The sequence below is a fragment of the Rattus rattus genome, chromosome 11 (assembly GCF_011064425.1).
Source record: "Rattus rattus isolate New Zealand chromosome 11, Rrattus_CSIRO_v1, whole genome shotgun sequence".
Taxonomy (NCBI): Eukaryota; Metazoa; Chordata; class Mammalia; order Rodentia; family Muridae; genus Rattus; species Rattus rattus.
In genome coordinates this window covers 97,674,373-97,938,863 of record NC_046164.1, presented here as the reverse complement: position 1 = coordinate 97,938,863, position 264,491 = coordinate 97,674,373, and the positions used below count along the sequence as shown (strand labels likewise).

At 42.8% G+C, this 264,491-nt stretch overlaps 1 protein-coding gene and 1 pseudogene across 3 annotated transcripts; both read left to right on the top strand.

The window, feature by feature from the left end:
* The first annotated feature begins 29,809 nt into the window (after window positions 1-29,809).
* LOC116913052 lies at window positions 29,810-29,903 on the top strand (annotated as a pseudogene).
* A 61,818-nt stretch (window positions 29,904-91,721) lies between these two features.
* On the top strand, window positions 91,722-264,004 carry Sptbn1 (spectrin beta, non-erythrocytic 1). Of its 3 annotated transcripts, none has more exons than XM_032917109.1 (36): window positions 91,722-91,783; window positions 135,434-135,625; window positions 199,034-199,185; window positions 206,304-206,477; window positions 208,978-209,069; window positions 211,297-211,377; window positions 211,594-211,709; window positions 214,395-214,507; window positions 215,156-215,343; window positions 216,987-217,104; window positions 218,110-218,268; window positions 218,897-219,199; window positions 220,664-220,817; window positions 221,452-222,322; window positions 222,407-222,544; window positions 223,270-224,026; window positions 224,714-224,916; window positions 231,597-231,687; window positions 238,721-238,867; window positions 239,669-239,932; window positions 241,903-242,127; window positions 242,478-242,567; window positions 242,732-243,013; window positions 243,707-243,837; window positions 245,090-245,294; window positions 245,585-245,959; window positions 248,781-249,025; window positions 249,813-249,951; window positions 250,847-250,931; window positions 252,758-252,954; window positions 253,655-253,764; window positions 254,297-254,360; window positions 258,719-258,957; window positions 259,929-260,102; window positions 261,781-261,823; window positions 262,688-264,004. In XM_032917109.1, exons 2-36 carry the CDS (start codon window positions 135,478-135,480, stop codon window positions 262,904-262,906), a joined length of 7,092 nt encoding a protein of 2,363 aa, XP_032773000.1. In that variant the 5' UTR covers window positions 91,722-91,783; window positions 135,434-135,477; the 3' UTR covers window positions 262,907-264,004. The 3 variants fall into 3 exon arrangements, with proteins under 3 accessions (XP_032773000.1, XP_032773001.1, XP_032773002.1); XM_032917110.1 differs by lacking the exon at window positions 91,722-91,783 and adding an exon at window positions 92,173-92,247; XM_032917111.1 differs by lacking the exons at window positions 91,722-91,783; window positions 135,434-135,625 and adding an exon at window positions 163,839-164,385.
* The last annotated feature ends 487 nt before the right edge of the window (window positions 264,005-264,491 follow it).

Here is a 264,491-nt window from a genome sequence, read left to right as displayed (position 1 = left end):
TATAGAGGTCTGTTAAAGGGATTACAACCTATGGGTTGGAAACTGCTGAACTACAAGATAGTATTGTCCAGAAATTTTACCTGATTCACCATCACTGAAACTAAAACTCCTGGCCATAGGGTCAGTAGCTTACAGCCATGTCTTTGGACTGAGAGAAAGCTGAGTAAGAAGTTTCCTAGTAAATCAGATGAGTTTGCCCCTTGCCTACCTCTGCTTCTGCCCTCTGTGGTACCATCCTCAGTATGTGAAATACACTCACATGACCATCTTCCTAATTGTCTGTTTCTCTTATAGAGGGTCTGTTTTCCTCTTCCTCTATTCTAACACCACATACCTGCATCAAGTTTCCATGTGGTCATATTTTTGTGCATATTAAAATGGTGAGTTCCATTGCCAGTGCCTTTCATACAGTCCTCTTCTCACTTTCACATCTCTGTGCTTTAATTTATGATGTTGTCCACCAAGTGTAACCGAAGCAGTCTGCATTAGCATGGACATGTAGCTGTCAACACAGAAAGACAACCAGTACTACACCACTGAAAACGATGATCCTTTCCTAGCAGCCATCAACAGCAGCCAACAATAAAGTTCCTTAGGGAGAGTGTGAGCCTCTATTCTGCCAATGACTGAATGCTGACAGGCTTGGCCTACCACTGGCCTACTGTAAACAACCATAGCTGCTATAGACTCATGATTGTGACAGCTTGTCATATCCAGAAAATAGTCCTCCTGTCCAGCATAGTCCTCCTCCCTATAACAGCCTTTCTTCCCATCAGCCAGCTCTTATATTGTTCCTAACCCCTTCTTCCATGATGTTTCCTCAGCCTTAGTGAAGAATATATAAATGTCCCATGTAGAACTTAGCACTCAGAAGTGACTAGTTCTCAGCACCTTGACCAACCATGAGTCTCTGCATTCACCATCATTTACTGCAATAAGTAAATAAATGAATAAATGTTTAAGTAAATAAATAACTACTTCTCGAATCAAAGTTGATAGTAGCACTTGTTTATAAATAGTTAGAAACAAGTTTGACACCATGTCCATTTAGCAATCTAGCAATACTATCTACCCACCCACCCCAACCTTTCTAGCTGTGAACTTTTGACTATGTTCACACTATCCATGGATTACCTCCTTTGGATTGGGGCGCAAATCCAATTAGAGGGCAATTGGTTTCCTCCATAATTGTCATGCCACTATTACAGTAGTGGGTACATGTTGTCTGACAAGTCAGCACCACAGCATAAGAGGGCTCCTGCTTGGAAGACTGCTGATGACTTCACCCAGAGCTTCTCTCATAGCACAATCAGGGACTACAAAAGCTATTCCAAAGGGAGGAAACATCTAGTTCAATTCTGGCTTGATTTCTTTATGTCCTGCAACCAAAGTGTATTGCTGAGGTCAGTTTCACTATCCTAGTGAAATGATGAGCATTTAAGAGCAACAGCAATAGTCTGTATTGTGTATGTGTCTGTGTCTTACTCTGTGTGTATATGTGTCTGTGTGTGTCATGTGTATGCATGTATAATATATGCATGTGTCTGCGTATAGGGCAACCTATGCGGGGATGGGGAGGCCATAGAGCATTGGGTGTCTTTACATTCTCTGCCTCATTTCTTTGAAATAATATGGAAGAAATCAGGAGGAAATAAAATCATAAAGATTTCATTATTTTAAGCCACAATACAATATTTCTTAGAAAAAAACTAAGTAAGCACTGCTTATTGAGGAGTGGCAAAGTTCTTTAACAATAACAGGATAGTTTGTCCCCATTAAAATAAATTAATCAGCTGAGTGTGTAGCTCAGTTGAGGTGTACTTTCCTACTATGTGCACATGCTGGGTTCAATACATATATATACATATATATGTATATATATGTGTGTGTGTATGTATACATGTATATGTATATATATACTATTTAATTTATGTTGAAGAAAATGAATATATACATATTCACATTATATGTGCACCAGAAAATTGTGACATTAGCCTGAGTTTGAATGCTGAATTTGAGTGCTGAATTTTACACATAAATTCCATGATAAAACATACTTGTCGGGGTTGGGGATTTAGCTCAGTGGTAGAGCGCTTGCCTAGGAAGCGCAAGGCCCTGGGTTGATCCCCAGCTCGAAAAAAAAAAAAAAAAAAAACATACTTGTCTCCAGGGACTAAGCCAGTACCCAAAGACTATACATGGACTGACCCTGGGCTCCAACCTCATAGGTAGCAATGAATAGCCTAGTAAGAGCACCAGTGGAAGGGAAGCCCTTTGTCCTGCCAAGACTGAACCCCCAGTGAACGTGATTGTTGTGGGGAGGGCGGTAATGGGGGGAGGATGAAGAAGGGAACACCCATAGAGAAGGGGAGGGGGAAGGGTTAGGGGATGTTGGCCCGGAAACCAGGAAAGGGAATAACAATCGAAATGTAAATAAGAAATATCCAAGTTAATAAAGATGGAGAAAAATAAATAAATAAAGGAAATTATAAAAAAACAAAACATACTTTGTCACCCTTCCTGCGTCTTGCTATCTTCCTCATTCTCTACCTTTCAAGTTGCAGTGTTCACAGTGCACTGCAGCTTCTGCACTGCTATCTCTCTTATCAACAAAAAAATAATCTAGTTTTTGCTCTAGTTAATAAAATATTAGATCTTATCCCCCCCCCTTTTCTCTGGCAAGATCTCATTCTAGCCCAAGCTGGGATTACAGGCATGAGCTTTAAATTAGAACCACATAGTATCCAGTGAGGTAGAAACCTGGTTGGAGCCAGAGTCTTCAAGGGAACATTGATATAGGTTTCATGACCAACACACTGGGAATGGCCAAGTGGTATGGAGGCCTGCACTCAAAACCACACACTTGAAGGCCCACACAGGATGATGAGCCTCTGAGACCTAACTCACAAAGGACTACCCAGAAATGAAGACAGCCTCTGTGACTCATCCTCACAAAGCACTTATGGGATTGTCAGGTGGCTGGGAGCCAAGACACTGCATTTGGATCCTAGACCCCATCCATCTCTCAGTCCTTTGCATTTCATTGTGTTTTACTTAATATATATCAACCTTATCTATATCTCGATCTTATCAGAGCTGTGACTGCTTGAGCCCCTGACTGCATTTCTCTTACACTATATTTTCATTCTCCCTTGCCCCAAATTGCATCACATAAAGACAAAGGTCTTTACCATTCTTCTGTAAATTTATTTTCGCTTTTAATTTTCTAAATATTTATTTTATGTGTATAGATGTTTTGCCTGCACGTGTGTTTGTGTGTTGCATGTGTACCTAGTACACATGGAGGCCAAAATAAGACACTGGATTTCCCTCCCCCAAACTGTAGTCACAGATGATTGGAGTCACCACACGGGGACTTAGAAATGAGCCTTGGACTCCTGGAAGAGCAGCAAGTGCTCCTAACTACTGAGTCATTTCCCCTATACTGTAAGGTAATTAAAAACGTCTTCTATACCTTTAGCATGACAGTATTCTTCTACATTCATGCTTTGTACATTTCTTTTTTTATTCCTCACTGTCTCACAGCTCTTAAGTGTTCTCTTTGTCTTTGTCATTGTCCAATTCCTCTATCATGCATTCAGGCCCTGAAATTCTATCTTCCCTTTGATCTACTCTATTGGTAAGGCTTTCTACAGAGCTCTTTATTTGATATATTGAATATTATATTCCAGTATTTCAAGTTTTTTTCAACAGTTCTCTTTATTGAACCCTACTTTCATATTCTTTTTTTATTGTATATATTTTATTTACATTTCGAATGTTATTCCCTTTCCCAGTTTTCCATCAATAAACCCCCAATCAGATACTCCCTCCCCCTGCTTCTATGAGGGTGTTCCCTCTCCCAACCACACACCCCTTCATGCCTCCTCACCCTGACATTCCCATATACTGGGGGGTCCACCCTTGTCAGGACCAAGGGCTTCTTCTCCCATTGGTGCCCACCAAGGCCATTCTCTGCTATATATGCTGCTAGAGACATGGGTCTGTCCATGTGGACTCTATGGGTAGGGGTTTACTCCCTGGGAGCTCTCGTTGGTTGGTGTTGTTGTTCTTATGTGGTTGCAAGCTCCTTCAGCTCCTTCAATCCTTTCTCTAACTCCTCCAATGGAGACCCCATTCTAGGTGCAATGGTTGGCTGCTAGCATTTGTCTCTGTATTTGTCATGCTCTGGCAGATCCTCCCAGGAGACAGCTATATCAGGCTCCCCTAAGCATGCACTTCTTGGTATCAGCAACAGTGTCTGGGTTTGGTGGCTGTATGTATATGGGCTGGATGCCCAGGTGGGTGAGGCTCTGAATGGCCATTCTTTCCATTTCAGCTCCAAACTGTGTCTCCACATTTCCTCCTATAAATATTTTTGTACCCCTTTTAAGAAGAACTGAAGCTTCCCCACTTTGGTCATCCTTCTTCTTGAGCTTCATGTGGTCTATGGATTGTATCTTGGATTATTCAAGCTTTTGGGCTAATATGCACTTGTCAGTGAGTGCATACCATATGTGGTTTTTTGTGATTGGGTTACCTCACTCAGGATGATATTTTCTAGTTCCATCCATTTGCCTATGAATTTCATGAAGTCATTATTTTTCATAGCTGAGTAGTATTCCATTATGCAAATGTACCACATTTTCTGTGTCCATTCCTCTGTTGAAGGGCATCTGGGTTCTTTCCAGCTTCTGGCTGTTATACATAAGGCTGCTATGAATATAGTGGAGCATGTGTCTTTGTTATATGTTAGAACATCTTTTGGGTACATGCCCTGGAGAGGTAAAGCTGGGTCCTCAGGTAGTACTATGTCCAATTTTCTGAGAAACCTCCAGATTGATTTCCACAATGGTTGTACCAGCTTGCAATCCCACCAACAATGGAGGAGTGTTCCTCTTTCTCCACATCCTTGCCAGCATGTGCTGTCACGTGAGTTTTTGATCTTAGCCATTACAATTGGTATGAGGTGGAATCTCAGGGTTGTTTTGATTTGCATTTCCCTGATGACTAAGGATGTTAAACATTTCTTTAAGTGCTTCTCAGCCATTCAATATTCCTCAGCTGAGAATTCTTGATTTAGCTCTGTACTCCATTTTTAATAGGGTAATTTGACTCTGTGGAGTCTAATTTCTTGAGTTCTTTGTATATATTGAATATTAGCCTTCTATTAGATGTAGTATTGGTAAAGATCTTTTCCAAATCTGTTGGTTGTCATTTTGTCCTAATGACAGTGTCCTTTGCCTTACAGAAGCTTTGCAATTTTATGAGGCCCCATTTGGCGATTCTTGATCTTACAGAATAATCCACTGGTGCCCTGGTCAGGAAATTTTCCCCAGTGCCCATGTGCTCAAGGCTCTTTCCCACTTTTTCTTCTATTAGTATGAGTGTATCTGGTTTTATGTGGAGGTCCTTGATCCACATGGACTTGAGCTTTGTACAGTGTGATAAGAATGGATTGATTTGCATTCTTCTACATGCTGACCTCCAGTTGAACCAGCACCATTTGTTGAAAATGCTACCTTTTTTTCCACTGGATGGTTTTAGATCCTTTGTCAAACAAAGATCATTTCTGGGTCTTAATTCTATTCCATTGATCTACCTGCCTGTCTCTGTACCAATACCATACAATTTTTTAATAACTATTGATCCTTAATACAGGTTGAGGTCAGGGATGGTGATTCCCCCAGAAGCTCTTTTATTGTTGAGGATAGTTTTCACTATCCTGGGTGTTTTGTTATCGCAGAGTTCGAATTTTGCATTGAATCTGTAGATTGCTTTTCCAAGATGGCCAGTTTTGCTATATTAATCCTGCCAATCCATGAGCATGGGAGATCTTCCCATCTTCTGAGATCTTCAATTTCTTTCTTCAAAGCAATGACTTCATAAAATTCTTAGGCAAATGAATGGAACTAGAAATATCATCCTGAGTGAGGTAACCCAGTCTCAAAAGAACACTGATATGTGGATATTAGCCAAAAACAAGCTTGGAATGCCAATGATACAACTCATAGACCATATGAAACCCAAGAAGAAAGAAGACCACACCAAAGTGTGGATGCTACCATCCTACTCAGAAAGGGGGAAGAAAATAGTCTTGGGAAGTAGAGGGAGAGAGGGATCTGGGAGGGAGAGTGAAGGTGGAGGGAAACGGGGTGCTGGTTCAGATCCAGAAGGAGAAGGGGAAGAAGTACAAAGGGTCAGTAATTTGAAAGGAGATGTGTAGCACTGTATGAGAAGCAACTGGATGTAGCCACTAGAAAGTCCCAGATGCCAGGGACCCAAGATGCTCCCAGGACCAAACAAAAAGGACATTAGCCAAAATACCCAACAAAGATGATCTAGAACTTATAGAAACTGTATCCAGTGAATAGGCATGGCCCCTGCTTGAGGAATGGAGCCACTCACCCACCTCAAAAATATTAATCCAGAATTCCTCTTGTCAAAAGGAAATGCAGAGACAGAGGGGAGTAGAGACTGAAGGAAAGGCCATCCAGAGACTATCCAACCTAGGGATCCATCCCATCTGCAGACACCAAACCCAGACACTGTTGCTGATGCCAAGAAGTGCTTACTGATAGGAGTCTGGTATAGTTGTCTTCTGACAGGCTCTGCCAGAGCTTGACCAATACAAATGTGGACACTTGCAGCAAACATCAGACTAAGCGTGGGGATCCCAAAGGAGAAGTTAGGGCAAAGACAGGAGGAGTTGAAGGGGTTTGCAACCCCATAGGAAGAACAGGGTCAAGGAACCAGACCCCCAATGCGCCCAGGAATAAAATTGCCAATCAAAGAGTACACAGGTGGTACCCATGGCTCCCGCTGGATATGTAGCAGAGGATTGTCTTATGTGACATCACTGGGAGGTGAGCTCCTTGGTCCTGTGGAGACTGGATAACTAAGGGTAGGGGAATGCTAGGGTGCTGAGGCAGGAGTGGGTGGGCGGGTTGGGGAGCACTCTCCTAGAGGCAAAGAAGGGGGAAGGGAATAGGGGGGTTGTGGAGAGGAAACTGGGAAGGGGGATAACATTTGAAAATTTAAAAAGTAAAATAACCATTTTTTTTAATAAAAAGCTCTACATGGCCAACCTAGACTATGTGATAGTAAATATCAAAAAATTCAAAGTATTTCCATTAAGACCAGGAACAAAACAAGGATTATTCTTATTCAATGTAATACTTGAAGTCTTAGCTAGAACCATAAAACGAGAGAAAGAAATCAAAAGACATAAATAGAAAATGAAGAGCTTAAAGTATACAATTTTTTGCAAATAATATGATTTTTTTAAGAGACCCAAAAACCTCCACCAGAAAACTCTTAGCAGAAAACTCTTTCAGAAAAAAAGCAGGATACAAAACTTACATACAAAAGTAAGTAGCCTTCGGGTACAGTAATCACAAACATGCTGAGAAAGAAATCAGGGAAACAATTAGACTCATGGTTGCAATAAACACTTTTTTTTTTACAAGGGTTAGGATGATGGATCATTTGGTAAAATGACTGCTACATAAACATGAGTCCAGCCATGTAAGAGTGAGCCATGCTGGCTGTATCTACAGCTGCAGCACCTTGTGGGCAAGAGATGTGGCAGAGACCAATTAGTCCCTGGAGCTCACTGACCACTCAGCCTAGCCAGCCAGAGCTCCAGATCAGTGAGACACCCTCATTGATTTTGATTTTGAGATTTTTTTTTAATTAAGATCTCAAGAGTATATGGAGATAATCATAGCAAGCAAAAAACACTTTCAGAATAACAAATAATTTATTTTTCTGTCATTTCTGTCACGTGTAGTGGCACAGGTCTATAATGCCAACTCCCAGGCATTAAAATAGAAAGATCACAAATTAAGGCCAGCCTGGGTTACATTAGTTCCAACTCATTAGTTCCAACCCAGCCAACTCTATATAGGATGAATGTTCTGGTAAGGAGGGGGGGCATAATTTTTTATAATCTAGAAGCAAATTTTTAGAAGGGCAAAATTATAAAAATTATCAGATTTGTAAATTCACTCTACTATATGCTATTTATAAAAATGACTAGAAGCAATCAATGAGATCTACAAGTAATCAAGGACATTCACTTGCACTGTCACATTAATTGCAACTAATTGAAGAAAACTTTAATGTTCTATAGCAGGGAACTTGAGCTACATTATGATACAATCTGAATACTGTATTCAAAACAAGGCTAAGCTCTTTGCTTCAAAATTGTTTAATGCTTTTTACAGTGACATGATTTTGATTGATTTAATACTTTTAAAATGTAAGAATAACAGGAAGTCTGCTATTTGACTGCCCTTCTTGTTTAAGAATTGACTTCATAAACAAGACCTGAACAATGACAATATCAAGAGACTTGATAACATGGAAGAAGGAAAGTTACAAGCAACTAATGACTGGTAAGGGAGAGCAAATTAAATTCTCCCAGGGATGAACTCCAGGATTGGTTATCCAATACAAAGCAGTTAGCCTCCAAATCATATACAAAGATGGACTCAGCATATTTACATATGTAACTGTGTGTGAAGGTGTGTGGGTCTGCATGCATGCGTGCATGAGAGTATGTATGCACTCCTGTGTATATGCATGTATGCATGCATGTGTGTGCTTATGTGTGTGCATGTGAGTACAGTTATGCATGTTTGCATACTTGAGTGTGTGTTTGTATGTGTGTATGTGTATAATTATAATAATCAAGGCAAAAGAGGCTATCAATTTGACATGGAGGAGCTTGAAAGGGACATGGAAAGAACTAGAGAAAAGAAAGAGAAGGGGAAAGTGATGTAACTACATATATGTATATATAATTAATATATATAAATAAATAAAACAATTGACTAAGAAAATGATAATCAAAGAAAATCCAGCTATGTTTCCAATATCAACCCATAGATTTATATTTAGCAGGCCTGTTACACTGTGGCTTTCCTGTAATCCCAAGTACAGGGGATGCAGATGCAGGCCACTCATAAGTTTGGGGCTAATCTAGCAACACAGTGAGATCCAGCTTAAAGGAGATAAAAAATTGAAATTACTTATTTAACTTAAAATCACAATTTTACCTTATGAACTCTTCTCTTGTCAGTGTTTTCATTTCTGATTCTTCTCATTTTTCAGTTCCAGATATCTGGTCTCATGGGCAAATTTGGCCTGTGGTGATGATTGCCCAAAATAAAGCAACCTATGCTCATCAGGGAGAAGGTTGGCAGTGCCCAGAATAGCACAATAAAAGAAAGTCAGGTGACTTGCCCTCTGCTCTCTACTGTAACTGTGTGTTTGCATACCTCCCAGCCAGGCCTGCTGCTTCTTGACCATTTGCAGTGAGTCCGAGGAAACTGGAATATTCTAGAAAAAGCATTACTCACAGAGGAAGGCTGGTATCAGATTGGTTTTCTTTGAGGGCAAGGACCCTGTGTTCAGGATCTCTTCAAAGATCACAGGAGGGCTACCACATAGAGATTTGGTGAGTGGTTTTACTACCCAACTTCCATTCAACACGCTCCAGTTCTTCAACATCTGCTCTCCTAGCCAAGCCTCCAGTGAGAGGATACACTCCTTGGGCTTATAGGAAATAATTCATTAGACCCTTTGGTAAGTTTATTTCCTTATAAATGAGATTTATAACAACACCCACCTTCAGACTGTCTGTGCTACATTAGTAAAGGCTTCAGGGTTTTTGTTTCTTTCTTTCGTCTTAGTTTGAGTTTTGTTTTGCAGGGTTTTTCATTTGTTTTTGTTCTTGGTTTTGTTTTTTGGTTTTTTGTTTTCGAGTTTTGAGGGGTTTTTGTTTTTGTTTTTGGGGGCTTTTTGTTATTGATTGATTGGTTGGTTTGTTTTATTTTGCTTTGATTAGTTGGCTAGTTTTTGTTTGTTTGATTTGTTTGTCTGTTGAGAGAAAGTTTCTCTAGGCCTGGCTGCCCCGGAACTTACTCTGTAGATCAGACTGGATTCAAACTCAGACATCCACCTGACTTTGCCTCCCAATTATTTGGATTAAAGGCATGCACCACCACCTCCTTGCAAACGTTTTAAAAGCCAACTCCCATAAGGAATATCACCCTGATGTGTAATACTTGAAATTTGCAATAAAGTTACAATCTCATCGCTGACCTCAATCTACCAAAATATATCACTGAGTATCAATCTGGAAGGGATGCACATGTGTATAATACCATTATAAAGTATCTCTGTTGTGTTTCATAGTAATGCTAACATTCCTCCATTTTGGTTTATTTTTAAAAAGGAATAACTAGAAAGACACAATGGTGAAGCAGGAATAAAGTCATTGTGACCTTTAGCTACTTACGATGACTTTGGAGTGATATGTCTCTGGGAAACCTAAGAAGATGGGGATGGGGAATTGGTCTGGTCTTAGGAGAGTTGGATATGCTCTTGCTGTCCAGGATCTGTGGAACCATCTGTGGATAGGAAGGAGCAGGTCCAATAGAAGTGTCTGTGTCTGTGAGAATAGATTGGAGCATCTGTGGGTTGCTTCTCTGGAGCTGTCCTAAATGTAGATTTTTGAGTAAACACCTGGACTTGGCAAGATGCTGAAACACACATATATACATTAGAGGTAGAAAATAAAGTTAATTATATCTGGAAGAAAAAAATGTCTTAGGTGTATGTTTGAAACCCTTAGTGGTTGGGGACGAGGGGAGTCCCAATCCCAAGGCACAGAAGGGGAATCGCACCCTCTGGGATAGGGACCAAGTGGGAATTTAGGCTATTGATTGGCAGGTGTACATAACTGGGTGGAGTTTATTTGGTCCATGAGAGGTATGTCTGAGTGGGTTTCCTATCATTTATAAGTTTACAAAAGAGATAAATTTGTTAACAATATGATATTTTTTAAGATGAGTTTAGGAAGACAAAAAAATCTTCCTTCTGTCTAGGAGACTGAACATATTGCATTTTAAAAGACAATTAATGGAAACTCAAAAATTTGATGACCTTTGTGAATATGATAGTTGATCATAGATTTAACATGAGAAACACCTTAAGTTCATAGTTAAAAGATAATCAAAGGAAACTTGTATTTGTAACTATGATATCTGTAGTATTAGCATAAGAAACGCTTTACATGTATAGTTAGAAGATAACCAAAGAAAACAGACCTTGTGATTATAAAAGTAGATGGTATAGTGGAATATTTTGTCAGGGTTAGGATAATTTATAAGAACTCTACTGGTTAATGTTAGGACAATGGAATAGCAAGGAGAGGAAATATGAAGCATTTAGTCACTGGAAACTGAGTTTTGATAAGGAAGTAACAGAAGGTTGCATCTGTGAACGCTTACATCTGAGCTTATCTATCCTTTATCATGAAGTCTGTGAGCAAGGCAAACCTGTCTTTGATAAGTGATCTAGTAGTCTAATCTAGTTAATGAATTGAATAGTGAGCTAATTCGGTGGTGAATTACCTTGCAGTAGGGAGCTAGAGGTCTGTTTTCTAGCTATCAACTACAATTACCTTAGTTGTCAATGTAGTCAGAAATCTGGGAAGAATAAATTATAATCTAGGAGTCATGTATTAAATTGACAGAGGTTGGTCTATAATCCACTACCTAAACAGTTCCCAGGTCCCTGTGGTCTCCATGGCAACTTAGGCAGAGTCAGTCTGGCTGTCAGGCCCAGAAGATGAGAAGCTTTTTCCTGTGAAGTAGGTACTTGTGAAAGAAATGGCCCACCTTGTCTTAGGCAATATGAGACATCTAACTCTTCAGGGGTCCTCTATTTGTCCACAGTGTAGGCCAAGCTCTGGCAGTGGTGAAGGCAATGGAGCAGTGTTTCTCAGTGGTTATCATACCACAATCCAGGTAGAATCATACCCATATCCTTTTCAGAGACCTTGGGGCTGGGGGTAAACTGTTAGTATTTGGGAGTCCCTGTCTATCACAAGCCCAAACATTACATTTTCTGAGCCAGTCTATTAAACATATCTGACTTAGACAACCTGTGTTTGTTTAATTACTTGCTGTAGATGTATTTAGCAAAGAGAGCACATTGTAGTGTAATGGCAAAAAACAAGACTTAAACATATATTTAAGGCAGTGATCTTTTACATTCTACTATTTAGTAATTATTATTTACAAAGACAGAATAAAAAGAAAACTTTACCTTAATTGCTAAATGACTTTGACAGGCTGTATTCTTAAAGGCAGCAAACTGGGGACTGCCCATAACAATGATGGCACTGAAGCTACAGTCAGCCACAAGACTGCCCTTATCTAAGATGGCACTAAAGCAATAGCATAGCAAACCCTTATCCGCCCATAACAAAGATGGCAGAGAGTCACAGGACTGCCCCTAGTTAAGATGGGGCCAAGAGTCATTATCATCCTTTAGAATGGAGCTGTAAAATGGGACAACAGAAGCATGCCAAAGACATTCAGACAAATCTTTAGTGCAGTGTGCAGGGCATGTGGAGTGGCTTGGTGGCAGGCAGTGAACTTGGGAGTGCGCCTGCGGCTCAGCAAGGGCAGGGGCAGGGCCTGGGCGGTGGAGGTTGCAGGAACTTGGAAGCACTGGCAGCAACTCGGCAGAGCAGAGTAAGAGTACGGGGCAGGGAGCACGAGAGCAAGGGAAATGTAAAGAGCTGGGAAGAGTCAGGCAGCAGTTGCTCGGAGCCAGAGAGCAAGCGACAGGGCAAAAGTGCGCGGTGGAGAAAGCAGCAAGAGAATGAGGAGGGAGGTTCTACAGATCCCTAGATAGCTGATAAGTTGTAAAGGTGCCTCTAAGTGGCCTTGGTTTGTGACTAATGGAGCCAAATTTAGCCTGTGAACTAGACTGGAAGGTGTGGCGGGTGAAGACACCCTTCTGGGTGAGAGTAGGAGGTGGAGCTAGAGATTCCATTCCTGAATCTAGAGGACAAATACAGTTAGGTAGCAAAGGCGACAACTAGACCAGATCACCAGGTCGCCACACTGTGAACTGGGAGCTGAGCTCTGGGCCAGCTGTGGGGCTCAGAGCTGAGGAAGAACAGTTTACCTAAGCTTAGAATTTTTTTTTCAGCAGGAAGAGAGAACCGCTTCCTGGAGAGCGAGAGGGAAGGGATCATCCAGCGGTAGAGGTCCTAGAAGGAAGGTTCAGTGAGAAAGCCAGACAATGACTATGAATTCCTCTGTCTTCAAGGACAGCATAGGGTGGCTGGGAGCTCAACTGCCCCCTGTCACGGGACCAGGGGACGTTTATGCTGACCAATGGTGTCAGAAAGCTTACCAATTCGCCAGTGTTTGGGTAGATAGGTCTAGAGACCCAGTGGCTGCAAAGTACACGTGGTAGCAGCAGTTGTGAACCTGAGAGTTTCTAAATCTGAGTCGTGACAACAATGTTGTGTTTTATAAAAAAGAAAGCCAGGATATGTTTGGTAGAAACTCAATATGGTAAGGTGGAAGAGAGTACACTTGTGGGCCCCCTGAGGTACCAGCCATTCAACGAATATAGTATAGAATAAAGTTTATTTAGGGCATGGCTAGAGGAGTTGAGGAGGGAGTAGAGACAGAGAAAGGCAGAGAGAGGGGGGAGGGGAGGGGAGGGAACGGGAGGGGAGGTCAGCCAGGAACACTTGGAGAGAAAGAGGGGAGGAGAAAGGGGGAGAGAAGGGACAGAGAGGGTAAGATAGTAAGAGAGTAGGAGGGTAAAAGAGTGAGGAGGGGGCAAATAGCCCCTTTTATACTGAGTCAGGCACACCTGGCTGTTGCCGGGTAACTGTGGGGTGGAGCTAAGAGGGAATGCTAACAATCTCTCTCAAAAGCAAAAATAATAAAGTGTATTGAAAAGCAGTAATGGATTATTAAAATGTATGTATTTGCTTTTAGCATAATTTAATCATAAATATATAATTTAATTTCTAATAATAGCTGCCAGATTTATGACACACTCAGAAAAAAATTAAAAATTTTATCAATTGGCTTTCGCACACTGTATGGCCTGACTCCAGAACACTCCGAAGATTACCGCATTGCAAGATGTTATGCATGCATTTTTTTTTCCAAGTGTCCTCTTTGGTTTTGTTGTCATCTTGACACATCTGGAAAGAAGGTCCCTTGATTGATGAATTGCCTGGATGGGGTTTGGCCTATGGGTATGTCTGTGAGGCACTGTTTTGATTGTTGTTGTTGTTGTTGTTGTTGTTGTTGTTGTTGTTGTTGCTTGCAGATTAGAAGGGCTCAGCCCATTGAGGGTCAATGTCATCTGTGGGCAGGTACAGGCTGCACGAGACAGGTAAACTGAGCATGACCCTGGAAGTGAGCCAGTGAGCAGTGGCCCTCCAGTCTTCCAATAAATGTTTTCAGTGATGAGCTTCAGACACTAATATCTGACACAAGTTGCCAAAATCCCCACAATGAATTACGATTGAGTCTGAATTTTACAGCACCTGACCCCACGCTCAGTTTTCCTCCCTGCATCTCACTCCTATCTAGTTTCTGCCTATTGAATGCATCCATGCCTCCACATTTCAGCTGATAATTTCTTCTTTTGACTACCCAAGTGACCTCTAAGATATTATACCTCAAATCATTTGACACAAGAGGTCAGAAAGCTCCTGAGAATTGTGTTCTTGTAGCCCAGAATAGTGCTTACACCCTCTGTTCCAGGGCATGAATTGGAACTATGTGTTACACACACACACACACACACACACACACACACACACACACACTGTTACACCTGTGCCTTATGTTGCTACCATGGAAACCTGCACACAGAATACGTAACTGGCTCTACTCTTTTCTTGGTAGATATTTTCAAATCTTCTTCACAACGTTGTTTTTAGCCTCCTGTTTCCTTGACTACAGATTGAGAATGATGAGAAGTTCCTGGGTGCTGTTGAGTAGATCTGTCTCACTGGGCTTGGTGGCTAGATGACTATATTTTTAATCACGGAGTCAGTCCATGGTATTCATTCTATCATTCACCTTTTGCTTTAGAGCCTCAAAATATGTTTGCATTAAACCACCACCTGACCCAAGAGTTGAGCCTCAAGATCCATGTTTACTGAATGACTGATTTCTAGAATGTCTCCCCAGCCCTCTCTGCTTGAACCCTCCCTCAGCAACCTCTGCTCAGGTCTGTTATATCTCCGACCCCTACACTTCTGTTCGTGCTGGTTCCAGTGAGGTTCTAATACTTCATTAGCTCTCAAAATGACTTATCCACTTATCATGCAGGAGCTCTTAATACCAGCACTATCATTTGCTGTGGTTTAAGTTGACAAAGTGCCCCAAATATTTTACCTATTTTCTCGAAGCTACCTAACACCTTAGAAAAGGGAAATAATTCTGATGAGAAAGTGGAGATTGAGAAATACTAAATAAACTGCCAAAAGGTGTCTACATGGCCAGTGAGGCATAGGGTTAAACACCAGGCTGTCAACTACCAGCTGTGCGCTGCTTCAGACCTGATGTCTTTCTGTTTCTCACCTTACAGAGCTCTGCCTGATTTAATGATTTGCTATCTACCTGTGGATTGTGTACCCATGATTCCTCAGTGAATATTGCTATTTTCTGGTAACACCTTGTAGAAAGATGCTAAGGTGACTATTTCCTACCTCATTCTGAGTAGAGAAGAAGCTGCCGCTTATTTGGCCGTTGCTGTTTACTCCACCTCGGTGGTTTTCGTGCCATCTTACTTAGAACTCTTTCACAGTAAATATTGGCTGCTGCTTTTATTAATAAGAGGCTGATGCACAGAGAGGGTAAATGATTAAGTCCCTCCATATCAAGTAGTTGAATAAAACTTCACCAACTTAATGTTATTTCAAAGCACAAATGAAAGACAATGTATTTACCCTTTCCTTTTAACCATTCCTCTAAATATCAGTACCATTTGGATAGTCAATTTAAAACTATATTCTAGATCATCATGTTGTCATCAATGCTTAATTGCACTAGATATTGAGAACAGCCAAACTGAGCCGGTACAGTACAGTGTTTACTAATTAAAATTGTTGATAATGTAATCATTGTAAAATATACCTTAGAGAACAATCTTAATGAAGAAATAATTACAAAACAACTGACCAAACAGCTACTTTTATATATAATTTCTGGTAGGAGCAGGATGCCTTTAAATGCTGTATTTCATCACTGTGATTATTAAGCTCAATTGTCAACTTGATCATATCTATAATTGCATCAGAAAGAGGCCTCTGGGAATGCCTAAGGAGGATTATCTTGATTAGACTTGAGATGGGAAGACCTTCCTACTGTAGGAGACACCATTCCCTGGAGTAAGAACCTAGCGAAGCCTCTCAGAGAATAGTTATGCTAGGCTCCTGTCTGCAAGCACAACAGCATCATTAATTGTGTCAGGGATTGGTTCTTGTCCATAGAATGGGACAATGTCATTGGTTGATCATTCCCTCTGCTCCATCTTTGTCCCTGTACTTCTTGTAGGCAGGACAAAATTTTGAGTCAAGGGTTGCCTGATTATCTCTCCTTATCTCTCCTTTGGGGGTCCTACCTGGCTACAGGAGGTGGCCACTTCAGGTTGCATATCCCCCCACTGCTAGGAGTTCCTGTCAGAGTCCCCTACACAGATTCTTGGGAGCTTCCCCCATCCCAGGTCTCTGGCCTATCCTAGAAATGTCCTAAACTACCAGCCTCTGATTTCCATTCACTCTTCCAGCACTCTCCCTCTCTGCCACAACGGATCCTGATCCCCCTTAACCTCCCCATCTCCTCTCCCAACCAGTTCCCTCCCTCCCTCTGCCTCCAATAATGGTTTTTTATTGGATAGTTTATGTATTTACATTTCAAATATTATCCCTTTTCCCAGTTCCCCCCTCTCCCATCCCCCTTCCACCTGATTCTATGAGGATGCTCCCCCTCCCAACCACCCTGGCATTCCCCTACACTGGGGAAACGAGCCTTCACAGAACCAAGGGCTTCTCCTCCTATTGATGCCAGATGATACCATCCTCTGCTACATATGCAGCTGGAGCCATGGGACCCTCCATGTATACTCTTTGGTTGGTGGTTTAGTCTCTGGGAGCTCTGGGGTGTCATGTTGGTTGACATTCTTGTTATTCCTATAGGGTCGCAAACCCCTTCGGCTCCTTCAGTCCTTTCTCTAACTCCTCCATTGGGGTCCCCGTGCTCAGTTTGATGGTTAGCTGCAAGCATTTTAATCTGTTTCAGTAAGGCTTTGACAGAGCCTCTCAGGAGACATCCATATCAGGCTCTTGTCAGAAAGCACTTCTTGGCATCAGCAATAGTGCCTGGGTTTGGTGGCTGCATATGGGATGGATTCCCAGAAGGGGTAGTCTCTGGATGACCTTTTCTTCAGTCTCTGCTCCACTCTTTGTCCCTGTATTTCCTCCCATGAGTATTTTGTTCCCCTTTCTAAGAAGGACTGATGCATCCACATTTTGATCTTCCTTCTTTTTGAGCTTCATATGTCCTGTGAGTTGTATCTTGGGTATTTTGAGCTTTTAGACTAATATCCACTTATCAGTAATTGCATACCACGTGTCTTCTTTTGTGACTGGGTTACCTCACTCAGGATGATTTTTTCTAGTTCCATCCATTTGCCTAAAAATTTCATGAAGTCATTGTTTTTAGTAGCTGACAAGTACTCCATTGTGTAAATGTACCACATTTTCTGTATCCATTCATCTGTTGAAGGACATTTGGGTTGTTTCCAGATTCTGGCTATTATAAATAAGGCTGCTATGAACATAGTGGAGCATATGTCCTTGTAATATGTTGGAACATCTTTTGGTATATGCTCAGCAGTGGTATAGCTGGATCCTCAGGTGGTATTATTTCCAGTTTTCTGAGGAACCTCCAGACTGATTTCCACAGTGGTTGTACCAGCTTGCAATCCTACCAACAGTGGAGGAGTGTTCCTCTTTCTCCACATCCTTGCCAGCCTCTGCTGTCACCTGAGTTTTTTTTATCTTAGTCATTCTGACTAATATAAGGTGGAAACTTAGGGTTGTTTTGATTTGCATTTCTCTGATGATTAAGTGTGTTGAACATTTCTTTAGGTGCTTCTCAGCCATTTGATATTCCTCAACTGAGAATTCTTTGTTTAGCTCTGTACCCCATTTTTTAATAGGGTCATTTGATTCTCTGCAGTCTAACTTCTTGAGTTCTTTGTATATGTTAGATATTAGCTCTCTATTGGTTGTAGGATTGGTAAAGATCTTTTCCCAATCTGTTGGTTGCCATTTTATCCCATTGATAGTGTCCTTTGCCTTACAGAAGCTTTGCAATTTTATGAAGTCCCATTTGTCTATTGTTTATCTTAGAGTATAAATTTCTGGTGTTCTGTTGAGGAAAATTTCCCCTGTGACTATGTGTTTGAGGCTCTTCCCCACTTTCTCTTCTATTAGTTTCAGTGTATCTGGCTTCATGTGGAGATCTTGATCCACTTGGACTTGAGCTTTGTACAAGGAGATAAGAATGGATCAACCTGCATTCTTCTACATGCTGACTGCCAGTTGAACCACCACCATTGTTGAAAATACTATCTTTTTTCCATTGGATGGTTTTAGCTACTTTGTCAAAGATCAAGTGACCGTAGGTGTGTGGGTTCATTTTTGGGTCTTCAATTCTATTCCATTGATCTACCTGCCTGCTTCTGTATCACTACCATGCAGTTTTTATCACAGTTGTTCTGTAATACAGCTTGAGGTCAGAGTTGTTGCTCCCCCCCCCAGAAGTTCATTTTATTGTTGAAAAATTTTGGCTATCCTGAGTTTTTTGTTATTCCAAATGAATTTGTAAATTTCTCTTCCTAACTCTATGGAGAATTGAGTTGGAATCTTGATGGGGATTACATTTAATCTGTATATTGCCTTTGGCAAGATGGCCATTTTTATTATTTTAATCCTGCCAATAACTGTTTTCTCTGTATTTTCAGAGACTCCACCCAATAGCTGACTGAAACAGATGCAGAGACTCAGCCAAACATTTGACAGAGCTCTGGGAGTCTTGTGGAAGAATTAAGGGACCACAAGAGGCTAGGAACTCTACAGGAAGACCAACAGTCAAATGGCCTGGATCTTTGGGTTCTCCCAGAGACTGAGCCATCAACCAAAAAGCATTCATGGGCTGGACCTAGGCCACCTACACATATGTAGCATATGTGGGTTCTTCTTGTGGGTTCCCCCAACAACTGGATTAAGGGCTTATCCTAAAGTTGTTGCCTGTCTTTGAGTATTCCATTCTCTAACTGGGCTGCCTTGTCTGACCTCAGTGGAAGATGCAGCTTGTCCTGCAGTGACTTGATGTGCTGCAGTGTAGTGATACCCAAGGGGGCCTCCCTCTTCTCAGATCAGGAGAAGAAGGATGTAGGAGGGGCTGTAGGGAGAGGGGATCAGGAAGGAGGGGAACTGTGATTGGGAAGTAAAGTGAATAAATAAACAAATTAATGGAAAAAAAAAGAACCTAGTGAACTGAGGATGTCTTCATCACATTCTACTTCTTGACTGTGGATGTAATACTTAGAACTGTAAGCCAAAAGAACCCCTTTCTACCTTAAGTTGCTTTTGTCAGAAGATTTTTATCAAATCAAAGAGAAAAGAAAGTTTAATTTCAGGCATCTTGTGTTTCCCACTTTCTTGTTTATCTGTTTTCTCACTTAAAACGCTACTTCCTTGCCTAAACTGATTCAAACTTCACTATCTCCAACATGCTTTCCCTTCCCTTCTTTCTCCCTGTTCCTAGCTAGCTAACTCCATACACATTAATAAACACACAATTTCTATGCAGAATTTATTTTTTCTCTTCCCTATGCTAACAAACAAACCACATGTAACAAGCTTCATTTAATTAGACCATGTGCTAATTTATGCCATTAGAATACAAACAGGGAGTTGGGAATTTAGCTCAGTGGTAGAGCGCTTGCCTAGCAAGCGCAAGGCCCTGGGTTCGGTCCCCAGCTCCGAAAAAAAAAAAAGAAAAGAAAAGAAAAAAAATGACACAGCCTGCTAGAATACAAACAGAAGTGATTTTTCCCATTCCTTGGCTGGAGTGACTTGAAAGATGCCTGCACATTCTATGATACTGTGCCCTGAAAAGAACAGAAGAACTGTATTTACCTCCTCATGTGTGAGAGCTAGATTTTCTTCTGATCATCGCATATGGCAGGAGTGACCGTATATGATTTCTGAGACTGGGTCATAAAGGCTAGAAAATCAATGTTCCCTAACCCAAAACTGATTAACTAGTATGTTGTAATAACACTAGATCAGCTTCAATGAAGAGGACTAGGTGGCAAGGTACTGAACTGACAATGCACAGTCATGTGTAGGATTCAATCCAGCAACCTCATTCAGTCCTACAAAGTGACTGTAATCAGGCAAACCTTGATTTTACTCTCATGGGAAAGCCAAAGTCAGAGCTACCTAGCTGTTCTGCTTAGTTCCTGACTCACAAAAAAAAATTACTTCAATATTTACTGTTTTTATACATATTGGATTATCTATAGATTCTTAGATAACTAATACACAGACTAAGATAAAAAATAATACATGTAATATTTCATACAAATTCGTGTTTCCTATTTTTTTTTTTTTTTTTCGGTTCTTTTTTTCAGAGCTGGGGACCGAACCCAGGGCCTTGCGCTTCCTAGGCAAGCGCTCTACCACTGAGCTAAATCCCCAACCCCCAATGTTTCCTATTTTTAATCCCTGAAATAGATGGTGATACAACTCAAAGGGAGGACCTAATATCCCTCAGTTGTTTGGCCCTGAGACCCTAGAAAGCCACTCCCTGTAGACCTGGACTTGCTTGTTGTAGCAGATCATGCTTCCTCTCTAGAATATGGCCTCCTTTTACCTCCCAATACATTTGGTGCTCTTTACTGTACATAATAATTTGAAAAGTAGGTCTTTTTAAAAGTCTAGTCTTCGAGTTACATTCTTGTCTTATATAGAATTCAGATTAGTGAGTACAATACCCTGGCATATATAACACATGCCTCAGTCAGTCAGACATCTACTCTTGCTATTTTGAGTTTTTGGATATAGGCACTGACTTAGAAGGAAGCTAAGTTGCTTCAGGCTCAGAAAAGGCCAAGTAGCTGCATGTTTTGATACACAGACTCTCAGTCACTCTGCTATGCTCCCTCAGACATTCCCACACAATGCCCCAAAACTGTTCATTGTTGGTTAATTAATGTCTGTTTCTTCATGAGCAAGTGAATGAACAAACAGGTGGGGAAATGTCATAAAAGTTCACAGTTAATAATAAAAGAAAACCCTGTGCTACTAAATAGCTTTGTCCTCATACAAGTGGCTCTGTTTAGCTGTGTGCTTCTGAACTTTAGGGTGTCAGTGACTAGAGCACATAAAGGGACTCTTTCACTGGATAAAAGTCATGCTAAGAGAATGCTAAAACTTCACTACATCTACACTTTTAGATCAGGAGCCTCAAGTGCTTTGGAACATCAAATAAATTCAGGACTCCTGTGAGTAGGCAGCTCATTAAAGAAAAAATGGAGCCCACCAGCACCTTTCAAGCAGTACAGATGGGTGCTGGGGTCACTAGAAACCTGTATCCATTCCCAGAGGCCTGCCTAGAGGACCTCAGCATGGTGACAAAGGCTGAATTGTTCCCCCAGAACAACACGCCATGCAAGCTGAGAGTGGCTGCCTGTGTGCCCGGGGAAAAGGCCTGAAATGAGTCCCTGGCACAGACACAACAGGTCAGCCTTGACAAAGATGGGGACAGAGCTCACTGCCAAAGAACTGGTCTCAGCTGTCTTGTTCTTGAGCTCAAACTATCATACTCAAACTAAAACCAGCTAAATTTCCAAGTTATACAGCCTATAACTATATACATATATGTATAACTATAATATACAGTTATACTCTGGAAAAAAGCAGAGGTCTTAGTGAAAGCAAAGGGCTTCCTTTTTGATGTGCTTGAAACTGGCTTTGGGAAAACTGGTGATTACAACCAGAGCAAGACCTGTTGGCCATTCTTGCCTACCTATATCAATTGTGTATCTACCATGTGCATTTAGTAATTTAGTTTGCTGGTTTCTTCTCTCTTTCTTTGTGTATGTGTGTGTTTTCATGTGTGCGTGCATGAAAAAAAGAGATCAAATGACAACTTTACAGAATCTGGTTTCTCCTTCCACCTGCATGTGGGTTTTAGAGATTGAACTCAGGTCATCAGGCTTGTGCAGCAAGTGCTTTAATCTGATGATCCTTCTTGTCAACCCCATTTTGTTAATTTTATCTTTTATTCCTTTTGCGGGGAAGGGTCTTGTGCTTGACTATGCCATGGTGCACATGAAGAGGACAACTTCAAGAGTCTGGTCTCCTTCCACCATGTAGGGTCAAGAGATCAAACTAAAGTCATCAGCTTTGGTAGTGAATGCCCTCACCCATGAGCCACCTCAACATTCATTAATTGTAAACATTAGAGTTCATTAAGATGAGAACTGTGGCCATTAAGTCTTTTGTTTTTCTATTATTCTGTTTCAAAAGAAATCAAATATTATGTTTGGAAACTTTAATAAACTAGAAATCTCTGCTCCAAAATAGTAACTGTTATTCTCATAAACAAAAGCCTTACTTCTCAGGGGAAAGGCTGGTGTATGTTTCTTGTACTAGAATGTCAATAGAAAACACACACACACACACACACACACACACACACACACATATCACAACATGTGTTGTTATTTTTTTCAATTTTAATATTGTTTAAATAAAACCATGTTTTATTTATGGTTTTTTTATTTTCCACAGCCGGGGGTTGAACCTGGGGCCTTCCTCACGGTAGGCAAAATTTTATTACTGATTTAAATCCCAATCCTCTCACTGTTTTATGTAAAAAAAAAAAAGTCGTTTATAACTAACTAATATTCCCATTCTACTCTAGAGAATGTATCTAAAAACATCTTTTCTTTATCAAAGTTGGATGTGGGGAACAGTCTTATTGATATGTGACTGATAAGGGCCAGAATGCTACTAAATGTCCTTCAGAGGATAGGAGAGCCCACCAAGCAAGTAATTCTCTGGCCTAAAACATCTGTAATGCTTTTGATATGCATAGCTACTGCAATACGGACATACTGCATAACAGTACTATGTTACAGTAACAAAAATTCACCTCGAAGTCCTGCTCACAGCTAGGGAAGAGATTAAGGCTTACTTGTTTGGCCAACACATCATGCATAGGGCTGAGATTAGCCATAGCTGTCTCATGCCCATTCTTCCTGCATGTGCAATGTATTTAGTAAATGCTATGAGGTGGAACAGAATAAAAATATGATTCTTTCTTTTTAATTTATTTCATAAATAGTTGCTGAATATCTGCAGTACTATCAGGGAGCCACGCCGTTAAGATAAATGAGTCATGTATGGTGGTGTACAACTTTAACCCAGCACTCAGGGGACAGAAGCCTGTGGATTTCTTTGAGTTTGAAACACGTGTACATGGTGAGTTCCACAGAGCTACACAGGGAGACTCTGTCTCAGAAAAACAAAAACAAAAAACCACAGAGGTAAATGGTTCTTCAAACTTGAATGCCTGTCTTGGCCAGAAAGAAAAGTACCTGGGCTATTTCTGAATGTCACAATCAATATTTTGGCCAGGAAATGTCTTTGGAGCACTAAAAGGAGACAAGAATAAAACTGAAATGTCTGTGCACCTTACAAAGTAAATATGCATATAATTAATTCTCTGTGAAAAAGCTAACACCAATTCAAAGGTCTAGAAAAGGCTTAAGGATCGAGAGAGGTAACACAGGTCAAGGGAGCTTCTGATACTTTATCTTTAAGCTTTCAAACTGGTTCTTACCCTAATGATCTGCCTCAGAACAGGAGGTTCCCTTGGACTTCCCGCCGCAGCAAGAATAGCTGGAAGGAAAAACATGAGTGTATGATCCCTGGGGACTGAATTTGGCTCTTCAACTTGGAATAGATTCACTGGGAATGGTCTTGACCTGTCCCTCCCTACTCGGTCATGAATCCACCCATGTTTAATTCCTTCATGAAAGCAAGTCCAGGATGATATTTTCACTAGAAGAAATTTTATCAGGCCTGCTGGGTCAGTCTTGAAAATCCAGCTAGTTTGAAAAGTTAATACAGGAAGGTCACAAGTTCAAGAGCCATCCTGTGCAACTAGTTAGATCCTGCCTCAAAACAGAAAGTGAAAAGAAGACCGTGATACAGCACGGTGGTGATTCACGTGCTTAGGCACCAGACAGGATGGGGTGTGGGACAGACCTCAGCAAGACCAGAGTGGTAAGGAGTTCTGATGCTCAGAGCATGATTAAGCCATGAACATGTAGTGGTGAATTAAAATCTTTGAATAAGTGACTACAATACAATAGAAGTCCTTGTGCTTCTTTTGCAAATCTCTGGGTAGTTGCCCATTCCAGTGAGATCAGGTTCTTTAACTGAGCAGAAGCACTGAAGTAAGCACTTAATAATGGCTTCTTCTGTTTATGATTCAAAACTTATCTTTTCTAATAAAAAGATGTCACTTTTAGGACTAGTGCCACCACACCCAACACAAGATGGATGATTTTTTTTTTAATAAAAATAGGGTTTTTTTTTTTACATACAATACATTCAGATTACAGTTTCTCCTCCCCTGACTCCTCCCAGTTCCCCACCTCCCATACAGAGCCACACCATCTTCATCTCTTTTTAGAAAACAATCAGGCATCTAAGGAAGAATAATAAATAATAAAATAAAATAAAACAAAAACAAATCCAGAAAAAGACAAACCAGAAAAACAGACAAAGAAAAAGCACAAGAAACGCATATAGACATAGAAATGAACACATTCACACACACACAGGAATCACGTAAAAACATAAAACCGGAATCCTGTGTGTGTGTGTGCATGTGTATGTGTGTGTGTGTGTGTGTGTGTGTGTGTGTGTGTGTGTGTGGTGTTGTGTGCAAAGCACTCGTGTTGGGGGTGGGGGAGGCAGAGGCGGCCACCCCTAACAACATTATGAGACAAAGAACCTCCAGAGATTGGAGTTCTTTGAGTTTGTTTTGTGTTAGCCATCTACTTCTGAGCATGGGGCCTGCCCTTAATAGTCATTTGTCTAATCTTTCATTTGCAGATGGATATCAATTGGAGAAGCTTCTGGGTTAGGGATGGGGTGTGTCTCTACTTCCCATCTCAGTGCTGGCACTCCATCTGATGCAGACCTGTGCAGGCCCTGTGCATGGTGCCACGGTCTCTGTGAGTTAATATGTGCACCAACCCTCTCGTGTCCAGAAAGCCTTGATTTCTTGGTGTCCTCCATTCACTCTAGCTCCTACATCTTTCTGCCTTCTCTCCTGTGGGGTTCACTGAGTCCTGTGGGGAGACATTTGATGAAGATATACCTTTAGGGTTGAATGTTACAAGGTTTCTCTCTTTCTATAGAGACCTATAGGTCTCTATATTTGCTCCCATCTGCTACAAGAGGAAGCCTCTCTGATAAAGATACTGATCTATGAGTATAAAAGAATGTCATTAGAAATCATTTTATTGTTATAGTCCTGAGCACAGTGGTTCTCAACCTGTGGGTCATGACCCTTTGACAAACTTCTATCTCCAAAAATACTCACATTATGATTCATAGCAGTTACACTTACGAAGTATCGATGAAAATACTTTTTTGGTTGGGGGTCACTACAACATGAAGAACTGAATTAAAGAGTCATAGCATTGGGAAAGTTGAGAGCCACTGCTTTAGCAGAACAGCAGCAGTTGGTTTTCTCCTAGGTGTCTGCCCTATCTAGTCTCAGGTTCTTGGCCACTTAAGCCCCATTGGTTATGGGTTGCATCTCATGGAATAAGACAACTCAAATCAGGTGTTGGTTGGTTACTTACATAAGCTTTGTAGCACTATTGCACCAGTGCATCTTGCAGCCAGTCACTCTTGCAATGGGGTTGGTTTTACCTTTCTCCTTTGGTAGCATGAAGAGCATCTTTAAGTACCATGAACACTAGTCCATATGGTTGAAGGCTCCAGGTAGGTACAGTTCTACATCTCTATGTTCAATGAGTTATATAGGTATTGTTTTCAGCAATAGGGACTTACCATGGATTTGTGGAGAGCTACCAATGGCCTCAGCAACAGCTTGGGTTGTTTGGGGCTCTCATGAGAACCCTTTGGCCAAGAACTCAATTAGATATAAACCTGATTATTGAATTCTGGTACTTGGTACTGGAACCTTCATTTGTAATGAGAAATGTCCAGTTGGAACTGTTTCCCTCACTATTTGTCAATTTCATTTAGATTGCCTTCACATATGTATATACTTTAGGAAGCTTCTACTGTATTAGGTTTCCTATAACCATTTAAAATGGCCCTTAATTTTAACTGTTCCTCTCCATGGTCCCTTTCTTGCCCCCTTCCCTCTCCCTCCCTGTTTGATCTTCCTGTTCCACCAACCCCCATCATAACTATCTATTCCAGGGAGATCTATCCTAAGCCCCATAGACCCTTATTGTATACCTAACCTCTATGGTCATATAGACTGTAGCTTGCTTATCATTGACTTAACATCCACATGTAAGTGCACACATGCCATTTTCATCTTTCTGGGTCTGACTTTACCTCAATTGGGGTGATTTTTTCTAGTTCTACCTATTTACCTATCACATTCATGGTTACATTTTTTAAACAGCTGAGTAATACTCCACTGTGTAAATAAATATACCACATTTTCTTTATCTATTGACAAGCATCTAGGTTGTTTCCAGTTTCTGGCTATTATGAACATAATAGGAGTGTTTTAGCTATCCTGGAATTGTGTGTGTGTGTGTGTGTGTGTGTGTGTGTGTGTGTTCCCACATGAAGCTGAAAATTGTCCTTTCAAGTTATGTGAAGAATTGTATTGGAATTTTAATGGTAATTGCATTGAATCTGGATTTCTTTGGTAGACTGATAATTTTTACTATATTAGTCCTATTGGTCCATGTCTTAGTTAGGATTTCCATTGCTGTGAAGAGACACCATGACCAAGGCAACATTTAATTGGGGCTGGCTTACAGTTCAAGGATTCAGTCTATTATCATCATGGCAGAAAACATGGCAGCATCCAGGCAGATACGGTGCTGGAAGAGCCAAGAGTTCTGCATCTTGATCCAACTATGTCCAGGAGAGAATGACTCTTCAACACTGGGCAAAGCTTGAGCACTAGGAGCCATCAAAGCCCATCTATACAAAAACACACTTCCTCCAACAAGGCCACACCTCCTAATAGTACTTCCCATGGGCAAAGCATATTTAAACCACCACCATCCATAAGCAAAGGAGAACTTAAGATGAATGATTCTTTAATCCTCTGTTTATAATTGCCTTGCTATTAGTAAAGAAAATCTATGGTATATATGTCCAAAGTAAAGGATGTTATAAATCACTAAGAGAGAATAGTACATTTATAAATATATATTGCTATATAACCCTCTCCAACTTTATTATTGTCTTCAAAGAAAACTTTAGTTTGGAAAACCTTATTGACATCAGTGCACCTGTTCAGGGCTCAATGAACCCCTGGAACTGAGGTGAGACCAGACCTCCCCTGGCCTCCCTACTGGATAAGAGTCTGAGTGGGATTCTGACTGCCATCGGGAACCATCCTGGATCTTTGGGATTCCTCCTTTGCCCTGTCTCCTCCCATTCTCTGTAATCTTAGATTAGTGCCTACCTCCAATTTCATAGGTGACCCAAGTCTCAGACACAGTTCAAAGCCTATTCATTTTGAGATTTGAAGTCTGAGGAAATACCCAGATGTGTTGGGATCATAGGAACAGATATTGGGTTCAGAAGCAACTAAAGAGTTCAGGATCCAAGAGCTACTCATGCCCAAGGCATTCACTGCAATCATAAAAATCACAGGAATGCAACATACCATCTGCCTATCAATATTCAGCCCTGAGTCAGTCACAAGAAGTGTTCAGAACCCCTAGTCCTATGCAATCAATCAAAGACAGACAACTTCTACTAAGAGCCGAAACTCCGGACAAGCCTGCTGGCTTTAAATTACGTCTGAGTCAGTTAGCACTATGGAATGAATTAAACTCAGCATGTGCCTTGACTCTAGCTACAGTTTCTTGCATGAGAATAAACACCAGACAGGAGGCACAGAAATTTTTCTTTTGCACATCTTTATACACAATTTTCTAATGCTCATATTTTCTTTTTCAATTTATTTATTTTTATTTTTATTGCATTGGTGTTTGAGGGTGTCAGATACTCTGGAAATGGAATTGCAGACAGTTTTCAGCTGCCATGTGGTTGTTAGAAATTGAACTCAGGACCTCTGGAAGAGCAACCAGTACTCTTAACCACTGAGCCACCTCTCCTGCCCCTATGCTCATATTATCTTTTTTGGGTTTTTTTGTTTGGTTTTTTTTTGCTCATATTTTCTTAAAGCACACATGCTAGACTTTTTATTTACTAAATGATGGATTTACAATGTTCTAGGAAGTATCTTATGTTTTTTACAAACATTTTGTGTATTTATGTGCATATTTATAAGAAATTACATAGAGTTTGAATAAATCTTTACATTTTTAGTTTCTTGTGACCATATTTATTATTTAATATTTTAAATCATATAAAGTTAGTTAATATGTTCTTATTTTAAGAAAGTAAAGACAACAGAGTTTTATAAAGAAAATATGAGTGATTGTACTCCTTCCAGTCCCAACTTCTAAGCTAACACTGATGTTTATCACTGTGGGTGGCTTTCAGAGGGGTTCTAGAAACACGATAAACAGAAGCCTGTCTAAAAACAAACTGAGCAGAAGAAAATAAGACTAACATCTTTTGAGAAAACCAAGAATTAAGAAATGAAGGAAACAAACATGAAAAGAACTTTGTCCTTTGATACAAGGGTAAATAACATGGTTGTTTTGGAAATTTTAAATTAGCCGTGCCACGGTAGAAATGGTGAACAACCAGGCATAAGTCTTAGGGACACTGTAAAGGGAAAAATGTGAAAATCCTGGCCTTTCATAATGGATCAGTGAACTTTTTAGTGTTCTAGCAAAATAGTAAACAACTATGAGTTCATTTCAATACATATTTCAAGAGTTTGGTCCCAAGTCCCTGGAAAAGTCCCCAGTTACTTTCTGTTCTTTAGCTGCAGGAGTCGTCCTGAGCACCTACCCATCCAGGGACTGCAAGAAGGCCCTCCCTGGAGAGAGGGGTCCAGCTTTCCCCTTACCTGGAGAAAGGTGTTCAGTGGCTTGTCTAGACTCCTCATGTTCAAAGAACCCATGCTCAGTCACAGTGCTTACTTGAGATTGTTGGCCCCAACTTCTAAAAAGTCTTCTAAGCTGGACAGTCTGGCAGGAGCTCTGAGAATGAGAGCAAGGAGCACAAGCACTCTGGAGTATAGGAGCAAAGCTGGCCACTGCCAAATGAACACTTAGTCACCAAGGCTCAGTGGCATCAACATGTAGCACACACAGTAAGGAAGAGTGTCAACTGAAGGATTCAGTGAGAACTATGAGAAGAGAGAAATCAGACAGAACACTATTAAGTCCTGCAGGGCCATCACTGAAACCCCAAATAAAACAAAGCCCCACTGATCACCCTTACAGCAGCAAAAATTCTACAGGTTGACAATCTTTCTTTTTCAAGGATACAAAACAAATCAAATTATCCAGGGGTGGGAGTGTGAAATGGTCCCCTAGCTTACTGATAGTACTTAGAATAGCATGTGATTTCTTTATCATCATCGTCGTCATTGTCATCATCATCATTATCATCAAAGACGTTTATTAACAGGTGCTTGCAGTTTGTTCACTTTTTTAAAAATCAAGTTGTAAACTTTATTACAAATTAAAAAGTAAGTTCTTAAAAATCTCAACTTGAGTGCTCACTTCGGCAGCACATATACTAAAATTGGAACGATACAGAGAAGATTAGCATGGCCCCTGCGCAAATTCGTGAAACGTTCTATATTTTTGACAAAATGGCAACCAACAGATTGGGAAAAGATCTTTACCAATCCTACATTCGATAGAAGGCTAATATCTGAAACATACAAAGAACTCACGAAGTTAGACTCCAGATAGCCAAATAACCCTATTAAAAAATGAGGTACACATTCAGAGCCTGCCCCACATGTGGCCCATACATATACAGCCACCAAATTAGATAAGATGGATGAAGCAAAGAAGTGCAGGTTGACAGGAACCGGATGTAGATCTCTCCTGAGAGACACAGCCAGAATATGGCAAATACATAGGTGAATGCCAGCAGCAAACCACTGAACTGAGAATGGGACCCCCGTTGAAGGAATCAGAGAAAGGACTGAAAGAGCTTAAGACCCCATATGAATATAAATTCCAACAATGACAACCAAGCAGAACTTCTAGGGACTAAGCCACTACCCAAAGACTATACATGGACTGACCCTGGGCTCCAACCTCATAGGTAGCAATGAATAGCCTAGTAAGGGCACCAGTTGGAAGGGGAAGCCCTTGATCCTGCCAAGACTGAACCACCAGTGAACATGATTGTTGGGGGGAGGGTGGTAATGGGGGGATGATAGGAAGGGGAACACTCATAGAGAAGGGGCGGGGGAGGGGTTACGGGGATGTTGGCCTGGAAACCAGGAAAGGTAATAACATTTGAAATGTAAATAAAAAAATACCCAATTTAGTAAAAATGGAAGGAAAAAAACCTCTACTTGACCAGATATGAAACAATTTAAAAACTGTTAAATGTATATTGAGAAAAAAACAGCCCTTTTTTTTTCTTAAAAACACGTTTGTCATTTCCAAAAAGAGACATCTTTAGATAAAAATAATAAAAATCCCATGTTGCATAGATAATGCAGACAGTTCTAGTGTATCTGGTCAACAGGCAAAGAGGTCTTAAGGTCTTCAGCTCCAATCTTTGTTCATTTCTTGTTGCTGGAATTTTATATTCATTTCTTCTTGACGGATGACCAAACCGGATAAACAAGAGTATAAGAAATTGACTTTAGCCACTAGGATCCAATACAGTGAAACACCTAAGGCACAAAAGCCAAAACAAACTGGCCCAAAATGATCCTTTCGCAGCTTAGTAAATACAAATAACCCAGGTAAGGAAACACTTGCCAATCAATACTAATTTATAAGTCACATGGGCTAATAAATCACAGCAAATCAGAAGAAATAAGTGACATAGGTCCAACTGTTAGAGCAGTGGATAAGACAACAATCTCAGTGAGGGTAGGAGAGTTACTTAAAGTGAGTGACAGGCTTATTTTAAAAGAATTGACTGAGAAGAAAGGACAAGACGAAGAAGGAGAAAGAGGGATTAAAATAGGAACGGGTGTTGGCAAGATGGCTTGACTGGGAGAGGTATTTCCCACCAAGCTGGACAACCTGAGTTTGGTCCCCAGGATCCAAATGGTAGAAGCAGAGGCATTCTTTTCAGACAGTCATATGTGCACTAGTATGGTGGCATTTGTATGGGAACACACACAAATGGGACTGAAAAAGTCCATGCAATCACTACTGAGTTAATTCTGTATTGGAGAAGTGCCCCTGAGCATTCGGCTTGCCCTAACATACTATTAATATGCCCCAGGGACCTCCATTAGAGAAAACTGTTCTTTCCTTTGCCAGCAGTTGTCAGTTGCCAGTAGCTTCTTGTCTAGGGGTGGAAGCCCATGTCCACTTCCACGTCTCAGTGCTGGGACTCTGTTAGACTTGTATCTACGCAGGTTCTGCACCTGCACTGTCAGTTCATATGTTTATCAGTTCTGTTGTGTCTGGAAGACACTGCTTCCCTGGAGTCATCCATCACCCCTGGATCTTACAGTCTTTTCTCTTCTTCTGCATCAGTCTGAGTCCTGAGGGTGTTGTGGTTTGCCCTGGAGTTATCTGTATTTTGATGCTAATTCCTCTGTCCCAAGGACAGTTGTCTAGTCTCATACTCAGGAATCAGGTGACTTCACCAGAACCTTCTCCCCATTGAATTTGTAAAATACAGGTAAGGGGCAGGTACAGGATAGAAGGAGGCCTGTCATTGGAGGAAGAGGAAGGATGGGTGGGAGAGAAGTTTGAAGGAAGAGAAGGAGATTGAAATGGAAAGGAGAAGAGACAGGAGGGAAAGGGCGAAAAGCCATGGCAGGTGACATTAAGATTCCCCTCTGTGGCCTGCCCCACATGTGGCCCATACTTATACAGCCATCCAATTAAACAAGATGGATGAAGCAAAAAAGTGCAGGCCGACAGGAGCCGGATGTAGATCTCTCCTGAGAGACACAGCTAGAATACAGCAAATACAGAAGCAAATGCCAGCAGCAAACCACTGAACTGAGAACAGGACCCCCACTGAAGGAATCAGAGAAAGAACTGGAAGAGCTTGAAGGGGCTCAAGACCCCATATGAACAACAATGCCAAGCAACCAGAGCTTCCAGGGACTAAGCCAATATCTAAAGACTATACATGGACTGACCCTGGACTCTGACCTCATAGGTAGCAATGAATATCCTAGTAAGAGCACCAGTGGAAGGGGAAGCCCTTGGTCCTGCTAAGACTGAACCCGCAGTGAATGTGATTGTTGGGGGGAGGGCAGCAATGGGGGGGGAGGATGGGAGGGGAAGCCTATATAGAAGGGGAGGGGAGGGGTTAGGGGGATGTTGGCTCGGAAACCGGGAAAGGGAATAACACTCGAAATGTAAATAAAAAAATACTCTCAAGTTAATAAAAAAAAAAAGATTCCCTCCGTTGTATTTACAGGTTGTTATTAATGTTCTTAAGGGATGGATGGTACTGGGCTTTGTATGTTTAGGTGGGCAATTATATCTTACCAATTGGGTCAAAGATTATTGTGTTGTGTGTTCTTTCATGTGTAGATTTAAGTGTAACGGAGTGTTCGGTGGCTAGTCTGGGCCGACAAGGAGTTAGGATGTGTGTTTCTGGCAAGATATCCAGCAGATATCTTGGGGCACCATGGTGCCGGACCTAGCGGGGTAAAAGACAACCGTACCTTTTTTTTATTTTTTATATTTTTACAACAACATGAGGAGAAGGTTTTGATGGAAACATCTCATTTAGGACTGAGTGCTCCAAGTCTCTCACTGTGCATTGTCCAGTTATGGGTCTCTGTGTTTGTTTCCATCTACTGCAAGAAAAAGCCTCACCTTGGAGTTGGCCATGGGATTTTGATTTACAGCCTCTGAACCATGCTGTCAATTGTATCACAAGCACACCCTTGGTGTACAACCTTAGGTTTGGTACAGCCTTTCACAGTCTCAGAGCAGAGATCCCCTATATGACCCTCAATGAAGGTCAGCTCCAGTTGACTACATTCCTCACAATCCTGGAATACCAGTTGCAACTCTAGGAGCTTGGAGTAGCAGGCACTCAGTTCTGTGCAGTTCAGATCTCTCAAGCACTGTTTAATGTTTTTGTGTAGTCCTTCACAGTCTAGGGGTAGTCCCCTTCCTGGAAGCATTCATTGCTTTTATTATGGTCAGAGTTGGTGTAGGTCAGCTACTTTTGTTCATTCTGGATTTTCTCTGCCTGTTGGCCTTTTATTGGCTTATCTGGGTTTCAGTTCTAGTCAGAGACTTGTGGAAATTATAGTATTTTTTATTTTCTTTCTTTGAAATAGGAAGTGCCAATTTGGACACCTTTTGAAATAGGCTGGTAGTCTTCTTTTTTTTTTTGGTTCTTTTTTTTCGGAGCTGGGGACCGAACCCAGGGCCTTGCGCTTCCTAGGCAAGCGCTCTACCACTGAGCTAAATCCCCAACCCCGGCTGGTAGTCTTCTTGATCCTCTCTGCTCACTGCAATGTTCTCACAAACTCCAGGCATTTGTTGTGGTCACCCTTTGTAAACTATACACTGTCTGACTGGTTACATAAGTCATGTTGGTGTAGCCTAGTTTCTTGGCCCTGTCATGATGCTTCAAGGTTGTATAGGCATCATTCTGAAACTCTTTCTTATTCACTTGAAGATCTTCTATTGGTTCTGCTTGACATCCTTTCTGGGAGGAGGTGGAAGAAAGCCAGCTCATTCTCTTTATCCATATTGCCCAAGGAGGACATTGAGTTTGGCCATGATCAGAGATCTTATGGCATTGTACCCAGATTGCATAGCATGTCTTATCACTGTTGGCAGTCCCTGGTAGATGGGGTCACTAATAGTGTCTTTGTCCTTGGATCAGTCCCCAACTTTTAATGTAGATTAGGCATGTTGAAAGGATTTATGAATTTTTCTCTGTAACCTGGCCTCCACGTTCTGCATGCTATCTTTGAGCTGGTGACCATTGGCTTTAAGTTTTAATCCCTTCTCATGGTTTCTTTTGGTTTCTCCAAGCCAATAGAGGAAGTCAAGTCTGTTTCTTTTCTTGAATAACCCTTGCTACCATTGGGCTCCCAGTTAATTAGTGTTATAGCCAACTTGCTAAGCCTACCGATAGTCTCTTCTTGGTTAACTTTCAAAAATAGTTTAGGGCAAGGAAGAGGAGCAACCAGAGCTGTCTGCCATTGCAGGTTCTTTTGTGGACTTCTCTGCCTTTACTACTGGGATGTTAAAATAGCTACAGTGAAGAAGCCAGATGACAGTGACCAAGATCCATTCACTGATGGAGAGACAGCCTTCTGAGATCCCAGGTGACACATCCAAGGGGTCCAAATACATCACCAGCATCCATTTAGTAATTACCCTTTGGAATATGAAAGAGATGGACAGCCAGAACAATGCACAAACCCAGAGCCAAATGTTCTGTTCATATAGTTGGGGTTTTATATGGGTTTTTATGGATGTTTTTAACCTATATTTGACATGTACCAAGTGCTCTGGCTTCTATGAAGGGTCAGGTTCTGAGTCAATATGAGCAAGCAATGGGAAAATCTAGAGTAGCTTAGGATTCAGAACCAAAGTGGGCATCTGCTGGATGAGGAAACTAAGGAGAGGGAGGGAATGGGACTTTCTATAGCTTTGTCATGCTGAGCCATATCCTGGGTTCTCTGATTCCTACCCAATGCTCTGAGACCCTAGGCCACCAAGAGCTCCTTGTTACAGACAGAGAGAGCATCCTTGGGGACAGTACTCAAAAAGACGACACAATTTACCCCCTTTTGTGCCATGGTTGTATTTCACCTCTGAATTTAAAATCTCCATAAACTAAACTATTAAACATTTTAGGTAATTGGTTTGATTGAATGGTCTCAGTTTGTTGAGGTAATATAAGAAAATGGCTTTATGCACATATTAAGTCACTTCTTTTTCGACAGTGTCCTGTCAAATCACCTTTTCCTAATGTTTAGTATAATTCAAACAGATTTGATATCTCTTGCATCGCATGTAGTTATTAAAGTTAGTATAAAATAATCTCAAAAGAGATTCAATGTTCTTTTCCCCAGAGAGGGCTTGGAGGGTAGTTGGCACATGTGCTGGATCTACTTCTCAGGCACAAGCCTTTTTATAGGGAACTACAAAAGTTACAAGAGTCTGAGGGGACTTGAATGTATGGCTCATAGCCTTTCATTTCATTTGGTTGGCTATTACCAGTAACACACTGGCTTGTGATTCCTTCTGAAACTAGAGGTCTCTTTCAGTTCCAGGCCTCCAAGTATAGTACCTGGGCCAAATAGAAATTGGCAGCCTCAAGGAAACCTTCTGAAGGCCTATAAATATTTTATGCCACATCTTCCTTAAGCCCATGGCATCCACAGGGATACTTCAGGTTCTTCTGGTCTTCTTGGGGTATCACAGAGAGCAGACTCTTAGAGGAAACCCTATACATCTATGGCTTTAACAGGGGAAATGACACTGTAATAGGCTGTTGCAGCCTTTGCTTTTACCCTGAGATGAATCTGTTCTCCTATATTGAAGTCAGATCAATGAATCCCAATGAATAATTAATTATATCTGTATCAAGACTCTTTAGTGGTGAGGTAAGAGAAGAAGGAAAAAGAGAAATGGGCCTCATCCAGGTGGTAATGTCTAAAGACAGAAGTAGTCAAACACTCAAACAGTAATGGTCCTAAATTATAGGGAGGAAAGGAAGGCATGTCTATGCTTAATAAGAAACCCCATTTCTTTTCCCTATGAAAGGGAATCACAAATTAGTTATCAGTGGAGGCAGGGGGTCACTATGTGACCATGGCCAGACCTCCCAGCCTTACTGGCCTTCTGTCTAGCCTTACTTCAATGACAGCCTTAGGTAATGAGTCTGTGCTAGTCTGACCTGTATTGTTGGGCTCCATTTTACCAAGGTCTCGGTGAGCATTCTGCCCTGGAAAGGAAGCTATCCTGAAAGAGAATGTCAGTCATGAAAGTATCAGACTTGTTTGACTCTTTGGGCATGTTCGAAGGCCTTTCATTGCAGATAACTCTTGCCACAGTTCCCTTCCATTCTATTTAGGAACCCTAAGTAGCTAAGGCTGCATTCTTTGTGAACTTTTATATAAGTAGGGTTCTCATTGTCAATATCTCTAGTAAAAATTGATTTAAGATCTTGAGTTAATCTGTGGGATACTTCAAGCACTGCAGACTATGCATTAAAGCAATTTCAACTCTTTTGTTGCTGACATGTTCATTTATTGATGTATTCTGCATTCTGAAGATGCTTCTAACTCAGGTCAGACAGGTCATAGCACTGAAGTACAGTCCATCTAAGTGGCACATATTCCTTGCACATATAGAGACCAAGCTTCTGCCAGACAGAAAATAACAATTTGAGGGCAATGTAGGTATCTGGGGAGATATTTTCTTTTTTACAGGCTAGTCTTTTCATCAAATAAATAATGCATTTCTTTTTTCCCCATTAGTTCTTTTTATAACATTAATTCCTCTTTCAACTGTAACCATTCTTTGCGTCTACATCATTCAGACTAATTAAGCTTTTTCTTCCTTTAAAATATTATGAAAACTACAATAGAATGCCTCCTGCATTTCTACTTGTTCAGAGTCTAAGGGGCACTCTTGGTTTTACTCAGATTAAATCTCTCTGCAATCCACGGATAAAAGGATGAATCATCTTCTCCCACAGGAAGCACTGAAATATTTATGACACAGGCAGATCAAAGATAAATGCACTTGGGAGCAATCATATACATGCAATTAGCAAAAGCCATTGCCTAATGAGGTACAGGAAAGTCAGTTATTAATGATATAAGCTTAACTAAATAGATATCTTCCCAATGTGAAAATTTTCAGAATGTCTGTCATTAGCATTATCTCCATGGTAGCTTTAAAAAACTGTCACTGGTTCATTCTGCCCATTTGAATATGATTCAAGGTACTGGCTTCCCTTTAGAGAAAATTATAGGAGTCAAAAGATGTGAGAGTCCTAAGAATTTCAGGAACCCCGTAGTCACGGTGGGTTGTCATCCCAGCTCATCTGGGGAAGCTGAGGTAGGAATATCTCAGGTTTAAGACCAGCATGGGTTACATGGTAAAGCCATGTCTACAAACAAAAACAAAATCTAGGAACTCTCTGAGAATTCCATCTCTGCCCCCCACCCCCCTAGACTGCTAAGAATGGAATGACAGAGCGGGGTCACAGACCTCATCTGGCCCAAGACCTGTGCTCCATAAAGAGCTGGAGACCATTCTGTCTCCCTAGTTTTCTCCTGAGTATTTTCCCATGTCTCATTCAGACAGCGCTGGTGAACACCTATAGCTCCAGGGGTCACTGACTTCACTGCTAGAGGCCCCTTCAGAAGCCTCTTTCTGAGGAACGTTCATGTGTGCTTGATATTTCTAACTTTGCTCAAAGTGTCTATTAATTTTCTCTGTATCTTCTTTAATTTAAATAACTTATGCTGGACTTTTAGCTTTTACAAAAGTTTTTTTCGTAATTTTTTAACTTTTTAATTATGTGTGTTGTATATGTCTGTCTGAGGTGAGAAAAGAATGTCCACTCCTGGAACTGGAGTTATAGGCAGGTGTAAGACACCCAATGTGGGTGCTAGGAACTGAACTTGGGTTCTTTGCAGCCGCAGTATACACTCAACTGCTAGCCATTTCTCTAGGTCTAAGATTTATTTTTGTTTAGTGTGTGTGTGTGTGTGTGTGTGTGTGTGTGTGTGTGTGTATCTGTGTCTGTGTCTATGTGTCTGTGTCTATTTGCCTGTCTGTGTTTATGTGTGTGTCTATGTGCATATACGTCTGTGTCTATGTACATGTGTCTGTGTGTGTCTATTTATGTGCATGTGTCTGTGTCTATGTGTGTGTCTGTATCTATGTGTATATGTATGTATATGCATCTGTATCTCTGTGTGTGTTTATGTGTGTCTGTGTCTATGTGTCTGTCTGTTTGTCTGTCTGTGTTTATGTGTGTGTCTATGTGTATATACGTCTGTGTCTATGTACATGTGTCTGTGTGTATATCTATGTGCATGTGTCTGTGTCTATGTGTGTGTCTGTATCTATGTGTGTATGTATGTATATGCATCTGTATCTGTGTGTGTGTGTGTGTGTGTGTGTGTGTTTATGTGTGTCTGTGTGTGGGATTGTACCTGATTAAAGGTGCTCTAAGATCCCAGGAGAAGTGAACCCTAGAGCTGAAGTTATAGGTGATTGTGAGCCACCCAACACGGGTGCTGAGAACTGAACTGAACTCTAGTCTTCTGTGAGAACAGTAAACATTCTTAACTCCTAGGCCCATCTCTCTAGGCACAGACTTTTGGTTTTTACACATCCCATCTTAAGCTTTCTATCAAATAAATTAAAATGTCTGATTACCTGTCACCAGTGAATAAATCTGGCTACTCAGTCAATCTTGTTCTATTCTATGTGGGTACATACTATCCATGTCAGTTTAGCTAAGCTGAGACTACACTTCCCAGAATTCCTTTTCTTGCCCAATTGACTTACTGAGAAAAGAAATAATGCAGCCATACTACTTTATCCTTCCAAGATTTGTACAGACATATTTTTCTTTCTGTCTATTGCCATTCATACACACCATTGCTGGTCTAGGCTCCACTGGAAAAGATGAGACAGCACCTCTAATTGCCACTAGTCCTTTTTCATTAGATCTTGTGATTCTGGAGCAAAGTATACTCCTCTGTGTGGGAGATAAACTGCCAGCACCTTCTGAAAGACAGCTGCATCACAGAAGTTAGATGTGTAGGATGCTGAGAATCTAGGATTGGTCCCACCCACCCTCATGCTCCCCCCTCATCCTTATATGCTGCAATATAGCTGTGCTTCCCCAACCTTACATCCAGTTTTGCTCCATGACTACTTGACCCACTGACTTCAAGCTCTGTCACCAGAAGCAGAAGTAACAGTAGTTGTCAGTCTATCACTGGATGTAGTGCAGAGAAGATCATCTTCTCTGGTAAAACCACGATGTATACACAGATCTCACTTAGACGACTATATTTTGTAAAATTTAGTGAAGGGGATTTAAGCCACAACCAATTAGGTCAGGATTTCTTAACGTCACCTGGATGGAAGAATCCACAAATACATTTAACATATAGAGTTGAGTCAAAAGTCGAGGATGGGGACCAACAGTCCTAATGCTCAGAGAGATTTCCACTTCATTTTAGATTTTCTGAATGATTAATGGAGCACTGGGTAGAGTAGCCAGAATATCACCCCTCTGCCAGCCCTCCAGAGCTTGGCAGTGCCAAGTACACTAAAGTACTGAGATCTGCCAGGTCAGCCTTTCACCACATGATAAGGCATATTGGCCTCCTTGTGAGAGGAAACAGTGATTCCATGAGGCAGTCAATTGAAGAGGACTAATTGGGTTCTTCTACATGTGTGGGCCTGTTGATCTTTTAGATGGTATGTTTTCAATTATGAGAATTACCTAGAAGCCACAAAAATACACTTTGGTTGTATGCATGCTTATAAAGAGAGCCAATGAGGTCTGGAACACACTTAAGAATGTTCTTTGTGTTGTTCCCAGGACTAAACTTTCTTACTTGTTTTGTTTTGAGAGTTTCTTCTGAATAAAAGCTAGGTATACAAGTCATGACTCGTAGGGATCTTAAATAACTGCAAACATGGACAAATAAGATCGCCTCCCAGGCATAGCTGCTGACAGAAGAGACTGCCAAGCTCGTCCAGTGAAAAGGAAAGAATATTTTCAGAAAACTGTTTTCTTTCCTCTGAAGTTCATTTTGCACTTGATCCAAGAATTAAGAATTATTGTTTTCCTAACTCTAAATATCAATCCTTGAAGGAATTTTGAATCACTATCATTGCCTTAATAGTGCTTACAGACCTGGCTAAATTCTGCCAAGATCAGAGAAAATGCTCAGTTGAGCCAGGCCTTAATGATCAGTTGCATTAAGAAATGTCCATGAAGTCAAAGACTATCATTGCTCAACTAAAGGGCATTAAGTCTTCCGATGTAATTTTCACATTAATTTTACTAGTGTGCATCATTGAGGCTTTGAACATCCCAAAGCCATGCTGGTTGAGGCACAGAGCCTCATGTATGCATGGACATTAGGGTGTTCACACTTACTCACAGACTTACTAACTGAGCCCAACAAAAACTAGAACATTTGTATATCACACTTTAAGGTGTATTTTCCATGTGTTGAAGATATTGTGATTTGAACTACTATTCTAACTAACCCTGTTTTCCAAAAAAAGTTTCATGAAGGTCATGAAAGCCACCTACCACACTGCCCCTCAGTTCCTAGCCAGTCAGAGCCTGCAAACAAACAAAAGTAGTGATAGAGTTGACACATGGTGGCTACATCTCCCTACCCTGCCCTGCCATCATACACATCAGAACCTCTTCGTTTCCTCCACTCAGTGTCATGCTTACTACCCAGACAAAACCCAGGGTCACTACCTCAGTGACAGCCCAACTCTCCTGGTTTTCATTTGTAACCTGAGGGTCAGCTAACATACCATGACATCAACCATTTGGAACAAATAGGATAAGTGGGATTTAGTAGAGTCCATTTATAGCAAGCTATTTTGTTGCCTACTTCTCCAGGCTTTGAGGCAATCCATTCCACTCTTAGAAAATTCAATAACTTGTTATCATCTTCAAAACCAGATTTGTATTGACAGAGATAGAAGCTGACCCGAAGAACAGTAGGTCGATAAAGAGATCACATTCTTACCCACTAGGTAGTGTCTCCTCGAATCCCAGACTGCTTGATCTGACATAATTGAGTAATAAATGGAAGGAAGTTAGAGGAGCAAGAAGGAAACACTGGCAGCAAAATGAATTATACAGCTCTCCAAGGCATACACACTTGAAAAGGATTACAAGTCAGAGAAGGTAGATTTTTGTTTTACTTTAATTAGAAATACTAAGTAATATTCTTCTACCAAGACATATCAGCTAATTCAGGGAAACTTACAGGAATTAAGTACTTAATGAGTTAGTAGTTTTCCCTCTTTAAAAGTATAACATTGTATATTAAATTATCTATATGTGTTGTGATGTTCACTTTGTGGTTCCTCTATACGTGCATAGCATTGCATTCTAACAAGTCTTGTTTTGTCTGGACGTATCAGTTATTGAGATGTAGTATTAGAAAATATAATAAATGTTCAAACCATAAGTACCTTTGATTGTGTGGTCATCAACGAGCCTTGGAGCTGTATGGCCTTGGGCTCCTTCGATGTGTGGGTAATGCCATCAAAGTTCTATCCCAGCTTTTCTTTCTCAAAGAATTAATTATGCTGCCAAGTGGTTGGCACAACATCAAGACATAGTCCTCAAAGTTAGAAAGCAGAGTACAAGGGATACACACAGAACCAATTCTCCTCTGTGACATTCAGTTGGTAAAATGCTTGACAGATGTGGCTAACTTCTATTTTCCTCATTTTTCTACTTATAAAATGGACATATATTACTTTGGTAGGTAATTATCCAAATTTTACTTTCAATACGCTCAACTTGAATAGCAGTAAGCAGGTGACCAGAGCATGAAGAGCCTAAGAGCAAGGGTTGTGAAGATGGCTATAAGGCTCCAGGAGACCAGAGCATGGGGCAGCACACCAGTACATGGGTTCAGGGATTTTGTGTTCTCCTGAAGGAAGATAGCAAACAGGCCAAACCAGTAAAATAAACGCTCCAAAGAGTGGGAAAGAATAGGGTTTTTTTTTCTTTGATTGTGGCAAGTGTTTTTATTATTAATCTCGAGTAAGTTACTCTAGAATATGCCACTGAAATATAATATTGATTGTGTTTATCACAAGTATTGTTGTCAACTTGGAGTGCAGAATGAGACAAAAATAGTCTGTGCCCATTAGCAGAAAGATAAACTGTTAGAGATAAATAGAATTCTGAGGACGTAGTGAGAGAAGCAGAGGGCTCTCAAGTGACAGGTAGGAGAAGATTGTTGTGTGAAATAGTAAAAAAGTCAACATGTTATGGCTGGTCTCGGGCTGGTCAGTGAGCATGGCCTGTTCTAATCTCGACAGACTCTTTGACCTGAGCTCTGAAATCTCTCCACCTGACTCACTAAGTTTCCATGATGGGTCACCGCCATGCCAGTCCCATGCATCCAAATTCACAGGGATAGCTGGTTTGCACTTCTCCCAAACCCACGCTTTGCCACCATACTTTTTTCTCTGGAATCCAACTGAGTCGCCTTGTGAAGGAAAACACACACAAACAGTTTAGAAGCAATACGTAACACAATCGTTGGGCACAGCAACTAGCATCCTAATTTTGTATGTTATATTAAATATAACTCTTCTGGTGGCGAATCCTGGCGGATCCACCATCTAAACAAGGGCCTTTTGTTAGGTACATTTTGTCCTCTAAGCTCTCCTTGTCCAAAAGCAAGTCATGCCTCATCTTTTCCCCTCTCTGATCCGGAAGTCCCGCCTACTCCTCACCCAGTGATTGCTCCCCTGAAATCTTTATTCATTAGGGGAGGGTTCTGCCACAGAAGATGTCTCGGATATCTTTTCCATGGAGTTGGGAAGATGAGAAAGTGCCAAAGAAAGCTATAACCTCATAGCTAGAGAGATAAAAACCTGGTAATTTTGTTTTGGGGGCCCTATGCAAAAATGGTTCCAATTAACCATATCTAACGCTGTTCAAAAGTCTAGCACGCTAGAGACAAAGAGTTTATCTGTATTGTGTTTAGTCTCACTTTGGTTTTAGCTCTCATTCCATGCTGTTGCTTAATTGTGTTCCAACAATAGGCATTGTCTTTTAGAAGTGATTGAAAGTAATCACAAGCTGAAAAACTGGAAAATATTCCATTCTCTTCAGCTGGCATCTAACTTTGCACCTCTGTGACTTCTCAAGGTCTCTCACTGGTTAAGTCATAAACTCAGGTAGGACCAGGGTCATCCCACTTCTAAGTCCTTTTCAACTAATTACAGTAAAGTTATGACTAGGCACCTGTCCCATGTCAGGGGATCTTTTTCAAATAACTTAAGCTTCTTCCTTCTAATCACAAAACTTCCCACAGCTATTGAGCCAAAAATGTCTGGACAATGGAGTCATTCTAGTCTAGAGGGTTTAAATACTTGAAGTCAGATTTTCTTGCTTTACTTTTTGTTGTTGTTGCAATTCTTTTAAGCTTTAAGGAGTCCCTTGGACTTATAAAGCATATAATAACGTCATGATAACATGACAAAAAATGTTAAATTCATCTTTACGTTTTCTGGGAGAACAAAAAGCCATGGAGTTAAAAACAAGTATGCAATTTTGCATCTAAAGAGCATCTGTACTTGTAAATACACAATCGATTCTGTTATATGAATGTGCAGATTTGTGACAGTATTTGTTGATATGGGGATGTACAGTACAGATACGTGGATCATGACTTAATATAAATAAACCAGTGGCATTTTTACTTCATATGTTCATTATCTGCATGGAGCTTGTATATATCTAATTATTGGAATTAATTTATATCTCTACTGCATTTTCCTGTAGAGAAATTCTGACCATTGCTTTATTAAATTCACAAATACTCACTTTTTTCTATTTTAGAACTAAGAAAACCAGCACCTTAGAATAGGAAATATGTCCTGATAGCCTATATGAAAAAAAAAAAAAAGGAGAACCTTCTCCAACCCACCAGTCAATCTTTAGATCTCATTCAAGATTCTGAAGTTAGTTCTGTGTATTTTCATGTGTTCCAGGAACAAACATTGCCAGAAGATAAAGCCCTCTGATTCCTGGCTCTCACACACCTACCATCAACTTTTCCCATCACTACGAACCACAGACTCAACCTTTGCCTGTCTCTAAGGTCATGTGGTGTCTGTTGCTACAACAGTGGATCTATCACATTTCACTCTAAGATAGCTCTTAATAAATTACCAGTCACTTACGCTCCATCAAATCTTGTTTGAGCAGCTGAGCTGTGCCTCTCTAGAGGATAAAGTTGTAAGAAAGAGACGATAAAGGACTCTGTCATTCCTTAGCCAAATTTTGGTACCTATTTGTGAAGAGAAATGCTATATGAAATTTCCTGGAGGAATAACTGACATCTGGGTAATTACAAGGTGGGTGGAGGGATTGAGGGAGCACATGTAAAGTGCTCATCAAGGGCCCTTGATGAAAGAAAAAGTTGTTACTGTCAATGTCTATAATTAGTTGGAAGAGTGTGGGGAGAGACAATGATCATAGCTGTGGTTGCTATTTATTCCGGTTTATTAAAGCTCATGGCTTAGTTTATGACTGTCACTTCTCCCATGCCACGGATAAAACATTCGCAAACTTGGGTTGGGACAAATATTTTTTTTCAATTTTATCAAACCCATCCATTTGACAAGTATTTATGTACTTATGTACTAATGTTGGGGTCCAGGAATCACCTCACAAACCACATGAACACTGATCTCAGTCATACTGGGATAATTTATTGAGCCTACACCCAAGGACTGATGGATCAGGGTCCTGATTCAGGTTTGGGAGCTGAACTGAGACACTGAGTTAAGATCCTACAGGTGTTTTCAAGCCTAAAACCTGCAAACATTTGTGCCGAGTTATTTTACCAATTAGGATTTAGGGATAGAGGATTTCCTTAGGAAATCTTTATCCTGCTCCCATTGATTCGGGGTATTCAACTGTGGCAGGGGACTTAGCCTTGTCTAATATTCATGTCCTAACTTGTCTCCCAGGATGGGACTTGTCTAACATTCATATCTTAACTTGCCCACATACATGACTCTGCCAAGTAGGATGTCAATTCCTAGGGAGGAGTTGGGAACTTTACTCAACCCCCTAATCAAAATGGAAGTCTTGGTTTCTTGTGTTTATGCAGGTGTCTCTTATGTTGGAGTCCCTCTCAGGGGCAGTTTATAAAAGCAAATACCATAAAAACTTATATATGGGTGCAGGAAGTGCTGCTGAGTGGTCAGTTCAGGTCCAAGCTTACTGTGGGTCACTATAAAAAAACAGTTCTACTGACTATAGACTCACAGTTAAGACTGAGGCAGACCTCTGTGTCAGCATTTCCTCCACTCTACCCCCCAAAAGAAACAACCTAGACAGGAGGCCCTTGAAAAGAACTTCTAAAAATTATGATAGGAACGCTAAAGTGTAGCTCTTCACTCTCGATGGTTTCTGGATGGGGTGGGGAAGGATTTTGTTTTCTTTAAAGAGCTGGCCACTGGAACTTTGGCCATGCTCCAGTGAGTTTTTAGGGAGCACAAATTGAACTTGGTTGGTTGTTTTATTCATTTATTTATTTATTTATTTATTTATTTATTTATTTATTTATTGGTATTTTGTTTTGGGTTTTTTTCTTCTTCTCTTTTGGGGAAGGTTACAAGGGTGGAAAATGGACCTGGGCATACTGGGAAGTGAGTTTGATCAAAGTCCATCATGTGAAACTTCCAAATAAGCAATAAAAACATTATGTTGAGGGAAATATGAAGCACAAATAAAAGACCTTAAAACAGCCTTTATTAGTTAAGTACAGGTCCTTAAGGAGGAAACTAATAAATCTCTTAAAGAAATATATGAAAACACAAGCAGTGGAAGGAAATGAGCAATTATTCAAGACTGGAAATCGGAAATAGAACTTTAAAAAATGGAGGGAAATCTGGAAATGAAAAATTTAGGAACTTTAACAGGAACCTTAGAGGCAAGTTTCACCAACAGAATACAAGAGATAGAAGGGAAGATCCTAGTCATTGAAGACATGATAAAAGAATTATCTACATCAGTCAGAGAAAATGTTAAATTGAAAAAACTCCTGGAATAAAACATCCAAAAATCTGGGACAGTACAAAAAGACCAAATCTAAGAATAATAGGAATATAGGAAGGAGAAGAAACTCAGGTCAAAGGCACAGAAAATATTCTCAACAAAAATCATAGAAGATAATTCCTCTAACTTAAAGAAGAAGATGTGGGTCAGGGTACAAGAACACCAAAAAGTCTGGACCAGAAAAGAAAGTCCCTCTGGCACCTAAAAATCAAAACACTAAACAGAAAGAACAAAGAAAGAATATTAAAAGCGGCAAGGAAAAATGATTAAGTAACAGAAAGGCAGACCTATTAGAATTACAGAGGCTCTAAAAAGCCAGCCAGAAGAGTCTGTACAGTTTGAGGCTAGCCTGATCTACAAAGTGAGTTCCATGACAGCCAAAGTTACATAGACAGACCCTGTCTCAGAACAAACAGGTAGATGGATAGATAGTGTACTGGCTGGTTTTATGTATCAACCTGACACAAACTGAGTTATCACAGAGAAAGGAGCCTCTCTTGAGGAAATGCCTCTATGAGATCCAACTGTACAGCATTTTCTCGATTAGTGATCAAGGGTGGGAAAGCCCATTGTGGGTGGTGCCATCCCTAGACAGGTAGTCTTAGGTTCTATAAGAAAGCAAGCTGAGCAAGCCAGTAAGCAGCATTTCTCCACGGCTTCTGAATTCACACAGTTCCTACCCTGTACTGACTTCCTTCGGTGATAAACAACAATGTGGAAGTATATGCTGAATAAACCCTTCCTCCCCAACTTGTTTTGTGCATGAATAGAAACCCTTACTAGATAGATACAGCAATCAACAAACACAGCTCTTAATATCTTCCAACATCAATGGTCTCAATTCCTTAATTGCAAGACACAGAATTTATGTGAAAACAGGATCCATCCTCTACTGCATCCATGAAACATACCTTAACATCACCCCTGGGTAAAAGGATAAAAGAAGATATTCCAAGCAAATGGATCTAAGAAACAAGATGGTATAGCTATTTTAATATCTGACTTTAAATCAAAACTAATCAGAAGAAATAGGTAAAAATACTACATCTTCAAAGAAAAAACTCATCAAGGGGACATGTTAATTCTTAACATCTTTGCCCTTAATACAAAGGCACTCACCTTTGTAAAGAAACATTACTACAGCTTAAATCACATACTGATTTTCACTCACTGATACTGGGAGACTTTAATACCTGACTTTCAGTAATGGACTGGTCATCCAGACAAAAACTAAACAGAGAAATTCTAGAGCTAACTGACCTAAATCAAATGGACCTAACATATATTTACAAAACATTTCACCCAAACACAAAAGAATATACCTTCTTCCCAGCACCTCATGGAACGTTCACCAAAATTGATTACATACTCATATGCAAAGGAAGTCTCAAAAGATACAAGAAAACTGAAATAACATCCTACATCCTATCAGACCACCATAGATAAAAGCTGGATATCAACAACAACAGAGAGCTTATAAACCCATGGATGCTGAACAATTCTCTAATGAATGGGTTAAGATAGAAATTAAGAAAAAAAAAAACAAATCAAAGACTTTCTAGACTTGAATGAAAATAAATATACAACATACCCAAACTTATGAAACATAAAAGAAGCAATTCTAGGAGTCAAGTTCATAGCACTAAGTAGCTACATAAAAATATTAGTGAGATCTCACACTAGTAACAACAGCATATCTGAAAATGCTAGAAGAAAAAGAGGTAATCATACCCAGGAGTAGACAAGCAAGAAATAATCAAACCCGGGGCTGAAATCAATAGAATAAAAACAATAACAAAAATAATACAAAGAATCAATGAAACTCAGAGTTGGTTCTTTGAGAAAATCTGTAAGATTGACAAAATTCTTATCCAAATTAATGAAAAGGCAGAGAGAGAAGATTCAAATTAACAAAATTAAAAGTAAAAAGAGAGACATGACCTAATACACTGAAGAAGTCCAGAGACTCACAAGGACATACTTTAAAAACCTGCATTTCACTAAATTGGAAAATCTGAAAGAAATGGATCATTTTCTGAATACATACCACTTAGCAATGTTAAATCAAGATCAGATAAGCAATATAAACCAGACCTATAACCCCTAGTGAAATAGAAGCAGTCATCAAAAGTCTCACCTCATCCCCCGCCAAAAAGGCCCAGGGTCAGATGGTTTTACTTCAGAATTCTACCACATTTTCAAAGAAGAGTTAGTGCTAATACTTCTCAAATTGTTCCACAAAAAACAAACCAGAAAAAATGGTGCCACATTCATTTTCTGAGGCAAGAATTACCCTGATTCCAAAACGAAAAAAGAATTACAGACCCATTTTCCTTATGAACAGAGATGAAAATTACTCGATAAAATACTTGCAAACCAAGTCCAAGAACACATTAAAAAGATCATCCACCATGATCAAATAGGCTTCATCCCAGAGATGCAGGGATGATTCAACATATGTAAATTGATAAATGTAATCTATCATATAAACAAAATGAAAGACATAAAACACATGATCATCCCAGTAGATGCAGGAGAAGCCTTTACCACAATCCAACACCACTTCATGATAAAAAGCCCTGGAAATAATAAGTATACAAAGCACATACCTCAACATAATAACATACGGGCAGTTTACAGCAAACCCATAGCCAACATCAACTTAAGTGGAGAAAAACTCAAAACAATTCCACTAAAATCAGGAACAAGGCAAGATTGTTCACTCTCTTCCTATGATTCAATATAGTATATGAAGTCTTAACTAGAGCAGTAAGATAATTCAGGATCAAATGGATACAAATTGGAAAGCATGAAATCAAAATACCATTACTTGTAGATGATATAATAATATATGTAAATAATCTGAAAAGAATCCATAACTTAACACTATAGCTGATTTTTTAAAAAAGTATTCAGCAAAGTAACCAAATACAAAAGAAACTCACAAAACTCAGTAGCAAAATTAATCCTGAATAATCAAAGAATTGCTAGAGGTATCATCCCCAATTTCAAGTTATTCAACAAAGCTATAGTACTAAAGCCAGCATGGTACTGGCACAAAAACAGACATGTTGATCTATTGAATAGAATTGAAGAACCAGAAATAAGTTTTCACATTTATCAACACCTGAGTTTTGATAAGGAAGCCAGAAATAAACAGTGGAAATAAGACAGTATCTTCAACAAATGATGTTGGTCAAACAGGATATCTGCATGTAGAACACACATAGATCCATACTTATCACCCTACACAAAACTCAATTCCAAGTGTATTAAAGACATCAACATAAGGCCAGATACACTGAAACTGATAGAGGAGAAAGTGGGAATAACCTTGAACTCATTAGCACAGGGGGAAAAAAATAACCCTTTCTGAACAGAACACCATTAGCAGCACAGGAACTAAGATCAACAATTAATAAATGGGACCTCATGAAACTGATAAGCACCTGCAAGACAAAGGACTCCATGATTGGGACTAATGGGAAAACATCTTTACCAAGTGCAAATCCAAATGAGGGCTAATTCCAAAAGATATCAAAGAGACTAGAGACCAAGAAAACAAATAACCCAATTAAAAAATGGGCTACAGATCTAAACAAAATTCTTAACAGTGGAAACTCAAACAGCCCAGAAACACTGAAAGAAATGTTCAACGTCCTTAGCCATCAGGGAAATGCAAATCAAAACTCCTTTGAGATTTCATCTTATACCTGTCAGAATGGCTAAGATCAACAGAACAAATGACAGGTTGTTGAGGCTGTGGAATAAGAGGAACACTGATCCATGGCTGGTGGGAGTGCAAACTTGTATAGGCACTGTGGAAATCAGAGTGCTGTTTCCTTAGATGTGTGGAAATGGATCTATCTCAAGATCCAGCTATACCACTCAAAGGTATGTACTAAAAGGTCGCTTCATCCTACTACAGAGACACTTGCTCAACCATGTTCATTGCTGCTATATCCATAATAGTCAGAAATTGGAAACAAACTAAATGTCTGTCAACAGATGAATGCATAAATAAAATGTATGTTTATACAGTGGTATAGTTATACATATTACTCAGCTGTCAAAAATGACATTGTGAAATTTACAGGCAAATGGAATAAATTAGCTGTACTGCTCTTATTCTCTCCTCTATGAAGGCTATAAGCTTGTCCAATATGCAGGGTTCAAGGTCAACAATAGCAGAACAATTAAGTGTCCTAACAAGGTGGATATGAGAGTGGTTAACCAAGGGGGAGGCATCAAAAAGAGAGTGATATCAGCCTTTATAATTTTCTTGTTCTCTTTGGAGTTGCTCTAAACTTTCTTGAACTTTGGCTAGGGACTCTCTAATCACCCCTGAGTGATTTACAAAGAAACAGCATTCCTCATGTAATGCTGTACATAGTTCTCCCTGTTGAAAAACAAAAACAAAAACAAAAACAAAAAACAAAAAAAAACAGAAAAACAACAACAACAAAAAATCCAAATCCAGCCTTCTTCTATTCTGTAATACAACCTCTGCCAGGGAGTCAACATGACCTTCTAAATGGAAGATAGATTTCTCTAGACGTTGAATATCTTCATCAATATCTGCTTTAAGGCTATTATTCTTATCTTGTAGGGTTAATGCCACAATCCCAGTACCTGCCCAGGTTAGGCCTGTTTCCAAAATTAGGACCAATGTCAAAGAGACAGGTTTTCTTTTCTGTACCATTAGACCTCCAGTTTAGTTCCCTAATAGAGCCTGGAGGATAGTTTCTTCAGAATAATAGGTTATTGGGGGAACCAACTGGACTAGTGCATAAAACCCTTTAGGGTGGGTGGAATTGAGAATTTTACCATGCACACAAGAGGTCAACCCTGTGGACAAGTCCACCAGGCTTGGTCAGGGGATGGGGTTGGGCTGTCCAGTTTGAAGGTACAGAAGAATTAGTTTGGTTACATGAGCGGATTGTCCATCTTCTGTGCCGTCCAGCAAAGGGCCCTGGGAATGGGGCATCTGCAGGTTTCACATGAGAAGTATGCACCCAGGCTGTAATACTGCTTACCTCGAGAGCTATGGGAGTGGTTAACAGCACCAGGAAGGGTCCCTTCCACCAGGGTTCCAGCGACTGTGCCCCATGTCTTTGGACATGGTCCCAGTCACCAGTCTGGAAGTGGTGGTGTGCTCTTTAGCGTCCCTGGAGCATATAAGGCAGACCGTTTGGGCCAAATCTCATGTATTGACTCAAGGGTTTGCAGCCTCAAGAAGAGGTTCCTATCAGTAAGTTGGGATACCTCCAGGAAGGGCTCAGTAGTTACCAAGTGAGTTGGAGTAGCAAACAGGATTTCAAAAGCGGTCAAGTTAAAATAGTAGGGGGTGTTCCTGGCTCAGAACAGAGCCAGGGGAAAAAGCACAACCCAGTCAGTGCCAGTCTCCAAGGACAATTTAGTTAAGGTCTCTTTTAAGGTTCTGTTCATTCTCTCTACCTGTCCTAAGCTCTGGATACAGTACACACAATGGAGCTTCCAATTAGTCCCCAATATCTTTGCCAATCTCTGACTTACCCTAGAAACAAAAGTGGGACCATTGTCCCTTTGACACTCCAAAACTTAGAAAGATTTCTTCTAATATCTTCTTTGCTATCAGGGTAGCTGTTTCCTGCTTGGTGAGGAAAGCCTCAACCCATCCAGAGAAAGTATCTACAAACACTAGGAAGCATTTGTAACCATATTTTCCTGACTTGACTTCTCCTCCTCTCTCTCCATGTTATGGTAGACTTTCTCAGCAACCTGCATTAAATCCCTCAATTACTTATCCTATAGTCCCTCTAGCCTCTGAAGCTTTTTCCTGCTATCTCTAGTAGCCTGGTCTATAAAAGCCATAGTCATAGTAGCCTTGTGCTCCTCGATGCTGGGGTCATAATGTGTATATTGGCGGAATGCCTCCATGAGCCACTCTAGAAAGGCAGCAGGTGACTCATCTGATCCCTGTCTAACCTCATTTACCTTGGTCAAATCTGTGGGCCACCAGGCAGCTGCCTTGAGACCTGCCAATACAGCCTGGTGGTAGACCTTAAGGTGATCCTTACCTTTGGCTGAATTAAAGTCACAATCAGGATGGGTTAAAGGGAATCCTGCATCAATGACTGCTGAGTTTTCCAAGAAAGTGCCCACGTCTGAGGGCACATTTTTTTCAGGCCTCATTGAGGATCCGGTAAAGATCACTCTCATGAGTTGTTAAACATCATCCTAGGTAGGCTGATAAGTAAATAAAAGTCTCAAAGAGATTAATCAGTCCCTTGGGGTTATCTGAAGCAGGGGTTGGATGGGGGGGTGGACCTTCCAGCTGTACAAATCGGCCGAAGAGAAAGGCCAATATCACATGCCCTTATTACCATCCTCATCCATGGGCCCATAGGCTCAGAAGGGAAGGGCCACTGTTGTACCCAGTGAAATGTTCCTTTTGCTCTGGGTCCCCATGGCCAGTCCTTGTTCCAAGGGTGCTTCCTCACCCTCCCCGCTTGCTGGGACCAGAGGAAGGGGAGGGTAAAGAGACACTGGATGAGAGCTCAGGAGAGATCCTTGAAGAGGGGCAGTGGGAACTGGGGCCATTGGGGGGGGCGTGTGGAGGATCCATCAGCAGCAGATTCACTCTGGAAGGGTCCTGGAGGATGTTCTTTACAGACTCATTGGTCTCTACAGGGTCCTCCTTCTTCATGGCCAGGACCTGCAAGAGTCTTGGAGCTAAAACGTTTTTTATCCAAGACAGGGACCCTCACTAGATCCTTCCAGGTAACTATATAGGGCACTTGGTCTGGATGCCCGAAGGATCCTGGTCTAAAGACTCTTTCCTCTACTGCTTTGATCACCTACAAGTGGAAAGTTCCTATGGATGGCCACCCTACTCTGAAGGTGGGCCATTTGGAGGAAAGGAGAGTAACTAACCTGCCCTACTTTACTACTAGTGACAAGTTTTCTCTTTTTTCCCTAACGTCCCTCCAGTGGTTAACTAGGATGTTTAACGGGGTAGATTCAGTCTGTTCCATGTCCAAAAATAGTGTCAGTCCGAGTCCTAAAACACAGGATGATATAACCAACACTTACAACACAGAGAAAAACAATCAACACCCAAACAGTTCGCCCCTGCCACAGGGCACAGAAACCAAGTAATCAGGCGACTCGGCCAGCTCCTGCTGGTATCAAGTCTAGTAGGTTCCAAAAGCAGCAGAATCCTCCGGACTCCCTCCGGGGGCGGGGGTGTAAAGCATCCTCCAGGCTCCCCCACGGTCACAGCGTTAAGGCACATCTGCCCACCTCAACTGACCGCACCAGACCAGAGACTTTCTAGCCAACACCATGCCCGCTAGCCAAAAGTGAAAGCAAAAGACAGAGACAAACACTTTCAAGTAGGCGCACCTGTTCTTTTCAAGCTCAGTATTTTTCCCTCTGATTAGTCTAGTGGGTGGTGGCTGGGGGGGGGAGCATAGAGTGGGTAGGGGTAGGGAGGTCTCCTCGATCCCGGACAAGCCCCCAAATATGACACTCCTCCCACCCCTCTGTCAGTGATACTTTCTTCGAGAAGCCCCCATGTGAGACACTGAGATGCAGATAGATGCAAAGCAAGAGGTTTATTTTCCAGCTTCAGGGTCAACCTTCATCCTTAAGGTGAGGGACTAGAAGGCCAACCCAAATGGCTATTTCAAGCAGTATTTATACTTTTTAGGGGCACGGGTTACATCAGCAAGGTTATAGTTCAAACTTATTGGCTAAGCATATTGACCTTTAAATCTATTGGCTAGCAGACATCAGTCAGTACATTCTGAGAATTTGCTACTCAAGAATGTTCCTGTGGATGGAGAATGGAACTTGGCCTAGCCTTGACCCCAGGCAGGTGGGTGTAAGACTAGGCAGGTGGGTGTAAGACTGGTGAACGTCCCTAGGGTCCTTCAGCACTAACCACTACCCCCTTACTATTTGGGGATCCCTAGGGGGTGATGCAACAACCTTGTCATCAAATTCACAGTGGCTGGCAAGAAGGCCGATTGGACTGCGGGTTTTAACTTCTTTCTCCCCAGACTTAACACAGAACTGTTGGTTACCAGACAGAGACTCTGTGTTGAAAATAAGGTAACCCCAGCCTATTCCTACCTCTGTAACCCTTACTACTGCAGGATACATGCTGCCTCCAGAGGATATTTGGTGGGCTTGTTACCTCAGAGCTTATTCCATTCATTTATGGCTTGGCTGTAAATATGACTGAGGATTTTTATGTTCTAGTACAGCTTGTACCCAGAGTGACTTATTACTCTGGGGGGGGGGTGTCTTCAACAGGCTAGCACCTCTAATCGAGTTAAAAGAGTAGCCATTTCTGCTGTTACTAGGTTCTCTCCTTGACATAGGAGTAGCTACAACTGCCAGTGTAGGGGTCTCAGAAACATCTCAAGGATTCGAGATGGCCCATTACTAAAAGTGGAGGACGAGAAGGCTAGTTGATTCCATGACAGACATCAAATTGGCAGTTAAGGAGACTAGGTCTAAGAACTGGGCAAGTTCAAGCAGGCCCAGGCAAGCCAAGGCAAGTCAATTACTAGTAGAAAAACCCCAGGTTCCAGGCTTTACCTCCCAACAATGGTTCAGGAATAGGTAGAGATAGAGTAAGAAAAAGCTCATCTATCCCAGAACTCCAAAGTGCTTTAAATGGAGGTTATGAGCTCACTTGATTGACTCTTTATCTTGGTAATGGAAGACCCCAGCATGCTGGACTTCTGCAGAATAAAGCACTCTTTGAGTTTACATTCTATTCAAGTCTCAGGTGTCATCTTCTGCAAATCATGAACCCTTACATTTCTATCATTTTAAATTTATATTGTATCTGTGGTTTAGGATTAGATTGGAGCATGCTTTTGAGACAGAGTCTCCTGCCTCAAGCTGGCCTGGAGATTGCTCCTTAGGCTGGACTTGGAAGTCACAGAGATTCATCTACCTCTGCCTCCAGAGTGCTGGGATTAAAGGTGTGCACCACCATGCCCTGTTAGAATGAGATTTTAAAACAGTATTTTGATCCACAGGGCAGAAACTAATGGCTAACCTAGTTGCCTATTTAACATATGGAAATAGTTTCTGACTGCCAGTCAGTTTCCCTCTTCACTACTCACAAGTAACAAGTAACCCATAAGTAACTGTAACTCACAGCAGCTGGCATATTCCACTCCCTACTCTCAACCTCTCCAGGTCCTGAGTTTCCCTTTCCTTCCCCCAGCTTCTCTGCTGCCTATGTATAACCCAGACAATTGGGTGTCTTCTTTGTTGGTATCAGGAATTGCCTTCAGCAGTGACACCATTTGGTCACTGTTGCCATGGCAACAGCCATACAGTCCCAGTAAACCTTTTGGCTCAATTTCCAATTCCACCTGGGAGCAGTTACGTCATATTCCAAAAAAAAAGGGCAGACATCTTCTGCCCTCTCCCTCTTTCTCTCTCTTTCTCTCGTCCCTTCCCTTAGTCGCATTCTCCCATTAAATCTCTCCACGTGGAAACATGTTGGCTTGGTGTGTTTTGTACGGGTGCGGGCCGATATTTAAACAACGCTCTTGGTTTCCAGGTCCTCTCTTTGCTCCCTCTTTTTTCTGTTGCTCTCTCAGCCTCTCATCATCTCCCAGCCCCGAAACACCCCTACACAAACCACCCTCACCCAAGCACACACACACACAACATTCCCCCCAAAACCATCCACCTCGTGGCCCAATTCAGTCTGGACCCTTCCAGGTGCCACTGGCTGTGTGCTCCTTCATATCTATAATACCCTTTCTCCTCAACCATACCTTGGAGGGGTCATGTCCTCAGTTTTTCATTCATCTGCTGCAGAAACCACAGGATTGTCTTATGAGCTCCCTTTCAAGAACTTGGCCCCTCCAAACCAGGCTGCTGATCTGATTCTCCTGAGATACACATGAATCATTTGTTTCTGCCGGCTTTTGCCACCAACCAAATTTGACTCTAAATGCTAGAATCTGACTCTTAGCTGCTTCTTCTCTCCATGTGCCTTAACCATTTGCCTCTCCTTCCTTGTCTACTCCATTAGCACTTCTCTGGCTCCTGGAGCTCACTACACCCTCCAGGACCCCATGTGACCACACAAGACATTAATCTCTATTAAAGGCACGGCCACTCCTCTTCCCACCAAGTCTGTCCTAGTCCATCTCTTCAGCCGATTTCTCCTGTTCTGCTCTACCCCTACCCACTTCCCTGAGGAGCTACAGGGCCATAGCTTCCTTTGGGCTCTGACTCTGTCCCTTCTGTCTCTCAGCTCTCTCCTAAACAGAAATCAGACAGCTTCCTTGCACCCTCCTGAGCCTGTACTTCAATCCTTTTCTTCATCTCCCCCCTTCCCAGGCCCCTTCTTCCTCAAAAGGCATTCCTGTGCTTTCCAGTCCTGTTCCCTCTCAGCTCCCTCCTGAGAGTACTTCCCGGGCTTCTTTATCTCTCAGTTCCTCCCACTTGGAGCTTATAGGAACTGATCCAGCTGAGTGTTTTGCAACCCTTTCTCCTTTCCTCCTCAGACTCAGAGACCACATTAAAGCCTCACGGTCTTGCTGTAAATGGCTTGGCCTCACTACAGCGCAATCAATGGCCAAAGATGGAACATTTGATTTCAAATCCTCTCATATGATTACAGCTTCTACCAATAACAAACAAATTGTTGGGTTTCTGACCTGGGGCGAGAGGCTTAGATGCATATTATACACACCTGACAGAGAAATAACTTAACACAAATAATCACAAAGCTTCTTATATCACAACTTTTTCTGTTCTAAACTTCCAAGTCTCTTACCTCTATGTCACCACTACTTTCCACTCTAATAATAATAATAATAATAATAATAATAATAATAATAATAATAATAATAAACCTTTTATTTCTGATTTCCCTGCTCTCAAAAAAAATCATTTAAAACTATGCTGTAAGTAGCTCATGATTTGTAAGTTCACTTGGGTATGGCTAAAACTATAACGAAATTTAGCCCAATACTTATTTAAATTAGCTTAAAACTTACTTTAAATATACATATATATATATGTATTTACATACATGGGTAGTCTTAATTTTCTACAACACACTATATAAGTGATTCAACTCTTGTTTGGAATATATTGTACATGTAACTTGGATTCAATTCTTATTTTAAAAAAATAGGTTCACTAAGAAAAAGATATTTTTAAATAACAATCAATTGGCTTGCCTCTATCTTGGCTGCTGACCTCATTAGGACAGAAGCAAACATATGACTGGCAGTCATCTTTACTAAGATTAATAAAGAAATACATACAACAGAAGTTTGGTGTTGAACAGTTAGTAAAGTTATAAGTAGTTAGACAAACATCTCTAAGTCAGTTTCTGTTAATTTGAGCATACCTTTATAATCTTAGGAATTTATACACCTTATTTATTGTGATGGTTTGCATATGCTCAGCCTATGGAGTGGCACTATTGGAAGGTGTGGCCTTGTTGGAGGAAGTGTGTCTTTGTGGGGTGGGCTTGGAGACCCTCTTCCTAGCTGCCTGAGGATGCTCAGTCTGTTCCTGGCTTCCTTTGGATGAAGATGTGGAACTAAGCTCCTCCTACACCATGCCTGCCTGGATGCTGCCATGCTGCCATGCTCCCACCTTGATGATAATGGACTGAATCTCTGAATCTGTAAGCCAGCCCCAACTAAATGTTGTCCTTTATAAAACTTACATTGGTCATGGTGTCTGTTCACAGCAATAAGACCCTAAGACATTTATCAAATGTGCCTTATTAAGTATATTTTGTTTGTTATCTGAATATTTCTAGAATCCTGGTGTTGAGAGTTACAAGTAGTTAGACAAACATCTCTAATTCAATTTTGTTGTTGTCGCAGTTGTTCACATACATTTACAACCTTTGAAATTTCCTAATCCAAAGTATTTTGGAGACTGGCTGTTGTTTCCTTAGTATAAAGGGTGACATAATGATAAGCCAAGTTGCTTTAGTTGGTTTATACTACATGGTCATCTTAATTAAAGATGGTGGTAAAGTTAGCACAACATGCTCTGATGACTGCCCCAAGGTATTGTTGAGGAGACTGAAATCAACCAAGTAGAAGCAAAAAGAACTATATAAAGAATCAACAAAACCAGGAGCTGGTTCTTTGAGAAAATCTTCAAGATAGATAAACCCTTAGCCAGAATTAGCAGAGGGCACAGAGTGAGTATCCAAAAAACAAAATCAGAAATGAAAAGGGAGACATAAGAACAGAATCTAAGTAAATTCAAAAAGTTATCAGATCCTACTATGAAAGCCTATATTCAAGAAACCTGGACAAACTGTATGAAATGGACAATTTTCTAAACAGATACCGGGTACCAAAGTTAAATCAGGATCAGATAAACCACAACTCCTAAAGAAATAGAAGCAGTTATTAAAAATCTCCAACCGAAAAAGCCCAGGACTAGATGGGTTTAGTGCAGAATTCTATCAGACCTTCATAGAAGACCTAATACCCATACTGTCCAAACTATTCCACACAATTGAAGCAGAAGGAGCACTACCCAATTCCTTCTATGAAGCCACAATTATGCATATACCTAAACCACATAAAGACCCAACAAGGAAAGAGAACTTCAGACCAATTTCCCTTATGAATATCGACAAAAAACATACTCAATAAAATTCTTGCAAACTGGATCCAAGAACACATCAAAACAATCATCCATCATGATCAAGTAGGCTTCATCCCAGGGATACAGGGGTGGTTCAATATATAGAAATCCATCAATGTAATCCACTATATAAAAAAAAAAACTAAAAGAAAAAAAAACCACGTGATCATCTCATTAGATGCTGAGAAAGCATTTGACAAAATTCAATACCCCTTCATGGTAAAAATCTTGGAAAGATTAGGAATTCAAGGCCCATACCTAAACATAATAAAAGTAATATACAGCAAACCAGTAGTCAACATCAAACTAAATGGAGAGAAAGTTGAAGCAATCCCACTAAAATCAGGGACTAGGCAAGGCTGTCTACTCTCTCCCTACTTATTCAATATAGTACTTGAAGTCCTAGCCAGAGCAATCAGATAGGGAAAGAAGTCCAAAGGGATAGAAATTGGAAGGGAAGAAATCAAAATATCACTATTTGCAGATGATATGATAGTGTACTTAAGTGACCCAAAAATTCCACCAGAGACCTACTAAACCTGATAAACAACTTCAGGAAAGTGGATGGATATAAAATTAACTCAAACAAATCAGTAGCCTTCCTCTATTCAAAGGATAAACAGGCTGAAAAAGAAACTAGGGAAATGATACCCTTCACAATAGTACCAAATAATATAAAATACCTCAGTGTGACTCTAATCAAGCAAGTGAAAGATCTGTATGACAAGAACTTTAAGTCTGTGAAGAAAGAAATTGAAGAAGATCTCAGAAGATGGAAAGACCTCCCATGCTCATGGATTGGCAGGATTAATATAGTAAAAATGACCATCTTGCTGAAATCAATCTACAGATTCAATGCAATCCCCATCAAAATTCCAACTTAAATTTTTATAGAATTAGAAAGAGTAGTTTGCAAATTCATTTGGAATAACAAAACAAAACAAAACAAACAAACAAAAACCCAAACAAACAAAAAGCAGGATAGCGAAAACTATCCTCAATAGTAAAAGAACCAGAAATCACCATCCCTGACCTTAAGCTGTATTACAGAGCAATAGTGGTTAAAAAAAAAAGAGAGAGAGAGACAGGCAGATAGATTACCGAAATAGATCACTTGATCTTTGACAAAAAAGCTAAAACCATCCAGTGGAAAAAAGATAGCATTTTCAACAAATGATGCTGGTTCAACTAGCTGTCAGCATGGAGATGAATGCAAATCGATCCATTCTTATCTCCTTGTACAAAGCTCAAGTACAAGTGGACCAAGGACCGCCACATAAAACCAGACACAAACTAATAGAAGAAAAAATGGGGAAGAGCCTCGAACACATGGGCAGTAGGGAAATTTTCCTGAACAGGAATCGACAAATGGGATCTCATAAAGCTGCAAAGCTTCTGTAAGGCAAAGGACACTGTCATTAAGACAAAATGCCAATCAACAGATTGGGAAAAGCTCTTTACCAATCCTACATCCATTAGAGGGCTAATATCTAGTCTATACAAAGAATTCACGAAGTTAGACTCCAGAGAGTCACATAACCCTCTTAAAAAATGGGGTGCAGATCTATTCAAAAATTCTCATCTGAGGAATATCGAATGGCTGAGAAGTACCTAAAGAAATGTTCAACATCCTTAGTCATCAGGGAAATGCAAATCAAAACAGCCCTGAGATTCCACCTCACACCGATCAGAATGGCTAAGATCATAAACTGAGATAACAACAGATTGGGTTGAGAAAATGAAAAACATTCCTCCATTGTTGGTGGGACTGAAAGCTGGTTCAACTACTCTGGAAATCAGTCTGTACGTTCCTCAGAAAACTGGACATAGTACTACCTGAGGACTCAGCCACACCACTTCTGGGCATATACCCAAAAGATGTTTCAACATATAACAAGGACATGTGCTCCACTATGTTTATAGCAGCCTTATTTATAATAGCCAGAAGCTGGAAAGAACCCAGATGCCCTTCAACAGAGGAATGGATACAAAAAATGTGGTACACCTACAAAATGGAGTACTACTCTTCTATTAAAAACAATGACTTCATGAAATTTATAGACAAATGGATGGAACTAGGAAATATCATTCTGAGTGAGGTAATCCAATCACAAAAGAACACACATTGTATGCACTCACTGATAAGTGGATATTAGCCCAAAAGCTCGAATTACCCGAGATACAATCCACAGACCACATGAAGCTCAAAAAGATGACCAAAGTGTGGATGCCTCAGTCCTTCTTAAAAGAGGGAACAAAAATATTCATAGGAAGTGATATTGAGACAAAGTTTGGAGCAGAGACTGAAGGGATGGCCATTCAGAGCCTGCCCCATCTAGGATCCAGCCCATATACATACAGCCACCATATCCAGACAGTATTGCTGATGCCAAGATGTGCATGCTGAGAGGAGCCTGATATAACAAATAATTAACAAAGTGTTTGGTGGTAACAAGGAAGGCTGACTTGTAGTATGTGCTGATTTCTGTGGTGTACATATTTTCATGGCAGCCAATAGCAGGCTACCAAGCATTGACCATGGAGCGCACCACTTATCTATCACTTCCAATGGCCATCTAAGTGCTGATGTCCATCTCTTTATATTCCCATGCCAGCAGCAGTAGCAAGGTGAGAAGACAGAGGCCAAACACAATGAATTTGTAGCTCAGCTGAGAGATGGCTTAAGATGCTCTTGAAAACTGATTGATGGGACACTGACAAGTAAGTAGTTATTACCCTTTACTAATTTAGGTACTCTAGAGAAGATTAACCTTATGTTATGGCTCATAGGTCCTGGATATATTCCTGGATTGCAATTCAATGTCTTTTATAGTCTGCCTGTTAACTCTTTTCTAGGCAGACTCCATGCTCCCCATCTACGCCCAATAAATCTAGATTTGAAAGAATGACATGGATATTTCTGCCTTCTCCACCCTAAGGTTGCTTTAAACTTTTGTGTCTTTCTTCCATTCCGGCACTCACTTCTGGTTTTCTTCTTTGATTTGTGGATATTTTTGAAAGACAGAAGAGTTGGCACTAATCAAATCAAGGGTTTCAAGTGTTCTATCACTGTGATAGACCCATTTCCTCTTCTATATCTGATTGTTTCTTCTTACGGTCTTCTTCTTACATGTTTTTCTCCCGTTTATTTCTCAGAACTCACTTTTTAATTTTACAAATTAAATATATGTTTATTTGTAAACGTGAGTATGGAGGAGCGTGGATTCCAGAGTCATCTGGAACTCAGCCACCTAATGTGAGTAACTCGGCTCCTCTGGAAGAACAATACATGTTCTTAACCACCTCTCCAGCCAGACTCCCTGTTTTAAGATCTCATATTTCTAATTTTTCCTACTACCTAGCACTGAATTATTTTAGCTTCCAGATCAGACTAAGTTTTGCAACACCTGCACAAATACCTCTTCTCTGTCTTAAGCTCTGAGGTTGGTCAGCTTCTCATCTCTGCCTACATCGTGTATCTCAGTTTGTGTTTCTGCTTGTCTTATAGCAGTTACCTAAGTCTACCTCAGGTGGTAGCTTAACACAACAGTCAGACATTTTTGCTCTCAAATATGCATGGGGTTGAGAATCTCTATGGACCTGATGTAGATTCAGAAGATCTTGGCTGGGCTCATCCACGTGGACATAAAGTAGGACAAATGGGATACTGGGGGAACTGGCTAGTTTTATGCCAACTTGATACAAACTAGAGCAATGTGAAAAGAGGAAGCCTCAATTGAGAAAATGCCTCAATAAGATCTTGCTATAGATAAGCCTGTAGGCATTTTCTGAATTAATGATTAGTAAGAGGGCACTAATCAAACCAAGGGCCTCAAGTGCCTCTCTGAGTGGGACCAACCCTGGGCTGGTGGTTCTGGATTCTGTAAGAAAGGAGGCTGAGAAAGCCATGAGGATCAAGCCAATAAGCAGCACTCCTTATGGACTCTGCATTAGCTCCTGCCTCCAGGTTCCTGTCCTGCTTGAGTTCCTACCCTCACTGCTTTTGATGATAAACTCTTATGGAACTGTGAGTAAAATAAACCCTTTCCTCCCTCAAGCTGCTTTTGGACGTGGTGTTTCATCCCTGCAGTAATAACCCTAAGACAATGGGTAGAAATGATCTCTTCCTCTCTGATAAACTAGTCCTGGTGTATCACATGGCAGGTGAAAAAGCAGGAATCATTCAAAGCCCCTTAAATCAGATTAAAGATTAGAAATAATCCACCATACCACTTTTTCTACATTCTCTTGGCCAGAAGTTGTGAAGCCACTTCTGGGGACAGAGGTCTATACCAGTGACAAAGTGTTGTAAGAGGTATGGGAAGGCTAGAGGAGTGTAGACACTGCCACAATCTACCACATTAGCCAAGCTAGAGACCTCCACAATAACAGTAGATGGTAACATTAGTGATAACAGTGGGAGGTTCTGTTTGACAAGTATTTAGCAAATAATCACCCAAGCTAATGTCAGAGAAAAGACAGATCTTGCTCTGTATTCAGAGCTTTGTTGTGATCACATTATTTATTTTGTTTACATCAGTTTCCATTGAAGGCTCTCTTCCTATTTATAGACTGCTCTCTCAGCTTCTGAGCTGCACAAAGAAGATGTTCCTTTCATAAGAACATCAGCCCTACTATATTATGACTCTGTTCTAATGACCTCATCTAGCCTTACTGATTTACTTAAAGGTCCTGTTTTCAAATACAGTCAACTGGAAGTTGGAGCCCCACATATGATAATGAATAAGAGTTGCTATTATAGTGGCTTAAACGAGAAGCCTCCTGCCCTATAGATTCATATATTTGAATGCTTTGTCTCTAATTGGTGGAACTGTTTGGAAAGGATCAAGAAGGGTGGCCTTGTTGAGGAGGTATGTCACCAAGGGTAGGTTTAAAGTGTCAAAAGCCCAGACTATTCCTAGTAAACTTGCTACATCACTCTCTCTGCTCTTAGCAACTGTTCCAGCACCATGCCCTCCTGCCTGCCAGGTACCATGATCTCTGTCAGGATAGACATGGACTAGTCTTCAGATCTGTAAACAAGCACCTAATCGAGTGCTTTCTTTTATAAGTTTCCTTGGTCATGGTGTCTCTTCACACCAATAGAAAAATAACTAGTGGACAGAATTTAATTTCTAACAACTGCACAGACAGACACACAGACATGCAGACAGACAGACTGGCAAGCAGATAAACACACACACACCTCAGAATACCTTAAAAAAAAAGCCAATATTAACCATTCAAGACAAGAATTCAGTTACTGATACTGAGGCTTTAAATGAGTACAATCATTTTGTAAAGCCATCATATAGTAGAGCCTCATAAAGCTGAATACATGCTTAGCCTATGACCAGCAGATTCAGCTTCTAGGCATTTTTATCTAACAGAAATTTGTATACATCTTCCCTAAAAGACGTATGTAAGCATGTTCATAACACATTATATATAATTGGAAAGAACTCAAATGTTGGTTCAAAATAAAAATAAAGTGTGATGTGCTCATGCATGAGGGTGTTATACAACCATGAAGTTGTAGGCAGTCCACCTCCCTCCATGCGACAGCAGGAGTAAAGTTCATAAGCAGAACACTGACTGATAGAAGCCAGACACAATTCTAGTTAAAGTTCAAAGACAGCAAAACAAATCTATAGTGTTAAAAGTTCCACAGTGACCACAAGAGAGGAGAATAGGTGCTGCAAGGAAACAGGAAAAGAGTCGTAAGGACACTGGTTATGCCTACTATGATCTGTGGGCTGGCCACACGCTGTGCTTAGTTCATGAAAATTCATCTAGCTGAATACTTATGTGCCTCTTTCAGTACATATTTTATACTTCAATAAAAAGTTTTCTTTAAAAATATTCTATAGGTTCCACATTGTTCTAGAGCATTCCAATCCTTCAGCCTGGCCTAAGGACCTTTATGACCTGGTCCCAGTCCTCCCTTTCCAGAACCATTCTTCGCTACCTCTGCCTTAAATCGCAACCCAAGCAAGCCATCATTAATACCCACAATTCATCATGTTCTCTCATGGCCCTCTGATTCCACCTTCCACAGTCTACTCTCCTCCACTTTATCGAGTTGATGAACTCTGATTTAAATGGGAAAAAGCAGGCTGAGCTTCATTTCTACCGGGAAATTTCCCTTCGTGGCATACAACTCTGGGCAGTTCCGTTTCTTCTAACAGCTTGTAGGTACTTGCCGTTAGTTCATAGCAGTATCATTGTTCGTCTACAGAGTTCTCTTGCTGCCAGCCTCTCATGAGAGCAAAGACTGTGTCCTTTATCTTTGCATATGACTATATCCTGTACATGGCAAATTCCCAATTAATGGCCAGAATATGAAAAACAACAAGGTCAGCAACATTTAGCTTACAAATAGACATGACCAGCCTTTTGACATTGCACTGTGGTGTTGCTATATGCAAAGCACACTCACAACTAAACTGCACAACCGAACTGCAAAAAGCCAAGTCATAATGTTTTAAGAAATATATAATTTTGTGTGTGGGGGGGGTTGCATTTGCAGTATCCTTGCCTACACAAGCTTAGGGCGACAGGTTCAAATACTGCAAGGGCATTTTAGCTTTGTTACAGAATTTGTTTGTAATCAGTTTTGTAAGAAGTGTGTGTGTGTGTGTGTGTGTGTGTGTGTGTGTGTGTGTGTGCACGTGCGCATGCACATGCACGTTTATTAATGGAAATTAGTTGGGTGCAGTGTCCCACACTTGTAATCTCAGCACTTGGAGGTAAAGGCAGGTAGGAGGACCAGAAGTGTTCAAGGTCATTCTGGGCTACATAGTGAACTGGAGTTTAAAACCAGCCCAGGATACATGAGACCTCCCCAGTCCACCCCACCTCCAAAGAAGAAAAGAAATGGAAAAGAAAGAAAGAGTGACAGAGCAAGTAAATCTGGCAGTACAGACCACAAATTTGGTTTACAATGAGCATTTTGTTCCCTATAAACTCAGGGAAATCAAATACACATTTCCACATTTCTTAAAGCATGTAATGTTGATATTGACCATTCCCTAAAGACTCATTGCAGAATGACTGTATTCCTCTGGAATATGGGTGAAATGTTAATGTTCTTTCTTGGCTACAAACTCATGACATTCCTCTAACATCTAAATTGGCCGTGTTTCTTGGAACTGCCAGAAATTCCTCAGATAACCCAGGATTTATGAACTGAGAGGTTTATGATATTTCAGAGGGTAGAACTAGCTATTGTTTTGCATAATGGACAAATGGAGTAAATGCAGTTTTAGTTGTGACCCAGCTTAGGTGGGGAAAAGTGAGCCAGGTTGACAATAGTAATATTCTGTGTTTGTGCCAAACAGCCTCAACCAGGCACAGGGCAAAGCTGTGATCACAGCTTCTACACAATATTTCTTTGTAGGGAGTTGGAAGAGACTTTGATGATGGCAAGTAAGATGATATGGATTTGACCGGATTCTCTGTCAGTGAGGCTTCACTTGAACAGCAGAAGCACAGGTGAGAAGCCTCACCCAGGCTGCTTATTATCCAGAGCTGGGGCAGTAGGGAAGCAGTTGTGATAAAACATTATAGTGAGTGCATGCTACGTGATGGGACGGACGCCCTTCTCTACAGCAGGCCTACTCCTACTTTGCTCTCACCACAGGACAAGAACAGTGCTTGTCACCATTCCTTGAGTCACAGCTGATTAAACTGAACATGGACATCTGACTCAAGCCAAGCTGCCTGGGAAGCCACTGGGGATTTAAAGGAGTAGGGTAGGTAGTTTTGAGACAGTGAGGGAGGGCGAAGGAAGGGAAGGAGGGGAAGAGGGAATGGATGGGAGGAAGAGAAAGGAAAGTATAGAGAAAAGGGGGGGGCAGATGTGGATAGAGGGATGGAAGGAAGAAAAGATCAATTCTTTACCCTTTTCCTTTTTCTGGTTCCCATCGCTTGGCTCTTCTCACTTTGTGCCCCAGTCTAGTCCAGCCTTCCTGACAGAGCACTGTATTTTCTTTTCTGCTGATTTAGATGATTTCTAGGGTTCAGAGCCAAGACTCCAAAGCTCTTGTATTCAGGTAGATAGAATATCTCTTTTTACTTCTCCTGGGCCACAGCATTAACATCTGAGGAGGACAGAATGAGTTGGGTGTTAGTGGGACTGGACACAGAGGCCTCGGCATAGCCACAATCTGGATCTACAGCCGGTGCCTCCGGTTCCACAGCAGTGAATTCGGGGGGGAGGGGGTGTTGGGGGGTGCTTTGAAGGGTGTTGGTTAGTGGGTGTGTAGATTTACTTCTTTAAATCCAGAGCTTGTCCCTCATTTGAACAACAACAAATACAAAATTAAGCCCGTGGAACATTTTAATTATGATAGACAACACGGGAAATTGTACTTATGTATGGAACCTAAATTTAGAAGCCTGGCCAAACTGCCAGGATTAAGTCCATGTAAATAGTCCACGCCAGGTGCTTCAGAGACAAGCGGCTTCAGAGACAAGGGGCTGGTCATGCAGGCAGGCGCCTTGTTACCCTAAGATTTTGTGGAAGAAAGAGCTTTGCTCTGAGCCGGTTCGTTTTTAAGAAATCTTCATTTCCAGGTTAAGAATGAACTGTTTTTGAGAGAATCATTTCAGGGCGGCTCCCATTCCCTGCCTTTGTGTCTGTAAACAAGGAAAGGGTGTGGCCTGACTTGGATCCGTTCTGACAGTGTTTGTGCAGCCCTGACCAGAGGCTGGAGCCAATGGGAAAGAGGAAGTGTGTGGGTGGGAGAAGGGAAATCTCTCAAGCTCGCTTGTTCCCCTCACAACCCTGCCCCACCCGTACTTTTACATTTCTCCACTTTCCCTAGTTGCCTCTACTCACTTTGGATCCTCTGAAAACTGTGGGAAATGGCTCAGACAGGAACGATTGTACAGGAGTTGTCCAGAGCAAAGATATTGAACTTGGGACATGAGAAAAGCCTTTACTCTCACTCCATACCCTCTGAAGAGGCTTTTTATTATGAAACCCTGGGGCACCACTCTGACCCTTTTGGAAGCTTGAAGTAAAGTCACATCAAGGAACATCCTCCTGGAACCTATGTCTCAAGACATGGTCCACGTCAGAGACCAGAATTCCCTGTTAATGACAACCAGCCCTTTTTCTTCTTAAGTTAGTATTCCCAACGATGTATAGATCCGCTGTATTTGGGGATAACCTAGGGTCAGCTATTCGCAGAGACCAGGTCCAAAGTGGATGCTACTGCTGCAATTCCCAAAAGCAAGATTCAGGAGAAAAGTCAACTAGACCAGGGGGCTGGGGCCCAACTCCCCAGGTCCATTGCCTCTTTATGGTTTACATCTGAAAATTCTTTTGGAGTGGACTTCCGGGCTGTTACACAAGTTTATCTGTCAATGTAAGACGTCAGAAGGCATTTAAATATTAGTTTCATATGTATCTTTTGCATATTTATGTTTGTGTACTATGATCTTGGCTGAAGTCCCCAAGTGTTAAAGCTAGGCAATCCCACTTCTTCACTTGGTGTAAACTTGGGTAAGTACTTGGACAACTAAAACTCCATTTTCCTGTCTGCAAACTGAGAACAATCACAGGCATTTAAACTATAATTACTGCCTCGTGCCCTTGGGCAAGGATCTTTTTTTGTGTGTGTACCTTAGCTTTCTCATCTGTCTCATCTGTCAAATGGAAGCATTCAAATTGTATCTATCTCCAGGTGTTGTTATCAATACTGTAATAGCCTTGTGGCAACATCTGACAGACAAAGAACCATAAATGTTAGTTGTTACAGCCACGAAGATCGTGGAACTCACGACTCACTTCTGGCTGGCTCAAGCAAACCACAGCACACACGCAGTGCTTAAGTCCCAGGAAGGCCACCTCTGCCATGTCTGTCAGAGCCTGAGATCTGCCTCAGACTCCAGACTCATCCTGTGATTACAAGGAAGCTTGGGGCCTGTTCCTGCTTCCCACTGCAACTGTTCTTTCAGCCAAGTGTAATCTGATGAATATAAAGTAGGAGTTCTGTCCTCGGATAACCTCCATCGGGGCTTTGAGATCCACTCAGAAAGGTGAAAGAAAAACAAACAAACAAAAACAACCTTACATCTCTGGGCAGGGTCTCAGTGGTAGTAGAGAGTGAGGGATCAGGCAGGGCTCCTGGCTCCCCTCCTAAGTTCCAGGAATTGCTGTTCTTCACCGAGGAGGAGTTTCTGCAGCTCCGAACATTGGCAGCCTCTTAGAACTGGGCTGGGTTTGGGAATCAATTTGCAATGTTCTGAGCCTCCCTAATAGGTTGCTTGCTTATACAGAAAGACACACTAGCCACGGGGTGCAGCCTCTACATAGCAAGCACAGTTCTTTCACAATGTTGTCTCTGAGAATTAACAGCTCTGTCCTCAGCTCAACACCCACTGCCCCTGGAGCCACGGCCTGCAGCTTAGACTCCAGAGCTCTACTTTAGGGTGAAGCAGAAGGAGAACTCTGAGAGTGCCACTGGCTAACTGGCAGGCATCTGGCCCCAGATCCTCACCTACAGTAATAGCACTAACTCAAGAACACATGGCAGGCAGACCCTTCCTCTATCTCTCTCCTGCAGACACATTTCATCTCCAAAACCTTCTGTCCCTTAGTCACATTGACACATGAGTGTGCCATGCTACATCAGATGCTTGCATTTTGTTAAGGAAGCCCTAAGCTATGGAAAAAGAGTCTCCCTGTGTGGTTTCCAACAGCAGAGAGGCCTTTTGTGATTCTAAGGAACAACGGTCTTCTTCCAATTCCTCTCATCTTAGAACCCATCTACTCAAATGCTGTCCAGCCTCTGTTTCCACATACGATATTAGCTATTTCCTCCACAAATTCACTGAACCACTGTTTTGGGCTGTTTGCATAGCCACTTCCCAGAGCTCATGAGCAGCAACAATCAAATCCCAGCGGCAACTGTTTCTATTGAAGCCTTTACATTCCAGTCCCCTTTTCTCATGACCAACAGTCCTACCTTCTGGAGTCAGTCATGAAATGATGCCTAGTCTCTTTTAAATTTTCAGCTTCTGAACGTATACATAGGTTTATACAGTACAAGAATGGCACCATTCCAACCCTCGTGCTGCTTTTACTGTTGTGAACTGTACCTGTCTTTCCTAAGGTCCTATTTTGTATAGGACATAAGTATGTAGGTTGGTTTTCACACAAGCCCAGCAATAAACAATAAACATCTTTATATTTCTTAAAGGAAGTAGTTGCTATGTATGACTGGTAACTTTTTTCAAGAGTTAGACACCTCAGTTATTAAATTCCTCTGCAAAGTATGAAAGGCAAATTAAGTTAAGTAATCATATCAAAAGCAGTCAACTCAAAAACTGTGAACTGCGGTGGTATTTGTAGGGTGTGGTGTAGTGAGAGGGAGATCAAGTTTGATCGTCAGACTTCAGCCAAACTCTCCAGAAAATACACAGATTTATAAGATTCTGCGATGCCCTCATATAGCTTTTGGGTTGAGTCTGCTTGTGGTTCATGGAATGGCATGAGGCTTGCTGGGTAGCACAGGGCCAGTATGTGAGTCGAGGGTGTGGAACAAATATGGTAAGCGTGTATCTGGGCGTGCCTATGAAACAGCTGAACTATTTTCTAAACTTTCTGTTTACGAAGAAAGATTGCTTGGACAGCAATAATATGGCATAATCATCAATGTTGTTCATCCCTGAGATACAATTTCACCAATGTACCAGTGGCACAATAAAACACGTTACTCACTGATGTGTCTTCTCGGAAGAAATCAGAAGTATTGGTAGCTGTTAGCTTATGTTCCACGAAGGGAAGTTTTGATTCCACCCTGAATGTATCTTCACTTGTTTGCGTAACTGCTCCCTCTTGTCCCTTATTGAAATATTTCAGCTGTATCTTAACAAATTGAGTGGAGATGAAAGTCTCTGTCCCAACCAAGTTGGCTTGCTCTTTCACAGCTTGAAGCATATCTACTAACACTTAAAAATTAGAGGGTGTTAGGCCTAGAGGTGCCCTATAATTACAGCAAGCAGCAGGCTGATGTGGGGACTCTTCACTCTGAGTTCAGCCTGGGAGTAACAGTGGTGTTTTTATTCGATTGAGTATTATCTATCAGGAGGACACGTGGATGGAAAGAAGATCAATGGTGGAACAAAATTAATGTTGCTGTGTCATGTCGCAGCTGTAAGAGTTGTAAGCTGACATTTCTGTTTCCTTTTATAAATACTGCGTATGATCAGTACATGGTGTTCCACACTTATAATTCTAGCACTTGGAAGGTGGAGGCCAAAGGATCAGGAGGTCAAAGGTTTCGTAGTGAATTTGGGGCCCTGTCTAAAAACAAAACATAAAAAACAAACATCACATTTTCCCCCTTTGAATATACATTCATGCTTGGATAGTAAAACTTTAAAGACCTGAGATAGCTCACTGGCTTAAAAAGACTTAACCTATCTCTGACTAGTGCCATTGTGATGTAGGTTTTATACTTTATACTATATTCAGAGTGTCTCAATATAATTCTTCTTGGTAGCGTTTCTCCACTTTGTATCTCTTGGCTATGTTTGCTATAAGTACATGGCTATCTTATGCGTGTTTTCTTGGAATACAGAAATAAGTGAAATCAAATCTGAGGAAATGTAATTTTCTCAAAGCAACATATGAAAATACTGTTGCAAACGAAGTATTGTAGTTTTCTTAGAAATACCACTCTAGGGCACCAAAATTTTCAAAGGCCTTTTCTCTTGTTTATGTCTGTAAAGTAGTCAATATATTTAACAAGAAAGAACTACATTGCATTTGGACCGGAGGAGGGAGGGCAGCACCTGGAGAAGGTTTAAAAGCTAAATCATGTGACACCCAGAGGAGGCAAGACAGCATAATCATGTGACAGCTATTAAGCTAGCGATGGTGTACCATGTGCATCCAGCTAACTAATCTTTAATTTTTGTACTAGGCACAGGGCCAGCACATCCAGTCACCCAGGATAAATGATTAAGGAGCATCTTGAAAAAACTACTGAACGTTATTCAGTATAACCAAATACACAACTCTCTAGAGCCAACTATGCTTTTAAAAAAAGATTTATTTCATTTTCTTTTATGTTTATGAGTGTTTTACCTACATGTATGTCTGTGTACCATATGCTTGTTTGGTATCCCGCAGAGGCCAGAAGAGGCTATAGGATCCCCTGCAACCGAAGCCACAGAGGGCTATGAGACACCATGTAGGAGCTAAGACTGAACCTGAGTAGTGCTGTTAACCGCTGAGTCATATCCAGTTCTGAAGTCAACAACCTTGGTCAGATGGGCTGTAATGACAAGATGCAAACGGTGAAAAAGAACACAATGCAAATTAAAAACGAAAGAATCTTTGAGAATACTTTTTACAGAATGAAGTTGGGCTCACTGTGACTCTTACAGCACAACTTTCTGAACATGGTTTTCCCCAAGTTCAGGATACTCTTTGAAGCATATTTCACAAGATGTTTGTGTTAATTGGATGCTTCAATTAATTGGATAAAATAATAACTACCCATACAGAAAATAAATGATAATTTCTGTAATATAAAAGTAAGTCTTAGAATCCAATAAGGGAAAGAGCACACTCCAGAAAAATAGACAAAAGATACAGGCAGTTAGGGAAAGGGCACCAAAAAACAGGAAATAGATGTATGAAAAACACTCCACCTCATTCAGAGTTCAAAAAGTCAAGTCCAAATGATGACACGATAGCAACTTTCACTTCCAATTGCCACAGAGTCCAAAGAGTAGTAAAAAAGCACTTGCTATTATACCTGACTGCCAGATTTCAATTCCTGGAACACACATGGTGGAAGGAGAGGACCTCCACGTAATCTCCATGGACCATGCACTCATCCATATAACTACACACACACAAAATAAACAAAAGTAAAAATAAATCTTAAAAAAATGGTAGAGGAGAAAGAAGTCAGACATGGTGGCCTTGCTTGGGATCCCAGCACTTGAGACACATGAGAGGTACAGGCAGAAGGGTCAGGGGTTCAAAATCATCCTCAGCTACATAGTGGGTGTGTTAAAGAAAACAAAAAGTTAAAACAAGAAAGCAAGGGGAAGAGACCCCAAAGTAGACATTAGGAAACTACTATTCTCATGTAGTAATGAGGATGCTAACAGATATGTTTTGTAATCAATATTTATTAAAATTGATTGCTATGTCATAATTACTCTGATGCAAGCCAGGGGCAAGTGAACAAAAATAAGTGTATATAGATCACGGCTGCCTTGTGGATTCTAACAGTAAACTGGAAACAAACCATTAAAAGGCTGTGATAGAATCTGCTTGCTTACAGAAAGTGTTCCAACATACAGCAACAACTAAAAGAAGCAAATAGCCAAGATAATACATAAACAATTTAATTTCTGTTATATACATGGGGAAAATCTAAGGGTGTATACACTGAAGTGTGAGTACTAGCTATTTTGGTGCACCTTTCATTTATATCCTCTCTGTTGCTTTAATATTGAATCATATATTAAAATTAAAATAAAGACGATGTTAAAAATAACAGCATAAACATTTTAAGAAAATTGCCATGTGGTTTTCTTGTCAAAGACGATATTCCTTAACACTAAGGTAAACAACACAGACTTCTAAAATTTATCACTAGGACTTGAGAAATGGCTCAACAGCTAAGAGCACTTGACGCTCTTCAAGAAGCCTCGAGTTCAGTTTCCAGCACCCACATCAGGTAGCATACAGCTGTCTATAACTCCAGTTCTAAGGGATCCAATGCTTCTGGCTTCCATGGGTACCTGTGCTCATGTGCACATACACACATGCAGATATGCACATATCAAATAATAATAAATCTTTTTAAAAATCACTTAAATTTGTCTACCATGGTAGTACATGCCTTTAATCTCAGCAATTGAGAGGCAGACAGATTTCTGTGAGTTGGAGGCCAGCTTGATCTATATAGAGTACTGGGGACAGCCAGGGCTATGTAGAGACGCTCTCTCAAACAAACAACCTTCTGTAGCCAGGCAGAACCCCCAGTGAAGCCATAAGGACACCAACCATCCACAAAACTTTCAACCCAAAATCTGTCCTGTCTTAAAGAAATGCAGAGACAAAGATTAGAGCATAGACTAAAGGAATGGCCATCCAATGACAGGCCCAACTTGAGACCCATCCCGTGGACAAGCACAAATCCCTGATACTATTAATGATACTGTGGTATGCTTGCAGACAGGAGCCTAGCATAACTGTCCTCTGAGATGCTCTACCCAGCAGCTGACTGAAACAGATGTAGATACCCACAGCCAAACATTGTCCGGACTGGGGTGAAGAGGGAAGGCATTTGGGATGGGAAGAAAGAACAAACAAATAAGTAAAATTTACCATTAAATATTTTAAAAAATGAAAACAATACTCTAGATTAAAAACAACTGAAGGCATTAGGTAAACTTCACCTAAATTCTAAATGCCAAATCACAAAGAAATGTTTCATAAAGGACTTTATCGGGCCACAGCTGCATTGTGAATGCAGTAGGATAGAATCCTGGAATATAAACTTTGAGAATAACTGATAAAGGAAATTCTCTTTTAACTGAACTGTTTGCACCTCTGCTAGCATATATTTATACTATGTAACCTGGATTATCTACAGGAAAGACTGTTACCTAGTATTGTAGTTATAGAATTATAGTCTAGTATTCTAACTATAACTGTGACTGTTGAATGATACCAATGCATTCATTTCTAGAATAACTTGTCTGGTTTATAGGTTTCAAACTAGTCTAAAAGCCATCCATAATTTATTTAAAAAGTTGGAAAGGTTATGAACCTGAGGGAATGTTAAAATCCTATAGGATCAATCCCCATCCTTTTACAGATGTGCAGAGGGACATGGATATGCTAGGTGAGATATCTATAATTAAACAGAAGAATTGGTCTGAGGATTCTTGCCACCATATCCAGAAGTCTGAACATTAAGTTATTAAGATTTATTTAACCCTAGCCGAACACCAAAAATGGACCAGAATTCACACCAACTTTCCTAGAGAAAGTCACTTTCTGCACATTTCTGCATTGAGGAAGAATTACACGATAATCTTCAAGGAACAAAGAGCCTCCAACTCCCAGCACTTGTAATCATGCAGGCAGCCTGCCCAGTGCACACAGAACCAAGCCATGTCCTTTGCTTGACTGTTTTGTTACATAAGAAAAGTTAAAGCCAACTTTTTTTTTAAAAAAGAACACAACTAACAAAAAAAAAGTAAGGTTCTTTATTCATTTAGTAAACATTTCTATCCTTTCTGGTAGAATGATGGAAAATAGATTAAATCAATCAATTCATTCATTCCAAAACGTGTGTATCTTGCCTGGGTTAAAGGCTCCAGATTCGTCCAACCCTATTCTAAATTGTCCTCTGTTTAATAACCTAGTGGAACCACTCTTCATTCTGTTCCTGATGCTGAGTGGACCTGCATCCTGTGCCTTTCAAAGAACCACCAGAATCCTCTTTACTCTGTCCTGGTTAGGTCGCTTGCTTGTTTGTTTTGTCAATTTGAACAAGCTAGAATCATTTGAAAAGAGAGAACTTCAGTTGAGAAATGCTCCAACCAGATTGATTTGTGGGCAAGCTGGGGACATTTTTCTTGACTCATGGTTGGTAAAGGAGTGACCATGTACTGTGGGCAGTGCTATCCCTGTGCAGGTGGTCTTGGATGCTATAAGAAAACAGGCTGGACAAGCAGCACTCCCCCATGGCCTCTGCTTGAGTGCCTGCCTTGACTTCCCTCAGTGATAGACTGTTGCCTGGGAATATAAGATAAAACAAGCCTTTTCCTGTCCACATTGCTTTTGGTCATGTTTATCACAGCAATAGAAAGTCTCACCAAGGCTCTCTGTTCCCTTGCAATTAACTGAAAGCAGAAAGAGTTTTGCTTGTCAGGAAGAATTTGTCTCTGCTAATTGGAAATGATATCAGAAACCTTTAGGACTTCCATCTTATGCATCCTTCTACGCTACTGCAGTAAAGGAAGAGAGATTCGATCAGAACAGTGGTTCCGAAATGAAACAAATGAAATTCTAATTGGTTGAGGATCCCTAGGTAAGGTCAGGCTGCTTGGATTTGGGGCAGGGTTCAAAATGTTAGCTCAGCTCAGATACATTAATGTTCAAGTCTCAAGGGGATGAAGTGCAGAAACTCAGAGCTAGTTGGACTCCAGAATGTCCTCCAAAGACCATTTGAAAAAGGCTTGGTCACCAACCTGGGGAGCTATCAACCTCTAGGGGATGGGTCCTAATGCAAAAACATTAGGCCATGTGACCTTGAAGGAGATACTGGGATCCCAGACCCTCCTCTGTGTTCCAGGTACTGTGAGGTGAGCAGCTTTGTTCCCCTACACCATGTGTCCCTACACCATGATCTCTTATTCAGACTAAGGAAGATGGCTGACCATGGGTTGAAACCCCTGGAACTGTTAGCTGAAATAAAAATGTCCACCTTTTTTTTTTTTTTCTCTTTTTCAGAGCTGGGGACCGAACCCAGGGCCTTGCGCTTGCTAGGCAAGCGCTCTACCACTGAGCTAAATCCCCAACCCAAATGTCCACCTTTTAAGAAGTTTATCTCAGGTACATTTTAGCAACAGAAACCTGACTAATAAACTTAGGTATTGGTTATGTTCCAGGTATGAAGCCTAACATTGGCTGGCAAGAGGGTAGGAGAGAAAGGATGAATTCCAAGGGTGCTCCAGAGTAGAAAGTACGGTCCAGCTTACAATGCCACTGTGTCTAACCCAAAACTCAACCACAGTGACTCAAGCTGTAGTCTATGTTGCATACTGGTTCTCAGGCCTTATTTACTTTGCCTATAGACCATTTGAAAACTACCATCCGTTGTCAGCAAATGGTCAGTATTGCCATATGCTTCACTTTGCTTATCAAGAAGGATACTGGAGAAGTTTACAGTTTTAGAGACTTCAGAAATGCCAGAGAAAATCCAGCTTCATGAAGAGACAAACGGATACAACAGCGTAAGGCAGGGCTTCATCAAATGTTCAGCGACGTGTTACAGATTGAAAGTGAGTCACAGTTTAGAAAGAGGGGGAGAGGAGAGGGAAGGGAGGGGAGGGAGGAGGGTGAGAGAGAAGAGAAGGCATAGAGAAGAGAGAAGGAGATGAGAGAGTAGGAGAAGAGACGGGAGGAGAGAAGAGAGAGACAGAGATGAGAGAGAGGAGAGAGGACACAGGCGTGAAAGTGGAAAAAGGAGAGAGAAGAGAGAGAAGAGAGGACACAGAGGAAAGAGATAGAGGAGGAAGGAAGAAGGAGCAGGAGGGGAGAAGAGAGATCCCTGAATTGGTGGAGGGCTGCCAGAAGGTGCAGAAGTTTTAACCTTCTCTCTCAAAACAGGGACCCCTCTTCTTAAGAAGAGGATTTGAAGAAATGGGAAAGCCGTCTCAGGAACCATCAGAGTAAAGGTGGCAGAAACTCACAGACACCCCAGGCCAGCTTGGGCAACAGTAGATAGAGAAAACATGGATGATCGGCAGTGTTTTCCATATTTCAAATTATTTACTCAGACTGCATCCTGAGCAAGAACAGTTTCCTGTGGTTTATAAATAGGCCCCAGTTATTTCGGTAGACTGCAGTGCTGATGACCCTTTGTGCAATGTTCCGTGAAGACTTCAGATTTCCAGGAGGCAGAAGAAAATGTTTAAACACACGAGAAATGATCCAGAACACGAAACGTCACCAATAAAAGCCAGTGCAAAGTTTGTGCAGAAGCTCTGTCCTAACCAGGTACTCACCTCCCCACCCTCCCACATCCTCCAGGTTTTCTTCCTGATTACTTTGCAGAATACCCAAGGCCTTGAACAGTCTAGACTGGTGGATAAAGAAGCACAAGGCTGAAAATTACCTGAGCTCACAGGGAGGATATTGCCAGGGTTACAATTCAGTTTTCAAATGTCTTTCAGTCCACATTCAAACACAGACTTTCTATCTACTTCCATGACTTGGAAACCACAGAACTGCAATTCCCACATTTTCTGAGATGGGAGCCTTTTGTTTGAGGAACATTCCAAAGCTTTATACAGATTAGAGGGCGTGCTACAGAAAGGAGATATTTATATCAGTAGTTAAGTGGTTAAGTTAATGCAGATGTATGCTGTGCAATCTGTGTGGTCTTTCTGGACGCTTGTGGGTTCCAATCAGCTCGTCGATATTTGAGTTGCTATATATTGTTCATTATGTCCTGAGAAAGATTTTAAACGAAAAGATACCTTTTATTTGTATGTTTCTTTTGGGTTCCTGCTAAAGTATATATGCGGCATAAAAGAACTGTTGATATCATACATTCTGATCTTAAACAGCTGGTAAAGAGGAGGTCCATCATTTATTCATCAGATTCGTGTAAATTAAAATAACGATAAAACAGCAGAAAAGTAGTGCAAAAACTCTGCTAGGAAAACACCCACCAGCCAACGTGGTTACCTGAAAAAAATCACCATCAAACATCTCCCAAACGGTGAAGTAGTTCTTCTGTGAGTGGTCTCATGTAGTTTGCAGAGTTTGCAGTTGTGCCTAAGATGTCTCTAAATGAGGGGAGGTGTTATGAGCACCATTCCTTCACAATCGGGTCAATCGGTTAAAATTAAATCACTGCCAATAGCCAAGGTCATTCCTGAGGCCTTCCATCCACTCAATTTATCAAATGTTTTTAAATGGCTTTTCATAGGCAGATATTATAGTTAAAGAGTATCATTTTCGTGTGTTTAGGTTTTTTTAGTGATAAAAATTTTACTTGGTTCAGCCGTGGGACTTCCAACCAGAGACGAAGAATGCATTCTTTGAGGAACACTCTGAACACAAAAGTCTCTGTTCAGAAACCCTTCACTGCGCTGTTCCTAAAAGCAAAAGTCTGAAAAACACAGAGAAATAAGTGGATAGCATATCATGGAACGATACGCAGCTGCAGTGGTGAAGAAAAGATAATGGAGCTGACAAAAAGTTCTCTAGGGTGCCATAAGTAAAGCCAGCAAAGGTCACACAAGCCTTGCAGCCTGCTACCTGTGGAGTAAGACGCTCTGGTTACAGACTAAAGACACGCTATTTTGGGAGAAAGGTTTTGTCTTCGTGTTTTTAAAAAGGGTGGTTAGGCTTTGGACACCTTCCGGAGCTATATTGATTAGATTTGATAGAGGTAGACCTCCTGAAAAACTGGATTCAAGAAAACCAAACAAAAATATATCTTGATATTAAAATTTTGTTTTGAGGTTTATATATTACAGAATGTGCAGCTTTGGTGAGGCTCATCATCAGAATGCTGAGCTGGCCTGCTTGGACTCCTGATCAGGGACTTTCAGCCGGATCCAGTCAGGACAGACATCAGAGACTACAATAATCATTGGTGTGACCTTCTTATGGCCTAACCAACTCTCTCATTTTCCCACTACCCACTTACAGCTTGAAGAAGTTATTGAAGAGTTATCGGCCCAATTCCCTAAACTTTGGGAGGCTGAAAGTGGTTATTCTAAGGTTGTCTTTCTAGAGAATTTAGAATGGTCATAATTTAACAGGGAAGAATTAGCTCAAATTGATTGTACAGCCATAATCTCATTTGGAACAAATCCTTATATTTGTTACTAAGCTAAAGTTATAATCCTTTACATTGGTATAGAATTTATTTGATACAGTTTCTTTGATATGAATTTCTTTTTTTTTAAATTATTATTATTATTTTTTTTATTAACTTGAGTATTTCTTATGTACATTTTGAGTGTTATTCCCTTTCCGGTTTCGGCAAACATCCTTCCTCCCCCCTTCCTTATGGTGTTCCCTCCCCACCCCTCCCCCATTGCCGCCCTCCCCCGACAGTCTAGTTCACTGGGGGTTCAGTCTTAGCAGGACCCAGGGCTTCCCCTTCCACTGGTGCTCTTACTAGGATATTCATTGCTACCTATGAGGTCAGAGTCCAGGGTCAGTCCATGTATAGTCTTTAGGTAGTGGCTTAGTCCCTGGAAGCTCTGGTTGCTTGGCATTGTTGTACATATGGGGTCTCAAGCCCCTTCAAGCTCTTCAGTTCATTCTCTGATTCCTTCAACGGGGTCCGTTCTCAGTTCAGTGGTTTGCTGCTGGCATTCGCCTCTGTATTTGCTGTATTCTGGCTGTGTCTCTCAGGATCGATCCACATCCGGCTCCTGTCGGTCTGCACTTCTTTGCTTCATCCATCTTGTCTAATTGGGTGGCTCTATATGTATGGGCCACATGTGGGGCAGGCTCTGAATGGGTGTTCCTTCAGTCTCTGTTTTAATCTTTGCCTCTCTTCCTGCCAAGGGTATTCTTGTTCCCCTTTTAAAGAAGGAGTGAAGCCTTCACATTTTTGATCATCCGTCTTGAGTTTCATTTGTTCTAGGCAACTAGGGTAATTCAAGCATTTGGGCTAATAGCCACTTATCAGTGAGTGCATACCATGTATGTCTTTCTGTGATTGGGTTAGCTCACTCAGGATGATATTTTCCAGTTCCAACCATTTGCCTACGAATTTCATAAACTAGTTGTTTTTGATAGCTGAGTAGTATTCCATTGTGTAGATGTACCACATTTTCTGTATCCATTCCTCTGTTGAAGGGCATCTGGGTGATATGAATTTCTTATAGATTTAAAATTAAAATTAATATTGTTACTCTCATATATAGGCATTGAACCTATACAACACATTTATTAAAAAAACTAATCTGAAATAATTATATATGTGAGTTAAGGGCCAGATAGCAAATTCGTGGCTCTATGTTTATTGTTAGAATGCTTCCAAGATAATTTATTAAGATAATTAATGGACAATAGTCCAGATTACTTACATAGTTAGATGGTTTTCAGAAACGTCAGAAATCCATAAAATGTGACACTTGTTGTTACTTATCATTTGTGGAGGCATGCATGTCTGCTCCTAACAGCCCCCCTTTGGTGGATTCAAGGAAGAAATTGAGCATCTCCACCTCCAGGTGAGTTAATAATACATTGTGACTAGGTAGCCACTGGGCAGAAATTGCCTGTTTCTTCTATAGACAAAATTCTGTCCAGAAAAGGACACATTGCAGCAACTATGCTGCATTTTCAGTCAACTATGACTGAAAATCTCTGCCAAGCCAGAATGATCAGCCCTTCATAATTCTGCATTTCAAAAGTCTGTCAGATGATCCTAGGCCAGAAAGCTGAAAACTTGCTCTCATATGTTGTTAACAGGGGACTGTGCAAATAGACAATAGTCTCTTCAACCTGTCTCAGTCCAGGAAGCTGTGTTAGGCTTCGTATATTTTCAGATAATATTGGTCATTCTCAGATTTCTGACGGGGTTGAAACTAGTTTTAGTCTCATAGCCTAGCCAGGCTGTTTACCTTTGAAAATACATATTTAATTAGATATTATCAGATAGTATACAAGCTAGTCAGAACATAACAGATTTTAAGCCTTTCTTAAGCTGGAATAGGTAACAAATGTTCTGTTTAACTGATAAAATGTTGAACTAGGTGTTAGGTATATCACAAAATGATAATAGTGTGCTCAGATAACATTTGAGAGAAAAGGTTGTTTGTTTTTTAATTGGATAGAAAGGGCAAAGTGTGGGTTGATGTTGTTGTGCAGGTGAAGGCAGACACAAGATAAAATGAGGCCTGTCATTGGACGAGAAGGAAGGGCGGCAGGAACAGAGGAAGGAAGGGAGAGGCAGAAAGGAAGGGAGAAGCAACACAGAGGCAGACATAAACAATCCTTGCATGCATCCCTGCATAGATACAGGTTGTTACGAATATTTCTTAAGGGATGAGTTTCTATAGGTCAATTTATCTTATCTAGGTGGGCGGTTTATATCCTTATCGATTGGTTGTGAGTTTATTGTGTGGATGTATTGTGGACTAAGAATTTAACATATAAACCTGATTGTTGGGTTGCAGTTTGTTGGGTCTTTATTTTACTGGGTAGCTGGAACCAGAGAGTTTGAGGCTAGCAGAGAGCCGCCGGGAGCGATACTAACCTGAGATAAATTATGGTTAGTTCCATAGGGCCCTCCGGTGCCGGAACTAACTCCAGGGACCAGTGCGGCAAGGTGCCACAATGGATGGCCCTGGACCACCTGGATCAGAGAGTACTTCATGGAGCCACTGAGATAAGAATACCACCACCACCACCACCACCACCACCACCACCCACCACCACCACCATCACCACCACCACCACCACCGTCACCACCACCATCACCACCACCACCACCACTGTCACCACCACCACCACCACCACCACCACCACCCACCACCACCACCACCACCACCACCACCACCACCGTTATCAACACTGCCACTGCTGCCATTGCTATCTCCACCACCTCCACCACCACTGTCACCACCACCACCACCACCACCACCACCACCACCACCACCATCCCTGGTGAGGTGCCATGCAGCCCTATGGGCGCCAGCACTAGCACGGGATAAAAGGTTTAGCCAATTTTTTAATATTTACTACAACCGAAAAGTAGTAAGAACTGCATTTGGCTCTGTTTCCACATGCCTAAAGAAACCCTGGATTGGTACCCCAGAAGAGTAGTACTTCAACAATTTACAATGTGGTTTTAAAACATCTTAATGTGGCTTTAAATGTGGTTCTTATACGGAGTAGGAGGGGTATGAAGAGAATGGAAATGGAGTTGGATGAAGTAAATAAATGTACATATATTTTTATTTTAATTTTTTATTGTGCGTATGTGTATATGATGTGTGTGTGGTGGCAGAGTGGACATGCTATCCATGGTGTGTATGTCGAGGCTAGAGGATAACTTGTGGACCTGGTTCTTCCCTCGCACCTATACGTTCATTCTGATGATTGAATTCAAGTTGTCAAACGTGCATGGTTGCACGGCACTGAGCCATCTTACCAGTTCAGAGGACTTATCTTCATATCTTTGATATCATTTTGATGTGTGTGTTGTACTCATATGGGTGCACAAATGAGTATAGATATGCTTACCCATGCATGAGCATGTGGAGACCACAGCAGGACAATGTCAGCAGTCTGCCTCCATTGCTAACCACTGTACTTTGGGATGACAGGGTCTCTCCCTGAACCTGGAGCTTCTCACTTCAGCCATGTTAGTTAGTGAGCTCCTGGGATCCGTCTGTATCCTCTATCCTCCATCCCTACCCTTATCTCACAGTGCTGAGGTTACAGGCACTCACCGCCATGCCCGGTTTGTACATGGGTGTTGGGGGTCCAAACTTAGGTCTTTGTACTTGCATGGCAGATACTTTACCCATGAAGCCATCTCCTTAGAGCCCTGATTTGTGTCTCTGTGTTCTTGTGTGTTCATGCGTGGGCACATATGCTATGGCATGCATATGGAGGTCGGAGGAGAACCTTGGGCGTCAGTCTTCACCTTAGTTCTACCTTGTCTGAAGTAGTGTCCCTTTGTTGCTTGCTTCTGGGTAAACTAGGCAAGTTGGTCCAGGAGCTTCCAGGGCTCTCCTGTCTCCACCTCTCATCGCTCTGTAGAACACTGGAATTACAGATATCTGTTCCCATGACTGACTTTACAAGAGTTCTGAGAGTTCAAACTTAAGTTCTCATGTTGCGCAGCAAGCACTTGAGTACTACCCACCTCCCCGGCCCTGCTTGGTAAAGTGAAAGGATTGCCTATCCAAAGGAAAAAATCTACAATTGAAAGAGAAATCTGTGATTGTGGCAGTGAACATTTTCAATAAAATGGATGTTTATTTTGCTGGGTTGTAGTTTGGGGTGGGGCTGGAGAACTAGGGAGTGGTGGACTCATTTCTCACTATAGCTTCATACTAGGGTACAAATCCCAAAGGCAGATGTGTCTTTAGGAACTTTGACCTCTAAGGAATTCTTGGAGCCTGGATTCTTCAGTTCATACCACCTGATTTGGGGTGGTTTGGAGGCCTCGGATTATTGCCACCAGGGATGAGAGGCTGGGAGGTTGGGAGTAATGTGGACAACCACATTCCTTGTGAAGATTAGGGAGGACTAAATTCATGGGAAAAGACCAAGTAGCTGAGATAAGTCTCAAATCTCAGAGGGCAAATAAATTGAGTAGAGAAAACTTTGAATCCTCTCCTAGTGATGGGTAAAGCTGATACAGCCTACATCAACACCTAAGATCAATCAGGAAATGGCTTATGAACAACTCTCTTCCCACAGTCTACACCTGAGACACTTGTTTTCCCACCCAACGGGTGAAATCCCAGGCTTCTTTCAAACTTGAAATGTGTGTGTGTGTGTGTGTGTGTGTGTGTGTGTGTGTGTGTGTGTGTATACACACATGTGCACGGGTGTCCTATTATACCGTACACCACAATTTGAGATCCAGTGTATGGACTCTTTCTCAGCTTCTTCGGGTTTTTGGAGAGATTGGGAAAGTGTAAATGTCTCTGCAGCTGAGACTTCTGGTGTTTACCCAGGACTCCTGCTTGGCCACTCCTGGGAAGGCCTCAGAAGAGCTCTTCAAAGCAGTCCACATAAAAACAAACACCCCTACCCTGCCTCCACTTCCTGCCCCCTTCCGAAAACAAACTACAGTATTGCTCTGTTCACTGAACACAAGGGGATTTTCTATACAAAGGTTTTCTTCCTTTTCTTTTCTTATTCCACATTGGCAGCACTTACTAAGGAGTGGATGTCTTTCAAGTTGGGTTGTTTGAACCGTAAACATTTAAGAATCCAGGTGCTTAAAACTTTTTCCATTCCTATAGCCTTTATCTGAAAACACTTTTTTACGATTTTATTGAAACTATGTCAGTTGAGGGTAAAGGGTGTCTTTGACCACATTTTAAAATTATGTATGTTTATATTGACGGCTAATGAGTTAAATGTCTCAAACTTCTGGATACCACCTGTGGAGTGTAGTGACATTAACGCTTGTAATTCCAACAAATAGGAGGATCCCAAGTCAACTTGGTCTGGGAAACACAAAATCCTACTGCGCCTAACACAAAGTGAAAGAGGTATCAAGCTTGTGCTTGCTGAACTCAGGAGAAAGCCTGTAAACCATAAGAAACAATTTGAGTGGTCAGGGTAGGGGTCCATTTATCTTCTGACAGAAAGACATCATTTATGGTGTGGCCAAATATCAAAAGTCACATCTGAAAGTATAGGATGAAAATTAGGTTATCCCGATTCAAGGGTGTTATTTAGGGGGCAAAGCAGACAGTATTTAAGGTCTCAATCTAAATCAGAGGTTCTCTGTGGGTTGTGACCTCTTTGGGCCTCAGAGGGGCTGCATATCAGATATTTTATTATGATTCAAAACCATAGCAGAATTAAAGTTATAAAGTAGCAATGAAAATAATTTTATGATTGGGGTCACCACAACACGAGGAGCTGTATTAGAGGGTGGCAGCATTAGGAAAGCTGAGAACCACTGGCAGTGATAGAGTAGAACTCCAGCAAGCTGCCTTGGCCTTCATCTGCTGTCTGTAAAGAAATGTCAGGGTTGGGGATTTAGCTCAGTGGTAGAGCGCCTGCCTAGCAAGCGCAAGGCCCTGGGTTCGGTCCTCAGCTCCAAAAAAAAAAAAAAAAAGAAAAGAAAGAAAGAAATGTCCATGCTGCCTCTCCTCCCCCCAAACTTTTTGAATTTCTGCAATTTCTTTAATGAATTTTAGGTATAAATCCTTTACATAGGCCAACAAACTGTATGAAATTTGGGGGAGGCTGCACAGAGGTTTATCATGAAGCAATGGTGTTCTGTCATTGCCAAGGTTTTATGTAGATTTCCAGAGAGTGACACTGTGCCTCTGCTCAGAGGGATACATCATGAGTTGCCCAAGACTGGTGGAGATGCAGAAGAACTGGATGTTATTATTTTATAGCATATTCCAAGTTTTAGTTGCTTTTGCTCAGTCTTTCTGAGCCTGAAGCTTCAATTACTGAAGATCTCATTTGACCATGTCTACAATAGAGAGACAAAAGCAAGCTGCATATGTGACTTAAAATATACAATGGTTTGCATTTTCAAACTTAAAAAGGTAATGTTAATTTTTTAAAATAGAAATGTAAATAAAAATGTGTAATAAAAGAAAAAATTTTTAAATAGATCTTATTATACTTACCAGTAGTGTCATTTCAACATGGCTGCATTTTATGACCTGAGAACTAGTGAGATGGCTCAGCTGGTGAGTGTGCTCTCTGTCAAGAATTATGACCCAAGTTTGGTTTCCAGAATTCACAGAACAGACTCGTATATACGAACACAAAATGTAATTAAAAAAAATTGGGGGGCGTGGTGTGGTGGCACATGCCTTTGATCCCAGCACTCAGGAAGCAGCGGCAAATGGCTCTCTGTGAGTTCTAAGCCAGGCTGGCCCTCAAAGTGAAGTTCCAAAACAGCCAGAGTTACACAGAGAAACCCTGTCTCAACAAACAAACAAGCAAACAAAACCTGAGAGAGATTTTAGTTCTTTTTTTTAACTAAGAAGGCTTTGAACTCTAATATAGGCTTAATAAAGTTTACTTTATTCTTTTTGAAAAATTTACCAATAGCAAACCAAAAATCAAATTTGAGATATAAAAAAGTCACTTATTTTCTTTCTAAGTTATGTTGTTCTGGGATCAAATTCAGGACTTGTGAGTGTTAGGAAAGTACTCTGTTTAGTTTAGTTCATTAAACTAAGTGAGATTAAAGTCAGGCTCCTGATGCTCTAACCACGTTTGAAGTATTTCACAGCCATGTGTCACCAGGGCTAAGAGTCCTGATGCCTAGAGTTTTTTCCTTTCTCAATTTTGCCTGCTACTCCAGTTAAGAAGGATTCCATGAAACCATCCTCATTAGCTTCATCCCAACAATTAGAAACTCAGAATCACCATTATATTTCTTTATTTCAATAATTAGAATCAAACTTTCTGAAAACATACATGTGGAATTGGTCAGCATGAATCTAGGAGATATACTGAAAAGTCCTTTCTCAAGAGAAATATTCAGGCAAATCTGAAAAGTCTGAAAAAGTCTAGCAGCTAGGGAATTACTGGACAATGATCCAAAATAAGGAATTTTAAATGACTTTACTTTTAAATGATTTTTAATTTTATTTTAAAATGTAACTGATTTAATTTTAAATGGGTTACTTTTGAAATGAATTTAAAATTTTAAATGACACGCATAAAACAAAAATCACCATCCTACTTTATTTTTAATGTCTGTCTATTTGCCTACAGGCTTGGGATATCGCTGTGTAGCTCATGCTGGCCATGAGCACACCCTTGACACTCTGCTCTGCCTCTGAGTGCTGGTTTTACGAGGGAGCACCACTCCTGGGAAAGTGAGCATTCAGCAGTATTTCATACAGGTAGGCGATGAAGCCATCATCTTTATTTAGGTCAAAAATATTTTCATAACTCCAAAGTAACTCTAAGACCACATGCATTCTGCAGTTTTCTCCATATTTTCCCTGCCTCTTCTACTTCCTACAGCTACCAACCTGCTTCCCATCTCCAGGGACTTACCTATGTGGAATATGTCATGTAAATCAAGTAACACAATGTGAACATGTTGTCTGGGTTCTCTCACTTAACCTTCCCTGGAATGATTTGCATCCCGGCACACATCATCCGTCCTCTGTTTATTACAGTGTTTACCACTGTATGCACAGTTCGTTTTCTTTACTCATTGCCTGATGGGCTTTTGGGATGTCTCTAACTTTTGGGCATCATGAAAAATCACACTTACTCATAAGTGTTATTCCTTAATACTTTAAGGTATTCCTTAATACCTGCTTTTAATTCTTTGGGGATTGCTGTCACATAAGTGCACATTTGACTTTTGGGAGCCTGCTAGATTTTTTTTTTCGTCCCCACAGGGGCTGCATTATTGTTTTTATTTCTACCAGCGATTTCTCACATTCTCACCAATGTTTGTTATTTTCTTTTCGTTTGTTTTAATTGTAGGTACCTTAATGCATATGAGGTGGTTTCTCTTGGTTTTAATTGTCGTTTCCCTAATAGCTGATAAAGTTGAGTATATTCTCAGGAGCTTGTTGAACACGTATGTATCACTGGTAAATGATATGTTCAAGTCCTTAGCCCATTTTGAGTTGGGATTTGCTACTTTAAAGAGTTCTAAGGTTTTTGCCAGATGTAGTGGCATATGCCTTTAATCCAGCACTCTGAAGGCAGAGGCAGGATGATCTCTATGAGTTCAAAGCAGTTCTGGTCTATAGAACAAGTTCCAGGATAACCAAGGCTACACAGAGAAACCCCTGTCTCCAAAACAGAAAAAAAAGGGGGAGGGAAGAAAAAAAAAAGAATAAGAAAAAGGAGTTCTAAACATTATTTATGTTTATATTACCATATCATATAATAAGGTTATTTACCCACCAAAATGGAAAATTCAGGAAAGGGTGATTCAAACAAACAAACAAACAAACAAACAAACAACCTACCCACCGTTCTGTTTTAGAGAATACATCATGGGGTTGGGGATTTAGCTCAGTGGTAGAGCGCTTGCCTAGCAAAGCAAGGCCCTGGGTTGTCCCCAGCTCGGGAAAAAAAAAAAAAAAAAAAAAAAGAGAATACATCATATTCTTCTAGGAATATATTTATCAAATTAATCAGAGTAAATTACTTTATGTCAGTGATTGTGATTTAGTGCCAAAAAGTATTCATTCATGAGAGCTGTTTGAATATATGTTTTAAGAGTTTTTTCTTTTCAATATAAAATTAAAAAATTTTTGAGACATGGTCTCATGTAGCTCAGGCTGGTCTCAAACTTGCTAAGTAGCAGAGAATATCCTTGTATTCCTAATGCCCCTGCCTCAAGTCCCATGTGCTGGAACACATGCTCACACTACCACACTTGGCGGAAACATTCTGATGGTGAGAAAGCTCCCCACTCTTGATAGGGGTCAAAAGAGTACATGATTAAGAATAAATAAAGATTATGAAAATTCATTCGGGTTTAAAAAAAACATGTTTTGATTTTAAAGTTTAAGGCTATGGTCAGTATAATAAACGACAGGTTCTACTTGGGCTAATATAGGACCACAAAGGGAAGACGAGGGTATCAATTCTTTCTTTTCCAAACCAAATAGGAGGTAGTAGACAATCTTCTTGTTTACACAGATCTGGCGTCAGGTGTAGTCACATGACTTACTTTGGCATGAAGTGGGAAGAAAGAGACCAAGGGTCATTTGTTAGTTGCTGGTACCTAACCCTCGATCACAGGCTTCCCTCACCAGGGAGAGGAACCACTCATTGACATGGAGGTACCCTAACATTAACATATCCTGGAATGCTGAGCTGGTACATGGAAGACCGCTTCTCCAGAAAGCCTCTTTAATCCAGAGCTGACTTTACAAAGCAATACATTAACCTTTGTTGGGTTAGGGACCTGTATGTTATGCTAAGATTTGGGAATTTTGTATTATAGCATCATAACACAGACTACAGTTACTGATACATGTTAGCAACATTTCCCTCCATATTTTAAATGGAAAAGTTAAAGTGACAATTTATATCTGGAAAAATGTGATTTTGAATGTCTCCCACACCTGCTAAATATCAAACTTCAGTACTGAGCTAAATTACCAACCCCTCACAACATTTTCATAACAAAATATTTCTAATGGGCATCGTGTTGGGCCTTGTAAGCCCAACACTTGAGGTTGATATGGGTACATTGCTGTGAGTTTAAGACGAGCCTTGCAATAAGGTGAAATCCTGTCTCGAAAAGCAAAAACAAACCCTACAATGTTTCTCTGGAAGACAAAGCCAAATATAATTATAGGTTTTTGGTTTTTGTTAGTGAAAAGTAGTATGTTACAAACATGATAATGATAAATTCTACGTTCCTTTAAATTGACCTTGATTCTAAAAATAAACTTCTACAAAACTGCTTCTGATATATTTGAAGATAATTCTGAGTTGCCACTGTCACTAACTAAAGTTTAAATTTTTGTTCCAAATATTTGCCTTTTAAAGAGATGTCTTCTCAAATAGTATCTCTAGGTTTAGAACTGGCCTCTTCTGGGTGATTTTTACTTCCCACCGAAAGATAGAGAAGTGGTGAGGTGTTTGTGGTAAAGCTCTTGAATCCTTGCCTTCACATCTTTTTTGAACTAATTACTGGCTGGGGGGGTCCTTTTTGAAGAAAAAAAATAAGACTGAAGTGGGAGTGGAATGGGGGAGATGAGTCACCCATCAAAGAAAGATTTAGGTACCTGCTATCTGTGATGAGGGAAGGATTTAGGTGTTACCATTTCACAATAGCTTTGGAAGAATTTAAAGGGAGGCGTCTCCCACTATTGATGTGGTTTAGACTGGTGATCTATTAACAGTGTGGGTGGGGTGATACCAGAGACCCCCATAGACCCGCAAAAGTGAAGCAACGTTCATTCTAGTGGGTTTCCTTCATTACCCAGTAAGGGTAGCAGCTCCCATGTGGATTTTGTTTGACTCAGTTCAAAAAACTACTTTTAGTACCTCTTAGCTGAACAAATAATTCGAAAGAACAAAGAATCCTACCCTTGAAAGAATTGACCTTCTGGCTGTGTTATCAATCCTCTCCATATAATCAAAAGCAAACTGATAGTAAAACTCTACAACAAGTAATCTTCAGTGTGCTGTGACAAGTGAATTTTGTTTCATTTTAGTACTAAACTATGACTCCACCAGTCCAGCTTGCTTTTTTAAGCAGGTGAACACTGCCTTTTAAGCCAAGGATCATCTTCCCTTGAAAAGCCCACAGTTGAGGGTCTTGCAGAATTGGGAGGAAGTCAGTTTCTCCAGACCCTGTTCTCCAAAGAGCATTTCTATTCCTAGTAATGATGATTCATCATCCTTTTCCTCCCATTAGAGCCATTACAGGATTTCTGGATAGCCTGGGAGCTGACTAGGAAGCCAGTGGGCTGCTTTGTGGTGGTGGTGGTGGTGGTGGGGGCAATTAACATAAATTCAAGAAAATATCTAGTGTCAGAAAATGGAGGTGGGAGAACTCTAGTCTTCCTGTTATCTCAAGGATCCTCTACTGTAACCCGGAGACCTCACTCCCAAAAGTTCAGGGCAGAGCACCTGGCCTCTGGCTAAAGTTGAGTCTGTGATTGGCCATGAGACAGGAGTTGGATAAACCACTTGTAGGCTGTTGCCAGCTTCCCTCCAGGGGAAAGGTGAAAAAGCATTCACTATGAAGGAATACATTAACCGTTTGAAGAAATACACATGACTGGCTCCAACGCCTAAAGCTTCTCTCGCAGAGGTCACCGTCATAGGTCACCGTCATCCGTCTTCAAGCTGGACATCATCACTGAGCTCCAACCAAGCAAACGACTCACCCAAACCTCCTGGTACAACTCCTTTTCCATTGCATTCTAAAGGCGAACGTCACAGGGGAGAAGAAGCTGCACAAATAACCAAGAAAATTAGCCTGTCTTTTTCATAGCGATAACCGAATTAGCCTCAAATTAAACGTGTAATTGGCCCTCGCTGTATGCAAGGACAAAAGCCCCCATTGTCCTTTTGCTCCCCCGGCGGCGGTGGCGGCCGTACCCACCCCGCCCAGGCTAGACCCTGGCTCAAGAAGCACGGCCAGGGATGGAGGAAGCGCCAGAGCTCCGGAGAGCGTGCACGCGCTCGCTGTTCCACGCCGCACCCGAACCCGCACTGGGTGGGCGGCTGCCTGGCTGCAGAGCTGCGCCCAGGGCGGAGGGCGCGCGACTGGGAGGAGCCGCAGAAGCTTGAGGGGTGCGGGAGGCGTGTGCGCGCTCCCGCGGCCCAGCTTCTCCGTGCCCGCGCCCCTTTCCCCGCCCCGAGCCCCCGCCCGCGCTCTCTCTCCTCCCTCCTCTCCGCCCCGCGCCTGCCCAGCCCCCGGAATCAGTGCAGCTGTCGCCTTTCAGGCTGCGGATTCCTCCAGTCCCTCCCCCGGCCGCCTCTCCGCCCGGAGCGAGCGCGCAGCCCCGCGCAGCAGCGCCCACCGGTCCCGTCCTGTGAGCCCCGGCCCCAGCCGCCGCCAGCCCTGCGGAGTCGCCTCCCCGGCCCACCCGCCCGGCCGCCGAGGAGCGGGAGGAGGACGGGACCCCGGCGCCCCCACCCCACCCCCGGAGGTAGGTCGAGGGCCGAGGCAGGAGGATGCCAACTCACCCGGGGCTGCCTGCGGGCGGGCGGGAGGGCGGAGGAGGGGCGCGGGCCGGGGCGCATGACGCCGCTGCTGCCCTGCACCTCGGAGGCCGTGGGGGCGGGGAGCCGGCCCTCGGGGCGCAGCGGGCTCCGCAGTGAGGACGCTTGCCCCCGGACGCCCTGGGTGCTGTCAGTTTGGTGGGTGCCCAGTCGGGGGTCTCCCGGGGCCTTGTCCAGGCTCTGCGTGTAGCCGCGTTGGGCTGCGGCCAGGCGTGGTCGGTGCTGCGCTGCTGCAGCCCCGCGCGCCCCGCCGCCCCCGCCTCGCCCAGTTCCGCGCCCGCGCAGGGCTCGGGGAGCCGCCCTGGGACGCCGCGCCCTCCCTAGCCTCCTGCCGTTCGGGTCTTCAACAGGTTCCTGCGGGCGCGAGGACCTCGGGCCCTGCCTGGGGAAGGTGGGCTAGAAGCTTTTGGTCACCGCTCCGAGGGAGCCTTCCCTTTGTTTTGGTGACAGGAGAGGTGCCAGGTGCTACCATCTAATGAGGGGGAGGCTGTACGGAAAACATTGCCCGTTATTTCTGCAGTCAAGCCAGGGCAGGGCATCTAGTGAGGAGAGGGATGTGTGGGAGTGCTTAGGAGAAGAGGTGAATTCGATGCGGGCTTTTGGGGCGGGGATGTGCGTTTTTGGCAAGATGGATGGCTCACGGTGCCCTGGCCGTGATGCAGCACAATGCAGCAGTATCGCAGTCTCAGGGCTTCACGCCGACGGGGCTTGGCACAGCCACTCGGCGCCTGCGGCCCCCGCCCGGCCCCACCCAGGCCCAGGGCAGCCCTTTGCCGGCGCCTGGACCTGCTTCTATCTTTTGGTGCTGCTTGTGGAGAGATGTAGTGTCCGGAGGAAGAGCGGGTCACCTAGGTATGCGAGGGGCAGCCTTCGCTTTGGGGGTGACCTCTCCTGCCCCGCCGGTTGGGTGTGGGGACCAAGGCGCGCCCTGCAGCACTGATGCAGGCCAAAGCTTCTGGCCTGCGGATGCAGAAGGGAGCAGGAGGGACAGCAAGGGAGGGAGGGGCCGCAGGCCAGCCCAGGCTGTGGTGCATTTGGGGTGGATTTGCTGCTTTTCTGTGCATCGCCCATAAACCATAGCCACAAACCAGATGGACATTGATTCCGTTATTTGTTGAAAGTTAGTGCTTATTAATTAGATTGTCATAGCCATGATGTTATAGTTCCTTGTCTGCCTTCATCATTTCCGAGAAAAAATTTTTTCCTTTAGGAAACCATCTTTGAAGTGAAATGATTTTTCATTTCAGATCATACACTCCTGAAAACGTTTATTAAAATAAAGTACTCAGCTGGTTGTTTTAAAAGAAAATTGTGTGCGACTCTTTTAACCTGCTTTTTAATCTGCTTTTTCTGAAAGCAAGCGCAATTATTTATTTGGATTCTCTATTAAGGGTTTTTTTTTTTTTTTTTTATAAGTGTCATGATTGATAGTGAATTGGTTTTCTCCAGAATCAGACTTGTAGGTTCAGGTAGTCAGGTGAAGCCCCTGGACATGACTAGTGGGGTTACTGGCTGCATGTATGGCTGTTTAGATGTATTTTTGTGTATATATTTGTATAGATGTGGCAGGGGAGAGGGGTTGAGGCCTCTGCTGTTGGTATCTGGTGCGATAGTTCCCAGTGTCATTTAAGTGTCTGCTGCTACACAGGAAATGCCCCATTAAGCCGCCAGTTCTGTACTTCATTTATGAGGTATGAGGTGGCATGTGGGATGTATTTCAAATGTCACTTCAAACCTTCCTAAAATGTAAGTGTGAGAGGCAAACTGAAGTATACGATCTGGAAAGGAAGGTCAGCTCGCCAAAGCCAAGGGTGAGCCTGCTTTTGTTTTTGTGTTTTAATCTCTGATGAATGTTAGTACAGAGTAGAACAGCCTGTAAACTGTGGTGTATGTAGTGTCTGTGTGTGTGGAATGTCTGTGATGTGTGTGGAGTGTATGTTGTGAGTATGTGTGGTCTATGTATGGAGTATCTGTGGTATGTGGAGTGTGTGGGGTATGGCTATAGTGTGGAATATGTCTGGTATGTGTATGTGGTGTATGTGGTATGTAAATGTGTGGTGTATGGGGTATATATGTTTGTGTCCTGTGGTGTGTCTGGTATGTGTATGTGATGTGTGTGGTGTGTGTAGTGTATGTGTGTGGTATGTTTGTGTGTGTAGTGTTTGGTATGTGTATGTGGTGTGTAGTGTGTGTGGTATGTGCCTGTGGTGTGTCATAGTGTGTGGTGTCTGGTATGTATATGTGGTGTGTAGGATGTATGGTATGTATGTATGTGTGGAATGTGTGTGTGGTATGTTTGTGTGTGTGTGGTATGTGTGTGGTGTGTCTGTAATGTGTGTGTGTGTGTGTGATGTGTCTGTGTGTGTTATGTGTGTGTGCCTATAGTGTATCTATAGTGCATAGTATATGGTATATGGTGTGTTGTGTGTTTTGTATATATGTGTGGTATGTATATGTGATATGTGGTATGGTGGGTGTGTGGTATGTGGTGTGTGTATGTATGTTACTTGGGCTGTTCAAAGATGGGACTCTGTGGATTTGAGCTTCACGGCTGTGTTATCTGTCTGCATAACGATTTTGTTTTAGTATTACGAGCATGGGTTATGCAGACATTTTGGATTTACTATGTTGTAAAAAATATCCTGTGCTGATGTCACAGGAGGTTTAGCTGTTCTAATTACACAGCAGCTGCAGAACTCTGTTGGGTCAAGCACTTTGTACCACGTCCACAGTGATCAAAACTTTCATGTACCATAATGGAGAATTCTGGTGAGGGAAAGCAATGTCTTTGGCTCATTGCATGGGGGAGGAGCCTGAGGAGGGGTCTCTTAGTGACATAGGAGCTGGGCCATCCTGATCAGAGGCTTGATACCAGCACTTTTATTTAGAGAATTTGATTCTTTTGTCTTGATATATGAAAGTGTCAGTCAATATGGAAGTACTATTTTGAGATGGATTTTACTACCAAAACAAACCATGGCTCAACACATGAGGGGCAATTGCTGGTGAGTGTTTTGTTGTTAAAATAATTTTGAGCTTTTCATTGATCCTCTTTTTACTTCGTTGTTCTTGAGACAGGATCCACTCATCTCAAACTCGGGCTTAAGTGACCCTCCTGCCACCCTAACTAAAGAGCATATTTTTAGTGATTCCCTTACGGTCCAGCTTCTTTTAATTTATTAACCTTTATGCTCAGTAGTGATTCTCCTTTAATTGTGACTTGACCAACAGCTTCCTTTCTAATGTTCTGTGGATTTCCTTATGTAGCCCTGGGTTCTCCTACAGGTTATTGGAATGCAAACCAACCTTCCAGGGGAAAGAGTCAGCATCTCAGTTAAAAATGCTACTGCTGTAGCTCTGAGGATTCTCCTTGTAAGCTTCATACCATACATTTTATCCAGGCACCTTTTCTTCAGAAAGACCAAGTTCAATACTCTGATTTTCTTGGTAGTGTTATGCCATCCACGTGCAGTAATAACATTTTTTGAAACTAATGACTAAACTTATTCCAAATGGACAAACACATTTTCTATTTTAACACATCATTTCAGGGGGCTGGAGTCATGGCTCAGTGGTTGAGTGTGCATAGCCCTAACAAAGGACAGTTTGAGTTTGTTTGTAGCACCCATGTTAGGGTGCTCACAACTGCCTGTAACTCCACTTTCAGGGAATATGGCTTTATGGGCATACACACAATACACATAATTAAAATAAATATTTAAAAAGTCCCTCATTCGTAGCTTGTTACGAATGCGTCCTCTTGAGTCCACTCCAGAACCTCCCGCTCTGTCTCTGCATTTAAATAAAATGCATTCTGCCCTGCTTTTCCAAACTATCAAAAGTTTCCAGACAACCTGAGTTCTATTTCCCAGGCTGTAGAATAGTGGAAGGAGAGGAGACGAGACCAGCAAAGTTGTCCCCTGGCCTCCACATGTGCACATGGCCTCCCCCACCCCACCTCTGTCATGCATACACACAGACTCAAGGGGCGATGAATTTAAAATCTTACGATTTCCTTTATTCTCCCTTCAGCAGTATCTCTGGCTGTGTGTGTGCAGTGTGTGAGTGTGTTTCGTGTCACTAGATGGAGAAATATGGAGAATTCTATTGATTACTGGTTATCGAGGTTAATCAGTGTTTGACATTCCTTCCTAAAAGACCTCTAAAGTTCCGAAATCATCACCAGCAGCGGAGGGCTCTGAGTGAAGCTGGAACCTGAAGAGCTCAGACCCTTTACGCCCTCTGCTCCATTTTTCTCTCAGAGCTATTTCTCCCAAGTCAGTATTGATTATTGGGTTGTGGACATAAATAGTACTTCTCAAATACATGTTAACGAATCAGAAGCCAGTGAACCTAGTTCAGAATGAACCTTATTGCACCTGGTGCTCTGCCTCTGGCCCCATCCTCAACCGTGTACTTATCATTGCCTTGTTTGCAGATTAGCTTTCTTTTAAAAATCCTCATTTTTGTATATTTTTAACCTTATATAAGCAAAATTACATTTTATGTATCTTTTAACTTGTATTTTAAAGTGACATCTAATCCTAAAATTTATAAATTTGCTCATTTCTAGTTCTGGGTAGTGTTCAGTCTTCTGTAGGTGGATACATGTGTACATCAGTTCTAGCTTTCTTTACTGCTAATCAGTGAGCATCTGTGAGTGGTGTGGGTCCTCGTGTCTTGGTATACATGTGGCAGTATACACACCTTGTCCACGAAGTGAGTCCTGTTGGATCACAGAATATGATGTCATCCAGAGGGTGCCACGTTGTCTGCAGAGCAATTTGATGGGCTGTGCTCTCAGTGGAGTGGAAACATTGGGTTTGCTCTAGAACCTCAACATAAGTTCACTTCCTAACTTTAAAAAATCTTAATCCATTTGGTGTTTGTTTAAAAATTTTTATTTTGCAATTTTCTGATTACTAAGATGGAGTATTTCTAGTATTGACCATCTGGATTCTTGTCTTCTGAAATGCTTGTTCAGACTTTGCCTCACTTTTCTTTAAAATGTTTCCTTATTGATTTGCAGGGCTCCTGTGGGTAGCTTGCCCACTGTTATAGGTGATAGTGTTATAAATATTGCCTGCTTACTCCTGTTCTTGAAGGAAAGTCAAATAATTTCTTTTAATGAATTTGTAATTTTTATGAAGTCAGAATCTAGTTTTTTTTTTTTTTTTTTTGAGGATGATTTTGTTGCTGCAGAAACAAAATCCTTACCTTGCAAAGAAACAGATCTTAGCAGATGTTCGGTTCACTTGCTTTTCCTTTTTGGACTGCTTGCTCTACATGAACTACAATCTTCTTTGATATTGCATGGCAAAAAAACTAAATGTTTTTACATCAAGAGCGATTAAATTGCTTATTCTAACATCTGTTTTTATAGAAACCGTGTGACCGATGGAATTTATGTATTAACACAGGCTGTAATGAGCCCTTGCTAGACACAAACCTTTCATCAGGTTCTCGTATGTGAAAACAGTATATACTTACGTCTCTTCATGAACTGTTATTTTCACCCAGGAAGCATTTATGTGAGTAATGTTCTCCATTCGCAGCTACTCTGAGATTGTTTTGCATCATTACTTGGATTTGGTAAATTGTTCTTGAATATATTCTTCTGCCAGAATTTGAAGATAATGCTGGTAGCATTCCATGACTCAAATTTAAAATTGAAAACTCTGTGTGTGTGTGTGTGTGTGTGTGTGTGTGTGTGTGTGTGTGTGTGTGTCCGTGTCCATGAGCCCACGAGTGCACATGGAGATCAGAGGACACTTTATAAGAGTCCATTCTCTCCTCTGTCATGTGGCCTCTGGATCCAAAGTCAGATCATCATGTTTAGAGGTAAGTGCTTCTACCCTCTGAGTCATTTTAAAGGTTTGAACGACTTAAACTTGAATAAAATTTAGTTAGTAAATTCTAGGATGGTACATAAATTATAGTAATATACATGCTGTACTTGAAAGATAGAAGACCTTTACAGAACACTGTGACTTTGACAAGCTGTTTGTCCTGTGTCTAAATTTTTCCCAGAATTTGGAGGAAAGAAGCATGAACAATGAAAGGATAAAGTGTACTAATCTTTAGAAGAGCTTCTTACTCCTCATGCAAATACACATTTTTGTTAGGCCTTGTCACTTGTGTAGAGCGTGGGAAAAGATATGTGGGAAAAGATACAGGACCTGAACCACAAGGGAGCCTACAAAACAGTGTCTACAAGGCCATGTGTCCTTAATGGCTATGGCCTTTGACTCAGCAAAATGTTTCTTCTTCTCTTAGACCTCTTAGGTGGACCTTGAAGGCACACCTTTGTGTGTGTGTGGAGGGGGGAGGGGTGCTGTGTGTATGTGTGGTGTGTGTGTGGTGTGGTGTATGTATGTGTATGTGTGTAGTGTGGTGTGTGTGTGGTATGTGTGTGTGTGTGTGTGTGTGTGTGTGTGTTTATGTATGTATATATGGGTTTTATTAGTTTCTGTTTTCCTTTGCTTCTTTGTTTGTTTTGGAGACAGAGTCTTGTTGGATAGCTTGCAGTCCTAGAACTTACTGTATAACTTAGGTTGGCCTAGAATGTAAACTAATCCAGTTGTCACAGTCTTCCATGTGCTGGGATTTGAGGCCTAAATCACCATGCCTGGCCCGAAAATCATTTTATTGCCAAAATAGTAGGTGAATGTTCTAAGTAGTTTGGAAAATGGAGATGAGCACAGAGAATGCAGATAATTAAGTATTTTACAACCCAGAAGCAGGCATTGAACATTAACATGTTGGTGTTTAATCCTCTCCTCCCCCAAGTATCTCACCAATACGTAATAAGGACTAGTTATAAGATCTTAAAATAAGTCACAGGGGCCTGACAGTCTGTGTAATCACATGATGCTCATCAGTCTTACATGTCTACAAAAGCATGGCAACACATGAACGATGATTACACCCATACACGAATACTGTCGGTGCTCTGTTCTCTTTTAAGAAGTTAAAGAAACAGAGTCCAAAATGTATTCATGATAGATATTTCTGTCCAGTGGAAAGATACCAGAAATGAAGTTCTCGTTAGGTAATGTGTGTTTTCTGTTTTGTTTTGAAAGGAATTCCCATCAGAGTTGATTGGTTCCCTGGAGAGTATCTCCAGATCGGTTGGACAACATCTGATTTTACTTTCTGTCTCCAGATTTTAGAGTCATTGACGCGGCTGTCCCATAATGTGTTGCTAATAGAATAGACGTGGCTATTACAGTCTGGATTTTTTTGTAATACATTTTACTGCATTGAGCTTGGTTTAACTGTTGGAAGTGTAGATTAGATCTTGGTTTCCTTATGGTCTTTGAGTTACTTGGGAGGATAGCTGTAGAAGAAAACACAGTAGATATACTTGACAGGTAAGGCAGTTTGGTGTTCCCTAGGGCATCAGGTAGAAGGCAGGGGGCTTTGGTACCTTGATCTTGTGGCTGGCTCCTTTCTGACAAACTGAAATTAGTGGAAGCAGGGGGGAAAGCAGAAAAAACAAAGAGAGTCATTTCTAGCAATTTCTGTTGGCACTTTGGGCTTGTTTGTCGGGGTGGTGGGCCTCCAGAAAAATGGCAAATTCTGTTTTTCTTCCTGGTTTAAACAGAAAGTGTTTAAATGGCACTGACAGTTTCCCAGTTTAATGGGGACTGGGCTGGGAGTGGCATTGGACAGCACTGGATAGACTTCCTTCACATAGATGCAGGATTCAAAATCTTCCAACTGGACGGGAACCTTCTTAACAAATGACAGAAGCCCATTAAGAGGAACCCGTGATGGCTCCGTTTGTTTCTGTCCTGATGAACTGGGTAGAGATCTCAGCCTGAACTCTAGGCAGCTACAAATGTTGAGTCTTGGCATTGGGGTGGCAGCCAGCCCAGGCATTGCCAAAGGGTCCCAGTGGCCCAGGCGAGATGAGAGCAGGGAGCTGGAATGTGGCCTTGAGTGGACCTCTGAGTACACGAGAGCACCTGTCACTATTTTAGGAAGCATGTGGTGTTCAGAGGTATCAGTCAGGTGGCATCTCAGAGAGGGGCCTGGTGCTTCTCACAGCCCTTGACAGCTCTGTCCTGTCAGCTGCCCACAGATTCCCAGTTTATCTTTGGGGTGGAGCTGAGAAAAAGACCTTAATCCAGAGCAAAGACATTTAGGTGTCATTTTGGAAGGAAAGATCCCAGCACATGAAATCTACCAGTATGAGGTTAACCATTCTGGTTTCTTTCTGAAGAGAACTTTTAAAAGGTTTTGGTTATTTTAAAGGTAGGTTTTGTGGTCGATTCGTTTGCTTGTTTTAAGATCAAAACCCATTGCTAAAGGAATTCTCAGTTTTCCTTGGTAATTGGCTAATTTTTCACTTGTATTCTGCTACTAACAGCTTGAACATCAGCATTCAGGGGAGTTCTAAAAATCTTACTTGGTCCCAGAAGAGAAAAAGCATAATAAGAGATTAGGCCAATTTACATCTTATTTTAAAGAAAGTTGTTTATGTTATATCCATCGTTATTTTATATGTATTTTTATGAATTATTAGTGTACGTGTGTGCATGTATTAATTGTAGCATATATTATTTCTGGACTGCCTCTTGCAAAAAGAAACTTGATTACATGAAATTGTGATTTGAATGGATCATACTTCAGAATTTGTTCCTCAATATTTTCTACTTTTAAAACAACTAGACGTTTAATGTAATACATGAATTAGTAGCTGGCCTAGTGCTGGAATGTTTGGCAGCTGTGCAGAGCAAAAGTCTCAAATGTGCTCATAAGATATATTTTTTCCACAGAATGGAATGTTGCAACATGTGGTTAACCATTCCAGTTTGTTTTTGAAGAGGACTTTATTTTTTTTTCCCCCCGAATATTAACAATTAGGAAACAACTGCTTGACTTTTACAAGATGTATTGTTATGTTCAACTTTTCTTTCCTTGGTAGTAATGGAGCACATTAAAAACTAGTAATTCTCTTTTAAACGACACCCAGTTAATAGTATGCGTTACAAGTGCAGGCAAGGCCCACCTGCCTAGGCTAAGCGTCCGAGGTCCAATGTCCTTCTTCTGATTTGGCCTTTCTTTTCCATGTTTGCTCCTTCCTTACAGTTAAGAGAGTCTTCAGCTTCTGTGAGCAAACACAGGGTATTTCTTCTAACATCAAGCAATATTCTGATATGGGGCAGGGGAGACACAGTATAAGTTATATATTTGGACTAAGCTGCATCCACACAGATGATCGCCCGAATATTTTCCCTAGCAAGGCCTTGTTCAGAGTGAGTTGATGTATATAAATGTCAGTGTGTGGTGAAATGTAGCAGCGTATCACCCCGTGTGTCTTTAGCGATGAATGGGATGTGACTACAGCAGGGCTGGAGGGAAGACTTTGGAATGTGTTGGAGCACTGCCAAAAGATTGGGCACAAGCTGTGTGACAAGCTCTAGTGCGACTTTGGCCTGCCTTAAAATAGCTGTAGGTTAACAGACTGTCTTGAAAGTTGCCATTTGACTTGAGCAAAATTGTTCATGTAAATAACTACCAGGAAGTGGGTTGAATGCTCTCTTCTTTATTTTAGTGGCTTGCTTTTTGTTGCAGTGGTCTTTAAAAGTATATGCAGGCAAGTGAGGATTCTAATTTTTTCATGTCCATTCTCCTTTGAACATTGATGAGCACTAAGCCTTTTTTAAGCAGTAAAGCATCACACCCCCCCATTCATTTTGAGTTCAGTGTGAGTTCGGTCTTTTGATCTAAGCTGCCTCCATGCAAATGGTGGGATGTGTGGTTTTACCAGGTTCATCGGTAATGCCTTCCCACACGTCTCACTGTGGCTCTGCCCTCACCTCAGTTAATGTAGGTCAGCCTATGAAGCATTTGGGAGGGGGGGGGTGATTGATGTGAAAGGGTCCAGCCCACTGTGTCAGGTAGTCCTGGTTTATAAGAAAACAAACACGATATGTTATATTAATTTCATAACTGCGTTCTTTCAGTGCTTTCCAGTAGAAAGTCGTGTTTTTAAAGCCAAACTAGTAAAAACAAAGTATCTCAAGGATCTTTCTTTATGATGGGTCCTGTACACTGCGGGCCTTTTGATGCTATGGTGAGAGCTGGGAGGTCTATAGAGAGAGGTGGGACCTGCCCTCAGGGATAATCCAAATAGGCAGGTAGTTCGGGGATTCTGCAGATAAAATACTTTTTAAAATGCAGTATTTCTATGAGTGAATATAAGGAAAATCAGAACAGGGACTTGTTATGAAAGTAGCGAGTGAACTCTGTGGGATTTCAGATAAACCAAACTCCTAATGTTTCTTGAAATATATAAGATGGCGTGCCTGCGTGTGTGTGTGTGTGTGTGTGTGTGTGTGTGTGTGTGTGTGTGTGTGTGTGTGTGTGTGTGTAGACTTAAAAGTGTATTAGAAATTTGATTCTAGGTAAATTACAATTTTTAATCACAGTTTTATAGCTAGTTGAAATATCTGACACATAGCTTCTTTCTCTGGGCTTTTAATGTACTCTAAATGTTGTTGCTTTTGTTGTTTCCAGTATCTTATGTATATTCCAAAGACCTGTTCCTTATTGAAAAGCATTCCCACCTATGTAACTGACTTGTATAGAGATTTATTACTCCTTTTGGTCAATGCTTTTAGAATAGTTAAGCTTATATTTTTTTACAACATGGGAATATGGAATCTTCTGTTTTTAGGGCTGAGTCTGTGTGGTGGTGCTGGGGATTGAACACAGGGCTATATGTTTGAGGCAAGTGCCTTACCACTGACCTTCCTCCCAGCCCCAAAATAGTTTCATATGTTTTGCATATGTTTTGATCTTTTATCTTTACTTGGAAAATGTATTTTCTAGGGTACTGTTGGCAGTTAGAATTTGAATTGAGCTTATTGATGTCCACTCTTCTGTTGTTGTATCTTTGTTTTATTCTTGCCTTCCATTTTGGATGATGTCCAAAGTGTCCTTGGATGATGGCAAGTGAGTTGTGATGGGAACTGTAATCTCTTACTTCCATTCGCTGAGTATTCTGTTGTCTGATCACCTCAGGCCAGCTGCTCCCTGAGATCCACCGTGCAGTCCTTCAACTGTACAAGATACTTCTCATCTACTTGCTCCTCATTAGCATAAGCTTAAACAAATAAGCTGAGCACTTAAGATATTCTAGAGGTAAAAAGTTGTGGAATTTGCTTGTTTATGTTGGGGATCACAGGGAACAGACTTGGAGTATTCCTTGGCCTTTGTGCCTTGGAAAGCAAATGGAGCTACTGAAGTCTGCAGTTGGCAGTGGAGTGGACAGGTGAGGGCCACATGGAAGTCATACCATGGGGAGGCAGAACAGCGAGTTGGTTTATGAAATGCAAGCCCGTCAGATGTTTCTTCAGCTGTTATCAGCCAGCTGGAAATAAATGGAACTTGTTGGGATAGTAACAGTAGTGCTGCAGATGTCTATGTGAGGTGTATATTATAACGTTTTTAATGTTAGTTCATAGCTCAGTTGTACATGTTGGTAAATTAGGGGACAGACTATCACAGATGCTTATATAGTAGTGTAGAGTGCTAACACTGGGCTAACCCTACCTATAGGATGTTGTAAGACTTGTACAGACCAGTTAGGATTGTTGTTGGGACAAATAAGTTAATAGAAGTGTTTTTAGACTAAGACCTTGTTTGAAAATGAGAAGCTTTTTAACACAAGGGAGAGAGCGGAACATACAGTGATTAAGTACTGCTGTGATCTCAGTTATGTGGAAAACACACAAAGGAATCAGAGGGATTACTTGTGATTTTTGTTTGTCTCTTTTTCCCCGTGTTCTAGTATTCTAGAACAACTAGGGAATTTTGCAGGTTGAAATATCAGCTTTGTCTTTAAAGTGCCCATGTCTCTTGCAAACAGAATGTTGACTGTAAGAGGCTCCTGCTCCTTCAAAGCTGGTCTTTCCACTTGGTGACAGTAACTTCCTTTTCCTTCTGCTGGCTTTTGCATTCCTGTAGCGATTCTCAGAACAATGAAACTCAAAACGTTTTAAATTTTTAATTCATATTTTTCTGCTAATTTAGACTGTTCGCGTAAGAAAGAATGTAGACCATCATCATATGACTTCCACTTGTTTTGGTATTAGGCAAATTATGAAATTCAGTATTATCCTTGACCTGTAGGAGAACTTTGAAAGGGAGAGATGCCATCCATCTACCAGCCATCACAGGATCAAGACAAAGCACACAGTCTGCATACATCCTCTCCCAGGACCTGGCACTTTCCGAATACTTATTAATGATATTACTACCCTCACCACCCTAATGTTTTTCTCTGCCACTAAAGCTTTGCAAGGGAACGTGATCACTCTAAATTTGCTCCTAAACACGCCGATGTCTTAGCGTGCTGATCTATACTGCTTGGTGTAGGATTCTATAAACCACGTCTGTCTTCTGCTGTCCCCTTGTCCTCTCTCTAGCTCCCTATACATGTGTCACGTCCTGCCGGTACGTCTGTTTATGGATGCCTGGTCCTTCCAGACTCATCTGAGAGAGTGGTACCACAGAACAGCAAACAGCACCAGAGTCGGCAGACAAGCCACATCAGTACAGTTCTTACTCCTGCCACATGTCTGTCATAGGATCGCCATCCTGTGTCAGCAGCTCTGTGTGTCAGACGCACAAAGTCAGACTACTTGGTCAAAACAAATCAAGCTGGGAATACAACTTAAAATTGTCGAGGGGTTATTCCTCCACCAAGAAGTTTATGGGTTGATTTTATGCTTCTGTAAATAAGAAATCTCAGTGGGAGTTTTCCCTTAGATGGGGCTATAAACCTCACATAATAAAATTATGGTTATGTAGCCCCTCCTGTTTTGTAAATTTGCCTGAGCAAAACCAGATAATCACCAACTCTGTAGACCTTTGACCTTGTGCTGCCCCTCCCCCCTTTCCTTCACCGTAAATTCAATTTCTGTTAGAATCATCTGCAATCCAGACTGAGAATTCAGGTGTTTTTCTTTGTCTTTTCCTTTGAGAGTAGATACAAAGGTGGGCAGTTGCTGTTTGATGACCACAGTACAAACTCATCTTCCAGTTTTTTTTTTTTCTTCCATTTTCCACGGACCTGTGAATAGTCTCATCTTCAAAGGCAACAGAGGAAACCTTGAGAGCCACAGTTCCTGGTCTTGTCCCTTTTGTTGATTTTAGTATTGCAGGAAAAATATGACACTCCACAAAATCCAGCACTAAAGTATGTGTTTGACCTGACCTAGGCTAACAGGAGTTACATGTTAAGGAAACAAAGTGAGAACACTGATTTTTTTTTTTAATTTTTATTTTTTATCCTACAGAACTGTATTTTCCCAGGGGGTGGTACAAAATTTTGCTCAGTGAAAAGACTGTGTCTGCTGGTGTATGAGTGTCTGTCTGTCTGTCTCTGTGTGTGTACACATTTGGAGATCAGAAGTCAACATTAGGTGTCTTTCTTCATGGGTTGTCCACTTTACTTTTTCAGACAGCATCTCATGTTGAACCTGGAGCTCAGTGATTGGCTAGGCTGACTGGCAAGGAGCAGCTTCTGGGACCCTCATGCTGCCCTCCTAGCACAGTAATTACGGCAGGCCGGCTGCTATACTGCACTATTTATAGAGGTGTCGGGGATTGAACTCAGGTCCTCATGCTTGGCTTCAAGCACTTTGCTAATGGAGCCACTTCTCCAGCCCAGCTTGTTTGATTTTTGTTTCAGGGACTTAATGTGTAACACAGGCTGTCCTCAGACATACAGGTCTCCTGCCTCAACACCTTCACCATGTGGTCTTGGCATTATTGACATCGGCATTGTGCCTAGTGTGGGGAGGGATGTTGAGGGAGAATTATTTCCTCACATTTGAGACCTAGAATGAGATTCCTTCATGACTGTCCTGTGGATCAGCTAGAATAGTAACCATTAGGAAATTCTGAAGACTAGTATTTTCTCAGTACAAGCTGCAGGTCATGGTCAGAAAGAATTGTAGGGAAGACAAAGAATTGGAAATTCGAGGTCTGGGCACCATTCTGTAGATATTAATGTGCCCACGCCATTGTATCAAGGAAAAAGTAAAGCTCAAGGCCACTGAAGTCTCATAGCCTAACACTGTGTGACGGCTACAACTCTCACTATTAAGTCCGTGTCCTTGTGACTGTTGTTACAATGCTGGGCTCTGATAGGCACAGCCCTCCACTTCTTAGGGCCACTTGTGTTACATTTTAAAATTAAATAGACGGGGTGAGCCTCCTAGTTGTGCTCATGCTTTTCTGCTTTTGTGCCATTAAGTCAGTGTTAATGGTTAAGCATTACTAACTGTACCAAAACAGTACCAAAGACAAGAGAAGAAAAAGAAGAGGGCATGAGCAGACGGCTCAGCAAGTGAAAACACTGACTGCTCTTCCAGAGGAAGTTCATTCCCAGCAGCTCACATATATGTTATAGTACACACACATATACATATAACACACATATATAATACACATAAAATATACATAACACACAGGTACATAATACACTCCTACATATATAATACATACATATATATAATACATACAACGCACACATATAATACACATAAAATACACACACATAATACACTCACACATATATAACACACACATATAATACACATAAAATACACACATAATACACTCACACATATAACACACATACATAACACACACATAATACACTCACACATAACACACACACAGATAATACACATAAAACATACATTATATACTCACACATATATAGTACACATATAATACACTTATACATATATAGCACACACATATAATACACATAAAGTACACACACATATATAACACATATATACGCTCACACATATATAATACACATACACACACATATAAAACACACATATAAAACACACACACACAAACACACACACTAGGACAGGGAAGGCAAACCCACTGTATCTGGAAGTAAAAGCACAAGCAGCACATGATCCTTTTATCTTACAGACAGTAACAGATAGCTCTGGCCTGGCTTTCCAGGCCAGGCTGAAGGAAGGCAAAGGTCATTCCATATTAGGAAAGTGGCTAGTTAAGTTTTATTTTGACATAGTGGGTATGTTTATACGTTTTCAGATCTGTGTTTGAGTGGAGACTGATGGGGTAGTCGTCTCCACCCAAAGGACATAAGAGGGCAGCCCTGAGCAGTAGGACTCTTGAGAGCCGCCACCGCTTGGAAGCAGTTTAACCACATAGAACATCTAGGGTGCGCTGGGGAGGAAAGAGGACCCTGCACTCCTTGGGTCTAACCCCACCCTGCTCAGTGGACAGCAAGGCTACAGTATTAGAGGAGTGCCTCACAGCAGCTGCATTCTTACTGAAGCCACACTGCCCACTCTACTTTGTGGTAAGGACTTTAGTAATAATTGCGTAACCAGCTGAATAACTAACTTGGGGAACACTGGGCTAGAATGAGTCTAAGACTGTTTTAGACAAAATATGCTGTGTGGATATCCCAGTCTCACCAAGTTGCCTGATCTTGGTGTCTTGGTGTTTCCACATCTTAAAATGAGCCTAATAATGGATAAAGTACAAAGATACATGTCAAGTCCTCAGGGTGTTCTTTGGCTAATAATAAAGTGATGATGATGATGAGGAGGAGGAGGTGGAGGAGGCGGCCCCCCTCACCCTACACCACCTACAGCAGTCAGGAGAGAGAGACCTGACCCTGGCTCACACCTCTGCCATGGGGTGGCATGTGTATGTGGGTGATACCTATCACCTACTCTTTCCACCTGCTGTGGTTGGCCCTGAAGGCATGAGAGCAGAAAAGCTATCTCTGCTCCTCCATTGACTGTACCACTCAGGAGAGCGGCACTATACATTGCCTGGGCAAGATGGGTGAAGGCACCAATGAGCTAGCCCCCAGGATGTGAGAAGAGGAGAGCTGGCCTAGCCCCTCACAGGCTGCAGCAATGGACTGAGTGGCACAGTGGCATAGGGTAGATGAGGCATCCTCAAGGATGTGATAGCAGGAGAGCTGCCCCTGCCTCCTGCTGATGTTAGCATTGAGTGCCCTAGCCAGAGCAGTGCTGGAGAGCTTGCTCTGTGGATGAAGGAGAGCGCTGAGCTAACCAACTCTGCTACTATGCAAGCCCAGATCCAGGGCTTTGAGATGACCCCCTCCAAAGTCTGTTTGGTTTGGACGTGTGAAAGCACCAGTCCTGCTGATCCAAAGCTACAGGACCTCCATAAGAGGGCAACAACAGAGTAACCAGGAGGAGTCCACATGAAGATCTAGGGTTGATGGTGTCACAGAAGCCAGAGATCTCAAACCAGACCAATGACTCATTGTGATGAACATTTGCAAATGAAGATGTGTGGACAGAAGGCCATTCTGTGGGACACACTGCCACACTACAGCTTCCACACTGAGACGTTCTCTATGCTTTTGCTTTGTTGTGTTTGTTTGTTAGTGTGTTATTTTATTTAGGGAGGAGGTTGCAAGAATGAGTGACAGATGTGAGGAGGAGGAGGTTGCAAGGATGAGCGACAGATATGAGGGGACACGGAGATTAATGGGACTGGAGTGCATGATGTGAAACTCACAAAGAATAAAAGGTTAAAGATTAAGTCTGAAAAAAAGGAGAGACTTTAGCTACTTTAGAAATTATTACTTAAGACATGTCATATAACTAATTCTGTATTGTTTATTCCTGTTGTCTTTGATATTTTTCCAAAACAAATTTTGTTTTTAATTTTGTTGAATAACAACATCTACCAATCAGTTACGTCTTTCATTCATGACATCTGCTCCAACTGAACTGTTTTTATGAGTCTGTATTCAGGAAAGTAAAATCTTAACTTGAGTTTGTCTGTTGCTTGTGTATTTGGCACTTAGGTATGTAATTAGCATGTGTGGTATGCAGAAGCTTGGGCACCCTGAGAGAGTGGAATGGTTGGGTGGGGAAGTAGGTGGGGATAGAAGATGAGTGTTCCTCCTCTTAAGTCTTCCTGTCTCCCAGCACATGGATGTATGTAGTTGCAAACTGAGGGAAAACAAAACTGAAACCGAACCGAAATGCTTGGTTATATTTGAATGTCAGATAAATAGCATCTTTTAAAGTATTTCTCATACAGATCTTAGAGCTTACATTGAAGGTCATTTCTTGAATCCAAAGACCAGTTTTAGTTGATGTCCAGTCTTCATCTGAGAATCTGGGTTGTATAGGCAAAAGCTTTTGCTCTGTCCCTCATAACCCACGTCTCGTGTATACTGGATCCTATTGTGTGTCGTTTTAGCTCGTTAAAAAGTCTGGATTCTGTCTTCCTTTGAGGTGAGCAGCTGAGAGGTTGATGGTGAGTGGGTGCTGCTGGGTGCCCACTCGGGCCCAGATGGAGAGGAGTTCAGTCTGATTTCCATGGCAACAGGAATCACACTTGTTTTGTAGTGAGTCCTTGCCCTTGCCGGGGAGTATAAATTGCCGAAGCCACCTTTCTCTTAGATGGGGAAGTTGGTTGGTTGGTGTGCCTTACTGAGGCTCCTGCAAACTTCAGAGTTGGGTTTTGTGATTAGATAACTGTGCTAGTAAGCGGGGGAGGAGAGTGTGACTGTGGGTCACATTTACTTCACTTGTCCATGGAGAGCCTTACTGTTCAGCAGTGCGGTTTCGAAAATGCTATTGGGCTTTTTGTGTCAGCTTTGGAATACTGTCAACACCCCCCCCATACACACACACACACACAAGAGCATTACATGCCTTTGAGAAAGGTTCACTGGAAGATTAGAGGCTGTAGAAACCTGAGTGTCTGCGGGTGTTCTTTACATCGTGTGTGATGCCTCCGTTAAGTCAGGTTTCCCAGCAGAAGCGTCACTGGGTTAATGATCCACTTGGTGAAGTCAGTCATGGCAAGTGGAGCTTGAAGCTGTGCCTGCTGGAACACACCAGTACCTGCTTTTTAATTGCTGCCATTTAAGAACTTGAATGAGTCCATTAAAAAGGGCACAGATTTATCCTTTGAAGAAAAGTGCAGAATGATAATAGTTTACAGTTAGGCTCAGAGAGTGTGGAAGCTAAGGAGGGAAATCCAATTAGAGCTGTTTGTTCAAAATATTAGATTCGAGGTGTACTTGGTTGTTAAAAGGTGATGTTCGTGCTAGGTAGGCTTTGGCTGCTGGTAATTATATGAAAAAAAAATCCTTTCTTTTTGTCTTTTCTGATTTTTTTTTTTTTTGTCCTCATTAATTTCTTTAGAGGCCAAGCACTTTCCTTGTGACAAGTGAGTGGTCTGTCATGTGTCAAAAGTTGATTTACGTGGTGGGTGCAGTTGTTTGGAGTAATTGTTCATGTGTTACCCTGTTTGCCCGTGTGTGGCTGCTACTCAAGGTACTCAAGGTAAACTGTGAGGTTTCGAGCAGTAATTCTCAACTTAGCCCCCTACTAGTGTCGTTGAAGAGCCTTAAAAACTGTCTGGGTCTCATTTCCCAGAGGATTCGATTTCATTCTCTAGGGTACAACATAGGCACAGGGACCTAGCAGAGCTCTCTGGCTGTTTCCTTCCATGCAGTGCCAGCCGACAGACTGTCCTCTGGCCTGTTCTCAGAGTTAGGACCTAACCAGTGTTGTCCAGTAGAATGGCCACAAGTCCCAGGTGTCTATTATATTTAAATTAAATCAAACAAAATAAAATTAGATGCTCTGTTCTGGGCATACTTGGCTGCCTTTCAAATGCTCAGTAACCCATTTGGGTCATGACTCCATGTTAGACAGCACAGATAGACAGTTTACATCATAGCAGACGTTTGTGTTGGGGAGCCTAGATCCAGGAAGACTGCAGAACCTCAGTCGAACCTGGGAGGAGCTGTGGACATTTGAGAAGTCTGACATAGGAAGGGCAAACTTAGAATAAAGCTAATCTGTAGGGTTTGCCCCTTATCTGAGTTACCACATATTTTTTTTTTAAGCAGTCTTTTGCTCAGCGATCTTTCTGGAAACAGAAGCCCTGGAGAAGTGAGTACAGTAGATTGTGTATCGATCTCACAGACATTTCCCATTGAAAGCCAGCTGGCCTGAGAAACATGGCCAGAACCTAATGACAGGCAAATGTGTAAAGGGTCATTCGGGTCATGGCAGTAAGTGACAGAATGCATTTCACCTCACCCTGTTGTAGAAGGACCTCTTTTGCCTCCTCTTACCCCTAATCCCACTTCTCATTAGTTTGAAGGCGTCAAGGACATGGCTAACATGTTTCCAGAAAAATGAACTTCCGTCATAGACTCCATCTTGTAAGGGTCCAGGAAGGTGAAAAAAAAAATGAGTCACAATTTATTTTTAGACATGAGATTCAAGCACACTTAAGGCTATGAAGAAGTGGAGGGTTAGAGGAAAAGGAATGTAGTAAAGCATGTGCCTTCCTCGGATAGGTCCTCTTGTAAGAATGAGAAGCCGTCCATGGAGAGGCCAGCAGTTTGGCCTCAAGGCCCTTTACTGGGCTTGACTCACATGTGTATTTTAGCACCTCCTCAAATACCATTTCTGTGACTTTTTCTGAGCTTACCGGAAAAAAACCAGCAAGTGTTGATGGGACAGGGAGTGAGTAGGCAGAGCTCTGAGAGTGGACAGGCCACAAGCATGCATGTGTAGTCCAAGAGTTCAGGCATGGTGGTGTTTGGTTTTGTGAATAACGTGAGCTTTTCTTTCTTTCTGGTTTGATCTTGTCTGCTGTCTTACTTTTCTATTGCTGTGATAAGACACAATGACTAAGACAGCTTTAAAAAGAAAGTGTTTAATTCGGGCTTACAGTTTCAAAGGGTTAATCATCCGAGATGGCAGAACAAAGACTTGGCAGCAGGGACAGCTGAGGTCTCACTTCTTGATCTGCAAGTAGGAGGCAGAGAGAAAAACAAACACTAGAGTCTTTGAGGGAGCCTTTTGAACCCTCAAAGCCTGCCTCCAGTGACATGCTCCTCCAACAAGGCCACACTTCCCAATCCTAGCCCTGGCTTGTATTCGCTATACCAACTCAGGATGGCTTTGCCTCTTGAACTGCTTGATCTCCCCTCCCCAATGCCCTTAGACTTGGGTCTGTGTGCTGCTGGGGCTCACACCCAGGGAAGAATTTGCCCAACTGTGCTGGTGTGCTACCTTCTCAGTTCCCACTTCCCCTCCCCTCTCCCATTGCCAGGGATTTCTGCTAACAGGAACATCTACTATTTTGAATTATGCCCAACACTGGCTTTTTTTTTCTGCCATGCTTTAAACTCTTCCATCAAGCTCTGAGAGCTGGGTAAGAACAGGAACTTCTGCAAGCAGGAAATGGAAGGTGGTAAGGACAGAAATCCAGGAGATTCTGGTAAGCAGTGAGTTGAGAACCACTGGCCTTATTATCACACTGCATCTTTCACATGAAGAAACCGAAAACCGGGGAGGCGAGCTGATTTCTTTATGGCTGGAGGAGGCCAGAGGTAAGAGTAGACCAGAGATCTTTCCAAAGACCCTTGTACCTGTGAGCAACAGCCATTCTCTGGTTTCACCCAAACTGCTGTGGCATCTGACTCGCATTGCAGTCTCCTTAAAAATCCCTTTCTGTTCAGCTTATTTTTTTATTTTTGGCAGCAAGTTGTGGTCTACTGTTTCACCCCAGAGAATATTTCTTGGTTCATTTGAAAAAGTGATGTGTCACAGGTCCTGTGTGGCCACACAGCCTGGGTGTGGGAGTCGAGGGTGATTTGGACCCTTCTTCTCAGGTTGCAGTTGCTGCACTGATCTCCTCCTGCTGATTTCTTTGTGATTTAATTTACCCTTCCTCTCATTAAACAAAATAAAATAAAAAAACCCACTATCTCTTGATACATAACTGCAGGATAAATCCAGATGGTACATTTCTATAGAAAAAAGTTGGGCAGTGGTGTCAGGGAGAAAGAGCCAAGCAGATCTCTGAGTTCAAGGCCAGCCTGGTCTACAGAGCAAGCTCCAAGACAGCCAGGGCTACAGGCGGAGAAACTCCATCTGGAAAGAAAAGGAAAAAGAAACCAATCAGACTTTTCCTACTTTTCTTCTTTATTTTTTTTAAAATATCTGTTTATGTATATAAGTATACTGTAGCTTCAGACATACAAGAAGAGGGCACCAGATCCTGTTACAGATGTTTTTGAGCCACCATGTGGTTGCTGGGAATTGAACTCAGGACCTCTGGAAGAGCAGTCAGCCCTCTTAAGAGCTGAGCCATCTCTCCAGTCCCCCCTTTTTCTTTTCTATTTTTGATTTTCAAAGACAGGGCTTCTCTGTATAGCTCTGACTGTCCTGTAACTCACTCTGTAGACCAGGCTGACCTCAAACTCAGAGATTTACCTACCCCTGCCTCCTGAGAGCTGGGATTAAAGATATATGCTACCATGTGAGGCTTTTTAATCTATTTTCAAATATTAAACTTTTTTAAGATTTAAAATTTATTTTTATTTTATGTATATGAGTGTTTGCAGCAAGAAGAAGGTCTTGGATCACTAGGACTGGAGTTACAGAATGTTGTGAGCTACCATGTGGGTGCTAGGAATTGAACTGAGGTTCTCTGGAAGTTCTAAACCAGTGCTAGACCATCTCTCCAGCCATCGACTTTCAATTTTAATGAAGCTATTAATCTTACAAAGAGAAGTTTTTAACTCTGTAAATGGAGTGATCAGAACAAGCACATCACTATGCAACTTTTCACTGCAGTGTTTTAGAAAATTGAGAGCATTGTTACCATGAGAAGCTAGCACAGGAATTTAAATTTTTTATAAAAAGCTAAGAAAGAAATTTTAATACTTGGTTTTAGCAAGAGACTAAAATGGTTGTACTCTGAAAAATATGGTGATACAAACTGTTGATTATTAGAATCTTAATTTTGATTTGTGAGCTGTTTTAGAATTTTGAGTACCTTTATGAAGATTGAACACCCAAAAATCTCTGATTGATATTCTTCTGTGAAATCTGTTTGCGTGTGAGGTTAAGTTTTGGTTTTGTGGTGCTGAGGATTAAACTGAGGTCCTCATGGATGTGAGACAAGTACCTTACTCCCGAGCCTTCCTTCCCTCTATAGCCCCTCACCAGTGTTTTTATTAGTCACATATTTCAGGGTGAAGGAGAGATCTATGCAAAACAAGTACAAGAATTCTTGCAGATTCCTAGAGCTACCCTTGACAGCCTGCTCAGTTTTCTTGGGTTAATAATTGGGGGAAGGAAAACAAATGTTATAGAGCTTCTGTAAAAAGCTTTTTATTGGGGGATTGACAGGGGACATCAAATTTAGGGTCTCATGCATGCAGTGTGTAAGTGTCCTACCACTGAAATACATGTAAACCCTTCTTTTCACCTTTTATTTTGAAGTAGGATCTCTGAAAATTGCCCATGAAGGGCTTGAATTCCCTTGAATGTGTTTTGTTGAACTAAATTGACTACCTTGGCTGTTTTGTAAGATAGATGAGAGACTTCAGTTAGAATGTTAAGCATGTCCTGGGATCTGTTAATTCTGGGATACAATGTTATATGTGGTGAATGTTCAGAGGGAGAAATAATCTTTGGCATGTTGTGGTCACATAGTGAGCTTATCTTATTTAGGTAGCAAATGGAAATAGAGACAGCTTTTGAAGGGAGAGCAGGCTTGCCCTGACTCTCCAGAATGACTGTTAGCTGGGTAGATTAAAAAAACATAGTCATGAAGCCAGAAAATGAGAACACTTATTTTGAAGACCATTCTGTTATGGCAGAGCAGAGGGAGATATTGAAGAATGAGGAAGCTGAGGAGAGGCAAAAAGCCCCCTACTCAAAAGATGGCAGAGGGCATTGGAAGCTTGTCGTTTAATTTTGTGTGTCTTTCAAGACCTACTCAAGGGCTGGAAAGAAGGCTCAGTGGTTAAGAAAACTGGCCCTGGTTTGAACCAGGTTTAGCAGCTCACAACCATCTGTAACTGCAGTACCAGGAGGTCTGATGCCCTCTTCTGGCCTCTGTGGGTACCAGGCATCAAGCAGTGCACAGACATGGCATGCACAAAATACCCACACACACAAAAACAATAATAAAAGTAAATAAACATTTTTTACAAGCCCCACTTGAGCAACATGAAGAAGAGGATGAGTTTTTCAATAGCTTAAAATTCTAAGTAGAGAAACTAGTCAGGTAGATGTGGCAACAATTAGTCAAGAAATGGTGCTGCGGGAGGTGGAGCAAACCTTTAATCCCATCAAAGTCAGGCAGATCTCTTTGAGTTTTAGGCCAGCCTGGTTTACATAGTCAGATTCTGTCTCAAGAAAGGGGAGGGGGGAGGCATGGTGGCAAACACATTTAAACCCAGAAGTTGGGAAGTGGAAGCAGAAAGATTTCTGTGAGTTCTAGGACAGTCTGATATACATAGTTCCAAGACAGCCAGGGCTGTGTAGAAAGACATTTAAGAGGCTATTTCTGATTCATTTAAGTGCTGGTCTTCTTCATATAGACATATAGATATATATGTGTATGAAATGTAAATGTACATACATATTCATTCCATGTGTATAGAGAATGCAGATCACGGCAACAGAAAACAGTGTAGTCATATGTAGACAGGAGGAATAGACAGCACAGGGGCATGAGGATGCTTTTTGCAGTGATTGATTTGCTTTTTTTTTTAATTGTGGTGGCTGTTGTTTCTGAGGTGTGTGTGTATGTGAAAGCTTAGGCTGTATAATGTACAGTAGAGTCTATGTTAGTTATGCCATAATAAAACTTTGTTTCCTGGAGAATGCTCAGACAAGCCCCCTCTCTACTTGTCTATTGCTCCTGACTCTGTTGTATCCCACCCAACCTGCTTAAAGTCAAGAACAAGGTCAGGAGTGGGCCAGCAGCTGCTCTCCTGTGAGGCATGCCAGGGTAGATGAGGGGACTGTAGTGTGTAGTCAGAAACCCTAAGAGTTTGTGTGAGCATAAGGGGGAGACTTGTGTGAGCATGAGGGGAGGCCTGTGTGAGCATGAAGGGGAGGCTTGTGTGAGCATGAGGGGAGGTGTGTGTGAGCATGAGGGAAGGCTTGTATGAGCATGAGGGGAGGCCTGTGTGAGCATGAAGGGAGGCTTGTGTGAGCATGAGGGGAGGCCTGTGTGAGCATGAAGGGAGGCTTGTATGAACATGAAGGGAGGCTTGTGTAAGCATGAGGGGAGGCTTGTGTGATCATGAGGAGAGACTTGTGTGAGCATGAGGGTAGGCCTGTGTGAGCATGAGGGGAAGCCTGTGTGAGCATGAGGGGAGGCCTGTGTGAGCATGAGGGGAAGCCTGTGTGAGCATGAGGGGAGGCCTGTGTGAGCATGAGGGGAGGCCTGTGTGAGCATGAGGGGAGGCCTGTGTGAGCATGAGGGGAGGCCTGTGTGAGCATGAGGAGAAGCCTGTGTGAGCATGAGGGGAGGCCTGTGTGAGCATGAGCAGCTGTGGACTGCTGAGCCTGGAGACACTGGGGATTTGTCACAGGGGATGGGACTTGTGTGATTCAGCCTACAGTTATGAGTTTTGTTTTGAAAGCCTCAGATCATCATGGATGGGTGATAAGCAGCTCAAGGCTCTTGCCTCTAGAAGAATGAGCAGTCAGTCAGGAATTTGGGGTTCAGAGCTCAAGGACACTTCAAGGATGCTTGTCCTTCATCTGTCTAGAATATTCCTGTTGTGGAGAACCTTGTTATCTAAGACAGGTCTGTCGTGCCAGACTGCTGGTGTGTCCAAGAAACTGTATACCATATTGGAATCCTACCTGCACAAACACTTAAAATTTTTCATTTCAAAATAAAGTGTTCTTTGTAGAAAAAAAACTAAAAAAAAAATATAGTTTAAAAAATAAGGAATTTTAGGGGTTGGGGATTTAGCTCAGTGGAGCGCTTGCCTCAGGAAGCGCAAAGGCCCTGGGGTTGGTCCCCAGCTCCGAAAAAAAAAAAAAAAAAAAAAAAGAACAAAATAAAAAAATAAGGAATTTTTTTTTTCTTTTTTCTTTTTTTTCAGAGCTGGGGACCGAACCAGGGCCTTGCGCCTAGGCAAGCGCCTACCACTGAGCTAAATCCCAACCCCAGGAATTTTAAATGGTCTTTAATTCCACCACCAAGTATTAACTACTTTTAATATTTTTACATGTAATATTTCACATAAGTGCATAGTCTTTAAAAAGAATCATAAGGTTCATATTTTATTACTTCCTATTTTTTTTAACTTTTTATTGATTCTTTGTGAATTTCCCATCATGCACCCCAATCCTATTTGTCTCCTGTCCCTCCATATTGGTCTTGTGCTGTTGCATGTTGCAGTCTTCCCCCAAAACACACACACACACACGCACACCCCATCTCACCATGGAAGCTGTGGTGTGTCACCGTCACACAGGATACCTTTTGCCCAAATAGCTTTACCTGCAGATGTTCATTTCAATGAGTCATTGGCATGGTGTGGGGCCTCTGGATTCTGCTACTATATCAGTACTGGATTCTCACAGGGATTTCTCTCTGGTGTTCTGTTGTTGCCCTGTGTCATGGATATACTGCAGTTTTATATCTATAGGACAGGCTCCTAAATGTGCTCCAGCAGTTTATAGATGGCATAGATTTTTGGGGTGGGCCAACTCAAAGCTCTGCAGAGTGGTGGTTCAGCCCACGAGCTCTCCTACACCCTCACCACCAGGGTGAGCTCTCCTACTTTGCCCAGGCAAGGAGTGAGTGCAGCAGCTGGCAAGGGGTGGGACTGGCTCTCCCACCAGAACACCAGGGCCAACACTGCTGTGCAACCCAGGTGAGGTGCAGGGCCTGCTATCCCAAAGGCTGTAGCCAGTGAGGGGTGGGGCTTTCTCTCACACCCTCACACCCTCAAGGCCAGCTCTCCCAAGCTGCACAGTGAGGAGTGAGGCTGGCTCTCCTGAGTGCCATAGCCAGTGTGGCCAACTCATCCTCAGACCTCAAAATGGCACCAGGAGACAGCCCAGACCAGAGCAGTGCAGTGCAGTGCACAGTGGTCATTCCTTCAGGTTCCAGATGTGTGCATGCCTGCTGCCCTGTGGTGGCTGGCATGTCTCTAGTGTCGTCAGTGTGTCCCTGCTGCCCCGCAGCAAGTCTGTCTCTCTCGTTACTTCCTTTCTTTTTCTTTTCTTTTTTCTTTTCTTTCCTTTCCTTTCCCTTTCTTCCATCCTTCCTCCCTCCCCTCCCCCCCTCCCTCCCCCTCCCCTCCCTTTCCTTTTTGGCTATTTTTATTAATTTACTCACTTTACATCCCGATTGCTGTCCCCTCACTCCTAGTCCCTCTAACAGAGCCTCATCCCTCTGCCCTTTCTCTTCCTTTTTTTTTTTTTTTTTTTTTTTTTTCCGGAGCTGGGGACGAACCCAGGGCCTTGCGCCCTAGGTAAGCGCTCACCGCTGAGCTAAATCCCCAGCCCCTGCTCTCTTCCTATTTTATCTAAGCCTTTTGTACCATGTTTTATGTGGTCATAGAGTATTGTTTTTAGTTTTCATACTGGCTATCTTGTGATTCATTTAATTAAAATCCCTTTGGGGATTTGGTTGGTTGTTTGGTTTTTTGTTTGATTGATTTTTGGTTTTTTGTTTGTTTGTTTGTTTGTTTGTTTGTTTAGTTTGGGTTTGGGGATTGTTTTGTTTTGGTTTTTTTTTCTTTTGCTAAATTGTCTGAGAAAATAAATTACTTTTTTATTAATAATCAAGTAAAGTAATGGGTAGCTAATTAAGAATGGTATTAAGATACATAATTTCTCAATTTGTATTACAGAAAAATGGCCTTGATCTAGTAGACCTTTTAACCAAAACAAAGGGATACAATGGTGTTTTGTTATTGAGTGATCATTATATGATTTCATTTGTGGTGGGCACAGAAATAAACTATCAGTGTGAATGGGATCGTTCTCTGAGGAAGAATTCCCAAGCACTTCAGACATGTCCAAAAGTATAAATCACAGTAATAGCAAACATTTTTAAAGGGTTTGTGTTCCATACATTGTTAGATGTACGTGCATGTGTAAGGACTGGTGCACAGATTGCTAGTAGGAAATTCTGTAGGGCAGTGAACTTCCTTCTTAAAATTAATCTCAAGAAAATAACTGATAGGCAGAGTGGTGCTGGTGCTGGTGCAGGCCTTTAACCCCAGTGCTCAGGAGGCAGAAGCAGGTGGGTCTCTGAGTTCAAAGTCAGCCTGGTCTACAAAGTGAGTCCTAGGACAGCTAGGGCTACCCAATAAACCCTGTCTTGAACCACCCCTCCTCCAGAAGAAGAAAATAACCAGAGAACATTTTAGTTTATCATAATTACAAAAATACTGTTGCACATAGTAAACAGCCATGTGCCCTGTCGCAGGGGTTTGGTTAAATAAATTATGATGTTCTGTAGATGTTCGCAGAATGTTATACAACCGTAAGTCATGGTTTGGCCAATGTTTCTGAAAATAGTTGTTCCGGGGATAATAGGATGGGGACAAATAATGCAGTGTGGAATAAAGGTCTGTGTGTGCTCCATGTTCCTTGTTGAGCACATCCTCTTGAGCAGGCTCGCTCAGTGTTCCTTGCTGCTAGTCTTGAGCCCCTCAGGAAGAACCCAACATGTCTGCTTCCCTCCACCATCCCATGCCAAAGTGAAAACTCATCCCCTGCTGGCAGATCAGATAGATAGCCCATCCAGTATGGTTCCGTGAAGCTCAGTGAGGTTCCTTGGCAGTCATTGTCATCACAGAATGCCTGGCTTACAGGAAAGGAAGGAATTCTTTCATTTTGTTACAAATATGTGCTGATTTCACTTGACAGGTGCAGTAAGCAAGTGCAGCCGTAACATGAAAATGAAGTGTTCCAAGAAGCCCACTGCTTCCTTACTCACGTTCCCAGGGGGCTTCTTCTTATTCTCCATCAGCCTTGCTTCTTCCTCGAAGTTTGTCTGTCCTGGGTCTCCTTGTTCTCTGGTAATAGAGGCTGGTTATTTGGATTCAGATTTTATAGTGAGCCTGGAATGTCATTCTTGGAGTAACTGAACTTTGACAGCTGCCTTTTCCTTAAGGGCACAGCTAGCTTGTTTGTGGATCACAGGAGTCACACCCTTTACTATCAGCCATAGAATCAAAGACCACCTGATACCACCCAAAAACTGTTCCTTGTGTTTTAGGAACAACTTTGTGTGGAACATTTCTTACATTTTGAAATACTTCTATCAACATCTGGAGGTTGAGGGCTCCTTGTTAGAGACCCATCTGAAATGTCTATTGTGTTGTGCTTGCTTAAGCTAAGGGTACTTCAAGAAGGTGGGGATTCAGCATCTGGAACCAAGTCCAGACGAAGACACAGCAAGAAGGTGGGCAAAGAGCAGGGGGTTTGGCCTCGAGGGTGGGTTTCTGCACCTCTGGGCTCTTTAGCCATCCTGTTGAGTAGAGTGCCCACGGATAAGAATGTATATGACTGGAGGGGTTGAAAAGCTGAATTTTAAAATATATTTTAATTTTACTTAATTAGCTACATAGGGCATGTCATGACCATTTTGTACAGCATTTTGTCTTAGAAGCTAGACCAGTTGGGCTCAAATCTGGAGTCATGGCCTTTTCTCTGTTGTCTGCCTGAGCCAGTTCTCCCTGCAGGTCGGCTTGTCCTTTTCCCTTGGTGCTTCAGAGTCTGGCTCCTTAGGAGAGTACTGCTCTGTGCACTGGTTTGGGCCCTGTTCTGTTTGTCTTCTTCGGTTTTATATATGGTTGGGGATATTAATTTCCTGATGTTTCACTTAATTTTTATTCTTTAAATAAAAGCTGAGAGCCCATGTTGGTCCCTCCATTTGTTTAATTTTTTTATACTGATTCATGATATTGAAAAGTCTTAGACCATCCATCTCCGTCTGGCTTCTAGAAGCCTTAAAAAGACAGATAATCATGAGATTCTGTGAGAACGAGAGGCTTTTGAGCCATAATTGACTTGACAGGAGTTAGACACAGAAGAGAGGTAGCTGCTTATTTGCTTCTCGATTTACTTCAGCGCTTGCTAAGTGCAAGGAGAGGAGAGAATAGACCAATCTGCTTCTACATCTGAAAATGTTTTAAAACATTATTTTGGTCCAGCATCTGATAGAAGAAAAATCGTTCCACAGTTAAGTCTCTAAACAGTGTTCTAAAAACACAACATTTGCAATCATCTAATTAGATCGATAAAGGGCAACGGTAATAGAACGGATATGGAAGGTGTCTTTCTGGCAGAGAAACCTTTCCATCTGTACGTGATTACGAATCCCCTCTTGCTGCTTGGCGTTCCCTCTTCCTTGAGCCCACATTTCTCACTGGGAGCTAAGAGTGCATAATAATAAAGCCCTGGCTGGCAGCCAGTGCAGAGTTTTGGCTAACCTTTCCAGTGTTTGTGAAAGTAGAAAAGCAGTGCAGCTGTTAGACTGCGTTCTTCCCAGTGGAGGACATGCTTCCCAGATGAAGGCACACATGGTAATTGAAATCTAATCAGTGTTTCTGCCATCTTGCTATTATAATGCTTTCTACTTTTGTTATGATAATCGTTCATTTCTTAGGGTTTGTTTTGTGTTTTTCTCTGGTCTATAATCTACCAAAGTGAGGGAATGGAAAGAAAGTTTTAAGCAATTTTTTTTCATATTTTTAATGATTAAGTAGTTACGTTTGTTGGCTGAAGGTTTATTTTAAATAGACACACAATTATGTTTAAAATACATTACAGTAAGACTCAAATTTTAAGCAGCAGAAAAAGAGATCTAAGTCAGAGTGCCCTGAATTCTAAAACTGGCTGGAAGATTCTAGAGTAGGCTCCATATTCGTTGTGCTCCCAGTGTTGAGGTTGAAGCTGCTAGAGATGAACTTGTTCTGCTCAGTCAGAGCTAGGTGTGTGCAGGTAGTTTCATAGGTATTTGGGTCTTGTTTTGTTTAATGGAAGGAGCCCAAATGCTGGGTGGTTCTCAGCCTTTGGTGACATGCTCTAAAGATCCCAATGGCCTCCATACCTGAACCTGCCCATCTAAACCACTGATCCCACTAGTGCTTGAGTCACTATCAGGATGCAGTGACAATCCCAGGCCTTATCAATACAGAGCAAGAGTGAGGTGATTGATGGGCAGCTAGGTGGCTTGGTCCACATCGCCCTCTAGAGCTGACTTGAAAATGGAATGGGCTATTTCCAGAAGGGGTCTTTGGTGACCTCTTAGGAGACCTGTAGAGTGCACCGCAAAGATTCATGCAGAGAGCTGGACTCTGGTCCCTGGTAAGGAGGCCGACTCACTCCCTGTCCTCATCCCGTCAGGGAGTTCTGTTTCCCCACATGAACGAATGCTTACTACAAGAGGTGGAGAAACTGTCTTGGTCTTTCCTTTCCTTTTTTTTTTTCTCCCCTTCTAGAAACTAATATGTCTTAGTACCTTTGGGTTGGGTGCTATGTATTCTGAGGTAAACATCTCAGAATAACCGGTCTCCTCTACCTGTTGTCGAACCCATTTTGCTCCCCTTTAGGCAACAGTACAGGTGATTTTGGCAGTGTTTGGATTAACTGATCATTCCCAACACCATATGCATTAAGAGGCGTTATCCAGAGCATGCTCACATGTCTGCCTTTCCCCTTCATGCTCTTGGTGTATTGATGTTCCTTAGTATTTTGATCAGATTGATGGAAATTGGTGGCTGAGTGTCCCTTGCTGGTACAGAAACTGCCCTGTCTTGACCCTGGAGATTCTGGGCAGAGAAAAGCATTGAGGAAGGGGTCTGAGGAATAGTGGGAAGTGAGAACTTGGATATGAAATGGTGTACTTTTTTTTTTTTTTTAAGAAAAGCTTAATTGTGTTTTTGGTATTCGTAACTTTCTAAAAATGTGTGTTTTGGGTGATGATTAACACAGTTTTGAATATTTCCATAGCATGCTTGGTTTAGGGCTTTGGTTCATTTCCAGACCTGTCTTTTAATATATGACAAAAATCCATCTTCACATGTTAAACTAAGGACGAATATGTGTGTTTTTCTTTTCTGGATGTCAAAGAATTCCTTCCCTGCTCAGAACACCCACTGCCCTCTATAGTGACACCCTGTTCCTACTATACTTCACTTCTGTCTTCCGGCCCCAGGCCTCATCTCCTCCGGCTTCTGGAAGCTGATGGTGAAGGTTTGTTAGGGTGGTCAGAGAACAGCACAGAACTACGGAGTGTGTCCCACAATGCACAGGTGCTTCCCTTTGTGCTCTGGAGATGGTTGGAATGATTTACCTGCTACCCCTCCTCTGGAGGATCGCCATGTGCAGAGAGGCCTCTCCTGAGCTGGCACCTGTCTCTGGCAACAGAAGCAGAGAGAAGATGAAGGAGGCTTCCTGCTATTGAGAGGAAGAGAAGGAAGTGTTCACCTTGGAGAATGTATTGTAGGACTGTGTGTATCCATGGGTGACAGATCTGCAGGGTTTTCACCTAAAAAAAAAAATTAACACAGTTGCCCCGTCAGACAGAATGTTAATGAGAAAACCAGATTGCCTGACTAAGGGCAAACTGCCTCTCGGGGTTGTCTTTCCCCATTGTGCACTGAGACCATGGGGAAGGGCTTGGCTACGTCGCTGTTAGGCTGTCCTAGAATTACTCAGAATCCAGGCTTGATGGCTCTGCCGTCATAGCAAGCCTCTGTGGTGTTGCTGCCATGTTCTCTGTGTTCCCAGGGCATAGGGGAGCTGACATACCCTGCCTCTGTAGCTGTCTCTTCCTACCACAGGGATTGCCCTGGGACCTATCCTGGGAGTGGGGTGGGGGTGGGGGAATTAACCACTGGGTACACTGCTATGCTTCAACTAAGTTCATTACACTTTCCTTTGTTTTTGTTTTTCAAGACAGTGTTTTTCTGTGTAGCCCTAGTTGTCCTGGAACTCCCTCTGTAGACCATGCTGGCCTCAAACTCACAGAGAACCACCTGCCTCTTGCCTTTCGAGTGCTGGGTTTAAAGGTGTACATCAACATGTTTAAATGGATCTCGTTGATGTTGTGGGCTTCTTCAGCATCTAAAGTATCCTAAGGATAGAAATAGGAAATCTAGGAGCATGAAATGACCAGCCTTATGCATTACTGATCTGATGTCCTCTCTGGTCACACAAACAGGCCTTCCCTTCTGGTTATACCAACTCTTACTGAGCAACTCCATAATATCAGAAGCGCATATATCTGTTGCTCAAAAGCAGAACAGCCAATTTATAAGACATTCCTAAGTACAGTAAATACAGTGTAATTTTGATTTATTAAGTTTATCTTTTTTTTTTTTTTTTTTTTTTTTTTTTTTTTTTTTGAGAAAGCGTCCGGCTCTGTAATTTAGCCTGACATTGAACTCAATGTTTGGTCTCAAACTGGGGATCCACCTATTCTGCCTCCTGAACGCTAAGATCCCACCACACTCAGCCTGATCTGTTTTAAGTTTTTTTTTTTTTTTAATTTACACTTGGACAAATTTTTACAATTTTATAAAATGAAGGTGCTTTTCTTTGTGATAGTAGAAGATTTTGCAAAAAGTACTTCTGACTCTCAGTAAAGCTGAGAAACTCAAGCATTGAATTTACTCTTTAAATGTTTACCCAGGAGGCTTGAGAGAGATGGCTCAGCGGTTTACAGCACTGGCTGCAACTGGGTTCTATTCCCAGCACCCACAGGTTGGCTGGCAATCATCTGTGGCTCCAGTTCTAGGGGTTCTGATGCCCTCTTCTGGCCTCTGCAGGCAACAGGCATTCTTGATTGAGATTTTACATACATACATACATATATATATATATATATATATATATATATATATGTGTGTGTGTGTGTGTGTGTGTGTGTGTGTGTGTGTGTGTGTGTGTGTGTGTGTGTGTGTGTGTGTGTGTGTGTTTACCTCTGTCCTTGGTGTGTTAAGTGATCTATGTCTAGTGATTCATTAATGGAAAGACAAATTGTCCAGTATTCATAAAGTATGGTACACAAGGCAGGATGATTGCTGAATATTTCCACAAGCGTATGTAGCAGGAGGCCGGGGCTTCAGAAGAGTCCCCTCAGAGAAAGTCTTTATCTGTAATATTCTAAGATACTAAGAGATCATGGTGCTGTTGCTACTGAGATTCCTTAGGTTATAGGAGAGTTAGAAGGACTTGGACTGGCCTCAGTTTACAGGAGGCTCCTTTGGGGCTCACTCTGTATTAGTTTACTGAGTCACCAACCAGAATACCACTCAGTGTCTAACTCAGAGAACAGAGATGTATTTTTGTTTAGGTCTGTAAGCCTACAAATGCAAAAATCACAATACTGTCAGTGAGTTCTAATGACTTACTCTCTTGAAGCTAGCCACTTTCTTAATGTGTCTCCAGCTGTCCTTTGCTGTATGGGATGAGACGCAGATAGAGGGGACCACAGTGTCCTCCTAAGGGCCCACTGTATAATCACATTTAACGTGAATGCTCGCCCTCCACGTTCCCGATGTGTAATTTATCCATGACTGTGAGATACCACAAACGATCCATCTAGTGTTGGTGGTCCAGTCCTTAGTGTTTTCTCTGCGTAAATCATAGCATGCTTTGCAGATGCTCAGGACCTTCCTGTCATTGCTTTCATGCTTTCCTCTGCTGCTGGGAACCCAGCTGCTTTGAAGGCATCTGGGGGCAGGAAAAACAAAGAGTGGGTGAAAAGTCTTGTTTATTAATAATATTTCAAAGACATGAAGTGATGAACTCAATTTTGGTCAGATAGTGGTGAAATGCAGCTTCCAAATTCTCATTACTGAAGCGGTTTTAAAGACATTCAAATGATCTGGATTTCTGGTCACGTTCTTCTGAGCCTTTTGCCCTTGTTGCTGAGGCAGGGCAAGCGTTTAGTTTCTTTTATTCCTAAACCTGATTGAGGTCTTCACCTGCTAAAAACTTCCTTTCCATATTGAAGTCATTTGAGCAATAGAGTGGGAGGTAGGCAAGTTTAAACCACTCGTCCCTCTGTGTAGCCATGGACAGGCCTGGGTATCCTGTGACGTTCTGAGAAATTAGGTGACGCATCTTTTGGTTGGATACTGATCTGGTCTTGGGGGAAACCAACTTAAACTATGTATGCTCACCTACCAAAGAATCCAGTTAGAAGCCTTCCACAGTCCTAAAGTCATGGCAGTGTTTTAGGACCTTTGTAAGCAAACGTGTAAACCATTATGGACAGAATTTGATTGTATTCCATACTGCATATATTGCTTTTAGTTGAATAATTCTTTTAGATTGTGATCAGGTTTAAGCAAATTGTAGAATCAGAAGTGTGATTGTGTTTAAGTGGCTCATCTGGGATTGTCATGTTCTCCCTTTTGAGTGTCAAAGGCCAGCCTTTATGTAATTGTTTTGTTAGTTTACAAGACTACAGATTTCTAAGTCAGCTTGGGGAACACTCAGCAGAGGGAAGGCTGAGGAAGTTCAGCCAAGCAATAAGTTATATGAGTGGCCTTTTGAGCAAACCGAATAAAATTTAAACCTGGATATTTGGGTAGCCAATTTCACCTAGAACTTAAATCATTTTGTAAAGGGAAAGTAGTCTTATTTAAAATAAAGTATGTATTTATAATAAATAGTATAAGCAAATCAAGTAAAATCATTATTTCTTTAGTTCTAAGAATAGCCCATCCTACTTTGACACAGGTGAAAATAAATTCCTCATAAAAATTCATTCTTTGCTAAACGAATCTGCACAAAGAACAGGCCGTCCCCTTACATAACAGAAGTTTTTACTGGGGTCCGGGATTCTTATAACTTGGGCAGAAAATATAATTTTTGTGTTTTATACTTAGCTGCTGGGTGGTGACAGTCTTCCACCTGTCATTTGATATCAAGACTGTTCTTGGGCACTTGCTATGGGGTGGGTCCTGGTTATGTGACAATATCCGGAACAGGTAGGATCCTGGACCTCGCAGTGATGTTTGGTACACATTTGCTGTTTGTTGCCGTGTCCCATACTGTCATTTGATCTTTATTCCAGAAAGTTGAAGTGTGCGTTTCACTTGATAAATTTGCCAAGAATTTTGGCACTGGACTGCTCCAGAAGAAAAAGTCCCCAAACTGAGTTGGCTCTGTGAGTGTTAACTCCGCTGTTCAGGAAAGCACAGCCATAGCTCACAGAGCTTCAGAACAAATAAAGCATTTGAATGTCCAACTCGCTGAAGGGCAGGGCTGGCAATTTGGCACTGGTACTGTTAGAACTATATTCTGATGTTATTTAAACCTGTTTGGAAGTATATGTAAGGCCAAAAACACTATACCGGTCAGAAACACTACATTGTCTGTGAACCATGATGCTAGACCTGTTCTGAGTTAATGATTTCAGTTTTAATTGCTCTTTGTAAAGTGGGGCAGAAACTTTAACTGTTGTGTATATTATTATGGCCGTGCACTTTAAATAAATTAGTTCGGTTCAAATTCAGTGACTTTCAAGACTGATGAATGACAGATCAGAGAAGTTAACTCCTCCTTGTCTTATTGTTTACTTTCAAAACATTGTTGGTTTTTTTTTAAAGATTAGGACTTAGCAATATTATATTTAAAATTTATATGCTTGTCACATATATAGTCAGAGAAAATGAATAATGTACATATAGCAAGTGAACATAAGTCATACTTAATATCTTTATTGAAGAAACTCAGATACTAAATACACTTATCATCTCATTGTTCCTATTTTGTTCTCTGTAAAATAGAGGAAGGACAGAGGGAAAGGATCCCACTCTCCCCTCCTGTATTTTTATAGAACTGTGTTTGTGGTTTTACTGTTTTTAAGTGCCTTTAAATTTTAATTTTACTTTTGTGTGTGTCTATATGTAGTGTTCATGGAAATCAGAAGAGGAGGTTGGATTCCTTAGAACTGTATTTCAGACAGTTGTGAATTGCTGATGTCAATGCTGGGAACTGAACCTAGATTCGGGAGCAGCAACTTCCTGTAATTGCTGAACAATTTTCCCAGCCTAATAAGTCCTTAAGTGACAAGATCTGGCTGGGTGTTTTAATATAGAAAATACAGAAGTAGCTAAGCCACTGTGTTTCTTGCCAGCATCTTTTTAAGGGTAGTTTCATCCTTATTGATTAGAACCTGGCTGAATGTGATTACCTTAAAAAACAAGGTTTGTTTCAAGTCATATACCCATACACCAATTCCCAGTGACCCTTTGTATCTGGTAGGAAGGTGACCTCTGAACATTGGGGACAAAGGTTTTAGCATTTGCTTTCGTCAGGACATTGTAGGCAGAAGGTGGTCAGCCTTTCAGTGGTCCTCCGTAGCAGACACTGTAGGGAGGAGCAGCCCATTGTGGGTTTCTGCATCACAGACTGGTGTGTGAAATTCTAATTTTTGACAGGAAGCAGTGAGTGAGTTCCTCACCTTCCTGTCTTCTCAGGCTTTCTTCATGAGCACATGGAAGTTTTCTCCTTCGCTGTTTGTCATTCCTGTCCTCCATTCTGGAGTTTCATAGACATTGCCTCTGTTACTACCTTACTTAAATTTTGGGTTTTGAATTCATCCATTGACATAGGATTCTTATCCCCATGGCTTCCTACTATCTCTCCAGTATAATCAATAGCAAAGTCCTATTCAGTAATTTCTCCTTTATCTATTATTTTTTGTCTTGTTTTGTTTTCTGAGACAGAGTTTCTCTATGTAGCCCTGGCTATCCTGAAACTCACTCTGGAGACCAAGCTGGCCTCAAACTCAGAGATCTTCCTGTTCTGCCTCCTGAGTGCTGGGATTAAAGGTGTGAGCCACCTACCTCTGCTACCCAGCAATTTCACCTTTCCTTGTTAGCCAACAGAGGCTGAGTACCTCAGAGCTCGATGTTACTGGGTAAGACAGTAATTGAGGGAGGCAAGATGGCCCATATAAAGTAATTTGTCCACATAAATTATTGGGTTAGCTGTCTAGGGTTTAGACTCATCAACTTTGTTCTAGAGATTAGATTGAAGTCTTCTGGCTCTGAACCCTGAAGGTGTTGTGACAAAAAAAAAAAAAAAGTCATGGCTATGTGACTAAGTAAATGCCATCACTCAAAACATAATTCATACCGCTTCATGACATTAACCGAAAAAATGATTATGATTAGGGCTGGACATGGTGCCACATGCCTTCAGTTCCAGCACTCAGAGCTCATAGTAGGGGTCTAATAAATTATCGATAAATAGACTAAAGTTCACTATGGTAAGTCTCCTTTTATTCACAAGGCATAAGCAAAATTGTCACTACTGTTTCTTCTCAAAGTGATCTGATTTTTTATGAGTTTTTGGATGTAATCTGTGTAGCTGTTTTATGCTTTAAAATGTGTTTTATGTTTGTGAGAGAGAGAGAGCGTAAGAGAGAAGTGAGCACTTAACCCCTTTGTGCTCGTAGAGATCAGGAGATTAACAGATGATCTAAAACCATCTTCTCAAACCTTGTCACAGAGAATTTGGATATTCTTCACGCCTAGGATAGTGTTGACTTTACTCAGCTTGGGAGCTGGTTCCTCCTTCCACCGTGTAGGAGTCAGGAGACTGAACTCCAGTCTTTCAGCATGGTAGTGGGTTCTTCATCCTGTTGAGCTCTGTTTCTACCCTTGGCGGGGTTTTCGTTGTTGGATCGTTTCTTGCAGTATGTAATGATTTCCTAAAGGATATTATATGCTTATGAGTTTTAAAAACATTTTAACTGTATCTCTTCATGTTTGTGTACAGAGTTCCCAGGGCAGAAAGGGGGAAGTTGTCCTACTCAAGAGATTAGAACTTGAGTATCATAGGCATTTTTCTCCATCTCTCCAAAGACATCGATATCAAACAGTAAGTTTGAATGACGGAGTCTTGAGTCCACTTAAGACATGTACGAACTCTGTGAACCTGAACGATAGTTGATGATCTGACCTAGGCTTACAGATCACAGTGGTCGCTTGAGTGTTCCTCTGTGTTGATTGTTTTACACTCATTGCAGAGTATGCCTCAGCAGACAAGGTGTCACTATCCTGAGTTTTGGTGACTAAATAGTTGAGAAGGTTGATGTCAAACTCTCCTAGGTCTGTTACTGAAAAATCTCATATATACAACTTGGTGTCTTCAAAGTCCAGAGCACAACTTATTTTTAATGTTTCAAAAAAATACTTTTACACATCTTCTATGAGTGAAATGGGAAGGTTTGTAAACCCTGTAAGAGTAATTGCTAACATAATGGATTGGCAGGTTATTTTGTTCATTTTACTTGAATTTGAGCTTTTAATTAAGATTGAGTAGGATTGGAGAGATGACTCAGTGGTTAAGAGAACTGGTTACTCTCCTAGAGGTTATGAGTTCAACCCCCAGCAACCACATGGTGGCTTATAACCACCTATAGTAGAATCTGATGCCCTCTTCTGGTGTGCAAGAAGACGCCATATTCATATACATAAAATAAGTAAATAAATCTTTTTTTTAGAATTAATATTGAATAACAAGCATGTGCATATGTGTATTGCCAGTGAAAATTCTTTGTATTTTCTATTATTTGTTCTATAATATCTTACTAGTTTAGACAGTTAAAAAAATACTGTCTGCCATGCAGTGTTGACACACACCTTTAATCCTAGCACTCAGGAGCAGAGAGAGGTGGGTGTCTGTGAGTTTGAGGCCACCCTGGTATATAGAGTGAGTTGTAGGACAGAGAATCCCTTGTCTTGAAAAACAAAAGACAAAAGTATTGTCACAGGTAAAGATAGCTTTAGGGAAAAAAGCCAAGATTTTAATAGTGTGTGTGTAGAAGTATTTTATTGTTTATGTTCACACTGATGGATATTCTGCTTTTAAATTGTGTTTGTCGAGAGTGCAGTGGCCACTGGGTGACTACACTGAGCTGTCCGTGAGCAGCTGGTCAGCCTTAGGGTAAGAAAGAGTCAGAGAGTCCTGGCTGAATGGGATTAGATTCTATAGAGTAACAGAAGAGGCCTAGAGGCAGAGTAGGGATGAACTCTTGTTTCTTCATTGGGCAAAACACTGTGAGTTTACAGTTGTCTGTGTGACACAGAAAAGAAATTTGACGTGTTAGGAAATGACAGGATAGCTAAAATGTTTTTACTTGGGGCTGTGCAAAATAAACACAAAGTAAGTGTTTACTTTGGGATTGACTTTTAAATTTTCATCAACAGAGAGAACTAATGGAACGCTACTAAATCAGGAATGGCAGTAGTCTCTTGTTTCTTAATGGTTATGACCTGTAGCAGTCCATGTTGAAACTCTAGAACTTATTTGATTCATGGATCTAGGGTCATAGTTTTCTCACCAATGTTTTGTTTTGGTCCACAGGCTTGAAGAAATAAAGTTAGTGCTTGTTTATTGAAGCAAATTATGATAGCATATCTGAAATTTCTTTGGATCCTTTGGGAAATTCCTATTTATAAGACAGGACTAGAGAATAATCTTGGAGAACTCTTGGCCTTTTAAAAAATTATAAGAGAAAATAGAAAGAAGCTTCAAAGTGTCGTCCCTAAACCTAGTCACAAAGAGCGTGGATATTACTCTTGTCACACCGGGGTAGTGTTGACTTTACTCATTGTAGAGCCATTGCAATAGCCCATCCTATGAAGATAGAGTCAGACAGACTTTCAGGTCCTCTCCATACCTTACACAGTCCTCTCCAGCTTGTCCTAATGGAAAAACCATTAATGGACAGACACATGTGTGCTGAAGTGCTGAGGGCCATGTCAAAGGGAAACCCAAACTCCAGCTTTTCTCTCCTGGTTATCCACTCTCAGCCATATAAGAAGTATACATTTCATCTGTCCTAGGAATGCACCTTGGAAACAAACGCCCTATAGATAAGGTTTCCAGGGGATACATCCTTATGTGGTGTAAGTTGTGCTCATAGTGCACAGCCTCTTGCTGAAGAGTTTTGGAGCAAGGTGGATGTCTGACATCTCAGTGCTTTAGGGTACATTCCCTATATTTGTTCATTTCACCTATCTTCACTCAGGCGACTTACTTGGTGATGTTGAATTAAGTTCTCAAGATAGCCCTGGAGGATAAATAGCCTTGAAAGTGCCTTAGGGGCAGGGTAGAGAACAAACCAGACAAAATGTTTTATCACCACCAGAACTCGCTTGGTAATGATAATGTCTCTGGAGAGACAGAAAAAAAATGTCCCTGGTACTCAAATTCTAGGCTCTTGGGTACCTGAATTACATTAGTCACTGATAGCATCAGTGTGTCTTCTGTGCATAGACTAGTAGGAATTTTGGCCTGACATTCATGTCTTTAAGGAATGATAATGATATATTAAATAACATTATTACTTAAGAACACTTAGGAAAGAATGTATTGTACCAGCTATAAATGTGCTAAATTAGCCAGAAAAAAAAACACACCAAAGGAATAACTCATTAGGGTGGGTCAGCGGTGTGAAGAGGTTCAGCCACCTGTGAGAGCTGGGAAGGCCACAGTGGGAAGGAGACTCCAGAGCCAGGACGAGGGAGTGACACCTAGGCAGGGACTAAGGGCCCTGGAGCCACAGTGTAGCTTATTCAGCTTGGTCAGTAGATGGCACCAAATAGCTGGTAGAGCTTACCTGGTGAAGGGTTCGCCCTGTTTGGGTTTCTCCTTGAGTTGGATTAAATCAATTTTTCTATACTTTGAATGATTGTACTCCGAGTATTGTAAAGTTTTTCTTTACTAGAGATAGAATATTCCAAGATAGGTTTTAAAAAGCGGTGATGTTGCAGTAGTCGTGAAAATTAACCATCTCCAAGGTTACTAGTGTGTAATCTTGCCTTCTTGCCCCCCATCCCTGTGTTAGAGTTGTTTAACTATAAGGTCACTCAGTCACTAGGTTTTAGCTTGTTAATGAGTGGTTTTGTGAAATCCTGTAAATATGTTGTTAACATAACTGTTAAGTTAATATACCAGTATGTTTGTGTTGTTGGGCTTGATTACATCTGTCTGCATTTCTACCCCCTTGCTTGTCCTTTCCTATAAAACCTTGTCCCCATGAGAGTTCAGGGCTGCTTCACCAAACTGTCCTGTGGGTCAGTGGTGAGGTAAGCCCAGGCTCCAGCTTGGAATAAAGAGACCCTAATGTGATTACCCGGGAGTCTGCTCCTGGTTGGTCTTTTGGTGCTCTTTCCTCAAGAGCACATAGGGTGTGTTAATGGTTTGTGAGAAAACTGTAATGGTAAAAGAGGAAGGAGGGGGACTGCTTGAGCCCCTGATGGTGCCACTCCAGACACAGGTGGTTCATTTCAGCATGGAGACCCTGGTGCAGTCCTCTGTTGCTGGGCGGTGATCTTGTTCTATTAGCACACAGATACTAGTGATGAACTGTGCAGGCTGGCCCCTGCGTACACTCTTGGTGCACACTGAAGCTTGAGCCAAGTGAGCATCCATGTGCAAAACTCTTCCTATTAATCTTTTAATCTTAAGGTTAGGAGGGAGAAGGAGAGGAGATAACCAGCATCAATTCCCCTTGTGATCTTTCTACCACTAAGACAGGAGCTATTTCCATTACATTCCCTTCTTAGATGTGCACTTAACTTACTTAGATAGCTTTGTGTGCCTGACTGGGCCTGAGTCCCTGTAGTGAAATTGAACAATACAGGAGTTTAACCATACCAATAGAATCAAGCACAGACCCTTACAAATGCCATAGGACTGGCCATGTTGTACCAAGAAGCCTTCAAGAACCCAAAAGACCCAACCAGGAGCAGACTCCCGGGTAATCACATTAGGGTCTCTTTATTCCAAGCTGGAGCCTGGGCTTATCTCACCACTGACCCACGGGATGGTTTGGTGAAGCAGCCCTGAACTCTCATTGGGACAAGGTTTTATAGGAAAGGACAAGCAAGGGATGGAGCTGTCTAAGCCTGCAAGCATCTAATTGGGGGCTATTGTTGTCCTTTAACATAATTGGCCGGTGCTAGGTGTCAAACCATAAACTCAACTAGTTCTTTTCTGCTGGTTGATGGTTGTTAGGAAAAGAAGTGGCAAGGGGCAGGCATGTAACCTGGAGGTGCAGATTTGTTGGGGAATAACCTGGAAACTGGTGCTAGACATAGGTTTTGTTGGGGAGTAACTTGGAAACTGGTGCTAGACATCGGCTGTTAGTTAACCCGAGTTCAGCCCTAGGTCAGGTTCTCTAAGATGGAGTCTGAACCCATGACCTTTCAGCTGGACCTTTCTCCATGTCCTGTCAGCACACCTGACACAAATACCCACACACACCACTACCACATTCACATTCATGTCTGCTACTGCCAGTGCCAAACCACTTCCGTCTCTGGAGTAGCCTCCAACCAGCTCTGCTTCTATTTTTGACCCTAGAATGTGTTTCCACATGGCACCAAGAACAATCCTTCGGCAGATGCTGGATCAAAGGTCATCATTCTAGACTCAGCCAAGTCTGGCCTGACTCTGTCTAGCTCCCGTAGCCTTATCTCTCCTTACTTCTCCCTCTGCACACCGGACTCCAGCTGTACTGAGCATGCCATGGTGTTTCCTTTGTCTGGTGTGCCACTCTTCCTGATCTGGGAATGGTCTGTGCCTTTTAGACACTGAGATCTATTTCAGTACTAAGCAGTGTATTTATTTCTGACCAGCTAAAATAGCCACTCTCAAATTCATCTGTTTGCGTTTTATTTTCCTTAACTCTGTGGCTTTTCTTGTATGTTTGTGCCTCCCTTCTATGAGGACGTAAGCTTCACTCGCATCGTTTGTTGTTCTTCCCCTGGAATCTAGAGCAGTACTGAGCATGTAGTAATTCCTCAATATACTTGGGTTTTGCATGTGAGTAATGGCTTTATTGAATGGAGGAACTGTATTTAAAGCTAAACATGAACCTCCATGAATAGACATAATTAGTGGGCCAGAGCTTATTTCATAATTATTCCAAAAAACAAAAACAAAAAAAAAAAAAACCACCATTATCTGCAGTGAGCTCTAAAAGAGTGGGTCCTAGAATTTATAGTAACAATGGCATAAATAATTACAATACTTGAGTATTTACTATGCACAGATACTATCTTTGACGTCTTATGCTTAGGTCTGGATCTTAGGCATCAATTTTGAATATGTAAACGAGATACAGAGACAGAATGGTTTGTTCGTTTTTCTTATATAGTTGTTGATAAATGAGAAACTAGAAGGTAATAGACCATAAAACTAAGTGAATGCATTCAAAAAGACCCATGTAGATGTTGCTATAACCCCGATTAAAACATTAAACCTTCACCTTAAATTTTTTTGGTTTTTACTTTGTTTTGCTCTGTTTTGGGTTTTTTGTTTGTTTGTTTGTTTTTCAAGACGTGGGTTCTCTGTGTAACCACCGCTGTCTTGGAACTCACTCTGGCCTCAAATGCAGAGATCAGCCTGCCTCTGCCTCCTGAGTGCTGGGATTAAAGATATGCGCCACCATTGCCCAGCCACTTTAAACTCCCTTTTAAAAGAACATTAATTTGGCATCCAGCGTTTCATTCAGTCTCCTCCCTCCTCCGTGTTTGGGGAAAGCATTAAGGTAGCTTGGCCGAGGTCACACATGTGATATGAAGCAGAGCCAAAGTTGAAAATCAGCCTTGGCTCTAGAAGGTGCATCTGGACAAGCAGAAACTATCCTCCGGCAGCTCTGTGGAGGCTGTGTGCTTTGAATACATACCTATGCTTTCCCTTTCTGTGTCACAGAACTCAGAAGTAACTGATGTGGACAAGCAGCTGAGACAGCCAAGATGACGACCACGGTGGCCACAGACTATGACAACATTGAGATCCAGCAGCAGTACAGCGATGTGAACAACCGCTGGGACGTGGATGACTGGGACAATGAGAACAGCTCTGCACGGCTCTTTGAGCGCTCCCGCATCAAGGCCCTGGCAGGTGAGTGTCCTGAAGTTGTGTGTCCCACCTGTCACCAGATGTTCTATAGCCCTTGAACAGCAGCCATTTCTCCTTTAAGCTGTCTTGCTTGAAATTGATCTCCCCTTGCTTTAACATATCCTATGACAACTAGCTGACCGTTTCATAAGACATTTACTTTTGGAGAGCTGCCAACCTTAATAGCTAACATAGTTTAGAACAGAGTAAATAATGTTTACAGCAATTTAGAAAGAGCTGCTGAGAGTTTGCAAGGATTTTTTTATTTGTAACATATCTTTCATTTCAAATGTTTTAGCATACCATATTTATATAAAATATCCATAAAATGGCTGTGTTCTTAGTGCCGGTGGCAGATTAACTGATCTTAGCAGTGAGTATCTACTGCAAGGTCTTTAGATCTGAAAGCAGCCGTGTCCTGTGGGAAGGCCGTATTTAATGCTGTTAATGAGCAGGTTTGCTGTTGACCATTCCCATTAGTGTGGATTGTCCTTCCTGTGTGATTGCTATTCCCTTGCTACTGCTGAATACATAGAACATTTCAGTGGCCCTCATCAGCAGGCAGCAATGTCAGGAAAAGGGTCCATCACTCTGAAAACTGAGCAGTACCAGACATGTATAAAACAAGAGTCAAAATGGAGTGTATTTAAGGTACTCTATGCGTGTACTTCTGAGATTTTAGAGGATTGTTTCAGAATGAGAAAGCGGGTTAATGATTTTTCCTTTTAGTGTCATTAATTATGATAGATTATACCATGGTATGAGCAGATACATTCCCTATTGATTGTTAATTCTAGTTCACTTTTCTGTTGTCTTTATAGTAGAATCTGATTATGAAACAAACACTATTTTCAAGAAGGAGGACATCTAATCAAGTGGCTAAAGTGACAGAGAAATTATTGGTCACAGAGTCAGCACGTTCTAGCTTTCGATAGAATTTTTCATGACCTTAAATGATATGACCAGGTTGGCCCAAAGCAGTGGTTCTTAACCTGTGGGCCTCAGCCGCACTGGGGGTCAAATGACCCTTTCACAGGGGTCGTCAAAGACCATAGATATTTACATTACAATTCATATCGGTAACAAAATCACAGTTATGAATTTAGCAATGAAAATAATTTTATGGTTGGGGGTCCCAGAACCTGAGGTATCACAGCATTAGGAAGGCCTTTGGAAATCACGAGTGTGGTCTATGCTGCTGAATACTTTAACATTCTTTTTCATGAATCCTCATTTGAGACAAGACCATTCTGCTGGTGGTAGCTAGTTACCTCAGATCATAAGCTTCATGTTCTAGTTCCAAGCTAACCTATGTTGTCTTGTTTTAAGAGCATTTTATTTATACAACATAGAGCAAGTTTCTTGGTTTTTTTTTCTTTTTTTTCATATGTATGTGAAATGCATGGACACATATGTGCACATGTTTTGGATGTATATAGGTACATGCGCATGTACACATATGCACAGGTGTGTGGCGATCCAAAGTTGATGTGTTATCTGCCTTAGTCACTCTGCTTTATTTATTATATGTCTCACTAAACTGAAGCATCACTAATTCTGGCTAGTTTAGGTAGCCAGCTTGCAAAATAATCTCCTGCCTCTGCTTCTGGAGAACTGGATTTATGGGTGGCCTCCATATTGTCTGGTTTATCAGGTAGTCCTCACATGTGCACAGGAAGCTTTTTATCCATTGAGCCACACCAGCCCATTCCAGCTCCTGTTTGTTTTTCTCTATGAGAGATCTTTCAACACACTCAGATTCAAGAGCTCAGCTGTTCTGGGTGTTGGTCCTTGTCATAACCTTCTAGGGATGTTGATGCTAGTGCCAGAATGATGGGTTACAGTAATGATAGCAAGAGCTTAATGTGTTTCTGTGGGCCATGCACCGCTTCAAACGTATTGAAGCCAGGCAGGGTAGCATATGTTTATACTAGCACTTGGGAGACTGAGGAGGGAAGATTTTGATTTTGAGGCCAGCCTTAGCAGCGTAGTGAGATCTGGTCTCAACAAGAGTAAAACCGAAAAGTAGCCAATCCCAGGACAATTGCTTGAGGAGGGCTACTGTCTTCTGTGAATGGTAGAAGTGTAATCCGAGGCACAGAAGGAGTGAGTACTTACTCAGGGCACATCGTTGGCACATCACCCCATTGCCCAAGAGAGCATAGCAAAGGGTACTTTGCTACCTACATGATATGTAGCCCCTGACAGGATGGAAAACACAACTCTTTAGCTTCCTCCTCAAGAAGTTGGGCAAAAAGGAATCTCAACTCTTCAGCCTATGCTATCCTCAAATTCTCAGTTATCCTGCTTTAGCTTCTTCAAGTTATGGGGTTACTGGTATAAGCTAACATGTCCAGCAAGACTTCGATATATTAGGTAAGTAAATAGGCAATATTAGTGTTGCCATATACTCAGAAGTAAAATTTCTTCTCAACATGTCTTAGTATGAAAATTTATGAATGCCATTTTCTATTTATTATTAAATGTTTTAAATACTCACATTCCTTTTACATATGAGAGACAGGTAAGAAGCAGTCTAACTTTGAACACATGGTAGATAGTACTTTTCCCTTTGTCATGATGCTGCTCTTGTGAGTTTGAACATTCTTTTCTTTAGTGGTGTTGACTTGCAAAGGGTTTTTTGGCATGCTGGTTCAGCCTCAGGCAGTACACTGTGAGGTGAATTTATGTCTTGTGTAAGTTATTTCCCGCATCCCATGGTGGCATGTCCACATTCCTTACCTCTGACCAGCTTGCCTCAGTGTACTGGGACATGTGATAACTGCGTAATCTGAGTGCCCTCGACCAGCATTCCATTTGAAAGAAAACACAGTGCTTAGATCTTTTAAGAAATGTCAGAGGGGCTGGAGGTGTAATTCAGTCCGAGAATTCTTGCCTAGCATATGCAAGGCTCTGTGTTCAGACCCCAGTACTAACAGAAAGAGAGGGGGAAAAGCAGCTGAACCACAGTTTTGAGAGTTAAATGCTTTCTTTTCAAAATTGCATATGTGATCACTGCTTATGTTTATAGAATCCACACAGATTAAGGAAAGTAATAGCCTTTCATAATATGTGACTTAATTTGGGAATATCAATTAAAAATAAATGGAATTAATCTTTATTAATCCATAAACAGTATAGAAGGAATATGGAGTAGTCACTTTAATTTTGAATGAATTTTTTTACATTTGAAATTTTTCCTGAAGTCTAAATTATTTTATAATTAGAAAAAAATCATGAAATCATCTTAAACTTCTTACACTACAGTTAGAAATTTTGGTACTTTTAAAAAAAAAGACCTAGAGATATCAAAGAATAAAGCCTGTACAGACCAGGTAGTGGTGATCCACGCCTTTTAGCCTAGGACTCAGGAGGTGAGGCAGGGCTAAACAGAGAAATACTGTCTCTAAAAAATAAACAAACATGCAATAGTTAAACATAGGATCAATCTTTAACATTAAAGTTTCCATGGCACTAATGTTCTCTGGTAAATTATAGACATGGCTAAAGAAATTGTCCAGTTACCAGGGCAAACTCAAACCCAGGTGGCCCTGCCCTACGCACACTTCTCGTGTGCTGAGATTACAGCAGGCCCAGCATCTCTGACCAAACTCAAATACACTCCATGCGCCATCAGAAATAAATCGTCTACCAACACATATGGGTGACAGGACTGACTGACTTGTTTTGAGACTGGATCTCGTATGTAGTGCAGGCTGGTCTTGAACTTGCAATCCTGTTTTCCTCCATCTTCTGAGTAAAGGTGTAATGGGCAAAGCCTTGGCTGAATCAGAATCCCCTGTGAGACCATTCAATTTCATTTTTAGAGAAAAACAATGCCAGGCAGATGTTAAGTAATTATTTCAGCTATATTCTAGTTTATGATACAAAGTCTATTACAGTAGGTGCCTTGATTCTTAAACTGTGAATTTGTCAGTACTTTTGACATGATTCTCGTGAACTAGAAACCCACAAGAAAGTATTCAGGAAGCAAGGGAGCTAAACATTTAGTCTGTGTCTACTGATTAGATATCTTTGAAAAGAATCATGAATTCATGATTATTTTTAGTCAAGTCATTTCTGGTTGCAAAGAATAGAGATGCATGCTCTCTGAATTAAAGAGATAGGAGCTGGGTTTGCTAGTACAGACCACAGTTGCTCAATACAGACAGAGCCCTCATTTTATCCCCGCCATAAAGAAAGAAGTAGCAGCAACAGCATGAGATAGAATTAAGGGAGAATAAAGGGTTATTGTAAAGTATCAGGCAGGGGCCAGGGTGGTGGCCATGCTTTTAATCCCAGCATTCAGGAAACAGAGGCAGGCAGATTTCTGTGAGTTTGAGGTAGCCTGGTTTACCTAGCAATTTTTAGACCAGCCAAGATTGATGTGGTAAGACACTGTCTCAAAGGAGAGAAAGAAAGATGGCGGGAGGGAGACAGGGAGAGAGGGAGGTTGGTCTCATACAAAGCAGGCTTAACAAAGCCATGTGCTAACCTCTATCGGACAGTATCTCAGTTGTTCTTCATTTGTTGGAGCCCTCCACTTAGTAACTGCTCCTTCGTAATTTGGCTCACACCTGACTTGGGTGAAATGTAGATTCAACTTTACTTCTTATCTAACTTAAAAAAAAATTAAACCTCAGTACAAAAGTATACTTATGACTTAATTGATTTAAAAACAGTTTCTCTTTGAGTACAAATTTCTATAGGATTGGGTGTGGTAGTGAAAGTCTGTTTGGCCCAGAAATCTGTAGAGCAGGCCAAGGCCAGCTGGAGACTTAGAGTTGATTGCCTTTGAAAGGGATAGCTTAAGATTGGTGAGATAGGACCTAGCAGCTCTCCCAGCCCACAGAGTGTAAAGAGAATTGAGTCACAACAGTTTTACTTTGCCCTCCACATTGTGCTGTGTCTTGTGCAAATCCTTCCTCCAAATTAGGGAGGAAGGGAGGAGAGAGAATGGAGAGAGAGAGAGAGAGAGAGAGAGAGAGAGAGAGAGAGAGAGAGAGAGAGAGAGAGAGAGAGAGAGAGAGAGCGCGCGAGCGAGCATGTGCGTGCACAAGCCAGCTAGGTAGTGATGGTACATGCCTTTAATCTCAGTACTCAGGAGACAGAGACAGGCAGATCTCTGAGTTTCAGGCCAGCCTGATCTACAGAGTGAATTCTAGGATGTGCTAACCAGTAGTCTGTCTAGTGGTGTGGTTGGTGTGTTCAAGGCAGACGATTTGTAGTGTGGAGAAAGAAGGCCTTTATGTTAACTTTTCAAGGGAGATTAGCATGTTCTGCATGAAGATAAACTGTCTGTGGAAGGAAACAAGGTGCAAATTGGCCCCAGAACGAGAGAGACTAAGGTTAATGGAGTCTTGCCTTTTAGCCTCCTCCTGTGAGTGCCCCACCCCCTGCAGGGGTCTACCAGATGGCAGGAAGCCTTCCTTTCCCTTGGCCTCTTTCACATTCTAGTTGGGAGGCAGGGAGGCTTTGGTGAGGCTGCAGGCACTAGGCTGTGATTGGACTATAGAGGTGTAAGAACACAGAGCCCGATGGAGATGTTCTCTGCAAACGCCGATGGCTTTCATGGAGATGGCACCAAATGGAAGTAGGCAGCGGAACAGTCAGGCAGATGCTTGTTCTCAACTCAGAGATAATAACATTTTATAACCATTAGCTGTTTCTCCTTAAAAGAAAAGAAGCAGAAGTGGATACCCCTCTCTTTAAAATCCTTGAAATTATGGAAGGAAACAAACGTTATACTTTCAGCCCTCTAAAATAAGCCTTTTCTCAAGTGCCTGATAGAAAGCTGCTCCAGGTCAGGTTTGGTTTGTTCTTTACAGTGCTGACATAAAAACTTGAGTGTTATTTCACAAAGCAACAGAAACACTTACCACGTATCAAATGGACCGTGGAGCCGTGTGTGGTGGTGCAGTGAGGCCGTACTTGGTAGCATACATCTTTAATCCCAACACTTCGAGTCCGAGGCAGGCAGATTTCTGTGAGTTTGAGACCAGCCTGGTCTACACGGTGAGTTTCATGATAACCTTCTCAAGAAAACTAAAATACGAAATGAGCAGTGGACACCACGTACGACAACCCTTGCTTGTAATCCCAGTACTTGTAGGGCTGAAGTCTGAGGATTACTACTGAAGGCCAACATGGGCGTCATAGTCAATGCCAGGTCACCAAGGCTGCAAAGAAAATCCTTGCCTAAAAAAGCAGGGAGGAAAAAGGGACCAAACCACAAGCTGTAGAGCAGAAGAGTATGGCAACATTCTATAAAGGCGCTGTACCTTTTGAGACCCTGAGCTTAAACCTGTTTACCATGTGGTTGAAAAAGGTATCCATTTCTTTCTCATTAGTACTGTCTGAGGAAATTGCCTATGGTCTTAAATTTGACTTCTTTGCTAAAAGCCTGTAAATTCTCAGAAATCTAAAACAGTGACATATTTGGTGCTGATACAGGCTATTGGGTGAATCTTTGCCACCCAGGTTTAACTTCTCACAGACTCCTTAGACTTCTCAAGTATGCATGTGAAACTGCCCTATTACCTACAAGATGGATGAAGTCTGGGAGATGTCGAAAACTCCATCAGGTCTCAGCCTCTCCCTGGACTGCATGTTACATGTTGGATCACCCTGTAAATCTTTAGGAAGCACCACTGCTCTCTCCTGTCTCCAGCCTTAGCCTAGTACCATGGATCAGAGACATTTTTCTGTGTAGCTCATCCTGAACTTTCTTTGATTAAACCTCGTTGGCCTTTGTTAATCTGTATTATGTATCCTGTGGATCACTAGTCTCAAGTATGTGCTCAAAGTAGTTCTGTTCATGTTTTCTCTGGCTGATGAAGCAATTCTTGGAGACAGTGGCAGTAGAGAGTATTTCTTTTGTCACTCCTTTATCACTTCATATTAGTCTGAATGCAGTCAGTTATTGAGCATTTGACAAACCAAGTAACTCATTCCTAGTCAGAGCTGCTAACATTACATCATTTGGGAAAACTGTCCCCTAACTTTTGTGATACCTGTCAAGCAGTTAATTTGATGCATCTGAGAGTTTGACCTTAAAATGTACTATACAATAATTGCACTGTACATTGTACATTATGACTGCACATATGCACTATACATTGTACATTATGACTACACACGCACACTGAAACAAACCCGAGCGTTCTGAGGTGGACAGTGAGTGTTTCCTTCCTCTGACCCTTTCCCACTCCGCTCAGTGAAGAGAATGCTTTTAAAAGTTCTGTGAAAACCAGACACAGTTGTATATGCCTGTAATCGTCTGATTGTAGAGGCCAAGGCAAGAGGACCCAGCAAATTTGAGCCAGTTTGGTCTTTATTGTGAGTCCCAGGCTAGTTAGAACTACATAATGAAACCCTATCTTAAAGAATGATCACCACCACCCTCAAACAAACAAACAAAAGCCAAATTGGATGATGCAAATCTTTTGAGAATGTACGTGATTAAAAAAGGGTATGGGCTGAATATCTGTATCCTACCTCCCATTCTTAGGTGAAACCCTAGTTCCCAACATGATAGTGTTAATAGGTGGAATTGGGGATGATTAAACTATGAGGGAAGGGGGCTGGAGAGATGGCTCAGTGGTTAAGAGCACCAGACTGTTCTTCCAGAGGTCCTGAGTTCAAATCCCAGCAACCACATGGTGGCTCACAACTATCTGTAGTGGGATCCGAAGCCCTCTTCTGGTGTGTCTGAAGACAGCTACAGTGTACTCACATACAAAATAAATAAATAAATCTTTAAAAAGAAAAAAAGAAAAAAGAAAAACTATGAGGGAAGAGCCTCAGGGCTAGGACTTTTTATCTGTTCTTTGAAAGTGCAAGAGGGTATTTGTAAAATAGGGAGAAGACCTTCACCAAGAACCCAGCTGTGCTGGGACCCTCACTTTTAGCACCAAGAACGAAGCAACAAGTTTGCATTGTCTGAGGGATCCTGTCAGTGGTTCACTGCCTCAGTAACCTGAACCAACACAAGTGCCTCCTTCGCCTTTAGGGGAAGAGCAGAAGCACGGTCACTTTGACAGCAGCCTCTGGAGTTTAATTTTTCTCCCATCATTCACTTGGATCAGTTAAACTCTGTCTACTGTGAGGTCAGCAGAGGCTCCTGGAAGCATTTGTCTATAAGCGTGTATGGCCCATTGCGGTGAGAATCAGATAGCTTGTCATGTTGGCCTCTGCCTCTTTTTATGTTAAAAGTGTCTGGCTTTTGCCCTTGAGGGTCACAAGGTTACTGTTGGAGTCCTTCCCATCTCTGCCTCTTTACTTTTCAATTTTCCTGAAAAAAAAAAAAAAAAGCTTCACAGAGACCTCACTAAGGGACCACTCCCCCAGAGACTGCCTGCTCTTTACCTATCTTTTCTAGGTGCCTTTATTAGCGTCTTAGAGGTTTGGGATTTAATTGATTGATTCTTCTTGAGATGGGATCTCACCATAACCCTGAAATGGACAGAGATAGGCCCGCCTGTTGCTGCTTCCCAAGCGCTAGGATTAAAGGTGTGCACCTCCACTGTCTTGAGCTTAAGAATGTAATGGTTCATTCTTACAAGTGTAGTTTCTGTTTTCCTCTTGGAATTTTCCACTGTGACAAAGACATTTAGTGACCATAGGGGCCAGGCATGACAAGGATGCAGTGTTGAAGCTGGATCCAGAGAATACCTCTTTTTGCTACAGTAGACAAAGGCCATTGGCTACAAGCAGCCCCAGACTACAATGTTATTGTCACTGTTGTTTCAGGTATGGTATGAATTAAGCCTTTCCCTCGGGGCTGACAACAAAACAACAGCAACAACAACAACAACAACAACAACAACCACTACCAACCTAGTAACTTCCTAAGCCCTTAGAAATAACAGTATATCAGTTAGCCAGCCTTGCCCTGTGGTAAGGTTTTACTTTTGTTCTCTAGACAGGAATGTGGATGTGTGACAGTTTCAGACTCCTGAAACTATGGCACTGAGTTTGGAGAAACAGATTTGCACACCAGATCACTCAGCTCTATAGTTGTCTACTGTCAGCACAGAAGTCTATACCCAGAACTGGTTGCTCGACTGGGGATTGGCGTGTGATTCCCTGTTCCACTAGTCCCTAGGCACACCTTTCATGGAACTGTACTCTGGCCCCAGACATCTAAGGCCAGTGTTGGCATGGATGCTTGTAAATAATGCAGAGGCATTCAAGACTGCCCTGAGAAATACAGGATGGGAGTGGGGTGGAGCTTGGGAAGACCTGATCCTAATGTGAAACCTAAAACCCAACTCCGGTGCTAGCAGGTGTGCAATTCTCTCTGCGCATTTAATCGGCTGTAATCTTCAGGCATTCCCATGTGGAGGTGCTTTTTAACTTTCCCCACCCGGAAGCCATCTTAAGTGGTACACTCAAACTAATTTTACAATGAGGATGATGGTTTTTGTTTTCTAAGCTAAATGAAGGACTTCAGAGTAATCAGTGATTTGGTTAGTGACTTTCACTATTTTGAAAGGAACAATTTTTGACCACATTACTAGGAAGAAGTATGCTTACATTGGTAATCTCGTTGCTAGATAAGTGCATTTTTATGGATGTATTTGTGCGTGTGTACCTAGTTCAAATTAATGAAGTAGTGTTTACTAGTACTCCACGAACTGCTTGTGATATTTTCTTTTCTGCTTTTTAAAATGCTAGCGTTGCTCAGATAATTAGATTTTATGAATGCCATTAAGGCATTCTGTTCTAACAGGTGCATTTCAAAGGACAGCATAGTGGCCTCTTTATTTGTAAGCTTTGGGAATCAGAATGTTAGTGGTTTAGTCATTTATTAGGGAATGGGATAAATGGCCTAATACTCAGTGTCTGCTTTCTGACAGGCATTGTGGTTAGCATTAGAGAGGCTGGCCATGAGGGAGAGGGAGTCTGTGGAGAGAGGAACTCTGTGCTCATTCAGAAGAGGCAGTGTCAGTATGTGGGAGGGAATTGCAGGCAGAGAGGTGGACGGGTATCAGGAGCAGAAGGAGTGGACAGAAAGGCCAAGGGGCTTAGTTAGTCCTTATCCTAGAAGACTGCTTCAACTCAGGAGAGGTTTACAGAGGGCCTCCCTGAGATTCCCACCACCAGAGAGCCAGAGGCCCTGAGGGTTACCTGGAGAACTGCTGCCGAGGTCCCAGGGACACTGGGATCTATCCCAGAGTGACAGAGAGAAGAGGCCGGAGGGAGGGAAGGTATTTATGAAACTGTCGTGCTTCTCCAGAGGGAAACGTTTCCTTTTAGGTTTTACTACCACAGTACTTGATCCAACTCCTGGAATGCTTCAGCGTCTACAGATGAGCCTCTCACCCTGGCACGAAACGATTTTAGGAAAGCCCACCTTCAAATCTAAAATAGTATTCGGAGACACTCCACTCCTCAGTCAGTAACAGGTCTTAAACTGTTGTGTTTGTACCCTCGACCTGGCTCTTTAAAGGCTGTGGAGGGAACAAGAGAGGGAAGAAGGGGATCAGGACCTTGGCTCTCCTCACAGGTACCTAAGCACACGAGGTGTCAGAAGCACTAGAGGGTTTTGTGGAGTACTCTGGTAAATAAATCAGCAGAGGCCACTGCTTGGGTTTGCGCACCATTATTACAGTTTTAGAATTATCGCTCATACTAAATTTGTCTACACACTGTGTAGCCCTCAGAAACCGTACAGACTTGGAGATTCTCCCTCTAACAGGGCAGGCGCCTTTGGGAAATTCTCTTATGGCCAAAGCTTCTAGGCCTTTCTGGGTTTGGCAAGCATCCAGAATTGTTCATTTCTAGGCTGATGCTAAATGAGAATCACATTTCTGCCCTGCCAATTACTGTGAGGTAGTAGATAAACTTCTGCCTCTGAGTGCTGGGACTAAAGGTGTGCACTAGCATGCCCCACTGAAAATAAGTCTTTTAAGTGCTACACACTGAGGATGTTACCTTAATGAAGGTGGCAGGATTAGAAGTCACCGTGGGAAATCACAGGCTTTCAGAAGGCACATACGTGTTCTGATGGCCTGAAGCCACTGGTGACCTTTGCCTTTGCTGGCTCTGGTGCTCAGAGGGCATTTGTGACTCAGTCCTCGTTCCAGGAACTGGGAAGAAGCACTGAGGAAGTCATTTGGGTTGGGATTTTTAAACGTGTTGTTTTCTAGCAGTTCCGGGGATTGAGCCCAGGGCTTGTGCAGCCTCTTTACCAATGGGGGACATACATAAAGCTGTGTATCAGCACCATGACTTTGGTTTTTTTGGTTTTTTTTTTTTTCTTTTTTTCAGAGCTGGGGATCGAACCCAGGGCCTTGCGCTTCCTAGGCAAGTGCTCTACCACTGAGCTAAATCCCCAACCCCATGACTTTGTTTTTTAATGAAAAAAAAAAAATCTGTGTGGTCTCTTTATTTGGCCTTCTCTGACTGGACTTCTGTTTTATGTCTACACACTATACTCACAGTGATCCTGCATGCTCCTAAATTTGAGAGAAAATGATTTGTGGAAGGAGTACAACAAAAATACCTAAAATTTTTGGTATATGGATTTTTCCCATTCTAACTCTATTCTCTGAAGTTGGAGGGAAAGGGACAGAGGGACATATTCAGTGTAGAAAAATCCTAGTCAAGCAGGCTAGTACTTGCTGGAACATGCTAGCCTTTGGTGGAGTAATTTAGCTCTCCTGTGCATTCCTCTGTATGTTGACAGCTGTAGCTTGGTATCAGAGAATGATAAAAAAGGAATCTGAGTAGGCTTCCAGGAGGATTATTTATCATACTTAAAACTTATGGATCGCCATCTCCTTGGGGAATATTGTATAATAATGCAAAGTGTTAATAGCAGCCTTTGATAGGGGCATTTTTCCTTATTTTAATACTCCAATCAAGATTTTCTGTGGCTGCTCTTGTGTGCTCCAGCTTGTGTTACCAGATGTAAGACTCAGAGGCAACCAAAACCCTGTGATCCTTGACTTGGTATTAATATTTCATACATCTCCAAACAATTGCTTAATTTCAGAGAATTATGAGGAAGGCTGTGAGATAGTTTGTGTAGTTCATTTGGGACATCTGTAATCAGAATACCCTTGGCAGGGAATAGGAAGTCAAAGTTTAGAATAGAGGCAGAAGGAACACCCATTCAGAGCCTGCCCCACATGTGGCCCATACATATACAGCCACCCAATTAGACAAGATGGATGAAGCAAAGAAGTGCAGGCTGACAGGAACCGGATGTAGATCTCTCCTGAGAGACACACCCAGAATACAGCAAATACATAGGCGAATGCCAGCAACAAACCACTGAACTGAGAATAGGACCCCTGTTGAAGGAATCAGAGAAAGGACTGGAAGAGCTTGAAGGGGCTTGGGACCCCATATGAACCACAATGCCAAGCAACCAGAGCTTCCAGGGACTAAGCCACTACCCAAAGACTATACCTGGACTGACCCTGGGCTCCAACCTCATAGGTAGCAATGAATATCCTAGTAAGATCACCAGTGGAAGGGGAAGCCCTGGGTCCTGCTAAGACTGAACCCCCAGTGAATGTGATTGTTGGGGGGAGGGCGGTAATGGGGGTAGGATGGGGAGGGGAACAGGCATATAGAAGGGGAAGGGGAAGGGTTAGGGGGATGTTGGCCTGGAAACCGGGAAGGGGAATAACAATCGAAATGTAAATAAGAAATACTCAAGTTAATAAAGATAAAAAAAAGAGAGAGAGAGAGAGAGAGAGAGAGAGAGAGAGAGAATTGCCTGTGCTTTAGAGAAAGGTTGCGAATTGAGAATCGGAGCTTTATGTGTATTTTCTGTGTCTGATTGTAAGCACAGAAGCAAAACCAGTTTATAGGGGGCACAGGGGTCCTAACTAACCTCTTACTTTAAAAAAACAAACAAGCATTTATTATACCACACATTTAAAAGATATGACAGAATAAACTGTAAGCTGTGGAGGGCTGTTTCCCTGGTACATTCAAGGCCCTGGGGTTAAGTGCTAGCACTGGGGAGAAAAACAAAAGCACAAACAACCAATGATTTTTGGCATGAAATACCCTAGGGAGTTAGCAAACTGACATTGTTCTGTTACCAAGCTGAATTTTCCTGTCTTCCAGCAGTTCTGTGTAACTGGTGAAGAGTGGGTTACAAGTACATGTTGGTAGGTGACGGTAGCAACCTTTGTCCTTCATGAGAGGAATGAAATAGGAATGATCTATGATGCCTACTCAAGTCTCGTGGAAAATTTTCTTGTTAATGTTTTATGTTTGGTGAGTCAGAAATGCAGGCCCTTGTAGAGTGTAACTGATTATAAGCACTTGAAATTACAGACTTCTTTCCAGGGTAATGATTTTTGCCATTCACTCTTTCATAATCTTCAATTGGCCAACTACAAGTATGATTTTTTTTTTCTTGGATCACTAAGAATGTTGGACCATTGCTTTCTGAGCCTTTAATACCCCTCAAACTATCCCTAACAGCATCTGGGTGGGCAAGTATTTTAGAGAAGTTCGTGACGGGATAGTATAAAATGCTCAGAGTAGAAAAAAACAAGTCTTAACACCTGCCAAGGTGATCCCATATATATATGCAAGCATTCCTGTGTGCACGAGTGCACACACACACACACACACACACACACACACAGAGAGAGAGAGAGAGAGAGAGAGAGAGAGAGAGAGAGAGAGAGAGAGAGAGAGAGAGAGCGCTAATGAATATACGTCTGTCTCGGTATGATGGGCATGATGGGCTACTGTGTCTGAAGTCACAGTTTGTCAACTTTGGGATATCAGGCTTAGAGATACTGACTGGAAGACACAGATCTGGAGCAGTTGGCTAAGATTGGAACTGTAGAGCTCACAAGGCCCTGCAGTAATTGGGCCTGCTGAGTGGTCGTCACCCCACAGCACTACACACAAGTATGAATCAGTAACTTATTTATGAGACCTTTGTTATAAAACTGACATTAGGCAGGAATCCCAGCCCAGTTCTTCTTTTTTCCTTTTTTTTCTTTTATTGGATTTTTTAATTTAAATTTTAAATGTTATCCCCTTTTCTGGTTTCCCTTCCAGAAACCCACTATGCCATACCTCCTCCCCCTGCTACTATGAGGGTGCTCCTTCACCCACTCACTCCCTCTCACCTCCCCATCCTGACATTCTTCTACAGTGGGGCATCAAGCCTTGGCAGGGCCTCTCCTCCCATTGCTGCCCAGAAGGCCATCCACAGCTACATAGGTTGCTGGATCCATAGGTCTATCCCTGTGTACTCTTGGGATGGTAGTTTAAACCCTGGCAGCTCTGGGGGATCTGGTTGGTTGATATTGTTGTTGTTCTTACGGGGTTGTAAACCCCTTCAGCTACTTCAGCCATTTCTCTAACTCCTCCATTGGGGACCTTGTTCTCAGTTCAATGGTTGGCTGCAACCATCCACCTCTGGCAGAGCCTCTCAGGAGACAGCTACATCAGGCTCCTGTCATCATGCACTTCTTGGTATCTGCAATAGTGTCTGGGTTTGCTGTCTGTATATGGGATGGATCCCCCCAGTTGGGGCAGTCTCTGCTCCACACTTTGTCTCAAGATTTCCTCCATGAGTATTTTTGTTCCCCTTTCTAAGAAGGTCTGAAGCATTCACACTTTGGTCTTCCTTCTTCTTGAGCTTCGTGTGCTTTGTGAATTATAGCTTGGGTATTCCGAGCTTTTGGGCTAATATCCACTTATAAGTGAGCACATACCATGTGTGTTCTTTTGTGATTGGGTTACCACACTCAGGATGATATTTTCTAGTTCCATCCAGTTGTCTAAGAATTTCATGAAGTCATTGTTTTTGATGGCTGAGTAGTACGCCATTGTGTAGATGTACCACATTTTCTGTATCCATTCCTCTGTTGAAGGACATCTGGGTTCTTTCCAGCTTCTGGCTATTATAAATAAGGCTGCTATGAACATATGGAGCATGTGTCTTTGTTATATGTTGGAGCATAGGGTGTATGCCCAGGAGTGGTAAAGCTGGGTCGTCAGGTATTAATTACTATGCCCAACTTTCTGAGGAACTTCCAGACTGAATAAGTGGTTGTACCAGTTTGCAATCCCACCAACAATGGAGGAGTGTTTCTCTTTCTCCACATCCTCAACAGCATCTGCTGTCCCCTGAGTTTTGATCTTAACCATTCTGACTGGTGTGAGGTGGAATCTCAGGGTTGTTTTGATTTGCATTTCCCTGATTACTAAGGATATTGAACATTTCTTTAAATGCTTCTCAGCCATTTGATATTCCTCAGCTCAGAATTTGTTTAGCACTGTACCCCGTTTTTAATAGGGTTATGTGACTCTCTGGAGTCTAACTTCTTGAGTTCTTTGCATATATTGGATATTAGCTCTCTATCTGATGTAGGATTGGTAAAGATCTTTTCCCAATCTGTTAGTTGCCATTTTATCCTAATGACAGTGTCCTTTGCCTTATAGAAACATTGAAATTTTATGAGGTCGCATTTGTCGATTCTTGATCATAGAGCATAAGCCATTAGTGTTCTGTTCAGGAAATTTTCCCCAGCGCCCATGTGTTCTGTTTCAGGCTCTTCTCCACTTTTTCTTCTATTAGTTTGAGTGTATCTATTAGTTTGAGTGTATCTGGTTTTATATGGAGGTCCTTGATATACTTGGACTTGAACTTTGTACAGGGCAATAAGAATGGATCGATTTGCAGTCTTCTACCTGCTGATCTCCAGCTGAACCAGTAGCATTGTTGAAAATGCTTTCTTCCATTGGATGGTTTTGGCTCCTTTGTCGAAGATCAGGGGACCATAGGTGTGTGGATTCATTTCTAGGTCTTCAATTCTATTCCACTGATCTACCTTCCAGTCTCTGTACCAATACCATACAGTTTTTATCACTATTCCACTGTAATACAGCTGGAAGGTAGGGATGGTGGTTCCCCCAAAAGTTCTTTTCTTGTTGAAAAGAGTTTTCACTATCCAGGGTTTATTTTTTTTTTAATTCCAAATGAACTTGCAAATTGCTCTTTCTCATTTTGTGAAGAATTGACTTGGGAGTTTAATGAGGATTGCATTAAATTTGTAGACTGCTTCTGGCAAGATGGCCATTTTTACTATAATTAATCCTGTCAATCCTTGACCATGGGAGATCTTTCCATCTTCTGAGCTCTTCTTCAATTTCTTTCTGAAGTTCTTGTCATACAGATCTTTCACTTGCTTGGTTAGAGTCACACCAAGGTATTTTATATTATTTATGACTGTTGTGAAGGGTGCTGTTTACCTAATTTCTTTTTCAGCCTCTTTAGCCTTTGAGTAGAGAGGAAGGCTACTTATTTCTTTGAGTTAATTTTATATCCAGCCCCTTTGCTAAAGTTGTTTATTGGGTTTAGGAGTTCTCTGGTGGAATTTTTGGGGTCACTTATTTTGATTCTTCCTTGCCAATTTGTATCCATTTGACCTCTTTTTGTTGTCTAATTGCTCTGGCTAGGACTTCAAATACTATATTGAATAGGTAGGGGGAGAGTGGGCAGCATTGTTTAGTCCTCTGATTTTAGTGGGATTGCTTCAAGTTTCTCTCCATTTAGTTTGGTGTTGGCTATTGGTTTGCTGTGTATTGCTTTTACTATATTTAGGCATGGACCTTAAATTCCTAATCTTTCCAAGACTTTTACTATGAAGGGGTGTTAAATTTTGTCAAATGCTTTCTCAGCAACTAATGAGATGATCATGCAGTTTTTTTTTTCTTTGAGTTACTTTATATAGTAGATTACGTTGATGGATTTCCATATATTGAACCATCCCTGTATCCCTGGAATGAAGCCTACTTGATCATGGTGGATTGTTTTGATGTGTTCTTGGATTAGGTTTGTGAGAAACTTATTCAGTATTTTGGCATCAATATTCATAAGGGAAATTGGTCCGAAGTTCTCTTTCTTTGTTGGGTCTTGGTATACTAAAGGTATAGGTGTAATTTCGGCTTTATAGAATGAATTGAGTAGTGTTGCCTTTGCTTCTATTTTGTGGAATTGTTTGATGAGTATTGATATTTGGTCTTCTATGAAGGTCTGATAGAATTCAGCGCTAAACCCATCTGGTCATGGTCTTTTTTTGGTTGGGAGACTTTTAATCACTGCTTTGATTTCCTTAGGAGACATGGGACTGTTTAAATGGTTTATCTGATCCTGACTTAACTTTGCTACCTGATATCTGTTTAGAAATTTGTCTATTTCCTCCAGATTTTCCAGTTTTGTTGAATATAGGCTTTTGTAGTAGGAACTGATGACTTTTTGGATTTTCTAAGTTTCTGTTGTTATGTCTCCCTTTTCATTTCTGATTTTGTTCATTTTGATCCTCTCTCTGTGCCCTCTGGTTAGTCCACACCGGCAAATTGCTCCTTGCCCAGAAGCAGAAGGGGCTCCAGGAACACTGAGTGGCTTGATCATTTCTAAGGCATGTCAGTTTGCCTTGCTGGGCCATTTCCTGTTCACAGTGCAACACCACTACGGCTGTCTTCTCAGCTCAGACCTGCACAGACTGCCGTGGACCCTTGTATGGTCAGTATGAGCCTGTTTTTCTAGTTTTGACTGGCTCTTTGCACTTAACATAATACCTTTAAGGTTTCATCCATGTGGTAGCTTGTGGCAGGACTTCATTTTTTAAAGCAGAATAATGTTCTAGTGCGTGTGTGTATCTCATTTTCCTTTTTGTTGTGTATGAGTGTTAATGTTTGTGGGTGCACATGAAGGTATGGGTGTTCACACATGTGTGTACATGTGTGAGGAGGATAGAGATCAACCCTAGGTGGGAAATCATAACCATAACCAAAAAGGAAGTTGGGGAGGAAAGGGCTTTTTCTGCTTACACTTCTAGAGCACAGTCCATCATTGGAAAAAGCACAGTATCTCCAGCGGGGCTGGAGCCTGTAGGCAGGAGCTAATACAGAGGCCATGGAGGGGTGCTACTTACTGGCTTGCTTGGCTGGCTTGCTCAGTATGCTTTATTACAGAACCCAGAACCACAGCCCAGGGACAAAACACCCACAGTGGGCTGTGGCTTCCCCCTTGATCACTAATTGAGGAAATACCTTACAGCTATATCTCATGGAAGCGTTTTCTCAACTGAGACTCCTTTATCTCCGATGACTCAAGCAGCGTCAAATTAGACAGTCCAGTGTTATTCTTCAGGTGCATGCACCGTCTTTTTTGAGACAAGTTCTCTCACTGGTCTAGAACTTGACAAATAGGCTGGTAGAGCCCTGCTGTCCTCAATTCCTCAATGCGAGGATAACAAGTCCGCACTACCACATCACTTGCTTTTTAATGTGGGCCTCTGAAGATGGACCTGAGGTCCCTGACTGCAGATTTCCTTTATCTGTGCTTTCATTGATTTATTCCCATTTCCTGACTGCTTTGCAGGATGTTGCAATAAGCGGGATGTGTAAACATCACTTTTGAACCTCTGTGTTATTTCCCAGACATGGGACTTCTATAACAGTGTGAAGAACCTCATACTGTTTTCATGTGCTGAAATCATTTACTTGTCTCCACTGGTTTAAACAAGTTCCAGGTCCCTGCACGTCCTTTACTGGAGCTCTGATAAGACGGTTAAATCAGGGTATAGAGGGAGGCTGGGGTGTGGATCAGTGTAAGCTGGACCCTCAGTATCACAAACTGGAATTGACTGCTCATGCCAGTAATCTCACCACTCGGGGTTGAGAACAGGAGGATCAGAGCTTCTGCATCACCCTCAACTACACAGTGAGCTTTAGGCTAGCCTTTGCTACTTGAGACCCTGTCAGTAATAGAAAGGCATTGTTTCATGTGTTTCTGAGTAGATGGTAACCTAAGGGACTAAGTTCCCTCAGGACTTCATAAGAAGAATGTAGGTAAGGCCAGGTCAGTTTAGAAAATTGATCCGAGGGGTCTTTGAACAGTAGGGTCTGTTAGGGGCCTGTGTTCTCAGTTCTGCTTAGGATGCTGAGATGGAAACTGACAGTGTGGTAGTCTAGGCCTTAATTCTTTGAGCTGGTTCAAGTTCAGCAAAAAAGGACACAAAGATGATCAGTCCTCTGTTACTTTAGTTGGTTGGTTCTCTGCTGGTGTCGGATTCTGGAAGGTAGATGGGAGAGAGGATTATCAAGAGCTTTCTAGAATTCAGGTCCTGGGCCTTCTTGGCTGATGAATTTCTGTGAGAAGTGCCTGCCCCTTCCTTTGTCCTCAGCTTCCTGCACTTTGCAGGCTCTGCTGGGCATGTGAAAGAGACAGCAGGAACCATAAGGCCTGCTTCCCAACCTTCTTCGTACCAGGAGCTTACTTTGTATCTTGGGTGCACAGCTCTTGCCTGATTTTTATAACCTGTAGATGAAATGATCAGCTTAGATTGTGGGCTTTGAAAAGGAACCTCTGACACCTTAAGAGTTCTGCTGAAGCACGGACCAGTGTGTCACCCTAGGTAGAACTGGCTCTGCTACCTTGTGAGGCTGGCTCCACCTCAGAACCGTCGATTGCCCTATCCCCCTTGAAACTTCTCAAAGAGCTACATGGTTCTGGGTAATTGCTTGGCTCCTGGAGTAGGGAATATCCTGGAGAATGTTATTTAACATGTCTTCATGATAAATAATGTGACTTAAGATACAGTTCTAAGAACATTGTATCCCAGAGACCAGTCATTTTTCTTTTGGTTTTAGGAGAAGTATTGGGCAGGCTAAGAATCCAGCTCAGGATTACACAGCTGGTGTCAAAAGCTGAGAACAGAGTTCACATTTTACTTTTCTTGGATCTTCCATTATTTCAACTAAGTAGACAAGACTGGCACACAAGAGGAGATAAGTTATAATCTAAAATTGCGATAAGTGTCAGAGGGAGGCTGGTGCTTCTAGTGTAGGCTTTCCTAGAAGTAAGAAGCCATTGTCATAGCTGCTGTAATCTGGGAAGCCTTCCTGGAGAAGGGGGAGCTGTAGATTATACATGTATAGGCTATAGTTTTAAGCTATTCTTGAAGGAAGAATCATTACATTATACACCGAGAGGTGACGGAAACCAGGAACAGACTTGGAACACTCGAGGCAGGCAGTGGTTGCTGAGTAGGCTGGAGGAGGACAAGGCTGTGTCTGCTGCTCTGCTGTGTCTTCCCAGAATTCTGAGTAGGGAAGGATACCCTGACGATGTACTTGTTTAAGGAAGCCACTTTCTTCCTCTTCATTTACTTGAAAACGTATCCTCTTTCAAACTGGAAATTATGTTGCTTAAAATAGGAGAGAAAATAAAAGAGGATTGTAGTATTTTCTAGAAGCAGTCTCAGAGGTACCTCATAGTATTTAAACCTAGAGGCTGGCTCCCACCGCATAGGCAGCTGGTGGGCCTTAGTGCTCTTGAGTGACAGGACCATCGATGAATTATTTAGAGCCTGGACTCAGTGAGTGTCTGCATATCAAGGTCCTGTGGGAGGAGACTATACTATCTCGATGAGAAATCAGCAGGAGCTCAGGTGCAGGAAGAAATGACTGCATCCTAAAGACACTGCACATGCTAGCATGCCAGGGCTACCCATGCTCCCTGTCCCTGCAACTGGGTCTGTTTTCAAAAAGCAAGAGATATATCTTCTACTTCTTATTAATAAACAGAAACCCACATTCTCATGTTAGTATGAAACATTGACAAGAGATAGGGTTAGATTAAAATCACATAGGAGCATAGAGCAGTTGTGTAAGGAAAGCACTCTCTCGCTTGCGCGTGCGCTCTCGCCCTCTCCCTCTCCCTCTCCCTCTCCCTCTCCCTCTCCCTCTCCCTCTCCCTCTCCCTCCCTCTCCTCTCCCTCTCCCTCTCCCTCTCCCTCTCCCTCTCCTTTCTCCTCTCTCTCTCTGCTTAGCTCTTTCCCAGGAAGAAGGACAAATCTGGGTGTAGATGCATTTGAAGCAGCGCTTCCTGTAGCTGTCACTGTCTCTGTTGCTGACCCATCACTGCTTGCTGGTATTTGCATCTCCCACACTTTAGCAGAGGAGAAAGTGATGGTGTAATGGTGTGGTGGGCAGGGCTGGTGGGATGGGTTAGCTCTGGCTGTTAGGAGACAAGGCAGTCTGAAGTCTGGCTTGACGATAAGGCCCTTGTCACACCCCCCACCGGTCCAGGTGCCTGGTTAATGTGGTTTCTTCATCTTTCCCCTTCACCGTCCCTGGAAAAGATAAAAGTGGCTGTGAATACTTGAGGGCAGGGTCAGAACACTTAAGTTTTACCAAGAACAGATTTACATCACACCTTTCCCGTTGCTTTCCTTGAGCTATGCTTCCCAGGAACAATGTGTTCTCCTGTCCCATGAATTCCTCCTAAAATTGGAGCCCCATAGCTCTGCACACCAGTCAGTGTACATCTGCCTTTGCCCCACTGTGTGGGAGGTCAAAAGCACAACCAAAAGTCAGGGCAACAGCAGGCCCGGCCCATCTTAACATTGCTCAAACACTCCCCTTTACAGAGTACCTGAAGGGGAGGGGCCCAGGTTCCAAGCCAACTGGTAATAGATTCACTAGCTTAGCGACACCTGTTTGCCAAGGCAGGGCTTCTGGACTGGAGTGTTCTTTTGCCTATATAAGGAAGGCTTGCCTGTGCAGATGACAGATGACATGGATGAGTTTGGGTAGGATAGAAGGCTCAGTAACCAGCAGTCCTTACCCAGGACTGTGGCTGCTTCTTACTGGTGTAACTTAACTGGTTTGCTTAGCGGCATTAATGTCAGATGCTGTATGTGCAGTTCTGAAAGGATCATATGAGCCAGACAGAGAAAATGGGATGAATGAGGTTTGTTCTGCTCTGGTATTTTAGGGTCTGCTGTATGACTAGATGATTTTGCTTCTGTATGTGTATGAAGCAGGTGGGAGGAGTGTGAGAGACCGAGAGGAGTTATTCCTCTAAGCGGCTGATCATGACGTATAGTGTAGTATCCTGGCCCCCAAGAAACGTGGGCCTTTTGTAACTTGCTTCATAGTCTGTGTGATGGTGGTCATGCTTTGTGAGTTACTGTTTTGTAACTCAAAAGATTTTAATTAGTGTGTGTTTGAGAACACATATTGAAGTCAGAGGACAACTTCAAGGAGTTGGTTGTCTCTTTCCCACATGTGGGTCCCTGATATTGAATGCAAGTCTTCGGGCTTGGAGGCAGGCCCTCACTATTACCTGCTGAGCCATCTTGCCTGGCCCTGAAGGAAGATTGTGAGTGTGTGTTTCATAATGGGGGAGTTAAGCAGAAGAATGAACTGTGTGACTACTTAATGGAGTAGGTAGGCCGGGAGGGGTAAGGCATTAAGAACCTGGATGAGGCAGAAAGGTAATGTAGAACAGTCCTGGCATACAGATGCAGTGGGAGGTATAGTAACAATGTTCCTGTTTATTGAAAAGAAATGCTCCAGGGAATTGTCTGATTATCTGTCACAGGGATTGACAGTAATGAGGAATGAAAATCTGCTGGGTGTAGCAACTCACACCTGGAATCCTAGCACTCAGGAGGCTGAAGCAGGAGGACCAGCCTGGGCTACAGAGTACAGCCCTGCCTTCAAAAAAGAAGGAAGGAGGGAGGGAAAGGATTGAAAGGCAAATCTGGAAAGAGCAGTGCAAAGAGTCTGCCCAGCAATTGTTTGTGTAAAACCTCGCCCCATTCCTTCCCAGCTCTGGACTTGGGTTTCCAAATCCTGGGGTTAGATGTGTACAAATGCTGGTCCCATCTTAGCATTTTCAACACCCTCTCCTGGACATCTTCAGTCTTGTTAATGTTTGGGTTTTCAGGAAATGAACAGCCGAAGCTTACCCTTCTTATGCTTGCTATAACGCAGGACAAGCATTCATCTCCCCAACCCAGGGCAGCACAATGGCCCTGAGAACAGAGGTTTAATCCACTCCCCCCTTATATTCTCATTAACAGTCCACATACCAAATCCTATAGAATCCCAGACAGTACAGATCCATCAAGTGGCGAAAAAGAGTATAAAGGGGTTGGGGATTTAGCTCAGTGGTAGAGCGCTTGCCTAGGAAGTGCAAGGCCCTGGGTTGGTCCCCAGCTCCGAAAAAAAAAAAAAAAAAGAAAAAAAAAAAAAGAAAAAAAAAAAAAAAAAAAAGAGTATAAAAGAAAATTGAGTATGAAAAGACCAAATAAAGCTAAACAAACCCCATTCACACCAGGGCTCTCAAAGTAGCAAGTTTTGTGTGAACTTTGTGTAAAGGGTGTGTCTAGTTCAGACCTAAAGGATAATGTGAAGGTTCATTGTGGCCCTGCGTGGATTTTAGGCTTACCTTGATAGAGTCTCCTGGCTTTGTTATAAAGCTCACAAATCATTGCTTAGTGGACTAAATAGACTCTACGAATACTGGAGAACTGAAGATCTGGAGAGTGTGCTGGACTTGGTCAGGTTGGGGGTAGACCAGTCAGTTCTGCTGCTCACCAGCTATGCAGCCATGGGTAAGGAAAAGCACACACCTTGTATACAAACTGGAGACAATATCACAGTCACTTGAGACATTTTACGTGAAACTTTTTTTTTCTTCAGTTTTTGAGACAGGGTCTCACTACTAACCTGGAACTCTGTGTAGATCAGGATGGCCTCAGCCTCTCAAAACTCCACCTGCCTCTGTTTCCTTAGCGCTGTATTAAAGGTGAGCATCACACCCCAGCCAATGAGAACCCTCTGTAATCTATGTGTATGATGGTGACCACTGTAGCTACTTTTTAATTGCTATAAAGAGACACCATGACCAAGGAAACATAGAGAAGAGACAGTGTGTTGGAGCTTATAGTTCTAGAGGATGAATCTATAACCATCATGGGAAGGAGGGAGCATGCGGCAGGCAGGCAGGCAGGCAGGCAGGCAGGGCACTGGAACAGTAGCTGGGAGCTCACATCCCATCCACAAACACAAGCCACACCTCACAATCCTTCTCAAACAGTTCTACCAACTGGGGACCAAGCATTCAAATCTATGAGCCTACAGAAGCTGTTCTCATTTAAACCACCACAACCATTCACGTATAACGGTATGTGAAGACTGGTAATTGAGAGTAAAGTTATAACAGCAGAAACCCAAGCTCGTGGCGCTCAAGTCACAGATTAATACTTTAAGGATATATGGAAAATTTTATGACTGTAGAGTCCATCTTGTTTGGTTTATGGACAAGGACTATGAGGCCCCAAGAAAGTTAGAAGCCAATACACAAAATCGGCACTTGGATGTTAGGATGAGCCTATGCACCAAAGGCTCTGCCCTTCTACCATGCCCTGTTGCTTCTGTACAGATCACTAAAGGCACCTGGCTGTATCTTGTATCACAGACGCAGCCTGTATGGGCTTCAGTTGTTTTGTTCCTGTAGCTTCCTTACCAGCCATGCCTGTCTGTATTTTACTTTGGAATCTGGCTGCAGTTAGAAGACAGACACAACCATTTATCAGAGTTGGCCCCCTACCTGGGTGAGCAATGACAGTTTTTAGATGAGGGGGAAAAAATGGGACAAATTAAAATTACACAATCTGTTACTACAGAAAGCTGGTTAAGCATACTGAAAATTTTCCTTTAACCCTCCATGGACATGCAGATTTTTCAGCGATTGGTTAGGGTAGGGTCTTGGAGATTCTCTTTCTGAGGTAACTGTAAGACTGTGGGTAAGACTTTGGAACCTGTTGTTTTATTCAGGTACAACTAAGCTCCCTTAAATTTGGTTCTTCTTCAGAACACCTTCATTCTTGTCCTGACCAAGAATGCGCCTCCTATTGGCTAAGGCTGATGGCTTCACCTCAAACTATTCACTCACCTTTCCCTTCCTGCCCACACCAACTCAGGACCAGCTGAAACGTGAGCACAGACATGAGGCTTGACTGGGCCCCACTCAGAATCTCTCCTCCTGGCTCCTCTCATGTCTCCATCGCCTCTTCTGTTTATTTGGGTAACAGCTTTTGCTGCTCTGGACCCATTGGTCTAATCTACCCCTGGCGTACTGTCTCCCTGATCTCCCTTTTGCATCATTTGATGCTGTCGATCTCCATTCCTCCTTGGGTGTCTCCCTTCTTTATTGTATCTTCATTCCCTGGTGGGTTTTCTCTCCAATTTTGGTGTCTTGGGGAGTAAGCTCTGGTACCCCTGTGGTATACCTACAGTCATCCACTGTTTTCTTTCCCAAGCCATTTCTTCCCCCAGATCCCAGCTTAGCTTCTTCCCTTATTTCTCCTTTCCTAGATCTAACTCCACTCTTGTCCTTGTGTTCCAGAGTCAGTCTTCAGCTTTGACTTTTACTTCTCCATTCCTGACCACTGTGGACATGTCACCTGGTGTTGCAGGTGACTGAGAGTTGGCCTGTCAGAAGAGGATGCTCATCATTCCTTCTTCATACCCTCGAGCCAGCTCTAATGCCAGTATCTCTTGATTAGCCTTTGAATGACTCACATTGGATTAGTAACCAAAGTTCTGCAGGTGAACTCTTACATCAGTCCATTCCTTTCTAGTCCTGTTGCCACACCCTAATGGCCTTTTGCCCTGGACAGTTGAAATAGTCGCCCGGGTGTCTTGTTGCTTTTAGTCCCTCCTGTCTGCCAGGTTAATCACTGCTAAAGCCCAGGGCAGACCCTGTTCTCCTCTGGTTTTTCCAAACCCAGGCTTGATTCTAGCTTGTTTCCATGCTTCTCTCTCAAACTGACCGTTCCTTTGTGCTGCAGCTAGGCAGTCACATTTCCTGTCCTATTCCTTTGGCAGGAAGCTTCTTCATCTTCTCTCCAACATACTGGTTGTCTGTCTTTCAGGAACAAGTCCAGGTGCCAGTGTTCCCTAGGATTCTTCCCACTGACTCTTCCTAGCTAGGTATGGCCTCCTGGTTCTCTGAACTCTTCGTGTTTTCTTTAGTATTTGACTATTTGCCTGTAATTTGTTCCATACTCTTTGTCTAGAAACTCTCCAGTTTTCTTCAAGCCCTCTAAAACAGCAGTGTGTACAGTAAATGCAGTCCACATTGGCTGAACTTTACTTTTTCCCAGAGACTGAGTTAGGTCATGTGGGCCTTCAGAGTTGTCTTCCATTTTTACTTGGCCCCATGCCACCAAATGGATGTTTCTGTGGGTTGCTAAACCTTTCTTTAGCCTCAATGCATGCATTCTGGCATTTTAGTCTATGCTTTTAAGGTTTGAGTGTGGCTACCCTAGTCCTCGTCTTTCCATTACACTGTATGTAGTAACCTGGCTAATTAGAAAGCTTGTTTAATATATATATATATCCCCATACTAATGAGAGCTGAAAAGGAAGATAACTGAGTGACTTAAAAATTAAAACAAAAACATTGTTGGATGTCAGATCACTTTGCAGTCTTGCAGTGTTCTGTGCTGTAATTGAACACTCAGAGAGGGACTCACCACATCATTGGCATATTTAACAGTGAAGTGGGGTCTGCTAAAAAGACCCCCCTCCCTTGAAATAATTCCCCATTATACTTTGTCGTCTTGTGATGGGAGACAGAATGTAAGCTTGGATCAGTATGGGTACTTTCACATCCAACTTTAGTGGTTTTGTAGCGATAGGATTATTTCTCAGTATTAATCACCAACATTGAGAGTCCAGGATTTCTTATTTAGACCATATGTCTTAATCAGGGTTTCTTTTCCTACACAAATATCATGACCAAGAAACAAGTCCGGGAGGAAAGGGTTTATTCAGCTTACACTTCCACGTTGCTGTTCATCACCAAAGGAAGTCAGGACTGGAACTCAGGCAGGTCAGGAAGCAGGAGCTGAGGCAGAGGCCATGGGGGGATGTTACTTACTGGCTTGCTTCCCCTGGCTTGCTCAGCTTACTCTCTTACAGAAGCCAAGACCACCAGCCCAAGGATGGCACCACCCACAATGGGCTGGGTCCTCCCCCCTTGGTCACTAGTTGAGAAAATGCTTTACAGCTGGGTCTCATGAGGACATTTCCTCAACTGAGGCTCCTTTCTCTGTGTAACTCCAGCTTGTGTCAACTTGACACACAAAACCAGCCAGTATACCATGTAATGAGGAAGCTTGCTTGACTGTCTCCAAAGTTAGTCTTGGAGAATCCTAGACCAGGTATATCTTCTAAGACCTAGCATTTCACTGTCTTGCTAGTTATCTTTGGCAGAGACAGGAGGGCTTTAGAATATGTTCTACAACTTGGATGTAAAAATGTCTTTTGGTTGGGCCTGCCTTGGGAGCCAAAAATTGACTTTTAGAAACAGCTGTGTGGCTAACAGGAGCTGAGATTGTTGAAAGATGAACAGCTAACAGGCTTTGCCGACATGTCTGGCTCTGGCCTGGCCACCTCTTAGGAGCACACTGGAATCCTTTAGGAAGGAGATTTTGATTGGGACCTTGCAGTGTAGAGCTGGTGATCTGGAATTTGTTATGTTCAAACCAGGCTAGCCTCACTGATTCTTCTTCCTGTCTCCACAACCTGAGCGTTCCAAGCTGGAAGTGCCAAGTTTATTACAGACCCTCCAGTTGTAGTGAGGAAAATTAGGAAGAGGTTAGGACCAAAGTCAATTATTTTCCATAGATATATTTTGGTTACGTTATTTTCTGCCTAGGATTTCTTTTTGGTAGAAGTGGGTGAGATAAGCAACTAGAGAGAACCAAAACTTGAGAGGCCGTCAGTAAACAAATCAAAGTAAGTTTTGAAGGCGATTGTTCTCTTCCACAGGAATGTAAAGTTCTCAAGACCAGGGATCCTGGAGGTAGTGTTTACCTGTGTACCTTTCTCCCACAATGCCTTGCACCACGGTACTCTGATAAATCGTCCTTTCTTGGAGTTACTAACAGGGTGCATCACCTCAGAAATGCAGTAATGGCAGAATATCTGCTGAGAAGGTTCTCCAGAGGACCTCATTCTCATTTCTGTGGGCTGTATCCTGCAGGATGCCTAGACTGACTTTGACTTACGGTGGCGCCAGGTTGGGCTGTGTTTGCAGTTGGCGCCCGCGCAGTGGCTGCCTGCGCCCAGGTGCACGGCTTGGTCGGCTCGGCTCTGACCCGCCTCTGGGCCCTGCACTCCTTTTCGAATGATAGTAATCGGAGACTTTCTGTTAGGTGGACCGCTCAACCGAACTCCGTAATTCCAGCAGCTTTGTGGGGCCTGACCGCGAGGGTCGGGATCTGCAAGGTTGGCCTGCGTGCGCCCCTCCGCGTGTTCGGCCTGCGTTTCCTCTACAATGCTGTTATGCTAATCAGGTGACATCACTGAGCAGCTCACCGCAGCTCCCGATTAAATTACAAACCGGCAGCGGGCGGGCGGGAGGGAGGTGTGCGCTGCTCTCTGAGCAGGATCGCAGCGTGCTTAGGGTTGGCCATATTTAAAATATTTTCCAGTAGGATCCTGTCTCCTTCCTCCTTTCCCTCCTTCCTCCTTTCGCTCCTTCCCTTCTCTCTCTTCCCTCCCGGGTAATTTATTTCTAGCTTCCAGGCAAAGGCCACACAAGGAAGGAAATCCACAGGGGATTAGATGCCGGGGTGGTAACTCCACCAGGCTAAGGTGAACTCTGCAGCCAACTTCCTATCAGATCACCCTGCATTTCCGACCGACCGGAATGCGACTGGCTTAAGGTCCAGCCCTTTCGCCTGGGCGGGAGCGGAGCCACGGAAGCTGCTTGGAGTTGGATGGGGGTAGGAAGGGGCTGGAACGGGATTTTTACGGCGCAGCCGGCCTGGGCCTTAGGTCGGGCATAATGGAATTGCAGAGGACATCCAGCATTTCAGGGCCGCTGTCGCCGGCCTACACCGGGCAGGTGCCTTACAACTACAATCAACTGGAAGGGAGATTCAAACAGCTCCAAGGTAAGTCCGCTGCCGAGGGCCAGGCCTGCTTGCGGGTGTTCCGACAGGATCCTGGTGCTTTTTGAAGCTCTATTTCTACCATACGGTACACGACCCCAGTGAGGATAGCAGCCACACGGCCCCAAGTTGGCTAATTGAGGCATTAAAGGAGGCAGTTGCTCACACTACTCCAGGCTCTAGATTAGCCACCATTTGGAGTGTCTCCAGTACCTTTTGGTTCTAGGCTCTAATTGTCAGGTATCCTACTTCCTGTTGCACACACACACACAGAAACACACACAGTTCGGATTTTAGGAGATTAATGTTAACAGATCCATTAGTATGCTTTTAGTTTCTGCCCGCCTCTTTAACTCCCAGCCCCCAACCTCTTACCTCTGGGAGCACTTAAAGGTGTAAAGTACACTGCTCCCTCCCGACCCAGTCCAATCGAACAATAGCAAAGGAGAAGAGGAAGTGGTCTTTTTGTTCCTAAGTCTTCAGTAATTCCCAGTTTTAATTCCTAAGCCTAATTTTAACTCTTGATGTGTTGTGTTAGAGGACAGCTTTCCAACAATTTGGTGGGCTATGTAATTTATAATAAAAGCCACTTAACTGTCATTCCAGGGCTCTGGGTAGAATTATTAGTTCGATCGGGCATTTTCTAGAGTCTATGCCAGGCTCAAAGATTGAGCACATCCAGTATTTTGCTCCACTTGTTTTTCTGGAGAGCAGGTTCCTAGAGCAGCAGTGTGCTGTTCCTGCTTGTAATCCTGGGCTGTCTCTGACCGGTCAGCCAGCAGGCCTTGGTCAGCGACGCATCCTATACATGAGTGAAAAATTAAGGTCTGAGGCTGAAAGTAGAGCTTGCACTTAGAAGCCTGCTGCAGTCTGGTAAATAGGTAGGAGTAGAGAATATCCTAAGACTTGTATGTCTCTTATTTTAACTCCGACCTAAATGAGGTCTGAAAGGAAGCAGCTTGGTCCTAGTATGTTTTCAGTGGGAAGTGGCGATACCTTTCGTTTATTGATTTACTTGTGTTTTGAAGTCTTTTGACAGCATTGGCATGTTTTGGAAAATGAGGCAGAACAGGATGTGATTTTTAAACATTCGTTAGATGTTGCTGCACTCTTTTAAGCAGCTGGCTAAGAGGTGGATCACTAACACGAGGAGATCAACTGAGTCTTTAGTTGCATCTCTGAGTCGTTGAAGGTGGGATTTGCTTTCTTGAAAATTTAGGCGAGTAAGCTTGGAAGTAATGAAATAGAAATCATACCATGTTCTAGGTCTTCGAGGAGATCTATACTTGTAGAATCAGAGGAACTCAGAATGCCCCCTTTTCCTCTTCGCCTGGGCTCTCAAAGCAGAAGCACCTATGGCATTCAGTCAGAGAACTCATCCTTTTCTGTCTCTAGCCTGTCCATGCTGTGTAGTTTGGGTAAAAACCATCAAACAGTAGAAAGTATAAAAAGGATGTGTGTGGAATGCACTGTCAGACCCACCCGTAAAGGCTGTTACCGAAAAGGTTTAAGTGGTTGTAAACTGCTCACAGCACTGGGCGGAGCCCATTCTACACAGGAAATGTCTTAACTGTCCTTTCTGGACAAGGAAATGTCTTTTTAAAAAAAAATCACATGAATGCTCTTGATGTTTTAGTTCATGTGCTTTTTCCTCAAGGAAATCTCGTTAAAAAAAAAAAATGGTGAGGATTAAGTTGGGTAGTAAATACACCAAATTTTTAGAAGTAAACTTTGTCCCTGGCTTTAGCTCCAGATGACGTTATTATTTTTAAATACTGTGGTTTTGAGTTGCATAAATTTACTGTTGGTATTTCTATAACAGAAAACCACCTGTGTTGAGGAACTGAGAAAGGGTGAATTAACTTCGAAAGAAGGTGGATCATGTTAGGACCACTAACTTCCAGCAGTGTCCTAGTGAAAAGGAGAGAGGATTGGGGGTTAAACAGTATGAGAGTTTTTATTAAAAACCTTTCTCAGCTCCTTACCCCTGGTGTGGCGTTTTGATACTTGTAGTTCTTATAAATGTTAGTCTTGATATCATAAATTATATGTGCTGATTTAATTTTATGTATGCTGGGGAGTCTGCCTTTTTACTCCTGGATATAATCTTTCTTAGTCACCTAGTGTATGGGATGTTTTGTTGATTTTTTTGGGGGGGGGGCAGGTGGTGCAGCAAACTTTATTGATGGTATTCAAGAGAGAAGGGAGGGTTCCCTAGGCCCCTCCTGTTATTATGGGGTCTGGGATGGAATTGTGAGGGAGATGCTCAGTGTTGGGGGCTGAGTTGGGATGGGGATTCATCAGCAACTGAGGACCTCTTTCTTGCTCTCAGATCCTTGCTGGGCTGGGTGGTCCAGGGTTTCTTACTCCTTGGAGGCCATGTAGGCCATGAGGTCCACCACCCTGTTGCTGTAGCTGTATTCATTGTCATACCAGGAAATGAGATTTACAAAGTTGTCATTGAGAGCAATGCCAGCCCCAGCATCAAAAGTGGAAGAGTGGGAGTTGCTGTTGAAGTCGCAGGAGACAACTTGGTCCTCAGTGTAGCCCAGGATGCCCTTTAGTGGGCCCTCAGATACCTGCTTCACCACCTTCTTGATGTCATCATACTTGGCAGGTTTCTCCAGGCGGCATGTCAGATCCACAATGGATACATTGGGGGTAGGAACACGGAAGGCCGTGCCAGTGAGTTTCCCGTTCAGCTCTGGGATGACCTTGCCCACAGCCTTGGCAGCACCACTGGATGCAGGGATGTTGTTCTGGGCTGCCCCACGGCCATCACACCACAGCTTTCCAGAGGGGCCATCCACAGTCTTCTGAGTGGCAGTGATGGCATGGACTGTGGTCATGAGCCCTTCCACGATGCCAAAGTTGTCATGGATGACCTTGGCCAGGGGGGCTAAGCAGTTGGTGGTGCAGGATGCATTGCTGACAATCTTGAGGGAGTTGTCATATTTCTCATGGTTCACACCCATCACAAACATGGGGGCATCAGCGGAAGGGGCGGAGATGATGACCCTTTTGGCCCCATCCTTTAAGTGAGCCCCATTCTTCTCCATGGTGGTGAAAACGCCAGTAGACTCCATGACATACTCAGCACCAGCGTCAGTCACCCCATTTGATGTTAGCGGGATCTCGCTCCGGGAAGATGGTGATGGGCTTCCCGTTGATGACAAGCTTCCCATTCTCAGCCTTGACTGTGCCGTTGAACTTGCCAGGGGTAGAGTCGTACTGGAACATGTAGACCATGTAGTTGAGGTCAATGAAGGGGTTGTTGATGGCAACAGTGTCCACTTTGCCAGATGCAAGGCAGAAGGCAGCCCTGGTAACCAGGCGCCCAATACAGCCAAATCCGTTCACACCGACCTTCACCATCTTGTCTATGAGACGAGGCTGGCACTGCACGAGAAGATGCGGCTGTCTCCGGAACAGGGAGGAGCAGAGAGCCTTTTTTTTTTGTTTTTTTTTAATGCCCCCTATATGAAGTTATGTACTTGGCATATATGTCTGAGAAGGGCTTTCACTTCAGGGAAGTATGCTACTATATTTTTTGCTGGATGCAGTTGATTGGGGTTTGTTCTAGCAGCTGAGCGAAGTCTGATATTAAGAGGAACCTGGTCTGTTTAGATAACATAGTGTGTAGAGATTTCTGGGCCAGTAGTAAATGGGGAGAAATATCGCTGGTTTAAGAAACTAAGAGATACTGGTTTTGGTTTGTTTGTTTTAATCACTCCTAGGTTCGTGGCATAAGAGAGGTCAGGGTCTTCAATCTCTGGACTTTGACCCTACCCACCAATATACAGCTTCTTTTCATTTCTCCACCTGTCAGTTATTGCTTTCTTCAGGTCAGCCAGTGTCTTATAAAGTTGGATTCATTCTGTTGTTGCTTTTTTTCTTTAAGATAAGGTAAGAAAGTTGAAACAACTGGATTCAGCTTCCTGCTTAGAAAACTGTAATTATACAAGTTCACCATACCTTCCCTGTGGTTTCACATCTGCCTGCTTAGTCCTTTCCCTTGTTAGTCTCCCATTGTGTTCTCTTAAGCTTATTGTATATGAAAAATTATCTACTCATGAGCTTGGCATTCAGGACTTCTGCAAATGGCCCTGTACTGTGGCCTTCCTCTTCCAGCTCCTTCACTGCAGTCAAACTTGTAGACTGGTGGGCGCTCACCTCTAGCCTGGCTTCTTCCACTTCCCTTCCTTTCAGCCCAGAATTCTGATTGGCTGCAGCTGTGAAAAGAGTTTCTGGCTGGATGAGTTTGCCCTAGAATACTGAATTTCAGGCCACAGGAATTCATTTCCATGCTAATAACATGATGAGGTCCTTTCTCGTGTGTGTGTGTGTGTGTGTGTGTGTGTGTGTGTGTGTGTGTGTGTGTGTGTGTGTGTGTGTGTGTGTGTTTTCCCCTGGAGGTGAGAAGAAAGCGTCAGATCCCCTAGAGGTCAAATTACAGACTGTTGTCACCCAGTGTGATAGTTGGGAACTACTCCAGTCCTCTGCAAGAGTAGCAAGCACTGTAACCATTGGGCTGTCTTTCTAGTCTCCTAACTATAAAGTTGATAATTCATTTACTTATATTGTATATGTATGTGCCTCGTATGGAGGTCAGAGGACAGCTCTATGGAGTTGGATTACCTCCTTCAAGCTTTATGTGAGCATTGAACTGAGTTCCCCAGTCTCGCTCAGTAAGTTCTTTTACCTATTGAGTTATCTTACCAGCCCTTTATTCCCTGTCTCCCTTCTCTACTACTGAACCATCATTTTTGAGACAAGGACTCAGATAATCCAAGTTCATCCCAAACTCACTATGTAATTGAGTCATCCTTTTCAAAATAGGTGCCCATCACCATGCTTGGCTACTTTAGTTTCTTAGCTCTTGGAGAAAGAATAGTGCTGATGAATTTATACTTATGAATCATAAAGAACACCTTATGTTTATCTTTTCAAGACAAGGTTTCTCTGCAAAGCCCTGGTTATTCTAGAACTCTCTCTGGACCAGGCTGGCCCAAACTCACAGAAATCTTCCGCCTCTACCTTCTGAGTGCTGGGATTAAAGGCGAGGGCCACTACTGTTCTGGAACAGAAAAACATTCTTAAGTTTTTAGTAAACTTTTAGTTTGTTGTGTGGCTTAAAATATGTGCTTTACCTTATTTCTTTAGCCTTAGAGAAAGAAAATGTCTAAGTCTACGTCCTGCTGGGAAGACAGTCCACACTTAAGATCTTAAAGACAAATGGTCAGTATTTCCCATTATAATGTGAGCAGACTTGATGACATAATTTTTAAATTTATTTCGTGTATAAATGTTTTACATACATGTATGTATGCACAGCATATTGTGCCTTGTGTCCTCAGACTTCAGAAGGGGGTGTCAGATCCCCTGGAACTGTGTACTTGGAGATGGTTTTGAGCCATGTAGGGTTGAGCTAGGAACTGAACCTGGGTCCTCTACAAGAGCAGCAAGTGCTCTTGATCTCAGACTCAACTTTCTAGGCGACATATTTATTTTTATCTTCTGAGTATTTTTCCTGCGTGTGTGTATGTTTGGAATACTTTTGGAAGCCAGAGAGATAACCATGTTAGAGCCCCTGGAACAAAAGTTACATTTAAGAGCCCTGTGGGTTCTGAGACCCAAACCCTGATCCTCTACCAAAGCAGCAAGTTATCTCCAGCAGCACATGGCCTCCTCTTCCTCCTCTTCCTCTTCCTCCTCTTCCTTCTGGTCAGAAGGTTAGAGAGAGGTAGGATTTATATGAGAACATTTGAGGGATTTTTATGAAATTTGCTATATTGTTTTGTTTTTGTTGTGTCCCTCAGACAACTTTATGGGACAAATCATCAAATCAAATAAAACTTTTCACCAGTTTCATCTCAGGATTAAATCCTAGTAACTTTGTGACTCAACCTTGTTTTTGAATGATGTGATAGTTATAATTGTTTTTATAGCACTTAACCTTAATGTATATCATCTGGCTTAATAGATTTTTCTTAAAGTACTCAGCATGAGAGCAAGTATTTAGTAAACTCCAAATAAATGCATTTCCTTAGTACCAGTAATCCATTGGGGCAGATAGTCACTTGCTTTTTATAAAGACACAAGTAGTTATCTTTAGATCAGTCAATATGACTGGTCTAAATTCAGATTTTTCTAAATCCAAATTTGACAACTCTCCCGTAGTACGTACCATCAATGTATGGGCAAAGTGTGGGTAGTTAGAATGTTCAGCTGCTCAGATTTCCGTTTGGCTGCCAAAGGAACACCTCTTCAGCCTTTAAATGCAGTGTTTAAGAAGACTGTGTAGACAAGCAAGGCAGTAGGTATCTTCAGAGGAAAAGTTCAGCAAGGAGAGGCGGCTTCTGCTTTAGGAGAGCTGAGGAGGGCTGGGCTGCTGCAACCTTTGCCTAGGATGGTCTGCATGTTGCAGTGGTTTCTAACCAGCCCTGTGTCCTTCAGAAAGTTGGGCTCTAGGGAGGAAACTGTTCTGCAGGATCTTAGTTTTCACATTCTCAGCCTCCACTTGGTTTCTTCGATGGCCAGTTGCTTCGTGAGCCAGGAATTATTTAGAAGTTTAGTTCAGATGTGTCTTTCCCAGGAGATGAAAGTCAAAACCCCCATTTGGTTTCCCTCCCCTAAAAGGTAAACCGATAGCAAGCACTTGGCCATCCTGCTGTGGTTTTCACACAGCTCTTTGTTGTAGCTTTAGTGTTTACTTGTTTGTTTTTCTTGTGTTTCCTCCATCCTGGAGCTTAAAGATAAGGCTAGGTCCTGTCATACCTGCCCACCTCACACAGAAGAAGCCACTGAATATTTTTAAGAGCATGGGCTATGTTATTTGAAGAGGTTTTCAAATTGAAACTATCGAGGGGGCGCCTCTAAACCAATCTTGCCAACACGTTTTGGGAACGTGTAGAAACAGAAACTCCCTTAAGTTATGTGACTCTGGAGCTCTGTGGTGTAGCCCAACAGTAAGTATTTTTAACTAGTTTATCGGGTAGTCTCTGTACATTCCGAGAGTTGCTTCCCCATAGGCTCAGGCATAAAAATCTGATTTCTTACTGAGAAGTGAAACCTTGGAGGAATCTGTATTTAGAATAAAGGTGGATAAGGAAAAAGGCATTTAGCTAGCCAGGAGTGGGCTTTATCCTTCTATTATAGTTAGGGAAGCCACGTAACAATTGTGAGCCTGTGCCATATGGGGTTAGTTACCCTGTTCTCCCATTGAGTTAAAGGGGGGAGAAGGGATAGGACAAGATAGCCCTGAGAATGGTTCAGCTCAGCACTTTACCTCTGTGTGCCTAATAAATAACTTATTAGGTTTAACCCCAAGAACAAAAAATGTCTACTGCTTGGAAATGCGGTGGGTGGAGCTTGACCACACCCTGCATTGATCTCTCTGAAAATCTGGCCTTCGCTCCCTCTTCAAAGTAACTTCCAGGGTTTACTTTACCCGGGTGGTGTTGGACAGCAAATGCTACAGTCTTTCAAGTTTCCTTTAAAGAAAGTGTAAATGTGCACACCGACTGTAAGAATCCCATGTTGTCCTGACTTCAGGAGTTGTTTAGATTTCAGCTGTCTGAAAGTGGTGTGGTTAACAACAGCTCTGCATACGGTTAAGGGTATCTTCACAGCCTTACGTCTGCTAAGCTGGAATTCTTCTCGTGTAGATTAGTTACCCAGACAGAGTTAAAAAGCCAGCAGTTTTTGGGTTCTGATACTTTTCTTTTATCTCCCTGACAACTTTATAATTAAGGTCCAGCTATGAAAAAATAAAAATTAAAAAATGGTGAAGACCACAGATAAGGACATGTTTCTAATGCTTCGTGATTAGTTTAATTAAAGATTCGATAGTACACAGAACCTGCCACTTGAAAGCTCTGTAGTTTGGTCAGTATGGCTCACTTTAAATAACAGCCAGAAGAATCCTGTTTTTTTAGAAAAGGTGAAGTAAAACTGACTCCATTGTGCTTTTCTCTGAGCTTTGGTGTTCTGGTTGGAAAATGTGTTGGTCAGCATAGCCTGAGCTGACATGAAAGCAAGTGAGAAATAAACTCAATGCCAGGAGGTAGCTTCCTGCGTGGCTGAATCCTAGAGTGCAGAGTGAGAAAGGGGACAGACAGACAGACAGACAGACAGACAGACAGACAGACAGACAGACAGATGGGTTGGGGAGGAGGGGTGCTGGCCAGTTTTAAATGTAAAGGTAGTTACTGGCTCCTGAACCAGATGCTTGTTTTGAAAGGTGTGGATGCTAAGAGGATGCAGGAGGCTAGTCCTCGGTGCATTGCTGGAGTGCCAGGCTTACAAGGCACCAGGAACCTGGGAAGAATCTTGTGTTGAATGTCGATCCTTGTTTACGCTCTGTTTTTATTGAGTGATCTTGTATTTAGACCAGAGATTTTTGTCTTCTAGGAGAAAGAAGGCTGGAGGAGAGAGTAAGTGAGCCTTGGTCTTGATCGTTCCTTATAGAGACCCTCCCTGATGTGAGGGAAGCCACAGCCCTTCCGAAGTCACTGAGTGACTCTGGTGGAAGGTTTTCTTGCCTTTTATTTTTTTAATGTGTGTGTATGCATGCATGTGTATACCATAGCGTGCACATGTGGATCACAGGACAACTTTCAGGAATAAGTTAATTTCCCCTACTGTATAAGGGATATTGAACTACAGTGAGTAGGTTTATAGCAGGTGCCTTTACCTGCAGAGCAATCTGGCCAGTCCTGTTGATGGTTTGCAAAAGCAGGATTGAGGGTGGCTAAAGGACAGAATTAAATTTCTAGCCGTTCCTTTGTGTTACCCTAGCATGTTTAATGTAGAACACTATCAGTATCACTTTATTCTCAAAAGAAGTGAAAGTGAAAGCAGTTACATGAAATTTGACAGTGCAGCAAATTTAAGTTTCCAGTATTGTCCATACCACATACACGTTATAATCAGATAAATTTAATGTGTCTTTTTACGTTTTACTTCACATAATATCTTAAGCTTTTCACATGGTTATTTCTGTGAATCCTGGCATACATTTCCAGCTTGCCTTTGTAAACCCGACAACTGCACTTACCAGTCTCCAAATATTTCCTTAAGTAGGGTAGGGATAATATCTACTGTAGTCATGTAAGAATCAGATGAGTTTCTGTGTGGAAATCCAGTGGCTATATGGTCCTTGAGGTAAGTGCTCACTAGCCCACAGTAATGGTTTCAGCTGTTTGCTAAGTGATCAAGGAGGCTTGGTAGACAGTACCTCAACTTGTAGCCCTACGCAGCTCCTCCCCACAACCGCCTCCCCTGCAGAGCTCTCCACTTCTGGGTGTGGTTTCCTTCTGTGTGTTAGGAGAGTGTTTAGCTCGCCTGGAAATGCACTCAAGTGAAACATGCACTTTTTTATTTAGAAAGAACTTAAAGCTAATGAGCCCCTTGGGCCAGGTGAGTTTTGATGTATATTCAAGGTCACCATGGTGATTACTTTCAAATTCGTGAAAAGCACATAGAGCAGCTATTACCAGAGCTAGAGAGCAGCCAGCCCCATCTCTCAGAACCTCCTTTGTTAGATGCAGCCAGAGGAATGCTGCCTGCCTTCCACAGGGCTGGCTGTTAGCCTGTGTCCCCCTAACCCAGTTTGCAGTATTTTTATGCAGCACTACAGTAATCATGGTATCATGGAGACACAGACTGGTCTATATCTGGCCTGTATTCACAAAGGCCCTGTGAAGTGTCTGGCTTTATTGTCCCTTTCTAATGTGAAATGATGCAAGTGGAGACTTAATTTGAGGGACACTAAGGCACACTTCATGAAGAATATGAGGAAGCCATAGTCTCAAGGCTCTGCTCTTGTCTGATGGAAAGTACAGAGTGTGTCTTTATTTGAGTTTTGTAGCTAGATACCATTCGAACAAAAAGCAGTTTCAAGGGTGTTATGTGTATTTAATCTGAAATCCTGTACAAACTGTAGACATTATTTTGGAAGCATTGATATAATACACTCACTCAAGATCATAGAAGACCAAACTGTCTCTTAAAAGATAGCTGGCACTGTCATTTTTTTTTCTTTTTCTTTTTTTTTTTTTTAATTTATTTAAGTACTGTTTTATTTATTTTTTTATTTTATTTTATTTTTTACTAACTTGAGTATTTCTTATTTACATTTTGAATGTTATTCCCTTTCACGGTTTCCGGGCAAACATCCCCCTAACCCCCCCTCTATATGGGTGTTCCCCTCCCCATTCTCCCCCCATTACCGCCCTCCCCCCAACAATTACGTTCACTCGTGGTTCAGTCTTGGCAGGACCAAGGGCTTCCCCTTCCACTGGTGCCCTTACTAGACTATTCATGGCTACCTATGCAGTTGGAGCCCAGGGTCAGTCCATGTATAGTCTTTGTGTAGTGGCTTAGTCCCTGGAAGCTCTGGTTGGTTGGCATTGTTGTTCATATGGGGTCTCGAACCCCTTCAGGCTCTTCTAGTCCTTTCTCTGATTCTTTCAACGGGGGTCCCGTTCTCAGTTCAGTGGTTTGCTGCTGGCATTCGCCTTTGTATTTGCTGTATTCTTGCTGTGTCTCTCAGGAGGCACTGTCATTTTTAAAATTAATTTTCCTTTTTAAGGAAAAACCTTCCTAATGCTGTGGCCCTTTGATATAGTTCCTCTTCTTATACTGACCCCCCCAACCATTAAAATTATTTTGTTGCTACATCGTAGCTAATTTTGCTATGTTTGATATGTGACCCCCTCTAAGAAGTCATAACCCACTAATTGAGAACCACTGCTTTAAGGGTTACTTCATTTTTATTTGCATCTATTTTAATTCTTAGTTATTGAACTGGTGAGTTCCACTGAGTCACTGTAAGTCATTAGCTTCTGTGTGTTATACCTGAGATATGAACTTACTGTCATTTGTATTGAGGGAAACATGATTGTTAAATTAAGTCTTGAACAGTAGAGAAGAGGTTATGTATTATCTGCACAGAATTGCTGTGCAAGTGAATTCCCACCTGTGTGCTCTGTCCTGGTAGCCAGGGAAGCCATGGAAAGTGTGACAGACCTGGTCTTAGTGGTGGGGACAACTGCCCAGGACTTTTATCTCTTCAGAAGCAGGAGGAGGATAGAAAGCACATGCAACCAAGGTTAACATTCAATCCTGGCTCCATTGGTAACTTCGTTTATCCTTATTTTCCTCATGTAGAAAGAATAGCCCTTGGAATGCTTATGGAGAGTAAGTTGAATATTAAACTGTATACCTTGGTCTACCAGAGCACTTCACATTCCACATATAGGGACTCTCCCTTAGTTCCTTGGCTATTGGCTATTGCTTAGGTAAAGATATGTGAACTCCCGGAGAAACCGGGGGTGAGGGTGGCTATAGGAGCTTATGTCTTTTTTATCCTTGGTGTGTGTTTCTGTTGCCGTGATATAAAAACCATGACCAAAAGCATCTTGGTGGATGGACAGTGTTTATTTCAGCTTACGGTTCTACCTCAAGGAACTAAGGTCAGGAACACAGGCTGGAACTGAAATAGAAGCCATGGAGGGAGTGCAGCTTACGTGGCTTGCTTCCCTATGGCTTGTTTATTCCCCTTTCTTACCGTGTTCAGGACCACCAGGTTAGGGGTGGCACTCTTTACAGTGAGGCGGGTCCTCTGATCCCATTCATGAGTGAAGAAAAGGCATCTCGGGCTTGCCTGTAAGGCCAGTCTGGTACAGACACTTTCCCAGTTGAGGTTCTTTCTTCCCCAAATTACTCTAGCTTGAATCAAGTCAACATAAAGCTAGCCAGCACTGTGGGATGGTGGAGTAAGGAAAACAGTTAACACGTAGGAACTCCTTTCGTCCTGGTTGTCTTCCTTCCCTTGAACTATTGGATGAAAGAATGAATCTGCAATCTAAGTACAGCTTTTGGAAGGTCAGGGCTAAGCTTATTTCATTTAATGTCATCCTAGTGATTCCTGCCCTTAACTCTCTGTTTAGGTATTACCTGTGAATGTATTCTTAAGAACTGCAAGGTGCTGTGAAATTTTAATGTTGCTGGTAGAGTAGAGAAAAAACTAAACATAACTATAACAGTTTGGATAGGTAGAAATAGTTCGCTAGAGTGAGATATTAGATGTCTCCCATTGACTCTTTTCTTCCTTTGAGTGTCATGCTTGAAAAGTTTATGATCTAGCTTCATGGCAACAAGTGTTCCACAGGGCATCCTGTGAAACTGGACCCATTTCCCTGGGTGTGGCAGCCATTCACATTTGTGTGCCCAGTTATTGTAAAGCAAACCCCTCGTTTTACACTGCACATGTGCCTTTGCCCCAGGGCCTGCAGCATGAGTAATAACTTGTGTGGAAGCCAGACAGGTGACTCACACTGATCAAACAAAGGCAGGGCCTAGAAATGTAAATAACACATTAATGTGCACACTCACCTTGCTTCTAATAATTTTGATCCCAGATTACTTTCTAGTCCTTGGTGTTTCCCAGTCCCTACTCCATTTTCTAAATAGTCTTCTTTTGCCTATGTAAATACATGATTTCAACGATAAGTTATTTTCTACTTGAAATACGGGAAACTGCTTTTTAAAGTCATTTATCAGTGGACCACACTGTGACCAACTTAACTGGGGCCTTCTGGTCACAATTGTGCATAATTGTAGTAAATTCATTCAACTTCCCTTGGGGAGATGGGGTAGAATTGAGGGAGGGAGGGAGTCTGGGGTGATGGGAGGAGTCTGGGTGGTGGGAGGAGTCTGGGTGGTGGGAGGAGTCTGGGTGGTGGGAGGAGTCTGGGTGGTGGGAGGAGTCTGGGTGGTGGGAGGAGTCTAGGAGTCTAGGTGGTGGTCTTCTGTGCTTACCTCTCAGGTAGAATAGAGGCTGCCGCACTAATGTGAACCTGTGGTCTAGTCCTTAACACACCCCAACCCCACGGGGACCCTTTCACCTGCTGTCACCGGGTTTTTCTTATCTCCTTTTCTTGTGAGCTCCTGAATTTAAGCCATTAATCCAGCCCTGTGGTCTGCTCAGTGTTTAAGGAAAAGGGAAATGAGACACAGATCTCTTGGTAATTCAGAAGTTGATGGATGATCTTACGGTTTCTTCTCTTCTAGTAGGAATTTACAGTATAACCTCACTAGATTCCTTGCATTGAAAAGAAAACAAACCTACTCTTGCACAAGGAGCCCTGGTCATCAGGATAGTGACCGGCATGAGTCAGCCTCTGGTTACTATTCTGATTATGGACGCGTTTCTATGTCCAGCTCCTCTAGGCAGCTGCACTCACAGGGATATAATTTCTCCATCTTCAGTGAGCTCACCAACAAGTCAAGAGACAAGGAAGTTTTGTTGAGGATTGAGTAGATACTCTGGAAGAGGGAAGGTAGACTACACACTTGCAGAGTAAGAGGATACTTCTCCTAGGTTGCAATGAGAATCAGCTCCCTTCCTGTGTGTCAAGCCTCTGTGAAAAATACACATTTGTTTTAAGAAAAAAAGAAAGGCAAGAAATTTGAGGGAAGACAAATGCCAACTCAGTTGCTCAGGTTCCTGCTGGCGGAGAAGGTCTCGTCCTATTGACAGTGGCAGCATTTACTGAACTCACTGTTTACTTACTCAGTTCTGCTCTTTGTTTTGGTCTCTTGAGACAGGTGTGACTACAGAACTGGAACTCGTGGTCCCCCTGCCTCAGTTCCCCAGTGCCATCCCACCTGTATGCATTCTGAAGAATTTTCAAGATAAGAACAGAAATGATCTATGTTTACATATGAGGAATGAATTAACTTGCCCCACTGTCCTGTAAAACTGCTAGTGGTAGAGCTGGCGTCTGTACCTGGTTGTGCACAAAGCCACAGTAGCTTTAAACCATTGTTCTACACGCATTTCATCCCAGAGAACCTAGGTGTGGTTGGGTGTGGCCGGCATTAGGAAGTTGTCGCTGCAGTTTATTCTCCCTCGCTTCCCTTTCCCCATCTCTATCTCTCCTCCACCCCCTCTCTGACAGGTTCTGACTACATAGCTCTGTCCTAGAACAGTGTTTCCTTCCTTCTTCTGGAGGGGTCCAGCCCAGGTCAGAAAGCCACCAGTTACTGGAAAGCTGCTGCTTGAGTTACCCACCCTGTGTATTAGGATGGGTCATGCTCATGTTGACCCGGGTAAACCAGTGCTACTATGAAAAGTATGACTGGTGCCATCTGGTTAGAGATTAGAAGCCACGCCCTTGCTACTCGAGTATGCTGATAACCTGTGGCTTCAAAGTCAAACCACAAACTTCTGCTTCTGTATCGAACGTGAGTCTAAGAAAAAAAGTGCAAGGGGTTTTCCAGCATGAGCTGGATGTAGAAGCAGGTGCCTTTACACACAAACACATTATTTACCCTTTCAGACACCCTGAGAGGTGGGTGTTACCATATCTGTCCTGTGGGTTGAGAAACCTGAGGCTTGTGAGGTAAAATATGTCTAGGGAAAAGAGAGCTGGCAAGTGATAAAGCAAGCAGGTAGCTACTAGTAGCCAAAACTGTATCAGGACAAAGCTCTTTTCAACATTCTTGAAATTGCCTATTTTCCCTTTTCTTTGTGTCTCTGTGTGTATGCATATATGTGTTAATTATGTGCAGGCACACACAGGTATATACACATATGTATGTATGTAGAGGCCAGAAGTCATTTCCTAAGAGTCTGTCAAGTGGTGTTTTTTAAATTCTGTTGTTGGCTTTTTTTTTTTTTTTTTTTTTAATCCTGAGATATGATCTTCATCCTCCTGCCTCAGTGTCTCAAATTTTAGGGTAATAGGCATGACTATCTCATGTCAGGGTTTTTTGTTTTGTTTTTAATTTGTTTGTTTTTTGAGACAGGATCTTTCTATGTATACCTGGCTATCATGAAACTATTATGTAGACCAGACTGGCTCACAGAGAACCACCATCTTCCTCTGCCTTGAAAATGCTGGGGGTTAAACCATGCACCACCATGTTTAGCCCAGTTTGTTTTTTGAGATGAGTCTTACTGGCCTGGTGCATATTAATTAGGCTGGACTGGCTGGTCAGAAACTACTGAAGAACTACCTGTTCCCAGGTACCACCTTCCCAGTGGCGAGTGCCGTACGCACACACTGCCTGTGTTGTTTGCTTATGTATTTTGTTGTTGTTTTGGCATGGATTCTAGGGACAGAACTCAGGTCTATGCTTCAGAGCAAGTAATGTATTGGCTGAGCTATCTTCCCAGGCCCTAAAATCCTATTTTCTAATAGGTGGCAACACAAAGCAAGTCATAGTACACACAGCTGTTAGCCTGTGTGGATAGGATTTATTTAAGTTTTTGCTTTAAGCCATTGCTCATTCTTTGTAGGTATTAGATTCGTGGGGACTTTTAAAGGGCACATTTAACCTATCAACAGGCTGAATAATATACAGCTGGAAAAACGTAGTTTTTTCAGATATCAAAACATAAAGCTGTTGTTGCTGATGACTGAATTCTTCCATAAAAGCTATGCAGCCATTTAATTTGGTTACCGTTGACATTGTAAGAAAACAGCGTACGATCGAGTGGTGATGCATATACCTGCAAGGGCATCACTAACATCCACTCACATAAAATAGTCCTCATGGATCCAAGAAAGGTGTGTGGAGGATGGAGTTTGAGCCAGCCTTATTTTAGATCATTCTGAGAGTTGGCGAGTCAAGATCCTTCTGAACACTCTGAGTCCTGTAGATTCACTGGGCAGGATGGGGAGGGCTGTGGGTTTGAACTGTCTGGCGAAATACTGCAGCAGCCACCAGATTACTCTACTTCAGGGTGTGTCCATTGTTAAGAGCTCATTTGAATCAGTCTACAATCCTTTGAACCAAAGGAGAGGGAAAATTTGTTTATATACATTAATGAGGCTTTGTTCCAACAGAGAACCTTGGTTTTCTTGCTTTTTTCCTAAGATAGTTAGCATGTAGTATAAGACAGACATGTGGGTGTTTGCTGGGGGATAGTACCTCATTTACTGCTGTTTAGTTATGACAGCAGAGTTAGGGAGAAGGCCTCTGCTTTAATTGTTGTGTCACCCAAATCTTCCATTTTCTAATCCTGTCTTGGCTTGGCTCAAGCTAGAATGCTGCTTTTGGAGTGAGTGCAGGCCCAAGAAGGAGACTCTTCAGGATTTCTGCTGTTTTGATGAATTAGCCGTGATTTCTAAAACACTGTTTGAAACCTAACTGACAAAGCTTCAAAGCCATTGCTTATAATGTGCTCCAGTTGTTGCACTGCTGCAGGCCGGCTGCTGGGACAGCAGGATGTACAAGAAGGAAGTAGATGTCATGATGAACAAGCAAGGGCGACATTGGAAACACGGGCATATAAAGGCCAGCTACTCTCTGAATTTACGTTTGAAAGAGACTAGGTAGAAATGGCAAATGTTTCAAGTTGTGCAAGGTATATTGCCTTCTGGATCATAGGATGTAAAAAAATAATTCTGGGAGAATCGTCAAAACCATGATGAAGCTTATGTGATGATGGGCAGGCACATGGAGATGGTTATGAACAGAGGAGGGGAGTCACAAAACTGGAGCCTGGTGGGGGATGCACCTAGGATACGGTATTTCCCCTCATTTCAATTATTTATGGTTATTATTTGGGATTTTTGCCTCCATTTGTTAGTCAACAGTAAGTTAATGTTGGCACAGGTCCACAGAATCTGTTGCTTAGAAGCCAGGGTTGGCAAAGTAACATTAGACAAGTAGCTGGTGTTTCAGTTTTCCAAATAACTGAAAAAAGAAAAAGCACCCTCACCCCCACAGAACAAAGAACAAAACCCAAATTTAAACAATTTAGGTGTCCTGTTCTCTGAGATCAAGGAATCAAGTCCTGTAGAGTAAATGATGGGCCATAAAGGAATGGGAGTCAGCAGGAGCACAATGAGAGGTCCTTGCCTAAAGTCTGCTGCTCAGAAAGGTGTAGCATTCTCAAGAGCAGCCACACAAGGTTTGTGGACATTCACCGTGTGCAGTACAGTTCTGTGTGTTTGCAGCCTTGCTTCCTGTATTCCTTACTGAATCCCATTGAATCCATCATGAGGATAGGCAGAGTGAGGCACGAAGAGCATATTGACCAGAAATGCTCAGCTTGTAACGTGTGCTCAGAATCACTACCCCGGCAGTTTGCTTTGAAACCGTTTGTTATTGCTGTTGTTTCAAAAAAACAAACAAACAAACAAAAACCCCAAAAATCATTTTGCTATGCTGGCTTTCTAGTGTTTTGAGTGATAATCCTTAGTCTATTCTATGGTTTTCCAGATCTCAGACTAGCATTTTGCAAGAGGACTGGAGACACCTTGCTTTGGGAAGGGTGAATTGTGGGGGTTAAGACTCTTGGTTTTGTCCAGACTGGTTCATAACTGGTGGTGGCAAGGAGGGGAGTATGGCGAGTCCGTGTGGTGCGCAAGACGTGTCTTATCTCCGAAGACTTGTTTTATTTTGGTGATTCTGAAGTAATAGAGGCTCAGTAAATAGTATAGAATTTTCTGATCTGTTTTGCCTTTATTAAAAGCAAAAGGTCCTACTAGAGTGATGGTTGGTGATGTTTATGTAAAGGTTTTGGAGTTTAAAGTGTGGTCTTCCCTTCTCAGGAATTGGCACTGGAGCAATTTCCAAAAGCTGACAGTATTATGCAGAAATACGGAGTTTTGCCCAAGTGTCTCTGGCACGGGACAACGGTAACTTTCAACGTTCAGGTCCTCAGCCTGATGATTCTTGTTTGGTTGGTTTCATTTTTCCAGACAGGGTTTCACTGTGTAGCCTGGCTGTGCAGAACTCCACAGACCAGGCAGGCACGCCCAGAGATCCATCTGCCTGCCTCTGCCTCCCGGGAGTGGAGCGCTAGGCTCAAAGGTGTGCCCTCCCAGCTGCTGAATTTTCTTGATTTTTAAAATTTTTCAGCTTCTCTGCTATTCATTGTTAAGTTTAGGCCCAACTGGCCCTTTGGTATCTGATGTCCACATTGAAATAAAGAAGGTACTTCATATTTGGGGTTTGGTGTAAGCAAAGACTCTCAGCTTCCGCTGTCATTTTTCAGGCCGCTTTTTGGATTTCTCCTTATCATGGAAAAAATAGTTTTTAGAGAGGTTTATCCATGCTTGTTTCTGCACTAGCTGTTAATGCTTTAATTCTGGCACCAGGGAAGTAAGGGCTTTATTATATTTATGGTTTAATTTGATCTGAGCCAGTGCCTTTTGGTGGTGACTTTTTCTGTGTATTTGTGATAATTGTACTCAGTCCAGAATCACAAGATTCATCATAGGATTGATGGGCTCTTTTCTTTGGCTTCTTTGTCTAGAGAAAAATGTGACTTTCTTGGGAAGTTCTGAAAGATGTCATGTCCCTGCTAATGGGTCTTTCCCCCAAGGTCTATCTAAAGAGTAACTTACTTGTGTGAACGTGTGTATTCTTTGGTCTTCTTTTCTCTCATAAACATAAAGTTGATTGTGGATTTATATCCCTTTACTTTAAGCTGCAGTGCATTTGAAATTTAGAAGGACCTATAACAAAACAAGTACGTGGTCAAAGACAGTTACAAAGACAGTTGAAACAATTTACATTTGTCTTGTGGCCTCTGTAGGTGTGGAAGGGAAGAAATGCAGTATTGGGCTACATCTTGGCATTTTTCTTCCAGGTCGAGCCTGTGGCTGTGACACCTAGTCAGCCATTACACGAGTAAACTCAAACTTTCTGACATGGGCCCTAGTACTCAAGGAGCAAGGCTTCCCTCTGTAGGAGGATTAGCATGATTAGCCCCTTAAAAGGTACACTTGGGGGGGTTGGGGATTTAGCTCAGTGGTAGAGCGCGTGCGTAGCAAACGCAAGGCCCTGGGTTTGGTCCCCAGCTCCGAAAAAAAAGAAAAAAGAAAAAAAAAAAAAGAACAGGTACACTTGGCTCCAGGCTGCAGTCAGAGAGCAGCGTTGGACAAACCTCTCCACAGTACTTCTGTGTGGCTTAGAAACTCCTGACCTTGGGTTCACCGAAAGAAGGTGAGTCAGAGAATGTGAGAATTTAGGGGCTGGTTTTAGCTAGTGCATCTAGACCGAAATGACTATTGTTTTCCGGGCTTTCCCACCAAGTCCGTGCACAAGACAGTGCAAATAAATAGTCCAGAGCTGTTAACTATATTGTCCTTGGAAAGGGTTCTAAAACTAAATCTCATTCTCCTTTAATAGCACCTGAGAGCTGCTCTTTCTGTTGCTAGGACCAACCTGAATACCTTTGTTGTGTAAATAAGTAACTGTGGTTTCATTTACATTATAGCCAAAGGTGAAAGGTTTCTGGGCTGGTTCTGTTAGCCTTGAGCCCTCTGGGGAAGGAAGCCAACACCAGGAAAATTGAAATATCCGCAAGGGTTACCTAGTACCCTGGATTGTCAGAACAGTGATAGCTGGGAAGATGTTCTTTGGAGAAAATCTCTTGAAGATTACTTGGGGTGCCTTTGTTTTATAAGATTTCTTCTTTGTTGGCTTGTCAAGTGGTAGGGACTAAAGGTAGAACTAGCTATATGTATTTAAACATAACATACAACTAAACATAAACATAGAACTAAACAGTATTTGAAACTTGAAGCAGATTAACAAGAGCCTACTTACTTTGTCAGTCACTTCATTTGTAGGCCCTAGCTAGCTCTTTATACCGTTGGATCAACGGGAAAACCATGTAAAGCCCAGGCCTTATGAACCGAGATCACACTGTTGCATTGCTGCATATGTGTATGTGGCGGAGTGTATGCATAAGTGTATGATGACTTTATAATCCTAGTATTCTCATTTTTCCCCTCATGTTTCCCTTCCTTTCTCCCATGTGTGCGTGCGTGTGTGTTATTGATGATTGAACATGAAGCAAGAGTTGTAGCTGCTAAGGCATGCTAACTTTGAAGCCCAGGCAGGCCTTGAACTTGGTATCCTCTACCTCCCTAGCTGGGATTGCAGACATAGACCTCCATTCCTGGTTTATTTGCTGCTGTTTTTCATCTGAAAAGAATTTTACTAGCTGTATCTGCTGCTCTCCATCCGTAGCCCTTCAATATTGTTAGTTCTGTGCAGAGAGAGATGTTTCATAGAAAGGTGGGTTGACAGACACTGTTGGCTGTTCTGCTTGTCCAGACATGGCTGTTCTTGGTTGCTTTTGAGGGTGTCTTGGCCCCAGGGATGGGGCATCCTTGGTGCTGAATGGCTCCTTCTAGACTGGCCAGGCAACCTTGCAACCAACTTTCATGCTTTGGTTTCCTTCACCTGGGGAGTTGTGGTTGTTCACTTGATTTTCATGTGTGACTGTCTGGTTTCTAGCCTTTCATTTGGCCTACAACCACTTTGTAGCTCAGGGTACAGCCCATAGTTAAAGAACAACTGTCCTAGGCCTGAGTAAAGTCCTTTTCCCCTTGTATTACTGCTTCCTCTTCACAGACTAATTACCAGCTGCTGCTGCTCTCGTTAAACTTCATTAATCCTGAGCCTCTATCCATATGAATGGCCTTGAGATAAAAAGACCCTCAACTAAACATTTTGTTGCTGCTGCTAATTGCCCCAAATTATGTTTTTATTAATTAAGCCCTGCTTGCTCCAAATCCCATTGAAGAATGTTCCCATGTCTTCCCTGAATGCAGACATGCTGCTTTGTGGTTTCATGTTGGGGTGGGGTTGGGGGTCCCTTAAGTGATCAGGCCCAAGAACAGGGTAGTTCTGGAAACATGTTAAAGGGAAAACCCTATGTAATCTTATTCAGAGCCTTAATTCTACACTGCTAATGCCTTCAAGCAGGTACAGTGGTGAAATATTTCATGTTTGTGTCAAGTACATGATGGCAGAGAGTTGCAAAACTAGCTTTCGTAAGTCATTGTCTCTGGGGCCCAGCATATGTTTGTGCAATTACATATTTCTTATTCTTGGTCATGTTTTTTGGTTTTGTTTTTTGTTCTTTGTTTTTGTTGTTGTTGTTATAGTACAAATCTTGCTGTAGCTTAGGACTGGGCGCTAGTATCCATCCCCTTTTCCCTTTAGTCTCTAGAGTGCTGAGATCACAGACATAAGATGTTGTTGTAAAAATATAAAAAATAAAAAAAAAGTATTGTTGTCTTTTATCTCACTAGGTCCAGCACCATGGTGCCTCAAGATATCTGTTAGATATCTTGGCGGAAACACATCCCAACTCCTCGGCGGCCCAGTGTCTCCAGCCACCACACACTTTCCTACACTCAAACCCTCACATAAAAGAACACACAATACAATAATCTTTGACCCAATTGGTAGGATATAATTGCCCACATAAACATACAAAGCCTGATACCATCCATCCCCTAAGAACATTAATAACAACCTGTAAATACACAGAGCGGAATCTTAACGTCAGCCTCCATTGTCCTGCCACAGCTTCTCTTTCCCTCTCCTCTCCTCCTTTCCGTTCCAATCTCCTCCTCTTCCTTCACACTTCTCTCCCACCCATCCTTCCTTCTCCTCCAATGACAGGCCTCCTTCTGTCCTGTACCTGTCCTACACCTGTATCTTACAAATTCAATGGGGAGAAGGTTCTGGTGAAGCCACCTATTCCTGTGTACGAGACTAGGCTGCTGTCCTTGGGGCAGTGGAATTAGCTTCAAAATACAGATAACTCCAGGGCAAACCACAACAATAAGACACCTGTTAGACTATTTTAGATGGGAGCGAGAGTGGACTGTTTTGCAATGTGCAAGATGTCAGTCTTGGATTTGGATTAGTAATGACTGAGCAAAGGCCTTGCAGTAGTGCAAGGTTGATATATATGTGCCTCACAGGTGTCAAACGGCGAGAGGGACACCTCTCTTGTTTAATGAACAACTGGAAATATAGAGGGTGTTTTGCATAAGGGTGTCCAAAAACTTTCAGTTTTGGAATTCTCATGACATTAAGTTGCAGGGTATCTTAAGCATACATGAAGTCCTGAATTCCATTTCCAGCATCACATAAAACTGGTGTAATGGTAACCCTATTTCAAAAACAAACAAAAAGTAAAAATAAAGAAACTGAATTCAGCTTGTTCCTATCAGGAGAAGGGCAACCTTGTTTGGCATTCAAGGTGTAACCCTATTCATTCTAGTTGCAGCCCATGAACATTGCTGGTGCAGAATACGGAAAATAGGGGCTTCAGGATCAGACTTCTAGGATTGTGCTTTCCTTGAGACTGCACAAGTCACTGAACTGCTGTAACCCTTACAGTTCTTCACATAGTGTTTCTGAGGATTAATTCCATTTTAGCAGTGTTTTCAAAGATGCCGGTCCCCAGTGGTCACTCAATAAACCCTAACTATAGAGTGTATGTAGGAAGTGGTTTAACTCCTCCATTCCTTTGAATCGGGTCCAGAGCACCTCCCATGTTTTTATCATCAGCCTCTTTGGGGCTGACATGGCTAAAGGTGTCTCGGTGTTGCCTCCTGACCGCAGGACAGCTGATGCTGTAGTGCTTTGCTTGACCTTCATTTTGCCACACATCCCAGTGCAGAGTGATCATGAGACTGGCATTTCTCATCAGCTCCGAAATCCTGACAGTCCTTAGCTCCCACTGCATAGAGCAACTACTAAAAACATTAATGGGACTTGTTTTCCTGTATATGAAATATTAAATTAAACCCCTGTAAATCAGAGTGAAAATGGGAATGTCCCGTCTTAAGTACAGGTGAATGGATACTTGGCCAAGCAGTAAGTTCCCCACCTTTTGAATTGTTTGCTGGCTGTTCTTCAGAGAAAGTGACTGACTATAAAATTAATGTCCCCAGTGTCTATTGTTAAAAGGAAGCACTAATATTTGCCTTGTTATTTGTGCTTAAAAATGATGTGACAGGGTCACATTGACTTGGTATTTCTCAGAAGGAAAATGTAAGAATTCAGGGTGGTATTTATTTGTTTTAGACTACTCCTCCAAGACAGCAGTTGACATGTCCTTTCAAGATCATAGTCAATTTTCTGGAATTTTCCTGCAGCCTGTGCATCCATGGGTCCTTTGCTGTTGTCAAGTGACAATGATAAGGTATTTCCCACTCAAATGAAAATGACCTTTAAATTTTCAAAATTGGTGTGTGCTCAGGGTTAGGGTTAGCAATCCGTTCAGAAAGCCACAGATGCAAACATCTCCATCTTTGCTTCTGTTCCCTTGAGATCTCTGTTTTTACAGAATAGATTTCTATGGGTGAGGAAGTGCATATTTATCCTCCCAGACACATACAAACGTGGCACTTGTTCCATGTGTTTGCTAAAGTGATAGGGTTCATCCTTCAAGCGTAAGCAGCAGTTGTGGTTTAATTCCACCTGCTCCTGACAGGAGACTCCACTGTCTTATGAGCCTCCAGGCCTTCCCACAGTAATCACAGATTGCTGTCTTTATAGTGGCTCTTGAGAAAGGCCTAGGTGTTCATTAAGCAATGAAACGTCCGTGAAGGACAGAGTGGTAGAGCAGAGGTAACCAGCAATAGCACTGTCTCTGTCCGTGAGGAGGCAGGTTTACCCTGTACCACCCACCTCCATGCTGGTACCAACAGCCAGGTCCGCACACTCCATGCCGCACACCCTACTCCTGTAGAAAATACCTTACACTTCGATAAAGCCTTAGGTGAGACGAGAGGAATGCACTGGGCGGGCCTGCATGTGGTGTGAACAGATTTTCAGATGTGTTTAATGACGGGCATGTTTCCAGAACAAAGAAAAGAGAAAAACTAATTTCTGTCTTTGTATCTATTTCCATTCAAAGCTTTGTTTTTATTATTAAAAAAAATAAATTTAGGTAAATGAACAGCATGGGCTTGCTTGTGCTTTCCACATTGTCTTCTGTGGAAGTAACATGAAAGCTTTGATTATTTTCTTAATAATGAAAATTTAATTTGAATTAAAATATAAAACCCACTTATAGAAACTATTAACTGTGTTGCCATTCCATAGACATAAGAGGAGGTGGGGTCAGGCCATTTTCCTGTCCAGCCCCTACCCCTTTAAAACAAGGCCGGCACGTTGGACACACTTGCAGGTCTGCTGGTCAGACTGTACTGTTTAACTTGGGAAGAACTTTTGTGCCCCCTTTACTGTAGCGGTAAGGCTGGGGAAAGCCACAAAGGAAATTGGGGGGCAGGATTTCCTGCTTGATGCTATCATGATAACTTTCACCCTCACTTCATTCTCTGAAAGTAACTAAATAGTAGTTGAAGATGTGAACTTCTAGCTCGGTGGATCCTTAAGGAATTCAAGATGGCTCCTTAGTTTTTCGGGAAAGAACTCTAAATATTCTTAAACTATACTTTATTCATTTATGTTTGTGTGTGGGCATGGGCATGCCGTGGCAAGCTTGTGGAGGTCTCCTCCCACAGTGTGGGCTCTGGACATCAACCTTAGGTCATCAGCCTTGGCAGCAAGTGACTTTACCTGCTGAGCCACCTTACCATCCTGGGACAGAACTCTGGCTGCTCATTGTGTTTTGTAGGAGAAATGTCCCCCATAGGATCACATGGTTGAATACATGATCCCTGGGTGGGAGAGGAGGTGGGGTTGTTGTTGGAACCTTTGGGAGGTCGAAACTTGTAGAAGTAGTCAGGATGGAATCTCTCAGCTTCCCGCCCTGGCTCTCGGCTGCTGTTCCTCCCATCCCACTGTAGGCTCCCCCTTGGAACCAAGAGCAAAAATAACCAATACACTCATTAACTTGATCATCAGTGTATGTCATGGTTGCTTTTCTTCATGGAATATGTTTTAGGCATTGGAATAGTTGCCTGGCTAACTTGGGAACTATTAGGTTAGAGCTTATGATTTAATAAATTACTTCCTAAATGAAAAATAACCTGAGAAGTAAAATTTTGACTCGATATATTGGTATATTCTTTTAAATTAGGTCAGGCCAATTACTCAGCTCATCATTACAGTGTTTTACATTTTGTTTCTTAATCTTTTCACAGTCATTAGTTAGTTATTGGTGAAATCCCAGTGTAATAGACAATCTTCATCCTCCTTAGCCCAAACACATTTGAAGTCTGTAGATATTTTAGAGTTTGTCATTAAAGTTGTGGTAGTCTTGTTTATTAAAGTCATTTTAACCCTGATAGTTTCTACAGTGGGCACTGGTCAAGTGGGATTTAGGTGACTAATTGGTAATGTTGATTGAGACAGAGGCCAACTTTCAAATTTGCTATGTTCGTTTGTTTGTGATTTCTTCAAGACATTTTCTGATAACCCAGCCTGGATGACCTTGAGCTTCTGGTATGCACCCTCACTTGTTACGTGGTTCTAGGATTACAAGGACGTGCCACCGTACACAGTCCTTCGCATGGGTGCTTAAGGCTGAAGTCAGTACAGGCTGAGTCATCTTCTGAGTCCTGTACTTTTTCTTTGTCCCTCCCCTCCACAGATTTGATCTTTAAAATCATAAACTGACTGGAGATGGATAGCTGTGTCCCTGATTTCCTCTTGCTTTGGCAAACTAATTAGTACTGTCTGTTTTCCTTGGGCAGTGTGGTGTGTGAGCAGGGCTTTGAGATTCTTTGGGGTTCTAGTAAATTACCAAAAAATAAAAAAATTTAAAAAAAAAAACCTATTTCCTCGTGAAAGTTAACCCTGAGACCGAGTTAATGGAGGTAGAGCCTCACATGGCCTCCGCTGGTACACAGGAGCCGTGGCTGCCCCTATGCCCTCCTTCTTTTCTTCTCTGGCAGCAGTTTGAGTCCACTTCAGCCTGCTGTGCTCTGTGGAGACAGAGAACAGTGGATCACCAGCTTCATGATGTAGTTTTCTGCGTGTGAACCAGTTTTGAAGGAAACCATCTTCAGAGAATGCTTCTAAACATTTCCCTTGGAGTCCTGTGTCTGTAATTACACACGTTTTTATCTAGCCCTGGCTTGGGCACTATACACTAGTGTTAACGGTCTCCTAGGTCTCTCCGCCCACTTATTTTCAGAGGAATATTCTACCGTAATCCCAACTCCTCCACAGTCTTGGCTTCTTGTAAATAATGATTTCAAGGGGTTCACTTTGAAGTAGAACTGGCAGCGACATAGAGGATTTCAGTGTGCTTTCTGGGTTTATAGCTGCAAAGTGTCTGTCCTTGCAAAGGCTCTGCCATGCCAGAATCCAAGCTGTGCTGCTCAGAAGACAGGCTCCGCCCTCTGTCCACAGGGCTGTACCTCTGAAACAGAGTGCAGGTGCAGGGCTAAACAGAGCTCACAGCTGGTTTTACAGTCTGCAGATCTGCTGCATGTGCCGTTTTGGATTCGCGGTGATACTGTGTTTCTTGTAGGGCCCTAGAAATGCTTAAGCAAGTGGACTACCCACTGAGCTACATTGCTAGTCCTGCTTGTGCTTTCAGAATAGATGCTTACATGTGTTTTGTTCATCATGGGGGGCTGTTAGGAATTTTTAACTCAGGTTCTATTTATATGCCAACCAGCAAACATGAATTGCAGGCTCCAGACCGGGAGGACTGTAGTCAGAAGATGAGTTTCCTTCCTCCTGTTGCCTCAGAACAGCTGGGGCTGTTATCAGTTGGACCAGTTGCTTGTTTATGGTTTCCTGCTATGTCATTGTGCATTCAGCTCCAGGAACGGTTTTGTTTGCTTTTCCAAGCTAAGGCATACACAAGATCTCTGTCCCATCCTAGTCTTTCACTGGGATCTCTCTCCCTCCTTAAAAAGGGAGAAGTGGGGAATCAAGGGTTTTGCTTTTATGGATAAGTCATTAAAATTTTTAGTCTTATGACAGTTGGCCTTGTCTGGGTCTTGTTAATGTTTTCTTTTTGTTTTATTTTATTTTCTATTTTTATTTGTATGAGTGTTTCCCCTGTATTTTATGCACGTGTATCACATGCATACCTGGTGTTCAAGGGGGTCAAAAGAAGGTATTAAATCCCCTAGAATTGGAGTTATAGATGGCTGTGAGCCGCCATGTTGGTACTGAAAACCATACCCTGGTTCTTCTTGTGCTCTTAACTGCAGGGTCATCTCTTCAGGCCCAGTTTTATTAAGTACATTAAAATTTTAATTGTGTGTGTGTGTGTGTGTGTGTGTGTGTGTGTGTGTGTGTGTGTGTGTGTGTGTGTGTGTACTTCCAGGTGACTTTGTGGATGCCATAGTCTATATGTACAGGTCATAAGAACTTGAGGAAACCTATTGTATGAGTCAGGGTTATTGAACTCATGTATCAGGCTGAGTAGCGGTGCCTTTATTTGACTAGCTCTATATTAATTTTAAAATTTTATTATCTTATATAAGTGGGTGTTTTGCCTGCATGTATGTCTGTGCACCACGTCATGCTGGTAGAGGGTGTCAGGAATGCCCTGAAATAGAATTACAGACAGTTGTAAGTTTCCATGTGGGTGCTCAGACTTGAATCTGGGTCTGTTGGAAGACCAGCCAATATTCTTAATCACGGAGCCATATCTCTAGCTCGTATGTAAATGTTTTCCTGTGTTAAAATAACATAGTTTATAAAATGTTGTGGCTTTTCAAGTTCAAAACAAGAATTGTCAAACTTTGTAAGTTTGTTTTTTAGACTTCTTGTATTTACATTTTAGACATTAAAGAACAATTACAAAACACTTCAATTGGGAGAAGATTATTGCCCAGTGATAATGTTTACTTACTTAGAATATGTTTCTGTGCTTAGAGATTTCTTCCCTCCTTGATTTCAAGAGGACCACTAACTACCTGCAGAGGATTTATTAAGAACATCCATTTTGGCTGGGCTGGATGGCGCATGGTTTTAATGGTAGTACTCAGGAGGCAGAGGCAGCTGGACCTCAGAATTTGAGGCCAGCCTGGTAAAACGTTCCTTCAGGATAGCCAGGGCTCTGTTACACAGGAAACCATGTCTCAGCACCCTACCCCCTGAAGGAGCCCCTCCTGGGCACTGAGTGTTTGTGTGCAGCCGCCCTGCCCGGTGGGCAGGTAAGGCTGTATCTAAGCAGGTGAAGAGTAGGAGCTTTTTCTCTGAGGAGGTTGTGGGCGGATAGAGAAGAGGGCACTGGGCACACACTGGAAAGGAAACAGGTAATGGAATTGTGATGACTGACACCCAGTAGGACTGCTCATCTTGGCTTGGATCTTAAAGAAAAACATGAAAGCAAGAAGATGCCTTTGAAGTGAGAACAGCAGTTTCAGCAGAGGGAGGGGAGGAGCTTGGAAGGTGAGCAGAGCTGCTGGGCAGGAGCACAGGGTGGAGCACCAGGGAAGTCTCAACATCATGATGCCTTCGGGAAGGCTCCGTGGCCCCGGAAGCCAGATCCATGGTTAGGATAGCAGGCAGCCTCTGAAAAAGCACTGCGGGCAGTGCCCACTGGTGATGCAAAAGCCGGACCAGAAGGAAGGCGGAAGCAGAACAAGAACTGGGTGGCTGGACTTGAAACTATTCTGAATTCTTCTATACAAAGCACACTGGAGTCTGCTCTTTGCTTTTTTTATCATTTTTTGGTCACTTTCTAACTTTTTGTTTTCCTAGATAAACTTATAGTTTACTAATTAAGTATATGGGAATTTAGATGAGACACAGAACTTGGCTTACTCCGAATTTCAGATTTGGTGGCTTTACGTAGCTAGACGTGGGTCATGTCCTCATGATGATTACTTTGTCACCCCCTTCCATTCTGATAACTCCTTTTACTACTTTGAACCCAAGTCTACATTTAACTTGGTTAAAAATTGTACCATTACTGTCTCTAGTGGCAAGCCACTATGTTAGCACACTTGAAAAAGAGTTTGGTAAGAATAAGGATGTAGTCTTAGCTGGAAATAGTAGTAGAACCTGCCTGAAATCCCAGTGATCTGAAGACTGAGATCACAGAATTGCTACCAGTTTAGTGCCAGCCTAAGCTAAATGGTGAGATTCTCTCCCTCCTCAGCCCTCCAGTCACAAAAAAAACAAAAAAACCCAACCTCAGAAAGAAAAAAAATTCTTGATACTTTTTAAAAGTAAAAGGAAGGTTCCTTAATCCACATACAAACTGTTGCTATTTCTCTCCTTACTTTCTTCCCAGAATGAATTGATGTCTTTACCTTCTTTCCTGACTCAACCAGAACTGGCGTCTGGTTATTCACCATACAGGATGCTTGCAGTATCCTATGCAGAGAAGTATTGCAGAGAGATGCTGTAACAAGACCCTTGTGTTCATTAAAGCTGTGTTGTATCCTATATGGCCAGTTATGAAAATGCTGTTGTAGACTGGGTAGGTACTGGCGTATTACACTAGGTACTTTTAGTAGAGTGTGGTAATGGAGGGAATGTTCCTCGCTGCTCTTTGGTTTAGCCATCAGGTAAAAATCGTTCTATTCTAAGTATCAAATCACCCTTTTAAACATTTGCTATGAAATGAAATTTCAAGTTACCAGATAATATAAAACAAAATCAAGAAGGATTAGAGGATGGGCTGGGTTTAGTATCCCCTCCTATATGTCTGAAGAATGAGAAAAGGCTATAAATAGTGTGCGAACCACCCTCCCCTCCTGGCACCAGGCCCACCACTCAGGCTGCTGACACTGAGCCTCTGGGCTCCGTTACAGAAGTCTTTTGGGTTCTCTCTCCTTGGGAGTTGCAGTAAGGCTCTAGGGAACGTTGACAAAATGGCTTACAGCATAGCGCATTATGGGGTGGTGTTGCTGCTGCAGTACAATGAGAGTCCTCTTGAGTCCAGTCACAAGCGTGTGTCCATTCCTTCAGTGGTCAGAGCTAATGTTTGTGTAACCATCTCTTGACGGGAGTTTCCCTGTCTGCTTGGTACTTGTGACTGACCAGCAGTTAGCCAGTTCATCCTGTGAGTTTGTAAAGTTAACAGCCTACCTGGCTGGATCTTCACTCAGCTACAGGGACAGTTGTGCTGCAGCGTGTGTGCTTATGAGAGGTTTATGGGCTTGGTTTTGTCCCATCTTCCAGCTCCGTCCCCCACTCTAACCATGCTTGTTCTTCTTGCGTTTCCTTTACTTTTAATTTCCCACCATCACTGTCTCTGGATGTGCTGGCTGTTGAAAAGACACCGTGGGAGATGGCCGAGGAGTGTTTGAACCTGGGAGGCCTTGATAAGGAGGAGTAAGAAACCTGCTCCCCTAGGACTTGGGCTACAGAGGCAGATCTAGTCTTCAGTGTCAGAGATGAAGCATACGCAGACGACTTGGGCTGGGACAGGAAAGTGACGGTAGTGGGAATGTGTTCTCTTCCCTCCTCCCCCAGTTTGCACATGAGATTCTGTTGCTCAGTCACTGAGAGGCCTGGCTCTGGAGCCAGCCTCCCTGAGTCAGTTCCTACCTCATGGCGCGGTTGTGAGAATTGTAGATACTTAGACCTGGGCCTAGGCTGTATTCCCTGCTAAGTAAGTGCCATTAGTAAAAGCTAGAAACAAGACATTGTCTTCTACAGTCTTCTGTACAACCTCCTGGCACATATGTTTCCATGTGATTTTACAAACCCTGTCTGGGATTTTACTCGTTCATCCTTTTAGTTTAGAGGATATTTTTTATTGGACTGTGGACCTTGCACATACTAGGTAAGCACTCACCACGGAGCTACCCCAGCTCTTTTCCACACTTTATTTTGAGTCAGACTTTGACTACAGTGGTTGGTCCAGGATGGCATGGAACCACCCCACTGTGTGGGCCTGTGCTTGTGCCAACAGGCTCAGCTTGGAATTTTTAAGTGACTACTCAAGTGTTGAAGAGATTATTTCACTCAAGAAAGAAAGTACGTTTAGATGGCTTCTAAAGGATTGGTCAGCCCTACATCACATGATCCTACCATCCCTGATATATTTCTTAATTGACTTGAGTTGAAAGTGCTTCTTTTGTGGGGGGTGCAGCAGGGTTAGGGTTTAGTGTGGATACCTCAGTGAGTACTTTACGATCCTGTTTGATACTAGCCAGCCTTTAGGTTAGCTCTTATGCTGTGTCTGTATTACAGATTGGATGTGGTGACAGCCATGCGGGACCTTCAAGGGAATGGGGAGAGTGGACGTGGCAGGGGACGCCAAATGCCCGCCAACACTGAGTCGCAGGATTACACCTACTTTTCTGCTCCAGCTCCAGCTCCTTGTGGAATGAACATCTCTTCTTGCTGTCAGGCTGTCGGACTCAAATAGGCTTTGATGTACGCAAAGAGAAAGATGCCCAGACAGCACCCTAAATCCAACTGTTCCTCTCCAGTTTGTATGGTCTGATGCAGTTCCTGCTGTCATTGACCTTTAACTGGATTTCTCAGACCTGCTGTCATGAGCACTTTGGCCTGGATGATTCTTTGTTGTAGGGGTTGCCCTGTGCAGAGTGCCTGGCCTCTGCACTCCAGCTGCTAGTAGCACCTGCCCTTCAGTCACCACTGTCCAAACTGTTTATAAGCACTGCTCAATGTTCTCCAGGAACCATAGTCAACCGCTGTTCTAAATAACCAGGCCAGTGTGGCGTGTGGAGGCCTCCTTACTCCTCTCACTGCAGTTACCTCATGTTCATAGAACTGGGGGGTGCTGCTGCTCCCTGTCCTCCCTCCCACTGCCTTCCCCTGTAGCTTGGCCAGCTACAGCAGCTTGAGCTTGGAGACCCTCTGGACTGCCTTCCATTGTCTCTGCCCATGGCCTTCTGTTCCTCTGCAGGCGTCTGGCTTATCTCCTCCAGCCTCTCTGGGATGGGGGTAGGGGAAGTACAGGCATGATGTCATTTGCCTTCCCAGGAAGGGTGGAACAAAGGACTGGTCTCTGGGGACAGTTCCTTCCTCAACTGGGCCAAGAGGTAGAATCCCACCCCACCCCCTTTCCTGCTTCAGAAGTGCATGTTGTTCTGCACATACTCCATTGTAGGATGACACAACAGCTGGCCTGGCTTTGTCTCTGCCCTTCCTCTGTGTAGGATGTTGTTCATGTACAGTCCTTGGACAGAATCTTCTGCCTTTTCAGTGTGGTGGGAGCCTTAGAGTCTGTGATTTTGTTGTTGTTGTTGTTGTTTGTTTGTTTGTTTGTTTCAACTTGAAACTGGAGGAAAGGCACTGATAGGAAGAATTAAACCTCTTATTCCTTTTACTTTTTAATTCCTTTCCTTCCCCTTTACTAGAGCTTCTGAGGCACTCTGCAGTTCTGGGAAGCCTCTTAGACAGATTTGGGTGTGGTTATTTGAGCTCAGTTTTCTCTGCTCCCACCCTTGGCCTCCACTGCTTCATGGATGATTGGCGGTTGGGGGTGGGACTGAGTTGTAACTCTAGGGCAGGACTTCTGCTAATTCTGAACCTGAAAGAAGCCACCAGGGTTTCTTTAATGTGGGAGCTACCCCAAAGGGATGGTGGTGGCTGTGGAACATACTTCACACTTTAGTTTATTGAGAAGTATTTTAACCTAAGCAGGTTTCTATTTTGATCATCTTCCCTTCATAAATTGGGTGTAGTAGTAACTTTGAACCCCAAACCGTTCATTAATAGCCCAGGATATCCATCAGGATAAAGACATTTTTTAGCTCCTTGCAGCATATACAAGAAACTATAATTTTAAATGAATTGGGCCTAAATATATTTGAGTTAGGAATTATTCTTCTCGGTTCAGTCTGTGAACTATCCCTGCCTTAATGTTCTCTTGACACAGTCTGGTCTGCTCTTTCAAAACAGCCAAACTTTAAGCAAATAATAACAAAAACTAAACTTGCCACTGTAGTGGTAAAGTTACCATCTATAATGATGATTATGAGATTAATAGTGCATGTAGTCTCAGCCTGTCATGGTGTTATTGGCATAGCTCCTTTTGCTATGCCCACCATAGTATGCCCTTAATGTCCTTAACTGCCTTTTCTTCCTCCCCTCAGCCCCAGCCTTTCTGGTCCTTTGTTTCTGATTAGTCCTTATCCCTGAAGAAAGGCCCGCTTTTGGATGGATAGGCTTTAGGGAAAGACTGGACCTCAAGGAACTGCTGACTGCAGAAGGCAGCCAAGGTGTCTTGGCAGGTGCTTGGCTTGGAGTACAACAGTAAAAGCTTACCAAGTGTGGTCGCTGCCTCACTGCCTTATTACTATGCTAGAGTGAATAGAGGCTTCAGCACAGCCTTCCAGATACTAGACTGTTTTACTGTTCCCCTGACCAACCTAGGAACCCAGTACCCACTGACCATATAGCCATCAATCAGTAGGAGTGAGTTTTACATACTATCTGGTGATTTTTTTTCCAATACAGCAATTTTTGGGTTCTCTGCATATCAAGTCGTATGTTGTAAATGTCCTTAAGGAAAGTTTGTACTAGGAGTAGGGCTTCTGCTCAAAGTGGCCCAGCTATCTCAGTTGGTAAAGCATGACACTCTTAATCTCAGGGTCATGGGTTTGAGTCCTATATTGGGTGCCACCTGTAGCAGTGACTTAGTTAAACCACTTAGCTCCCAGCTGGTCACGAGCCAAGAGCTCTCTGGAAATGAAAAGACACACGTGAAAGACACACATGCCAGCTAATTTTGATATGCCTTGACTAATTCAATGACTAGGCACTTCTAAAGTTCCCCCAAGGCTGGTATTCTTGAGTTAACATCTTTCAAAAGCTATATTTCATCTCTGCTACCCCAAACACAATTGGGGAAGGCCATTTTTCCAGATTCTTACAGGGCAGCAGGCCTGTAAATCTGTTCTCCTTGCTTGCGTGGTGATTCTCCCATTCCCTCTCTCCCTCGGTCCCTTTCCTGTACAATCTAAAAGTCTTACCCCGTCTCTCTGCCTTGCATTGGCTGTACAGCAATGCTTTATTACCAGTTGAAGCCAGCTCAGGCCAGGGATCCTCAGGTCTGGAAGTACTGCTTTTGGGAGTCAGAAATAAGACAAAGCGTTAGAACCAGTTCCCAACAGTAGGGTTTATAAGTGACAGACAGTTCTGTATCCAACAGGGAGGAAATGGGGTAGCTCCAGGGCATATTCTGAATGCCTCTTGGAAGTCTTCAGCAACCTCATTCAGAGCATGCTACAGAAACAAAAAGTTTGGTAGCCTATTTGTGTGTGATTCAGATGGCCAGTTCTAGGATTCAGTGTTGAGAGTTTTAAGATTTGAGCTGGACAAAACCTGGATCACTAAGGCTTAATACTGTTTTCTGGATGACTTGAATTTTCAGGGAGTGTAAGTACCTTTTCAGTGAGTAGTTACAAGTTTGGAGATGATCATTGTATGCTTAATTTGTAGATGAGGACACTAATGGCAGACTCTGTATTATTAAAAACTGGGCTCTGAGGGTCCCCTAAATTGACTGGACAGGTGTCTTCACTACTCTGTTGCCTGTTTTCTGTGTTGTCCACAGTACATGTGCCTGAATCTCAGAAGACCCTTGGCATTAATTCATGGTCATAAGTAAACTTACCTGGCCAGGTGTTACTTCAGCTTTTGTACCTGGGGAAGTAGTTTCCTGCTGTCTGGAGAGTCTCTGTGCCTGGACCCTTTTATGTGCGATTTACTTCACTTGCCCTTGGGGGGATGGTAGGTGGATGTTACCAGAAGCTCTGTAGTCAAACTGATTGAGGCCCACGCCACCATCTGCTGAATTCTGCTGGCTGCAAGCCTGGGAGTTGACTTGTGCAAGAGTTGTCCAAATCCCAGGATTCCCAGACAGTAGAGAGCTAAGTAAGGATTTTGTTAGAGTTTAGTTATGCTGCACACTCTCGTTGTGTGGGTTATGGGGCTTTGCTGGCTTGCACCTGCTGCTACCAGTGCTGGGTTCCTGGTAAAGCGAGTTCTTCTCCACTTACAGATGAGCGTGAAGCTGTACAGAAGAAGACCTTCACCAAGTGGGTCAACTCCCACCTTGCCCGAGTGTCCTGCCGAATCACAGACCTGTACACTGACCTTCGAGATGGACGGATGCTCATCAAGCTACTGGAGGTCCTCTCTGGAGAGAGGCTGGTAAGCACCGTGAAGTGGGAAAACATTTTTGAAGAAACAAGTATGGACTTGTCTCTTGGTAAATTCTGCAATTAAGAATGTTTTCTGGAGAATTTTGATGAGTGAGGTAGACACGCTGATTCTGGGAGGTATTATTGAACTGTAATAATGGAGCTTCCTTTCTGAGATGCCTGTGTATTTTGTAGGGAATATCCTAGTTGATGGTTCTATTAAGGCACAGTGCTAGCAGTGGAAGGGCCTGCCTGGCCTGGATGCTGGCTCCGAGATGAATCTGCTGCTTACATGAGATCATGGAAGGAGCTCTAAATTTATGTCTTACTGATGATTCTTTGGAAAATCTGATCTGCCTTCTCAAGGTGGCAAGAATCTAGTCCAGTGGCCTCTGCCAGTTTTACTTTTTATTTCCTACTTTCCTTTTGTTTGGGGGGTGGTGGTGGGGTGATGGTATATGCTAATGTTTTGTCGTCTCCTTGGGAACGGAGCATCTGATAAATTTATCCCGCTCTTCTGGGCAGAAAAATTGTTAGCTTGCAGTGAAAACTGTATGTCTGTGACTTTTGTGTCTACACCTTAAGCCAGAGAAGCCCACTCCTCACTGTGACTGACCCAGCAGGTTTTGGCTTGCCTTGACTCAAAAACATATGCCCTATTTTCCACCCAGAGCACAGGTAGTTCCATAGGTGGTGGTGCATCTGAGCCAAGCTGATGCCTAGGGATAGAGCCCCAAATCTGTACTGACATTGCCAGGAAAATATGATGCCAGTGGTTGGTGGGGCTGCCAGAAGAGCCTCTTATTTAACTTGACAGCCACAGCAGATCCTTTTACAGATCAGTGCACACACGTCTGACTGCTGGTAAGAGACTAGGGCTTTGTTTCCCTCTCTTAGGAGTCTGTAAACAGAATTGCATCTCTAAACAGAAAAAATGAAGACAGTCCTCCTGGTCAAGAACAGGGTCGTGCCTTCAAAAGATAGTCAAGCCTCTTCTTGTCTTTACGGAGTTCTGTTCATGCTCTGTATTCCCAGAATGCAGGTGTTTTCACCTCAGTCTTGTAGATCAGTAAGCCCTGTGCAGATGGCTGCAGGACAGTGGTGTTTTTGTGGGGTGGTGGTTCCATGAAGGGAGACAAACAAAAGAGTTGCTTATTAATTTCCCCCCACCCCCGGGAAGACTTGTTTTAGAACCTAGGCTAGAATCATTGTGATAAACATCTGTAATCTTTATAACCAGATTTTTCTTTTTTCCACCTGTCAAGCCTTCCCTCTCTATTTAACCTTGTAGATTTGTTTACTTTTTTATGCTTTGAATGGTAGCTTTGACAAAATGATAAAAGGTCACAGAGATAGGGATTAATTTGAACACTTTTTTTTTGTAGTACTGTCCAGTCTTTTAGGCCGTGTGAAGTAAACCTTTGCATACCCAGAGCTCACAAAGACTGACTGATGACAATGTCCATATAATACCTCACCTAACAAAGATGTTAGCAGGGAAAAAACAAAACAGCAACTAGCAAATCATAGTTCTTGTGTGAGAATAAACCCCACTATGCTATTTGCAAAAGAAGCTGGAAGGTGGTAGGGGTTTGATTTGTTTGTTTGTTTGAAGACAGATTTTCTCTGTGTAGCCTTGGCTGTCCTTGAACTCAAAGATCCCACCTGCCTCTGCCTCCAGAGTGCTGAGACTAAAGGTGTGCACCATTACCACCTGGTTTTGTTTTGTGAGACAGGGACTTCTATTATAGGCCTAGAGAGAGGTCATAACAATCCTCCTGCCTCAAGTTTCCAAGAGCAGAGATTACAGTGTTTACCACTATTCCCATCTGTGTTCGTTCTCTCTCTCTTCTCTCTCTCTCTCTCTCTCTCTCTCTCTCTCTCTCTCTCTCCTCTCTCTCTCTCTCTCCCCCTCCCTCCCTCCCTCCCCCTCTCATCCTCTCCCCTGCACCCCCCCAAGTTTTTCAGTGATTCACAAATCTAGGAGAATAATAGGGATAGAGAATGGAAGACATCTGCCACCTCCACCTTCTCAGGCAGTCAGTGTCAGAGAATTTTGTTTTCTTTTATGATCGGTTCCTAACAGCCATCTTTGGTTAAAAAGGAGGCAGCCTGATTGTTCATGTTCTAGTGAGGAAAGCTTCTACTGACCTGGGCATGCCCTCTTTTTGGTGTGTGGGATTCTGGAAGAGACACAAACCACACTCTTATACTTGGCTCCTGAGGCTGTTAGGATTCTGTGAGCCCCAAAAGAATTCCCGCATATTCAAATTCTAAAGCTTCCTGTTAGTTAATGTCCCAGTTTACTCTATAGTCAGCCAGTTGGGTCTGTTCTGGTTTTCTGCACCTTCGCTGGAAACCCCGGAGAAACAAACATCTGCAGTCTGTCTGTAGCTCTCAGTTACTAGCATGTTAGTCCTTAGTCCTCACTAGCTCAGCCGGGGATAGTAGATAAATGTTTGAAGGGCTGGGATTTACAAGTTTACTTTATTAATGAAGTTTCAGGTTCTTTTACGGAGGGGAAGTTTCTGTATGCATGTGTTTTTACTGAGTGAACCTGAAAAGGGGGAGTTAGTTGAACACAGTCTGGATTTAGCCTAACAGAACGAATTAGATACGTTTCAGGGGCTTTAGGGGCTTCAGGTAGCCATCTGCCCTGGCATGGAACTTGATCCTTGCCATGGAACTTGATTCTGATCTTCTGAGAAGAAGAATTCCACCTGTACGCATGGCCCAAATAGGCTACATATCCAAACGTATTCTTCCCATAGCATTGTGGCTGTATGTAGTCACAGAGCAATCAGACTGTTGTTGATTGGGAATCGGTTAATGAGAAATAAAACCATCCCATCCTAGTGCCTTGTTCTGAAGTCCCTGCAGATTATAACTCTTTATGAATGTTGTCTTTCAAAATTCTATTAAAAATGCAGACTACCCTTTTACTCTAGCATCATCTTGGCAGGGCAGAGTGTGGACACAGAACTTAACGCCTGACACTGTTAACTGACTTGATCTCAAAGCCACATGAGATTGAGACCAAAGGCTGGAGGTTTGCCCTCCATATGATCAGCATTTGGAGAGGAACCTAGCATAATGTCATTGGGCTTAATGTCAGCGGTGATCTTACGCTAAAGGTCATAACCAAGGTCAGAACTTGCCTATGGTTGCAACCCTTCCATGCTTCTGTGACAAAGAAACATTTTAGGGAAGAGAGCCAGTTTTTGGCCTTGCTGCTGCTGACTGAGGTAAATCCTTCCAGAGCTTGGGTCTTCTCCAGTGCCTGCTGTTTTCAATCACAGATATGATTAGGCTTGATTGCCTGCTGTTTACTGGTTTTTGCCTTTATTTTGTTGTCTTACTCCATTAATCAGTCTCTTAGAAGAAAAGTATGGACACACACATACACACACACACACACACACATACATATACACACACACACACACACACACACACACACACACACACACACACACACACACACACAATTTAAGAATTTTGTTTTGTTTTGTTTGTTCTGTTGGTTTTGCAAATATTAATTCCAGAACAGCTTGAGCTAAGTGGAGAAGGTACGGTTTACCATGAGAGTTGAATTATTTAGAATGAACCTCGTTTTTAGTTTTATTTTCTTTCCTTCCCTTTCTTTTCCTTTTCTTTTTTCCATGGCCTTTGTTAAGTGATAATAACCAAAAACTTTTCTCATTCGAGACTTGTTTTTCTGTGTAGTCTTGCTCTGTAGACCAGGCTAGCCTCAAACTCAGAGATCTGCCTGCCTCTGCCTCCTGAGCGCTGGGATTAAAGACATTGTACATGTATTGTTTTTTAAGACAAGAATTTTATAGACTGATTACAGAGCCGCCTGTTTTCTAGGTATTATTTGTAAATGGGAAACCTAACTTTGTTTCAGTCAGCCATGGAAGAACTCGTACCCCCACTAATTTGGGGCATACGTAAATGTGGAAAGCGGAATAATGAGGAACCATATACTAACATGCCACATAGAGGCAAAGCTGTGTGTGTGTGTGTGTGTGTGTGTCTGTCTGTCTGTCTGTCTCTGTACACAGTGGGTAGGGGGGTTAGAACAGAAAAGGGGTCTTTAGATGAGGGCTCCAGAAACCTTGGGTAGTTGAGGCTCAGTTGGAACCAGGAGGAGTAGTGACTCAGATTTGTAGCCAGAGGATAGGAAGTCAGGTTTACCTAGGTAGAAAGCGTTCTCTGAAGCTCATGCTGTGATAGACACATCAGTATCACGTGATGAAGGTTCTAGGGATTTAGTTGGAGTTCCTTTAAAAAATTATGTGTGGGGAGGGGGCAGAAGTGTGAGTGGTTTTGCCTGAATCTGTGTAAACCGTGTCTGTGTGTTGCCTGTGGAGGCTAGAAGAGGGCGTCAGAACTGGAGAAAAAGGTGGCTGTGAGCTGCCGTGTCAGTGCTGGGACTGACTGTGCTCATAATCCCTAAGCTATCTTTCTAGCTCCGGGGAGTGTATTGCTTTTGGGGAGTTTGGTATGTGTGATACCTCATGTAGTTCTTATAGGCTAATGAGGTAGCTCCCTTGTTATTTCCTCTGACGTTAAGGACTTCTGGATGACTCAGCACTTAATAGGTAGGAAGAATCTGGAGACAAGATTTTGGCTTTATATATGTATATATATATGTATATACATACATACATACATACATATATATGTATATATATATGAATAGTCAGGAGAGATGTGCTTTTCTCTTTTGAGACAGAGTCTCACTATGTAGCTCAAGTTGGCCTTAAATACTTTGTCCTCCAGTTACTGGTGTGTACTGTCTGTCATACTTTGCTCAGTAGAGGGTGTGGGGAGAGGGGGGAGAGCAAGAGCGCAAGAATGAATAGAATACCTGTGATTAAAGCAAGAGTTGGTTGCTCATTTTTCCTGAGGCCAGTTAGTGTCTTTGCTGGCTTCTTCTTCATTTGACCAGACCATCAGACACTTAAAGTTTACCTTGCATGATGAGAAGTCCTCTACTCTGTCATACCTAGCTTGTGTTCTGGAGCTGGAAGTGGCCACTGGTTAAATGTCTTTGCTTTGAAGACATTATAACTCAGGAATCAAGACCCAGCAGGTAGATGTATGTGTGTGTTTGTGCGTGTGCATGCCTGAGTGCATGTGTACATGTCTGTGTGTCTGTGTGGTTACCTGGGCTGAGGTATTTCGTAGGAGCTATTGCTCTGTCCAGCATTTCAGTTCTGCTCTCCAGGCAACTTCAAGGTTCATTTGTATCTCCATGGCGAAAGGGGGGTAATAGAGATTTGCTGAGGTGGGAGGGAATGACTCCAACCTCCCTGCCTCCCTACCCCCCTGAAAGAACACCCTGCCAGGAATCCTTTCCACGTCCTCTTCTGTTTATAAAGGAAATCAGACTAGCTCCAGGAAGTATTTGTTCTTTCCCACACCAGATTCTTGGCAATAACCCCTGCTGTTGTACTTATTCTGTAGTCTCACATCCCAACGTGCTAAGAGCACGTGTCTGCCTTGTTTAGGACCTGGGAGGGACGGCCCGCCCTACTCCTCGCTCTCAAACAGCCTTAAGTTCATGCAAGGAAGGAGAATTAGTCCATGACTACACTGATTCTCAGAGTTCTGGCGTGACTAAGTGACTAATGGACAATTAGATTTGTATTTTCAGACCCTAAAGTTGGTTCACTCCATAATTCTCTCTCCTTTGCAATCTGATGGAGGATGGATCTGGAGTAGAGGTTGGTGAGATTTGGTACAAGGAGTGTCAGACAAGGAGAAACAGGAAAAACCCTTCCAAAAATATAAATAAGTGAGTAAACAATGTGAGTTGTGAAAGAGAGTTGTGAAGTTGCTTCAAGGAGGGTGAGTGGAAACTGGCACTTCCTCAGACACTTGGCATTTCCGAGTCCCATCAACCCGACTGCCATCCTTGCTCCTGTTGGATGGCAGTTGAGACTGTCTTGTCAGTGACACAGGGCAGAAATGTGTGTTGCCATGGGAATAGCCCCATGCCACCCTAGAAATCTGATAATAGTGGGAGCTCCTCTCCTGGCAGAGCTAGCAGCTCTTGAGGGGCAGCTTGAGAGGTTGTTCATTACAGATCCTGTTCCTCCATGTTCAGTTTTTGTCATTACTCTTTCTTACAACTTTTGAGAATATGAAGCATAATGATATATAAATAGCTTTTAAAACTACATATCAAATGAGAACTGAGTTCTTTCCTTCCATTCACATGGAAATGCATACCACTCTTTCTTATATTCTGTACTCTTATGTAACATAAAGATAACAGCTACACACTAGCCAGCTGGGTAAATTGATTGAGCTCAGCAATAAAAGGATGAGAATGCTAGCTGTTCTCAGTCATGGCTCTGGTGAGGCTTGAACATGATTAGCCATCAGCCACCAAGGCGAGAGATGCACATGTCATAGCACCCAGCAGACAGCCACTAAAGAGTTTCCTGTTGGAATCCATGTAGTTAGGAGAGACCGTTGTTACCGCTTGAGAACAGTTTGTTTCGTGAATGTGTCTGAGTACCATACTACACCTAAAACATTTGAGAAGACCTCTCTGAAGCAAATAGAACACGAGCTACAAGAATTGGCCTGCTGGGATTTGGGAGAGTTGGTGGGTTGGTTGGTGGTAGATACTGGACCTGAGACTTTGGATGATAAGCAAGTGCTGCACCACTCAGCTGTGTACGCAGCCAGCTTTACCATGGTTACTTTGAGATCAGCCGTGTGCGCAGCCAGCTTTACCATGGTTACTTTGAGATCAGTGAGTCTCAATTAGTTGTTTATGCCAGCCTTGAACTTAGGATCCTTTTGCCTCAATTTCTAAAGTAGCTGGGATTTCAGTCTTGTGCCACCAGGCCTTATAGACTTTAGTACCGACTTTAATCTTAGGTCGCACCACCAGTATTATTAACCTTTACACTGACTCCATCTTCATTCGTGCTGCGGCATTGTCTACCTCAGTGGGGAGCAGCAGTAGCACTCAGACTCTGTGACCAAATGAATGCACACAAATTTTAGTTTGGGTTTGGGCACAAGCCATGACAGGCGTGTATGATTCAGGGTAGTTCCTCTGCCCTTCTGGATAAAGTGTCTCCACCTCTCTTCTCTGGTTTCTAGCCTAAACCCACTAAGGGACGGATGCGCATCCACTGTCTGGAGAATGTCGACAAGGCTCTTCAGTTCCTGAAGGAGCAGAGAGTCCATCTTGAGAACATGGGCTCCCATGACATTGTGGATGGAAACCACCGGCTGACCCTCGGCCTCATCTGGACCATCATCCTGCGCTTCCAGGTAAGGCGCTTGGCCTAAGGCGCTTTCCACAGTGGAGCGCTTTGCTCCACAGGGGCCAGACTGATGCCACCCTGGAGGAATGCAGAGTTACCATGTTCTTCTGAATTTCACTGCCCCTGACTGACATACATGGCTTTCCTGTCAGGGAACTTGGCGACATGGGTTCCTAAGGTGTATCTCTGAACATCTGATCTCTGCCCTTTGGCTAGTCCTGGGTACTCCTAGACTTGGCCAAATTGTGACCCATAGGATAGGGGCTCCGTTTTCACCTTCTCATCCTCCTTTGAGTGCAAAGGAGCAGTTTTCAGGAAGAAAGGGACAAAAGGCCTTTTACGAGTTTGAATTGGTGGCTATGTGATGGAGTATCTGTGTAGAAGCATGTATGAGAAGGTCTCTCACCCCGTGCAACTCCCTCGAGCTTTGTGTGGGGCGCAGTTTAGGCTGCCTTGGGTGTTCTGATGCTCTGGGGCGAGGAGGCCCAGGAGAAGCACTCACTCCGTTTAGTCCTGATCCAGGTGTCTGCTTTGGGTTCTTGCTGCCCTGGTGTCGGGTTACTCCTGTTTTCTCTTCACACAAGGGAGAGAAATGAAAACCAAAAACCAAATTTTAACTGCCTTAGTTTTCCTGTCCAAACTCTGCAACCAGCCTGTGATTAGTGCTTTTCTCTCTTTGTTGCCTTTCTAAGATTAGGCTTCCAGGAAGCAGTGTTCTGGACCTCTCTGAGTAGAGAGGGATCATTACAAAGGGAGACAACCCATACTCGTCATCTGTCTCCAAGGCTGCCATGGAAAAAGCGTCTTAATAATTCAGATTCCCAGGGCCCAGTTCCAAAGAGTCCCAGTAGGCTAAGTGGGGAATTACTGTTGAAGATGGCGTCTATTGCCTTGGCCTACATTGACGGGAACACGGAAGGCCCCGGTGACAGAGGATGAGTGCCATGTCAGGGAGCTGGCATACACAGTCTATTCAGACTTCTCAGAGAGAACTGAGTTGAATAAACATGACTGTCGATTTTCCTTTTCTTCACTTCAACCCTGCCAATACTTACTTTTTCCTCTTGAATCGAGAGGCGGAGCTGCTAGCTTTAGTGCCTGGAGTGTTGGTGGCTGGCATTGTGCAGTTTCTTCCACTACATTTATTTTATTGAATCATTACTTGGTAGTCCCACCACTTGTCCTAAATTAGTTAAAGGGGGCAAAACCACAGATTACAGTTAGGAACATTTATCTACAATCATAATAACTGATAGGTGTGTCTTAACATTCCTGTAGTCCTAGCATTTGGGTGACAGAGGCAGGAGGATCGGATTTACTCATTCAAGGTAGTTTTCCAGTGCATAATTTGAAGCCAGCTTGTACTATATGAGATCCTATCTCAAAACAACAGCAGCAAGATTAGAACAACCAGCCAACCACAGTGGTGCTGTGAGGTAACCACTGTTGCCTTTGCTGAGATGGAGAAGCTGAGGTACTTAGGTGGGAAAGCCCTTAGGAGACCCCTTCAGGGGCCGGCAGGCCCTCCCATGTGGTGGAAGGAAGAAACTAACTTCCACATGTTGTCTTTTGACCTCTTCCATAGGTGTTCTGTGACATGCACACGCTGTTACACGCAGATACACAGTACAGAGAGAGGAGGCAGGGGAAGAACACAGTCTGACCAAGAGAAGGAGGGAAGGAAAAAAAAAGAACTCATTTAGTTTGACCCTGGTGCCATTAGACCAGGCTTTATGTCTGTCTCAGTTAAGGTTTTACTGCTGTGAACAGACACCATGACGAAGGCTACTCTTATAAAGCCAATACTTAATTAGAACTGGCTTACAGGTTTAGAGGTTCAGTCTATTATCATACATCCAGGCAGGCATAGTGCAGGAGGAGCTAAGAGTTCTACATCTTCATCTGAGGGCTGCTAGCAGAATACTGGCTTTCAGGCTGCTAGGATGAGGGTCTTAAAGCCCACACCCACAGTGACACACTTACTCCAACAAGGCCACACCTCCCAGTAGTGCCACTCCCAGGGCCAAGCATATACAAACCATCGCAATGTCTAATGTTGAACTTGTGAACGTACAAAATAGAGAGTGTGGAAGCATAGCATTTAACAGATTCTGTCAATCTTACAGGAAATGATACATACATTGCCCTCAGCAAAACACTTCTCAAGTTTCTGTGGGAAGCCACCCACTAGCTTGTAGTTTCAAAGATGGGCCCCAGGGCGGGGGTGGGGTGGTGGTGGTAGAGGGTGGGGGACATGCATGGCCTCTTTATTAAGGTGCTAGGGAGGCATTCATGGAACCAGACATCTTTCTGGCTTTGGATGGAGGATAGGAAACCTAGATCTGGAGGATCTGAGGTGAACCTGACAGTTCTTACTGACATGTACAGCAGACAGTGTGCAGGACAAGACTTTGATCTGTTTCATGTAAATGAAGACCTGTTTTTCAATGGCTCTCAGGCAGATAGATCTCTTGGGTCTTTGCCTAATATTTCTTTTTAAACCTTAGATCCAGGATATCAGTGTGGAGACTGAAGATAACAAAGAGAAAAAGTCTGCTAAGGATGCATTGCTGCTGTGGTGCCAGATGAAGACAGCTGGGTGAGTGTGCAGCGAAGGACATGAGGCATCTCCAGGACTAAACACAGGGCAGTGCGCTTCTGCCAGGCTTGCGTTCCCTCAGCATCGCCGGGGGTCAGCATCGCCGGGAAGGTGCTGACAAGTGTCTTTTCATAGCTTCCACTGAGATGTCTTGTTACCACATAAACAGTTGGTCTGTGACATTTCAGAGCTGGCTGTCAGAATGGAAAGAGTTGTGATTTATCCTTTGAACCTATCTTATTTCCTTAATCAGCTGCATTCTCTTTATCAGGAAAGCGCCACAGACCATTAGATCTCAAATTACAAAATTATGGGAACATTTCTAAGAATCAAACCCACATACTTTTTTAAATGCATTTGGGAGTTTTCTTCTTTTAATTCCTGCCACTTGGGGAGCTTTATACAGCAAACTTAGAAGCAGTTACAATGTAAACCTATCCTGGTTTTCCTTGTATTCTTTCACTGAAACCCAATTGGAGAGACTGTTACACAACTGCAACTTATTGTTGCTTATTGACATTGTGTGAATTCAGCTAATACTAAGCATGTTATGTGGGGCTCACACGATGATGGCCCAGAAGTTTGCAGCACTCGCGCTGCTTTCCTGGAAGACCCTGGCTCTGTGTTCAGCACCCAGTGCTGGTGGCTCACAACTGCTGGAACTCCTGTTCCCTCAGGATTCTGTGGGCCTCTCTGTGCACATGATGCTCATAAACTCACACAAAAACACACATATACATAAATAAATCCTGTAAAATGCTGATGAAATTATTTCAGAGTCCTTGGTTCTTAATGACAACCAGTTCTTTATCAGCTTAATTAGTGAGTTACTCTTCTTTTTTTTTTTTTTTTTTTTTGAAATTTTTTTCCCATCTTTATTAAATTGGGTATTTCTTATTTACATTTCAAATGTTATTCCCTTTCCCGGTTCTAACTCCTCCCCCTTTCCTTCTATATGGTTGTTCCCCTCTCCATCCTCCCCCCATTACCGCCCTCCCCCCAACAGTCCCATTCACTGGGTGTTCAGTCTTATCAGGACCAAGGGCTTCCCCTTCCACTGGTGCTCTTACTAGGATATTCATTGCTACCTATGCAGTTGGAGCCCAGGGTTAGTCCATGTATAGTCTTTGGGTAGTGGCTTAGTCCCTGGAAGCTCTGGTAGTGAGGTACTCTTAAGACTACCTTACCTTGGGCTGGTGAGATGGCTCAGCAGGTTACTTGGCATCAGTCCTGATGGTCTGAGTTAGATCCTAGGACCCAGATGGTGGAAGGAGAGAACACATTCCCACAGGACAGGTATCCTCTTGATACCCATAAAGCATAAACCAGTCAGATAGATGAATGTAAAATATTTCAAAAAAACTCTCCCTTAGTCGTGGGTTTAAGCAATGAACGGTAAACATGGAAACTATAGAGAGCTTAGAGTCCTGCAGCTCTTAACAACTATAATGCCGTGACCTTTAATGCAGTTCCTCATGCTGTGGTGGCTTCCAACTATAAAATAATTTTTGTTGCAACATCATAACTGTAATTTTAGTACTGTTGTGAGTGATAATGTAAATATGTGATATGCAGGATATCTGATAGACAGTTTTCAAAGGGGTTGTGACCCATAGATTGAGAATCACTGTTGTAGTCTATGAAGCAGATGACAACATGTCTGAGCCTTTGTGCAGATACAAAGTTATTAGTGATTAATGTGGTATAAAGCAGCCGACTCATTAGAGGCCAGTTTGAAACAGAAAAGTTTTCTAGGGAATTTCTTTCTTTATAAATCATCTATTCAGTTGAGTGCTATATGTAAAATACAGTGTCATATAACCAGGTAGTCCTAGCCAGCTTTGTCTCAGTTGTATATGAATTCAGATCCCAGTAGAATGAGCCCTGAGGCCCTGGCAGGTGGGATATCAAGCCACAGGAAGCAAAAGGCTGCTGTGTTATGGTCACTCTTTCCTGAGTACAGATACTGCTTTAAACTTTAGAATGCAGCTCACATCTTACGGAATTGCATTACCAAGCAGTCGTAAAGAAATACAGCTATTTTATTTTTATTTCACAGCAACCTGATTTTAAGGGAACATATGCTCAGATATAATTGTCATTATTGAGCTATGACCTTGAGTTTACAGTGAACACAGGCTTTTTTATTTTTTTTAAAGCATTTAGCAAAGGGTAAGCTTTTATTTGGTAATTCTTTTGTTTTGCTTTTGTGCACTGTCTTTGACAGGTACCCCAATGTCAACATTCACAATTTCACCACTAGCTGGAGGGATGGCATGGCCTTCAATGCACTGATACACAAGCACCGGTAAGTCTGAAGAAATCGTGATAAAGGTAGAAAGATATTGTGCCATAGTGGAAATTCCTGCATTCATATTCATTGTTTGGTGATTATATAATACTGTATAATTTTTCTCCACTAAGTGATTATTTTAACATTTCTGGGGCATTATCATGTCTCATTAGACACTTGGTTTGTTTCCAAGGCATAATGTTTTTTATGTTCCACTGTCATTTTGTATAGGCCTGACCTGATAGATTTTGATAAACTGAAGAAATCGAATGCACACTACAATCTGCAGAATGCATTTAACCTGGCAGAGCAGCACCTGGGCCTCACTAAACTGTTAGACCCTGAAGGTAAGGATCCGGGATGCGAAAGGTGGGGCTTGAACATCTCTAGCATCAAAAGGTTGATGTAAAGTCTTCTTTGTGTTGCTGCTCTGTGTGTGCAGCATGCCTTGAGAATTGAAAGAAGAGGTAGAAGGATAATTTAAAATTCCAGTTATGGCAACAGTTGAGGGTTTGTAGAATGAGTTACATTTCCGGAGGCTTTGAAGATGGGTGTGAGAGAGTGGGCATGGAGCCAGAAAAGCAGGCATTTGAGGATTGAGGGACTCTGTGGTGGCCTTCCCTCCGTGGGCTGAAAGCAAACCTTTCAAGGCTGTTTAGCAGGCAGTGGGGTATCATTGGAGGTTCTCAGGACCTGTGCTCAGTGAGAAAGCCTAGCATAAGCACTCAGTGAGTGCTTGTTCATTGATGTTCATGAGAATGTGTGCTGAGGGTAAGTGGAGATTGAGAAAAGGGGCATTTTTAGTATGCCGGAGCTTAAAGAAGAGAATGTGTGAGTGGATGAGACAGAGGCACAGTTTTCTTTTATGATAGACTGTATCTCATCTGTGTGGAACTGATTGCCAGGATCTGGGTCCCTGCAGTAGCCAAAGCTTGTCTTCAAATGACCAAGTTCCTGTCTTGGGACAACCTATAAAAACCCTCATTTCTAGGTCCCATTACAATGTGAGATTTCAGAAGAACTTTTTCTCATTTTGAGAAATATTTAAATTATAAAGGGATTATTTAGCTTGTAATGCTAGAGGCTTAGAGATCCCCTCAGCTGTAGGCAAATGTTAAAGACAAAAATGTGTGTGTGGAAGTTTGAAGTTCTTATAAATCTAAAAGAGAAAGTTGATCTGTCCAAGGGCATGTTGAGGTCATGTGGTTGCTAAGCTGGTTTCTTGCTGTTCTTCAGTGCGTAAAACTATAGGAAGCCAAGATAAAATTATCTTACACTAACCCATTAAGTGATTTCTTGATATAAAAAGAATGCTAAAATTCCTTGAGCTGTGATCAATCTTCATATTTAATTAACTTCTTCCTTGCTGTGAGCAGTTTTCCTAAGGTCTAGTCCTTTTTATTTTTACAGCAAACCTCTTTCCCCTTTTCCTAACACTTAGACTTTTTACTAACACCATTCATTAATATTTCTGATCTTTAGTTAGTGTAAAAGGGATACTGATTATTTCTCAGATCACAAGACTGGAGCTAAAAATAGAATTTAAAATCTTGTTTCCTATGATTTTGACCTTGATCAAAGTGTTTCAAAGGGTGTCAGTTAAGATGTATTCATAGATTAACTTGGAAATTTTTACTTTCTATTACTTCGGGTATATCAATATTTTGTGTTTGCTAAATTAGATGCAGCTCGCTCTCTTTCTCTCTCTCTCTTTGTCTCTCTTTCTCTCCCTCCCTCCTTCCCTCCCTCCCTCTTCTCAAACCCCTCCAATGGACATTGGTGGGGAACAGGAGACCCAGGACTGTACACTAGCAAAGCTACTGCAGTTTGGCTCTTGGTCCCATTGGTAACAAGTGGAGCTGGAGTATTCCAGCCTGTGCCCTAGGGTTTTCATGTTTAAAATTAAAGGAACTGTTTTCCTCCACCCTGAACTATTTACAGACTAGAAGTAAGATTGTGTGTGGAACGTGTATTGAAAAAAGAACCTGACAGATAGAAAAGTTCTCTGTGTGTTATTTTTAATCTGTCCCAGGTTGAGTGTTTTCTCTGAACATTTCTACTCCCAAGAATGTGTCATTTTCATTTATTTGCTTCACTGAATACATGCTGACCTCATCCACTTAGAGGAATTCAGAAGGTGGAGTGATATAAGAAGCCTATGAGAGATTCTTAACCCTTTAGGATTAAGGCTTTTAAGCAAAAACATATGAGTAAATAATATCTTTCAGAAAGCAGATCGTGTATCCATGTACACAGAGTCCCAAGGCAGGAAGAAGACAGTAATCTAGCTCTGAGAATGAGAAATACCTGTCATTGGGGTTGTAGCTGTTGTGCTGCTCCTTTTGAGCCGGTAGTAAATGTGGCTGGGAGAAGGCCCTCTCAGGCAAAGGCTGGTTGTAAGGAGTGCAGGAGTATTAGAAGCACAGAGTATGTATGAAAAATGGAGAAGCATATTCTCTTGTGGAATTAGAAACATCTAGAATAATACTTGGCACTTAGAAAAAGCCTGATAAACATTTGAAGAGAGGAAGGGAAAAGTGAGGAGACGCTACATCAAGATAAAAAAGAACTAAAGGGACTGTGCTGTGCTCACATTAAAGGGCATTTTTTGTTAGTGTTTCTGGAGGTTCAGCCTGGGTTGAGTGAGTAGTGTGACAGAGAAGCCCAGTGAGGAAGCTGTTGTTTCTAGTTTGTTTATGTGAGCTATGTGTGACATTAAAATCTGTCACTACCTGGATTCAGGTAAAAGGAGACAAAGTTGTCCAGAGATGAGTGTGCCACGGGCTAAAATGTGGTGTCTGACCACAACCCAGTTTGGTGTTAGGGTTTGAAAGTAAGGTGAGGAAATAAATATGCCTGCTGCAGAAGGCGTTTGTCAATGTTCATGAGCTAAGTGAGTCTGTAGTGTGCTGTCTTCAAAGACTGAGAAGTTGCTGGATGGTGAAGTGATGCTGGACAGGTGTTGTAGCTGCTTTTGCTGCCTGGGTAGCGGCATGATGGGTAGCGCTCTGAGTGAAGCCCTCTGGTTACAGATATCAGCGTGGACCACCCTGATGAGAAGTCCATCATCACATATGTGGTCACTTACTACCACTACTTCTCCAAGATGAAGGCCTTGGCTGTCGAAGGAAAGCGCATTGGGAAGGTGAGTTTCTTACACACGTCAGAACGCACCTCCTGCACTGCTTCTGAGCCCTTGTTCTTCTTTGGACTCCACTTTGCCAGTAGCAAACAGTACTTAGTAGTAGTGCACTGTGCCTTCCCAGAGGCAATGAGAAGCACAGTGATGGAGGGAATCTCTGGAAAGGAGCTGAGGAGGGATTTCAGGATAAACCTCCTGCCATCCTTCACAGGAAATCCACAGCTAAAAACCTTAGCTAAATTGGCTTCACCTTGGTCAGGAAATCCTACTGACCATGATTTTAAAAGCCTTGGTCTTAGGTCTTCTTTATCTAATGTAGGCAGAGATCACTCTCATTTTTGTTTGTTTGTCTGTTTTGTCACCCGTCCCCCTGCACCCCAATCCAGAGGTCTCTTTGCTTTTTTAGGAATTACAGAAATCATCATAGTCTCCTTGGAGTTTGGGTGGCTTCAGAACCAGGTCCAGTTGAGTTAGGATGCCACTGCCCACAGCTGATAGGCCTAGACTGCATGCCTTTTTGCAGGTTAAAATGCTTCTGTCAAGGAATCACAGGAAAGCTGGCTATTAAGTGTGTGTGTGTCACATGGAAATGTTTGCTTGTGTTCCTTTGCTGGTGACACCTGGTATTGGTTTTCTCACCCTTCATTTCAGGTGCTTGACAATGCTATAGAAACAGAGAAAATGATTGAGAAGTATGAGTCGCTTGCTTCTGACCTTCTGGAGTGGATTGAACAAACCATCATCATTCTAAACAACCGCAAATTTGCTAATTCACTGGTTGGGGTCCAGCAGCAGCTTCAGGCATTCAACACTTACCGCACAGTGGAGAAACCACCTAAGTAAGAGTAATGTATTGTCATTAGTGTGGGAGTAGACATGCAGCAGCCCAAGACCCCTGTTTCTGACATCTGTGATTTCCTCTGTTAACTCAGTGTCCCTCCTAGTAGCTTGTTTTCCTCCTTGCCTGATTCATAATTGCTGATACTTATTAGTACATCATGTTTCCTTTGATCTTTATCTAGTAGACTGTACCACTGACACTCAGGATATGTGTGAAGCAAAAGAATGATACAAGGCCTCAGTTCCTTCTCAAAACCCTTGCGTGTGATGCTTTGTACATTGTAGAAAAGCAATACAGTGAAGCCAGGTGTGGTAGCACACACCCGTGATTCCAACACTTGGGGCATTACTAAAGGAAGATCCTGAGTTCAGGGTTATTTGGGACTACATAGCAGGATCATGTCTCAGAAGAAAAGAAAGAAGAAAAGTTAGGGTATATATTGATACACAGTGTATGTTATAAAACCCTGGACACAGATCTGATAAAATATCCTGTAATTGAGCATGTGCTGACATTAATATTGTATTAGGTAAAGACAGTTAATCATTGCCTATCAGTTGAGATCAAGTTCTGCTACCTAAAAAAAGTTTTTTTTTTCTTTTCTTCAAATGTATGTGATGTATGCACCTGTATATGTTTGGAAATGTACAGCTGTGTGCATGCTCAGATGCCAGAGGAGGGTGTCTGGTATCCTTATTCACTTGAGACAGGCTCTCTCAACACAGCCGAAGCAACACTGGCAGTGATCCTCCCGCCGCCAGCAGCAGAGTTGGGCCAGTTTTAGTGCTGGTGCCAGAGATCTAACTCTACTCCTTATACTTGCACAGGAGAATGCTCTGGCATGGTAAACCAGCTCTCCAACCCCTGCATATAATCTTTGAGTTTAGTATTTTAATATAATTATTAAGGAAGGATTATGGACCTTATTTCTTATTTACTATACTTCCAAAGTAAGTCTTTTTATTTCTTGTGAAAATTCAGTTGCAAATTCTTTGGTGAGGGAGGTCTTTGAAACCCACTGAAAATTTAGGTTTAGTCACTTGCTGACCTGTTCATCCACCTCTCTGAAGTAAGCTCATTGTCCAGGGCAGTGGTTCTCACCCTTCCTAATGCTGAGACCCTTGAATACAAGTCCTCATGTTCTGGGGACCCCCCCCCCAGCCATAAAACTATTTTCATGTCTACTTCGTAACTCTAATTTTACTACTCTTATAAGTCATAATATAAATATCTAATGTACATGATATCTGATATACGACCCCTGTGAAAGACTTTTTTAGCCCCCAAGAGTACATGATATCTGATATGCGACCCCTGTGAAAGACTTTTTAGTCCCCAAGAGGGTTTCGACTCACAGGTTGAGAACCACTGGTCTAGGGCATAAGGTTTAAACCTTGGTTGAGGTTGCTAGTAAGAATGCTTTGTTCCCTCAAACATCAATCCTAGCAGCAAGCAGCCACAAAGCAATGCTGCAGTTCACAGGTCCTCAAAGACCCATTGACCTGTCCCAGTGTACAGATTCCACAGAAAAGGATTTTAAAATTTCGTGACTATATAAAGTACATTTTTCTCTGATAAATGAACTTTTGGTCTTGAAGGAAAAAGACACGGTACTGATTACAGCTGGTTTTCTCCACTCAGGTTTACTGAGAAGGGGAATTTGGAGGTGCTGCTTTTCACAATTCAGAGCAAGATGAGAGCTAATAATCAGAAGGTCTACATGCCCCGAGAAGGGAAGCTCATCTCTGATATCAACAAGGTGAAGCTGACCCATGTGTTCATGTGTTGGTCCCTATCCAGCAGGCTTGGGGTTCTCTCTGCTCTGATTATTTAGGAGGGCAGGAAAATACCAGAGTCACTCCCAGAATCCCTCTGTAGATGACAGGAATGGCAGAAGGTCCAGCAAAGAGTTGTAATAGGTCAGTCCACTGGAGCTCTGCATGCAGTGTTAAGACTTCGTTAACAGCCTTGGCCCACGGTTTACCTTGTTACCCAGATACTCAGTTTAATCCTCATCTGTGTGAAGCACTCAATTCAGATGTCTTCCTGTTGCATAGAAAGGAACTGGAAATCTGATTCCACATGCTTGGAATGTCTGCAGGTTGTGGACATAGCTGTTGTTTCTCTCCATCAGAGAAGTTGTTAGACAGGCTGTTTCCATTGTTATGCCTCGTATGCCTGCAAGTACAGACTTGTACTGAGGCTATTATTTCCAAATACAAACTAGAAAAAAAATGTAGAACTGTTCATTTGTATCCTTTGATACATTTGCATCCTTTGAGCGTTCAATGATTGGCATTTTTTAAAAAACATTAAGTAAGACATTTTCCGGAATGAATTTAATGTGAACAGTCAGGATTTTGAAAGAAAAATTCAGGCATGTGAATTTTTTAAAATATGGCTCTGGGTGGAGTGAACGAGAGATTCCTAATATATTTGCCATAAGGAAAGTGAGTTTATTTCTTTTATGTGATGAGAGCTACTTAGAAGATATTGTGTTGCCCCTTAACCAGAAAGTGTTTGTTTCCAAATTTATGGCAGAATCTTTGAGCTTTGACAAGAGGGTGTTCCCATGAGGCTATGCTGAGGGAGAAAAAGATCTTTTTCTCAAGGGTGGAAATGGGATTTCCCTTTCAAGTCCTGTGATCCTTTGGACAAATACTAGCTGTTGCTGTAGTCAAGGACAGCTCCTTAAATGTTGCCGGAAACCATGTTTTTTTGTTTGTTCGTTTGTTTTTTTGTTTTTTGTTTTTAACTTCTGCAGGCCTGGGAAAGACTGGAAAAAGCAGAACATGAGAGAGAACTGGCTCTGCGGAATGAGCTCATACGGCAGGAAAAACTGGAACAACTTGCCCGCAGATTCGATCGCAAGGCAGCTATGAGAGAGACATGGCTGAGCGAAAACCAGCGTCTTGTCTCTCAGGTTCTGTCTAAATTACTAATGCAAGGTTTTCTGAGGTAGCCAAGAAGCATTAGCCCTCCCCAAGAGGCCTTGGAGCTCAGGATAGCACTTACTATCCAGTATTGTGAAGTTGCTGACCAGCCGGTCACTTCCCTTTGCACAAAGAGGATGTTTAAAATTTCTGATACACTTTCTTGTCTGTTTGTCTAACTTGTCATAGACTTGGAAGGAGCTCCAGCAGTTTGTTCAGAGCCTGTCACTATGAATCATTCACATTCCTGTAAGCTTTAAAAGTTCCCCTCATGCTTGTCCCTCAGCGTTTGACCAACTGTCCTCTCAGGGCATGACACTGGTCATGAAATACAAGAGCCAACTTACTTTCCCTTGGCCTGACGAAGTCCTACAACTTCAGTATCTTAAGTCAGGTGGTCGGTCCTCTGTAACGTGAGAAGCTGCTGATATACTGTTAGGAACACATCTGAACTCAGCCAGAAGTTTGTAAGGTCCTAGGGCAGTGAGAAACTAGTGGCATAGGAGACTCAAAAGGCAGAGTCAGCTTACGTCTGTGTTACCCACCCCAGGCCCGCCATCTCCCCACCCTACCCCCGTTTAGGTGACTTATGTTTCTTTTTGTTCTCTGTCTCTGTAGGACAACTTTGGATTTGACCTCCCCGCAGTCGAGGCCGCCACCAAAAAACATGAGGCCATTGAGACTGACATTGCTGCATATGAAGAACGAGTGCAGGCTGTGGTGGCTGTGGCCAGGGAGCTTGAAGCAGAGAACTATCATGACATCAAGCGTATCACAGCGAGGAAGGACAATGTCATCCGCCTCTGGGAGTACTTGCTGGAACTGCTCAGGGCCAGGAGGCAGCGTCTTGAGATGAACCTGGGACTGCAAAAGATATTCCAGGAAATGCTTTATATTATGGACTGGATGGATGAAATGAAGGTAACGTTTGACCGAAAGAAAGCAGGGAGGCCAGAGCTGATTCAGTCACACCTTTTCTTTGTGGTGGCACTAGTCACGCACTGGTCCCCTTTGTCTACTGCGCTCTTTTGCAAAGCCAGACTGAGACCACAGTGCTTTTATAGCTCACGACCTAAATGAGATGAGCGGCATGGAAAAGTTGTGAAAAAGACCGCTTTATATAGTCCAGATCTGTTGCCGTGATTTCGATCACTGTTAAGTGCATACCAATGTAGAGAGTCGTTGTGATTTTCCTTTTCATTGTTAGTGTGTTTAGTGGTCTGAGTAGCGGTGATACTGTTCTAGGATCATGTATGCAGATGGGAGGGTGGTGGTGCGGCCAGGAGCCAGGAAGCCAGAATTCAGATCTTGTTGCCGTATCACTTCTCCTCTTCAAACCAACTTCTTCGTCTTTTTATGGAGCCAATACTTACGCTTGCCTTGTGGCTCTCAGAAGCTGGGGTTGTGCTAAGATATGTACAGGTTGCTGTGGGGCTGAATGGTAATGGCTGTGGTGCTGCTTTGTGCTTTCTCCTCTATCCCTGCACTTCTGAGCCTAAAGTCAGCCATTGTGTCACAGCCCTGTGCCTGCTGGTTTCTTTTGATGCAGACCATAGGACACCATCTTTATTGAGCAGTTTCTGAGCTTGAAGGGTTTTGTCCCTAAGAACAGAAGAGAATGTTTAGTCCATCCTCTTTTCTCTCAGAACACTGTGTTTCTTATGTAAGAGAACTCTGCCCCTGGATGTCAGTCTTTACCCGTCCTTGCCTTTTGAGCTATGGTGACAGAGAGACAAGGTCAGCTGATGATTCAGTTTCTCTCTGCTATTGCCCCACATGTACAAATGCTACTAGGTTTGATCTTTGACCTCTTAAAATAGAAGTATTCATAAATTATATCAAAGGTGATTTTCACTTTATGAATCATAATATGCACTATAATTCAGGGTAACATAGTTTCCTGAGAATTGTCAAGAATGAAATAGAAATTTTATGTGAGGGTGTTGTGGATTGGTAGATGGGAGAAAAATTTGCAAGTTGAATGAAGAACAAGAAAATTTCAGTGAGTTCAAAATGGTGATGTTTACCTGACCATGGTCTCCTTGTTGGCATACAAGTAGATGCCAAGATAAGTAGATTTTCCTATTGATTATATAATTAGCATAAAGGCCCTTAAGAGGGACCCTCCCCCCCTTTTATTCTGTATTTTTTAATGTGAATTTTATTTGCTTTTGCCAAGACACATGGTCCTTAGTTCATTGTGTCTCTCCTGATCTAGGCTTTACGTTTGTTGTGTTCTGACTTACTTGGATGGTCTTGCCCAAGTTGGCCAGTGACAGATCAGAGGAAAGGTCGGCCAGGATGCTAAATCTGCTCGTCCAAAGACGCTGACACACTGGAGTCAGTTGTATTCACGGGTGTCCTTTCTGTCCCGTTTGTGCACAGGTGCTATTGCTGTCTCAGGACTATGGCAAACACTTGCTCGGTGTTGAAGACTTGTTACAGAAGCACGCCCTGGTTGAAGCAGACATTGCAATCCAAGCAGAACGTGTGAGAGGTGTGAATGCCTCTGCCCAGAAGTTCGCAACAGATGGGGAAGGTAAGAATGGACTGCTCTAGGCGTTATCACCTCAACAACGGAAATATATCTTCATGAACTACAAACATGGTGTGTGGTGATGGGACCTGTAAGTTACTGCACCATTTCAGGTTTCTGGGAGGACTGTTTGCCTCCAGGTCATAATGTGTCAGTGCAGTGTTTTGTTTTTAATATTTCAGCACTGTCCTTTTCTGAAATAAGACACATATTTTCCTTAAATACTCAAATGCTATCAAGTTTTGAGAGCTCTGGCATCTGGCAGTGAAAATGTTTGCAGCCCATGTTCACTGAAGATGTGTACTAGCAGCCTCCTGTGGTCGCTCTGGCACCTCGCAGCTTTGACCCCTAGTCACATGCTGTTGAGGATGTCGAGAAGGACTGGGCCTTGCTTCTATGTGGTACGTGTGCTTTCTTGATTTATAAGTGAGCTCTTTGTCTACAGTTGGGCCAAAAGAGCAGTGCCTGTCACAGTCCCTTCTTCCTGCTCTAGTCAGGATCTCAGGAAGTGTCCTGTTACTTTTTACATGACACTGCTTAGACTGGAGTCAAGCTAGAACACGGAGTATAGCTCACTGTCTGCAAATGAGCAGGAGACTATTGGAGACTCAGTGTTCTTTCTTTGGTGTTAAAACAGGCTACAAGCCATGCGACCCCCAGGTAATCCGAGACCGTGTGGCCCACATGGAATTCTGCTATCAAGAACTCTGTCAGCTGGCAGCTGAGCGTAGGGCTCGCCTGGAAGAGTCCCGTCGCCTCTGGAAGTTCTTCTGGGAGATGGCGGAAGAGGAAGGCTGGATACGGGAGAAGGAGAAGATCCTGTCCTCTGATGACTATGGGAAAGACCTGACTAGTGTCATGCGCCTGCTGAGCAAGCACAGGGCATTTGAGGATGAGATGAGTGGCCGTAGTGGCCATTTTGAGCAGGCCATTAAAGAAGGTGAAGACATGATTGCAGAGGAACACTTTGGATCAGAAAAGATCCGTGAGAGAATCAGTTACATTCGAGAGCAGTGGGCCAACCTGGAACAGCTCTCAGCCATTAGGAAGAAGCGCCTAGAGGAGGCCTCATTGCTGCACCAGTTCCAGGCTGATGCTGATGACATCGACGCTTGGATGTTAGATATACTCAAGATTGTCTCCAGCAACGATGTAGGCCATGATGAGTATTCCACACAGTCTCTGGTCAAGAAGCATAAAGATGTGGCAGAAGAGATCTCCAACTACAGACCCACTATTGACACACTGCATGAGCAAGCCGGTGCTCTTCCTCAAGCACACGCAGAGTCTCCAGATGTGAAGGGCCGGCTGGCAGGAATTGAGGAGCGTTACAAGGAGGTGGCGGAGTTAACACGGCTAAGGAAGCAAGCTCTGCAGGATACCCTGGCTCTGTACAAGATGTTCAGTGAGGCTGATGCCTGTGAGCTCTGGATCGACGAGAAGGAGCAGTGGCTCAACAACATGCAGATCCCAGAGAAGCTGGAGGACCTGGAAGTCATCCAGCACAGGTGAGTGTTACTGCCTGGGTGCTGAGGCTATGGACTGAGACATAAGCCATTGAAGTCACTACCCTTTTGAATTGCTTTTCTCAGATTTGAGAGCCTAGAACCAGAAATGAACAACCAGGCTTCCCGGGTTGCTGTGGTGAACCAGATCGCACGGCAGCTGATGCACAGTGGCCACCCCAGTGAAAAGGAAATCAGAGCTCAGCAGGACAAACTCAACACGAGGTATGCATGGTATCAGCAGTGTGGCGAGGGTGAGGACGAGAGTGAGGGTGGGGGTGAGGGCGAGGGTGGGGGTGCTTGCCCACATTTGCTGTCAGGAGTTTTCCTGCACAGGTTCACTGGCCTTCTAGCATGGATGTCATGACACTGGCATCTGCTTTTCCAAGTATTCTCATCCATGTTTTGCAAAAAGCATCTTTTAGGGTGAGGTTACAGGACTTGAGTCAAAGTCATCCAGTACCTAACTTCTCCCCAAATTAAAATTAGAGCCTTGGTGACCTGTACCCCAGTATGGTGGGAGACAGACAGCAAGATAGAACCTGTGTTATCCCCTTAAGTTGAAGTCTAGAGTAGGGTTCTGTAATGAAGCTTGATTTGCTGAAGAAAACCTCAGTCTTTCTGTGGAGCAGACATATTCAAAAGTGTCCCATCAGTCTTTGGTTTGGGGAAATATTCCTCCAGAACAGACCTGAGATGTATATGATGAGTACAGGAGGCAGGAATTACTAGACCCTGTGGGACAGATGTGTCCTAACTGTAAAGTACATTGCACTGAGCCATTTGATTGACATTTACTGGGTGACATGATTTAAAAACACACAAGTAAAAACAGCAAGTTGAAGAGGGATGGAAAAGAAAAAAGTGAGGCAGTTTCGACTCTTGGTTCCTCATCTCAGGATCCACCACGCAGTCCGTGTTCCTTCTCATGCCGCTGTCTCTGTTCGCAGGTGGAGTCAGTTCAGAGAACTGGTGGACAGGAAGAAGGATGCTCTTCTGTCCGCCCTGAGCATCCAGAACTACCACCTTGAGTGCAATGAAACCAAATCCTGGATCCGGGAGAAGACCAAGGTCATTGAGTCGACCCAAGACCTTGGCAATGACCTGGCAGGTGTCATGGCCCTGCAGCGCAAGCTCACCGGCATGGAACGAGACTTGGTAGCCATCGAGGCGAAGCTGAGTGACCTGCAGAAGGAAGCCGAGAAGCTCGAGTCCGAGCACCCTGACCAGGCTCAAGCCATCCTGTCTCGGCTGGCTGAGATCAGTGACGTGTGGGAGGAGATGAAGACGACCCTGAAGAACCGAGAAGCCTCGCTGGGAGAGGCCAGCAAGCTGCAGCAGTTCCTGCGGGACTTGGATGACTTCCAGTCTTGGCTGTCCAGGACCCAGACTGCCATTGCCTCAGAGGACATGCCCAATACCCTGACTGAGGCAGAGAAGCTCCTCACACAGCACGAGAACATCAAAAACGAGATCGACAATTACGAGGAAGACTACCAGAAGATGCGGGACATGGGCGAGATGGTCACGCAGGGACAGACTGATGCCCAGTACATGTTTCTGCGGCAGCGGTTGCAGGCCTTGGACACCGGCTGGAACGAGCTCCACAAAATGTGGGAGAACAGGCAAAATCTCCTCTCCCAGTCCCATGCCTACCAGCAGTTCCTTAGGGACACGAAGCAAGCTGAAGCTTTCCTTAATAACCAGGTAATGTCCGCATAGCCTTGGCTTCCATCCTGTCGAAACAGGCCCTGGCTGGTGTTGGAAACTTTTGGCTAAGCAGCAGGCTTAAGCCATGCCTATATGAAGTTAGATGTATTATTGTGAAACAGACGCCCCTCGCCCCAACTCTTCATGACATTGAAACCCCTCCTGATGTAAAGACCTAGAATTGAACATTTCTGAGGAAGCTGTTTTGCCTTCCAAAGTGTGGTTCTGTTGTAATTACTGGTGAGGTCTCTCTAACTCCTCATTTAGTTAGGCAACGTTCTGTGGGGTGCGGGCCCGATTTAAAGAATACAGTGAGCAAGTTTGGGGGGATTTTTTTTCTAGGAACTTCACCCAAGGATACAAAGCAAAGATGGCAGTAGTAAAAGCAGCTGCAGATGGCCGCCAGTCAGTGTTACAGTCTCTCCTAAGAGAGACTGCAGAGGGACCGCTGCTGCTTCTGTGGACCTGAGAGGGCCCTTCTAGCCGACACACAGCACTTTGCTTGTTGTGGGAAACCTATTTATATCACATTTACCACTTAGGGAAATGGAGAGACTGAAGGATTGTCCTCGGGGTGTGTGTGTTTTCTGTCAGATAAATTATTTTGTGGAGTAGAAGCACAGTAAAAAAGTACTTGTAATTTCTTTGTTGACACGTAATGTCATTCTGGATTTTTTTTTTTAGGAGTATGTTTTGGCTCATACTGAAATGCCCACCACCCTGGAAGGAGCTGAAGCAGCCATTAAGAAGCAGGAGGACTTCATGACCACCATGGATGCCAATGAGGAGAAGATCAATGCTGTTGTGGAGACTGGCCGGAGGCTGGTGAGCGATGGGAATATCAACTCCGACCGCATCCAGGAGAAGGTGGACTCTATTGATGACAGGTGAGGTGTTTTGAATGTCATTGGGACAGTGTGCTTGGGCTTCCCAGTGAGCAGTATATGGGTGGTTATCACAATTGTATCAGCCCACCCACCCAGCAAGTGAGGGACTCATACACGGCTCCCTGAGTGTGATTCTTGTGAAGCGTTTATAGATGTCCTCAAAAGAAGGCCGGGAAGCCCGTGTGCTGAGCAGCCATCCTCCGTAAGCTGCACTCTTGCCGAGTTGTCATGTGGCTCACCTGAGGGGACCTTGAAAGCCAGAGTTTTCTTAGCCCGGGCCATAGTCTCCTTCATCCATGTGACGCTCTTCAGGCACCTGTAGGAGAAAGGAAAGGAGGAAGGTGAGACTTCCTTGTCCTGAGCACTGAAGAGCGCTATGGAGAAACCGCATCTGCCCTTCACTAGAACATGGGCCTGCCTGATGCTGTCACAGGCTCCACCTGCACTCCCCACAGTGATAGAAAGAGACATGTTCTCCTAGTCTAGGGCACTCTCCAACACTGGACAGCTGGGCTTCATCTCCTCGTTCTCCTCCTGTCACCTAAAAGCTTGTGTCCCTAGTTTTTAAAGGTCTGTGTGTCCTGTATCTGAGTCCTTCCCTGTACTGGTTAGAGTAGGAGGTCCGAGCAGTCTGTTGTTGAGCTGCACTGACGAGAGTCTGTTGTTGAGCTGTACTGTGGGCTGAGTCAGGTAGGCAGCCATTAGCCTCTGCTGTAACAGTTCCCTTTTGCCTGCAGTGTAGGCAGAATTTAAGGTCTTCATTTGAGGCTGATATCATGGCTCTTATCTGTCTCCATGCAGTTCAAAAGAGCTGCTTATGGCCACAGTCTCCTGCTTTCCACATCTAAAAGGGTCTCCAGGGAATCCAACCTAAAATAAGACAAGTTACAGTTGCCGGATTTAGCAGTTCCAATTTTCTTGCACTTAAGTTGGAACTCGCATATATTCTAAGGGTGCATCTATAAGATAAAGTATAACTTTTACTATAATTTTGTGTGTGTTGCTTTTAAAAACAAACAAAATTTTTATCAAAATCATTAAGTGAGTATGAGAACCAAAGATCCTCTAGTTCCTAATATTTAAGAAAAAAAAAAGAATTCCTTGTTTTGTAATGTTGTCTCATTTTGTGAGTGTAGAGTGCCTTGTTTCTCCACTCGAGGTTCAGATACTGCTTTCCGTAAGGCAGAAGTGGCTCTTAGACGTGTGCATTTGGACAGACGTGCCTCTGGCTTGCTACCTCCTGGGCTTGTTGATGTGTTTCCCTGTGCTACGGCGGGGTAGTGCTGTTGGAAGCTGGTGGCTCTGGAGAGGTGGCTTCTGGACTTGACCGCTTCCTTAGGATATCTCAGGGTTGTTTTTTGCATTTCAGGAAAGCATTTCTCTGTGTGTCCTTGGTTATCCTAGAACTTGCTCTGTAGATTAGTCTCAAACTCGAGATCTGCCATCCTCTGCTTCCTGAGTGCTGAGATTTTCTCTGAGTCTACAGAACAAGTTCCAGGATAGCCATGGCTACACCGAGAAACCCTGTGTGGGGAAGGAGGCAAGTACTGCCACACCCAGCTAGGACTTCTCAGGTTCGAAAAGGAAGAAGAACATCTTTACTATGGCTAAACAAAAAATGGGAGGAGAGGGCTCCCATGTTGACTCTGCAGCCATCTGTTTTCTTAAGAGCTGATATAAACCGGATTCTAGTATCACTTCTTTCACTTCTTTATCCCTGAAGGCCTCTGGATTTAAAACCAAAGCACAAGGGTTTTTGTGGACAGAGCTGGGAGTTCCAGGGGCTGAAGAGACACACGATAAATAAATATCTAAACCTTCAGCTCTTTCTTGCGCAAAGGCACTTCGACAAAGCCTTCTTGTGGAATGTAAACTTATAGCATATGCACGCTGAGAAAATGTGAGCGCAGGTGACATCAGAGCTCCAAACCCTCCGTGGGGGTCTGAAAACGGGAGGGAGCCTCCTTCCTGTCCAAAAGGAAGACGCAGCAGTGTCCAGACACAGGGTAGTACAGCATGAACCTTTAACCAGCTTGATACAAACATTCCTCTGATGCAGTCAGGGTCCTGACCACTGTGACAAATTGCCATGACCAAAAGCAACTTGGGAAGGAAATGGCTTATTTTCAGCTTACAGCTTGTTGTCCATCTCCAGAGAAGTTGGGGCAAGGAGTCAAAGCAGGAACTGGAGCCAAGCCAGGGAGGGGTGCTGCTTACTGATTTGCTCCTCATGGCTCCTCAAGTCTGCTTTCTTAAAGCACCCAAGGATACCCGTCCAGGGGTGTCACTGCCCATACTGAACTGGGCCCTCCCACATCAATCATCAATCAAGAATGTGTGCCATCAGCTTGCCCACGGGTCAGTCTGATGGTGTTCTTTCTTTCCAAATGACTTAGCGAGCCTGTGTCAAGCACCAAGGTAACATTAAAAACTAGCCAGCCCACTTGACACCCTTCTAACTTGACACACAAACACACCATTTATTAAACCATAAGCTCTCTTGTGGTCTTCAAAATGCCATGCTAATATTAATATGACAATATAAAACAATATAATATCAAAAGTCCCACAGTCTTTAAATATTCAAACACTTAAAGGTTCAATTTCTTTAAAACATCTACAGTCTCTTCAAAGGTCAAGCCGCTCTAAAATATCCATTCTCTCTTTAAAATATCCATTTTTATTTAATTTCAAAGTCCCTGTGAAAGTCCACAGACTTTCAACTGTGGCTTTTTTCAAATCAAAAATGCTTACATGTTTTATTAATTAAAGAAGGAAGAACCAAAGGTCACAGTGAAATCAAAGTCCCCGTAGTTCTCGGAAGCTCAGTGTCAGACTTCTGGGACCCACTCATGATTGCTGGGTTTCAACAGGTCTTGCAGCCAACCACTGCACACAGCTTGTCAAGTGCTCAAGTCAGCTCCACCCCACATCTGCTTCTGCCTCCCCGGCTGGTGGTTCCCTGGATATTGGCATCTCCAGAAGGCTTGGGTCTCCACTGAAACTAGGCTGAACCAATAGCCTCTTCTGGGCTCTCCTCATATACTCTCACATGTGGTGCCAGACCTCCACTCCTCTCCGTGACCCCGTGACCCCTTCAACCAGGGTTTCCTATGCTACTGCACCTTCACCAGTGACCTGTCGTGGTGCCGAACCTCAGCTGCTGTCCCTGACTAACTACTTCAGGCCTTCAAAACCAGCAGTACCACCTGGGATGACCCTCACAGTACCAAGTCCCCCTATCTGCTTAAGTGGCAGCCACAGCCAGCTCTTAACCACAGCTGACCTTAAGAAAACACTTCCCAGATTTTGTTTGTCCCAGCAAAATGGAGGGTTCATTTCCAGAGATTTTTTTTAAATGAAATATTTTAAAAGTTTTTTCCATTTTTGAGGGTGCTTATGTGGATGGAGACAGAACTTGCAGCAGCCAGTTCTCTTCTACCATGTAAGCCCCGCAGATTGAATTTAAGTCATCACACTTGGCAACAGATGTTTTACCCACTGAGCCAGCCCACTGATTTCTACAGATTATTAATCTGTAAATATCACATAAATGGACCAAATAAAATCTTTGTTTCCCTCCGAAATTCCAGTAGGCAAGCCTCCATCATCTGCATGGCTCTCGACCTCGTTCCTCTTCCTAAATCACTGTATGCCATGTCAGGTTGACATAGAACCCAGCCAATTCACCATCTCCCACGGGTTAGTGTCACCAGGTCATTTCATGCCTTCGTTCAAACTTAGAAAGCTGTGTCACAGCCACGGGACAATGGTGAGAGGTGGAAGGAAGTGGAGGACATCACTGCACAGGGCACCTTGCTGACCAAAGAAACAGTCACTTGAGAAGCTTCTTCCTGCTCCCTTCCCTCTTACTTCATCCATGACCCTAATTTGAGGGCATTTCTAAGTTTTCCTTTCGTGAGTCCCACATGTCACCAGGAAACCTTTCAGAAATGGGAACTATCTCTGTTTTGTGACACAATCTTACTCTTAAGCCCAGGCTGACCTCAGACTCACAGCAATCCCTTCCTCGTCATGGGAACACAGGCATGTACAAGGCCTCCATACAAGGCGTCAGGGTCAGTTTTATCTGAGAGTGTACTCCGTAAAGGCCAGGCTCACCCCCATGCCCACACTCAGCAGTGTCTTTGGACTTGGACCTCCTTCATAATATTACTGTCAGTGAAACATTCTTAAGCACAGAAATCTGCATTCCTGAGACTTCGCTACATAAGAAGTGCATTCAGATTCTGCCTGCTGGTTTTCTCTGTTAAGGAGGAAGTTGTCATTCTTTTATTTCAGTGAGCATCAGAATGCACATTCTGGTACTACCAATGGCAGTCTCTGCTTTTGTGGCATTTGCATAGGATGCTTCAAGGAAGGGAATGAGTTTCTTTTTTTTTTTTCAAGACCTGTGATTAGGAGAAGACTATTGCATTTTACCACTATGTGCAGCTTAAATGATCTTCCACGTGCAGATTTGCTTATTAAATTCCCCTGTAAGTAGCTGGAATTTGAGGATAAGGGCTGTTTAGAAGTGTTCTTGACATTCCTTCCCAATGAACATTTCTAGATGATTATTCCTTCAGCTCAAGTTCATTGATGTCTTGCTTTAGTTTGTGGTTTCTAATAAAGAATAGCAAAGGCAGAATATCGTCCTACTTTTAAGTGTTAAGATCCCTTTGTCCATGGGAACCTGCAGGAACCCTTTCAACTAAGAACAAAAGTCTATCCAACATTTTTTAAAGATTTACTTATTTTATATATATGAGTACACACACTGTATTCAGACACAAAGAGGAGGGCATCAGATCCCGTTGCAGATGGTTGTGAGCCACCATGTGGTTGCTGGGAATTGAACTCAGGACTCCTGGAAGAGCAGTCAGTGCTCTTAACCACTGAGCCCCTTTTATCCAACATTTTATCCTTTCTTTCCTTTTTTTTTTTTTTCTTTTCTTTTCTTTTTTTTGTTTGTTTGGGTGGTGTTGTTTGTTTGTTTTTTGAAGGCAGGATTTCTCAGGCCCTGGCTGTCTTGTAACCTGCTCTGCTTCCCAAGTGCTAGGATTAAAGGTGCACGCCACCATTGCCCAGCTGTTTCTGATATTATAGCCCTGGAATGGGGAGCGGTTTCTTCAGGTCCTTGGTGGATGATGGCTGAAATGTCAGGGACTGCTGTGAATTGCATTGTCAGCACGCAGTGAGGGCGTCCTTCTTCTGATGGACTTTGCACTCAGCACTTTGTATATCCTGAACTTTTCTTACTCACTTGTACTGCTCGCAGGAATGGAGGACATTCCTGTTCCCGAGGCTCATGCAGCAAAGAACTGCTTTGCGAATCACAGTGGAGGCCCAGCTCTTCCTGTGAGCCTCCGACTGAACCTTGAACTTCTGATTCCCTGCCTATGGCGTAGTAGTATTGAGATTACAGGCATGCACCACCTTGCCATCTTGTGTGTTGCTAAGGAATAAACAGGGTGTCCTGCATCTGGGTAAGCAAGTACTCCACCAGCTGACCTACACCTCCAGCTTGTATACTGATCTTTCCACTTTATCCCCCACTTTAGCCCTCCACTTCACACCCTCAAGGTAGCCAGGCTTTCTTGCAAGGGTTACTAGGAGCCTGAGGACTTGTCTTTGTGCATACTTGTTGATCTTTACCACTAAGCAGCAGCCGTCGTTGCATTAGTAGCCCTTTGCTAAGATTCGCTGCTGGTCCAGTTTCTCAGACTTGTGCCTATGGCACGAGAAAGATATTTGCCAGCAGGTTAGGATTCGAACTGAGCACCTGCTTCTCATACCACCAACTACTTAGCAACAAGTTAGCAACAACTTCCAAATCTCACAGGTTTGGGACTTTGGTTTTTGTAGTTTTTTGGTTTGTTTGTTTGTTTGTTTGTTTGTTTGTTTGTTTGTTCTTTGTCTTAAGGTTTTGGGATTTTACTTAAAATCTTAGCTGCCCCATCAAGAGTAGAACTGAATAAGCATGTGACCCCACAGGGCTGAACTTTTTCTTTCGTGGTGTTTGGTGTGATGACTTCCCAAGATAAGAACTTATCAAGAAAATATTCCTTAAGGATTGTCAAGCTGGGTGTGGTAGTACATACTTTTTTTAAATTCTAGTACTCAGAAGACAGAGACAGGCCTTTGTGAGTTCAAGGCCTGCTCTTAAAAAGAGAGAGAGAGAGAGAGAGAGAGAGAGAGAGAGAGAGAGAGAGAGAGAGAGAGAGAGATAACTGCATGACTAATTTTTATTATTTACTTATTTCAGTGCTATTAACTAATAGGCCGCCTCTCTGGCCCCCCAAGAATTGCATACTATGTGTATTTTTTTAACCTTGTATGAGTTTCTAAAGAAATGAATTTCCATTTTTTTTACATTGTCAATAACAGGGTCTTGTGCACAGTGCACACTCAGATCTTCTCTTCTAGAATTAGATTCATTTAAATGCGTGCAGTGACTGTCATTAGCCTATTGTATGTTTTTGACAGACATTTGGGTCTCTTTTGCACTTCCTGTGGCTTACCCATTTGGAGGATGCTAAAATTTCTCCATTTTTGCCTCTGTCAAATACTTCCAAACTGTAAGCAAACACTTCTCCATACACATAAAAACCCAGGGAAGAAATCAGCTTGTAAATTCTACATCTAATTATTTTTAAATTATTTAATTCTTTTGACAGGCACAGAAAGAATCGAGAAGCAGCCAGTGAACTTTTGATGAGGTTAAAGGACAACCGTGATCTACAGAAGTTCCTGCAAGATTGTCAAGAGGTAAGTTCCCCTTCAGTCATCCTCTGTGGCTTCCCACAGTAGCCAGCCAGCAACGGAGCAAAGCAATTGAATCTTGAAATCAGGGAAGCTAGAAGTCTGTTAGGTGTCTGTGGTTATGGGTTAGGGCGCCATGCTCCTGTCGGCCCACTGGGGGAGCCATGTATATCACCAGCAGTTTAGATTGTCCATTCATCTACGTTTTAGGGTATTGTAGACTAGGGCTATATTTAAATTAGCTACATGTGCCCATTTCATTTTAAGTTAAAATTCAGAGCATATATCTTGCAAACAACTGCTATGTCTTAACTCTTTGAAATAAGGTACATTTAAACACTGTGGTAGGAAATAACTTACTAAATACTAAAACCGTCTCTATAGATTGAAAACCAGGGGTATATGAGCTAGAGAGATGCTTGTTGGTTAAGAGCAACTGGTTTGCTCTTCCAGAGGATTCATGTTCCCTTAGACTCACAACTGAAATTGTGAGTTCCTGAAACTCCAGTTCCAGGAAGTCTGACCCCTTCCTTGACTTCTGCATGCGCTGCCAGCACGTTACAGCTGCAGAGAAGACACCTATAAACATAATAAAAGTAGATAAAACGTTTTAGAAAAACAGATTTTTCCTTCCATATTTCTTCTTCATTAAGACCTTAAAAACAGAATTTAGGCTAAGTGAGACTCTGCCTATCAAAGACCAAGTTTTAACATGGGGTGATAATCTCATGATTCCCCTCCCTGATAAATGCATAAACAAACTTTGAAAACTGAAGTTAACCAATAAAATGTAGTCTCTCTGCAAGCTAGCTGGGGAAAAGCATGTAGCAAACTCCATATGTGTGAATTCACGAACACATCCTATCTGCCAGAGAACTACAGTGGAATTCAGTCCTCTCTAGTTTACTAGAATAAATTTCCTTGGACCCCCAAATGGGAGGAGGAGCATCCACAAGAGAATATAGGGACCTGAGGGCCAGGGACCAGGACAGAATAGTCTAACTCATTACGAACATCTTGTAGGTGAACATATAGGTATATGTTCAAAGAAGTGCGACAGACATCTTAGATCTTTTGCAATAAAAGGCATTCGTGTCCAGTAACAAGACTGTAAACCTTATAATATGATCTGGCAAATAAATCTTAAAAAAGGACACCCCTAAACTATATTGCTTAGATTCTGTCAGCCTTAAGCACCCATGTTAGGAAAAACACTTCTTCCTAGTGTCAGGTGGACACAAATAACTATACACCTACTCACTCAAAGATGAATCCGTGTTCCAAGGTCAACACAGAGCAGTTGTGCTTCGAAGGGAGCCAGTGTGTGGAGGAGAGAAGCACCCACTACACATGGCTTTCCTTGTATCACCCTGATGTTTGCCTTGAAACAGACATCATCTGAGACTGTTCCTTCAGCCAGAGAATTGATGGAATCTGTTATACCTGCTTTTTTTGTTATGTATGTAACATATGTGAGTGAGACAGTGCCATACTGTAGTTTAAACCAGCCTGGAACCAACTTCAAATTAAATTATAGATATTAGCCACTGCCCTAGTCTTGCTTTCACTTTTAAAGGGCAAGTTAATATAATTGATTGGCAGAACCATGGTAAAGCCTAGGCTAAATCTGAGGAAAGATGTGTAGCTTTCTACCTGGCTGTGTGCCAAGTCCCCCTGGTTCTATGTCTCTTGTTTTGCTGTTGCTCTTGAGATGCCTTAAGCTTGGCACAGCCACAGGGACTGCTGAGAATGTTGGATGTCCCACACACCATATAGTCAGTGTATGACTAAACTTAGGACAGGTGTGCTGGTTTCGAGAAGTGTCACACATCCCTGTACTGCAGACATCATCAATCTCATTTAAATATACCTAGTTAACTGAGGCAAGGATTTTAAGATCTGCCTTTATTGCCCCCATAAGGACTGAGGGCAGCCATTGCACTAGAATACATTAGAACGGGACCTACTCCCTTGCTCACCTCAAATGCCTATGTGGGGAACATTTTAATCTTACAGTGTGGTTTTGGTGGAGTGTCCAAAAAATTAGATGATCTAAAAGCTGTAGCTGACTGGTTTATTCTCTTAGAGTGTATTTCTAATTTTCTGAATGGTTTGGTTATTTGGGGGATTTTTGTTCTCTTTTCCCGGAAAGGCAGTATAGACCTGTCTGGCACAGGACTTAGTTCTGTACTGAGCCTTGCTCAGTGATTAAAGCATTTTTCTTTCTTTCTTTTTTTCCGTCTGCACAGTGATCTTTTGTGCAGAGAATGAGTATATTCTGACATGACCTTTGGGAATGACCACAATAATCACTTAGGTCTAGGTCCAGAACGGTGACTGAGGGCCGGATCTACCTAGTTCCGCAGATCCTTTATCTGCAGGGTGGTATGTTGAGCAAAGAGCACTCTGGTTTATAAGTGTTATTGATGTAGCGCTTACTCCTTTAAAAAAAAAAAAAAGTCCTACTTGTGTGTTATGAATAGTGGAAATATGCGTATGTCCCTGGCACTTTTGATCAACAGATACCCTCTATTGTAGGAGACCTCTTTGTGCACTACACATAGGAATTTTTATCATTTGGTTTTCTTTCTTTTTCTTTTCTTTTTATATTATTTTTTGTTAGATATTTTTTATTTACATTTTAAATGTTACTCCTTTTCCCAGTTTCCTGGGCATAAGCCCCTATCCCCTCCCCCTTCTTCTATAAGGGTGTTCCCCTCCCCAACTGCCTCCTCTTCCTGCCCCCCATCCCCGACATTCCCTTAGACTGTGGTGGGGGGGTGAACAGCCTTGGTAGGACCAAAGGCTTCTCCTTCCATTGGTGCCTAACAAGGCCACCCTCTGCTACATATGCAGCTGGAGCCATGGTTCAGTCCATGTAGTCTTCGGGTAGTGGTTTAGTCCCTGGGAGCTCTGTTTGGTTGGCATTGTTGTTCTTATGGGGTTGCAGACTCCTTCAGCTCTGTCAATCCTTTCTCTAATTCCTCCAACAAGGACCCCTTTCTCAGTTCAATGTTTTGCCGCTAGCATTCGCCTCTGTATTTGCCATGTTCTTGCTACGCCTCTCAGGAGACAGCTATATCTGGCTCCTATCAGCATGCACTTCTTAACTTCATCAGTCTTATCTAGTTTTCGTGGCTGTATATATATGGCCTGTATACCCATGTAGGGAAGGCTCTGAATGGCTGTTCCATCAGCTCTGCTCCAAACTTTGCCTCCATATCCCCTCCTATGAATATTTTTGTTCCCCCTTTTGAGAAGGAGTAAAGCATCCACACTTTGTCCTCCTTCTTAAGCTTCATGTGGTCTATGGATTGTATCTTGGGTAATTTGAGCTTTTGGGCTAATATCCACTTAGAAGTGAGTACATGCCATGTGTGTTTTTCTGTGATTGGGTTACCTCACTCAGGATGATATTTTCTAGTTCAATCCATTTGCCTATTAATTTCATGAAGTCATTGTTTTTGATAGCTGAGTAGTACTTCATTGTGTAGATGTACCACATTTTCTGTATCCATTCCTCTGTCGAAGGGCATCTGGGTTCTTTCCAGCTTCTGGCTATTATAAACAAGGGTGCTATGAACATAGTGGAGCAAGTGTCTTTGTTGTACATTAGAGCATCTTTTGGGTATATGCCTAGGAGAGGTAGACCTGGATCCTCAGGTAGTGCAATGTTCAGTTTTCTGAGGAACCTCCAGACTGATTTCCACAGTGGTTGTACCAGCTTGCAATCACACCAACAATGGAGGAATGTTCCTCTTTCTCCACATCCTCATCAGCATCTGTTATTGCCTGAGTTTTTGATATTAGTTATTCTGACTGGTGTGAGGTGGAATCTCAAGGTTGTTTTGATTTGCATTTCCCTGATGTTAACTAAGGCTGTTGAGCATTTCTTTAGGTGCTTCTCAGCCATCTGATATTCCCCAGCTGAGAATTTTTCGTTTAGCTCTATGCCCCCTTTTTTAATAGGGTTATTTGGCTCTCTGGAGTCTTAACTTCTTGAGTTCTTTGTATATTTTGGATATTAGCCCTCTACCAGATGTAGGATTGGTAAAGATCTTTTCCCAATCTGTTGGTTGCTGTTTTGTCTTAATGATAGTGTCCTTTGTCTTACAGAAGCTTTACAGTTTTATGAGGTCCCATTTGTCAATTCTTGATCTTAGAGCATAAGCCATTGGTATTTTGTTCAGGAAATTTTCCCCAGTGCCCATGTGTTCAAGACTCTTCCCCACTCTTTCTTCTATTAGTTTGAGTGTATCTGGTTTGATGTGGAGGTCCTTAATCCACTTGGACTTAAGCTTTGTACAGGACGATAAGAATGCATCGATTTGCATTCTTCTACATGCTGACCTCCAGTTGAACCAGTACCATTTGTTGAAAATGCTATCATATTTTCATTGGATGGTTTTAGCTCCTTTGTCAAAGATCAAGTGACCATAGGTGTATGGGTTCATTTCTGGGCCTTCAATTCTATTCCATTGATCTACCTGCCTGTTTCTGTACCAATACCATACAGTTTTTATCACTGTTGCTCTGTATACAGCTTGAGGTCAAGGATGATGATTCACCTAGAAGTTCTTTTATTGTTGAGGATAGTTTTCCCTGTCCTGGGTTTTTTGGTTATTCTCTTCTGGTCCTGTCTATTTGGAGTTCTGTAGGCTTCTCGTATGTTTATGGGCATCTCTTTCTTTAGGTTAGGGAAATTTTCTTCTATAATTTTGTTGAAGATATTTACCGACCCTTTCCCTCTCTTCTGTACCTATTATCCTTAGGTTTGCTCTTGTCCTGGATTTCCTGGATGATTTGGGCTAGGAACTTTTTCCGTTTTACATTATCTTTGACAGTTGTGTTGATGTTATCTTCTGCTCCTGAGATTCTCTCTTCTATCTCTTCTTGTATTCTGTTGGTGATGCTTGCATCTATGACTCCTGATCTCTTTCCTAGGTTTTCTATCTCCAGGGTTGTCCCCCTTTGTGGTTTCTGTATTGTTTCTATTTCCATTTTTAGATCCTGGATGGTTTTGTTCAATTCCTTCACCTGTTTGGCTGTGTTTTCCTATAATTCTTTAAAGGATTTTTGTGTTTCCTCTTTAAGGACTTCTACCTGTTTACTTGTGTTGTCCTGTATTTCTTTAAAGGAATTATTTATGTCCTTCTTAAAGTCCTCTATCATCATCATAAGATGTGATTTTAAATCCAACTCTTGCTTTTCAGGTGCGTTTGGATATCCAGTATTTGTTTTGGTGGGTGAACTGGGCTCTGATGATGCCACGTAGCCTTGGTTTCTGTTGCTTAGGTTCCTGTGCCTGCCTCTCGCTATCAGGTTGTCTCTGGTGTTAGCTTGTCTTACTGTCTCTGACATTGGCTTGACCCTCCTATAGGCCTGTGTGTCAGCTGTTCTGTAGACCTGTTTTCTTTCAGCAGAATCTGGAAACAGAGTTGCTCCTGTAGTTATGTGATCAGAAGCCTCCTTGTGGTTCTTACCTCTGCTCTCAGGTGTGTAGACTCTCGGTGCAGGTTGAAACCTGAAGGGTCCTACCCCTGACTGCTCTTAGGTCCCTGTGCTCATTAGGGCAAAGATGGCACTAGGCAGTTTATTCTTGGGTCAGGCTTGTGGGAAGAAAGTAGTTGTCTTCTCTGAGTTCTCAGGATTGTCTGCACTTCTGAGGGTCCAGCTCTCTCTCCCCCACGGGAATTGGGTGCTCCATTTGGTTTTCTTTCTTCTCTTTTCTTAGATTGGACGCATGTCCTTAGTGTGTCACATTTTAGCCGCCTAGATTGCTGGGAAACAGTTAAATTCTCTTGAACTTGAAAATGTACTGTTTTTATTGTTATTTCACCAATTAGTAGTCTTCCATTACAAAGGATTTGCTTTGATCTTTGCCCTTGCCAGTTCTCCTTCATGGTAAATGGCACAAGAAAAATGGAGCCAGTACCTAAAGTTTGTATCCATTCTCGAAGTTACTCTCTTGTGACCTGCTTTGCCCTCCTTGACAATTTATAAAGAACAGCCACTGCTGTTGAAGCAAATACATGGGAACCTTCCTTTCCCAGCAGCGCCAGGGTACAGGCTTTGGGAACAGGTACGGTAAAGGGTGGACTTCGAGACATGAAGCCGTGAAGATGTTCAGGTGCACACCCACAGTGAGCAATGACTGCTTTAATCGTAAAGCTTACTGTCACCCACCCAAGTGAAGTGAGGTGGTCCCTGAAGACACTTATAACCCCACTGTGTTTGGACTCCATTGCCTCTCATAATTCACTTTAGTCCATCAGCAGCTGGCAAGCTTTGTGTGGCTTTCAAGAATTCACTTTCTTCAAGAGTCAAGTTCTGTGAAGTGTTCTCAGTCTGAATGGAAGGTTCCTTAGGCAGCTAGAGGTGAAGGTGATTTAGAATTGACAGAGATGAAGAATGACATTGTCATTGCATTAGCTCTGTGGTGAGCAAGTTGTTCATGCTCTTTGACATCCCACAGATCACCCGTCAGAGACATGAGTGAGTTGTTTGGTTCTTGGTTTTTTCGAGACAGGGTTTTTCCTTGTAGCCCTGGCTGTTCTGGAACTCACTCTGTAGCCCAGGGTGGGCTCAAACTCATGGAGATCCACCTGCCTTTACCTTCCAAGCTCTGAGACTAGAAACATGCATTACCACAGCTCTGCAGATTGTTTTAAAATGTATAGTTGCCAGATGAATTAAACGACAGTCATAGTTAGCATGCTATAGTGGTCAGAGGTATCTGGGGAAGAAACTGCTTGTGTTTTGAACTAGTAAGAGCAAAACTACCACTCCTTTTTGGGAAAAGCTGACCGAGAGTGCTGTTGAGTTTAAAAGCTGCTTTGGAGTTTTTATACTTCTGGGTTTAATGTTAGGTCCACCATTTGTATCAAACTTGGCTCCAGTAGGGGCCAGAGGCGTAAAGCAAAATATTTGCCTGTCTTTTGACATGGAAAATGTAATATATCACAAATGCAATCCTTTCTGGGTGAAAGGTTAAGTCTATGATGACAGCTTCTAAAAACTTGTTGCTGTTCTACCCTAGCTGTCCCTCTGGATCAATGAAAAGATGCTTACAGCTCAGGACATGTCTTATGATGAAGCCAGAAACCTGCACAGTAAATGGTTAAAGCATCAAGCATTTATGGCAGAACTTGCATCCAACAAAGAATGGCTTGACAAAATTGAGAAGGTGGGTCAAGTTTGGTGAGACTGTTCCCTTACCCTCCTTTCCACATTGTGGCCTTGGCAAGGAGGAACATATAAACACAGGGAAGAGGAAGGGGGAAATAATTTCCTTTTATTTGGGGGTAGAGTCCTATGTCATCAATTACATAAGTTACATAGCCAGTAGCAATCCCCTGCTTCCACTTACAGTTTCTGACGTCTGTCCCACAGCAGACAGAGAAGCAGAGACCCAGACCTATGACTCGGCTTATCTTTCAGTGGCTACCAAGTGATCAGTTGATACTGATGGACCATGTCCCTACCTTCCTCATGGCTACTGGCCATACACCTGTGTTGCTTTATGGGCAGTTTTATCAGATGCAATTGCATAAATTTTAAAATGCTGTATATTTTAAGTCTTGTGTGGGGGTAGAAGTGGTGTGACTACTATACACCAGGCACTGTGTTGATCCTCGCACTGTATATTCACACAGAGAGACTGTACACTGTGTGTTTCTCACATTCCTGTCCCTTTACTGTCAGACTCCTAAGAATTAAAAAATTACGTTATATATGGCCTTTGGAGCCTGACGTTGTAGGTTATTAATAATACATTGCCCCAGTTGAAATTGTTAGAATATGCAACACTTAATTGCTTACATCACCCGGAAGAATGTGCACAAGACAACTGTTCATTTTACTGAGCAGTAGCTCCCCGGGCCAATTACAGACCAAATGTCTCAGAGTTTGAGTTTTGTTTTTTCACAGTGACATCTATTCTCTCGCAAGCTATTTATTTTTAATCTCATTGGTTTGTGTTTTCCAGGAAGGAATGCAGCTTATTTCAGAAAAGCCAGAAACAGAAGCTGTGGTGAAGGAGAAACTCACTGGTTTACATAAAATGTGGGAAGTCCTTGAATCCACAACCCAGACCAAGGCCCAGAGGCTCTTCGATGCGAACAAGGCTGAGCTCTTCACGCAGAGCTGTGCAGATCTCGACAAATGGCTGCATGGCCTGGAGAGCCAGATCCAATCTGACGACTATGGCAAAGACCTCACCAGTGTCAACATTCTGCTGAAAAAGCAACAGGCAAGTGGGCAGGACCGTACTGTAGATTTAGTTGTTTCCTCCTCTTCCTTACAGATCCAGAGTCTTTGTCTTTCCTCTTCCATGAGAAGGGATTTTGCCACCAGAGAAGTGCTTGCCCTGCCAGCAGTAGACTGTTTCAGTCAACTTCAAAGATTAACTAGTAAAATTGTTAAGTGTCTGTGCACAGGGATTTTTCTTTTAACATCTAGTTGATGAGTATTATTACCATCCAGTGGTTGCATGAGATATTCATCCATATGAATAAAAATAATCACATTTATTTTCTTCCCATGTAGTATCTTAAATAGGTGATGGTTGAACTGAACTGTTTGCTGTCTACTCTGAATTACTCTCTACTTCGTAGATGGTAAAGGAAATAAAATTTTTTTTTTTTTTTTTAATATCGTAATAGGTGATTCTGAGGGCAGGTGACTTTATCCTGAACTAATGAGAAAACAGTTGTATTAAAAGTATATCAGCAGATATGACCTGGAGAGATGGCTCAATGGTTAAGAGCGCTGCTCTTCCAGAGGTCCTGAGTTCAATTCCCAGTAACACATGGTGGCTCACAACCATCTATAATGGTATCTGATGTCCTATTCTACGGTGTGTGAAGACAGCTACAATGTACTCATATTGCTTTATGGGCAGCTTTATCAGATGCAGTTACATAAATTTTAAAATGCTGTATGTTTTAAGACTTGTGTGGGGGTGTAAAATAAACATCTTTAAAGAAAAGGAAAAAAAAAAGTACACTGTCGGGAACCAAGTGATGGCTTAGCTGTGGAGAGCAACAGCTGCTCTTCCAGAGAACGAATGTTCAAGCCCCAACGCCCATCCGCAGCTGTTGGTAACTCCAGTTTCAGGGGACCCAGCACCTTCTTATGGCTTCCACATGCACTTGGCACACAGACATGCGTGTATCGACGGCATGCTTTTGGGAGCTGGTTCAGTCAGTAAAGTTGTTTTTCTTATAAACTAAGGATGTGCTTATAATCTCAGTACTAGGGAGGCAGAGTCAGACCATGTAGTCTAGCCTAATTGATCAGCTCCAGGCCAATGAGAAGGTGGGTGCCTTTCCCAAGAATATCACCCGTGCTTATCCGGTGATATCTTGGTCTCCATATGCAGTATACACAGATAGTCACATGGTCACAAACATGCAGGCACACACCTAGCTTGTCCTGAAACAGTGGTGTGGTGGGTAGAAGCCAGGCTAGCCTCAAACTCAGAAATTGACATGCCTCTGCCTCCGAGTGCTAGGATTAAAAGTATGCACCACCACACCCAGCTACACTATTTCCTTTTAAAGGTAGTAGTGGTCCACTTTTCCAGTGGCTCCGCTCCTAAGTATTTTATGATACGTAAGCCCAGCAGTTTTACTTAGAACTGCCGGTCTTGGCTAAATGCTGAGCCTGGTTTTTTTCATTCAAAAGGACATCAGCCTTTTGCTTCAAGGTTGGCTATTTTGCTTTTGGAGTTACTGTGCATTAATTAATTTAGACCAGTGGCGTTTAGTTCTAGCTGCTGCCTCTTCCTGGAAAGGTTACGTTAGCCTCAGCTGCATACACTTTTGTTTCCATTTTTGCCTGTTTCCTTCAGTGAATAGCTGCTGTTCCCTCATTATCTAGCATGATTCTAGTCAGATCTCCAGTTGAAGAAATGAAGATACTATTATTTCTTACCAGAAGGAGCTGGACCCTCAAGAGTGCTCTCCTTTCTAATAGAAAAGCTGACTTCTATGTAGGCATAAGCAACTCTTGTCTCCCTGTCTTTAAGTCCCCAGAGACTGGATGTTTTAAGCATTAGCCAGTAAGCTAGAGTACTCACTGGTACTCCATTCCTTGGCCTCTCTGCTGTGTAAGTTTCTATTCCTCAGTTAAGCCTTCCACCTTAGCTAGCGCCCAAAACAAAGTTCCAGATGGAGCCTCTGTGTTTCTTCTGGCTCTGATGTACTCTTGCTCCCTTAGATGCTGGAGAATCAGATGGAAGTGAGGAAGAAGGAGATCGAGGAACTGCAAAGCCAAGCCCAGGCACTTAGTCAGGAGGGGAAGAGCACAGATGAGGTGGACAGCAAACGCCTCACCGTGCAGACCAAGTTCATGGAGCTTCTGGAGCCCTTGAATGAAAGGAAGCATAATCTGCTGGCTTCCAAGGAGATCCACCAGTTCAACAGGGATGTAGAGGACGAGATTGTGAGTAGCCTTCAAGCGTCCTGGAGCAAGTGGTTCATTTTCAGTTGGATTACCTCAAACTGAGTCATTGACTTGAGCCCTCATAGCCCGCCCTCCATGTTGTAGTGCTCTGTCCCCTCACATGCACACATGGAAATGCACTCTCTGCCAGGATTTTAATGCCACCAGAATCAGACTTAAACTAACCACAGGGCTCACAGAGTGGCCCAACACCAAGGATGTCCAAGAGTATATCCTGGCCCCTCTGAGGAAAGGCTGAACCTTCCTTTCTAGAGCTCCCCTTGTCCTCCTTACGATTTCTTTGTTCTTCACGTGGTCCTAACCACTTTTCATTCTCAATTTTTTTCTAGCTGTGGGTTGGCGAGAGGATGCCTTTGGCAACTTCCACAGATCATGGCCACAACCTTCAAACTGTGCAGCTGTTAATAAAGAAAAACCAGGTAAGCGTTTCTGCCAAGGCTAGCTGTACCTGATACACTGCTGCATTGTAATGCAGATGACGTGAGAGACCTTCGAAGGTTTGTGAGTTCTGCTTGGTGCAACATTTCAAAATAAGGACCAGGCCTTGGCCATTTAGCAAACTGTTTTTGCCTCTTCTGCACAGACCCTCCAGAAAGAAATCCAGGGACACCAGCCTCGTATTGACGACATCTTTGAGAGGAGCCAAAACATCATCACAGATAGCAGCAGCCTCAATGCCGAGGCTATCAGACAGAGGCTCGCCGACCTGAAGCAGCTGTGGGGGCTCCTCATTGAGGAAACTGAGAAACGCCATAGACGGCTCGAGGAGGCACACAAGGCCCAGCAATACTACTTTGATGCAGCTGAAGCAGAGGCATGGATGAGTGAACAGGAACTGTACATGATGTCTGAGGAAAAGGCCAAGGTGAGAGGTGCTTCCCAGCTCCCATGAGGAGGTATGCCTCAAAGAGTGACCTGTTAGATCCTTTCAGCTGCTAGCTACATAGTGTCTTTACTCCACCTGCTGCCTCTGTGTGTGTGTAAATATATATACACATATGTACATGTGTATGTAAGTGTACACACACACACACACACACACACACACACACACACACACACTTGTTTGAGACAGGGCTTCCCTAAGGTATCCTTGGTCTGGTCTGGCCTTGAACTCACAGAGATCTACCTTCCTTGGCCTCCAATTACTGGGATTACAGGCATGTCCTACCATGCCTTCTAGAATTATTCATAAAATCACCCAGGCTCTTTAACATACAAAATGGTTTTAAGACCATTAAAAGGACTTTAAGGCTATAGAATGCTGTCATGCAGATGCATACCAGACTGAGGTTTTTAGCTAGCTGATGTACATGTACATTAGACTTAGCAAGCTCCCCTCTACCTTACAGTGGCCTTGGCCACACTACACGTTCCCCTTTGCAGAGGCCTCTATTAGTCCCGGCCAATGCACTTAGCCATGTCTGCCCATGGCCTATATTATACTTGTTTTGTTTCTTTCTGATGATTCTTCCTCTTGTACCACCTCACTGGGCAGTTAATTTATTGCCCCAGGCATAACTTCTGGCTATGGTTTTGATGGTCCCTTTCTTTGCAGGATGAGCAGAGTGCTGTCTCCATGTTGAAAAAGCACCAGATTTTGGAACAAGCTGTTGAGGACTATGCAGAGACAGTACACCAGCTCTCCAAGACCAGCCGGGCACTGGTGGCTGACAGCCATCCCGAAAGGTAGGTGACAGTTTGAGGATGAGGCCACCCAGGCTGTTGATTCTTCAGTGAGGGTGTCTTACTAACCTGCCCCAAAAGAAAATGGCACCGCCCATCATACAGTAGTGGTAAAGCAGGTCACCTAAGAGCCTGTGGTGTACTAGGAAGGTAAAATTGTTACTCAGAAGTTGCACTGAGTAATAATTATTTTGTGTTAAATATCTCATGTTGAAAGATCACTAGTATCATAAGTTGTACGTATATTGGGCTAACAGAAGTAATGAAGGTCCTTACTTCAGCTGAAAAAGTTATCTAGTCCAAGTGTGATGGTATATGCCTTTTATTCCAGCACTTGGGAGGCAGAGTCAGTTAGATCTCTGAGTTCAAGTCCACCGTGGTTTACATAGCCAGCTATAGGCTAAACAAGATTATATAGTGAGGCCCTGTCTGAAAAAAAAAAAAAAAAAACTGTTTGAGAAAGAAGTGATTAAGAGGACTAAGAGGCAGGAGTGCCTAGACTTATGAAGTAAAATGGGTCTCACAAAACCAAGATATTGGCACTACCTAACAGGAAAGACATGTAAGATTGTGAGCTCTCTGGTCCTCAGGCTGCTGTGGTAACTGGGAGAGAAGAACTGGCAGGCTTTCTCAGAGCCACCTTTTAGGACTCACGAAGGAAAAAAAATGGTTTGAGTGTTTGTTTGTCCAGTGCAAGACAGGCAGGGAAAGGTGAGGTCAGTGGGTCTGTTGGCACATGAGGAAGCCCTTGAGATGTTCATAACTAGATTCCCCAGGAAGAATAGGCTGCGATGCAGCCTTCTCCCTCTCTGTCATGAGATTTTTATTCTGGTGACAAATTCCAGGAAGTAGGATTCAGTCTCCTAGCTACACTGAGCAAACAGGAGCAGACAGAGCCAGCTCTGCTAGCAAAGAAAGGCCACAGCCCAGCAAGCAGGAGCTGCACAGGCCAGAGAAGAGCTCTAGAGGACAGCCTGTGCCTTCTGGCAGTGGAGGATGGTTCCAGTATTTTCATTAACTTTTAGCAGTGGGGAAAAATATCAGGGTGGCCTTTGCCTTAATTATTTTCTTTGGTTTCTGTATTCGCTCTTCATCATTTGAAATGGAGGTTATTCAGGGTTTTGATTTTTAGACCAGATAGGTTAAAATGGAAGCTTCTTTGGAGAAATTTTGGTGTAACAATTATGTTATCCTCACTCCATTGTGTCTTCAGAAGACATTTGAGGTACCGTCCTCACTGCTGGTTCTTTTTCAGTGAGCGTATTAGCATGCGGCAGTCAAAGGTCGACAAGCTGTATGCTGGCCTGAAGGACCTTGCTGAGGAGAGGAGAGGGAAACTTGATGAGAGGCACAGGCTATTCCAGCTCAACAGGGAGGTGGATGACCTGGAACAGTGGATCGCCGAGAGGGAAGTGGTTGCAGGCTCCCATGAGTTGGGGCAGGACTATGAGCATGTCACGGCAAGTACTTGGGGAAGTGGGTGGTGGTATGGAAGGCCATTGGCATTCCTGGGCTGGGAGGTCATGGGTATGGTTTCGGCTTGGTGCTTTTGTTGGGTGACTTTGTAGTGGATGACATTCCTCGCCACAAGTAGACAAGATAGGTGCTGCAGTCCAGAGCTGGCTGTGGTTCTTCGGGCTTGAGTGTCCCTTGTGCCTCCCACTTGGCGTCTCTTTCCGGCGGCATTCATGTGATGGGGTAAAAGCCCCACAGTGCTCGCAGTGATTTCCTTGTGTGCATCCCATTTCAGATGTTACAAGAACGGTTCCGAGAATTTGCTCGAGACACAGGAAACATTGGGCAGGAGCGTGTAGATACAGTTAACCACATGGCAGATGACCTCATCAATTCTGGACATTCAGATGCTGCGACTATTGCTGAGTGGAAAGACGGTCTCAATGAAGCCTGGGCTGACCTCCTGGAGCTCATTGACACGAGAACACAGATTCTTGCTGCCTCTTACGAACTTCATAAGTTTTACCATGATGCCAAGGAGATCTTTGGCCGCATCCAGGACAAACACAAGAAACTCCCTGAGGAGCTTGGAAGAGATCAGAACACCGTGGAGACTTTACAGAGAATGCACACCACCTTTGAACATGACATCCAAGCTCTGGGCACTCAGGTAGGTAGAGCTGCCCAGGGCAAGGGAGAGTCCCTGTAGAGTATCTCCTTACAGAGTATCTTGGGCCTCTCTGTCTCTGTTTCTTGGCTCCTCAGAATGTACCTGAAATGATACCCAAACACACATGTATACGCACATGAACATGCACACCCCACCCAGGAAAGCTTTGTAGTCTGTACAGTTCTGAATTTGTCACACTTGAAAGTAACGTTAGATGAACATGGTGGTGTTTAAATTAGGCAGATGCACATAGAAAGCCTCAATGCAAGTTCCTGTTATGGTAATGTGGCCGTCAGGATCACTTTGAAAACAGTTTCTCATTGTCTTCCACCAGCCAGGTTCATTTTTCTGCATTGATTGCTCTTATTAATTCTTTGTGTTTGCATACGAAGTGAGAAATCTCTTTGACACGCCTGATCTTCTAGCTCCAGCACTCTATGAAGTGGCTTAGCACTAAAACAATTTTGAGGATGTTGAGAAAACAGTGAGACTCAATAGTGTTTGCTCTCTCCTTCGCCTTCTAATCTCGAGTTTCCTGATCAGTCTTAGTTCTTGCAGTTGAAAAATGGTCACCTCCCTCCTCCAAATTGATGTTCCCAGAGAAGAAGCCGATTTTGCCTAATTCTTGACTTCCTGAGAAGTCAAGAGTTCTGCTCTTGCTTATTGAGAGCAAATGATCAACAGAGTGAGGAGAAGGCCAGATGCAGTATACTCTTACTCCATTGGATCTGAGTGCAGTCTTAGGATAAGGAACCCAATGGGAAGGTGAATGGGCAGGGGCTATTTGCTAGTGAATATTTAACCCCTCTCCCATGACACAAGCCGAGACTTGGCCCAGATTGGTTTAGGTGAGTATGTACCTCACCACGCTTTAGCACTTAGGACTTGTTCTGTAGAGGGCTTGACTACCATCTGGAGTCTCAGTTCTCACGTTCTCTCTGGCTGTGAGTTAATTTACCCCTCTATGCTCAGGTTTCCTGCTGCCTCGAGGGTTGAGATGATCCTTGTAAAGCAGATCTGCTAATGTGTCCCCGTTATTTTTAAGAAATGCTAAGGGATGCTTTGCAGAAGTCTAGAGACAATTAAGAACTGGGTCCTTCCACATTTACTTTTAAAACTATAGGATGCTTAAGAGATAGAATCATTCCCTGTTTCTTCATTAAATACTTTTGCCTCATGAGACTGTTAACGCTTCATGCACACCACCAAGAAACCAACCCCTCAAGTCTGTTGGGTTTCACCTACTCACCATGTCACTGTAGAAGCCATTAAGAGCCATGAAAAGATGGTGGCCCTCCTGAGGCACCAACCCACAAACACTTGCTCAGAGGTAGTAACGGTCTTGAGTGGCCAAGGCTGTCCTTAACTCCTGTGCTAGCTTCTCCAGAGAGACCCTATTTTAAAGAAAATAACCAGAGGCACAAGAAATGATGACTGTGACTTGGAAGACAAAGAAACTGATTTTCAAGTAATTTCCTACATCTTGCTCATGATCATCTGACTTACATACCTTAAGTGTAATTCAGAAATAGAGACAATGTCCCAAAGCAAATAGAACATGAATATCAAATCACCATGCAGAGACCAAGTCCTGTTGATGTTTTTTGTTTGTTTGTTTTTTGTTTTTTGTTGTTTTTTTTTTCTGTGTATCTTTTTTAGAAACTCCCATGTTCTTGCCACAGCTTAAAGTCCTTTTGTACAATTGAGGGTCAATAATCTACCTTCTCCCAAATCATAACATTGGGTGACCCCCATCTCATTGTCCCTGACATTTCTCCAAATAACCTCCCTTAGTCATGAGAGGCTCCTCCAGGACTGTGGACTCTGGACTTCGGTCACATAGTTTTAGCACCAGATAATGTCAGACATGAGTCTGACATGTCTCACTGTGAATGGGTTAAGTGTTTCATGTACAACACAGTGAAAATGGACACCCAAGGATAAGGTAGTGGATACAGTGGTGCACAGCACACATTTAGTCCTTACACTTGGGAGGCAGAGACAGATGGATCTGAGTTTGAAGCCAGCCTGGTTACATAGTGAGTTTCAGGGCAGCAGGGCCTAGACAGTGAGACTCTGTCTCCAAAAAAGGGGGGTGGGAGTCTAAAATAGTCACTGGTTTCTTCTATAATGACAAATCTCCGTCATTATCTAAAGTTATAGCCTGTTTTTCACCCTTTGTCACAGAAAGTAGAATCTTACTTTTAAAACAATACTTGGTTTGTTGTGGGGGCATGTGTGCCTTGCAGGTAAAATGGTAGCTCTGTAGTGGTCCCTCCTACCATTGTGTGATCCAGTGTTCACCTGAAGTCAGCAGGCTTATATTTCAAGTGCCTTTACCTATTTGTCAGCCCACCCACTCCCACTTACTTTTAAAAGTTAGGCTAGCCTGGAATTCACTGTATAGCTGAGGATGACCTTGAACTCCTGATCCTCCTGCCTCTGCCTCTCAAGTTTGGGGTTTACAGGTATGTGCCAGCACACCCAGCCAGTCAAGGTATTTTTTTTTATCTTGGAATGGGTCTAGATGTATACCTACTCAGCTCTGTCTTCACATCCCAGGCTACAGGACTTCCCTGTGTTCCCAGAGCATTGTATTTCTTTCATTGTTTGAACCTACTTAATAACGATTCAGTAGGTTTGGGGTTTTGTGACTTGGCTCTACCCAGTGAAACAAGAGCTTGTTAAGAGGCACAGACCTAGCAACCTATGACTCCTTCCCACTGCTCTTTATGGTGAAACAGTAGGTAAGGAAGGGAAGGGCTGATGGTGGCCAGGCCATAGTAGTGAAACCTGGCTTTTCTCCCCTGTGGCTTCACAGGTGAGGCAGCTGCAGGAGGATGCAGCCCGCCTCCAAGCAGCCTATGCAGGGGACAAGGCTGACGACATCCAAAAGCGTGAGAACGAGGTCCTGGAGGCCTGGAAGTCCCTGCTGGATGCTTGTGAGGGTCGCAGGGTGCGGCTAGTAGACACAGGAGACAAGTTCCGCTTCTTCAGCATGGTGCGTGACCTCATGCTCTGGATGGAAGATGTCATCCGGCAAATCGAGGCCCAGGAGAAACCACGGTAAGGCTCCTGGCCGCTGAGGTGTGGGTCTTCAGAAAAGAGCTCCTCAGATGGTGTTCCCTTCCTCTAGGTTCTCACTCCCACACCCCCATATTGCACACTCACTCACCCGCACCTTCCCACCCAGGCTTTCTGGAGTTACTTTTTTGTATCTTTGTTATATTAAAAGTCTCTGGTTGAGGATTTAGCTCAGTGGTAGAGCACTAGGCAAGTGCAAGGCCCTGGGTTCGGTCCCCAGCTCTGAAAAAAAGAAAAAAAAAAGTCTCTGTTTTCACGTATATCACAAAGTGATATTCACCCTTAATATTTGTTTCAAAAGTGTCCTGAACTGAAGTGAGCAGTGTCTTCCCTTTAGTTTGGTTTCTTTCAAAGCAGTGACGATTTTAATAGATGAGCAGAGGCATCGGTTCCTGAGTGCTTTCCTCCACATCTGGTTTTGTATTTCTGTATGTCTCAAGGACATCAACTGTTCCATCAGCCTGTTACGTCTGGCTGTTCTTTTTGTGCCTTCTCAAAGGAGTATCTGCTTGCATTGCATGTAAGGGTAAAGATATGAACTGACCCAGTGGTTTTCTTTTGTGCACTCCAAGATGCCTTTTTCGCACGTTACAGTGTTAGCTGGTCCTGAGCGAAGTATTACTGGACTTGAGCAGTTTGGCCTGAGTTTAGGCTGCAAATCAGCCCTAAGAAAGACAATTAGACTGTTGGTTTCCTCCAAATTATGAGTTTTAAAGCCTGCATGTTTATTTGAAAAGCTTCTCTCAAAGGAGATGTTACTTTCTTATAGGGATGTGTCATCTGTTGAACTGTTAATGAATAATCATCAAGGCATCAAAGCTGAAATCGATGCTCGTAATGACAGTTTTACAGCTTGCATTGAACTTGGGAAATCCCTGCTGGCAAGGAAACACTATGCTTCTGAGGAGGTAGGATGCTGCTTTGCTTTGGGACCTGACATGAACTCAGCCAGTGTTAGGATGTAAAATGCTTTTATTTTGCATGTGTCTTTGAAGTCTCCCACAATCCATAGGGATTGGTTCCAAGACCTCTCTGAGAGGTAGAATCCATAGATGGTTAGATAACATATGTAAAATGTCATAGGATTTATTCAAAACCTTAGAACATCTCTGGACCCCGTGTCATACCTAACACAGGGGAGTCTGTTGTACTGTAGTAAGAAATAACAAGCCAAGTCCACGTGTTCAGTGTCATTGCAGTTTTTCTGATATTTTTGTTCTGTGTAGTTGTGCACTTGAGTACAAGGCCTACAATACACGTGCAAGTGAGTGCATTTCTTTACATTATCTTGAAGCTTGATCTGTCTGCTTAGAATAACTTACATAAAACCGTACACCCCAAACCAGCAATTGTTTAGCCAGAGATCATTTTTGAGGGTTCCAGGTATGAAAACAGCCTGTGAGCTCCTCGTGGGGTGGCTTGGCTGTGTCTTACCTCTGGCTGCAGCTCTGGTCAGGACAGTAGCACTGATGTTCCCTTCATAGCTCCCTTCACAGGAGTGGGTGTCTCCTGGAAAAGCCAAGGCTCTGTGGGTATCGTCGTCCTTCTCTTCATCACCGCTACTGTGTCGGGGAGCTGTGCGGTGTAGTGCCGCAGCGCAGTCGGCTGCCTCGGCACGGGCAGCCTGAACTGGAGCTTCCGCCTTCCGGGGAACGAGCTGTGTTCTTCCCTCCACTCCGAGACATGGATGATCGTCTACGCTGATGCTTTGCAGCGCAGGGGAATACATTTTCTTGTACAAAGTGCTCATCCGGGACACACAAAAGATTGCAGTGTTTTATTAAAACCCTTGTTTTTGTGCAGATCAAGGAAAAGTTACTGCAGTTGACGGAGAAAAGAAAAGAAATGATCGACAAGTGGGAAGACCGCTGGGAGTGGTTAAGACTGAGTAAGGACAAGCACGCCGTGTTTACCTTTATGTTCTTCCTGTGTGTCCACGGAATGTATACAAATTGAACTTTCTGCTTAAATGAATATCAGAGTATCACTTCATGATTTTAAAGTCTTAAATGTTTCTTTCTCAGTGTATTCATACTTACACTGTCTTTAAGGAGTTCTTGGGGCTGGCTGAAGAGATGGCTCAGCAGCTGGGAGCACTTACTGCTCTTCCAGAGGACCTGAGTTTAGTTCCCAGCACCCGTGTGAGGCTCACATCCTGTACATCTCCCGCTCCAGAGCATCTTAACCTCTCTAGCTCCTGTGTGCACCTCAGATACACACACACACACACACACACACACACACACACTAAAAATGTGCAGGGTGTGGTGGTGGTGTACACCTTTAATCACTCAAGAGTCAAAGAAATACAGTTCTGTCTGAGATCAAGGCTAGCCTAGTCTACATAGCAAGGTCTAAGAACAGACAGGGATATGAAGAGTGACACTGTCTCTATAAAAAAAAACAAAAATAAATAATAAAAAATTCTCTCCCTCTTCTTCCCTCTCTCCTCCCTCTCTTTCACCTCTCTCTACCTTCCTCTCTCTCCTCTCCCCCTCTCCTCCTTCCTCACTCTCTCTCTAGCTCTCTCTCCTCTCTACCTCTCTCCCTCTCCCTCCCCTCTCTGTATAACCCCAGTGAACCTGGAATTATGAGCCCTCACTGGATTCAAAATGTACAGTATTAAGAGTAGCACCTTATGTTTGATTTGAACATTAAAAATAGTTCAATTCAAGCTTTTTTTTAAAGATCTATACTCTAACATGTTGTGTTGATACTTTAGGCTCTGTCTTGCATTCTAACCTCATTCCCTTCTTTTGTAGACTCTTAGTAAAAACTAAAGTTGTATAGAAAACCCAGTTGGGCCCAGAGCCCTCTGATGTCCTGTTACTAAAGATTTCATTTGCAGGCTTTGAGAACTCTGGGACAGTTTCATTCTGTGTATCAAAGCCTGTGTCATACCTGCTGTGAACTGGATACCAGGCTATAATCTGGTTTACAGTGGTGACTTGCATGCTACCTACCTTGAAGAATTGACAGTTCCCTAGTTTCTTGTCAATTTATACGTTGTGGGGTCCATCATGATGTCAAAATAAGATGATTAGCCCATTCCTGGCTCAGTGATGCTCTGCACAGTAGGTTCTTATCCGCCTGGCCTGAGACAGTGCTGCGTGAGCTGCTATGACTGTGCACCATCAGTCCAGCTAAGCCAGGCTCTAATCCCGTTCATCATAACTGCACTGGGAGGAGAGCTCTTCCTCACGTGGAGGACAAGGCCCTGTCTTCTCCCTTCGTTCGTATTCCTATCCTCTCAGTCCTCCAAGAGAAAATTGGATTTCAACCTAATACAAGCTGCTATGTGAATTCCTGCCTCACCTGCATAGTCTGGCATGTAGAGGTTGTGTGTCCTGTAAGGGCTCTGAGATCTGGTCTCTCAGAATTGGGGCCAGTGACAGAGTAAATTATAAGCCTGTATAGTCCACCTGAGAGCCACTGTCCACATATGGCTCTTGGAAAATAGAAGTCATCTAAAATTTGACTTGTGTTCATATTTGGTAAACAGAGAAAAGTATGTTAGAATAGAATTTTTTTAATATATTAGGTTAAATCAAAATCCAATTAAAGCAATCACCCCTATTCCTGGACATTCTTGCTGTGTGGCTCCCTGGGTTTACATTTGATGGCATTTGGTGTCATAGATGATACAGGGGCATGCGTAGGCCAGCGCTGTTGTGTGGCCCTGTGACAGACTCTCATTCTTGGCTCCCTGTGCAGTTCTGGAGGTCCATCAGTTCTCAAGAGATGCCAGTGTGGCTGAGGCGTGGCTGCTGGGGCAGGAGCCGTACCTATCCAGCCGCGAAATCGGCCAGAGTGTGGATGAAGTGGAGAAGCTTATTAAGCGCCATGAGGCATTTGAAAAATCTGCAGCGACCTGGGATGAGAGATTCTCTGCCCTGGAAAGGTTGACAACAGTAAGTGTCCAAGAGATGTCTGGCAGGCACAGTACTTGGCCTGTTTGTGTGAATCCCAGGAATCAAATGGATCAGATCAGATCTTGGACCACTACTAAATCATCTCCATTCCAAATCATCTTTCTCCAGCCAGAGCTTTAAAGCAGAGCTTGAGCACTGGTCTTCCTTCTTCCAAAACGTTTATTCATAGAACATGGACTCTGACTGTCCGTACCTCTGGCGAGTGAGCATGTGTCAAAACAGAATCTTTTACAATGCAGCTGTTGCTCATGGAATGGATTCATTTCAGGAAGACTATTCTGTGACTTTAATTCTTTCTCCCTGTTTCTCTCCTACAATACAGGTGCTTCCTTGAACGTTTTTGTGGGTCCATGGTGGGTTTTTATTGAGACTTCATGGAAAGTCTGGCTTCAAACCTCCTTCCCCCCCCCCCGCAACTTTTCCCTCAACAAAGTTAAGAAGATGTAGTTAATTTTGAAATCTCTATTTCCAGTTAGGGGTAGACAGCCCTTTCTTCCCTGCAGCTTTAGATTGTAGCTACAGTGCTCATGGACATAATGCCATTCATTGTATTTGCTGTATTGATCTTTGAGGTTGTCCAGTATGAACCATTGTAGAAAAAGTCTCTTGGGTTTCTAGAACGTTCTTCAAAAACATCAAAGGTCTTAGCCCTGGTAAACAGCAGCCTATTCTCCTGTAGTTGGAGCTACTGGAAGTGCGCAGACAGCAAGAGGAAGAAGAAAGAAAGAGGCGACCACCGTCTCCGGAGCCAAGCGCGAAGGTTTCAGAGGAGGCTGAGTCCCAGCAGTGGTGAGACACTGGAAGCATAAGAGGCTAAAACATTGGTTTTGGTGGCAAGTGAGATTATGGGGCATCTGTTCTAAGTCTTGTAAAGCCAGGAACATATCCTTCGTGTTCACTGTCTCATCAGTACCATTGAGACTCATGTAGCCATGCCAAGTGACAGTTGAGAGCAGTCGCACGGCGGAGTGAAGTGTAGAGGAGGGGAGCAGGACACACACACAGACACACTGCTCTGGGTGACTCACTGAGATTTCAAGGCAGTGGTTCTGTGATAGGGAAGAACTGATTTCCTATTTGCAGAAGGCTGTTGGCGAGTTGTACACCATGAACGTCTAAAATGAGTTTATCAGGTGGGGGTGGTGACGGTGAAGGCTTAACCTATTTTAGGAACCATCTAAAACACATAGAAGTGCCAGGTGTAACAACATGACATTGTGTGGAAGAAGGATGTTCACACTTGTTTTTTTTTTTCCTTCTCTCTTCTCTTCTTTCTCTTCTTTCTATCCTTCCCTTCGGTTTTCCAATCTCACCCTAACAGGGACACTTCAAAAGGAGACCAAGTTTCCCAGAATGGTTTGCCGGCTGAGCAGGGATCTCCACGGGTTAGTTACCGCTCTCAAACGTACCAAAACTACAAAAACTTTAATAGCAGACGGACAGCCAGTGACCATTCGTGGTCTGGACTGTGAAGTTCACAACCATTTGTCAAGAACCATTCTGTCCACATCCTTTTTGGCTTCCATGTCACCCAAAGTGTTAAAATTTTTACTTAATTCATAGCTTTCCTTGATTTCATATTTGTTTGCATTTAATTTGTTTATTTGGATCCTCATTGCCTCAAAGCATCATACTTAATTTTTGTTTATTTATTGTGAGCTTTTTACTTTAAGGTTTTACATGAGTAATTGAAATTAAATTATAGCATAATGAAGAAATGAGAATCTAACAGGTACGGCACAGACAAGTTACCCTAACAGGGCACAGTACTCTGCTCTAGGTGCTGTGTTATTTACAAGTATTATTAACCTATAGTAGTTTAGTAACTAGGAAAACCGGTTTGTAAGGAAGGAGACATTTACTACTAAGGTTAGGCCTGCAGTCATTCCATGGAGAATGTGTTCATCAAATGGCCCCAAAGAAGCTGAGTCTTGTTGGGAAGCTGCTTAAGTTTTAGGTGCAGGACCCAAAATGTTCTGAGACGCTTGGGTCGTTTATTACTTTGTACAAACCCAATAATCCTCTCTTTTCTGCCAAGTACTCAACCCAGAAATGTAGGCTTCTGTGCAGCACACGGTACAGCCCACTGATTGCTGCCACCAGCTATGTCTTGGTCAGTGTTGCCGCTGCCAGCACTCAGGGCGTGGCAAATTCCAGCAGCTCTCACTCGGCCTGTGTTAGGAGCCTGCCTAGAACATCAGTCAGAGGCTTCAGGGTGTCAAACTCTTTTAAGCAAATGGAACAAAAGCCATTTTGGTTCATCCTGATTACTTGAACGATACACTCAATGCCCTGTATCTGGGAGCACTTGCGGAGGTGTCCTGGCCCTAGAGGGCTACTTCAATGTCTCGACTGACAGAAACTCTTGTGTGTAAAATGAAGCTCAAAGTTCTCTAGGAAGGAGTCCTCAGAATGGCATGTATTGGGCCACTAGCAGGGATTGAAGACATTTTAACAGAAATCCTTTTTCTTAGGCGTAAAAGCTGATAAAAGGGGTGACTTCCTGGTTCTGATCAAAACCAAACCAAACCCTCACTGCAGCAAAGCCTTGCAAGACACCCCCTTGCTCATTTGCCATGTTTAGATGCCTTAGTGGAGTCAGAGCCATGTTTGGTATGTGTTTTCCATGAGCTAAGTCTAATTTGTCTTTTCATCTCATGATGCATTTTTTCTCTTTTGTCAGGATAACATCATATAGCATCTTGTTTGTTCTTCCTAATCTCTATGTACATATCTATCTACCTGTAACCGTAGATAGCTATCTAGATAGACACCAAGCTTCTTATACTCCGGGCTAGTATGCATCATTATCGGGTCTCTGCCTTAAAACACATCCAAATTTATATTAGAAAAAAAAAAAACAAAACTATAGCTTTTTCTTTGGTCACTAGGGTTCCAAATCATACTGTGTCACTGATCATATATATAATACGCTTTACGTGATCATACTTGCTTATATATGATGTTTCCATATATGTGCTGTGTGTTTAAGTTTTATATCATCCAGACTTATAACCAAATTTTAATGCTTTTTTATATCAAAACAGAAAACACACATAAGCACACAAGACAGGAGTGCTAAGATACTGTTTAGCGTTTGCTCTGCTGCCTATCTTTGTCTGTGTTTTTAATTAACGATTGGATTGTATTGGAAGAAGAAAAAGCAGTTTCATTATTTTGGATGATGATGCAGAGACTCATGTTAATGAACTCGAAAATGGTGTTGCTTCATGTACTTTGAAAACCAATCAGGTGTTTTGTGCGCTTCTACTTGTCATGTTGCATTCATGTTCACATCCTGATTTCAGTGCCTCAGATATGCCTGGCCACAAAAGCACTCTGAATTAATTGCTAAAGGGAAGCAACAACATGCGTGTGTGTGGAGGGGGGCTGGGGGGGTCTCATCACGTACATGTACCATTGTTTGATCTTAGCACTGTGATTTGCTTTTGACGTCTGTCCTAGTGATGTGTGTTGTCTGCTGGCATGCTCACAGCACATGTCCATTAAAGGTCATTTTGTTCCTTTATTTGTTGGCATGCTTACAGCACATGTCCATTAAAGTTCATTTTGTCCTTTTATTTTCATTGTTTTCTTGGTTAGTGATTTCATTTGCATAAACATTAATTTTCTCTGCATACTGGTGTGGGGTTTTCTCTTTCCTTCTAACTCCAAAGAAAAAATTTTTGCTGCAGAATTTCCATCAGAAGAAACTTCCCTTGTCTTCAACTACCTTGAAGTGTGACCAGCTCTGATAAATTATAGCCATTTCCAGATAAACTTCTGCCCACCCAGCCACTAGTGGTTTCCACGTCAAAGCTGCAGCACTAAATTTTTTTTTAACCTGGTGTCTGTACCTACTAACCCATGTTTCTCTCCACTCACACTGGCTCAGGCCTTCCACGCCAACTCACACATGCTCCTTATATGAGTTTCCTGAGATCCCACTAGAAGAGATTTGTCAACTGTAAGATCCCTCAGCATTCTTTTGACTTGGGCTTTGGTTACTTCCCCTCCTCCAACTTGCCCGTAACAGCAAAAAGAGAATCCAGGTATAGTGGGATATACTTGCAAGCAGAAGCTCTGGCAGGAGGATTGGGAGTTTGAGCCCATCCTGGGCAACAAAGCAAAGAGAGGAGGGGAAAAACGTAATAGTCTGTTGCTCAAACCATGCCCGTGGGCTGCTGCCGTCATAGCCAGGCCAACTGAGCACTCTGTCCCCCACCATGTGTCTTTCTGCCCTGATAATCCACTTACCATATTGGTATGAGAATAGAGAATTTTAATCAAAAACAACCTTAAGATTACATAGTCTCCAGTCATACCCTAAACCTTGATGCTAATTATGCTAGTTCACATAAACTTATCATTTCATGCCCTTCTACCAAGTTCACATTACCATTTTTCAGATAGTTAGCCTTGTTTTAAATAATCAGGGTCCATCAATCTAGATAAGACTTAGGCAAGAGAGTTGACAGATCTGAGTGTTAAGTGGTGGTGGTCAGTCTACTGCTTATACTGCCAAGGTTGCTGCTAACTGGGTGTCACTCTGACTCTGGGCAGCAGTGGTGGGGACTATAGCTAATGACTATGCCATTGGTAATTCCATGTTGTCTGTGTATGAGGGGTGCAGGTTGTCTGTAATCTACTAAAGCATCAGCCACACCCAGCTTTAGTAACTTGCTAATCCGTGCCCTGGGTATATCAGCCAGGGGCTGCTACAGTTAATGGTACACAGTTGATGGTACACAGGCCGAAAACGATTAAGAATCAAGACCCTACTACATTTCCAAAGCCGAAAAACCGTGTGGGTTACAATTTAAGTGAGCTTGGGAAGGAACGCTCCTGAAGACGTCTCCAGACTGAAGGGTCAAAGCCGCTGGAAGCCTGGCTGTCTCTGGGCTCCCGTCTCAGTGCAGCAAGGCACCGTGATCAACCACCCGTGATGGGGAAGGCCCTGGTTCAGTCTTTGTTTGGGGGTAAATAGCTGTGTGGTGTTGAGTGACTGTGATTGGCTTTTTCAGCTCCTTTAACACAAACTACAACCCACTCACAATCAACTTGGACAGATGTGGTTCAGTTGGTGTTTGTGGACTTGCCTCATTTCCTTCCAGCTCTTAAGTTCCAAAGTCTAACGGGGATGATAGATGTGAAGTGCATGACCGTTGTCCTAATTTTTGCATGTGTTTATGGTGATCTGGAGTGGAGGGGTGTGGGAGAAGAGCCAGGGAGCCTCTTTGAGAAACCAAAGGTGTTTACTTGTTGCATCTGGGGAATGCTGTGTAGTTCTGATAGGATTGTCTTTCCTTCTGTTTGTGAATGCCCTTTTGCTTCAACTTCAGCCCTTCTGACGATGCCCTTGGATGTAAGGTGGCTGCTGTATAACGTCCACTCTCATACTTACTATGTGTGACTGTTCCCATTGTCTTTGTTTTTTAACGTAACTGTAAGAGGAGATGATCTGAGTTATGTTAGCGAGAATGGAGTAATCAGAGGAGTAGAGTGCAGTAAAACTCTTACTGGCATTTCGCTTTTCTCATTTCCCCGCAAGTGGGCGAGCATTAATCCATTCCCACCTTCTAATGTCCTTGGTGTCCAGCTGGCTTTGCGGGGTGTGCACTGGTTTTACTGCACTGCCTCCATCTGTGCCAGGCATTTATACACAGCCACGTGTGCAAGTCAGAGCGTATGTGGTCCTGCCTTGCTCTCAGGGCTCTCTGAACGGCCTCTCCACTGTCCCTAGATGGCAGGAACCATGGAAACAAGTGAAATGGTCAACGGTGCTGCTGAGCAGAGGACAAGCTCCAAAGAATCCAGTCCTGTTCCTTCTCCCACCTCGGACCGCAAGGCCAAATCTGCACTTCCAGCCCAGAGTGCTGCCACCCTGCCAGCCAGGACCCTGGAGACGCCTGCGGCCCAGATGGAAGGCTTCCTCAATCGGAAGCACGAGTGGGAGGCCCACAATAAGAAAGCCTCAAGCAGGTAAAGACTGCACCACAGGGGAAAGTGGGGAGGGAAGTCACCCGTGTGGAGGTGGCCCAGCGTCATGCAGGATTGGCATTCAGAAGGTCAGAGCTTTTCATTCTGCGACCAGTGTGTCGAGAAGTGGAGTGAGGGTGCTCAGTGAGGAGAGGAGATGTAGTGGGCCAGAATCGCAGGAATGGCCTGAGGCTTATCCTGAGGAGGAGCTCACTATAGCGAAGTTGAACAATCTCCTAAAGTGAAGTGACTTCTTTATAGGGTTCCTTATGGGATCTAGCTTTCACAGACACTCACTTCTCTGTGTGAGTCTCCAGATGACTGTCTCCCACCAGTCTTTTAAGTTTATTATTTAGCTGATGAGAAAGTAGGTGCTCTGAGAGGTTGTAAACTGAGATGAAAATCACATCTGATTCCAGAGCCTGTGTGCTTAAATTACTGTACACGTGGAGCGTCCACCGTACATGTTGGAGGTGTCCACTGTACAAAGGGCTTGTGTCTGTGTTGAGTAAGGTTACAGTCTGATGTTCTCGTTAAGTTAACGTATTCTAACGGTGTGCCCCTTGCATACTGTTGGCGCACACCTGAGTCTAGCTCCCCAAAGGGATTCCACAAACACTAACGACCCTGGATCTACCCTCTTATCAGTAGCTGCACCACAAAAAGACGGTCACTAAGGCTGGGGGAGATTGTGCTTGAGAATAAGGAGCCTTGTCTGTGTTCTGAACACGAGTGAAAAGCTTCGGGCGACGTGTGGCCGAAGGGACGGCAGCTCGAGTGTCCTCCGACAGAGCGCCGTGTCCCTCCCCAGCTGCTCCTTAGCCATATGCACTGTTCCAAGGGGGTTGGGGCGGGGGCTGTTCCTCAGCATATGTTCAGTTTACGATAGAGAAGCTTCGTTTTCTTGTGAAATTCTTCCGGGAAGGGTAAGTACAGAGCCTTGATACTCCTCTCTCTCTGCTGTACCCACTCAGGTCCTGGCACAATGTTTATTGTGTCATAAATAACCAAGAAATGGGCTTCTACAAAGATGCCAAGAGTGCTGCTTCTGGCGTCCCCTACCACAGTGAGGTCCCTGTGACTTTGAAAGAGGCCATCTGCGAAGTGGCCCTTGATTACAAGAAGAAGAAGCATGTGTTCAAGCTAAGGTGAGAGTTTGCAGGCTCGTGGCTGTCTGGGCGTGTTCATCTCACTGAGGTTGGCTCTCTCACAAAGGTACTGTGGTAGCCGTGTCTCCTCCTACTAGTCTCAGTCCCTGAGAAAGCCTACTGAGACTTGCTGGATTGATTCTGTGGGACCAAGGCCACTCTTGCCTGGGCCTGGCTGTGCATCTGGACCCAGAGGAAAAGGAGCCTTCGTTTCATGACCTGGAACACGCTATTCCCTGACATTGCTGTGGGCTGTTAACATTGCGGTACATAATGGGAGCTTTAAAAAGCCCATTTTGAGCCCTTCTGGCTTATGAGGACTAAGGAATTGCCATGTTCGCTACAGATAGGTACTGCGAGTCATCCTAGAGCCTGAGGAAACGAACAGGAAGCATTTGAGTGGGACAGGCCATCCTCCCCAAGTCTTGCCACACTTCTGCATCCAAATGACTCCTCCTGTGGAAGACACCTCACACCACATCCACATCCATGACCCTGGTGTTTGGAGATGGCCAAACCATTTTGTTTCTTAGAAGTGGATAAAGAAAAGGCAGGGTGGGTGAGAGGATGCTCAGTGGTGACAGTGCTGCTGCCAAGCCTGATTGCATAGCCTCCTTCCTCAAAACCCGCTGGTAGATAGGGAAGGAGAGGAGAGGAGAGGAGAAAGGAAAGAAAAAGGAGGGGAAGGGGAAGGAGGAAAGGAAAGGTCCTCTTGCGTGCTATTTTTGACCTTCATGAGTGCGCATGCACATATTTTCAAAATACCTTTGTAAGTGCAGAAGTAAAGCCTCTTGACAGCCTGTCACTTCATGTGCTGCTGATTGGCTCTGTTGCTTTGGATCTGACGAGCTTCATCTTGGTTGGCCAGAGGATCACCCTGGGGGTTATGGTTGGTGACCACATGCTGTCTTGAGGAATGGCCTCCCAGGTGTGGCTGCTTTCGTTCCCATGAGAAAAATCTAAAGGACTTTTTTTCCATGTCAGTTGGGCAACTCTAGAATTTGCAGATGTGAGAGACACAAACTCAGAAACTAGAATTTGAGGAGTATTCACCTTTTTTGAAGTCTTCTCCTGAATTCATTTCTGGTCAGCAATTAAGAATCCAAATGGCCATAACCAAACCAGACCTTCCAGAGGTTGGACTTTTTGATCCTTCTGTTGGATTAAAGCACCAGATTGCCTGTGCATATTGATTGGATTTATCTGGTAAATGTGTGGCTTCTTATGATTAGGGGCCATTGTCTGGCCAATGCCCCTCTCTAGGCCTGGTCAATAACCCATGTAGAGCTCTATTGGTATCTCTGAGGTAAAGCCCACCACCTGCGTGTAACCCACCCTAGATTAAGGGGATGTGGGGTTTTGTTTGTTTTGGGTTTTTTTGTTTGGTTGGTTGGTTTAGGTTGGGTTTTTTTTTTGTTTTGTTTTGTTTTGTTTTGTTTTGTTTTGTTCTGTTTTGTATTTTGAGACAAAGTTCCTCTGTGCCCTGGCCATTTTGGAAATCGAGCTATAGACCAGGCTTGCCTGGAACTCACCTACCTCGGCCTCCCAATTACTGGAACTAAATAAAGGTGTGCATCACCACACCTGGCCTGTATTTTTTTTAATTTATATTTTTTAACTTTCTAATATGAAATTGTTACCTACATAATTGTAAAATGTAATTTTCTTGAAATTACAGACTAAGTGATGGCAACGAGTACCTCTTCCAAGCCAAAGATGATGTAAGTTACTACTTGGTTTTGTTTTTTCACATACCAAAGTTCATGGAAGTATTTGTGGGCTAAAAGAAGCAAATATCATCTTGTCCTTCAATAAGGAAGGGAAGCTAGAACAACACCCACTAGAAACGAGGAGCAAGGTCCTTGCCTGCTACTCCTTAGAACAAGGTACAGGGAGGTGGCCCAGGACTGAGTGTATCCTGATGCCAGTCTAAAGCCTGTGCACTGCACTGCATTATCATTAGCCTCTCCACCTCAGAGGACAGGGTCACTCAGTGTCACAGCGTGTGTAGCAATTTAAATGTTAAAAGGCCCCTTCCACCAAGAGAGATAACTCTGGAAAAGGGGCGTGAGGACTTGTAAGATGGCTTGGTTGGTAAAGGGCTTGCCACCAAGGCTGATGACCTGAGTTTGATCCCCAGGACATACTTTATATAAAGAGAGAATGAACTCTGAAAAACTGCCTTCTGATGAGTATAAACTCGTGTGTCTACACACACACACACACACACACACACACACACACACACACTCTGAAAAGGTTTTTTTTTTTTAATTTAAGGAGTAAGAGCACTTTCTTAATGCGAGTGACGTCTCACAGCCTGAGATTAGCCTTCCAGCTTCTGTAGGTGTATATATCCCAGACTGACGGCCTGCACACAGCACTGGGGCCAGTCCATCTAGAGGCAGAGCCATAGCCACTCTGGTAGTGAGAAAGCAGATAGGCATTTAAGGACAGTGACTCTACTTAGAGGCACTGCTGCCAAGCATTCCAGCTGCCAGGCGTGGAGCATCATGGAGGTAAGACCAGGACTCCTCATGCCCACCCCTCTTGACCAAGTCTTACCTGTGTCTTCCTCTGCGCAGGAGGAAATGAACACATGGATCCAGGCTATCACCTCTGCCATCTCCTCTGACAAGCACGACACGTCTGCCAGCTCCCAGAGTACGCCAGCATCCAGCCGAGCGCAGACCTTACCCACCAGCGTCGTCACCATCACCAGCGAGTCCAGTCCTGGCAAGAGGGAGAAGGACAAAGAGAAAGACAAAGAGAAGCGGTTCAGCCTTTTCGGCAAGAAGAAGTGAACTTCCCTGTTGTCCTTCCCTTCTCTTACCTTTAGTAAGAGTCCAGCATGCAAGCTCAGACCAACACATTACTCTGTGCCTAATGTTCCTCCATGTAGTTGATTTTCTTTCTTTTTTTTTTTTAATAAATTTTTTAATTTATAGAGTATTTCTGAGGGTTGGGGGAAACATAACTAAACACTTTATCTCCAAGTTAAAAAAGTTTGAGGTACAGAGGGAAGGCCAGATTTTTTAATGAAATTATATAGATTAGATCTCAGTATTTAAACTGTTCCTCAATTTTGTGAGGCTGTGTTGGAAATAACCCGCCTCTGAGGCTGTTGGTATGCAAGGCAGCGGTGCTTACACAATATTTCCTGGGCTCTCCAGAGACGATGGACTGATTTCCTGACACTACTCTCCCTTCACTTCCGTGGTTACCCTGAGTCTTGACTTACAAGTGCCCACGATGGGTGTAGCCTTTATTAAACAGATCGTGTATTCTGATCTCTTGCTGCAGCCACAGTGCAGCTCCCTATAAACCTGCAGCCCAAACCATTTGTATCAGGCATCACCTACTAACACAGACGTGCGGCTTTTCTGCATCAATTGCTGTGACGGTTCAGAATGTTGGTATACAAGAAGGAATAGAAAACTGATAAGGTTTTAAATAATCTGTAATTTCAATCTTTTTTTTCTGAAATACATTATATTGTATGTTTGAAATAATTCTAGTACAAAGTATAATAAAACTAGATGTATAATAAACCCTTTAAATCATTGCTAAGTGTATAAGTGGAACTGAAGCATTTATTGGACAAAGTAATGTTACTCTAATGGTTACTTGCTCGCTCCTGCGTGGCCACACTGTTATAATTTGCTTCATTACCTTGCTATTTGATACATAGTGTGCATTTCTCTGTCACTGTAACTATTGTAATGACAAATTTTCATCTTACTGCACAATCAAAGTGTCATTGATTAGGAATGACCTCCAGAGTCTGAGCCTGGACAGGGAGTGGGCGCTCAGGCCTGGTGCTCCGTTGTACGACCTGTACCTCTCAACTTTTGCCCCGTCTGTTAAATATATGCTATGTCATTAAATGCTTTTAAATCTAACCTTGTGAGTAACACGTGTTTCTCCTTTCCTGTCCAAGCATGCCTAATAGGGGACTCACAGAGGAAGAAATAGCAAACAGAAAGGGTTAAATGGTGAGGCTGGGTCCCTCTATCACTCTGTGTGTGTGTGTGTGTGTGTGTGTGTGTGTGTGTGTGTGTCAGGGTCCCTCTATCACAGTGCGTGTGTGTCTGAGTCCCTCTATCACAGTGTGTGTGTGTGTCTGTGTGTCTGTCTGAGTCTCTCTCACTGTATATGTGTCTGTCTGGGTCCCTCTATCACTCAGTGTGTGTGTGTGTGTCTGTCTGTCTATGTGTGTCTGTCTGTGTGTGTCTGTGTGTGTCAGTGCGTGTGTGTCTGTGTGTCTGTCTGGGTCCCCCTATCACTGTGTGTGTGTCTGTGTGTCTGTCTGAGTCTCTCTCACTGTATATGTGTCTGTCTGGGTCCCTCTATCACTGTGTGTGTGTGTGTGTGTGTGTGTGTGTGTGT

What these genes read in the sequence shown, in the direction of transcription:
- Sptbn1 (XM_032917109.1), top strand. Translation starts at nt 135,478, where the DNA reads ATGACGACCACGGTGGCCACAGACTATGACAACATTGAGATCCAGCAG. An exon ending in TCATCTCTGATATCAACAAG is followed by an intron (nt 217,105 to 218,109) that starts GTGAAGCTGACC and finishes TAACTTCTGCAG; the next exon opens with GCCTGGGAAAGACTGGAAAA. An exon ending in GGGATGTAGAGGACGAGATT is followed by an intron (nt 242,128 to 242,477) that starts GTGAGTAGCCTT and finishes ATTTTTTTCTAG; the next exon opens with CTGTGGGTTGGCGAGAGGAT.